This window comes from Saccopteryx leptura, chromosome 1 (assembly GCF_036850995.1).
Source record: "Saccopteryx leptura isolate mSacLep1 chromosome 1, mSacLep1_pri_phased_curated, whole genome shotgun sequence".
In the NCBI taxonomy this organism is placed as follows: domain Eukaryota; kingdom Metazoa; phylum Chordata; class Mammalia; order Chiroptera; family Emballonuridae; genus Saccopteryx; species Saccopteryx leptura.
In genome coordinates, this window is record NC_089503.1 from 118,433,511 (window position 1) to 118,721,868 (window position 288,358).

The window sequence follows — 288,358 nt, forward strand, 5'->3', positions numbered from 1 at the left end:
CATCTTTTATGCATTAGACAGCTGTACACTCACTTGTATACATTTGTAGAGTGAGACATCCTTAACAAAATTGCATTTCACACATCACACTAAATAGATGCACATTTATATTTGAAATATTCAATGTCTCATTCTGAGTAGCTAATATTACAAATAGACAGATAATGAGTAAGAATACACAAAATTTGATCTAACCTATCTACTAGGTTAACCTATTCAACATTGTGCCTAAGAACAGCAAAATACAAGTTTTTCTGTATAGGTATGCAAAACATTTAAGAAGTTAGACTATGTCATGAGCTATGAGATAAACCTCAATAAAATTTTAAATATGAAATTAGAAAAAAGTATATTCTTAGAAGAAGATAGATTATAAATTAGGGATTAATAAAAGAAATGTTACTGGGGAATCAATGAATATTATGAGATTAAACACTTCTAAGTAACATAGATTTCAAAGAATAAATTATAAGAGAAATTAAACATATTTTGAACTGAATTAAAAATAAAATATTTATAATTTTCTAAAATGCAGCTGGAGCAGTCTTTGGGGAAAATTTTAGCAGTAAATGTTTATATTAGAAAATATGTTACAGCCTGACCAGGTCATAGCACAGAGGATAAAGTGTCAAAATGGGACGCAGAAGACCCAGGTACGAAACCCCAAGGTTTCTGGCTTGAGTGAGGGTTCATCTGGCTTGAGCACAGGTTCTCAAGCTTGAGCATGGGGTAGCCAGCTTGAGCTTGAGATCCTAGACATGGCCCCATGCATGGTCTTTGGCTTGAGCCTGAAGTTCACTGGCTTAAAGCCCAAGGTCACTGGTTTGAGCAAGGGGTCTCTCACTCTGCTATAGTCCCCTGGTCAAAGCACGCATGAGAAAGCAATCAATAAATAACTAAGGTGCTGCCACAAAGAACTGATGCTTCTTATCTCTCTCCTTTCCTGTCTGTCTGTTCATATGTGTCCCTCTCCCTACTCCTCTGTCACACACAAACACACACACACACACATATACACAGTTATGTGTAAAATAAATGATTTGTTTTCTACCTTAAGAAACTAGAGAAAAAGAAGAGTATTTTAAAATAAAACAGAATAAAATAATAGAAGACATCAATAATTTAAACAAAACAGAGAAAAATAAAAGAGAAGAGGAACTAATATTTGAAAAGATCAATAAAATTGATAGACTTCTAGATGAACTGGTGAGGAAAATGAAAAAGGAAAAAGTTATCAGTATCCAGAATGATATAAGAAACATCACCTCATAAAAACTCATTTAAAATCTCAGCATGCTGAGTTAAAAGACTAGAGTAGCCAGATCAATTTTGAAAAAGAATAAATTTGTTCTTGTGCTTAGACCTTAGATTTAGTTTCCAGTGCTTAATTCACTCCATAAATTTATGTGCCTCTATACTTATAAAGGTTTTATGTCTTATAGTCTTTTTAAAAATTATTTTTATTCATTAAAATAATAGAAACAATTTGAAGAAAGCTTACATATACTATTGTGATCAAGGCTACCAGTTCATTTGTGTCTTTTCATTTATTCTGTCTTTTCTCCAGTATCAATGCCATACCATTTCTCAAGCCACCCCTTCCACTTGTCCACTTAAGCAGTAATAATTTCTCTGATGACCTTATATAAATTAGCACACTATTACTACTGAATCATCCTACTGGATTTACAGCACTTTAAATCAATACAATTTATATTTATTATGTTGAGGTTTTATTTTATTTTTTTAACTTTACCTCAAATTTACCACTTCATTATAATATGAGCTATAGGAAAGTGGAAACTTTGTCTTTTTACTGTTATGTCCTCAGAATAGTTCCCAGCATCTGGTAGAGTAGACTCTTAACATTATTTTCAAACCTATCACCCCAACAACTTTTCTACTTCTTGTTGCATCCACCGGGTACGAGAACAAACGTCGAAGACTTTCAGGAGTTTAGATGTTACTTTATTGGCCAGTTTAACCTGTGCAGGGGCGAACTCCCAAGATGTCCGGAGACACCATGCTCACGAGGAGCTGCAAATGGAAGCCGCGCCTGGCGCCTACAGTCAGGTCCTTATATATCCTAAGTGAGCAAGCATTATTCAGAAGCAGATGTGGCAGTTTAGCTATTGGCTAGGGAGGTTGCACGCAGCATAGCAACAGGGGCCGGCATAGCAACAAGGGCCGGTTTTAGCCTAGTGGCGAATTTCAAACATAAACTTCTGAAAAGGGTCTCTGACCTTCTTTGTTCTCAGCCTCACAGGGGCCATATCAGCACTCCCTGTTCCTTCAATAGTTACACTCTTGGCAGCCCCAGCATATCAGTACTCCCTGAATCTAACACTTCTTTACATCATGACAATAGTATTGCCCTCTTTACTCATTTGCATATATCCATGTTACACAGTAACTCTTTCAACCACAGAATACAGAACAAAATACAGCATTTATTCAATCTGATAGCTACCACCTCATTTCTCAGATCCTCATTTTTTTCTTAAACTACAGAAGTCTACAACTTCTGTCCTCTCAAATATTGAAAACTATCAACGGTGTATTTTTTCTACCACTTTAGTGCTAGTCCAATAAACAAAATTCTATCATATAGAATATTGTAATACAATTTTAACTCGTCTCTGGCTTCTACTCTGGACACACTTAAATGCCAGGTTGATCTTTTTAAAATAAAATAAGTTATTCACTCGCTTGAAGTCCTTTGATGGTTTTCCATTTACTTGTAGAAGAGGCCAAAATCTCCATCAAGGCCAAATAAGGTCATACACAATCTGTTTTCCTGAGAGTTTCAATTCTTTTCCAGCTTTACCTTGCTCTTGCCACATTGAACACACAGAAATCAATGCTGCTCTTCACACATGCCCTAACGACATGAGCAGCAGAGCCATTGGTTGTAAAGAAATCCTAAAGCTTTTAACTGTCAAAAAAAAATTGACATTATTTTCAATAGGTTTTATGTTAGACAAGCACCATACTTTATTTTTGGAAATTAACAAAAATTTGGGATACTGTTGACATTAAGAAATTATTACTGAACAAATATATATATATATATATATTATAATTACCCATGGTCAATGATCTATTTTAAAGGTCATAGGAGAAAAACTATAAAAGTTAAAAAGGGAATCAGTTTTGCATGTTTTTGAGGGAGGTGAGAGATAATTTGTATTGCTTTGGCATTGTTGAGTATAATGTGGTCAAATGAGTAAGGGGTCATTCATTTTAAAAAGTTTATTTAAAAAAAAATCCTGCAATTTTCAAAGGGAAATCCCTATACTATATGAGGAGCAGCTAGGAACTGCAAGTTAATAATAAACCAAGGTTAGAAAGTATATTAAAAATATATAATAAATATTTTATATTGCTAAACTCAGCAACAAATTAAAAAAATTTAGAAGACAAAGGCAGATCAAAATAAGAAAACTTTGTAATAAAGAGCTCTGTCTGAAGATTACACGATTTTAGAAAGAAATGGCTTGATTTGGCTCCTTTTATACTAACTAGTGTAGCCTGAAGGCTTATTTGGAAAACTATTTAAAAAGTGTTCACTAATCAATTGAGCTATTAAAATAGAGAACCTTTAAGACCAATTTAAAACTTAAACTTATTCTAGTTTGGCATTACCAGTATGTTCAGGCCTAAGGCACTCAGTGACCTGCCCTCCTCCTCACCTTAATGCACTTCTTGTAAATCATATTGTACAGGTTGCCCTTTCCAATATAATTACTGACTTCTTGAACTTTAATTAAGTTATATACAGTGCAATATTAAAATATATGTGCTAAATGAACATCATCAAATAATATTTAGTAAATATATTTTAGGTAGAAATAAAATGTAGATGTTAATTATGCTAGCCTAAAGCAAGGTAAGGAACAAAAGTTAATATTTTAAAAGTTTATGCATATTTAATGACATATTAGAACTGTAAGGGAATTCTAACTCAAGAGCAATCAACCTTGTTCCATGGGCATAGACTAAAATTCCATTATGGAACAAATAAAAAGATAGTATACATTTATTTATTTATTTTTTTCCTTTTAAAATAATTATTAGTAAATTAAATTATTTCATACATATTTATAAATATAGTTCTTCAGAGAGAAAGCTGTGTAAACTCCAAATTATGGCAATAGTTGTCTAATATTTGATCTTTCTTAAGTAATAAAATCGTGAAGGAGTTTATCAAACATAAAAAGATTATTGCTTTTTTTTATATCTTGGTTGCAAAACTGAACTTCTTCTTCTCAAATAATTTTGTAGAGTGAATATTTTAGAATAAATAGTTTTGTTTTATAAATATTTGAATTTAAATGATAATATATATATTTTTTTGAAATAATGGTTAGTATTTCTTTTTCACAATCGAAACTGTCCTGAACAGGTAAACTGAGACTATGAAGAATGGTTTTAATAATTTTGCATTCTTAATCCTTTATACTGGACTCAATCTGTTTTCATATATAGATCTATTTTTTACAGCTCTGTGACCCTGAGTAAATTTCTATATCCAATAAACTATTTGTAAAGTGGAAAGAAAAATGAAATAGAATGTCTGTCTTTTCATTCTATAATATAAATCTTGAAATGTTATTAGGAATTAAATATAATTATATTTAAAAAGAAAAAAATATCTGAAAAATTTGGGGATTTTTTTTTGTGTGTGGCAAAGATAAAGAGAGACAGAGAGAGGGAGAGATAGGGACAGACAGACAGAAAGGGAGAGAGGTGAGAAACATCAATTCTTCCTTGCGGCTTCTTAGTTGTTCATTGATTGATTTCTCATATGTGCCTTTATGGGTGAGGAGGGGCTACAGCAGACCGAGTGACCCCTTGCTGAAGCCAGCGACCTTGGGCTCATGCTGGTGAGCCTTGCTCAAACCAGATGAGCACACGCTCAAGCTGGGGACCTCGGGGTCTCGAATCTGGGTCCTCCGCATCCCAGTCTGATGCTCTATCCACTGCGCCACCGCCTGGCCAGGCAAATTTTGGGAATTCTAGGTCTATTTCTGTCAGCACCATTTTCTTTTATAGCCTCATGTAGATGATCTAAACCAGAGTTCAGAAAACCATGCATAGAACCTTTATCTAACTCACTGTTTGCATTTGTAAATAATATTGATGAGAGCATAGCCATGTTCATTTGTTTATCTGTTAATTTTCTGTGACAGTGATTTTCTATATTGCAAGTAGTCATAACAGACCATACAGCCCACAAAGAGACAAAACTATTTAATATCTAGCTCTTTAAAAAGTAAACAGTTTCTGATCCTTGATCTAGAGAACTACCAAAATCTATAAATACACTTTATTTTACTCAAATTTCTTATAAATTTTTGCATAGCTACTTCTATCATGGCTTTATTTACTCTGTTCTGAAATGGTTTTGAAAATTGGTGTATTTACACTTTCAATTTATTTTATTATTATTGTTAAAACTGATAGATTTCAACACATCAGTAGTCTAATAATGTTTGTAAACATATATCTATTAATATAATATAGATTTGTTATTTCTTTACGACTTTAATTGTGCAGATAGCATATAATTTTTACAGGTTTCTAAGTTTTAAACTCTCTTAGAGTATTGGCTATTTTCCATCAGCGAATGCCTTACTGGCTCATCCATCAATGTTATTTTGCATTTATTCTATGGCAGTTTTTGTAACAATTCTGTATCTCCTCTAGAGCTAAAATGGATGAAGCTAGATCCTGGACTTCTCTATTGCAAATGCAGAAAATAACCCTGATTTTATTGGAAGTGTGGGAGTTCTCCATGGCAGACATTAAGAAACTCAGAATACTTTTTTAAAGAATACTACTTGCCTATATTTATGTAATAATCTTGGATAACAGATTTTATTATTATTTTAATAACCCTTTTTTGTCTTCAAATTTTCAGCCAACTTGAAGTGGTGGTTGAGTTATTTTCCATATGGTAATATATTTTCTTAGCATTTTTTTCTTTCCTTTTGTACCTATTATTGCAGCTCCATTTATATTATTATTTTGTATAATTTAAAATTTATACAACAGAAGGATTTTTAATTTTGCTAATTTATATTTTATCTTTTTTTCAAAAATCAAGATCTTGTTTTGGTTAATTTTATATTTCAAATTAATTTAGATATCTTATTTTTAGTCTGATTTCCCAGTTTGATTTGTTTTGTGACTTTATTTCTAATTTTTTAATCTTAATACTAGTTTTTCTTTTTAAATATTAATATTTTTCTTATTTTTTAAATAATATTAGAATTGGATGCTATCAATTTTATTTTGAGAATCATTTAAATTAAGTCTTGAAGGTTTTAATGCATAACATATACATCAATGTTATATTCCTTAGAGTAACTGCTATGATAATTGATTTATTCAAGCATTAGTTATAACAGAGTTTAATTTATGTTTATTGATTTACAGTTGGGGAGATTTGCTTTTTGTTAATAATTTCAAGTTTAATTTATTTAACTTTTGCTCTATTGTATTTAAGTTCTTAAACCATATAAACTATGTGGCAATCATTTGATATTGGCAGGCACAACTGAATATAACCAGACCCACCAGTGTCATATAAAGCACTTTTTCAGGGCAGCTGTGTGAGCACAAAAGTTGAGTGTCCCAGATGATGATGGGTTGATCGGCCATTAGGGAGATCCGAGAGAGAAACACTGCTCTGGTCAGTAAATATCCTGATTTGCTTCCTTCTCCTTCCCCCAGAGAAGAGTATAGTGAATCTGCCTTCAAAGCAACTTCTCCCCTAAACCATCTCTATGAGAACTTTAAAGTGTAAGTACACGAATAGTGTGTGACTATAGAAGTATTGTGTTTATAACTTGATTTTTAGTGAAATACATGTATCACTCTAGCAGAAATAAAGAAATATAGAGTTCTATGGGTGAGCCTAAGCTAACATGCTTCAAAAATATGCTATTAGTGGCTTTTGATTAATTGATTTTCCACTAGAAGAATGTTAACATAGAAATATAACAGGAAAAAATATATTTTATTTTTAAATTAGGTGAAACGTATTGGCTAATGTTGATCTGTATATTTATCACTTTCTGGAATTCTCTTATTTAAATATTAAGTGTTTTTCTACAATTGAGCAATCTCAGTGCCTGTGGCTGAGGCCATGGAGCCATCCTTATCACCCAGGGCCAACTTTTTTTTTTTTTTCTGTATTTTTCTGAAGCTGGAAACGGGTAGGCAGTCAGACAGACTCCCGCATGCGCCCGACAGGGATCCACCCAGCATGCCTACCAGGGGGCGATGCTCTGCCCATCTGGGGCCTCCTTCTGTCATGACCAGAGCCACCCTAGCGCCTAAGGCAGAGGCCACAGAGCCATCCCCAGCACCTGGGCCATCTTTGCTCCAATGGAGCCTTGGCTGCGGGAGGGGAAAAGAGAGACAGAGAGGAAGGAGAGGGGGAGGGGTGGAGAAGCAGATGGGCGCCTCTCCTGTTTGCCTTGGCTGGGAATTGAACCCGGGACTTCTGCACGCCAGGCCAACGCTCTACCACTGAGCCAACCGACCAGGGCCAGGGCCAACTTTTGCTCTAACCACCAGAGCTGTGGCTGCAGGAGGGGAAGAGAGAGAGAGAGAGAGAGAGAAATGGTGGGGTGGGCTGAAAAGCAGATGGTAGCTTCTCCTGTGTGCCCAGACTGGAAATCAAACTTAAGACTTCCACATGAGAACCGATGATCTAACACTGAGCCAATGGGCCAGGGCAGATCATAATCTTATAAAATAATTTTTATGTTTTTTCTTTGTATTGTATTTTCTTTTTTTCCTAGTGTCTAGGAAAAAAGGAAATGATAAAATAGTCTTGCGAGCTTCAAGGGGAAGCTGTGTATTGGATTCAGCAGCACCACATCATCCACTCTGGACTTTATGCTCACCTCTTATATGAGAATAAAAACAACTCTACCTTAATTAAGCTCTGACATTTTGAAATCTCTTTATTAAATCATTTCACAGTGAACCCTAACAAATAAAAATAATGCAATGAGAACATACTTCTGAAATGATAAGAAAATCTTTAGCTTGTGGGAGCAAATTTGATAACATACATTAAAAAAATCCTCAAGTACCCTTATAAATAGGAAAATAAGAAAATAAAAAGTGTTCATCAATTGAGAACAGACTAAGTACATTTTCAGGCTTTAATTAAGGTGTGTAGGACAACTGCTATTTCTGCCTTAGTATCAGCACTCCCACTTCTGCTAGAAAGCCTTTCCTTTGGGATCCATCCTGCCCCCTTTTGAACTCTAAACCTCCTGTGTCTATAGTATTCTGAGAATGTAAACAACAAATTCCTCAGGAGCATAGCTGGAAAATTACTACTTATTAGACTATAAAACACAATACTCTATTTTAAATTTGAAAATGTTTTTATTGTCTTGCTAGGCTTTTAAAAAGACAACCATAAAAGCTAAAAATCTTGCTGAATTTCAGGATCATTGGTTCAGACTTTCTTAAGTAAATAAATCAGTACAAACTCTTGCACCTGGAGTTGCTGTTTTTACATTCAATCTTTTTTTAATTTAATTATTTTTATTTTTCAATTACTGTTTACATTCAATATTGTTTTGTATTAGTTTCAGATGCAAAACAAAGTGGTTAGAAATCAATGTACTTTACGGAGTAGTCCCCCTGCTGCTTCAAATACCCACCTGGCTATTACCTTTGCTGTAATCTACATCTCTGGGACAATTCTGTAACTAGCAATTTGTACTGCTTAGTCCTTTCACCGTTTTGCACAGCCCCCAACCTCCCTCCCTTTTAACAATTGTCAGTGTGTTCTCTGTATCTATCAGTCTGTTTTTATTCTGTTTGTTTATATGGTTCATTAAATATTACATATAAGTGAAATTGTATTTGTCTTTCTATCTGCCTCATTTCACTTAGTATAATAACCTCTAGGTCCATCCATGTTATCACAAAAGTTAAATTTTTTTTTTCTTTTACAACCAAGTAGTATTCCATTTTGTTTATATACCAGAGACCTTTTATCCAATTTATCTATTGATGAGCACTTGAGTTGCTTCCATATCTTGGGTATGGTAAATAATGCTGCAATGGCATGCAATCATTTTTTAAGTTTATTGATCCTTAAATGGCTCAAATTGCAAATAAACTGATTGGATAGTAGCATCAGACTGAAACATGTGATGTGTCTTTTGTCAGTTGGCTTCATAGCACCTCAGTATCCAGGGGAGGAAAGGTCTCAAAGCAAAGTCACAATGTTAGTGGTTAGGACCCCTGGTTAAGTATGACCACAATGAGTGCACATGGAACATGCTGGGCCCACAGGGTGAGTGGGTACTTTAATTCTGCAAAAACTATAACCTATGAACAAGACGAAACAAAAGGTGTCCATTCCAAACCCTTTAAGGACAAATATTTAACATGAAAAGCCAGAAGCAATATCTAAAGAGAAGAGTTTCTAAAATGTGTTTCTTTTGTTGTTGTTTACTTTACATATACATCTGTTACCTGCCTTTCCTGAACACATCTTGACTTATTAAAATCAGGACTGAACAAAAAAAAAAAAAAAAGAAAAACTCTGAATCCACTGTCTTAGCCCCATCCCAAAGAAGAAAAGAAAAATTTGACAGTGGTAAATTTCCGATTGAAATTGTGTTCCCAAATAATGTGCTTGAGTTCTTACAGGGCATACCACACAATAGTGACTCAGGTTTAACGTTTGGCCTCTTCATTATACTAAATACATTGTCTGCACTATACTCAAGTTGATTGCTTGATATTCACTTTAGGAAAATATAGCTATAGTGGATTTTTGTTTGTTTTTTTGACAGATAGAGACAGAGAGAGGGACAGATAGGTACAGACAGGAAGGGAGAGGATGAGAAGCATCAATACTTTGTTGTGGCTCATTAGTTGTTCATTGGTTGCTTTCTCATATGTGCCTTGAATGGGGAGCAGTAGTAGAGCAAGTGACCCCTTGCACGAGCCAGCAACCTTGGGCTCAAGCTGGTGAGCTTTGCTCAAACCAGATGAGCCTGCACTTAAGCTGCCAAACTCAGGGTTTACTCCGCATCTCAGTTTGACACTCTATCCACTGTGCCACCACCTGGTCAGGCAGCTATAGTGTTCTTTATCATGAACATAGACAGGCTACAAACAGTCCTAATAACTCCCATATAGCCAAACTGTTACCTCATGACTGCAAATTTAAAAAATAACAGGTGACAAGTATATATATTTCCCCAGAGTTTTGTAGTGCAAAATGCTTTAGCACTATTGATGTTTTTGCTGTGACTGCTCCAAAGAGATAAAAAACTAAACACATGCTTACAACTGCTAAAAGGGATTTCCAAGAACTAGCACCTTTAAAAAAGAGGGTTCACTAAAACATAACTGGAGCTGAATCTTCATAACCTAAAATTATTTTACAAGTATACACTGGCCTTTTATTTTAAACTGCCATGCAGTTAAGTAAAAGCAATCAGGAGCTCTGGAATCTTACTTTGAAGAACTAGAGTGTGGAACACGTTTAAGTTTGGACAGACTCCCAGCAGAAAGTTATTTCTCAAGTATCTTCTCTACAAAAGTTGTATTCATTACTAGGTATATATTATTTCACCAAGTGACATGGGACAATAGGCCCCTGGCACCACTGATGTCAAACACATAATGATGTAACTGAGTATATTTTAGTGTCTTAATTAAAGCATATTAAAAAATTTCTATATGCAAGATGATACCACTTTTCTAAGTTCATCACCAAGTAAGTAATGCAGGTTCACAGATAAATTACTCTCAGTTTAACTATATGCAACAGTCATACCAATAACTTCTTTTTTATATTTTGCATAATAATGGTTTAAAAAAGTGGTACAGTTTAACCGTCATGTTCACAATTGTCATTTTCAAGCATTTTTAAATTATATGAAATAGGCTTTTTTACCATTCCCCACCTACTTTAATAGTTTAAGAAAGGCTGCCCTCAGAACACAAGCTCATACATTACTTTCAGGACTGTGATAATGTAGGCAATTACGAAATAGGTTCAACTTTGCTTCTTGGTGAAGCCACGTTAATTTCTTTTTTAAGTGAATCTGACTTTCAATGCAGTTTGAATTCATGCTTTAGTGTTATATAACACTTTCCAAAATGTTAAAGTAATTTCAATCAATTCAGCCTTTAATGGCAACGCTTATAAATTACAAGTATCAGTACGGTCAAAAGAAGAAAGGAGTTGGGGCTTTAATTATAAAATGCAGCATCTTTCTATGATTTTCTTGGCTAAATGTTTCTTTCTTTTATTTTTCCATTCTCTTCTATCTTCCATCTTTCTGACTCAAATTCCCCTCATTAAAAAAATAAATAATAAATAAAAAATAAAAGCCTTTCAACAGTAGCGCATCTTTTTGCAGATGTTTCCACATTGTTAACATTCCACTGACTGGCTCTGGTTGTCACCTCTTCTCCACAAACCTGGCATTTATCTTCTAAACCTGATTTGTTACCATCCAATAGAAATGATACTTTCTCAGCTTCTTTCACTCTTAAAATCTGCTCGCTGAGGTCAGCTCTGGTTGCAAAGGATTCCGTTTCTGTAGCGACATCACGCAGAGGAAACCTTCCGCACTCCAGACTAGCTGTCTGTCATTGCAGGTAGTCCTCCTGCTTAGTTGGACCCAAATTATGAATCTGCACTTCCTCCCCATCCAGCACTCCCTTTTCTGACAGCTCTCTGCTTTGATAGGCTCGTAGCCCTCCATAGACTCATCTTACAGGAGCTGTAGAGTCAGAGAGGACTTGCTAACACCACCACTACCCATCATGATGACTTTGGGCAAGGCACAAGAATTCTAACCCTTGAACTCATTTGAAGCCATTTTGTATCATAGAGTTTTCACCAAAGGATAAAGAAGAATCCATACCACAAACCAGTTTGCTGCCTCGTGGGCACAGGCAGGAAGCCAGCCGAGGTGGCTTATGTTCTCCACCCTTGTCTGGCAGGCTCCAGGTCAGGAGCAGCAGAAGGCTGATTTTAATATTTTCCCCTCTGTATTGAATCTGTTGGAGTGACACTGGTTAACAAAAATATGTTTCAGGTGCACAGTTCTACAACACATCATTATTTTTTTCATTTTTGCTTAATCCCTTAAGCCACCTAACACCTCCTCCCAGCCGTCAGCCTGTTCTCTATCTATGAGAATATTTCTATTTGACTTATAAATTTATTTTGTTCATTAGATTCCACATATGAGTTAAGTCAGAGGGTATTTGCTTTTTCTGACTGACTAATGTCACTTAGCATAATGCTATCCAGGTCCATCCATGCTGTTACAAAGGATAAGATTTCTCAATTTTTTAAATGCTTTTTTGAATGACAAGAGGGATCATTGTAGCCTTTATCTATAGATTTTAAAAAGTTCTATTCCAAAATGTGATACTGTCAAAGGATAATAGGAACATATAGAAAGAAGATATACTATTTTTCCTTTTGGGTACTTTTGATTTAATTTGTCTTTTATTTAACTAAAGAAACATTAAAAATAGCTCAGTTTGTCATATTCTCAGATGGATGATTTGTTTTTATTAAAAAAGTAGTTTCTCAGATTTTCTGGGAACTGTAATTTTCACAAAATTTGAATTTTTAGTAAATACAGATTATGTTAACTTATAAACAATGGAGACAAATTAATTACAGGGCTAGATATATTTCTTCTACTAGATTAATTGGAAGTAATTTTCAAGAGAAGTACTAGAAAAAAATCTTGTAATCGTTTTCTTTCACTAAGGCACCTCACAATGAATCCATAAATATATTTTCCCCATTTGAACACTTTTAAACTGGAAAAATATTTTAGAATTTACTCTACGTTATCAGTGACGTTAGCCATGGTGCAAACTTGACAATGATGTAATTTCCTGAGTACATACAGAAGTGGTCATAGCCAGTTAAGTTGTTTTTACAGTTAAATTCTTCACATTATTGACATTACATGTGAAATTAATTATTCTAAATGTCACTATAAGTTAGAGAAAAAACTAAAAGTGATTTTTATATATTCTAGGCAAGAAAACTAGAGGAGAGGGCTAGTGCATTAAAAACAAAGATAGTGGTATAGTTTGACATTTTTGAAACAAATATTCATGGCAAAGAAAAGACCACAGTTCTTTATTTCCTTTCAAAAGCATAACATAGGTGTTTATGGAAGCTAAGAGAGAAAATACAAGCATGTAAATGATACTGGGTTACAAAAGATTGTTTGTCACATGATGTAAAATGCAACTGAGGACACAGGAAACTGCAAGATCCTTAATATAAATGCAGTTTTCACTCATAATGGGTGAGAAGATACTTGAGGAAAGACATTGAATTATAATTTAATTGTAAATGTGTTCTATATCAGAGGTAAAAGACTTGGTGCAATTTATAATGCTATCATGTTTTACAAAATATGACATTCAAATTATGAAATATAAATGATAAATATAAGAAGAAAAAGTTAAGAATAGCTTTGACATTCTTCGGAATGACTTTTCAACTTCAACTCTCGAAGAGCTTAGTTACCACATAAAATTCAACTTTTTTGATTCAGTATACATATATATATATATATATATGCACAATAACCATTTTATTTATATATGCAGTGTATATGTGTTTAACCTATACATATATACAATCTATGGGTATCTATTATACAGTATGTCCGTAAACTCATGGTGTACTTTTGACCAGTCCCAGGAAAGCAACAAAAGACTATAGAAATGTGAAATCTGCACCAAATAAAAGGAACTCTCCCAGTTTCATACCTATTCAGTGCAGTTTGATGTGGGCTCACGCACAGATTTTTTAGGGCTCTTTAGATAGCTATCCCGTATAGCCTCTACAGACACATCACTGACTGATGGCCTACCAGAACGGGGTTTCTCCACCAAACTGCCCGTTTCCTTCAACTGCTTATCCCATCGAGTAATGTTATTCTTATGTGGTGGCACTTCATTATAAACGTGCCGATATTCATGTTGCACTTTGGTACGGATTTGAATTTAGCGAGCCACAGAACACACTGAACTTCCCTCTGTACTTACTGTCCACATCTCTACTGGCATGGCTGTGGGATGCTCCGCTGTATACACGGTGTTATGTCATCATCTGTGCATGCTCACATGCTGCCACATCATCCTACAAAAACTGGGAGGGTTTTCCTTTTATTTGGTGCAGATTTCACATTTCTATCATCTTTTGTTACTTTCCTGTGACTAATCAAAAGTGCACCATGACTTTACAGACACACTGTATATTGCACATACATAAGAATATATAGGCATTGCACATATGTATATATATATTTATATGCATAAAATATACATACATACATAATATGCATACATACACATATATACATACATATATTCAATTTCTTTTTCCCAGATGACCATTAGCTTAATTTATTTAAGAATAAATTTCTTGGTCTTGATTAAGTAGTTCAGTTGGTTAGAGCATTATCCTAATATATGAAGGTTGTGAGTTCAATCCTCAGGCAGGGTACATACAAAAATTAATCAATGAATGCATAAGTTAGTGGAATAACAAATCAATGTTTTTCTCTCTCTTCTCTCTTTTATCTTTTTCTAAAATCAATAAATAAAAAATTTAATTTTTTAAAAAGAATAAATTTCTTATTACTCTTCTTATTTAAAAAGTTTTGAAGTATAAAATGAATATGCCCAATACTATTTCAAAGCAGAAGAATATGGGTATACCTTCTATTCAGTAGAGTCCATTAGAGGTTGAGTGGCTTCACTGTATATTGTAAACCTAAGCTTTCTATGTCCACATTTATGTGAAGGAAAAGGTGAGTTCAATTTAATAGTTGGCTCAGTACATACAGTAAAAGAGAGCGTTTATGAATTTATTTCTTGCATATCACTTACTGTGACACACGTGTATACCTGAATGCTCCCAAGCTGAATAGAGACTCAGTTCAATATGCTTAACATATTAGAATTGATGAGTCCATGTTCGGGCCAGTACTTTCATAAACTAATGATTAATATGTTGCTGGGAAACAGATGATAGTTCAGAGCTAAATCTAAGAAATATATACTCTTTTTTTAAACTGTTATTTTCTTTAATTTTTTTTATATTTTAAATATTAAGCTCATTTTATCATCTTAGTTTAGCAATGTTTCAAAAGCTCTGAAGACATTATTTCAATGACAGTTTTAAGACACTTTTTTAAAACAGTGTCCTTATTCTTTTCAGCATTATTTTAAGAATGATTTTAAATAATATACACTTTCTATTTTATACATAATTATAAAGAAACATAAGTCTAGTCCTATTGACTACTTCAGAGTTACGACTAGAGCCTCTACACTGTATTTTTCTTGCTAGTCTAATCTTCGTTGTCACACAAATTCTTTATTTGTAACACACAGGCCCACTTGGGTGTCTCTAGAAAGTACTAAAGGTTCCTTTAAATGTGGGTGCAAAAAATGCATTTCCTTGATTTTACTGACCTCTAACTGAGAAGTAGCATTTTTATTTCAAATAGAAACTAGAAAAAATGTTTAGTAGCGTTAACAGTACCTGTGACTCTGTTTTCAATGAAAACTGTAATTATTTTCCTTATATTGCAGATATAATTACATGTATATCATAGTAATTATTAGAACTGTCATTAAATTTTATTTCATGTTTTTATAAAGAACCAAAAATGTCTGTGGTTTTTGTGTGTATATATATGTATCTATCATAAACATGTTTACCTTTTAATCATTAGTTTTATTTTATCATATATTTGTTATTTTATTTTACTATAAAGTATTATTCCGATATGTTGTGTGTGTGGGTGTGTATGTCCCATATATGTCATATATGTATGTCATATATATGCTGTATATATATATATATACATATTTATATATGTAGAGAGAGAGAGAGATTAAATTAGAGTAAGAATAGAAAAAAATCAAAGTAAAAATAAATATTTAATATGTTAACCAGTGTCCCTTTTAGCATGACTAATAGACTAACCATGATCAGACTTTAGTGATCCCCTAAATTTCAGTGGCTTATAAAATTTATTTCTCGCATGGTAAATTTTCACCATGAATTAGTTTCATACTATTTCTCAGTTTCAAGATGATGAATTTCCTGTTCAGTTTCACTAACAAGAAAAGTGATCCACAATATTTCCCCAGGAATCTTTGTTTATACTTCTATGAAATATTATTATCAGTAAATAGTGTGTCAGATGATTGCAAGTATTGACTAAGAGGCAAAAAACTTAATCTTTGCTTAACAAATTATAAATCATTTTTGTAATATAGAAAAAAATTGTTCTCTCTGGAATTTAAATGGTACTATGTTTGGTCTATTTTTTAATTACTTACCACTTCTCTGTAAAATAGTTCATGTGATAACAATTTATAAGTCCTTAACATTCTCATATTTATTAATAAAATCTATAGGATAAAGTGTCAAACAATGATCAAGTTTTCTGTTTTGTTTTTCCAACAAACAAAATTATTACATATTTTTCTTAGGGAAAAATTATTTAGTTCTGTCTTAGGCAGTAGAGTAGAGTGGGGAAAAACCCCGAGGCAGGAGCCCTGAGTTCTGCTGTAAAGATGATCGTGGCAGTGTGGTCTTGAATAAATGTATCATTTAATCTCTTTGCTTCTTGGATTCCTTATCTGTAAAATAAGGTCTTGGACAGCTTTCTAAATATAATATTTTGAGAAGAATTATTGTGTTGATGTTTACTGTTAAATAGTGTGGGAATTTCCATGCATACCTTGACAGAAAGGTTGGAATGAAATCCATTAGGAAATAGAATATTAATATTGTGTATAACAGAGCAAGAGAACTAAACTAAGTAATGTACTCATAAATGTTTGTCTTATAAATTGTTCATGAGAATAAAGACTATTTATTCATCTTTAAGTACAAAGCAGGATGTGTAAAAAATGGGCAACAGCTCCCTAAGCTCATACAAAATTCATAACTCACTTTTCTCCTAAGAATATGTACCTACACAAAGTGAGAGAAACTTAGTCTTATTTATCTAATGTCAGTTGTACCTGCACTTTTCATATGAAATAATGTAAATGCATTTCAGTGAGATCAATTAAAAGAGTAGATACATAAAAATATATTAAATACAAATTACCTTACGTGATCCAGAAATTATTGAAAAATCAAGAAAATGACTCCAAATCTGGTTTAATACTTATGTATTTCAGTATTTGGTTATATTTATAAACCTAATTTATTCAATATAATTTACTTCTACATTATAAAATCAGCATTAGTTTGCTCTCTGAAAAAGACAGGGTTTTATTTTGCAAATGTCAGTATTACCTGATTTAGACTTTTAAAAAAGTATTGTGCTTTCTAGCTAAAAAAAAAAAAAATGTTTAAACATAAAATCAAGGGTGTTTTTGCCTGACCTGTGGTGGTGTAGTGGATAAAGCATTGACCTGGAAATGCTGAGGTTGCCGGTTCGAAACCCTGGGCTTGCCTGGTCAAGGCACATATGGAGTTGATGCTTCCTGCTCCTCCCCCCTTCACTCTCTCTGTCTCTCTCCTTTCTAAAATTAATAAATAAAATAAAATAAATTAAATTAAAAAATAAATATCGTGGTAAAATATATTTAAAAATAAATAAAAATAAAATCAAGGGTGTTTTGGTAAAATTACATCACAAAAACAATCACTATAAATAACTTAAATACCCTTTGCATTATCTTATATAATAAGGCAATATAAGTTAGAAATATTTACTAAAACTATTTGCCCTGACAGCCTCCTTTTGATGCATAGAGCACTTTGTAAAAGTGTTTAATCTTTCAAAAAGAGAGAATAGAAACACAGTAGGAATTCTCTGTTAAGCTAAGCTTTACCGAAAAAGAGCAAAGTTTTCATTTATGCAAGATGAACAAATCCTAGAGTTCTACTGTACAGTATAGTGCCTATACTTAAAATTTTATTATATTTTGTGTTTAAAATTTTGTTATGAGGGTAGCTCTTTTGGTAAGTCTTATAATAAAAATAATAATACTAATAATTAAATAATAGAAATAGGAGGAAGAAAAAGAAAGAAGAAAAAATAAAGAAGATGGGAGAAAACTTTTGGAGGTGGTGGTTTCATGGGTGTATAATTATCTCCAAGCTCATCAATATGTATGTTAAATATGTAGAGCTTTTTGTCAATCATACCTCAATAAAGTGGTTACAAAACAAAAAAGAGACTTCTAAAATTTATGTAGTTAGTTTTAACACTCTATTGCAGTAAAATCTGCTTGAGAGCAGTGATTCTAAGTGTGTTCCCTAGAATCTCAGCTTCACCTGGAAACTTGTTGTCCATGTAAATTCTCAGGCTCAGACCTAGAAATGTTGAATCAGAATCTCTGGGCATATCTAAGAAACCTTTCTGCTGACTTCAATGCATGCTGAAGTGTGAGCAGCATTTCAGAAACAGAGAAGTCCATTTCTATATATGAAGAGTATAATTAATGACTAAAGAGTCAAGGAATTTTCAATTAGTAAAAATAAAATAATAGATTCAATTTTCCTCACTCCATTTTTTTGATAAAGTTTGTGGTTGGCCTAACATGCAGTAAGGAAGGTGACAGGTTTCTGATATTACCTGAGGTTCACATGCATATTATGCCAGAAAAATTACAGCTGGATAATTAGAAGAATACTGTCCAGGGAAATTTGGCAGACTCATTAACATGTGTGGAAGCCATTAGTTCAAGACTTTATTAACAATATTGCATGATGAGTACAGCTCAAAATGACGGTTCTTCTGGGAACCAGAAAACCCAAAGCATTTATATATGATAGATTGCAGAAGCTCAGTTATAGCGGTTTTAACTGTTGGGATTTGACAAGAAATAAAGAACTTGGGTGTTCCTTTGGTACATGGTTTGCTAACCTAAGGCTGTGACTTTTACAACAGTTTGATGGGCAAATTGGATTTACCAAAAATGGTGAAGAAGAGCAGTTATGGGACAAGAATCATACTAGAATAGTGGAAACATTTCAGCCCTTCAACATCTTCAGTACTTGTATAAAACCTAATGTGAAAGAGTTGTAAGAATAAGCTCCCATGAACCTCAATCATATGAGTTATTATATTGGTATTTTATACAATAATTATTCATTAATTAAAATTTAAATATAAGCTGCATTACCATATCCTATATGTAGATCATTTGTTCTTATCTTCAAAATATTTGGGGTGTGGTTTCTTATTTCAAATTTTATAAATATGAAATGGTTAGCTCAGAGAGCAAATTTCAAACTAAGTCTTAGGCCAAAGCATTTTCTCTTAGCAGTTCTTTGAAACTGCTTCTAAATATATTGAAACAAAAAAGATAATATTTTACACACTTAGAAATGCTTTAGTATCAAAGGCAAAAATTAAAATTGTTTTATTTCATTAATTTAGTTATTTCATTTCTATTAGCAATTCACAATACTTTTATTAATTTATTTTTCTTTTTTAATTGCATCTATTTGGCAGTGACAAGAGTTGATAGGTTACTGTATTTACCCACGTATAAAAAGCACACTTTTTCCAAATATTTGGGGTCTAAAAACTGGGTGCATCTTACACAGCAGTTGTAGATTTTTTTACTGGTATTTCTCGCTTGTTCATGCTTATATTTGCACTCATTATTGAAGACAGTCATTTGTCATCAGACGCAGGTGAGGTCAAGCTAATGGATGAGAGTTCTGACAGTGATGAGGAGTTCTATTAGTTTTATGATGAATAAAACTTGAGTTCAATAACTGTATGTAATACATTTTATTTTTTTTTAATTTTGGGCCCCAAAATTAAGATGTGTCTTAAACATGGAAGAGTCTTATAATTGGGGAAATATAGTATATAGATTTCAGGTGCATTGTGTGCCTATCACCTGAAGTCAAATCTTCTTCTATGTCCATTATTTGACCTCTTTATCCTTTACTTCTCCTCCACCCTACTTCCCTCTGGTAACCACCAGACTCTAGTATGCACTTATGAGTTTTTGTTTTTCTTATTTGTTCAGTTGTTGCATTCAGTTTTATATCCCACATATGAGTGAAATCATATGGTTTTTAACTCTTCCTATCTGACTTGCTTAGCTTAACATGATATTCTCATCCATCTATGTTATCACAAATGGCAGTAGTTTAACTTGTGTTATGGCTGAGTAGTATGTGTAGTGGTTATTATATTTGCCTTACACTGTAATATTAAATAAATATTGGTAAAGCCAGGCTGACTACAGTTCATTAAAAATACCAATTTAATGGATTTTTCTTTCCAAACACACATACATACATATAGAAGTAATCAAAAAATTTTTTCAGGATATTCTTTTAATGTTATGTTAAATTGGATTACAAATGACCAGGAGCTAGAATACAGTGCTAGCTATATATTGCTACACTTAGTCAATCTAGAAAGAGCAAGTGTTTTACACACAATTAGTTAACTCAGAATGAGATTTGATATGTGTAGAGTAATGATGTTGACGATGATGATAATAGTACCACCTTAGAGAGGATATAACTAATACTCATTGCTTCTTTGCCAGGTCAGTATAAATTAATGTAATCTATAACCTGTTGTTAATTTGAGAAAAATCTATGGGTGGAGTGGCTTGAGTATTATTCTTTTCACCATATTCATTATAATATTTATTATGCATCTACCAGTGTGCTAGGGAACATTTTCAGGTGTCTTGACTATTTTAAGTCCTTCAGTGTTGCTTAGAAGCTTTCCTAAAAATTAAGAATACTATAGAATAGAGATTAAAACTGTGTTTTTTTACCATTATTTCCTTATTTTTTAATTTATTCACTTTATTATGTATATATTAGGAAATTCAATTGTTTCTTCCGTTCCTTCTTCCACTTCCCTCAAGGCCCTTCTCTCATGTCCATTTCTTCAAAGAATTTGCTCAGTGACATCATTTCCCAAAGTTTATTTTGTAATTACATCCAAACCTCTTATTGTAATCTTTAAAATACTTTGCATTTTGGCTCTGTCATACAATTGCAGGGATACTGTTTTTAAAAAACATCTCTTTTTCTGCTCTTTAACTTCCTCGCCTGTTCTTTATGCATACATGCTTAGGACATCGTTAACATAATAAGACTCTCTGCTTTCAGAGTTAAACAACCTAATGTGTGTGTGTGTAATGTACATATAATGTAGTATAATATACACACATAATATAAATATAATGTGAGTGTATATATATAATGTGTATGTATATTTCATCAAATCTTGCTTATTATCATTTCTTCTTTATCCAGATTAGTACTATAACAATCAGAAATGTCTACTGAGCAATTAAATTATTGGCAATAAGCTAACTAATATATATGTACAATACAACATAATGAAGGGTGCACAATTAATTTTCTTTCTTTATAGCTGTGAGATTTCTACTTGCTCTTTCTAGACCCAGTAGCTGAACCTCTTCAGATATTAAGAGGAAAAGTGGTCATTTCTCTAAACATTGGAAAGAGACTTTAGTTGTTATCATCTCAACATCCAATTAGACAAAACAAAGCTATGAAAAACAACAAGAAAAATAATTTTTAAACTCAATTACTATATAAAGTATAAGTAGGGAATTCAGCAATTTTAGTCACTTTCCAAGCAAAAGATTTGTGTTGATAATCAGAGCTACTTTGTTGTATAGGCATAACAGTTCCAAATTACAAAATTGATTTAGAGTTAAAATTGAATCTAAGTTATTCTCATTTTAGGACCATGATGCTCTGTTAAGCAACTTTCTGGGAAATAATGCTGTAATATATTTTTCTTAAAGTTCACGGTAAATTTAATTTCTGTACACAAACATAAATTCACAATAATAATTAGCTAAAGAGAATTCCTCTTCAAAGAACTTCAGAAAGTGTTAAATTTATGTTTCTAACAGCACCAGGATAATAATAGAAAAGAAATGTGTAGCTCCAGTCCATGTTTAAATACTGCAAACTGATATTTTTTATAACAGAGAAGAAGCAACTCAGTCCCCCTAATCTTTAGTTTTTCTATCTGTGTAATAGAACAGTTCATGGTTCTCAAGAAATAAAATGTTGAATATTCCATTTGGCTGAAGGGATAAGGTATTATGAGTTGGCAGATGTCAAAAGAATGTGGGAATCAGAAGATTCTGGCTTTACATGATGTGCTAAGGTCAGAGAGACATAGAAAAGTTGCTAAAAGTTAAGCTACTTTTCTTTACGTATTTGTTCAAAATATTAGAGCCATCCTGAGAGACTTAGAAGCTTATGTTTCTCCTTTATTAATTTGTTCTCAGTTTTTCCACTATGGGAGTTAAAATTCATACTGCTGTAAAATGATAATTAAAATTAGCATACAATTACATGGCACTTCAAAGCAATGTGAAAAATCAATTGAAAAATAAAAAAAAATAAGTTACTAAGAAGCATATTTTCTAACCATTGTATTTTATGCTTTCTTAAGTGACAGATTTTCTTTTTACAAAGACAGTATATTGTTTAAAAACACTAAATCTCTGTAGAGGCATATTGAAAATATAGAGAAAACTGATTTTAAATTACTCAATTTCTGCAAATATTTTTTTATTTCATCATAGATGGTAAAGAATCCTATTTTTCTTTAAAATTTCTATTTTAAAAGATACCATTTTCAATAAATAGAAAAGAATTTATTCATTATTTTTCTGTTCCTTGTCCTGAAACATAGTAAAAATATGCACTCAGTCATGTTTAAATTAATTATAAAATTTTTAAATAAAAATATTTTGAATATTTTAAAATATTTTACCTATAATTTGTTTACATATTTCTCTAATAAGCAAGTATATAACATAAGGTTCCCTTGATAATAATTTCATTGATACACATCAGGGGGAGAATTTGGCACTAAAGATTTAATCATTTTCTAAAATAATTATTAAGCTGAATGAATATATAATACTTATTGAAATTCCTGTAAGAATTTGTTAATGTAAGAGGCATATGATAATATATTTTCTTTGCTATCTTGTTATAAAAAATCATCATAAAAGCAAATGAGCAGAAAATAAAAGAAAATAAACTATTTTGAAATCCATGAGTGCAAATCAATATTAATAAGAATAAATATGTAATACTACAGAATCAGCTTCAAATAGAAGGCAGCAAAATATAATAATACAAAGTGTCAGTAAGTCTTATAATAATTAATAATTTTTTTCCACAAACTTATCCAAAACTGATGAATTTGAATAGTATAATCAATGCATATTATACACACACAGACACACACACACACACATACACACACACAAGCACATATAAGTTAAGGTTAATGCTTTTAAAAATGAAAAAATCACAGCAGGATTGAGAAACAATTTATAATAGAAAGTACAATCAAGGAGAGCTTTAACATGAAATAGCTTCAGAACACAAACTCCATTTTGAAAAGAAGATGATTATTATTTACATTCATTTTTCTTTCCCTTGAATCCAGCCAACTATGGTTATAATGCAAAAGAAGAGTGTTGAGAATAAGGACAGTTTAGCAAAACTAGTAATTTAGGTAAATTGTATTCCTTGGTATGCTAAAGATTTAAATATAAGAAATTGTAGCTCTAAAAAGTTTATACATTTATACAAGGTTGCACAGTAAATATCAGCTGTGTTCTGGAGACAAGTGTCTTCTACTCTATTATGTTGCTTTCTAGATAAGCTAATTAATAGAAATATAAACACAGACTCTTCCATCCTAATGACAACAGGTCATTATAGCAATGGCGTAGCTATAAATCTTGGTGCTGGGTTAACTATATTAGTGTTATTTAGGGATTGTATGTGTGTATGTGCTTCTTTATCCCACATGCACTGATTCTAATTGAGAAAATCTACCATGCAGCACAAGTATTTTAACCTTTAATAGATTTCCCAGGTACTAGCTCTTAGACATGATGAGAACCATTATTTTGGAACACGACTCTTCAGTAGAGAAGTTCAAAAATAACTACGATAAAGATTCTTTAAAATTATAAAATTTGATCTTGGTTTTCCAAGAAAAAAAAATCCTAAAATGAAGGTTTGACTGCATACCTTAGAATTAAGTTGTTTGTTCTTGAAATTTCAGAGATTGTCACTTGTTTTGGGAAAAAGAGTAAGACAGATTGTAGAGAATGGAATGAAAATCCAAAGTGCATACACCATCTCCTGTGGTCAACTGGAGCAACATGATGTGTTCTTGATCTACTGACTCTCTGTCACTGAAGAGCTCTCTCCAGGGCCATTACTTACATAAACTCTCTCTCTCTTTCTTTTTATTCATGCGCGCACACACAAACACTCAAATAAACACATATCTGGCTTATCCTGCACTAAGAGAGTACTAAGATCACATATGAAATCCCTTTGGCAGAAAATATTAAGTGTTTAAAGTAAAAAGCTTTTGTCATGAAAAAGAGTATGTTGAAAATATCTTGAGGGCATGAGGTATAACATTGATTTTCTGCATCATAGAACCCACAGTGAACAATTAATGATTCACCTTAAAAATTAATTGTGATTCAGGTGTGTTCGTAAGTAATATAGTAGGCAGTTAGACAGGCATGAGCAGAGTAAAAAAAAGATAGGTTAAAAAAGAAAAGTCACTAAGGCAGAAAGCTCCAGGTACTTAGCAACAGGCAAAACTGGAAAGACAAGGACCAGTTCCTTTCTTGCCATACAATATCACTGTTCAATTAATATATATATTAACAATTCTTGATCTGTTCCATCCTTTAAAATATTTCATTAACTGTAAAAGGACAGAATTTAGTTTAGTTTTGTTTGTTTGTTTGTTTGTTTGTTCATTGTCATATCCCCTATATGCTTAGTAGCCATTCAACTGCAGTAAGGTACCAAAAAGCTGCAAAATTAATATTGATATTCCGAGAGGAAAAGGTCAGGTTTTCCTGTCCCATCCTTCCTTTGGGGAGGAGAGGGAGAAGAATGTAGAAGTTTCTGGCTTGCAAGGACAATGGGTCATTTAGTTTTAAATCTGAAATAAAGGTTAACTGAGAAACTTCTTTCAATAAGAGAAAGAATTTACATACCGCCCTACATTAATTGTAGTTTCTCCACCCTTCCTGGAATCCCGAGAGTAACATACCTCTAGGGCTAGGCAAAGAAGGGCGATAGATACTTAAAGATTTGTAAATATATTTGATTATATTACCTTGAAAATCTTAATGTTTCTGTGTGCTGTGGATCCCCTAAACAAATGTTATAAGCTTGTGTCATTGTGTCATGCTTCCCCCAGCCTGTGTCATCAAGGGTATATAACCAGCACCTGAGAAGTATATACACACACAATTTGGGTCTGCAAATGCCCGGTGTCAGCCATATGTGGCCGGCATATTTAATAAATTTCCTTCTTTAATAAAACCCTTCAAAACTCATCTGGACTTGGTGTCTCTACATAAACCCGTGGAAGAGAGGTAGGGTATTTTTCAGTTTCTGAGGTATGGTATGTTACAACCCAACATATATTTATTTAATGAATGAATGGATAGATAGATAGAGCCCATGCAGGAGGAGAGCAGAGAAAGGCCACGTGGAGGAGAGAAGAAACAGCCAAGATGGTGGAGTGCTGAAGGAGAAGCCACTTTGTGCAGAGTTTGTGCAGAGAGAAGGAGATGGGGAACAGAGGTGAATAAGGCTACTAAAGTACAAACCTTTGATTCTAGGAAACTTGGGTAAGTCAGTGGCTTTGAGAGCCCTGAATGGAAAGGGAAGTGTTTTATCACTGTGTGTATTTCTAGCCCGCCTAGTGCAAGCTAGGATTAAAGCTAATGGCCCACCAGTTCTTGGCTCCATTGTTTCATTACCTTTTGTCTGAATTCAATGAGAATCTGCATGGGCCAGGCAGCTGTGATGGTGGCCAAGGCTACTGGCTTTACATTTGGCGTAGTGTATGGCAGGATTCGATACAGTTTGCTATGGAGCCACCACTACCTTTGAATGGTGGATTAGAGGACTGGCTGCTGTTATGGTTCCCCATGGCTGTCTTTTTGGGAGCCATAGGCTGGCTGACTTTTACAGCCATGCATGAGGAAACCAGGAGCTCTGTGGAAGAGGCTACCTGAAATCTGCAAACTGAAGTGAAAGGAGCTGGAGCAAACATGGGAAAAAGAGATGCTGACCCTGGAGCTGGAGCAAGCACTGGAGGAGGCCAACCAGATTCGCAAGATTTGCCTAGAAATGGAGTAGCTTCTGGAGAAGGAATCACAGATTCATGAGTTCAGATTGCCCTGGACCTTATGGAGATCCCAGCAGCAAGGGGTACCTGCTACACCCCTGGCAGGTCTGCGATTTGGGGACATAGGGGTGAATGCCATCATACTCTCCGGAGCAGAGATGGAAATGCTGACTGCCATTGCCACATGCTCCTCCTTGGGACAGTGTAAGACCTGCTAGGATGGCAGGGATGAGAGGAGTGGCTGAGGCCCCATGTGTGAGGACTGATTCCTGGACTATGACCAGAGTCAGCACTGGCTCCTTTGTTAGATGGATTTACGGATTTTGGACAATGTGAAATGTACCTTTGTAATTGTTGAAATTGTATGATTTGTCATGTTGTTGTAATTTGTGTAATGTGCCTAATATCCTTCTGTAGGAATATCTGTGCTTTAGATTGTGAAGTGAGCAAAAGGGGTATAATGTTTGTCAAATGAGTTTGTAAATATGATATATATGTTTGCTCACTTATAGTTTGCATTGGGTGTGGGGGAGAAGCTATAAGCAGGCAGGGTCGTTATAGCCTAAGGCTTAGTTTTAAGACTGAGTTTTTCCCCACAGCCTTGACTGTTGCATGATGGGGGAATGCACTTTTATGAGGAATCCCATTCATGCCTCAGATAAGTGACTTTGTATCAGAGACTTCCTTATTTGTATATTGGATTAAAGTTTTTGATTTCTACACTAAAAAATGGGGCAGAGGAGTCCTTGCAGGAGGAGAGTAGAGAAAGGCCACGTGGAGGAGAGGAGCAGCAGCCAAGATGGTGGAGTGCTGAAGGAGAAGCCAGTTTGTGCAGAGAGAATGAGATAGGAAACAGAGGTGAATAAGGCTGGTGAGGTACAAACCTTTGATTATAGGAAACTCGGATAAGTCAGTGGCTTTGGGAGCCTCAAATGGAAAGGAAAGTGTTTTCCCACTGTGTGTATTTCTTGCCCACTGGGTGCAAGCTAGGATTTAAGCTAATGGCCCACCAGTTCTTGGCTCCATTGTTTCATTATCATCTGTCCAAATGTATTGCAAACCTGCATGGGCCAGGCGGCTGTGATGGTGGCCGTGGCTACTAGCTTTACAATGGATGACTAGAAAGATAGATAAATATGTTGACATTAAACTGCCTGTAGGACATCAAAACAAATATGTAAAATGTGAACATAGATTTGAAAGTTTGGAGCCCATAAAACAGTATTTGCTGGAGGTATATTTTTGGCTACTCTCAATATATGAATATTGGTTATAAACATAGTAAAAACACATTTCCAATAAAAGTGTTTAGAATTAGTAGGAATATCAAAGGTATCTTCCTGTTTTAGTTGCAACATCTAGTGATGTGGAAACAGTAGCATATGGGGCTCAAAATAAGAGTTTAGGAAGTATAACAAAATTCAGGTTTTTATGATATTATGGAAATGAGGGATAAAAAATTTATGTTAACCAACCAACCAACCATCCAATTAACCAAACAAACAAACAAAACAGAGTGTCATCAGCAGTTCAATGACTGGTAAAAAAATTGTAATGTGGCAACATTTTTCAAGTTCTGTTTAAAAACGTTAGAGTCCAAAGTGTCATGGTCCAGCCACGACGAGTCTATTACAGGGTCTTTGAATGAGAAAAGGTATGGAATTGAAATAAATGATAGACAGGGACTTAAAGACATAGATATACACATGCACACACACACAAACACACACACACACACACACACAGATGGGTTCAGGAGGACGCCACGGCAAACAGTCTCTACTGTTCCTTAGCCAAAATGTGCCTGCGCCCAGAAACACATCCACTTTTATTTATAGAAATAATGTGGTCCATGAACAATTCAATTAAGTATCCAAGGCAACTCAAAGACAGCCCCCACCATACCATCCAAATCTACTTTACACTACTAAGAAACTAGCTCCCGCCCTCCTCCGGAAAACATGGGTGAGACAAATGAGAATCAGGTGTAGCTCTTTGTTAACTAGGCAAACGAGGTGAGGTTTGAGTTTAGCACTTCTGTCCAGATTGCAAAAATACCCTGTTTATTTATTCGGTCTCCAACACCAAAGTAATATGTTTCCCATTAGAGAAAACAAACAAACAAACAAACTACTGGATTTGCCTTGACCAGATAGTTCTGTTGGTTGGAGCATCAACCCTCTATGCAAAGGTTGCAAATTCAATCCCTGATCAGGGTGCATACAGAAATAAATTGATGTTTCTATATTATACTCTCTCCCTTCTTTTCTCTCTAAAATAAATAAAAATAAATCAAAAAAGAAAAAGGTAGGTTAAACAAGCTTAAAAAATATATATCTCTGGGGCAATGATTATGATTATCTAAATATAATAAAATGCATTATATATCTCTTAGAAAGTAAATAAATAAATAAAAATAATCTTTAATTCTAGGAAACTCGGATAGGTCAGTGGCTTTGGGAGCCCTGAAAGGGAAGTGTTTTTCCACTATGTGGATTTCTTGACTGCCGGGTATAAGCTAGGGTTAAAGCTAATGGCCCACCAGTTCTTGGCTCTCTTGTTTCATTATCATCTGTATGAATCAAATGGGAACCTGCACAGGCTAGGCGGCTGTGTTGGTGACCATGGCTTATAAGACAATGACCATGAAATTTCTAATAGTAAGATCTTGCTTGATTTTAATGTACAATAAAAAATAAACTGGTTAATATATAAACATAGAGTATCAAAATAACCTGTTTATTTACTCTAATTAATAAATCAAAATAAAGTAGAATACATTAAGTCACAAGTGTTCATTTAATGACATACAAACCCAAGTTGATATAGTCTGGAAAGAAAGAAATGGAGAATTATAATAAAGATAAGTAATAGTTAAGAGATAAGGGTTACTGTAATTATGTTATCTCATTTAAGTTATCAATAGCAACAGTTCAATATGAAATTTCTTAACAATTCATAAATTTGACCCATGATAATTTATCTGATTTTAATGTTATATTCTCTTATAGCAGTTCAAACCTGAAAGAATTGAAAGATCATTTCAGATCTTATGAATGCCATTAAAGAGATGACAATTTCAAAAGATATATATCCTTTGATTATAACTGAATTAAAAAATAAGAAAATGTCTGTCTAATCAAGCAGTGGTGCAGTGATTAGATGTCAGATTGAGACACAGATGACTCAGGTTTGAAACTCCAAGGTCACTGGTTTGATTGTGGGATCATAGACATGACCCCATGGTCACTGTCTTGATCCCAAGGTCACTGGCTTGAGCAAGGGGTCACTCGTTCTGCTGAGCTCCTCACCCCGGGGTCAAGGCACATATAACAAAGCAATCAATAAAGAGCTAAGAAGCCACAATGAAGAATTGATGCTTCTCATCTGTCTCCCTTCCTGCCTGTCTGTCCCTATCAGTCCTTCTTTCTGTCTCTGTTACTAAAAAAAGAAAAGTAAATGTCCTGTGACTATGGCTGCTGTTGGTCAACTAAGTTTGTAAATATGATATATATGTTTGCTCGCTTATAGTTTGCATTGGGTGTGGGAATAGGCCGTAAGCAGGCAGGGTCATCATAGCATAAAGCTTAGTTTTAAGACTAAGCTTTTCCACACACCCTTGACTGTTGCATGATAGGGGGTGGTGCACTCTCATGAGAAATCCCATTTATGCCTCAGACAAGTGACTTTGTATCAGAGACTTCCTTGTTTGTATATTGGATTAAAGGTTTTGATTTCTACACTATAAAATGGGGCAGAGGAACCCATGCTGGAAGAGCACAGAGAAAGGCCACGTGGAGGAAAGGAGCAGCAGCTAAGATGGAAGAGTGCTGAAGGAGAAGCCAGTTTGTGCAGAGTTTGTGCAGAGAGAAGGAGATGGGGAATAGAGGTGAATAAGGCTGGTGAGGTAGAAATCTTTAATTCTAGGAAACTCGGATAGGTCAGTGGCTTTGGGAGCCCTGAAAGGGAAGTGTTTCTCCACTATGTGGATTTCTTGACTGCCGGGTATAAGCTAGGGTTAAAGCTAATGGCCCACCAGTTCTTGGCTCTCTTGTTTCATTATCATCTGTATGAATCAAATGGGAACCTGCACAGGCTAGGCGGCTGTGTTGGTGACCATGGCTACTGGCTCTATAGATGCTTATTAAATTGTATATATGAGTTTATTTTTCCCAATGCACTTTAAAATATTAATACTTTTGCCATTCTACAGAGTATTTTATATTTGTTATTCCAGAGTAGGAGGTGAAAGAAACTTAAGTATTCATTTTATATAAATATGTGTAAATCAATAAAAAATAAGTAACACAAAGGGAAAAAAAAAACATTGTAAATTTACCATACCATATTCAGCATCATATGAGACAACCAAAAAAAGTCATATTATATTCTGATAAAAGTTTTAAAATGCTGTGCAAATCATATTTGAAATTTACTTTGAAGTGAATTGATCCCAGGGGAGCTAAGAACAGGATCTTGAATGAGAGCCAACAGACACTCTATAAATATCCACGGGCAAGGCTGAGTCTGAATATTAAATTTAAAAAAAAATCACAGGAATTTCTACCTTTAAAAATACTTTTCTTTTCGTCCATTCATTTTCACCCCATGTTATATTTTACTTTGTAAGGATGAAGAATTTTAAATGTGGAATTTAAAGATTTGAGAATATTTGTATGCTGAAAGAGATGGTTCAAAATTCAGAACCCTAAAGGGATAATAAAAGGAGCTAATGGTCTTTAAGAGATAAAAGTTGTTACAATCAAGGATACAAAGCTGGGGTTTTCTTTTGTGAGAGGAGGCACACAAATTTAGTTGTAAGATAAGATAAAGATTAAAACAAGTGCATTCACAGAGAGGTTGAGAAACAATGTGAAACAGGTTTAATGAATTTTTTCATTTTTTTCTTTATTTCATTATAACACATTTATTATATGTATGAATGGTAGATGTTAAAAGATAAAATAAGTTTGATGAAAAATAAGGACTTGTTGTCCAGAAGAATTTGTTGAGCTGCCTACTGAAAGTTAATAATAATTCCAGGCAATATAAAGATAATGTTTCAGATTTTAGATTATGACATTAAAATGAAATCAACATATTCCAGTCATTTTTCATTATTCATTCAACTGTTTGGTGTATGTATTTACAGAGATAGAAAATCAATGCAAGAAGAAAATATCTTAGAGCCTTGTGCAGCAGTCCATGTGAGGGACACATGCTGTAGTGGTTGAATAGATATAGTAGAAGTGAAAGACTTGAAAAGTAGAGGAAATTTTAACAAGACTGGATTGTTGATTTTGATAGCAGACTCCAAAAATGAAAAAAATTTGGCTTCGGTAATAGTAGCTTTCCACTTGTAATGAATAGGAGATATGTAGCAGTTAGAAAATAGTTCATCTTCTTGCTCTTCTCTTAATGGCTTCTTTGGCCTTTACTTTGAAATGCAGTTTTTTTACTTTGCTGTTTACTTTGCAGGAATGTCAAGAAAAGTTTATATTGGGGAGGGGCCTGACAATTAGGGGTTTTTAAATCACAGTAGTTGTTTGTAAAAGCCTAGCCACAGGATTTCTTGTAAAAAGTTAAGGCCTATAAAATAATTAGTAACTTAGTTCACTGATCTTAAATCTTTTTTATTTTAAGTGAGAAGAGGTGAGATAAAAAGACATACTTCTGCATGTACTCTGACAGACCAGGATCCACCCAGGAAGCCCCATCTGGGGCTGATGTTTGAATCAACTGAGCCATGGCTGCAGAAGGGGAAAAAGACAGAAGGGGGAGAGAAATGGGGACAGAACAGATAGATGGTCACTTCTCCTGTGTGTCCTGACTGGGGATCAAACCCAGGACGTATGCACACCAGGCCAATGCTCTATCCAAGAGCCAACTGGCCGGGGCCAAATCCTAAATCTTTACATTGTATCCAATGAAAACAAGGAGTCTTTTCAAAGACAATTCCCAGAGGCAGATGGTCCAGCGGCGCCAGTGCCCGGCTGTTACTGGGAGACACCTGATCCTGGCTGTCTTGAAGATTTACCAAAGTCACCAGATAGGACCATGCTAATTGGGCCTGTTACATCAGAAGAACTTGTAGAGAAGACATTTCTGCAACTGAACCCCCACTTCCTGCATATAAGTTACATGATGACTAACTGCATGTAATATTTTTTTGCCGCTTACACAGTTAATAACAGCTGCTAAACCCTATAAAAACTGCCAGCACCAGGAGAGAGTTAAGGCAGCTTCTCAGGCTGCCAGCTACTCTAATTAAAGATGCTGTTATACCTACTCAGTCACTGTCTCTCATGAAATTGGCAAAACAGGCAAAAAGAAACATGAATCCTGGCTTGTTTCTGTAAATAATTTGGTGCATGATAGAATAAGATGAACAGCACTCAGTTTTCAGATTTTCAGATGAAGCAGCTTGCTGGAATGATGGGCCATTTACATTGATAATGGACTGTGTAAAGGGAATGTCAATAACTGGTGAGTTTAGTTTCAGAAGTACTAACTTTGAATGAAATATGTTTAATATACACAGACATAAGTACTTAAATATTTCTTTATTCAGCAAATACTAAATTGTGTTATTTGCATTGAGAACCTAGTAGAGAATAAAACTGGTAAATGCTCTCCCATTATTTCACATATATTCTGGTGGATTAAAAATAAAAAATGTGAGTGATATCACAATACATCATGAAAAAAATTGCTTTGTAAAAGGATGTGATACCAGCTTGAGGCTATAGAATGAAAGAGAACTTGTAGAAAATTTAGATTTTAAGATTAATTGTTCAGAAAATGGGGTCACGCACAGATGAGATTATAATATTGGTCAGACAGAATTAGCCATGGTTATAAAAATCTGGAGGTGTGATTCCTTCTTTTCTAGGTATTTTTAAAATATTATCTGAAATGATTGACTATGATACTGATACAAATGAGAGTTAAATCTGAAGAAAGGAGATGGGGCACATAGGGCGTCAATTAAAATCCTCTTTTAAAATCCAAAAATTCTCATTAAAAAAAAATGAAAACCTGTATAAGACTGATATTATATCACGTATATCAGTACTAGTCAGGATTGGGTAGATTCTGCTTTAGTGATCAAGGCAAGCTAACAAAAACACCACCAAAATTTTATCATCTTAGGAAATGAAAGTTTAGTTCTTGCTCTTTCCATACATAACCGGATTAGTACTTGATGACTAGTCATCTATATGACAATTAAGAAAGCAAGTGCTTTTGCAAATGGTTGCTCTATTGCCCTGAAGGTTTACTCAAAATCCTATATTAGATCCTGCATTCAACTAACCACTTTAAAAACACAGACTGAACCAAATGTTTCACAGGAGAATCTAAGATGAAAATTAGTATATATCACTTATGATAGTATTTTATTAGTCAGAACAAGTCCAATATCATCAACAAAATTGTAATCCTCTGGCCAGTCCCCACTATGGTATATTTAAATCATATGTGTCTTATCATTATCTTTTATTAAAATTCATAAGGTCAGCAATGCTGTCTGCTTATCTTTAAGGTAAACATTATATCAGAAGTGATTAGGAGAAGTGACTTATTTTTTTAGGTGAGAGGAGGGAAGATAGTGAGGCAGACCTTCACATGTGCCCCAAGATCTACCCGGCAACGCCATCAGGGATCAATGCTCAAGTACTAAGTTATTTTTAACACTTAAGGTTATTCAGCTCCAAAATAGTTATTATCAGTGCCCAGGGCCACACTTGAGTCCATCAAGCTAATGGCTGGGGGAAGAAAAATGGAAGAGAAGGGATAGAGAGAGGTGGGAAGAAGCAAATGGTCACTTTTCCTGTTTTCCCTGACAAGAAATCAAACCCAGGATGTCCATATGCCAGGCCAAAGCTCTATCCACTAAGCCACCAGCCAGGGCTGAGAAGTGACTTTTCAAATGTAATAATTACATGTCATAGCAACAATATAAATGTTAAAGTACCTCAATGGAAAAACAAAGTCAAAGGTAAACCAACATTACAATGGCAGTACAGATTAAAGCAGGGGTCCCCAAACTACGGCCCCGAGGGCCACATGCGGCCCCCTGAGGCCATTTATCCGGCTCCTGCCGCACTTCCGGAAGGGGCACCTCTTTCATTGGTGGTCAGTGAGAGGAGCATAGTTCCCATTGAAATATTGGTCAGTTTGTTGATTGAAATTTACTTATTCTTTTATTTTTTTATTTCTTTTTTTTTGTTTTCTTTTTTTCTTTTCTCTACTTGTCCTTTTATTTTAAATATTGTATTTGTTCCCGTTTTGTTTTTTTTACTTTAAAATAAGATATGTGCAGTGTGCATAGGGATTTGTTCATAGTTTTTTTTTTATAATACGGCCCTCCAACAGTCTGAGGGACAGTGAACTGGCCTCCTGTGTAAAAAGTTTGGGGACCCCTGGTAAAGGCTAATTTTGGTGTAATGTGGCTGACAAAAGTAAATATTTTTAAGGAAAAACAGATTTTTAATAAAAAATGAAGGCTAATGTTTTTTTTTAATTATCTATTTTTTTCTTATTATTAAGTGAGAGACAAGGAGGCAGAGACAGACTGCAACATGTACCCTGACTATGTTCCACCTGGCAAGCCCCTACCAGGCAATGCTCTACCCAGCGCCATAGCTTAGTTGCTTGGCATTCAAGCTATTTTAGCACCTGAGGTGAAGGCTATGGAGCCATTCTCAGTGTCCAGAAAAAACTATGCTTAAGCCATTGGAGCCATGGCTGTGGTAGGTGAAAAGACAGAAATGGGAGGAAGGGGTGGAGAAGTAGATGGGTGCTTCTCCTGTGTGCCCTGACCAGGAAACAAACCCAGGACTTACACACACTGGGCTGATGCTCTACCACTGAACTGATTGACCAAGGCCTAAAAAATTATCTTAAATAATAATTTATTCATAATAATAAAAATCTCCCAACTCTCATTTCACTTAGAGGGTACAGGATTAGGTAAAGAAAATTTTATTTTTATGACATTTTTAAATCATAAGAACTGTTAAATTAAAATAACACATTTTTTTTCCCTGGCTGGTTGGCTCAATGGTAGAGTGTCAGCACAGTGTGTGAAAGTCCTGGGTTCAATTCCCAGCCAGAACACACTGGAGAAGTGCCCACCTGCTTCTCCACCCCTTCCCCTCTTTTTTTTCTGTCTCTCTATTCCTTTCCCTCAGCCAAGATGCCATTGGAGCAAAGTTGGCCCAGGCGCTGAGGATGGCTCCATGGCCTCCACCTCAGGTGCTAGAATGGCTCCGATTGCAGCAGAGCAATGCCCCCTGACGCACATGCCAGGTGTATCTTGGTTGGTCCAGTGCATGCGGGAGGCTGTCTGTCTGCCTCTCCCCCTCCCTGACCTTTCTCATTTCAGAGAAATACAAAAAACAAAACAAACAAAAAAAACAACACATTTTTTTTATAAAATTCACAAATGAAATTAACACTATACATGAAAACATAACAATGTAGAAAAAAAGTCAATGAGATCTTGCATTAGCCATTTATCTTGTACTAGACTACTAGATTCTTTTGGTATAAAATTTATGTTATCCTGACTTGAAGACTTGAATTTAAAATATATTACCACTGGTATTGATGAATTGTAATATATATGTGTACTAAAGAATAAAAACTTCACATATGTGTCTTTAGCTCTATGCCCCTGAAAGGACAGTTTTACATCCTGTTCATTTTCTTTCAGCACGCTGACTTTATGCACTGTGATAAATGCTAAATAATATACATGACAGATTCCACAGGAACCACTACATGCTCAGCCTTCAAAGTATTGCTCTGAGTTATGCTGCTTATTAGAGTATTCAAAGAGGCCTCTTTTCAAAAGTGGTCACATAAATGTGTGCACAAATCCTAAATTGGTGCTTTTAATGGGTCCTTAGGAGCACAAAACAGATAATGGCACCACATATTCCTGTATACATGTGTGAATATTTTATGTAAAAATCACTGTTGCCTACTATTTTAAAAATCTAGTACAGTGGTATTGACCAATCACACTTAGCCATGATTCAATGTATAAAATATTATAGACTAAATTAGTGATAAAATATCCATGCTTTTTGTAACTTATTAATATTATTATTAATAGTATATTAAATTTTATGTGGATTTTTATATAAAATAATATATTATTTCATTTCCTTATTTGCATATAGTTTATGAATTTTTTGACAGTGTTATATGGAGTAAAATTAGACATTAACTTTGATTATATAGGTTAAGTTGAAACTTTTATTTTGTGGAAGAGGAGAGTAAAAATATAACAAAATTTTTTATTTAAAATTTTTCTTTTATTTTGTTTTATTTTTAAAGCCTTTATCAAGTATAATGCTTTGAAAGCCATCAAACATCTTCAAAACTGACATGTTATTTCATGTATCATAAACTGTTATGATTTCAAGCAAATCTAAAAACAAAATGTATTTTATAATCTTTGAATAAAAGAAAACATTTAGTATTTCCATGAAAGCTATAGAATTGTAGCTACATAATCGTAATTTGAAGACATACAATTTTTCTTGCATGCTCAAGGGAGAAGAATTATCTTTGATGGAACTAAAAAGCATTTATTTTTATAAAACACTGACTTTACTATTTATATCTTGCCATGTTCTCTCATGTGGATAACAACGAAAGATATTCTATGAAGATAAGAAAAAAAACAGGACTGTGATGTGCTGTTCTTCTTTGTGGTTTTCTCAAAATACAAATTTGTATATAATTGCATTTATATCTGTATATTGAATATATATCTGTATCCCTCATAATTACATTTTAATCACAGCTGAAAGTTTACTAATTGACCATAAAACAATAATTGAAATATATTAGTGATATAAATAAATATATGGAGGTTCACATCATGAATCATTATGGATTGTTTTCAATTAAAAATGGGCTCTTTGATATTTGTAAAAGTATTTCCAGCTTACTTTCAGTGTTGCTCTTATGTTATTTTGATTCAATAGGCACAAATCATTTGGAGACCTCCAAAGGTCTTTAGATTATTTTAGCTATTTCACTGCCACTACTTCATACATACCTACAATGCGTGAGTCTATCTCAGTACTTGTCTATGCATTACTCCAAATTTTTAGTATCACTAGATATGCTTAACCCAAATTTAGAGGTGTAAGCCTGGAGCTAAGGCTCAGATATTTACACAATAGTAAATAGCACACTGTAGCATTCTGAAATTCTAATCAAAGCTCTATATTTAGAATCCAAGTACATCTTTTCTTAAACCATGGTCTTCATGGGTTCTGTCACCAGTTCTGCACACTGATATTGATACCTCAAGTTTGGAGTGCTTCATCCAGCATTCTCCTTCACTGGGCTGCTCCTGGACTACTGCAGCTGCTTCACCAAGTATCCAGAGAGCAGAGAGTGCTTGAGCAGGGGTGGAGAGTACACCTTATAAAACAACCTAGAGCAAGAAACAGTAAAGTGTAATTCTGATTTCGGGTCTTCCTAGGACCAGGCTAAGGCTGAGACTTCATCTGAAACTGTGTTCTTGCCCATGTCTTCCTCTTTCCCATTTTGTTTTTCTTGCTCACTTATCAATTTCTCCATGTGGAATTTCCTTAAAAAATTATTTGCACAAGGACACTTATCCTAAGGTATAGTTTTAGAATAAAAATTACCTAGAAATTGATAAACACAGGTTCCTGAGCCTCAGGCTCAGATTCAGTAGCTCTGAAAGCAGACCTGAGAATTTGCACTTCCAACAAACTCTGAGTTGATGTTGACCTCTATGGCCTATGGCCCAGACTATAATAGCTCCTTTGTGGACAGCCTAACCTAAGATAATCTCATAAGGAAGTGGTTTTCCACCCTTATTGTGAATCACAGTTCCCTGATTGGCTTGCTGAAACAGTTGTAGAGCTCCTGCTTCTCCATTTTATGTGTTATATTTTCAATTTCAAAGAAATTCAATTTCAAATATTGAGATGAAAAGAATTATCTTTTTATATATCCTGATAGTGGCAAAAAAATAATTTTATAAAATTTAAGATTTTTTTTTCATGTTTTTTTTTTTTTAATAAATTTTTATTGATGTTAATGGGATGACATCAGATCATTTACAGCAAAATGGTGGGATCTTGATAACATTATACGGAGTGAAATAACTAAATCAGAAAAAATTTAAGATTTTTTTTATTACATTTTGTTCAGGGCAATTCTTTTTCTCTTCTAAATTTTATTGATTGACAATTCAAGTATAGGAATCTTATTTCTTATTACAATTATCACTGTGTCATCCTAGGTTATCCACTGGTGTTGGCCTGACAGTGTGGATTGTGTGAAGAGTAAGGGAGAGGAGAACTTCTCAAATAGACCCAATTATGCCTCACATGGATGTCAGTATTAGACGATTATTATACAGCCGTTAACAGAATATCACTTTTGAGCATAATATATATATATATATATATATATATATATATAGTTCATTTTGATTCATAGCACTATGAATTTTTGATAATTCATACTTTTCTTGTGTTGCACATTATATCACATTACTTTATTTATTAGTAAAATAATAGACTTTTTTTTTGTATTTTTCTGAAGTTGGAAACGGGGAGGCAGTCAGACAGACTCCCGCATGCGCCCGACCGGGATCCACCTGGCACACCCATCAGGGGTGTGATGCTCTGCCCATCTGGGGCATTACTCTGTTGCAAGCAGAGCCATTCTAGTGCCTGAGGCAGAGGCCATAGAGCCATCCTCAGCACCCAGGCCAACTTTGCTCCAATGGAGCCTTGGCTGTGGGAGGGGAAGAGAGAGCCAGAGACGAAGGAGAGTGGGAGGGGTGGAGAAGCAGAGGGGTGCTTCTCCTGTGTGCCCTGGCTGGGAATCAAACCCGTGACTCCTACACTCCAGGCCGATGCTCTACCACTGAGCCAACCGGCCAGGGACAAAATAATACACTTTTGAAAGACGTAAGGAAAGATTTAGAACACACACACCACATACACGTATACCCACACTCACATACACACAAATCACATACACACACACCTCCATATATGAGTATACACACATTCAACATACACACATCTTTATATATAAGTACATACCCATTTACACATGCACACACTCACATAAACACAGAACAAATGAACACATTTACATAGACACACGTTCACATGCCCATGTACACTCATACCCACATTGACACACTCACATATACACACGGACACAACAATACTTATATACACATACATACACACACAAAACAAAACAAAAATCGGTGACTTTGCTATAAGAAAACAGAGTATACATTTTATGAAAATAAAAAATTGTATTCACTGAAGTGCTGAGATAATTTTTTATTATTTTAAAGAATTAACACCATAGTGTAAATGTATGTGCATTAAAATTGTCCAATTCCTATAGTATTTCTCCTAAGAGCCATTTTTAATATACAAAGAATTTCATTGTATTTTATTTTCAACCTGTTTGTACAAAAGCACTTCTATGAAAAATGTTATGACAGTATAATAATTTTTATTAAAAGAAATAATCAGTGAATATAAAACTTTAAATAAGAAACCAATTAGCTAAAAGATAATCCAATATATCCAATAATGTGGGATTTATTTGAATAAATACAGACATTTATGACTTAGAGATTATAACTTAAACATCAGAGAAAAACAGTTTAAACTTTCAATGTCAAGAATCATACAAATGTTATCATTTGTTTAAGATAAGTAGAGTCAGATAATTATCACTGTTTTATCGATTTGCTATATTCTCTATACATATGCCATATTGTTACAACTCATTGTAGATTTCCATATATGCAAATAGCATAAAAAAATAAAAGAGAGAAAACAAGAAAAAGAGTGAAATCTTTACCTTAGTATTTTAGTATGTGTAAAAGATGAGCTATATGACTTATTTTCTGCTTTATTTAGACATTTAAATGTGAAATTGATATTTTGTATCATAAAAAGTAATATTTTATTTTTATAACAGGTCAAGGAATAGTAATGATAGATTTATGGCTAGGCCAAGATTACTATATAGATAAAAATGCATCAGAATTTCAAAAAATACTTAGTCAGCTGTCCGCATAGCCTACACCTTCTTTGGAGGTGACTTTGATCTTAATTCCTGTCCAAAGCATCTCACATCACAGATATATTTGTCTTATATCTTATATAATATTACAGCACTGGGAGATTTTGCAAACCCATTTATGAAAAAAAATTACCTTGAACTGTTATCACACCAGGGACAGACAAATGCACCGTTTTCATGATCTATTTAAGAGCAAAAACCATACCGCGAACATCTGAGACATAAGCAGCCAGAATAGTCCAAGCTGGGAAGTATTATGCTATAAAGCAGTGGTTGAAACACATTTTCCCTTGGAACAATTTAGTATTAATTGACTCACCATTATAAACCACTTTTAATAAGTTGGTATATATTTAATTGCAATATGTACAATTTTAAGTGATTCATAAATATTTAATAACAAATTCATATTTTCTGAATGTGCACTGTAAAAATGGGCATATTTTCCAAATTATAATATATGCATATGTTTTTTATTTTGGCATGAAATACAATGAATGGTCAATGAATTATATTTTACAAAGGAATTATATTTTACAAAATTTAATTTACAAAGGAAATAATATAAGGGACTTGTTTTTTTTCTTGCATCACTATAAACAACTCATATTTATAGAAGGAATACATTGTTAGGAAAATATTTATTCATTACATATCTATACATATGTATATATGTTCACCATGCAACAAAATACTAATGGGCATATATGTCATATAACAGTAAAACAGGTTATTATGGATCTGGTAATTAAGGAACTTATTGGTTATCATATGTCATAAGGCATGCCGATAAAAAGATATTATTAACTAGAAGAGTGATAATGGTCCTAAGCCTTTCAAAAATAAAGAGCTGTAAATCTCCTTCTGTAATTATCTCAGATGTTGTGTTTCCTTATGTTCTTGCAATATCCTACATGTAATGAACATTTTATACTAGGGCAGTACCTTCATGGCTTTCTTTTTCTTTTACTTATTTTCCTTCTCTTTGTTATGTTTATTATTACTTTTCCTCATCAGTTTAGTTTGTGTTTCCAGAAGATCTTCAGAATCAGCCTGACATTTTCCCTTGCTCAGACATATCTATATTAGGAAAAATTAAATTCAATCACTTATATAGGATGTTTTATTGTGTAAAAATTTATTTCTTGCGCACAGCAATATTTTCTATTTTTTGTTTTATTGTTGCAAAATTATTGGTAAGTTTACCATTCAATATTTTAAAACTTATCTTCAGCCCTGGCCGGTTGGCTCAGTGGTAGAGCATCGGCCTGGCATGCAGGAGTCTTGGGTTCGATTCCCAGCCAGGACACACAGGAGAGGCGCCCATCTGCTTCTCCACCCCTCCCCCTCTCCTTCCTCTCTGTCTCTCTCTTCCCCTCCCGCAGCCAAGGTTCCATGGGAGCAAAGATGGCCTGGGTGCTGAGGATGGCTCTGTGGCCTCTGCCTCGGGAGCTACAATGGCTCTGATTGTGGCAGAGCGATGCCCCAGATGGGCATGCCCCCTGGTGGGCATGCCTGGTGGATCCCGGTCGGGCACATGAGGGAGTCTGTCTGACTGCTTCCCCGTTTCCAACTTCGGAAAAATACAAAAAAAAAATTATTTTCAATTATGAATTTTATGATTTATAGCTTTACTTACCTTTTATCTTTGTCTGTACATCTTTCTTGGATAATTAATTGAGAGTGGTTAATGCCAGTGGACTAATGCTTAGAATGATCTTAGGCCTTGGTCTTATGTCTTTGAAAAAGATTCTTAACCCTCCACTTCTGGAACTTTTCATTTTGACACCTACTTAAACTTAAACACTTTTGTAATTCCTTTAAAAAATCCATGGGCTCTACCTACCTCTACTCATTTTCATACCTGCCTCTTCCATCATTGTCTTTTATATAGAAAACCCCTAATACAAAAAAGGGATAAAAACAAAACATATTAACTTACTATTAAGTATCAGAATATTTTATACCTTTCCTGCATGGCTATGGCTATACTCAAATAGAAACATTACATACCAGAGATTATATTCTGTTCAAATGATAAAACTCTATGATGATTAATATATATACATATATATATATATATAATATATATATATGTATTCAGCAAAAAACATGTTTTGCTAATGAGTTTATACTGTTGAAATGGCTTTATATAGAGTACTTATTTTGTGTGTATAATATTTGAGCTTTTGAGTTAATTTTCCAATAAATAAATTATGTCAATATTCAAATAATATAGTTTATATTTATTTAATTTTTTGATTAAACAAGGCAACTATAGGATTAAAACAGTACATTTCCAAAATGACACTAATTATTACCCCTACCAGAGATAAAATGCTGAGAAAAATTTATGTATGGGCTAATATGAACGGAATGACTAGAAGAATTTTGAAAAAAAGAACACAAAACCTACCTTTACTTGAGAAGTGCCTGATTTATACTTATACGTTGACATAAAATGTTAATTTCTGGACACTGATAACTGAAAATAAACAAACATAAACATCTTACAATTTATTGATATCTATTATTAAGGCAAATTGTGGTAAAGTATGATGTTGGTAAAAATATAATGGCATGTTTTCATCTGGAGAATATTTTTATATATTCTACTTGGTAGATGAATATATATATATATTACATATTTAAATATATAAATAGAAACATCCATTTTATTCATATTTTATTCTAATAATAAAAAGGAAAACTAAAATTTATATTATATTTAATAAGAATAAAATGTGGAGACATATTGAAACGTAATTTTGTAATAAATTCATTTAAATTGAGCTTATAACCCTTCCTCTTAATATCAGTTTATTTCACAAAATAGAATTGACAAGTTGATGGCAGACAGAATAAGTTCCACATTGGATTTAACTTGGCCAAATATAACAGCAAGGGAAGGCCTAACAATTGCAGATAGAACATGTGAATAAATTACATTTCTGACAGGCTTTCCCAAGGATGAAAACACATGAAGCATGCTTGAGAGAATAATGCATATGTGAAATGATAGCTACATTAACAAAATGAGTGCAGGTTTTCGATTACAATCTAGTTTATCTATTTTTTATCAAAGTTGTCACTGATTCAAAGTTGTAAACTATTCTGTTGTGTTTAAAACCATTACAAGTCTTCAGAGACAATTTAGTCTTGTCATTGCCAAATTCGTTCTGAAAACTCATTTTAAAACAAGAGAACACTACATTCTGGGATCAAGTTGCACAGAATTTACCAACTCCTGATATTTAATAAACAGAACAGAAAAAAACAAAAATATATTAAACTTAATTTTAAAGAACAAAAAGAAATTGTGACAATCAAAACCAAACAAAATAAACAGAAGAAACTTGTTTCCAAAGTATGAAGAGAAAAATAAGATTTTATGGACCTGAGGGAATTAGCATAGGTTTCAAGACATCTCACTCCAATTGAAGATGAACTAGGACCATGAAGAAAAAGGCGCAATGGTGCACATACAATATTCTGTTGAAATCCACATATCTTTTAAAGACCTAGTGGTAAAATAAAATATAATATCAAAAAAATAATGCATTGAATCAGTTATGAAAACCATGTGTTATCCTCTATTAATTATAAAATTACACATAAAAATAACAATTTTTAGAACTTTGCTTTATTGTTGGAGATACTGATATCAGACTTTCAATTCAGAAAAGGAATTTACAACATTTGATGGATGCATGGGATAGGTACAGAGATAATATTTTACTGGTGAAGTCAAGAAAAAAGATGTGTTAAAAATGGCCAAGACCTCTATACTTGGCTGACACATCGGTATAAATTTTTTTAACGTTTCTGGAAGTTTTTCTTTCTTTTTTTCTTTTTCTTTAGAGCTGCTAAAACCACAGATTATTGGTAACATATTAGGTCTCTTTTTCTTCTGTTTCAGCTCTTTTGAGAAGAAAATAAATCCTAGGTGTGGTTCTTGATAATTTTTAAACTTTTCACATGAAGGCAGACAATTATATAGATGTGTTTGTATTCTTAACACCCCTGTTGATTATCTGAAAAAGTCAGAGAACGCTATGTAAGCAACGCTTCTAAAATTTTTCACAAGGACACCATATTGGTAATTGCTTTCAATTATTGTTGGTCATCAATATATGGCCCTTGAACTGCCTCTGCATCTATTATCAGTTGGTCTGCTTATTGGCCAATGTACTTATTTTGACATATTGGTCTGAATGGTGTTGAATTCATTTATTAGGTCTCATTGGGACGATTCTAAAATGCATGAATGTTCTCAGGTTCATCCTGATCCCACGTCTTCAAGCAGTGCCTCCCAGCATGAGAATATGAAATTGAATTTTAATGTCTACTTGCATTACAGACAACTGTTCTATGTTTGAAATACACAAGGCATGCTAACTTTCCCCAGGCATTTCTAATTTTTGTGTTTGTTTTCCAAATAGTAGATTATACATGAATGTGAGGTGCTATCTTCAGGAAGAAGAGTTAACCGTAAAGCAATGTCACAAGACATGATCTTGTATATATACAGAAATAAGTGAATTCAGTGGGTGACTTGATTTAGAGATGCAACTTAAACAAACAAAAATAGTATGTTTGGTCAAACCAGAAAGTAAAATAAAATAATAAATTCCAACATGACCTAATGTTTCCAAAGCTCATTCTCTTAGTCAATAAATAAAGATCCATTCAGATGTATTGACACAGGTAAGATTTACTATTAGTCTGATATCAAAGAATTAAAAACTGAGAAAAAATTACTGTTAAGTAACTCAGACAAGAGTGGCTCATACATGTTAAATTTGTAATGTTTAAGTTTGATTCATAACTTAAAATAATAATGTTTAAAAATATATAATGGTGGTGGTAAAACAGACCAAAAAGATGAATCTAAAGGTACATAATTGATTTCGATGAATGTATTTATATTTCATCATTGTCATGTTAATTTTAAAATATTTTACTATTTCAACTAGAAGCTTATGAAGCTGGTAATAATTGTATCAATACCTGTAGCTATAATTTTATTATCTATTTAAAACAATAAAATTAATGTCTCTATTTGATGGGAGCAGATGGGCTCTTAGATAAAATTACTGTCTACATGTCTTTGATTAATGTGAATTCTAGTTATTCTTCACTTTTGTTCTTCTGCAAACTCATATACTTGGAAGAGCCTCATCATTACGTGTTCCTGACAGTTGAGAGCGGGATATATGACAGCAGATTTTGAGCAACAGTAGAATATACTCTCCTTTAACATCCTAAGGTGGTAATTACATGTCATTAGAGCATTATTAACATTGACTTGAGTTTTCCTCCAAGAACCAGGAATGCCTTTCATCACTTGTCTTCTTTCATGTATTTCACTAAAATTTTATAGTTTTATGACATAAAAGACTGAACTTTTGTAAAACATATTCTTAGCTATTCTGTGTCTTCTGTCTGTTGGTGGAGTATAAAAATACAATGAAATTTTGTGTATTCATCTTATTTCTATTTGATAAGTGCAATTTTTGTTAATTTTTAAATATGTATTTGTTTACTCTCATATCTCTTATTAGGGTTGTCATGTAAACAATCATCAATCAAATCATTTCCAAATAATGAAAGATTTCTTTCTTTCTTTTCAGTAGTTACTCTTTTATGTATTTATTTTCTAATTATTACACTGTCATATATTTCCAGTGTGTAATTGTTTAGAAGTAATGATAGCAGCATTTCCTGACATGTTTTGCAATTTAAAGAACATACTTCTAACATTTTACCTTTACATTTTATTTTTAACATAGACTCTGGTAAATATAATATTTATATATAAGTTAATTATTTTAATCTTATTCCAAACTTACTAAGAGTTATTATCGTGTCTGGCCAGTTAGCTTAGTCAGTTAGAGCATCATCTTGTAAGACCCAGGTGGGTTCAATCCTCAGTCAGGGGACATGAGGGAAGTGACCAGAGAATTTACAGCTAGGTAAAACAACAAAAGAATGATTCTCTCTCTCTGTCTCTGTCTCTCAAATCAATCAATAAAAAAATTCTGAAAAAAAGATATTATCATAAATGCTTATTAAATTTTGCTGTTTTAGCCCTGGCCGGTTGGCTCAGTGGTAGAGCGTCGGCCTGGCTTGCAGAAGTCCCGGGTTCGATTCCCGGCCAGGGCACACAGGAGAAGCGCCCATCTGCTTCTCCACCCCTCCCACTCTCCTTCCTCTCTGTCTCTCTCTTCCTCTCCCGCAGCGAGGCTCCATTGGAGCAAAGATGGCCCGGGCGCTGGGGATGGATCCTTGGCCTCTGCCCCAGGAGCTGGAGTGGCTCTGGTTGCAACAGAGTGACGCCCCGGAGGGGCAGAGCATCGCCCCCTGGTGGCGTGCCGGGTAGATCCCGGTCAGGTGCCTGCGGGAGTCTGTCTGACTGTCTATCCCCGTTTCCAGCTTCAGAAAAAAAAATTGCTGTATTATTGTTGGAAAATATTTATTTCATATTAATATGCAATAAAGATTTCCTATTGATGTTGAAAAATTGCATTTCTTATATATCTAACAATTAAGATGTTTGTTAACTTTTTTATTTGTTCAAGATACTAGATTTATGTTTATGAGCCCCAATTTACATAACTTTCACTGGGATTAGAAGCTCGTATCTTTACTGCCATATGGTGACTTTTCATGACCCAAGGATTATATAAGGAGGTATACACCAGGAAATATTTATCTTATGTATAAACTACCAAAATTAATATAACTGTAAATCAAGAAGGTAATGACTAAATTTAATATTTATCATAAATACATGCCAATAATTTGAACACATTAAAGAAAGTATCTCTATACATCTACACCTATGTTTACATCTCTGTCATTTATTTATCTGTATATTAACATGGGTATAATTCAAGCACATAATGTTGAACACTGCAGAAAAAAATACCGTATGTGGGTAATAACACTTATTGTAATGTAAGCTCTCGGGTATAAATATTATATGTTGCTTTTATGTGTGTGTGTGTGTGTGTGTGTGTGTGTGTGTGTGTGTGGCAGAGACAGAGACAGAGAGAGGTTCAGACAGACAGGAAGGGAGAGAGATGAGAAGCATCAATTCTTTGTTGCAGCACCTTAGTTGTTCATTGATTGCTTTCTCATATGATCCTTGACCAGGGTCTACAGCAGATCGAGTGACCCTTGCTGAAGTCAGCAACTTTGGGCTCAAGCTGGTGAATGTTGCTCAAACCAGATGAGCGCACGCTCAAGCTAGCAATCTCAGGGTTTCCAATCTGGGTTCTCAGCATCCAGTTCAGTGCTCTATCCACTGCGCAACAACCTGGTCAGGCTATATGTTTCTTAAATATACATAAGTGAATGCATATTAAAAAAATAATTTTACTGTTTGCCCCTGGATAACATAGAAATAGAGTGAAGCAAGAAAAGCTGAAAAAGGGTTAGAACTATATGCATTTTATATTTTATATGCATTTATGTGAGTTAAAATATAAAATGAGAGGATGATTAATGTCAACAATGGGTAAATGATAGGTGTACAGGTATATTCATTTAGTGTTAAAATTTTATATTTTAAATACACATATAAAAATGAAGTAGAATATTATAAAAACTGAGCTTTGAGATAACTGATATAGCTTTATCTGTCTGCTCTTCTTTAATAATATCTTAATGGTGAATATCTCAATTATTAGTAAAAGAAAAGTAATAATTTAGATATCTTAAAAATTAGTGGCACTAATTATTTAATGGCCTCAATTAAACTTTATGTAAGATACCAAAATTGATCCATCTTTCAGTTTAAGACATTTTTACTTCCTGGCTTCTTTTTTTTATAAATAAATTTTTATTAATTTTAATGGGGTAATATCAATAAATCAGGGTACATATATTCAAATAAACATGTCTAGGTTATCTTGTCATTCAATTATATTGCATACCCATCACCCAAAGTCAGATTGTCTTCCATCACCTTCTATCTAGTTTTCTTTGTGCTCCTCCCCCTCCTCCTCATTCCCTCCCTCCACCCCCCGTAACCACCACATTCTTGTCCATGTCTCTTAGTCTCATTTTTATGTCCCACCAATGTATGGAATCTTGCAGTTCTTGTTTTTTTGTGTTTTTTTTTTTGATTTACTTATTTCACTCCATATAATGTTATGAAGATACCACCATTTTGTTGTAAATGATCTGATGTCATCATTTCTTATGGCTGAATAGTATACCATGGTGTATATGTGCCAAATCTTCTTTATCCAGTCTTCTATTTTTTTTACAGTGATTAAAGCCTTTAAGCAAACTCTTGGCCAATACAGCAAGAATCCATAAAAGAGTAGTGTCCTTAACATGTTCACCAAGTCCAAGTTGGCACCATCACCATTCCAAATTCCTGAAAATGCAACCCAACCCCAGTTCAGTCTGTTAGGAGCTGTCACAAGGAGCAGGAGTCCAGGAAAAGTCCACATCCAGGAAAAGTCCGCATGGCACTGGGATTGTTGTCACAATTCTATACTTTGTAGCTCACGTCCAAGTCCCAATGACCACTGATTTATCTGGTAATGATTCAGGTAGACTGGAAAAGCCATCTGCAGCATGTGTGGAGATGGAATTTCTGTTCTCCTCTGCCTGGAGAGATGAGAGCAGGTTGCTTTTCCCTGGAGCTCTGTGACTGCGATGTGGTAAAGAGAACCTTGGGATACACTAAGCTGGGTGGCAAAGGTAGATTCATAATAGAAGTTGGCAAAAGGGGGAAAGAGAGCTCTAAATTAGGAGTAGGTCCCAGCCTGAAATATGAGTGGGGCATTGAGGTAGGAGGAATAAAGGAAACACTATATGTTAAACAAAGCAGCAGAAAATAGGACTATCAACACCCACAACAGAGATCTTCGAGGGAAGAATAAAAAACGTGACTATTCAGGCAAGACATAGTTAAGTGGCCCTTGTGCAAATGAGATCAATTTACCTGCTTCTTGGAAGAAATACCCTACAGCTCATCCACAGAGTTGTAGATGGGGCCGATGGCCCTGGGCACCTTCAGCCTTCAGTGGCAAATCTCAGCATTCTGGGCAAGGTTAGGTCATAGGTGGCTGGAGCAGGGCTGGAAGAGACTGAACCCTCTCTTGGAGGAGCGAGGGGGAAGCCTACCGTCCAGTGTCCCTTTTTCCTCACAGCAAAGGCATATAAGTCTGGCAGGCTTTAGCTCAATGATCTTCCTTTCTACTATTGACCAGGACCCAGATGGCATCCTATGAGACCCCTTTGGGGTGTTGGAGCCTTTAAGGGCATATCCTAAAAGCTGGTAGTTCACCTGATCTCTAGTTGGCTTTTTCTGCCTCTTGGTATCTTAAAAGCCATGCTCAGAATATCTCGCTGAGGGGTTTGAGGATCTCCATCTGCCTATATAAACCTTTTCCATATATCTGGAGCTATTTGGAAAAGACAAAACAGTGTTATTAGCTGGATCAAAGAAATTTAATTTTTTTTTAAGTAAAAAGCATGATATGGTAGACCTGTTCAGGAGTTCAAGGATATGACTCCCCCCTTTTAAATTTTTTTAAATTGACCTTAAAATATTTGCTGGGTATACCTTAATAATACCTTGACTTTAAAGATTGTAGAAATACGCATAATTCGAAAGGTTTGGCAAAATACAGTAAATGCTTTTGCTCTATATGCAGAAGCATTGTCAGTTTAACTAGTTTAGGAAATCCAATAATAGAACAATGCATACAGACAATGAGCTATAACATGCTTAGCAACCTCTCCTGTACTAACAGAGGTTACTATAAATCCAGAATAGGTATCCACTATAATGTAGACATAGGATTGTTTGCCAAATGAAGGTATATGAGTAACATCCATTTTCCAAAGTTATCCTGGTAAGGGTCCATCCTGGTAAGGGTCCTTGAGGGTTAACTCCAAATGAAGGGCCAGATTGTAGTATAGGACCCCTTGAACAGGAATCCCAATCTGCAGTCATGTGGCTTCCTGAGAAAGTTGAAACTTTTTACACAGGGCTGCAGCATTCTGGTGATGAATAGTATGAGACTGAATTGCTTGATCTGTCATGGTTGCTCCAAATAATTTTTTGGGGGGTAGCTTGATCAACAAGGGCATTCCCTTGTGCTAAAGCTCCAGGGAGCATGGAGTGATTTCGAGTATATCATATAAAACATGGAGCTCTATGTTGACATACAAGTCTTTGTAGAAGGAGGAACTGCTGAAATAGTTCATCAGTATTTGTCCCTAAGACAGCAGTCTTTATAGTGAAAACACCATAAGTAAATATTTGCTGTCTGTATATAGATTAAAGGAGGAATATGGCAAATGCTGAAAAGCCATGATAATGGCATATAATTCTAGTATTTGAGCTGATTTTAAGTTGGTGGTTTCAGTATAAAGTTGTCCATTGATTTGCAAGAGCAATTTGCCATTTAGTGGAAGTTTCCCAGAGCCATTGTTGTTGATCCTTTGAAAAAAGGAATAACAATAATTTTGAGGCTCAAAACCTATAAGTTGTAAGGGTTGCCTATGCCCCTTGATAACCCAGAAGGCAACAAGATCAAAATATGGAAGTGTATTCCATGGGCTATTAGATGGTTCAATGTGCCCAAGCTGTAGCTGCTCTTGTACCAATTGAGCAGCTGCCCTAAGTTTCTCCTGAGAAAGGGGCCATTGGTCTACCCATACAGGATTATCTGATTTCCAAGTTATTGGGTCTGCACAATGCATTATTGAGGTAGCAGGAGCTACCAAGGACCCTATGCTAAATTTTGATATCCTAATCCACACTTTCTGGTATTGGGTGCCACTTCTATGGGGGTGAGAATTCCTCGCTGTTCTTTCCCTATTCCCTTAGTGGGCAAAAATCCCCAATCAAGCATCTGAGTACTGACTAAACCATTAGGACTGACAAGCAATGCTTCTATATTTTTCAAAACATCTCTACCTCACAAATTAACTGCCATCCAGGGAGCACATAAGGCTTAAAAAATCCAGAATAACCTTCTTAATCTTCCTAATGTAGAAAACTAGAACTTTGTTGAGGGGATTTACTCTGCCCTATACCTTGTAATTCTGTGGCTGGTGCATGAGTGGGCCAGGAAGGAGGCCAATGTAGCTTAGCAATAACAGATACATCAGCTCCAGTATCTAAAAGTCCTTTAAATTTATGCCCATGTATTGTTAGTTCCATTTCAGGGAGTTCCTGACATATTTTTTTAAATCCAATTGGCAAAATCAGAGGAGCCGAATCACCAATTTTCTTGGGGCCCCTTTTGCAGGATGTGGCCTGAGAAGCAGAATTAGCATCCTTATACTATTCTTCTAACTGCCAGAATTAGCCATGAGACAAATTCTTTTTTTTTTTTTTGATTAATTTTAATGGGGTGACATTGATAAAATTGTCTTCCGTCACCTTCTAACTGGTTTTCTTTGTGCCCCTCCCCTCCCTCTCCTCCCCCCCCACCCTGTAACCCCAACACTGTTGTCCATGTCTCTGAGTCTCATTTTTATGTCCCACCTATGTATGAAATCATATAGTTCTTAGTTTTTTTTTTTTCTGATTTACTTATTTCACTCAGTATAATGTTATCAAGGCCCATCCATGTTGTTGCAAAAGATCCAATGTCATAATTTCTTATGGCTGAGTAGTATTCCATAGTATATATATACCAAAGCTTTTTAATCCACTTGTCCTCTGATGGACACTTGGGCTGTTTCCAGATCTTTGCTATTGTGAACAATGCTGCCATAAACATGGGGGTGCATTTCTTCTTTTCAAACAGTGCTATGGTATTCTTGTGGTATATTCCTAACAGTGGTATAGCTGGGTCAAAAGGCAGTTCGATTTTTAATTTCTTGAGAAGTCTCCATACTGTTTTCCACAGTGGCTGCACCAGTCTGCGTTCCCACCAGCAGTGCAGGAGGGTTCCCTTTTCTCCACATCCTCGCCAGCACTTATTCTGTGTTGTTTTGTTGATAAGCGCCATTCTGACTGGTGTGAGGTGATATTTCATTGTGTTCCTGGCTTCTTTTACAACACTTTAAACACAGTAAAAAAATGTTTTGAAAATTAATTTAATCATAGCAACTTCCCTGACTCAACATACTCACCTTTCTCATGGATACAATACAGGTTTATCTTAGATTTAATTCAGACACTTTAATTTAAAGTGTTTGATTTTGTTTTGTTTTTAAAACCTATGAGAAGAAAAATGTAGAGGTGTTTTACTTTGCACTTGCAGCCATCCTTACTCTGTACAATAGTAACTGACTCCTTTGGCAAAAATAAAAGAGCTTCTTGGGAGCCAGCTGGATTGTCCCAGTCCATTTCTCTGTGTTACAAGAGAAAAAGAACTGTGAAGAATCCACAGGAAAAAGAAAATAAGGAAGTGGGTGCGGCAGGTGAGCTTCAGGATAAATGGCTGAGTTACTGAAGCTGAAATAAATGATAAATTCTTTGCTTCACATCATTTTCATTTTAATCTGCCTGAATATAAATAAAACAGTGAAATAGAATATGGTCTAGAAAAAGTACATTTGAAGATTTTACGGCTAGTCAGTTGAATTTAATTCTATTTATTGTTTAGAAATTCCAACTGAAATATGAAGAACAGTGATAATAGCAAAGTGGTTGCTCGCTCGTGTGCTGATGAGGTACATTCTCCCATTCTTCTGCTTCATTTGCAAACTCTAAAATGAAGTCTCTTCTCTGACAGGTCACTTGTCATTCTTTCCCATTTTATTAGAATGTGAAACACTTCAACTCAGCACTAAGAATAATGCAGCTATCCTATTTAATGTTGCTTCTTTGGATTTGGTATTTTATATGAAAAAGATCTGATGGACAATAAATTTTAATATGTTACCATTTTAATGTAAAAGGGCTACTTCAATAGCATTAATATAGTCGCAGCTAGAAGTAGTGGAGGACTGGACTTAAATGAGAGGCCAAGAGATGTGAAATGAAACTTATATTACTGTAGGTTAGTAATTGTATATGGTGTACACTACAAATTTTCAGATTTAATTTCAATGAGCAAGAGTGGTGTTTCATAAAATTACATTTTGGAGATAAGTGAACTTTTCTAATAACATAATATTATCCTTTCATTTCATAAATGAAAATATTAAGATTTCTGTAAAAGGTTATTAACCTTCTCAAGGTCATTGACATAACCATCCATGTTAATATATTGTGATGAGTAATATATTTTAATTTCATTATAACTTTATGTAGCAGTATACTCAACAACAAAGTAAATTTATTAATGCAATTTATCAATTTTCTTCAGCATGAGAAGAGACTTCCCTTTGGTGGTGGGCTGTCTATGTTATTCTAAATACAAATGTGAAAAGTAAAATTTCCAGTTAGAGCACAAGACACCCAATTAAATTCAAATTTCAGATAATCAATAATTTTCTAAAAGAGTAGGTATGTCCCATATAATATTTGTAAAATACCTATGCTGAAATGTATTAACCATGTATATAAAAATCAAATCTAATTAAATATTTCTGTTTTCAAAACCTGACACTCCTAATCTTACTCTCCAGCTTCCTTCACAGCCTTGGAACAACCAGGATCGAATATCTCCTAATTCACAGGACAGTTTTGCTTTGTTTATGTTATTGTTAATTTTTAGTTCTTTATGTACTATACATGCTTTCTTAGTTTTGGTATCATAAATATGTTCTCCTGCATTTTAACACTTCTTCCATTTAAGTATGATTTGTTAAACACCATTTCAAATTAAAATATAGCCAAATAGTATTAGTCATTTATTTTATACTCAATACTTGTTAGTGCCCTATCTTTCACTTCCTCAACCTCTTTTAAAAATATGTGTATATTTTCTATCAATAATATTTTTTTTACAGGGACAGAGAGAGTCAGAGAGAAGGATAGACAGACAGGAACGGAGAGACATGAGAAGCATCAATCATCATTTTTTTGTTGCGACACCTTAGTTGTTCATTGATTGCTTTCTCATATGTGCCTTGACCATGGTCCCCCAGGAGACCGAGTAACCCCTTGCTGGAGCCAATGACCTTGGGTCCAAGCTGGTGAGGGTTTTTTTGTTTGTTTGTTTTTTTCTTTCTCAAGCCAGATGAGCCCGCGCTCAAGCTGGCGACCTTGGCATCTCGAACCTGGGTTCTCCGCATCCCAGTCTGACGCTCTATCCACTGCACCACTGCCTGGTCAGGCTCTATCAATAATTTGAATTTTAAATTTTTAAAATCATTTTTAAATCATTTTTAATATAATTTTTAAATCATTCTCCAGATAGCACTGATTTCTGTGTAGGGTGTAAAACAGAAATCTGATTTCTTTTTTCATTTTTTAATTTGATTGAGAGGAGGGGAAATAGACTCCTGCCTGCACTGCAAGTGGAAACTACCCGGTGACCCCTGTTTGGGGCCCATGCTCTGTTCATCTGGGGCTATTCTTGGAACCAGTTATTTTTAGCACCTGAGGTGGTGACTCCACAGAACCACACTTAGCACCTGGGGCCAATGCAGTCAATCAATTGAGCCATGGCTGTGGGAGAAGAAGAGAGAGACAGAGAGAGAAGAGAGAGAGGGAGGGGTGGAGAAGCAGATGGTTACTACTCCTGTGTGCCCTGACCTGAAATTGAACCTGGGACTTCTTATGCCAAGTCAATGCTCTATCACAGAGCCAACTGGTCAGGGCTGAAAACTAATTTTTTTATTTTACTTAAAATAATAATTTATTTTAGCTCACTTTTCTACTGAAGTTACATGCCACTTCTCTCATAGGCTATGGATCCATATATGCACTAGTATGCTTCTAAACTCTATGTTTCATGCAAGTTTAGTTCTCACACACACACACGCACAAAAAAAAATTGTCATACTCTCAGATTACTTATGCACTATGGAAATAAATACTTTGATCATAAAATCCCATATAATCTAAAACATTTATCCAAGCCTCACATTGTATCAAGTAATAGAAAATGTTTCATTATACAAGGAATAAATTCAGTGGGACTTGAATAAAGACATAGAAAGAAGAGAAAATATATGATATAAAACTGCTTTGTTAAAATACAGTCCTTTGGTCATGTAATTATAAAAAGCAGAAAGTGCATGAAATTATACCATCTCTTTGTTCTTTATAACTGCTGAAATGTCCATTAGCTGTGCCCATTAGTACTATTACCATCTGATTTGGGGTGAGGAAAAGTCACTATAAATAAAATATTATAAAATGTATTATTGCTTCAACTTTGAAAGAGAAGCAGACCCCAGTAGGCCAAAAAATAATTATTCAAAAAGCCAGGTGTTAAGAGTTCAGCATGAAAGAAAGTGTTAGAAGGTCACACAATGAAATGTATAATATAAATGTGGAAAGCATAACCACTGAAAAAAGTGCAGAAAAGTTTAGCTTCCCATAATTTGGTGCCCATGCCCCAAATTTCTGTTGATGTTGGCTAGTTTCTGAAAACAATGGATTCTTAATTTTCTTATCTTGCAATAGCCCATATTTGATAATGCAGATTGAGCAACTCAGAAAAATCAGTAGAACTAGAAGAGAGGAGCTATTGTAGTAATCTTTCGTAGAAAGCAAGGTTTGAAATGCAGTGCTAACTGTGTCCCTTAAACAGCAGAAACTAGAATATATTAACAAGTAAAACCTATTGTGGAGAGAAATCAGAAATACCATCGAACTGGTCTGCTGTCATGGTGTGTATGATGCTTGAACGAGAATGTAATTGATTACTTCTGGTATAACAAACCCAGACATAATTCACAGATGTCATGTATATTAACCTTGTTTCCACTAATTTTACATTTCCATTATATTTTAAGTTGAATTACTGCTCTCAAAGAAAATGTGCTCATTGAGTGTGAACATTATAAAACCCAAATTAAATATAAGACAAAACAAACAAACAAAAACATGAACACTGAGTAACTGAGCACTGAACTTAGACTTTTATTATTTCAATTGCTTCAGGGTTGTTTTTTATTGGAGGTTAATATTGAGACCAAAATGGCAGAATGAATCTTCATCAAGAGTCACTATGAGCCTGACCAGGCAATGATGTAGTGGATAAAGCGTCAAACTGGATACAGAAGACCGAGGTTCGAAACCCTAAGGTCGCCTGCTTGAGTACAGGTTCATCTGATTTAAGCACAGTCTCACCAACTTGAGTGCGGGGTTACTGGCTTTAGTGTGGGATCATAGACATGACCTCATGGTCACTAACTTGAGCCCAAAGATCACTGATTTGAAGCTCAAGGTCACTGGCTTGAGCCCAAGCTCGCTGGCTTGAGCAAGGGGTCACTCACTGTGCTGTAAGCTCCCTGGTCGAGGCACATATGAAAAAGTGATCAATGAGCAACAAAAGTGCTACAATAAAGAACTGATGCTTCTCATTTCTCTCCTTTTCTGTCTTTCTGTCCCTATATGTCCCTCGCTCTGATTCTCTCTCTGATTCTGTAAAAAAAAAAAAAAAAAAGAATCGATATGAGCACCAACAGAAGAAAAAGAAATAATATTAGATAATTTTAGATAATTTGGTTTAACTAAAATTGAAAATTCTGTGACATAAAAAATACTATCAACAAAGTGAAGAGACAATGCAAATAATGAGTAAAAATATATATAATCATGTTGAGAAAGAAATATCTAAAATATCTGTCCCTCTCTCTGACTCTGCAAAAAAAAAAAAAAAAAAAAACCAACCAAAAAGAGCCTATATGAGCACCAACAGAACAATAAAAAGAAAAAAAATTAGATAATTTAATTTAAATAAAATTTAAAATTCTGTGCCTTAAAAAATACCATCAACAGAGTGAAGAGACAATGTAAAGAATGAGGAAAAATATATATAATCATATGTGTGAGAAGGAACATATCTAGAATATATGAAAAACAATTTAAAAATAAAAAATTCAATTTAAAAATAAACAAAAGATTTGAACAGCTATTTTTCCAAATAATGTATACAAATAGCCATTATTTATATAAAATAATTTTTATGTCATTAGTCATTACACAAACACAAATCAAAAGCACAATGAGTTATCACTTCACACTTATTAGACTAGTTATAATAAAAAAGTCAGGTAATTGTGAGTAAGAATGTGGAGAAATTGGCATCTTCATTCACTGATGATTGGAATGTAAAATGGTGGAGCCACTTTGGAACAATTTAGCAGTTTGTCAAAATTGAAACACAGGGTTACCATATGACTGAAGAGATATAAAAACATATATCCACACAAAAAGTTGTACACAAAGATTTATGGCAGCATTGTTCAAAATAGATAAAAATTAGAAACAACCTAAATGCCCATTAAATGATGAATGAATATACAAAATGCTGTATATCCATTTACTAGAATGTTATTCCACAATGAAAAGCAAGAAAATATGACACATGCTATAACTTAGATGAACCTAGAAGCTAGTCACAATACAACATGTAATATAAAATTCAATTTATATGAAGGATTCAAAATAAAAAAAATTTATAAAGACAAAGTAGATTAGTGGTCAACTAGGGGTAGGGTTGTGAAAAATGGGGAGTGACATATAATGAGAGAGAGTATTTTGGGCAGAGTGCTGATAGAAATGTTTCAAAATTGATCGTGATGATTATATAATTCTATATTATATGAAATATTACTGAATTTGCAATCTAAATGGGTGAATTTTATAGTATATTAATTCTATTTCAAGAAATGGATTATAAAATCCAAATAGCCTATCAACAGTGGCTGAGGTTTTGTGGAACCAGGATTCAGCATCTATCAGCTGGGACGTAAGCATTCTCAGAAGCCCCTTCTTCATTTGCGGTAGATAACTGTGGACTGGGATCCTGGTAAGAACTGGCCTGACTAGTTTAGGTTATGTCTTGTGACCCAGGGAAAACATTCACCTTTTCTTTCTTTTTTTATGTGTGTGTGTGTGTGTGTGTGTGTGTGTGTGTGTGTGTGTGACAGAGTCAGAGAGAAGGACAGATAAGGGCAGACAGACAGGAAGGTAGAGATGAGAAGCATCAATTCTTCGTAGTGGCACCTTAGTTGTTCATTGATTGCTTTCTCATCAGTGCCTTGACAGGCGTGGGGAGCATAGTAAAGTGAGTGACTTCTTGCTCAAGCCAGCGGCCTTAAGCTTTAAGCCAGTGACCTTTTGGGCTCAAGCCAGCAACCATGGGTCATGTCTATGATCCCATGCTCAAGCCAGCAACCACATACTCAAGTTGGTGAGCTGATGCTCGAGCTGGATGAGCCCATGCACAAGCTGGCGACCTCAGGGTTTTGAACTTGGATGTTGCACATCCCAGTCCAATGCTCTAACAACTGTGCTACAGCCTGATCAAGCACATTCACCTTCTCTTGAAGGTCAAGCTGGAGGAGTAAGATCCAGTCTTGACTGAGTGTGGAAAATGAGTCAAGATTGGTTTTTGGCTAGTATGAAAAGCAAAATCTGAGTCATCATTATCCAAAGTTAAAAATAAACAAAAAATGCAATTTAAACAATGCAAAAGAAAAAAGATTCTAAGTATGAAATCAATCAAGTCGCCAAATGTAAACACAGGAGAAGTTCAGTGAGAAGGAGAGGGCAAGGACAAAGCGCAACCTGAGATACGAGATTTTGGCAACATAATAATGCAAGATGGATGTTTTGGCTTTGGACTGAGAAAAACTGCTTAAATAAGGTATTAAAACACACAAAACACAACAAACATAGGAAGTGCAGAATTAGAACACTTGTTTTTGTTCAAGAGTAAGGAAAAGAGTTAACAAGATGTAAAGAGAAAGACAAAGCAAGGTCAAAGCCAGTCTGAAAATCAATGCACCTACAACAGCAAAGAAAACCCCCTGAAACTCTGGTGTCTGTTTCCCCAGAGCTGCATGCCCTAGAGGCAAGCCTGAGAAGCATGACCTCCTGATGCCAGCAGCTGTTGATAACGGAAAGAGTGGGCTGGGTTATTAGTCTGGGCAAGAAACAGCATACATTCTGTTATCAGTCTGAAGCATTTCCATGACCACAGTCAATACAAATTTCCATAGTTAACTCTGCTTTCAGACGTTGTTGTGTGTGGTTTTTTTTCGATATTGTGCTCTAACAAAAAATTCTTTACTGTAGCAAAACAAGCAGGCTGTTAGAATGCTAACTATGTTTCTCAAGTGAAAATATTTCACTTGCTAAAGGTTTATTACGTTAAATGGGTTTATCCAGCTAATGTAATAACAATTTTCACAACACCTGTAGGAGCTCAAAATGATTTTGTCTGAGTGTATTGATTAATTCATTTTTTTAAAAAATAAGAGTTAGAACAAAGTATTTTATTTCTGGTACATTTGACATAGTATAAGAAGTGCCTTCATGATTAAATGTCTTTGATTGATTAACTTACTCTTGAAATGGTTCTGTCTGTAAACTGAAATATATTGTTATTAACTATTTTTAAACGAACTACTTTTACACTATAAGCAACAAAAGAAACAAAATTAAAATGAAAATACGCATGTTTGCACCTCAGTTATCTCAAAGTATATGAATATTTGTGAATCAGAACTTGAGTAATAAACTGTCTGCCTCTCTTTTTCTTAAATAGCAATAATACAATTTTCCAGTGTTAGCGAAATGCCACTTTTGATATAAAGATAAGGGGTAAGGAAGGGAAGGGAGATAAAAGAAGAAAACAATAAGTAAAAACAACCTTTCATATAGTTTTAAAGACACACATAAAGAAACTTTAAGGTACATTTCTGCATTTCTTCCTCTCAGATCCTTGTACCTAATTTACCTTACACACAAGAAACCATATCGTAATGAAATTCAACTTAAACAGAAGCTTTCTCACTTATTATTACCATTCTAGGACTTACAAATGTAAATATGCAGAAAATGTTCTCCACCACACAAGAAAAAATCCTCATATTTTTAAAACATAATTGCAAGCATTTTAGAGCCTGACTAATCAGGTCACTGATGAATCAGGTCACTGTGAGTACAATGAATAAATTGTACTCACAGAATAGATAAGCGGCATATTCTTTTTTTTTAATAAATTTTTATTAATGTTAATGGGGTAACATTAATAAATCAGGGTACATATATTCAAAGAAAACATGTCCAGGTTATCTTGTCGTTCAATTATGTTGCATACCCATCGCCCAGAGTCAGATTGTCTTCCATCACCCTCTATCTAGTTTTCTTTTTGCCCCTTCCCCTCCCCCTTCCCCTCTCTCTCCTTCCCTCCCATGTCCTCCCTCCCCCCACCACCGGTAACCACCACACTCTTGTCCATGTCTCTTAGTCTCGTTTTTATGTCCCACCAATGTATGGAATCATGCAGTTCTTGGTTTTTTCTGATTTACTTATTTCACTCCGTATAATGTTATCAAGATCCCACCATTCTGTTGTAAATGATCCGATGTCATCATTTCTTATGGCTGAGTAGTATTCCATAGTGTATATGTGCCACATCTTCTTTATCCAGTCTTCTATTAAAGGGCTTTTTGGTTGTTTCCATGTCTTGGCCACTGTGAACAATGCTTAAGCAGCATATTCTAAAACCTACAAGTAACTCTGATATTTTAAGGAATCTGCCCAAATTAAGCAACTTCATAAAACAACATTTATTTACAAGAAATATGAGATATTTTAAGAGAGAGGAGGGAGATGGAGAGGCAGACTTTGCATGCACCCCAACTGGGATCCACCTAGCAACTAGCAACTTCTGCCTGGGGATGATGCTCAAATCAACTGAGCCATCCTCAGCTCCAGGGCTACACTGGAACCAATCGAGCCACTGGCTGTGAGAAGAGAAGAGAGAGAGAAGAGGGAGAGGGAGAGAGAGAGAAGCTGATGGTCGCTTCTCTTGTGTTCCCTGACTGGGGATCAAACCTGAGAAGTCTGCACACTGGCCCGACGCTCTGTCCACTGAACCAATTGGCAAAGACCTATTTTTATATGTTTAAAACAACCTGTCAATTTGTTTTAGTCAGAACTTGTAGTCAAGATCTTCAATATAGATTAAAAAGAGGGTTTATCAGCTTTCTTGTGAATCAAGAATTTATCATTATGAATCTCCATACTAGTAGTTTTTTATTTTCTTCAAGAGAAAAATATTATAAACATTTTGTAAATAGTTCTTCTAAAGAAAATAACTGCTTCTTTTTTCAGAAAAACAAGCAAACAAACAAACAAAACTCACAATACTTTAAGTAAAAATAAAATGATTAAAAATAGGTTTCCTACTCGATACCTCCTGTAAGAAGGTAGGAAGAAGCACCTAGAGAGAGGATGATAATGAAAAAACAACTAACCCCCCCCCCAAACCCACAAGATAGCAGTTTGGAACATTACAGTACTGTATAGGTAGGAAGCAGTAACTGGTAATAGAAAATGGCCAGTGATTTTCTAGAAGTGTATTATAAGCATACTCCTATAACTCAAAATTTTCAGCAAATGAGATTTATAAGTAAAAACTTGTGATGTAAGAGAGCTGTGGCAGAGGGCAGGATGGTAGTTCAATTCCCACAGCACCTGCACTTGGATATTTTTTTAAAATGCAGCCTTGAGCCTGACCAGGTAGTGACACAGTGGATAAAGGGTCAGACTGGGACACAGAGGATGCAGGTTCAAAACCCCGAGGTTGCATGTGGGCTCTTCTGGTTTGAGCATGGGCTCACTGGCTTGAGCCCAAGGTCACTGGCTTGAGCAAGAGGTCATTTGGTCTGCTGTAGCTCTCCCCACTCTGGTTAAGGCACATATGAGAAAGCAATCAATGAACAGCTAAGGTGCTGCAACAAAGAATTGATGCTTCTCATCTCTTTTTTTTGTACCTGTTTCTCTTGCTAAAAAAAAAATAAAAAAAAAAAAGAAATACATCCTTGAAGTTCCATTCTTTTCTGATGTTTTCATTTCAAAGGTGAGCTCAAGTATGTTCCCAGCAGGCTAGACAGAAAATGATGACAAAGCATGTTTTACTCCTGTTTAGTTTCAAAAACTTTCCTCCAAGTTGGCTCTTTTTTATTGAAGAATATATATAAAATATATATATCAAGGTTGAATGTGTGATAAAGTTATTGTACTTTTGTCATAAGAGATTATCCTATATTGCGTGTTTTTAATTTTCCAGTATTGTTGACACAGTAGATTTACTATAAAACTAGGCTCTTAGTAATAGTCCATAACCTATGTAAACATAAATTGTAGTCAACTTAAAACAAATTTGTATCTACAAACCCATATTCCTCAACCCCAGTAACATAAGCTACCTTATAATTTGTTGTCATAATGAAGTATGGCTATGTCATGAATGAACAATGGCTTCATTAGTAAATAATAAGTTATGTAAGTGAGATTAAAGATGAGCCACTGGTTTAGGTAAAAAGCAGGTGGAGCCAGAGTGTAGGTTGCCACAACTTTTTTTGAAGTTAATTAAGGTCTTAAGGGCAAAGCTTTCCTTGATTACAATACCTATTTCTATTTCACTGGAGTTTTCTGGGTCTTACCACAACTTAGAAAACATCGATTTCATTGCAGGATATACATTTCACATTATACATATCCTTTATTGAGATAGTCTGTCTACACCAGTGGTCAATAATGATCTGGAAATGGCTTCTCACTGTGTATGTTCTTCACTTAACACCTGCAGAAAGTCTTAGTCCAAAGCCCAGAAGCCAGAAATTACCAGAAGAATCATATTGCCAAAAATTTCACACTTGGTACTAAAACACCTGTTACTCCACAGCACCTGAAGGAGAAAGTATCCCAAATTTAAGAATTGTTCTCTGGTTGCTTAAACTATGTTTAAAACTTCTAATTACAAGAAACCTCATTTAAGTTTGTCAAGTGTTTATATAGGCACTATAAAAGATTTTCCTGATGGGGAATATACTTCCTCAAATTTCCAAAAAGTCCAATTGTCTATGGGGCTTACTTATGTGTCGTTTAATTGAGATAAAGCCAATTGTTTATCCCTTAAAACTGTTGAAGTCTTTGGGGATGCTAACATATAGTTCCCAAGAAAGTTACTAATATTCCAGAAACCTAAATTTTGTCTTCATGCAATGCCTTTTAACCTTTGATGAACTGAATGTGGCCAAGAAAAAAATCATTTCATATGAAAGACTTCCAAAGTCATCATGAGAGATACAATTTGCATGTATAGTTGCCCCTTCTTATTGTTCCCTTTCTATGAGGTTTATTCAATCAGTGGGACACTCCTAGACTTTATCTCCACTTTAACATTCTTTTCTCAGAGAATTGAGTGACTCATTTGATGAAAAAACCTTAGAAACATAAGCAATATTCTTGAATCAATAACTTCAATGAATTAGGAAGCTATTGGAACACCTAAGGAAAGAAATAATCTATTTTGTATTTTTATACTTTTAAAGTTGAATAATAATTATAATATTTATATTTTCTCTTTTTAATGCAGTTATAATCATGAAAATACAAAAAGGACATTTGAGGCCCTGGCCCGTTGTCTCAGCAATAGAGCATCAATCTGGCATATGGAAGTCCTAGGTTCGATTCCTGGTTAGGGCACACAGCAGGAGCAATCTTCCTGTCCCACAGCCATTTGGCCCCAGACATTGAGGATGGCTCCATGGCCTTGTCTCAGGCACTAAAATGACTAAAATGGGTGCAGTGGAGCAACATCCCCAGATAGACAAAACAACGCAAGGGAGTGGGCTCCCCGAGTGAATCCTGGTATGGGAACATGTGGGAGTCTGTCTCTGCCTCCCCGTCTCTCACTTAATTAAAATAAAAAAGCAAAAGGACATTTGAGGAGAATCAGACTGGCATACTCAACTGAAAAGATGTTCAGAATTATGACTACAGTAGGCGAAATAGTCAACCATTCATCCTTTCATGAAATATTATTGATGATGTATTGTCTGCTGCTATAATGTAGGTTAACTCCTATCAATAAAAAAAATAAAGGAAGGACATCTGCACACTATAAAATGCAAGGTAATAATAAGTACTACCTGTAAGTATGAAAAAGTAAGAAGGTACATCGAGGAGTTAAGATATTAGAGCAAAGTCTAAATGCATAGTGAAGATGCAGCTACATAGTGAGTATGTGGAGGGGGCAATCCACCTAGGGGAAATAAGAAAAAAGGTGTCTTTCTTGTGTAAAGAATAGCCTGACCAGGTGGTGGCATAGTGGATAGAGCACCAGACTGGGATGCAGAGGACCCAGATTCGAGACCCCGAGGTTACCAGCTTGAGTGTGGGCTCATCTGGTTTGTGCAAAGCTCACCAGCTTGGACCCAAGGTCACTGGCTCGAGCAAGGAGTCACTCAGTCTGCTGAAGGCCCACGGTCAAGGCACATATGAGAAAGCAATCAATGAACAACTAAGGTGTTGCAAAGAAAAACAGATGCTTGATGTTTCTCCTCTCTCTTCATTCCTGTCTGTCTGTCCCTATCTATCCCTCTCTCTGACTCTTTCTGTCTCTGTAAAAAAAAAAGAAAAGAAAAGAAAAAAAAATAGCCTGGAGACCTCGGTAGTCAGAGCACAGTGAGCAGAAGGAAGACATTAATCATGTACTTCAGCAAGTTAGCTGGGCAAGGCTAAAATAGAGTTATGTAGACACAAATTACTGTTTATTAACTCACTTAGATTTGTCATATTTTGCAATTGTTGTTGAGCATTGATTAAACCCAAATGACTCATTCTAAATTGTAGGCATTTTTTAGTATAGTTTCATCTGCAATATTCTTCTGGCTACTTGATTTCCTTCAAAGCCCTAGAAGTAACATGGGTAGAGATGCTGTGCAAGGCTGACTCTTAGAATAGCTAGCGATATGGTCATGGTGGCACTCCACACTGCATTTTAAAGAATTTGGTAAAACTTTTTATACTGTCTCTTAATTTACATATTTTATTCTTTCTTTGAAAAACACATATAGGAGCACAGGTATCAAGATTCTGATTTCCATTGCAGCATTATTCACCACAAACCAAGATATAGAAGCAACTTATGTGCTGGCTAGTGGATGAATGGGGGGGAAAATGTAATGTACACATATAATGCAACATTATTGATACTTAAAGAAAGAAAAAAAAAAGAAAATACCTCTTTATATGTGACAATGTGGATGAACCTTAAAACATTATGGTAAATGTAGTAAGCCAGTCAGAAGACAAATATTCATGATTCCACTTACAAAAAATTACTAAAATAGTAAAACTCATAAACACAGAGAATAGAATGATGTTAGCCAGGGGCTGGGAAAGGTTAGAAATAGTAATTGCTGTTCAATATCTATAAAGTCTCTGTTATGCAAGATGAATAATTCTAGAAATCTATTCTACAATATTGTGCCTGTACTTAGTAATATATAGTTTACTGTGCATTTAAAATTTTAAGAGAGTCAATCTCATGTTAAGTGTTCTTACTAAAATTAAAAAAAAAGTTAATTAAAAAAATATTCAAATGCCCATGACACAATGGACACAAAGCTGGTAGCCTACTTTCTGTGGCAATCTGCATACTTTTGCTCTCACTGATTCAGTTTTGTGCTAATTATTAATTGTGCAATTATTTAATTTAAATTTTACAATAGTTTCCAGAAAAAGGGCTTTGATTCTATCTCTAATCATTGTTGAATAAGTTTAAAGCTTAAATAAAATGTTTATAGTAACTATATATTATATTTATTTTTTAATTTACTTTAAAAACTTTTTAAATTAAATTACTGATTATTAGACCCAAATTAGAGGACTTCTGCTAAGTAGTGTCATTGCTTGTCATTTTCTCTGATAATTTAACATTAGAGATTCTTCATTTTGGGTCTTTAGAATGCTGTCGATCTCCAATGTCCCATTCAATCTGTATAATTATCTACAAGTATACAGACTTTAAGTCATATGCTAACATCTTAGGAGTGACGAGCCTTCTAAGACTGATTGCCAGCTAGATAAGTAGAATCTGCTAAAATGAACTAGGATACAGATACCATATTGGGAATAAAAAAGAAATATATTATAGCACTAGATTTTGCCTAAGGCCTGCTGTAAAGAGTAAAATATTTATATTTAAGAGAAATAAAAGCATCTGATTTGAAGTATTAATTCTGAGGTTGGTTAAATGTATGTCAGGTTTAATACAAAAATAAGGACAAAAAAAGCAATCTGGATGAGAAAGAAGCAAGTGGGCAAAGAATTTCAGCTTCAGTTAAATTATGTAATCTAACAGCTAACTTTGTGTGTCAGCTCATTGCTAAGGGATCAAGTTCACTCAGATGTTCCTCCCTGCCCAGGCAAAAGGCATTGGCAAAAAAGCAATTCCAGTGAATTTATAGTTTGAAAATGCTAGAATAGTGGAAGACAGTGTGTTGAACAAAAAAATGACATTGTTTTCCTCAAAAAATCATTTATTATTTTCTTTATTTTTAAATTTTTTTATTATTTGATTGATTGAGAGAGAGAGAGAAAGAAGGAAGGAAGGAAGGAGAGATGGAGAATTTCATTTAGTGGTGTATTCTGATTGCTTTTCATACTGCTCTAATTATGGATTGAACTTGCGATTTCTATAGGATGATGTTTTATCCACTGAGCCACCCAACCAGGGTAGAAAAAGAATTTCTAAATTAAAACTATGCATTTGAGGTTTATGCATTTTAATCTTTAAATTTTTTAAATAAAACTTTCCTGAACTCTAATTAAGATGTACAATTCATCTTATTCTCTGACATCACTCTCTTTTTTTAATTATTAATTTTAATGGAGGGACACTAATCAAACAGGGTACATAGTTTCAGAGAAAACATCTCCATGTTATTTTGACATTATATTATGTTGCATACCTATCACCCAAAGTCATATAGTCTTCTGTCACCTTCTATCTGGTTTTCTTGGTGCCCCTCCTCTTCCCCAACCTCTCCCTTCTCCTCCCCACTCCCAGTAACCACCACACTCTTGTCCATGTCCCTGAGTCTCATTTTTATGTCCCACCTATGTATGGAATCATATAGTTCTTAGTTTTTTCTGATTTATTTATTTCACTCAATATAATGTTATCATGGTCTATCTATGTTGTTGTAAGTGATCTGATGTCATCATTTCTTATGGATGAGTAGTATTCCATAGTGTATATGTGCCACGTCTTCTTTATCCAATCATCTATTGAAGGACTTTTTGGTTGTTTCCATGTCTTGGCCACTGTGAACAGTGCTGCAATGAACATGGGGCTGCATGTGTCTTTATGTACCAGTGTTTTTGAGTTATGGGGGTATATTCTCAGTAGAGGAATTGCTGTGTCATATGGTAGTTCTATTTTTAAGTTTTTGAGGAACCACCATACTTTCTTCCATAATAGTTGTACTACTTTCCATTCCCACCAACAGTGGATGAGGGTTCCTTTTTCTCCACAGCCTCTCCAACACTTGTTAATGAAATCGAAAAAGATATGATGAAATGGAAAAATATTTCTTGTTCTTGGATAAGAAGAATAAATATAGTCAAAATGACTATATTACCCAAAGCGATATACAAAAATAATGTAATTATCATCAATATTCCAATGTCATTTTTTAAAGAAATAGAACAAAAAATTATCAGGTTTATATGAAACTATAAAAAACCCTGAATAGCCAGAGCAATCCTAAGGAAAAAGAACAAAGCTGGGGGCATTACCATACCTGACTTCAAATTATATTATAGAGCCACGATAATTAAAACAGCATGGTATTGGCAGAGAAATAGACATTCAGATCAATGGAACAGAATAAAAATCCTGAAATAAAACCACATATATATGGTCAAATAATTTTTGACAAAGGGGCCAACAACTCACAATGGAGAAAAGAAAGCCTCTTCAACAAATAGTGTTGGGAAAACTGGAAAACCACATGCAAAAGAATGAAACTCAAATACAGTTTGTCCCCTTGTACTAAAATTAATTCAAAATGTATCAAAGACCTAAATATAAGACTTGATTCATCTTATTCAAGTACTGCCATTTAAGATACTAATTTTTAAAGTTCTTATTCTTGGTGATAAATCAAACATAAAATAAATGTGGGCTTTATTTTTTTGGAAATACAATTTTTGAAAAATATCACATAATTTCTGAAAGTAAATCAAATTATGCAAATATTAATATAATAGATCCTCAAGCACAGAGAAATAAGATTCAAACAAATTATAAATGTTATGAGTTTATATTATCAAAATAAAATTAATAATAATGCACTATTTAATGAGGAAAATGTTTTTACTTATAAATATAAATTTATTATGAATACAATTATAGTTACTATTGGTGGATACCTAATATAAAAAAGAATTTAAGGGAAAGAATATTGGTTTTAAATGTTTGCATGAGAAACCCCTATACTGTTTTTCTAATGAAGCTGCATCCATTTACATTCCATCAACAGTATACAAGTGTGCTCTTTGCTCCACATCCTTTTCAACACAATATGGTGGTGCCTCAATAAATTAAAAATAAATTTACAATATGACCCAACAATCCTTCCTCTGAGTAGGTACCCAAAAGTTTTTAAAACACTTATTTATAAAAATAGATGTACTTCTATATTTATTACAACATTATTCATGATGGCCAGGACATGGAAACAACCGAAGTGTCCTTCAACTGATAATTGGATAAAGACCCGTGGTATGTGTATATGATATAGTGCTACTCAGCCATAAAAAAATGCTAAAATATTACCATTTGGAACAATATGATTGGATCATCAGTGTACCATGCAAAGTAAATAAGTCAGTCAGAAAAGGACAAGAACCATATGACTTCATTTATATATGGGATATAAAAAATACAAACAAAATAAGCAAACTCATAGACACAGAAGAAAGTATGATGATTATCAGAGAAGAGGGTAAAAAGGGAATAAGGAGGGGAAAGGAGGTCAAATACATGATGACAGAAGGAGACTAGACTTGAGGTGGTGACTCACATACAGTGCATTATACAAATAATGTATTGTACACATCAAACATATTTTATTAACCAATATTACCCAAATACATTTAGTTTTAAAAATATATACATGAATTCTGATGTTGTATTAGAAAGTAAAAAAATGTTTAAATAAAACTGTATCACCTGAAATTATACAAAGTTCAGTATTTTGTAGCATTCATGATTTCTAGTACAGTAATTTTCAACCAATGTTCCCTGGAAAGCACACTGATGTGCCACAAGAATTTTTAAATATCTGACTATTTATTCAGGGGCATTGACCTCTTTCTCCTTAGGTTGTCAAAAAAAAAAAAGAAAGAAAGAAAGAAAGAAAATGACAACAATGAACAGAAATTAACCATCTGGTGCGAAGGAATCAAAATTTTACCCCCCCTTTTTTTATAAATAAATTTTTATTTTAATGGGGTGACATCAACAAATCAGGGTACACATATTCAAAGAAAACATCTCCAGGTTATCTTGTCATTTAGTTCTGTTGCATACCCATCCCCCAAAGAGAGATCGCCCTCCGTCACCCTCTATCCAGTTTTCTCTGTACCCCTCACCCTCCCCTTCCTCCTCTCCCTCCGTCCCTCCCCCCACCCCCCGTAACCACCACACTCCTGTCCATGTCCCTTAGTCTCGCTTCCATGTCTCACCAATGTATGGAACCTGCAGTTCTTGTCTTTTTCTGATTCGCCCATTTCACTCTGCACAATGCTATCAAGATTCCACCATTCTGCTGTAAGTGATCCGTTGTCATCATTTCTTCTAGCTGAATAGTATACCATGGTGTATATGTGCCCCATCTTCTTTATCCAGTCCCCTATTTTTTTTTACAGTGATTCAAAGCCTTTAAGCAAACTTTTGGCCAATACAGCAAGAATCCATAAAAGAGTAGTGTCCTTAACATGTTCACCAAGTCCAAATTGGCCCAATCACCATGACAAATCCCTGAAAAAATGCAATCACAGTTCAGTCTGTTAGGAGCTGTCACAGGGAGCAGGAGTCCAGGAGAAGTCCACACAGGAAAAGTCCGCATGGCACTGGAATTGTTGTCACCATTCTATACTTTGCAGCTCATGTCCAAGTCCCAATGACCGCTGCTTCTAGTTGGTAATAATTCAGGTAGACTGGAAAAGCCATTTGCAGCATGCGTGGATATGGAGCTTCTGTTCTCCTCTGCCTGGAGAGTTGAGACCAGGTTGCTTTTCCCTGGAGCTCTGCGACTGTGGCATGGTAAAGAGAACCTTGGGATACACTAAGCTGGGTGGCAAAGGTAAATTCATAATACAAGTTGGCAAAAGGGGGAAAGAGAGCTCTAAATTAGGAGTAGGTCCCAGCCTGAAATATGAGTGGGATGTTGAGGTAGGAGGGATAAAGGAAACACTATATATTAAGCAAAGCAGCAGAAAATAGGACTATCAACACCCACAACAGAGATCTTTGAGGGAAGAATAAAAAACCTGACTATTCAGGCAAAACATAGTTAAGTGGCCCTTGTGCAAATGAGATCAGTTTACCTGCTTCTTGGAAGAAATATCCTAGGCTCGTCCACAGTGTCATAGATGGGGCCGACGGCCCTGGGCACCTTCAGCCTTCAGTGGCAAACCCCAGCTTTCTGGGCAAGGTTAGGTCATAGGTGGCTGGAGCAGGGCTGGAAGAGACTGAACCCTCCCTTAGAGGAGCGAGGGGGAAGCCTACCTTCCAGTGTCCTTGTTTCCTCACAGCAGAGGCATGTAAGCCTGGCAGGCTTTATTTAGCTCAATGACCTTCCTTTCCACTATTGAAGTAGGACCCAGATAGCATCCTATGAGACCCCTTTGGGGCATTGGAGCCTTTAAGGGTGTATCCTAAAAGCTGGTAGTTCCCCTGATCTCTATTGGGCTTTTTCTGCCTCTAGGTATCTTAAAAGCCATGCTCAGAAGATCTCGCTGAGGGGTTTGAGGATCCCCATCCGCCTGTATAAATCTTTTCCATATATCTGGAGCTATTTGGAAAAAGACAAAACAGTGTTATTAGCTGGATCTAATAAAGAAGGTAGTAGTTTGCAGGCGAAAAAGATTTGGTGTCTCCTCTTCATCAGCCTTTAAAAGATATGTAATTTTTTTTTTTTTAAGTAAAAAGCATGATATGGTAAACCCGTAGGAGTCATTGGCCTGGTGTGCAGGATTCCCGGTTCGATTCCTGGCTAGAGCACACAGGAGAAGCGCCCATCTACCTCTCCACCCCTCCCACTCTCCCTCCTCTCCGCCTCTCACCTCCCCTCCCACAGCCAAGGCTCCACCGGAGCAAAGCCACCCCGGGCACTAAGGATGGCCCCCTGGCCTCTGCCCCAGTCGCCAGAATGGCTCTGGTTGTAACAGAGCAACACCCCAGATGGGCAGAGCATTCCCTCCTGGTAGGCATGCCAGGTGGATCCCGGTCAGGCGATGCAGGAGTCTGTCTGACTGCCTCCCCATTTCCATCCTCAGAAAAATACAAAAAATAAATAAATAAAAGAAAAAAAAAAAAAAAAGGCCATTCCCTTGTGCTAAAGCTCCAGGGAGAATGGAGTGAACTTGAGTATGTCCTATGAAACATGGAGCTCTATGTTGACATATAAGTCTTTGAAGAAGGAGGAACTGCTGAAATAGTTTATCAGCATTTGTCCCTAAGACAGCAGTCTTTATAGTGGGAACACCATACGTAAATATTTGCTGTCTGTCTATAGATTAAGGGGGGAATATGGCAAATGCTGAAAAGCCATGATCTTTGTGCCCCTCCCCTCCCCCAACCCCCCCTCACCTCCCCCTACCCTGTAACCCCAACACTGTTTTCATGTCTCTGAGTTTCATCTTTATGTCCCAGCTATGTATGGAATCATATAGTTCTTAGTTTTTTTCTGATTTACTTCTTTCACTCAGTATAATGTTATCAAGGCCCATCCATGTTGTTGTAAAAGATCCTATGTCATCATTTCTTATGGCTGAGTAGTATTCCATAGTATATATATACCAAAGCTTTTTAATCCACTTGTCCTCTGATGGACACTTGGGCTGTTTCCAGATCTTTGCTATTGTGAACAATGCTGCCATAAACATGGGGGTGCATTTCTTCTTTTCAAACAGTGCTATGGTGTTCTTGGGGTATATTCCTAATAGTGGTATAGCTGGGTCAAAAGGCAGTTCGATTTTTAATTTCTTGAGGAATCTCCATACTGTTTTCCACAGTGGCTGCACCAGTCTGCATTCCCACCAGCAGTGCAGGAGGGTTCCCTTTTCTCCACATCCTTGCCAGCACTTATTCTGTGTTGTTTTATTGATGAGCGCCATTCTGACTGATGTGAGGTGATATCTCATTGTGGTTTTAATATGCATTTCTCTAATCATTAGTGATGTTGAACATTTTTTCATATGCCTGTTGGCCATCTGTGTGTCCTCTTTGGAGAAGTGTCTATTCATTTCTTTTGCCCATTTTTGGATTGGATTGTTTGTCTTCCTGGTATTAAGTTTTACAAGTTCTTTATAAATTTTGGTTATTAACCCCTCTTCAGACGCTATGTCAAATATCTTCTCCCATTGTGTAGTTTGTCTTTTTATTCTGTTCTTATTGTCTTTAGCTGTGCAGAAGCTTTTTAGTTTGATAAAGTCCCATTTGTTTATCCTGTCTTTTATTTCACTTGCCTGTGGAGACAAATCAGCAAATATTTTGCTGTGAGAGATGTCAGAGAGCTTACTGCCTATGTTTTCTTCTAAGATGCTTATGGTTTCATGGCTTACATTCAAGTCTTTTATCCATTTTGAGTTTATTTTTGTGAGTGGTGTAAGTTGGTGGTCTAGTTTCATTTTTTTGCAGGTAGCTGTCCAGTTTTCCCAACACCATTTGTTGAAGAGGCTGTCTTTACTCCATTGTATTGTCTTACCTCCTTTGTCAAATATAAGTTGTCCATAGAGCTGTGGGTTTATTTCTGGGTCCTCTGTTCTGTTCCATTGATCTATGTGCCTGTTCTTATGCCAGTACCATGCTGTTTTGAGTACAATGGCCTTATAATATAACTTGATATCTGGAAGTGTGATACCTCCCGCTTTTTTCTTCCTTTTCAAGATTGCTGAGGCTATTTGTGTTCTTTTTTGGTTCCATATAAATTTTTGGAATATGTGTTCTATGTCTTTGAAGTAAGTCATTGGTATTTTAATCGGTATTGCATTGAATTTATAAATTGCTTTGGGTAATATAGACATTTTAATGATGTTTATTCTTCCTAACCATGAGCACGGTATATGCCTCCACTTATTTGTATCTTTCCTGATTTCTTTTATCAATGTTTTATAATTTTCTGAGTACAAGTCTTTAATCTCCTTGGTTAGATTTATTCCTAGGTACTTTATTTTTTTGGTTGCAATGGTAAAGGGGTTTGATTCCTTGATTTCACTTTCTGACAGTTCATTATTAGTGTATAAAAATGCCTCTGATTTCTGAGTATTGATTTTATATCCTGCCACCTTGCCAAATTCATTTATCAGGTCTAGTAGTTTTTTGACTGAGACTTTAGGGTTTTCTATATACAATATCATGTCATCTGCAAATAATGATAGTTTTACTTCTTCTTTTCCAATTTGGATGCCTTTTATTTCTTTTTCTTGTCTGATTGCTGTGGCTAGGACTTCCAGAACTATGTTGAATAAGAGTGGTGAAAGGGGGCACCCCTGCCTTGTTCCTGATCTTAAGGGGATTGCTGTTAATTTTTGCCCATTGAGTATGATGTTGGCTGTGGGTTTGTCATAGATGGCCTTTATCATGTTGAGGTATGTTCCCTGTATTCCCACTTTGCTGAGAGTTTTGATCATGATTGGGTGCTGGACTTTATCAAATCTTTTTCTGCATCTATTGAAATTATCATGTGGTTTTTTTCCTTCCTTTTGTTTATGTGATGAATCACATTGATTGATTTGCGAATATTGTACCAGCCTTGCCTCCCAAGAATAAATCCTACTTGATCATGGTGTATGATTTTTTCCATATATTGCTTGATCCGGTTTGCTAATATTTTGTTGAGGATTTTTGCATCTAAGTTCATCAGGGATATTGGCCTATAATTTTCTTTTTTTGTGTTGTCTTTGCCTGGTTTTGGAATCAGAATTATGCTCGCCTCATAAAAGGAGTTTGAAAGTCTTCCTTCCTCTTGAATTTTTTGAAATAGCTTGAGAAGGATAGGAGTTAGTTCTTCTTTGAATATTTGGTAGAATTCACTTGTGAAGCCATCAGGCCCAGGACTTTTCTTTTTTTGGGAGTTTTTTGATAGCTGTTTCAATCTCATTTGTTGTAATTGGTCTGTTTAGGTTTTCTGATTCTTCCAGATTGATTTTTGGAAGATTATATGATTCAAGGAATTTGTCCATTTCATCTAGGTTGTCTAGTTTTTCGGCATACAGTTCTTCATAGTATTTTCTTACAATATTTTGTATTTCTGTTGTGTCAGTTGTTATTTCTGCACTCTCATTTCTAATTTTATTTATTTGAGGCCTCTTTCTCCTTTTTTTTTTTTTTTGGTGATTCTGGTTAAAGGTTCACCAATCTTGTTTACCTTTTCAAAGAACCAGCTCCTGGTTTCATCAATCCTCTGTATTGTTTTCTTAGCCTCTATGTCATTTATTTCTGCTCTGATCTTTATTTTTCCTTCCTTCTACTAGCTCTGGGCTTTACTTGCTGTTCTTTTTCTAGTTCTTTTAGATGCAGGGTTAAGTTGTTTATTTGAGCTTTTTCTAGCTTCTTGAGATATGCCTGTAATGCTATAAACTTCCCTCTCAGGACTGCTTTTGCTGTGTCCCGTAAATTTTGAGTTGATGTATGCTCATTATCGTTTGTTTATAGGAATTTTTTAATTTCTTCTTTTATCTCAATGTTAACCCATTCATTGTTTAATAATGTGCTATTTAGTTTCCAAGTGTTTGAATGTTTTTTAATTTTTCTATTGTGGTTGATTTCTAGTTTAATGCCATTGTGATCAGAGAAAGTGCTCGATATGATTTCAATCTTCTTAAATTTGTTGAGCCTGCTTTTGTGCCCTAACATGTGGTCTATTCTAGAGAATGTACCATGAGCGCTTGAAAAGAATGTATATTCTGCTGTTTTAGGGTGAAAGGTTCTGAAGATATCTATTAAATCAAGTTGATCTAATATGTCCTTTAAGTCTGTTGTTTCTTTGTTAATTTTCTTTCTTGAGGATCTATCTAATGATGTTAATGGGGTATTGAAATCCCCTACTATTATAGTATTGCTGTTGATCTCGCCCTTTAAGTCCATCAAAGTCTGCTTTATATATGTAGGTGCTCCTATATTAGGTGCGAAGATATTTATAATGGTTATATCTTCCTTTTGGATTGCTCCCTTTATCATTATGTAGTGACCTTCTTTATCTCTAACTATGGTCTTTGTTTTAAAGTCCATTTTGTCTGATATAAGTATTGCTACCCCAGCTTTTTTTTCATTTCCATTTGCGTGAAATATTTTTTTCCATCCTTTTATCTTCAGTCTGTGTACATCTTTTGATCTAAGGTGTGTCTCTTATAGACAGCATATGTATGGGTCCTGTTTTCTTATCCACACAGCTACCCTATGTCTCTTGATCAGATCATTTAATCCATTAACATTTAAGGTTATTACTGATATGTAATTGTTTATTGCCATTTTTTTCTTTAAAACTGTATTCCTCTTTTGCTATATTCTTTTTTTCCTTTGATCTGTTTACAACAGGTTCCTTAGCATTTCTTGCAGCCTTGGTTTGCTTGCAGTGAATTCCTTGAGTTTTGTTTTTTTTTTTGTCTGTAATGCTTTTTATTTCTCCTTCAATTTTAAATGATAATCTTGCTGGATAAAGTAATCTTGGTTGTAGGTTCTTGTTCTGCATTACTTTGAATATTTCTTGCATTCCCTTCTGGCCTCAAGTGTTTCTGTTGAGAAGTCAGAAGTCATCCTTATGGGGGCTCCTTTGTAGGTGATAGTCTTTTTTTCTCTAGCAGCTTTTAATATTTTCTCTTTATCATTTAGCTTTGGTAATTTAATTATGATGTGTCTTGGTGTTGGTTTCTTTGGGTTTCTCCTTAATGGAGTTCTCTGTGCTTCCTGAACATGTGAAATGTTTTCCTGCCTTAATTGGGGGAAGTTTTCCACTATAATATGTTTGAACAATGTCTCTATCCCTTGTTCTTTCTCTTCTTCTTCAGGAACCCCTATGATGCGGATGTTATTTCTCTTCATGTTGTCACAGAGCTCTCTTAGAGTTTCCTCAGACTTTTTGAGTCTCTTTTCTTTTTTCTGCTCTGCTTCCGTGCCTTTATTTATTGTGTCCTCTAACTTGCTGATTCGATTCTCTGCTTCATCCATCCTGCTTTTAATTCCTTCCATTGTATTCTTTATTTCAGATATTGTATTTGTCATTTCTGACTGATTCTTTTTTATTATTTCAATGTCCTTTTTTATATTTGTTATCTCTTTATTTAGGTTTTCATAATGGCCATCTATGGTGGTTCTAATATCTTTAAGCATCCTAACCATTGTTATTTTAAACTCTGCATCTGGTAATTTGGTTATATCTGATTCACTTAGGTCCTTTTCTGGGGATTTCTCTTGGTTTCAGGACCTCAGCAAGATCATGGTGGACTTTCAGGGCCAGTGTGTTGAGCTGGTTCAGAAGAGCTGAGAGGTACTAGACAAGTACTGGTCCCAGCAGATTGAGGAGAGCACGCTGGAAATAGTTAATGATTCTTCCTGGATCTCTCACGTTTTTATGTCATCCAAATAGACACACTGACTGCCTTTTGCCTTGTACTCTCTTCAAAAATATATACATATTGCCCTGGCCAGTTGGCTCAGTGGTAGAGCGTCCGCCTGGCTTGCAGGAGTCCTGGGTTTGATTCCCAGCCAGGGCACACAGGAGAAGTGCCCATCTGCTTCTCCACCCCTCCCCCTCTCCTTCCTCTCTGTCTCTCTCTTCCCCTCTCACAGCCAAGGCTCCATTGGAGGAAAGTTGGCCCAGGCACTGAGGATGGCTCCATGGCCTCTGCCTCAGGCGCTAGAATGGCCCTGGTGGCAACAGAGCCATGCCCCAGATGGGCAGAACATCACCTCCTGGTGGGCATGCTGGGTGGATCCTGGTCGGGTGCATGCAGGAGTCTGTCTGCCTCCCTTTTCCAACTTCAGAAAAATACAAAAAACAAACAAACAATATAATATATATATATATATATATATATATATATATATATATGGACATATTATATAATCTTGGTAGGCAGAGATATTTCCCTTTGGAGCAATGGGCAGGCAGGGTCACTATCTAGTAAAATATAAGTAGCATCTACCTCCACAGCAAAAGCAGGCAAGCTTACCCCACAATATAAAACATTTGGCTCCCTAAACTCATCATTTTTTTCCCTGTAATTCTCTATATAGGGAGGTGTCATCGAAGCGTCTTCACATTGTCCAATGTGAAAGCAATCTTAGGAAACCAGAACTTAAGTCATCATAACTTGAACTATTGTCATTGCTGTGAATATTAAACGGTCCTTTATGCCTGTTCCAGAAATCCTGTTTTTCTATTAGCATCCATGAAACCAGCATCCCTGAAACTTGACAATTTGCAGGTAAAGTAGTCTTAGACATCTCATTGTTCCTGATAGTCGCCACTGCTTGGAATTCATTGCCTTGACAAGGCTCAAAAAGCCTTCCCTGAAGCAGTCACTGTGTGCTTATGCAGCCTGGCCCTTTGTTCTCAGCACACTCCTCCAAAGTGTCTCACCATAATTAAATGCTTATACTTCTATATCCTGCTATTCTGACCTACTTTCATTTTGTCTCTTTTTGTAAAATATTTATTTTTCCTGATGCACTCTGTCTTTTATTAAACTTATAAAAATTCCATTTGATAACTTCATCTTTCAAGTATTTCCAAATGCTGATTTTATATTTCAACATTTTCAGCATTTGGCATCCTATTTGATTAATGAACTTTTTGGAATGCCTTCCTCATATTTTGGAAAATTTAGAGTTATAAGCATGTAATTTGGCAAGACTGGGACCTATAATTCACTTTTCCAGTCTATTGTATAACTATGCTAATCAAATATACCTAATTCAGAAGTTAGTGAACCTGAAAAGTTATCCCACATGGAAAGCCTATCTTGTTGGAGTAGCAGCAGGGATGTTCAGCTTTCAGATTCAATGACAGCAATATTAGAGACAGGGTCCAGATTCCAACATGAGTAATGGAGTTGTAATGTTCATGCTCCCTGACAATAAAAGTATGTTACCAGCCAGCCATCCCATGGTGTAGTTTGGGATCTGTATTTTTGTAACTTTCAAGTGTCCAAAATTTTGATTTTTAAGACAACCTAGATATTTGCTAACTACAAATATTCTTAAATAAATAATTTCTGTTCCACTTTTATAAAGTAATTTCTGTTGTTTTCAGTTAAGAACAGCGACTGGTAAATTGATACCAAGAACGCTGCAGGTAAAAGACTTTTACAGAAAAAGGAATGCATAATTGTTTTTTAGTCCTGACCTTCTTGACTGTGATAGCAATAAAAATTGTGCCTTAGTCACAGAAGAGGACATTGTAGACCTATCTCATATAGAGTTAAGCAGTTAAATGATCACTTAGGTCATTTAGAAAGATGTGCAAAATGAAGACAAAGCTTTGGGAACTAGATATCAACTATTAAGGCATATTATCAAGGACATAAAAAATTCAGAAGAAATAAGCTGGTTGTTTCCAAATTTACAGAGAAGTTAAATAAAGAAAATTGAAAGTCCTGAATTCCCAGCTCAAAACAATGACAAAGAGATTCTCTTTTGAAAGAACCATCTCCCTTGGAAATAGTGTTTATATAGCCAAATTTTACACTAAGGTTTTGCTCCTTTGGGCTGCCATTAGGTTAGTTCACTTCCCAGCCTCATTGAATTTAGTTCATGAAATTTAAGTCATTTATCAGTAAAGATGAGACTTGACTGTTTATAGGGGTCATAAGAAGAGATTCATAGGACTGAAATCCAGGACTCCCACTGATCGTATTTTGCCAGCCAAAGCAGTTTTGTGCATTTATCCTTTTAACCATTTGATGCAGACATTTCTGCTTTGCTTTAGAATGTTGGACTTATAACACCTGAGGCAACTAACATGCAAGGAGAATCTGAATAACTTCATTTTACCTTCTCCTAATGTCTAATGTTCTGTAGACCTATAAGAAGAGTAAGATCAGGAATTACTCTGAGGAATCAATTGCAAAGTAAAATTCTGGAAAAGACAGTTTACACACAAAAATATTGAAAGATTTCCTTATCTGGTGTGTGTGTGTGTGTGTGTGTGTGCACTAAAAATATTATAAGAACTTTATATATATAATATATGAATTTCCTACAAGCTTAATCAAGAGGGAAAATAATTTTAGATTAAACTAAATATTGATTTTAATGCTGCAGCAAACAGCTCACTTTGATGGATAAAACCTAACATTTCTCTGAAGGTTGCCCTTGGACAATACACACCATGCTGTTCAAAGTCTTTTGGGAATTATAATCCTTCTTCTCTAAGGCCTTAGCCAATGACATACTATAAATTGGGCAGAAAGTTCTGGATCCTTGCCTCAAATTGGAACAAGTTCAAAGACTTGACATATTGGTGAACATTTTATCATTCCAATATTTTTGGGCACACTAGAACATCTCCTAGATAAAGTACCGGTTGTTAAACTCCTTAACACTAAAAAGCTAAGCACAGATTCTATAGTTCGGAAGCACTATATTCTATACTGGGTAATGCTCTCAGATCCATTCACCCAGTGACGTGAATATCTGTAGGTTTGAAGTAAGGTCTTGTCCAGGTGCAAGCAGAATGTAACTTTGGCCATATGATTCATCAGATACCATAGTAATAGGTATCCATGGTAGAAACACTTTTCATATAGTGTCACCAGCAAGCCAGAAGAAAGAGTTGTGTTCAAAGTTATAGAATTCTGTTGGTAGAGACTCAGTGAGTTGTGGGAGACCTTTCAACATGACCTTTTTATAATGACCTATTTACTTTTGATTCACTGCATCATTGAGTTGCTGAGTTGGCATGATAGCATCCATCGTAAGATAAAAGCCATAGATTTGGTACTAGACATGTGTAAGCTGTATAAGCAGGTAGTCCAAATATTTATGCTAATTATCACTATAACCATACCTATGGCCTCATGGGAAATTTCTTATTTGATTTGAGGGTAGAATAAAAATACTAGATTTGATTTATGAATGAATTAGCTTGGTATGTTGGTGTGTATTAAAAATGTCTCACTATTATGCTACAGACATACCTAGACATGGTCTTAAGAACCACTGGGAAGTAGGTTATTCTCTATGGAGGGAGATTTTGGCACCAAACCTTGTTATGCACATGATGTAGAGAAAGTGTCCTGAGTTAAGAATGCACAAGAATTCATGTAAATTTTCAAATAGCTTGGTTGGTGTGTCAAAGTTTGAAAGAAGTAGTATTTTAATCTGTGCATCAGATGTTTGGATAAAAAGCATATAGACTGACCCTTGAAACAATACACAAATTGTAGATGTTTTTGTGTTACACATTAACATGTTCCACAAAGCATGTACTACAGAAAAGGCATTGATAGATAAGGACAGCCACAATATCTATAGGAATCCTGTAGTCCTGCTGCAAGCTAGAACTATTAAAACACCCTAAGCCTGGAATGTAATGTGCATCATTGAAAAAGAGGAGCAGGTGGGGGTCCTAGTCTGGCATATCTGGTCCATCTCACATCTGATAGTACTGACTCCCCTGGCCAACATGCATAGTATGCACAACCAGGTCAGGTCTGAAGGCTGCCTAACCCCTCTCCTCAAGATCAAGTGGGCATGTTCTGTTTTACACAGGTATGATCATCTGGTTGCTGTCTTTGTTCCCTCCATTGCTACTAAATATACCCAGCAAGATTTAAATAATATCTGGCAAAGCCTGTCCTTACTGAACACTGAAACATCTCAAATGAGAAAAAGCTGGCTTCCAAAATAAGGTAGCCTTGCACATTATTATTGCCTCAAGAGTAGGCAACTGTACCATTATCTAAATAAAATGTTGCATGTTCATATATAATGAGTCTGCTAATGTGTTACATGAGGACACAGTAAATGCCCTGAGTGACCCAACCCCAAGCCTGGAGGACTTAATTAATTAATAGTTTAGATTATTAAATTCTTTTTTTTTTTTTTTATTTTTTTTTTTTTTTTATTTTGCTGATGTTGCTTTTTAATGTGATGGTAAAATTGGGGGAGAGTCACACAGTAGTTTTTAAACCTAAAAGTATTAAATTGACCATTTTTCCAAAGAATCACTTTGATAAGAATATTACATAAAATTTTTAAAAATACGTTTATAAATGTGTGTATTTATAAGCCAAAATTTTAAATACTATAAATCATGTTTAAAAACTCCTGTCATTTTGCTTTTCTTTTTTTTTTTTTTTTTTTTTTTTTTTTTTTTTTATTATATTTTTTATTTTATTTATTTTTAATGGGGTGACATCAGTAAATCAAGAAACATATATTCAAAGACAACATGTCCAGGTTATCTTAAAGTTCAATTATGTTGCATACCCATCACCCAAAGTCAGATTGAACTGTCACCCTCTATCTAGTTCTCTCTGTGCCCCTCCCCCTCCCCCTTCCCTCTCCCTCTCCTCCCTCCCCCCCGTAACCACCACACTCTTATCAATGTCTCTTGGTTTCACTTTTATGTCCCATCTATGTATGGAAAAATGCAGTTCCTGGTTTTTTCTGATTTACTTATTTCACTCCGTATAATGTTGTCAAGGTCCCACCATTTTGCTATAAATGATCCGATGTCATCATTTCTTATGGCTGAGTAGTATTCCATGGTGTATATGTGCCACATCTTCTTTATCCAGTCATCTATTGATGGGCTTTTTGGTTGTTTCCATGTCCTGGCCACTGTGAACAATGCTGCAATGAACATGGGGCTGCATGTGTCTTTACAAGTCAATGTTTCTGAGTTTTTGGGGTATATACCCAGTAGAGGGATTGCTGGGTCATAAGGTAGTTCTATTTTCAGTTTTTTGAGGAACCACCATACTTTCTTCCATAATGGTTGTACTACTTTACATTCCCACCAACAGTGGATGAGGGTTCCTTTTTCTCCACAGCCTCTCCAACATTTGCTATTACCTGTCTTGTTAATAATAGCTAATCTAACAGGTGTGAGGTGGTATCTCATTGCAGTTTTGATTTGCATTTCTCTAATAACTAAAGAAGATGAGCATCTTTTCATATATCTGTTGGCCATCTGTATTTCTTCCTGGGAGAAGTGTCTGTTCATATCCTCTTCCCATTTTTTTATTGGATTATTTGTTTGTTTGTCGTTGAGTTTTATGAGTTCTTTGTATATTTTGGATATTAGGCCCTTATCTGAGCAGGTGTTTAAAAATATCATTTCCCAATTAGTTGGCTGTCTGTTTATCTTGTTATCAATTTCTCTTGCTGAACAAAAACTTCTTAGTCTGATGTAGTCCCATTCATTAATTTTTGCTTTCACTTCTCTTGCCTGTGGAGTCAAATTCATAAAATGCTCTTTAAAGCCCAGGTCCATGAGTTTGGTACCTATGTCTTCTTCTATGTACTTTATTGTTTCAGGTCTTATGTTTAGATCTTTGATCCATTTTGAGTTAATTTTAGTACAGGGGGACAAACTGTAGTCCAGCTTCATTCTTTTGCATGTGGCTTTCCAGTTTTCCCAGCACCATTTGTTGAAGAGGCTTTCTTTTCTCCATTGTGTGTTGTTGGCCCCTTTGTCAAAAATTATTTGACTATATATATGTGATTTTATTTCTGGGCTTTCTATTCTGTTCCATTGGTCCGAGTGTCTATTTTTATGCCAATACCATGCTGTTTTGATTGTCGTGGCCCTATAATAGAGTTTGAAGTCAGGTATTGTAATGCCCCCAGCTTCGTTCTTTTTCTTTAGGATTGCTTTGGCTATTCGGGGCTTTTTATAGTTCCATATAAATCTGATGATTTTTTGCTCCATTTCTTTAAAAAATGTCATTGGAATTTTGATGGGAATTGCATTAAATTTGTATATCGCTTTGGGTAATATGGCCATCTTAATTATATTTATTCTACCTAACCAAGAACAAGGAATATTCTTCCATCTCATAATGTCTTTTTCGATTTCCCTTAACAATGGTTTATAGTTTTCATTGTATAAGTCTTTTACATTCTTTGTTATGTTTATTCCTAGGTATTTTATTTTTTTTGTTGCAAACGTGAAGGGGATTATTCTTTTGAGTTCATTCTCAAATGTTTCATTGTTGGCATATAGAAAGGCTGTTGACTTCTGTATGTTGATTTTGTATCCTGCGACCTTACTGTATTGGCTTATTTTTTCTAGAAGTATTTTTGTGGATTCTTTGGGGTTTTCGATGTATAGGATCATATCATCTGCAAAAAGTGATAACTTTACTTCTTCTTTTCTGATATGGATGCCTTTTATTTCTTTGTCTTGTCTGATTGCTGTGGCAAGAACCTCTAGTACCACATTAAATAAGAGTGGAGAGAGTGGACAACCCTGTCTTGTTCCTGATTTAAGGGGGAAAGCCTTCAGTTTTGTGCCATTTAGTATGATGTTAGCTGATGGTTTATCATATATGGCCTTTATCATGTTGAGATATTTTCCTTCTATACCCATTTTGTTGAGAGTCTTAAACATAAAATTGTGTTGTATTTTATCAAAAGCCTTTTCTGCATCTATTGATAATATCATGTGATTCTTGTTCTTTGTTTTGTTGATATGGTGTATTATGTTGACCGTTTTACGTATGTTGAACCATCCTTGAGATTCTGGGATGAATCCCACTTGATCATGATGTATTATTTTTTTAATATGTTGTTGTATTCGATTTGCTAGTATTTTGTTTAGTATTTTAGCATCTGTATTCATTAGAGATATTGGTCTGTAGTTTTCTTTTTTTGTGCCATCCTTGCCTGGTTTTGGTATAAGGGTTATGTTTGCCTCATAAAATGTGTTTGGAAGTATTGCTTCTTCTTCAATTTTTTGGAAGACTTTCTGTAGAATAGGAACCAAGTCTTCTTTGAAGGTTTGATAAAATTCGCTGGTATAGCCGTCTGGGCCTGGACTTTTATTTTTGGGGAGGTTTTTAATGGTTTTTTCTATTTCTTCTCTACTAATAGGTCTGTTTAGGCTTTCTGTTTCTTCATGACTCAGTCTAGGAAGGTTGTATTGTTCTAGGAATTTATCCATTTCTTCTAGGTTGTTGAATTTAGTGGCATAAAGTTTTTCATAGTATTCTACAATAATTCTTTGTATATCTACGATGTCTGTGGTGATTTCTCCTCTTTCATTTTGGATTTTGTTTATATGAGTTCTTTCTCTTTTTTCCTTGGTAAGTCTTGCCAAGGGTTTGTCAATTTTGTTGATTTTTTCAAAGAACCAGCTCCTTGTTCTATTAATTTTTTCAATAGTTTTCCTGTTCTCTATTTCATTTATTTCTGCTCTGATTTTTATTATCTCTTTTCTTCGGCTGGTTTTGGGTTGTCTTTGTTCTTCATTTTCTAGTTCCTTAAGGTGTGAAGTTAAGTGGTTTACTTCGGCTCTCTCTTGTTTGTTCATGTATGCCTGAAGTGATATGAACTTCCCTCTTATCACAGCTTTTGCTGCGTCCCATAGATTCTGATATGTCGTATTATCATTTTCATTTGTCTGTATATATCTTTTGATCTCTGCACTTATTTCTTCTTTGACCCATTCATTCTTTAAAAGTATGTTGTTTAGTTTCCACATTTTTGTGGGATTTTTTCCCTCTTTTTTGCTGTTGAATTCTAGTTTCAAGGCTTTATGATCAGAAAATATGCTTGGTACAACTTCAATTTTTCTGAATTTTCTGATGTTGTTTTTGTGGCCCAACATATGGTCAATTCTTGAGAATGATCCATGTACACTGGAGAAAAATGTATACTCAGTCACTTTGGGATGAAATGTCCTGTAGATGTCTATCATATCCAGGTGCTCTAGTGTTTTGTTTAAGGCCACTATGTCTTTGTTGATTCTCTGTTTGGATGACCGATCTAGAGCCGTCAGCGGTGTATTGAGGTCTCCAAGTATGATTGTATTTTTGTCAGTTTTTGTTTTAAGGTCAATAAGTAGCTGTCTTATATATTTTGGTGCTCCTTGGTTTGGTGCATATATATTAAGAATTGTTATGTCTTCTTGATTCAGTGTCCCCTTAGCCATTATGAAATGGCCATTTTTGTCTCTGAGTACTTTTGCTGTCTTGTAGTCAGCTTTATCAGATATGAGTATTGCTACGCCTGCTTTTTTGTGGATGTTATTTGCTTGGAGTATTGTTTTCCAGCCTTTCACTTTGAATTTGTTTTTATCCTTGTTACTTAGATGTGTTTCTTGTAGGCAGCATACAGTTGGATTTTCTTTTTTGATCCATTCGGCTACTCTGTGCCTTTATTGGTGAGTTTAATCCGTTTACATTTAGTGTAATTATTGACACTTGTGAGTTCCTCATTGCCATTTTATAGATTGCTTTCTGTTAGTTTTGTGCCTTGTTTGATTCTTCTCTTTCATTTTTTTATCTTTTGTTTTTATTTGGTTGTGTTCCATACATCTTTCCTCTGTTGCTATCTTTTTTAAATCATGTGCTTCTGTGGTGGTTTTTTCAATGATGGTTACCCTTAAGTACTGAAAAGGGTTCCTACCCTGTTCATTGTAGTGCACTATTTTGTGAGTACTTTTGCGCTCCATCGCCCTTTGCTACTGTTAATCTTCATCCTCTCCCCCCTTTCTTATTGTTGTCACAGTTTAAAGTTGGTTTTGTTATGTTCTTCTTGGAGCTTTTACTTGTGGCTTTGTTGTTGTTGTTTTTTTATTCTTTGTATCTGATTGGAGAACCCCCTTTAGTATTTCCTGGAGTGGGGGTTTTCTGGTGATAAATTCTCTCATCTTTTCTATATCTGTGAATGTTTTTATTTCTCCTTCATATTTGAAGGATAACTTTGATGGGTATAGTATTCGTGGCTGAAAGTTCGTCTCTTTCAAGACTTTAAATATTGGGGTCCACTCTCTTCTAGCTTGTAGAGTTTCTGTTGAGAAATCTGATGATAATCTAATGGGCCTTCCTTTATATGTTGTATTCTTCTTTTCCCTGGCTGCCTTGAGAATTTTTTCTTTGCAGTTGGTTTGTGCCAATTTTATTATGATGTGCCTTGAAGTAGGTTTGTTGGGGTTAAGAAAACTTGGAGTTCTGTTTGCTTCTAGAATTTGAGGTTTTAGTTCTTTCCACAGGCTTGGGAAGTTCTCATCTATTATTTGTTTGAGTATGTTCTCCATTCCATTTTCTCTCTCTTCTCCCTCTGATATACCTATTATTCTTATGTTATTCTTTTTGATGGAGTCAGATAATTCCTGTAGGGCTATCTCATTTTTTTTAATTTTTAAATCTCTTTCTTCTTCTCTTTGTTGAGCCTCAAGTTGCTTGTCTTCTATTTCGCTAATCCTCTCTTCTATCTGGCCTGTTCTATTAGCTAAGCTTGTTACCTCATTTTTCAGCTCATGAATTGAGTTTTTCATCTCTGATTGATTTGTTTTTATAGTTTCAATTTCCTTGGATATATACTCTTTGTGTTCATCGAGTTGTTTTCTGAGCTCCCTAAATTGCCTTTCTGTGTTTTCTTGTATATCTCTGAGTATTTTTAGGATTTCTATTTTAAATTCTCTGTCGTTTAACTCCAAGGTTTCCAATATCTTAAATTTTTTCTCCATAGATTTTTCTTCATCTCTCTGTGTTACCTCTCTTTCTTTTGTATCCATGATAATCGATTTTCTCTTCTTTAATGGCATCTGAGGGTGGTTTTCTTGATAGTATTAATGAGATTTTAAAAGGAATAAAAGGATAAAAAAATAAAAATAAAAATAAAAATAAAAAATTGCGTGTTTTTTTTTTTTTTAAATTAATCTTTAAATAAAGAAAAATAAAATAAGATAAAAATTTGAGGAAAAAAGAAAAAAAAAAAAGGAATAATTCCTTCCCCTCCTTTTTTTCCTCTCCTCTCCTCTCCCCTCTTTTTTGAGAAAATCTTGTGATGAACTGTGAATTATATTGTACTAGATAGAACAAACAATACCTGTGGCGGAGGGCCTGAATTGGGGAGAAGTAATATAGGGGTAAAGGAAAAAGACAAAAAAGAAAAAAAAATAAAATAAAAGAAAAAAATATTTATATATAAAAAAGGGGGGGAGCAGTATAGACCCACAAAAAGCAAATTGGGAAAAAATTTGGGTCAAGAATAAAATGCTTTGCTTTTAGGTGTTGGCTGACTCAGAGTTATGATGAGAGGAATAAGAGTGAAACAGGAAAAAGGGGTGGAAAATTAAAAAATTACTATTGTATTTAGTGGAACAAGAACTAGATAAAATGGAGAGCCAGGGATGGTAGCACTTCTAATGTGTTAAAAAGGTGAAGTAAAAACCATCCAAAATGTCACAAACTTAAGTTTGAGTCCCAGATAAGATAATTTGTTCGTTATTGAGGTTTGAATGAGAGAAGATGTAAAGGAGAGAGGAAGAGGCTAATATAGAGGGAGAAAAGAGAGAGAGAGAGAGAGAGAGAGAAAAGATGGAACCACTTAAAGAAGAAAAAAGGAAAAGGAGGAGAGAGAAAGAGAGAGAGTTAGGGGTTTTGGATTGCAACCCTCATAGAGAGGAAGGAGAAGGAAAGAAAAGATAATGGGAGATGTAACACTTATGGGTAGTGTAGTTCAAAGAGAGGCGAGAGTAAGACTGAAAGAGAATTAAATGACCAAATTGGAATAAAAAAAAAAGAAATCAAGTATAAAGAAAAGAGACACAGACGAACAAATATAATAAACTGGGATAGGTTATAAAGTCTGCAGATTATTCTTGATTTTGAGAGGTTGTCGTCTTGCTTTTTCTTTTCTGTCTTTCTGGTCGGTGACTTTGTACCCCGGGTTCTGCCCCTGTGGCACGCTCTGGAAGAGGTTTGCAGTTGGTAATTCTCTATGGTGATGTCATGTATTGGGCTTCAGTCTCGTTGGCAGTCGAGGCTTATTAGTGTTTATAGGCTCCAACAGTGAGAGGATCTCTCACTGTGAGAGTGTTCCTGGAGCCTCTCTTCTAGACTTTTCCTTCCACAATTAGAAGCCTGGTACTCCAGCTATGGGGTTGCTGCTGCCTCTGCCTGGATAGTAAGAGTCTCAAAGAGCGGGCAACTCCCCACTCTATTCCCACTCAGCACAGGGCTCTGAGTAAGGCTCAGTCAGTCAGAGCTGCTAGCATAATCAGGCGTGGCTTCCTCCCACTCAAAGACCTCTGGTTCTGCCCCTCTGTGGGATAACTTGAGTGCCCACTCCTGAGGCGTTCGGTGGAATCTCTTGCCCACTCTCCGTGCGCACCCACCAGGATGTCAGACCAGACAGGTCATACTTCGAGTGAAATCCCTACCCACAGGGAGAAGATCGAGCTTTGGAATTGGCTTTCGCTCTATCCCCGTGCGGCTTTCCCAGGGGGCTAGGGCTGCCTGAGATTCCGTTCCTGGCCCGCTCACAGACCTCTGACTCTGCTCCTCTGAGGGAAAACACGGGCGCCCACCCCTGAGGAGTTCGGAGGAATCTCCTGCACACTCTCCGTGCGTGGGCACTGACCCTGATTCTGAGTCTCAGACGGGACGTCTTTCACTCTGAGAAAGCCCTCCTCCCACACAGAAAAGTTACTGGTTTGGAATTGGCTTTCGCTCTGTCCCCGTGCGGCTTTCCCAAGGCGCTGGGGCTTCCGCTCCTGGCCCGCTCGCAGACCTCTGATTCTGCTCCTCCGAGGGAAAACACGGGCGCCCACCCTTGAGGAGTTTGGAGGAATCTCCTGCACACTCTCCGTGCGTGGGCACTGACCTGATTCTGAGTCTCAGACGGGACGTCTTTCACTCCGAGAAAGCCCTCCTCCCACACAGAAAAGTTACTGGGTTGGAATTGGTTTTCGCTCTGTCCCCGTGCGGCTTTCCCAAGGCGCTGGGGCTTCCGCTCCTGGCCCGCTTACTGGCCTCTGACTGCTCCTCTGAGGGAAATCACGGGCGCCCACCCCTGAGGAGTTTGGAGGAATCTCCTGCACACTCTCCGTGCGTGGGCGCTGACCCGATTCTGAGTCTCAGGCGGGACGGAGAAATCCCTCCTCCCACACAGAAAAGTTTCGCCTTTGGAGTTGGCTCCAGCTCCCTCCCCGTGCCCGGTCCCCTCAGGGCGCTGGGGCTCCTAGGAGATGCTGCTTTTTTTTCTCACAGAGGTCTCTGACTCTGCTTCTCTGTGGGTTAGCACGGGCTGCGCCCACCCCCGAAGTGTTCGCGGGAATCTCTTGCCCACCAACCCCGCGCGCGCCAGCCAGGAGATGTGGAAAATGGCTGTCCCACTTGTCTTTCTTTGTCTGGGTTTGGCGCGCGTGTTAGCTTGAATTGCCCAGGTTTTTCCACGGCTTGGATCTCCGTGCCACAGCCTGGTTTGGCTGTCTGTACTGCAGTCTGGACCTATTTACTCCCTATGCCCGCCTCAGCTTCTATATTCTCAGTTCTCAGTGAAAGCCATCCTGTTTGGATTAGAGAGGAAGGCGGAGCATTTCTTACTCCTTATTTCCCCCGGGGTTTGACCATATATTTAGCCAATCCTTCGCTCGATCCTACCTTCGGGTGTGTTGCGAAGCATCTGAAGACTCCAAGGATAGGTTTTTCTGTTTCTGGTTGAAGAACTTGTTGAGTTTCTGGGGAGATTTTCGGTATCGCTTCCTACCGCGCCATCACTCGATTATTAAATTCTTGATGAATAAAAAGTATGACTTATTTTGGGAATCCATCTTCTGTATTATAAATTTTTATTAATTTTAATGGAGTGACATCAATAAATCAGGGTACATATGTTCAAAGAAAACATGTCCAGGTTATCTTGTCATTCAATTATGTTGCATACCCATCACCCAAAGTCAGATTGTCCTCCATCACCTTCTATCTGGGGGTCCATCTTAATCTGTGTTTTCTCTTGCAAGTGTCTAGATTGTTGCTGCTACACTGTTGCCACAGATTCTCCAAACTGGCCACCTCCATGTTTAGGAAATTCCTTGCTTTCCACTCAGGGCACATTGTGGAAAAGCAGGAGCATGTGAGATTGCAAGAGCTAGTCATCAGGAGTGGCATGTTGGGAGGAGATGATCAAGAGAACATGACTGATGGTTGATCTGCAAGCTGAACCCAGGCCATTGGAGGTTCCTCAGCCCCCTCCCAGTCTTTGTAGTATATATTTTGTTCACTATTTTCAGCATTAATAGTTTTTTTAAGACCCAGCTTTGAGAGAGTATTTGTTATTGAGTCCACCTGGCCAGTATAGTCCTCAATATAAACTTTTAATTTTCTGGCAGGTGGTGGATGTGGACATCTACTGGTCTTGTGGTGCCCAAGACAAGACTCATATGTAAGTTCCCTTGCTTATTCATTGGGCCACTAAAAATCTGAAGTGGTCTCCCTCATTATTTGGAATCTCCTTACTTTCTTGTTAAGGGGGCATATTTCACCAGGGAAGCTCCCAGAGTTGCAAACCAACAATAATGCACAGCTAGAATTTTCAAAAACAGTTTGTGTGCACTCTCTTAAAATCTTTATACTGTTTTGGTATCTTTGACATATAGGCATTTGTTAATAAATGTTCCCATTACCTTTTCAGTATTAAAAGATTTCATTTAAAAAGTTAGAAAGTCACAAAGAAGGAACTTATTTTTTTAAAGCAAGACCATATCATCTACTGAAAGTAGCTATTTTATTTATGAATTTATGAGATACTGTTCTTGGCTTAATTCTGATTCACAGAAAGGACTGAATGATTAACTGAAGACACTAGGTAACTATTTAAACTGAATTATCCATCATGAACCAAGTGTTATCTTACCCATCAGAGTATAAAATGTGCATTATTATCAGCATTTCATTATCAAGTTGACATAATATATGTGGGGCAAAGCCAGTGTTCTAAAATCAAAATTTAGTTACACAAAATGTAGCTCACATTTCTGCGAGGGTGTTCCCACCAAATCTCACACCTGAGGCTTCTTAAGCATCTATTTGTAATAATTTCACTGAGAGGAAACTTTTCTTTGCATATGGTAACAAATACAAGATGTTTCTGCAGTACCTGGTGACAGAGTTGAAAGCGAATTTTTGGACGTAATAATTATCCTGGAGCTTATTATACTTGGCGAAGTGAAGATGGCAAGAAAAGACAATTTCATTTCTTATAGCGTAAACCTTATTTGTCTTTTTGTCTGGAAAAAAGATAATCTGAGGTAAAGATTTATAGAAGTTTATAGAGAAAGACTAATGGTTTTGTCAATACTTAGGAATTTTTTAACAAAAGCTATTAAGGGTTAAAGGACATTTTTAGAAAAACTGACATCTTAAGTCAAATAAGAAAATAGGTGCAAATGAATGCAATTTTCTGTCCAAAGCTTTTTATTACACACCAGGCTTTCAAAGATCAGATCAATGAGATAACTCACCCTATGAAAGTCAGCCATTTTCCCCTCTCTTACTGTTTCTGTAGTGTATATGCAAACAGATTGACCTTGCTGTCATGTGCTCATCAATAACTTTTTCTTTCAGCAGTAATGATCTGGCTACCAGTCTCGTTGAGTGCTCAATACTGCCAACAGCCAAAGAAAAACTAGTCATTATCATAGTTTCCATAACTAGTGAAGGTCAATAGATCCATGGAAGTACCAATAGCTAGTGAAGGCCAACTGAGTCCAGGGAAGTTTAAAGAGACACCATTGTATTGTATTGTAATTTTGTCTTCCCTGCTCACTATACATTTGTTGATATTATCACTTGCTTATCTATCAGATTCACCACACATTTTATGTGTAACTTTTATTATTTCTAAAATATTAATTTTATTGTAGAGAATTATGGAAATGGGTAATTTCCTTGGGATTCTTCTCATCCTTGCATATACTATATCAGCTACAAAAACATGTGTTTATAAATAGGAATAAACTTTTAAAAATCTTTGTAACTGTGAGGTCATATTCTACATGATATGGTACATGTTTTGAACCAGGAATTAGTATCTATGTGTTGGTGTTTCTCTAATAGCCAAAATATGCAGATACGTCCTCAAATATTTTATCTAATGAAAGACAATTATTTTTCATTTCACAGTTGTTCCATTTTAGTCTCTATTGATTAACTAACTATATATGTTTATGTGTTTAAACTGATTTACCCTTTTTCCTAAAACTCTTTTAGGCACATATAAATATGCTTTTATATTTTCATTATCAGTAAACTCTTAGTTAATTAAGAGCCCACTATCTTTTCTTTTCTTATGACTTTGATGGCATTGCTGCTTTCTTGTGCCAGTTTATGTTCATTTATGTTGACAAGCTAAGGGGAGGAACCATATTGAATAACTGTTACTATAAGTGATTGACCGAAAATTATATATATATATATAAAAGTTTCCTCTGTCTGGGAAAAGCTTAACTGATGAGATCCCATACCTCTCAAATATAGAAACCAGAATCTTTTTAAATGTTTAGCTGAGGCTGTTAGATAGTTCTTCATAGAACTCCTATTCAGAAACTATTGTAATGTAGAAAAAAGTCTCTCACTAATTTTATTCTGATGATTATAGCAACAATGGTATCATATAAGGTCTACCGGAAAGTTCTGTCCGTTTCTCTCACAAGTTTCGACACGTAAGCACGTTTATTTGGCGCATGTTTGCCTCTCTATTTTTATCACTTAATGTATACATACTGACGTAGCAAATTAACTAAAACAAAATTGATTCACGTTAGTCTTATGTGTGAAGCGATAGTGTACCCATGGCTACTGATAAAGTTCATTTACGCCACTGTATTGTATACGAATTTCAACAAGGAAGAAATACTACAGAAGCATGTAGAAACTTATTGAAAGTGTTTGGTGAAGGTACAGTTTCTGATGGGACATGCAGAAGATGGTTCGAAAAATTTGAAACAGGTGATTTCGACCTTTTTGATAAGCCACATTCTAGGTGACCATCTTTGATCAATGATGATGTTGTTAAGACCATGTTGGAGCAAGATCCTTTCCTGACAACATCAGAGATCACAGAAAGGCTTAATTCAGCTCAGCAAACCATTTTGGACCATATTCGAAAGATAGGATTGGTGTGGAAATATATTATTTAATAAAGTTTATTGATGGTAAGAAAAATTTGTATTTTGTTTTATTCCAAAAACGAACAGAACTTTCCAGTAAACCTTATATTTAGTGCCCTCTCTGAATGAAGCACATTGCTATCAGTGCTCAGAAGAAACAGTGAAGGGGCTTTACTGTAATGGTCCCATGATACAATTTAGACAACATTCCTGGCTTTGAAATCACCAAACTTCATTCTTTTGGCTTTCCTTAAAAATTTGCAATTGACTTAATACCACTTAAAAAATCTCTTTTTTAATAAAACTAGCTACAGTGGGTTATTATTTTCAATTCAGAAATCATAACAACACTCTCTTATTCCCTATCAAATACATCGCACCATTTCTAGGATCTCCTTATTGTATTTTATTATAATTTTCTATCTTTATCTCTATTTTATAAGCTAGAATATAAATTTCACAAAGCAGGGACTAAATGTAATTTGGGGGGGGGATTTTTTAATCTTATCACTTAATACTAAAACTGACACAAACTGAGCTCTGAAAAATATTAAGTGAATTAGAGTAATTGCAACATTGCAAACTTACATATAAATATTAAATGTTTATATGTTTTCAATTTGCTTCATTATAAAGTCATAGTGTTTTCTAAATGGTAATTATTATCCAATATACAATATGAAATTAAATAAAAGCATTTCTAGTTATATATGGTATGTGTTTCTGTAAATGTTAATTCAGCACTGTTTTCTCTAACATGAAGGGGATTGAAGGGGGAAATTGGTTTGGGGGAAGTCTAAAGAATAAATGCCAGTTTGTAACCAGAGCACTAAGGAAAACTAAATAACTCTAATAAAATACATTTTTAAAAAAACTTAAGTGTACAATATGTTTATTAATCAATGTCACCCCAATACATTTAATAAAATATTTTCCTTTAAAAAATTTAAAACAAGCCTTGGCCGATTGGCTCAGTTGGCCCTATAATGTGAAAGTCCCGGATTTGATTCCTGGTCAGAGCATACAGGAGAAGCAACCATTATCTTTTCCATACTTCTCTCTTCTTTTTCTCTTTATTTCTTCTCTCTCTCTGTCTTTCCCTCCCATAGCCATGGTTCAAAAGGTTTGAGCAAGTTGACCCCGGGTGCTGAGGATGGCTCCATGGCCTCGTCACAGGTGCTAAATGGTTTGGTTGTCGAGCAATAAAGCAGGGGCCTCAGATGGACAGAGCATCATCAGGTAGGAGGTTTGCCAGGTGGATCCCCATCTGGGTGCATGTGGGAGTATGTCTCTGCCTCCCTGACATTCACTTAATGAAAAAAAATTAAAACATTAATAGTCTAAGAAATAAATAAACACCATAATATCTAAAGGATTATCCCTTTAAAGAATAAATGTAACTACTTGGGATTTCTGAGTTATGAGGACAGAAGCACAAAACTCACAAAGATTATATAGATTCATAAACTTCTAAGACAAAGGTCAAGGCCAATGTGGGCATAGTAGAAGAAATACAAGGTGCACGGATATATAATGACTGTATTCCACTGCTTCTTATTGCACTTTTTGTTTAATGAACTCTGCATTCATTTGGTGTTATTTAATGGTGCAAACATTAGTGAATTAACAAAAACTACATATAAATCCATGCAAATTTTGCATTATACTGATGTCCTCTTGATATTGACCAGTCACATTCAGGTGTCTCAGTACAATTTTCTACTATCCCTCAACACTATAATATAATGTGCAAATTATATGAGAAAATTAGTATCTTAAAAGTGTTTAAGTATCTTATAATGTACACATGTTTAAATTATTCAAATGAATTTCACTTATGGAGTGCATACGGTTATTCCAGTTATTTTGCTAGACACTTTTAGTATATAACTAATCTCTAAAACAAGCATGTATATTCACTGCTGTCAACAGAAGCTATTTTCAGACTTGAGGCTATCTCTCATTTGTGCAAATTACTTAACATCCTATTCTCACATCTCAGACACTGAACAGTAGAACATAGTAGGCAAATCACTTCCTAATTTTTTTTCCAGACTCTGGTAACACCAAGTAAAAATATTCTTATCCTGTTTATTCTGAAGCAAGGATATTTAAGCATCTGGTTATTTAAAGACAATATATAGATACATCTAAATCTAAGTATTCATCAGGTAGATTAAAAGCAGACAGGGTACTGTTACAAGCAAAATAAATACCACCTCAAATTATACTCCTACTGAGATCCCATTTTGTCCAGGTTGAGTATAATTTGAATTTATACATTCTGCAGTCATAGCTCCTTGAAACTAAATATCAACCGTCGACAAATTTACAGATACTTTTATTTCCATTACATGTTCTGAAATATAAAACATTATAGTTTCTGAAGTATAAAATGTAATATTTACTGAAAGTATAAAATGTTATATTTTCTAAAAATATAAAATGTAGTATTTTCTGAAATATTAAAAATGCATGCCTTCCTCTTTCATGAGCTCAGACTTTTGAATCCACACTCCAAACATCATTTCATTAACACTATAAAGTCTACTGCAGAAGAGTAAAATTAGTTTTACTCTATAAAATGGCACCTACTGATAGAAACAGGGTAGTAAAGAACAAACTGTACCTACACGTCATGGAAAACCAGGAAATGATTTCCAATACGAGGTAAGATTAATGAACAGCTTGTTTGAGCACCATGACCCACATACTTTGCAATAGGAAGTACTTTAGACTAACTACTCCTCTAGCCTTTATTGTAAGATCTAAGAAATCTATAGTCACTGATGGGATGCCTTGGAATGTCCAGGGGCAGAGGGACAAGCAGAATTTACAGCAGAAATGTTATTTTATACAGTTTGTATAAGGACCACTTTGGAAACCAGTGTATTTCTTCTAGTGGGTTTCAATGAGTGGCAATACTGCATCACGGGTACATCAATTCAGGGTGAGAATTATCTAATAAATTTTTCTGACACACAATGATGTGTTTAACATCTCAAAACATCATTGTCCTCATCTGTTAAAGCCAGTAATTAATAATTTAATAATTTTGATTTTATTAAAACAGACATTTAAATAATTTCTTTCTTCTTTCTCTTATTTATTTTCTTATTATTTATTTAATTGTCTGGCATTACATGCCAATACATTTCTTATAAATTAAATAATATAAAATTTATTCTTAAAATATACCAGGCTTTATGCTATTTTTCTATCAAAATTGTTACTTTGCTTCAGATAAAGTCACTTTTAAATTTCAGATGAGCAAAAAATCAGTAAAAGCAAACCTAAGACTAATGGAAACAGATAAATTATGTTGACACAGATCTTTGTGTGCTTTTTCTATTGAAGGGTGTGGCTTCTGACCCTGGGTACATGTTAGAATCTCCAGATAAATATTAAACATGTCAATGCCTGGTCATATTATCAGATTTAATTGACTCTAATGGAGCCTAGTGATTTCTATAATTCAATATTAACTTTTGATTCAAACAGATCTCAGGTTTGAGAATTATAAGGCCATTAACAGGGTATTAATACAGTTATTAATTACTAAAATATTACTGACATTCAAGTATGTTTGTTGAATTTTTTTAGGCAGATTTCTAAAGTGTTTCCTGACTTTTGCACCTCAGTATACACATTCAGTATATTCCTTCCCTTTGAGTGTGGGAAGAACTTGTGAATATTATGGGATTTTCACTCTCTTGAATAGGTTACATTAAATGAGACTCCAATTTAGAAAATTAGTTGGAGAGATTTTAAGAAATGAGATTTTCCTTCTAGCTTAAATGTATCAAAAACAAAAATAAGGCCCTGGCCGGTTTGCTCAGTGGTAGAGCATCGGCCTGGCATGCAAGGGGTCCCGGGTTCGATTCCGGCCAAGCACACAGGAGAAGCGCCCATCTGCCTCTCCACCCCTCCCCCTCTCCTTCCTCTCTGTCTCTCTCTTCCCCTCCCACATCCAAGGCTCCATTGGAGCAAAGATGGCCCCGGTGCTGGGGATGGCTCCTTGGCCTCTGCCCCAGGCGCTAGAGTGGCTCTGGTCGCGGCAGAGCAACGCCCTGGAGGGGCAGAGCATCGCCCACTGGTGGGCAGAGCGTAGCCCCCTGGTGGACGTGCCGGGTGGATCCCAGTCGGGCGCATGCGGGAGTCTGTCTGACTGTCTCTCCCCGTTTCCAGCTTCGGAAAAATACAGAAAAAAAATTAATAAATAAAATGCCATGTTTTAAGAGGGGCTTGTGACTGTACCTGAAGATAATTTCTAGAAGCTGAGAGCGAACCCTGAACACTAGTACCACCCTCCCAAAAACGACAAGACAAGAAACTTAATTCAGCCAACAACTTGAATCAGGTTGAAAGAAGGGCCGAGGTTTAAGTGAGACTGCAGAAAAGACCAACAACTTCACTTCTGCCTGAACTGGAGACTCAGTCAATGCCTGCCTGGACCCTGACTCAAATCAACTCTGAGATAACACATGCATGCTGTTTGAGATGCTAAGTGTGCAATTATTTGTTAACCTAATGAAAGTAAGGTGAAGTAAAATGTGTCAGTATTTTATTGTGCATTGTTTTAGATTGATGTCTTCTTGGTCTTTAATAGACTAATCAAGTCAAAGCACTAATAACTGCTGCAAAATTCTGCATGTATATACATACATATGCTTCTATACACACACATGGGTATGTACCACTATATATAAAAGTGATAAAATAAAACTTTTATTTTCTTTAGTTTATGTCCTTTAGTTTCAGAATAATATATAGACTTTAGACTTCATACAATTTAACAACTATGAAATTAATTATATGATATATGTTATTATTTTAGGATTTTTTTTATTTTAGGAAGTGTGGTTTTGGGACTTAGCACAATATTTTGAGTGCATTCTTCATTACAGAAATCCACAGTGCATACATGAATGAGCTTAAATATTTTTACTTATCCTTTAACACCATCTGCAAAGTTTTTATGTATGTGTGTTTTGAATATACAATAATATGTATGAAGGAGAAAAAAATAAAGGTTCATTAGATTTCATCTTTTAAAAATCACCATGGTAGAGAAATTTTTGGTAATAGAATCTGTAACAGTCTAGCTTTATCTAGATTTTAAAATTTAGACTTCAATCATTAATTATTAAAAAAATTATTTCATGAGTTACTCAATTTTTAATCTCTTAAAATTTTAAAATATTTAAAAAACATTTTAAAGCATTCATGGTCACAGAAAACTCTTACACAGTTCACTGTTTTAATGATTGTTACTTACATTCAATCCATTAAAATACTGGCATTTAGAATATTATAATAAATGTTACATTATTCATTGTACATAATCACTTTCATACTAAATATTTAAAAATAAGTTTATTCTGACTTAAAAGGTTATAATAACTAAATAAAGATGACAATAATATAGTTATTTACTTATTTCTTAATTCTAAAGCATCTTAAAATTGTAAATTTGATAATGTTTAGTCTCCTTTTGGTTAGTTGAAGCGAACTAATGTTTACTTTGCACTACAGGTCTGCCAGGACCTTCCATGTGAGACTGGTTAGTCTGGGCCTATTCCAAAAATAGCACAACATATAATATAATGGTATAAGGGTATTTAGGGATGTACTGGCAAGATAATACAAAGAACGTTTTTTGGAACCATCTTACAGATGATTTTAAGCAGCAGGATAAGAAATCTGGGTTTAGTTAGGTCATTGGTAAGAGGTCATCAAGAAAAACTGAACAGAGCAATAATAGGATTAGAACTGTGTTTTAAAAAGATAAAACTAAGAGCTAGGCAAGGGATGAATTTGGAGCAGGGGAAGATTAGAAGAATTAACCAGTCAAGAAACTTTCAGTAGAACAGGGAGAGTTACAATAATAGCAGAGAAAATGACACTTTGTAATTGCACAATGATTTATAATTTGATTTCTTTCCCATTGTAGCATTTAATTTGCAAAGCAAACTCATTAAGCAAGAAAAGGAAGGTTCCAAAAAAATACAATTTTATTACATGCCCATCTCTGAAAGAGTAAGTGAATTACTTGTCTGTAAAGAATTCATGAATGCCTTTCTTTTGAAGTCTAGATGTATTTTTTTCTCAAAAGAAATAATGTGCAAGAAAATACTTAATAAATGGCAAATTTTGTTCGTGAGATAGACAAGTGTCAATGTTGACTTAAGGGAGGGGAAAAAGCAAACTTCTGTGGACTGATAGGATGTTTATACTTTACTGAATTAGAAAATCACTGTGAAGAGTTTATCAATGGAGAGTAGAGATAATTTAATTTTCTTTTGCCTTTTTTTATAATGAGTAAGAACAATATAAATATATTTGTTGCACTTAGGTCTCCACCTCAAATATTTTATTCATGGAGTTCTAAATCCCACATGACCCTATTCAAGGGAATCTTGTGCAAAATGATCAATTACCCATCCCAAACGGCAAACATCTGCAGCAATATAAAGCCACTTGGAATACAGTCAGGATTTTCATCACCTAACATGTGTTCTCTCTAGCTATATAAAAACATAAATGGATAAACTGCTCATGACAAAAAGCAAATATCACCACAACATTAAAAAAGAACACTTGTAATATGTCAGAATATTCAATGAATATTATATATATGTAGATATACATATATACACATGTATATATATATATATGTACAAATCATATCTATTTTCTCAATGAAATTGAATCAGAGAATTTAAATCTACTCACAATGCAAAAGTCCAAAAGAGAATTGAAATGCAAATATAATTTAGAAAGCAATGCATTCTAAATGAATTAAATGAATGGATGAATCAATCCATTCTAAATGAATGAAGTGCAAATCCACTTAGAATGGAAATGCAAATATAATTTACATACTGTCTGATTCCATTTATATGATATACTGAAAGGCAATACTATAAGAAAAGTTACCGGGTTAGTGTTTTCAAGGTAGGTATAGAAGAAGAAAATAACCAAAAGAAACACAAGAAACCTTGCAACAAATGAAATAGTCTTTATCTTGACTATGGTGGTATCCACACAACTTTATACATTTGTCAAAACTGTACATTTAAAAAATACAAATTTCACTGCATGTGAATTATACCCTCTCTGACCTTAATTTTAAATAAAAACTTATAATTTGTTATATGAACCCATCTTGAGAGAAACAAAATTAAAGTCCAGTGAAAACATATTTTAGAAATTCAGTGAATGTAAAGTCTCTGTACATCCAGCCTTCTGTCTTCATAAAAATGTAACTGGTATTGGTTGTCACCCAGGGAATCAATTCAACTACTGCTGCTAAACTATGACCTAACATTTGTCCTTCATACAGTCAGGATTTTTATCACTTAACATGCGTTCTTTCTAGGTATAAATACACCAACAAAAATAAAATGTTTTCAACTTCTACTGGTAATTAACAACAAACTATTACCAGTCTATTATTGCAAAGTGCAATAGAAATCTTTCTTTATGGTAATGTTGAAGAATGAGTGATAGACATCTGTTTAATTTATTTTTGGATCAGAAGCATCTTGTTGTTCATATTCATTTGTCATGGTCAAATGCCCAAGCAGTAGATTTACTAATACTATATGCCAGGCACTGTTCTCAGTGTTTCCACAGGTGTTAGACCATTTTATTAACAAGAAGTTCTGAAGGAGAAATCACTCTCATCATCAGCTGCAGTTTCCAGTTGGGAACCGAAGCAGAGATCAGCAAGATCAGTAAAATGACTTGCCTAAATTGTCCTGTCTTGTAGTAGTTCTTTCTGCACCTGATCTCAGGAGCCTGGTCCCAGAGTCCATGTAATGCTATTCTGTATCTTCTACCTATACCATTAACAGGGAGTATATTCAGGGCACAGCTCACAGTGAGCCAGTCTGGAATACGGTTGTAGAAAAATTAGAGAACACTAAGTTTTGGACATACTTCTAATTCTTCTCTTCTCATGAACAGGTTTGGGATGCCTGGTCTGTACTACAAAAGGCAGACTCTTTGTTTCTTTTGATATTAAATAACCAACATTAACAAATGTATGTGGAACCTGAGAAGCACCAGGGCTGTGTCTCCATACCACCCTAAGACAATGTCTGGTACAGGGATTTGTTCCATAAATAGTTCATAATTGTTCTCTTTGAGTTTCCCCGTCAAGTATTAGTGTCTCAGATTATTACTTGCGCATCTCTTCTGTTAAAGTAACCCAGTATGCCCAAGATAAAGTGGCTCATGCTAAGCCTATGTCAGCAAACCAAAACTTAAAGTTGCTATGCTTGGTCACCCAGAAAAGGAAAGCCTAGGTCAATCATTCGGCACTTGCCTGCTCAGCAAAAGTTAGTTACCTGACCTGGTTCCAAAACTTCCCATTGCTCCACAGAAGAAAAGTACCCTGCTTTAAACCAATCAGCAAGTGCCCACTATAATTTCCTTGTCTCTGCTCACTTTTGTCTATAGAAATCATGTGCCTTATATGCTCATCAGATCCCATTCTTTCTGATAGATTGAATGCTGCCCAATTCATGAGCCTTGAATAAATGCCTACTAGATCGATACATTCTCTGTGAAAAGAAATGTATTTTAACACTTATAACACATGCTCACAGTGACTGGTGTATTTCAATACATGGAGATGGAGTAATATATGTATTTTTAAGGTGAAGACTTTAAGACAGAGAACAAATCATCATATTCTCATATCCTGTTTCAAATGTCCTGTGAGTGGTGTTGAGTCAAAAGTTCTAACTATCTGGATTTTTGGGTCTATCACCTCTATGAAGAGGCTACCCTGAAACTCCACACTGGACATTTAACATGAAAAGGAGATTACCTTTTTTTGTTATATTCCTGAGATTTTGGAGTTTTTACTGCAGCCTGTCATAACACAATTAAAAAATATTCTATCCTGTATTAAGTAAAATAATAGCAACTATATTTTAAAAATCTTCTTCATCCAATTCTCCACCCTCTACCCCAGAGGAAGATGGTCAAAGGTAACAACTTCTGGTTATAAGATACATAAGTATCGGAAGTGTAATGTACAACGTGATGAGTATAGTTAACATTGGCATATGGCATATTTGAAAGTTAAAAGAATAGATAGTAAGAGTTTGCATCACAAGAAAAATTTTTTTTCTTTTCTTTTTCCTATCTATATGAGATGATGGATGTTAAGAAACTTATTGGAGGAATCATTTCACAATATATAAGGTCTACTGGAAAGTTCTGTCCGTTTTTTAAACAAAACAAAATACAATTTTTTCTTACCTTCAATAAACTTTATTAAATAATATAATTGCCATTATTATTAATGATTTCTTGCCAGTGTAAGGGCAATTTGTATATCCCATTTTTGAAAAATGTTTTATCTTTTGATGCGAAAAATTGAACCAGTGCTTGTTTGATATCTTCTTCATTTTTTAACTTTTGCCCTTTAAAAATTTTTGTAAGGACAAAAACAATTGATAATCAGAGGGTGCTAAGTCCGGGAAATATGGTGGATATGAAATACATGCTTCTGTAGCATTTCTTCCTTGTTGAAATTCGTAAAAATTATTGGCATAAATGAACTTTTTCAGTAGCCATGGGTACACTATCGCTTCACACATAAGACTAACGTGAATCAACTTTGTTTTAGCTAATTTGCTACGTCAGTATGTATACATTAAGTGATAAAAATAGAGAGGCACACATGCGCCAAATAAACATGTGTTTACGTGTCAAAACTTGTTTTGATAGAAACGGGCAGAACTTTCCGGTAGACCTTATATGTAAGTCAATTCATCATCCTCTACACTTTAAACCTACACAATACAGTATGTCAACTATATCTTAATATTAACTTAAAATGGATAAAATAAAAAAATATCCTATACTAGGCCTTGTGGTAGACTATTTATATACCTTAGCACAATATTAAATACCCAACATAACACATGTATGGCATGTGAATACCCTTATAGCAAGCATGTGCTTTGCCTGGATAATTACCCTGCTTTTCAGTTGTGGAAACTGAAGCTTACAAGCGTTCTGGATATGCCTAAGGGAGGACAGCTAACGGCTGGTCTGACTTCAAAGCCCGAGCTCTCACGCTCCGCCATACTGTCCCCCAGCTCACCTCACACTCTTAGACCATTTTCTGCTTTTTTGCTATCAACTTGTGACAAGTTTTTGGCTGCTTTTAGAGTGAACTTTGAAAGAAAAATAAATTGCTTACACTGTGCCTCTGGGAAGTGACAAACTGTTCCATTGAGGAGAGTATCAGATATGGAGAAAATGCAAGCAGTTCGTTAAGCAGCAACCGGTAGCTCTGTAATCAGCGGGGAATTACTGCTGGAGGTGACAAAAAAGATGACAATGAATATTTTCAGCTTCTAAAGAAGCACAGAGGAAAATTATTGGATTTTATAATAAAGTCAAAAATCAAATATTTGTTCCCCAGTGATAATAAAACATTAATGTTGACATACTTCAGTTAATCAAATTCTGACAAAATAGTATACCTCATGACAATAAATTCATTTTTAGAATTAATTTATAATAAAGCAAATGTATGAAAGAAAAAAAAGATATGTATGGTTATAGATGTGTTGCAAAAAGCAAATTTTATTTATTAATAAAATGATGTAGATAACATTATCTTCATTTTACAAACAAGGAACTTGAAAATAATACAACCAGTATTTGAATTTAGTCAGTCTGGTTTCACAGTCTATGTTCTTAGCCATTGTACTTTGCCTTGTTGTATTTAAAAAACCCTCTTATTTATGTTTAACATAATCAATAACAGTTATTTAGAGTGTCCACTTACTCATGATAATCTACAAGCAAGACCGTGAACATTTTAGAGGATTTTGTTTAAAAAAAATTTCCCCCATTCCACTGCATATGAATTTACTTTGGAAATAGCTATCTATCCTGCAACAGACTATACTTCTTACCCCTATTTAAATATAGATGAGCCATATGACCAGTTCTTGCCAATAGAATGTGGGTAAAAAGAATGGTTTTCATTTCAAGACTGAAGAGGTTAAAAATAACAATGTCTTTTCTGTTTTGTTTTGTCTCTGAAAGCTGAATATTGATGCCAGGTTGACTTTGAAAGTCATGCCTAAAGACAACACAGCATCCTTCAAATGGACCCCTGCATGAATTTGTAAAAGCAGAAATTATTCACTTTTAAATTGGCCCAAAACTTATATTTTAAACTTTCAAGAGCTTAAGAAATAAACTTCCACATATTAATCAATTGAAAGTTAGGCGTGTGCTGGAATTGCCTGGGTTGTCCAATACAGGAATTGTTACTAGAAATGCTTACTGACTTCTCACAGCAAGTGGCAAAAGAATATTGATCAAAGGCTTGGAGATGGATACTCCTCTACATTTGCTAAAACTATTTCTTGCACTAATGCAAAAGACAGATCTAGCTTTCACTGTGCCTTTAGCTAAGGGAAACATTGGAATCACAAAGTTAATAGAGTGCTGATAGCTAGTTACTGGATCCTGAAAGCTTTTGCATTCTGATCTGTTGAAAACATGTGTCTCTCCTTGGCAAATCCCTACATAAATGATGACTAGGGGAATGATATCAATGTAATGCAGAAGACATATTGGGTAATAATTTTTATTTTCTAGCATGTTAGGTTTTTGAACATATGGGTAATAATATTTATTTTCCAGCATGTGAATGTTTTGAACCACCTAGTGATAGCCACTGACTGTGCAGTACATTAACAATCCTGAACAGCAGAAATGCAACATCCTTCACCACGCATGCCCCTGTAGCCACTCTCTCCCTCCTCACTCACTTTGAGCACGTGATCTGTATGGAAAGTGCTTGTCACATGGAATGAGAGATCTTTGTGTATGTGTCCCATTCAGCTTACTCAATTCTTATTTTCACTCATTTTCATCAAGCTACATTTACCAATAATGAAAAAAAAAATCTGTATTTATCATGAATAACTATGTCTCCATTTGTACTTTATGTTTTTTAATCGTTATTATTTTCTAAGGAATTTCAAAGTTACCATTATAACTGCTTTGATTACAAAACCATTTAGAATTTGATTGACCTGTATTTTCTGTCAAAGTTCATTAATCCTTTTCTTAAATTTGGAAAAAAAATTTTCAGAACTATATTATGCTGCATTACAGCAAAAATACCTATCCAAGACTAGAAAACTAAAAAAATAATTGACCTGCTCATGAGCATTAAAATGAAGGAGAAAGAACCTCAAAGCTTGAAAACTCAAAAGTTTGAAAACGCAAAAGTGTTGCAGATTCTAACAGTCCGTGAAAAGATTCTAAAAAATCCTCTGAACAGTAAAAGTCTGTTCAGAATTTTCAACTATAAACCGCCCACATTTCAGACTGTGGCTGCTACCTTTCTATCTTATATTGTTTTTCTCAGGCCTCAAGTTAAGTCTCATTAATATAAGCATGTGAGAATTTGGGAAACCAAGATGGCAAAGAAATCAGTTTCAGTAGTTGAACGGTGGAAACCATGGGGCAAACTGAAAACATGAGGTTGATGTGTTCCAAAAGGATTATTTATTTAAAATGCCTGGTTGCAAGCTTACAGAGACTGATCCAAAAACCATGTTGGCCCAGGAAGGGTTGGAGTAGGGTATTTATAGGTTAGTCAGGGGTCTTGGAAAAAGCAGCTGACTTCACTGCCTTTATAGGTACAAAGTAATATTTATTCGGATGTGCATTGAAGAAGCGCCACAGTTTCTCAATATTGTTTATCTCCGGGCTCAACTGTTTAAAGGAGTCCTGGGCTGGTTCAAAACATCCCAGGCCATGCCGGAGGAGGCTTACCCCTCCTTCTGCTGGTTTGCACTGCCCTTGGAATGGGGGTGAGATGATCTAAGACAGCTATCAGAAGACAGCACGTCTGGGTCTGTGGCTAGGCTTTTACAAACAACTTTTGTAACTTAAACTTTCCTAATTGTCAGGTCCCTTCTCAGTGCAAGCTTTCCCTGACATTCCTGCAAAAACAAACTTTTTCCTATATTTCAAAGTGAAGGGAGGAGGCCATTAAGCAAGAGAATAGCAAGCCAATTAACTATAACCTTACAGTACTTTCCCAAGGTGGGGGGAGTTTGAGTTTTCAGGGGCTAATTTAATGGTAGTTATACATATATGTAAAAATGGGAGAATTGGATGGTTTTCCAAAAACAAAGCCTAATCAAAGACACTTCAAAATATTCTTCTTCAAAATGCATTAGAAAAAAAAAATAATAAGTGGGTAAGATGGTAAACATGCAGCTGATTCTAACAAAACATTGGCTATATTAACTATCAACAATATATAAAAAAATACAATAAAATGTATCACAACAATAGTATACATATGGGGGAACTAAGTATTCTAATTTGGCTGATGTAATCTAATGCTAGATATTATGATTCCTTTTTTTTTTTGGTATGTTAAGTATAACAATTAAAATTTATAAGCTATATAAAATATTAATAGCAGAATGCATAACTTCTTAACAAATAGAGCTAAAATTTTAATGTAAATAATAATCCAAATAAATGGAATAAAACAAAAAGGAAGTCAAAAATATTAAATACTATAAAAATAATATGAATAACCTAAATTCATGGGTGAATGACACCTAGTGAGCATTGATTTTGGCTCCACTAGTTAAATTTTTGTTTAATCCTAACATATTTCCAAATAATGTGGTTCCTCCACAGCATACTGCATTCTCCAAACCTCACAGTCAAGCTCCTAAAGTGGGAAATATCTTTATTATTCTGATATAACATTTTGGCTAACAGTTTAATTTTTCCTAATAGTCCAATATTTACAATATTATTATTATTTATTTTTGTATTTTTCTGAAGTGAGAAGCAGGGATGTGGAGAGACAAACTGCCGCATGCGCCCGACCAGGATCCACCCGGCATGCCCACTAGGGGGCGATGCTCAGTCAATCTGGGACGTTGCTCTGTTACAACCGAAGCCATTCTATCACCTGAGACAGAGACCATGGAGCCATTCTCAGCACCTGGGCCAACTTTGCTCCAATGGAGCCTTGGCTGCGGGAGGGGGAGAGAGAGAGAGAGAGAAACGAGAGAAGAAAAGGTGGAGAAGCAGATGGGCGCTTCTCCTGTGTGCTCTAGCCAGGAATTGAACCCAGGACTTCCACAGGCTGGGCCTATGCTCTACTGCTGAGCCAACCAGCCAGGGCTTAATATTTACAATATTTTTGTTTGCTTCATATTTGGTGATTTATATCACTTTTTCTAAAAGTTTTTGTTTCTTTTAATGTTTTACTGAATTTACTGGGGTGACATTGGTTATTAAAATTATCTATGTTTCAGGTGTATAATTCTGTAATACATCATCTGTATATTATATTTTGTGTTCAGCACCCCAAGTCAAGTCTCCTTCAATCACTATTTACCCCACCATACCTTCTATTTCTCCCTACTCCTTTTTTTTTCTATGATCACATGTTGTTGTCACTTGTGTGTATTTGAGGTTTTTTTGTGCTTAATCAGCAGAGTTTCTGTTTGTCAAGGATAGACATGAGTCTACTAGAGTCACAGGCACCCTCTTAAAGAGAAAACATGCAAAGTTTTGTTCACAGTTTCTCACCCTGGTCTTCTGTTGAGAGAGTCACGTGAGGAGAGTCTGAGGTTTGTGGCTTTGAGAAGGGACAGCCACAGAATCCCTAAGCTGGGTCATTGTCCCATACCACAGATGCCATATTTTTGGAGTAGAGCACTCTCCTTCACAGGCATTAGCTTGGAGGAAAGTAATAGCTCCCTCCTCTGGATTCAGTCTTGCCCCACTATGCAGAGTTTATGTCCTGCTGAGGAGTCAGTTGCTTTGGCCTGGATAAAAGGTCTAGGCAGATTCGGGCAGTTCACTGACTGAGTTGTGTGGCTTTGGGGTGGAATCAGTCACAGCCATTCCCACTCCCATGAATGTCACTGGTACTTTTCCCTCATGAGAGATCCACTAGTCCTACCCTCAGTCTCTCAGCAGACCTTTATTCTGGGGTACCAGTGCCTCCACCTACCTAACTCTTGGCACTTGCTTTGCCAAGGGCTGAACAAAATCATGGACAGACTGAGTTGTGTGGTTCTAAGATTACAGCCACACCCACAACCTTCCCTGGAGCTTGACAGGCACCTCTCTATCATGGGAGATACACTATCATTATTCTCCCAACTCCCAGACCCACCTCACTGAGCTGAGCTTGGAATCCTTCCAACAGAGTCTGGGACAGACTAAGTTGTGTGGCTCTACAATGTGAAAAATGAAAAGCAAATATGTATAACTTAGCCAATGTTTCCTGAAGCTAAATAAATTGTTGAGCAATATCAAAATGTGTCCATTTTGTCCAAAAATAACTGTTATTAGTTTAACCAATTTGTTTTATTAGAGAAAAAACTATTTCTCACTAATTTTGTGAAAATAATGAAAACAAAGCTCATGTAAAACTCGATTGTAAGGAACTGTGAATTTCAATTCATGTCCTTCTTGATATCCACGTTTTGTTTCACCATCAAGGGAAATGTTCTGCTGTACTTGCATGTGTGAAACATCCACGGTTGTTAATATGTATAAAATTAATTTCAGTTTCAGTCATCAGAGTGTCCCATTTGGATTTTTCTACAGAGAAAACAACATATGCTATGTTTTCCTGATTAGTCTGGGTAAAGCCATGCATTAGGTTTATTTCTTAACACATTTGTGGCTTCTAAAATATTCAGCTGAGTTATCCAAAGCCCAGGAAAGCAAAGTGTATATATTTTCAATTTGTTTCCATAGAACTGCTTACAATAGAGACAGTCTAGTTTCCCCTAAGGTTCGATCATCAACTTTTTTTTAATGAAATTAAGAAAGATGTTCTGCCTGACCAGGTGGTGGCGCAGTGGAAAGAGCATCAGACTGGGATGCAGAGGACCCAGGTTCGAGACCCCGAGGTCGCCAGCTTTAGCACTGGCTTATCTGGTTTAACCAACTTGAACCCAAGGTCGCTGGCTACAACAAGGGGCTACTCGGTCTGCTCAAAGCCCGCGATTTCAAGGCACATATGAGAAAGCGATCAATGAACAACTAAGGTGTTGCAACGCACAATGAAAAACTAATGATTGATGCTTCTCATCTCTCTCCATTCCTATCTGTCTGTCCCTGTCTATCCCTCTCTCTGACTCACTCTCTGTCTGAAAAAAAAAAAAAAGAAAGATGTTCTTTAGCCATGACAATAATATTTTTTATATTACTCTGAAAATAAATTATATTTCATTATATTCCTCACTGCAATTAATCCTTATCTTTCATTATCCAAATGTAATATAAAATTAATAGTATTTATATTTAAAATATGATATAGAACCAGGCTAATGTTGTGATAACTTAAAATACTTTACTATATGTAATTTTTCATAGGCAAACAGTGAAAAACAACATAAAACCAAAGTACACATTACTTTTCATTACCAAATAGACTAAAGGAACCATAATTAACTATCTGGAATAAGCTAGACTTACTTTCCTGCCTGACCTGTGGTTGCGCAGTGGATAAAACATCAACCTGAAATGCTGAGGTCACTGATTCCAAACCCTGGGCTTGCCCAGTTAAGACACATACAGAAAACAACTACTGTGAGTAGGTGCTTCTTGATCCTCCCCACCTTCTCTCTCTCTAAAGTCAATAAATAAAATCTTACAGGAGATTATCTAACATCAGACAGTCCAATCCATGAAATAGCACTGCTTGCTAGAGACAATGATTCTTAAGCATAGCCTTCCTAAAGAAGTCTAGTACCTACATGACAACAAGTGAGCAAAGGACTCTTCACCCACATGGTTCACTGGCAAATGTAGATTCTGCATTAATAATTATAAATTTAAAGTACAAAACAATAAAGCTTTTAGAAATCAATTATGGATGTGAAAATAATCAATGTAAACTAACAAGTGAAGAGGTATACTTTCAAAATTTGTTATCCTCTAAAAAGAAAACTAGGGAATTTTTTTCTTGTTGTTTTCCTAACAATAAAGAAGAAAATACCTAAACAAAACAAGTGCATTTTATACACTAGCTCTACAACATCACAGGTTATTTAGAGACAAAATGTGTCACAAACATCTTTTTACACATACAAAACACCATTCATATTAAAAAAAAAAAAAAAAACCCAGAAAATTACTTGGGCACATTGCTAATTAACACAACCATGTGACTTAATGGTGACAGAATCAAACTCTGAAACCCAGTGGCCTAAATTCAATTCTTGATTCTGTCATTTGTGAGCCTCTTTACTATGAATTATTGAACAGGTGAGTAAAATACATACGTGTGTGTGTGTGTGTGTGTGTGTGTGTGTATTATTCCAATTGACTATATATCAGAAAATTAACTTAAAATAGGAAACTTTGGAATAAATAGAAACTGGTGTGGATTTGAATTAATAAAAATGGTATAGTATACAAAATGATGTAAATATGAGAAAAATGTGGTTACTATCACTAAGAACTGACTTATTCTTAAAAAAAAAATGTAACATATATAGAATCGTTCATTTCACCCAAGTAAATTAGTAAAGACTAGAAAATGAGTTGGAGAATAAAGAGAATTAGCAAAAAGTACACCAAATTCCACATTGCATAGGGAGGCATACTACTTTGCTTTCTTACTTGACACTGAGAGTACATAAAAGTGAAGAAAACTGTTGGCATTTTAAAAACAGAAGTAAAGCAGACAAAAACAAGCTTTTTGTTAAAAATATGTGACTGATATATGAAAATAGCTAGTAAACCATAACATAAATAATCCAAATAAATAAAAACATGGTAAATAAAACAGAAAAAAATAACATATAGTAACAAATTACATGGTTTTGCCAAAGGGAAAGATAAAAAACAAAGGTTAATTTAATCCTTACAGTGCGTTGTTAGGTATGCAAAAATACATTGCCAAAAAGAGTTCAAAATAAACACATAAAAATTAATAAATTGAAATATATTGAACAGCCTGACCAGGCAGTGGTGCAGTGGATAGAGCATCCCGCTGGGATGTAGATGACCCAGGTCCAAAACCACAAAGTCACTAGCTTGAGCGTAGGTTCATCGGGCTTGAGCACAGGCTTACCAGCTTGAGCGAGGGGTCACTGGCTGAAGCGTGGGATCATAGACATGACTTAATGGTTGCTGACTTGAGCCCAGAGGTCACTGGCTTGAGCCCAAGGTAGCTGGCTTGAGCAAGGGGTTGCTTACTCTGCTGTAGCCCCTGCCTCCTGTCAAGGAACATATGAGAAAGCAATCAATGAACAACTAAGGAGATGCAAAGAAGAATTAAAACTTCTCATCTTTCTCCCTTCTTGTCTATCTGTCCCTCTCTCTGATACTCTCTCTGTCTCTGTCAAAAAAATAAATAAAAAAAGAGAGATATCGAACACATAAAGCAAAACTAATGGAAAAATCATATCCAATTAAATGTGAAACTAACTAAATAATTTATATTGTTAGATGAACTATACTTGAATAATCCACAATAAATTTAATAAGTTTTATATGTCCAGTAGCCTAGTACTACAATATATGCTATAATTTCTGCTTTTATAAATAATTAGATAAGTTTATAGCATTTTTATATAAAAGACTGTACTACTTGAGAGATAAAATTAAAAAAAATCAAATAACATATAGTATCAATGATAAACCAACATATCTGTTATATTAAAATTTAAATTGTAAAAATGATACTATTTTTTTCATATTTTATGGTAACGTTTACCAGATTTAATCAATACCATATCTTAACAAAAACTTCAGTGGGTTCCTCAACTTATAAATGTTGATAAGAAACTATTATAATTATGGCTTATGAAGACCAACTATGGAGTAGTAATGAATGTTGAAACAAAACGAAATAAAACTGGTCATTAGGACTTTGTCATAAACATCTTTATTGTCAAATATAAATTTAAAAATACAATTAGGCCCTGGCTGGTTGGCTCAGTGGTAGAGCGTCACCCTGGTGTGCAGGAGTCCCAGGTTAGATTCCCGGCCAGGGCACACAGGAGAAGCGTCCATCTGCTTCTCTACCCCTCCCCCTCTCCTTCCTCTCTGTCTCTCTCTTCCCCTCCTGCAGCCAAGGCTTCATTGGAGCAAAGTTAGCCCAGGCACTGAGGATGGCTCTGTGGCCTCTGCCTCAGGTGCTAGAGTGGCTCTGGTCGCAACAGAGCGACGCCCTGGATGGGCAGAGCATCGACACCTGGTGGGCGTGCCGGGTGGATCCCGGTCGGGTGCATGCGGGAGTCTGTCTGACTGCCTCCCCATTTCTGGCTTCGGAAAAAAAAAGAATTAAAATTTATTTAGAAGATATTAGCATGTTTTTTTAAAACCTGATTTTCTTTATTTTGGGGTGCTCATGTAGACTCCATCACCCTACAACCCTGACAGTGGAATGTGGCCTTGTAACCAAGTTCCAGCCATTGAAATATGTATCCAAATGTTTGGCTACTTGTAGGTTTGGCCCACCAAAGCCTCCGAAGTGTTACCTTTATTCCTCAACCATCAGCTGAGATATACTTGGAAGTAGAACCACAGAAGGAAAAAGCAAGAGTCTCCAAAAATAAGCTTTTCAAATATTTTCAATAATAATACCTGTGATATTCATCAATTTACTTGTCTTTCTTCAAAATAAATCAATTTAATTTTTATAAAATATTTTTTAAACTAAATTATGCATCCCTTCTCAAAATAACCTCTTTGATAGTCTGTAATGCTGAGAGCAATTTCATGGTCATGGTTATTTGTCTTTACCACCGAGACAAAGAAAAAGCATACAAGTTACAGTGCATTTTATATCTACAGAAGAACCTGAAGCAAATTTGCAATGTTATGCTTCTTTTTGTTTATTTTAATGGGTAACCAAAGATTTCGTTGTTTTGCTTTGCTTAGTATAAGTCTAGGACTCATGTCTAGCCATAGAGCATTCTTTTCTTATTGAGTATGTCTTCATTTTTGTCATGTATTTTTCTTAATGATCGTTGTCAATGACATACTCATAGCACTGTTTACATTCTGTATTATTTATTCCTTGTCCTTGAGAATCCTTTCTACTGAGGAATTTGCTTCATTTAATCATTTTCCATCAGTAATTTATTTTACTTTCAATACGATCATAGTCGTAGGCTTCTTCATGGTGTTTTCATCTCTGTCACAGCATCTGCACTTTTAAAAATGATGGAATAAATAATTTCTGCCAACTCTCTCAAATCTAAGCAAAACATAACAAATACCCTAAGTAATAACAAACAACTAGATGGCTGAGACAGAAATGACAATGAAACATTACTAATATTTATCAGTAGTGCATAGAAAACAATATATTTTTTTCTGAAATTTAACTCGGTTTCAATAGAGAAGAGTCAGTGACGTATGTGTTTAGAAATTGTGGGGTATGGCTGTCCTGTTAGTTATGTATTTTCTACATTCCATGATCTTCTTCCCTACCCTTCTTTCCACTCCTCCATCTACCTGCCAATCTAACTGAAATGCTTTCTTTAATCATATTTAGATGTAAAATTGTGTTGTATTTTTGCTAATTGTCAAACTTTACTAGCTCTGACTTTGCATCAATATAACCTTGGTAACAGCATGAAGTTTATATTTTCATCTGTGTCCAAACAGGCATTATTATACAGCAGTGTTAACTACAGTGATCATGTTGCATATTAACATCCCTAGTGCTTATTTTTCATCTTTTTTGTGCAATATATCCCCATGCTTTATTTATTTTATAACTAGAAGTTAGTACCTTGTAAATATTTTCATATCAGATAATGTATAGACTGCAATATACTACATACATATAATATATGTTCATTCCTCCTTTGAAATTATTTTACCACTAGTTCTTGTTTCTAACTCATTTATAAGGAAGCACTCATATTATCACATCATATTGAAATATTTTGACTTCTGTATTTCATTATAATTATCTGTATTCAATGTACTATAATTCAATTAATTACTTTTCTTTGTAATTCTCTGTATTTTATTTTATAGATTTAAAATAAATATATGAGATAAATATGAGAAGTAGTCCATTATGCTTCAGCAAACTGCCAAAGGGATCCATCCATATCACACACAATGATGGACTCCTAATTTAAATAAATCAACTAAAAAGATCTTAATGAGCCAAAAATAAAGCACATTTTTATATCTTCAAAAATAAATGTTTTTTTAAATAAAATTTTCAGACAGCATATACCTATGTGTTTTTCTTTTTGATAAAAGATATGACAGAATTTATGGTGGATATTTCATGAAAAACATCACTTGCAAATGTCATTATATCTACTCACTCTGAGTTCCTTATGTATTCCAAATTACCATTTTCAGAGTCATAGTTGCTTTTTCTCCCAATTACACTGGATATTCTTATTTCCTTAGGTAATATCAGAACATATGCCCCATTTCTCACTTCACTTTTTCCTAAGGCTGTATACATAACTTAAACACTAACCTCCAAATTAGGTTTCTCAGAGGATAACTGTACTTTCCATAATGTAAAATGTTACAAAGTGAGGTACAAGTTATAACAAGTATGAAGTATTATGCTAACTCTCAAAACTATTTTATTTTATTAGGCTCTGGCAGGTTGGCTCAGTGGTAGAGTTGGCTCAGCCTGGTATATAGATGTCCCAGGTTTGATTCTTAGGGCAAACAGGAGAAGTGACCATCTGCTTCTCCACCCCTCCACCCCTCCTCTTCTCTCTCTTCTCTCTCTCTCTCTCTCTCTCTCACTCTCTCTCTCTCTTTCTCTCTGTCTTCCCCTCCCACAGCCATGGTTGGATTGATTCAGCAAGTTGGCCCAAACAGTTCAGTTGCCAAACAATGGAGTAACCCATCTCCTCCTACGGGGCTTGCTGGGTGGATTCCGGTTGGGATGCATGTGGGAGTCTGTCTCTTTGCCTCCCTTTCTTGCACTTAATTACATATATATTTCACTTTAATAGAATGCTATTATAACATTCCCCAATAAAATAGGTATTAAAATTTCCATTTAGAAATATTAAAATAAAAATAGTACATATTACATTCTAAACATAGAAAACAATGCATATCAAATTTTGTTTTTGAATATATAAGTTACATTTGTGGTTTCCAAATGAAGAGACTTTGCCGTCATTTAGTGTATATTTACAATGTCTGGTAATATTTTTGATTTTCATGACTGGGAGTGTGTAACCTCTTTGTGTGAAGAGGTCAGAAAGTTTGCTAAATGTTCAACGATGCATAGAAACAGCATCCTACAACAAAGAATTATCCAGCTACCAAAGCCAAGAATATGAAGATTAAGAAACTCTGACTTGTATGTTTGAATCAATATGATGAGAAAAGTTTTCTTTCTCTGTTAGAGCAAAGTCCAAAAAAACTAGAACACATTTCCTTATAAGAAATTTTTATGACTTCTGTTAATATAGTCTAACTATTTCTTTTACTGATGTAAAATCAGCATTTAAATACTGGAATGTACTTATGTGTCTCAAAAAGAATGCTTTTCATCCTTTATGTCATTTCCCCAAATCACTGCATTGTATTAGACCCATTAAAGCCTTTTAAAAAAGCCATATATCTCCTTGTTTCTACTCCTGTAAACCCCTTCTATTCACTTTTAAATTGTCTGCAATTCTAGATTAACCCTCAATTATTCAATAAAATTTTTCTTGCTAATATTGTTGAGCTTCTTTTACTAAACCTAAGGGAAATTCTGTAATTTTTCTTTACATAACCACCAAGCACATTGAATTGTATTTCTTTATTTTTATCATGACAACACTGCTTACTTTGTATTTATCTGCCTTTCATGGGATTGCACCTTCCTACATATTTTTCCATTCACATACATGCTTCTCTAACTCCTCATCCATGTCCATTTTTTTAGTGGGAAAATTAAATTTCAACTTTTACAAAAACTACATGCATGCCTCTACCTTTTTAATTCTGCCTATAGCCATTAGAATGTAAAGGAATGTTGGGTGACTTTGCATACAATCACCATGAAGATGATTCCAAATCCTATCTTTTATTTATTTATATTTTTATTGTGTGTTCACTTCCCTATGTCTCTTTCTATTACCATTAATTCCATTATCTTAAAACATTCTTTTCCTCCACTGCCTGCTAATTCCAACTCATTACTTAAGTCTTGTTATAACTTAAATTGTCTCAGAAAAGACATTCTATTTTTACCTTATCTAATCTGACTTAAGTGCTCACCTTTTTAATCTTCCATAACTCTTCCTGTATTTCCCATCACAATTTTTATCACATTGTAGTATAAGTACCTATTTATGTATTTGTTTATATCAAACACTAGCTTATAGTAGTTGAGAACTGTTGGGCAAATAAGTTTGTAAAATTTATGTTATTTGATTTTGCTCACTTTTATTGTTAAAAATGGCCACTGCCAGGTGATACTGCTAATTACCTTCCTACTTGGGAAGGGGCTTTGTTATGCTAATATGTGCTAGAGGAGGGGTTGTCATGCCAAAAAATTTTAAGAAGAACAAGGAAGAAGAGGAGGCTAAGTAGTTGCAGAGAAGCAGCCAAGATGGTGGAGTGCTGAAGGAGAAGACAGTTTGTGCAGAGTTTGTGCAAAGAGAAGGAGATGGGGAATCAGAGGGGACTGAGCTGGTGGGGGCCTTTGATTCTTGGAAAATCCGGATGTGTCAGTAGCTTTGTGAGCACTGAGACAGTGGGTTCTGGCGCCCTGTGTGTTTGTATTTACTTGCCTGCTGGGTGTGAGGCTAGAATAAAGAAATGGCCCATCAGTTTTCAGCTCTGCAGTTTCATTACCTTCTGTCCAAATCTAATGGGAACCTGCACATACCTGGTGGCCGTGATGGTTTCGGCTACTGGCCTTACAAGATCATATATCTATTGTTTACTATTTTTGTCCTCAGCATCTAACACAGTCTGTCTTCCCCAATAAAACCTCAAAATCAATTGTAATTTCATTCTTATTTATGAAACTTTTATCAAATTATTTCAACCCAAACTGATATTACTTTCCTCTGGATTTATAATACTAGTGGTTTTTTTTCCACATTTGCTCAAACAAATATGTGATGTTGTCTTAGGATTTATGGAAAAGAAAACACATAAGAAAAAATCCACACTGTATTTGTTTATAAAAATTATATTGTCTTTTTTAAGTAAATCATAAAAAATATTATTTTTGATAAAATTATAGAAATGAAATAAGTTCTGGCTTTTTAAGCCAGATGTGAAAAAGGAGAAAACTGAGAGACTGCTGTCCATAATAAGGAATTATTTCTTTATTCTTCATAAGATTTATAAAACATTAACTTTATTATAAGTATAAGATTTCATTTATATGAATAATATAACTTATCTATGATAAATTACATATAAAAAGGTGAAGAAAATGTGGAAAATTTAGAAGGAGGAGGATAAAATAGTTTACATACTAGTTTATATAGATCATTAGAAATTAGAATATCACAGTGCCTACAAATACAGAAATATATTAGACTTAAAATATTCTTTTCCAGACTAGAAAAATTTAAATGCATAATACAAAATTTAAATTAATTTGACTAGTACAATGACATAATTTCTGAATTAAATAAAAATAAGAAGTCAGTTGAATTCCATGCACAAAAATAGCAGTTATTTTCATGACATATGTTTAAAATATTTGTATATTTGTATATTATATATACTACTTAAGTTTGTCTTAGATCACTTTAAGATTTTCCAAAAAAATTAGCAAAGTAATACAGCTTCTATATATCACACACACAGCTTCTTTAATTGTTAACTGACATTTTTAATGTGATATATTTGTTATAATTAATGAATCAATATAAATAAATTATTATTTATTAAAACCAACACATTACTTAGATTTTCTTAGTTCTTTTGCAGAATTCCATCCTGGATTCTGCATTATATTTAACAGCAGGCTTTGTCAATTTCTCAGACTTCCCTTGTTTTTGATGACCTTGACAATTTTGAGTAGTGCTCATGAGGTATTTTATAGAATATTACAATAGGGATTTTTTAGATAATTACATTGGGAATATGAAATCTGCAAGCACTAAAACCACCACGGTCAACTGTCATTTTTATCATATTATAATATCCACATGACTTATATGGTTGATGGATGTAGCTGTGTTCAGTAGACTAAGGCAGTGCTTACTCTGGTTTTCAGTTATAAATATATAATATTTGAAAACACTGGATCTTCTAAATGAAAGAATGGAATGTTGAAGATGAATGCAAAAATCTCTATTTTTAAACCTTACTATGTCTAGAAAATTTCCATTCATTTAGCAAATTTATAAGAACTCCATATCTAATTTTGTGTATGTTACATATTTCAAGTTGTTTCAAGCATTACACTTTTAAATTAGTGGTAGGAAGTTCAAAGTTTAGAAAGTTATATTACTTTAGAGCACTTCAATTTACTCAATATGATTTTTTAAATATTATTTTTAAGAGCATTTTTAAGTTCACAGAAAAATAAATAGCATTTTTAAGTTCACAGAACAATAAAGAGCATAAAGGTAAAGAGATTTCCAATATATCTTATAGCTCTACACTTTTATGGCTTCTTTTATTTTCAACATCTCCCAGCAGAGTGTTATATTTGTTATAACCAAGGAACTTATATTGACACATCATGATCACCCAAAGTTAGTAGTTTACATTAGGGTTTACTCCAGGTATTATATATTCTATGGGTTTAGATAAACAAATAATGGCATCCATCCATCATTGTATTATCATACAAAGTTTTAAATAGCTTCTGCACCCTACCTATTCATCTCCCCATCCCAACTGTTATGTTCTAAATGTCTGTGTTCCTACAAAAGTTATATGTTGAAAGTGCAGGGAAGCAATCTGAATAGACAAAGATGTCAACCCTCAGTGACCAGTGATCTTTTAACTATCTCTATTGTTTTGCCTTTACCAGAAGGTCACATATCTGGACTTATCAAATATACAACACTTCAGATTGGCTTTTTTCACTTAGTAATATGCATTTAAGTTTCTCCCATGTCTTTTTATAGTAATTTGACCTCTAAGAAACTCAGTTTAAGTATCATACTTTATAATATGCATGTTACAGTGTGAAAGAAACTACTTCCACCTTAAGGTTCCTACTGAGGCAACTATAGTGCCAGCTATTATATTATTTGGCTGTTTTTGCTATCTAAGAAAGTTATGCCATCTGGAATGCTCTGCCATATGTTTTCTATACTGAATTGTGTAACAAAACTCAAAACCACCAACAGTGCAGGAAAAAGGATTTTGCAGATAAAATTATAATTATGAACTTAAAGAAAAAAATATTTTACTAGATTATCTGTAGAGATCCAATATAATCATAAAAGCCCTTAACAGAGAACTTTCTCCAGCTGGTGATAAAAAAAATAGTTTAAAATTTCAGATATATTCTAAACATCCTTAAACTCATGTTTCTAAAGTTGTTACAACTCTGGTATGAGGTATATAATAGGAATGTTAACAGTATATATGGAATTATGTAACTTCCTATAAGGTTATTTAAGCCTCATTTATTCAAAAATTAGTGGATATATGAAGGCTCAGCTCTAAGAATTGAATGATCATTATCTGGCTAAGGATCATTGGAATTCTCATAGTAATAATACACATTATCACCATATATTTTGTTATTAGAGGCACAGTAATATATTAGTTAACAATCAAAAATCGTACTGTCAATTAATTCTAAATTTATAACATGGTAAATATATTCAGCTTTTTACTTACAACTTTTGGTCTCTATCATTCCAACAAAGAGCCCTGAAGTTATGCAGATATGTGACCTTGTTTGTTTCTTGAGAGAGACTATAGATTGTGGTACAATGCAAAAAAAAAATAGTTCCCCTTTTCAATTTAAATTGTGGTATTTTATTCAAAGACAATGTAGATACAGTTCCTACGTGAGGCAAGAGTAGCTTGAGCTTTGAAGAAGAGTTCAGTAGAGCACCAACAAAACCAAAAGGTAACCAAATTATGGGAGAAGATATTTACAAACAGCTCTGATGAGGACTTGGGATTTAAAATATATAAAGAAATCATACAATTCAACACCAAACATCTAATTTAAAAATTGGGCAAAGGACTTGTACACACACTTATCTTAAGACATACAAATGGTCCCTAGCTGGTTGGCTCAGCAGTAGAGCGTAGGCTTGGCGTGTGGAAGTCCCAGGTTTGACACTTGGCCAGAGCACACAGGAGAAGTGCCCATCTGCTTCTCCACCCCTCTCCCTCTCCTTTCTCTCTGTCTCTCTCTTCCCCACCCGCAGCCAAGGCTTCATTGGAACAAAGTTGGTCTAGAGGCTGGCTCCATGGCCTCCACCTCAGGTGCTAAAATGGCTGCAGTTACAAAGGAGCAATGGCACCGATAGGCAGAGCATTGCCTCCTGGTGGGCATGCCAGGTAGATCTCAGTCAGGTGCATGCAAGAGTCTGTCTCTCTGACTCCCCACTTCTCACTTCAAAAAAATACAAAAAAAAAGAAGAAAAAGATGACATACAAATGGCCACCAGATATATGAACAGATACTCAACTTCATTAGCTGTTAAGGAAATGCAAATCAAAACTACATTGAGGCCCTGGCCGGTTGGCTCAGTGGTGGAGCGTGGGCCTGGCATGCAGGAGTCCCGGGTTCGATTCCTGGCCAGGGCACACAGGAGAAGAACCCATCTGCTTCTCCACCCCTCCCCTCTCCTTCCTCTCTGTCTCTCTCTTCCCCTCCCGCAGCCGAGGCTCCATTGGAGCAAAGATGGCCTGGGCGCTGGGGATGGCTCCTTGGCCTCTGCCCCAGGCGCTAGAGTGGCTCTGGTCTCAATAGAGTGATGCCCCGGAGGGGCAGAGTATCGCCCCCTGGTGGGCAGAGTGTCGCCCCCTGGTGGGCGTGCCGGATGGATCCCGGTCGGGCGCTTGCGGGAGTCTGTCTGACTGTCTCTCCCAGTTTCCAGCTTCAGAAAAATACAAAAACAAAACAAAACAAAACAAAACAAAAAACTACAATGAGATGCAACCTCACACCTCTTAGAATGGCTATTATTAACAAGACAGGTAATGATAAGCGTTAGAGAGGTAGTAGAGAAAAAGTAACCTTCATTCGCTGTTGGTGAAATGTCAATTGATATAGCTATTATGGGAAACAATGTGGAGGATCTTCAAAGAATTAAGAATTGAGTTACTATGTAAACCAGCAACTCCCCTTCATGATATCTACCCCCAAAATTTGAACATTTATTTGCAAAGATATATGCACCCTTATGCTGACTGTGCCTTCACAGTCTGCAGAGCTGTTGGAGTGACATCTTCCAGGTGCAGAGATAGTCTTCCAGAGGAGAATGAGACCAAGGGAGCTAGAAGGTAGGGTTCAGTTCTTCTAGATGCAAAATGAAGAAAGCTAGGCTGGGCATTCCCTCATTCTCCCTCACTCAGAAATGGTAATCAACCTCCACAAGATGTTCAGTTTGACTGACAGGGTTTACCATTTCCCTCAGCCTGCCTAACCTGAGACAGGCTTCTTCCTGTCACATGGTGCTTGACTTCCCTCTCATCTGGCTTTCATAGAATCCACATGGTCTTTTCCTTCTATGTTTTTAGAGAATTCATTTTAGAAAACTTGAATTTGCAGCCTACTTGAAATTTAAGTCCTGTGCATTTTTGGCATTGACAGGTTGCACTTCTGTTTTGTGGGCATATTTTTGTCATCAGCTCTCACTGTTTGTCGGGATCTTTTCTGCACTTCGTCCCTTTTTCTTACAATAACTTTATATAGGACACAATTGCAATTCTTTTCTGTTTCTTATGTTTAGGTGTTATGAATTGTTTTGCACTTTCAGCAGAGATTGGAGAACAGAATTGCTTTCCTAGCTTCAGGGACTCAGACTTGCCTTTTCAATTGTTTTTAAGAAGTGATAAAAAATATATGTTAGCACTTTCTTCTGTTTGCCTCCTCTGATTTACTTGCACACTTTCTATCTGCTCTATCTCTCTGCTTTCCCCATTGTCTCTGTCCTGTCTAATTTAGATTATACTCCTAACAATATTTCTTCAAGGCAGGAGTTTGGCCTCAAAGGAAGCTTCTGTTTGCAAGTTTCAAGAATTCATATTCCCTAGTCAGTGTCTTCTCTTTCCAAACCTCTGGGTCTACTTTACAACAACTGTAAATTGGAACTTACAAAATTTAGTCAATTGTTATTGTTATGCTTAGATTATGCCACATGTTTTTCAGTGACAACCTGTTGGATACGTTTATGTTTTACAATTTTTAACACCATCAGTGTCCTGCTGCTGTCTTTCTGATTCTTCTAGCGAAGGGTATAATACCATTCATGTCTTTAACTGAAGGAGATTTGTCCATGCCACACATATTATGTGATTCCTGAGTATTGTAAATGAAGTTGTGTTCTCAAGACCTGTGAATGTGATCTTATTTGGCAAAAAGATAAGATCATTAGAGTGGGCTTTAATCCAATATGAAAGGGGTTCTTATAAAAATGGGAAATTGTGTACACGCACACACACACATGCACGCACACACGCACAGAGAAGATGGCCATCTATAATCAAGGAATAACTCCCACTACCAGAAGTTAGGAGAGGGGCCTAGGTCATATCCTTGAACACAGGTTAAAGAGTCTTCCTACAAATCTTAATACTATCTCAAATGTCACTAATTTTATTTATTAACTGTTACATCTGATAAGTGGCATTATCAGATATGTTGTAATGAAGAAATTTTCTAATGCTATAGTATACACAATCCACCAAGTACTGTAATTTTATAAAGACAACATCTTTATAAAATATTTTCTTTTTACTTATTTATTAATACTTACAAGAGCATTAGAAGATATTATCAAAGATAGACAGACTCATTGTTGAGATAGACTAGAAAACACAAATCTAACAACAATAAATGTAATGTGTGTGGTGCTGCTTCAAACATATGAGGTAGCACAGTGAAAATGAAAAATAATTTTATGTTCACAACCTATATAACTGACTAGAATCTTTATTAGATAGCATCAAGAATATTTAATAACTCAACATATACTCTTTTGCTTTAAAATTATTAAAAAACAACAGCTATATGGAAAATCTATAATTAAAAGAATAAATGATTCAAACTTTAGAACAATATTAGAGACTATTGCCAATTTTCATTCTCCAAACACCATAAAACACTGTCACTAGAAGGATAAAAATATATATTTGAATGTCAATGGTTAAACTAAGCTCTCTGTCTCTAATTATATACTACTTTTTATTTAGTCAATTAAGGTAGAAATACAATAATTTAAAAAGTGGTTTTTCTGTGTGAGTAATAATATTGTCTATGAAGGTGAATAGATTCTAAGCCATCACAAAAGACCATTAAAAACACGCAATTTCAGCCCTGGCAGTTGGTTCAATGGTTGAGCTTCAGATAGGCCTGTGGAAGTCCTGGGTTCAATTCCTACTCAGGACAATCAGAAGTGTCCATCTGCTTCTCTACCCCTCTGCTTTACTTTTTCTCTCTACCCCTCCCATGATCCTGGGCATTGAGAATGGCACCATGGTCTAGCACCAGATGCTAAAATAGCTCAGTTGCAGAGCAATGGTGGATCCTGGTTAAATGCAGAGAAGAGACCATAAATAAATATGGAGGCATAATGGAAAGTTGCATCCTTAGTTGAACAATAAATTATATTACACTTGCTCTAAAGCTTATAAAAAATAGTGGAAAATGTTATGACAAATCTTAGGCACTGAGAAAAAGCAGTATGAGCTGTTGGCAAAACTCTTTTATCAGACAACATGTTGGGCATCAACCCAACTACTATCACATTTGTCTGGCTGTAGATTTGCTTTACACTTGGATGAAACCAATTATGTACAGGTTATGAATCAGCTCTTGGCACTTTGGTAATGCATATACAAAAGACGTGGTCACCAGATTTTGATCTATTTATCACTGCAGTGTCATGTTACAGGACAGAGGTTTATTTAGATCATTATATTTTGAACTGTAATGTGAGGCTGAAAAAAACTCTTATTAAGATGACTATCAGTGAAATTATAGTTTATGTAGTGTGAATAGAAAAATTATACATATAATATTACACACTATTCTAGTCACAGACTGATGATGTTCATTAACAACAGATTGACTTTGTCTCTTGTTATCTTTTCATGAATTAAGCATTTCATAAGTCTATGCTTTCAAAATTGACTTAGAATCAGTTGTCTGATTGTGTGGTAAACTTTAATTAAATAGATAATGGGCACAGGAAACATGTAGAGTCGCTATTCTACTGTCACTTGGTATGGTAGAAGCTTCAATTACTATACTCTCTGAATCAGATTGCTCTGAGGAATGAAGTGTGGGCTGCATAATGACTAGAATATTACATTATGGAATTTCCTGAAAATAAAAATTCACACATATATTTTTATCTCCATATATATGTATACACATATATATGTAAATGTATATATATATGGATACATATTCACACATATATTTTTATTTATTTATGCATTTTTTAGAGAAAGTGTGAGCAGGTAAATGTTGGGGGGTGGCCATACCTTCAAAAGATAAACAAAACCATATACTCTACTCCCTTCACAAGAAAGGCATTTCCCTTATGTCTCCTCGTTTTACCTTTAAAACTTTTTTTGTATAGTTCTGGAGACCACAATTTGAAAGGTACTTCTGTAGGTATAAAAAGAATAGAAAAATAGTATTAAAAAAATTGAAAACTTAAAACATAATCTAGATGGGATACAGGAACTCACATAATGGAATCTTTGAATCCAGAAATGTTTAAATCAAGTATGAATCACACATTTTAAAATTAAGTTTACCATTAATATATAGTAATATAGCCACCAAAATAAATATGGGTTCATGTGTTATATAAAAAATTGTTGCAAAATATTTAATGATCTTGGGTTTTATTTCACTATGCATTAATAATATAAAATAAAACTATTGGTTATAAATTAAACATAATATTAGGTTAAACTAGTTATATATTTCACTAAATGAATTATTTTAAATTATATCTAGTACTTTAACTTTCATCTTAACATACTTGCTACATATTCTAGTACATTAATTAATCTTAACATAATTATTCAATATGAATATTTCATAACAAGTTTAATATGACTTTATTTATAATTCTTTCTGTTGTGGAAAGTCAAAATTTAGTAGAAAAAATACAGGGGGTCCGTAAAGTCATGGTACAATTTTGACCAGTCACAGGAAAGCAACAAAAGACGAAAGAAATGTGAAATCTCACCAAATAAAAGGGCAACTCTCCCAGTTTCATACCTATTCAGTGCAGTTCGATGTGGGCTCACGCACAGATTTTTTAGGGCTCCTTAGGTAGCTATCCAGTACAGCCTCCACAGACTCATCACTGACTGATGGCCTACCAGAACTGGGTTTCTCCACCAAACTGCCGGTTTCCTTCAAGGCTTATCCCACCGAGTAATGTTATTCCTATGTGGTGGCGCCTCGTTATAAACGCGCCGATATTCACATTGCACTTTGGTCACAGATTTGAATTTAGCAAGCCACAGAACACACTGAACTTTCCTCAGTACCGTCCACATCTCGACTGGCATGGCCGAGGGTTGCTCCGCTGTATACATGGTGTTACGTCATCATCTGCGCATGTGCCCATGCTGCCACATCATCCTAGAAAAACTGGGAGGGTTTTCCTTTTATTTGGTGCAGATTTCACATTTCTATCATCTTTTCTTGCTTTCCTGTGACCGGTCAAAAGTGCACCATGACTTTACAGATACACTGTACAATTTCTGTCTCTAATGTGTAGAGATCTATTTTAAAAATATTATTAGTACTCTGAAATAATTAAATCTTCAAAATATAAAATATATACCTTACACTATGATAAAACCAAAATTAGTATCAAATATCTAATTAGACCCTGGTCAAGTGGTCAGTGGATGAAGTGTTGACCTTGCACACCAGAGGTCATGAGTTTGAGCCCTGGTCAGGACATGTAGAAGAAGCAATCAATGAGTACACAAATAAATGGAACAAGTAAGCTTTTCTCTCTCACTCCCTCACTCTCTCTTTCTTCCTCTCTCTCTTTCAAATCAATGGGAAAAAAATTTATGCTACTTAATTGAGACAAAAATATTATTTACTTTTAAATATTTTGTAAATAACACTAAGAGGAATAAATAACCTCAGGATGCTTTTCCATGTATTGAAACTTTAGTTAGCATTTTGTTAATTATTGCCAAAATGAGTGAACTTCCTAGTTTAAATTAAAGAATGTCATGCACTTAGACAATACCCTTTGGAATATTTATAAGATATATAAAATTTTTTAGTGAACCATAAAAATAACTTGTGGACCACAAAAATTGTTATGAAACTATTCATTAATATACTCATTCAGCAATAAAATATTAAGAAATATCATTATTAAAGAGATCCTCATAGTCACAAAATGACAATAGATCAAACAAATTCAAGTACTTGTGTTCGTAATATTCCTGGGAAATCTCAGTTTTGATGATCTGAGCCGCCACTTATCTGTCTTTTCGTAATGAAACTGACAAAATAATTTACTAAAATAATTGAAGCTAGTAGGGCTTTAATGATAAGCAGACTAATTTGATTATAATGATGCAGTTTAAATGAAAGCATACATGTTTGGAACGTTAAATTTATAACATGATTTTAACAATAAAATTATAGTGGATAGGTGGGTTTTGTGAATAACTAGTTGAATATTTAAGTCCTAGGCTACCCTTGTTCAGTCCATGAAAACACCAAGTTAATCTCACCAAATGCTACTGAAAAACTCTTTCAATTAAAAAATGGGCAGAGGAACTAAATAAATATTTTTTTTAAATAAGACATGCAAATGACCAACAAGTATGTGAAAAGGTGCTCAGCATTACTAATCAGCAGGGAAATGTAAATCAAAAACACAATGAAATGTCACCTCATACCTGTTAAAATGGCTATTATGCAAAACAAAACAAGAAAAACCAACCAATATATAATAAGTGTTGGTGAGCATGTGGAGAAAAGAAAACCCATATACATTATTGGTGGAAATGTAAATTGGTCCTGCCTCTATAGACAACAGTATGGAGCTCCTCAAAAAGTTAAAAATTAAAACTATCACATGATCCAGCAATACCACATTGACATTGGGTATTTGTATGAAGACAATAAAATCAGTATCTTAAAAAAAGTACCTACACCCCTATGTTCATTGTGAAAGGGGTTAAATTACAATAATTTTTTGTAAGGGTTGAGTGACAGAATCTTCCATGAAGAGTTAAGGTACTGTAGATAAGTAGGAGCTAGTTCACACATCTTAATCTTTACTTTGTGCTTAAGAAATACAGGGAGTGCCCTTGCAAGAAGTTCCCAAAGGCACAGATGGCTCCCAGAGGTGCTAGATGTTGTCTGTTCCAGAGTAATGTCAAGATTGCCAGAAAAGCCTGTGCCAGTGTCAAAAGGACATTTCAAGGAGTCATTCTTGCAAACCAGACTCCTACCTCCAACACACTGTTAAGTGACTAATGCATGCTCTATAATGAATCACTAACCTCCCCAAGATATATAAACTGGCCAGTCAGCTGAAACTGTTAAGACAGCTTTTTAAACCTGAGTCCCCTGCTTTCTCAGATTTCTGCATGGTAATCTGAATAAAAGACACTCTTATACTACTTAGATCTATCTCTGTGATTAATGGGCAGCAATGGACAACTTGAAATTCAGCTTGTTCCACTAACAACTGCAGTGACACGATGAAAGAGACTGAAGTTCATTGATGAATGGATGAATAAAGAAGTTGTGGCATTAAATTCCAATTGTTTACTGGCAGGAAATTATTGCCTAAGTACTGGGTATGCTAGGTCTAAGTATGACAAATTTGCTAACATATTTTTTCTTTATTTTACAACTTTCTATAATGGAAAATTATAGAAAGGATACATACAGATAGTGAGAATAAGAATATAATAAAACCCATATATGATCTTTATCTATTATGCTCTCATAACCAATCTTATTTCAACTATTCTCCGTACACTATCTCCAACCCTCCAACATCACCACTTAATTTTTTTTTTTTTGTATTTTCTGAAGCTGGAAATGGGGAGAGACAGTCAGACAGACTCCCGCATGCGCCCGACCGGGATCCACCCGGCAAGCCCACCAGGGGCGATGCTCTGCCCACCAGGGGGCGATGCTCTGCCCCTCCGGGGCATCGCTCTGCAGCGACCAGAGCCACTCTAGCACCTGGGGCAGAGGCCAAGGAGCCATCCCCAGCACCCTGGCCATCTTTGCTCCAATGGAGCCTCACTGCGGGAGGGGAAGAGAGAGACAGAGAGGAAGGAGGGGGGGTGGAGAAGCAAATGGGCGCTTCTCCTATGTGCCCTGGCCGGGAATCGAACCCGGGTCCCCTGCACGCCAGGCTGACGCTCTACCGCTGAGCCAAAGAGCCAGGGCCACCACTTAATATTTTGAAGAATTTAAAATCCAGGCAAAATATTGCATTTGTCATTATCTGTATGCGATACTTCTTTATAAGAGTCACAGCCATAAAACTATTCTCGAAACTTTATAAAATTTACATCATTCATTTAATGTCAGCAGATACCTAGTCAAGATATCTCTATTTCTTCATACCTAATCTATATGCTATTTATTTATTTACACTTTATAGTGCTTGCTAGAAATTCCAGTACAATTCTGAGAAGTAGTGAATGCAAACTTCTTTCTTTGTTCCCAGTTTAAAGATCATGTTTGGTCTGTGTCTAAGTATAATGTTAGTTAGTGTAGGTGGGTTTTTAGTAGGTGTTCATTATTGGTAGAAGAAGTGTCCTTGTTTGCTTATTTATTTACTTATTTATTTATTAATTTTTACCACTCAGACTGCGTTCTCTCCCACTTACTCTCCCAAAGGAAAAGAAGAACGATTATCAATGGCAAAAGGCAGTTGCACAAGCAACACCTCTCTGGCTTCACGCTCAGGAGAGAACACTGCAACTCCTCCTCGTAGTTTCGGGTACTCTACATGATCAGAGAAACTTCTCTAGTAACAAACTATAGAAATGATCCCTGAAAGTATAGTCTTCACATAAACGTTTTTTTCCAAATGGTTTAGCAGACATTTGTAATAATTTTTTAGATCTTATATTTTTGTGAAAATATTAAACTGTGAGAATATCATTCCATAATAATTTAGAATATTGTCACTTATTAGGTAGAATATTAACATAAGTCAAATATAAGCTTTCATCTAGTATTTGGTTTGAGAATCACCACTAATTTATTTATATCTCCCTTGCTTTCTAGTACTATAATATTAATGGTTCATCTTGATATATTATGGAACTAGAACACTCCAGTTGTACAATGAACAAATTGTTTTATTAGGTAAGATACTGAGCTAAAAAACCTCAATAATAATTTTATGTTTATGCACACACATCCCACATACAGAAACACAAATATATATACAAACACAAACATGCATATTTATGTTTGTGTATATATACATAGTCACAAATATATGTTTAAATATAAATATATATTTATTCATATATGATTTCTGTTACTGTATTAATAAAAGGAATGAAATATACCTACTTTTCGCATCTTGCAAATATTACTCAATCTTTAAAAATACTTCTACAGCATCAATTTTAAACTTCTCTATATCCTGTTTGCAAAGAGTTTTCTTTTTTTTTTTTTTGTATTTTTCTGAAACTGGAAACGGGGAGGCAGTCAGACAGACTCCAGCATGCACCCGACCAGGATCCACCCGGCACGCCCACCAGGGGGCGATGCTCTGCCCATCTGGGGCGTTGCTCTGTTGCGACCAGAGCCACTCTAGCGCCTGAGACAAAGGCCATAGAGCCAACCCCAGCGCCTGGGCCATCTTTGCTCCAATGGAGCCTCAGGTGCGGGAGGGGAAGAGAGAGAGACAGAGAGGAAGGAGAGGAGGAGGGGTGGAGAAGCAGATAGGTGCCTCTCCTGTGTGCCCTGGCCAGGAATCGAACCCGGGACTTCTGCACGCCAGGCCAATGCTCTACCACTGAGCCAACCAGCCAGGGCGCAAAGAGTTTTCAATGGAAATGAATGTAAGTAATGTATTATAAATCATCAGAAAACTTAGTGAAGTTATACAGGAGTGTGCAAAAGAAGGTTTATTTTGTGAGCACACAAGACACAGTTTATTCTTGTAGTATTATTTATCAACTATTGTATTATTTTTCATATGAACAACTGTAAACTTACTTTGCCCAACCCTGTATAATTTTTCTGTAGAAACTTTAAAAAATGTTTCCTTTATGTTAGAGAAGAGTATGCTTGTGACTCTTTTGTTTAATTATTCCATGTACCATTTTAAGAAGTTTTTGTTTTCATTCTAACGAATCATTTCTTCAGCTCAGAAAAATTATTTTGTATAATGCACTCAATAAACACTTTTTTAAATCCAAGTCTCATCATTTAATTTTAATGTTTAAATTATCACTTATCTATCTATTCTCCTTTTATTATCTAGAAAAAGTATTTTGTCTTTAACAGCAGTTGATGTGTTTTCTCCAATTTATCCAAATATGTAGTAATGAAACATGATTTGACTTTGAGTGGTGGGCACAAAATTCAATATATAGATCATTTTTTAGAGAAATGTACAGTTGAAACCTTTATAATCCTATTAACCAATGTTTCCCCCATAAATTTAATTTTAAAATAATTGTTTTAGTTTTTAGTATATTATCTGTTTTGAGCTCTGTTTATCTCCTTATGAATTATTGTTTGCTGTTTTCAAAAGAGCATCAATCCATTTATTGGTCTATGATGATGTGGTCCGCTAACTTTTCCTGCCTAAACTCATAAAAATTTGAGGTGTTCATCCCTGGCTCCATTCTCTGAGCAAACATAGCCTTCTTGTTTTGTGATGAATTCTCTGCTTTGCTTAGTTCATTCAGTGAGTCTAAAAGCCATTATTTTGCTCTAATCATCAGTGATTCATAGGAGCCTTGAGATACATACAAACATTGCATGTTGTACTAGATAAGTCTTCTCATTAGGTTATTATTCTAGAAATGCACATTAATTTAAAAGTTATTCTAATATTATTGTTTAACTGTAGAGTGACATACTGAGATATATGAAAAATATGTGGAAAATATCCATATTATCAGGAAATGATAGTGCAAGATTCAGCTAGAAATCACTCAAGGCTTCCATATTAGTTTCTAAGAAATAATAAAATGTACTCCCTTATAACTTTTAGTTTATTAAACTAATATGATATCTAGATGTTTTCTCTCTATAATTTCTATGAGATGTTCTTGTCATCACTCACCATAAAGGTTGGTTTCTTATTTCATCACTTATTCAACCCTGTTATCCTGGTTCACTTCTTAGTCTTGCACTCTTATGCATTCAGATGTTTTAATAAATTATTATAAAACCTCATATCTTCAATAATAATAAACTTGTTGACATTTATGTGGTTATTTTTTTCATTTAAATATTAATTTCATTTAAATATTAAAATAGATTATTATTTTTCTTAGTGTGTTTATTAAGTTTTTATGTTAGCTATTAAAATAGATTGTATATTTCAGGTGCTCATATATAGGCTTTTAAATTTATTTTATATATAGGCTTTGAAATTAATTTATTTATCTTTATTTTTATTAAATTTATTGGGGTGACATTAGTTAATAAGATTGTATAGGTTTCAAGTGTAGATTTCTATGATACATGACTATATTGCATTGTGTACCTACCACCCAAAGTCAAATGATCTTCCATCACCATATATTTGACACCATTTACCTTTCAGTAACTCCCCACTCTTCTTCCCTCTAATAACCACCATACTATTGTCTATGTCTTTGAGTTAGTTTTATATCTCACATATGAGTGAAATCGTATGGTTATTAGCTTTATCTGAATGGTTTATTTCACTTAGCTGATATTCCCAAGGTCCATTCATGTTATCACCAATATAATTTTTATTTGTCAAGTATATCTCAATAAAGCTGAGGGGAAAATAAGAGGTCTATATGACCAGGTATCTATGACATATGAACAATACTATATGTTGTGAGACCTCGTTTAAAAATACATATGCGAAAGTATACATGTATCTGAATACAGGTACACACATGTGGTATTCAAAAGGAAAGAGTTTTAGGAATCACACAACATTAACAGTGGGGAGTCTAAGGAGTGATGTAAGGAAGGAGCAGATTAAAGAGGAAACTTTATTTTCTAATTCCACATTCTCTATTATTTTAACAATACGTAAATGTACTTTTGTATACATAAAACAAGAAATAAAACACTTGAATCGATGTAAACACAATAAATTAAAATTAATAAAAATTTAAAAAACACAAGAAATATAATACTTTCCAAGACATTTCAAAACTAAACATTCTTCTAGAAAAAAAGACAATAAATAAATAATAAAATCAGCTCTTATAATTAAATAAGTGTATATTCTACTACATGCTATTAGTGCCCTGCCTCTGTTGCCTGGGTTTGCCTTGCTGTTATGTTTTTTTTTTTAATGCAAACATCTGGGCCTCTACCTGCTGCTTTTCTCTGGGCTGTTTGAAAATGAGGCTAAAAATACTGGGAAGTTAATGACCCTGGAAGCATTCCTTAACCTGTGATAGAATTGAATTGTTAGATAAACATCCCAGGGGTGACTGTGAAGTGTGTTCTGAACCATCGTTAGAATTCTCCAGCACTATAGAGCCCAAGATGACCCTGGAAGCATTAACCCATCAAAATCCCTCCCATTGACTATTTTCCTCATCTTCCTCACTACCATTCTAACAATGCTTTCTGGGGTGCCCTCCCAAATAACTTACTTGCCTTCAAATTCTTGTCCTAGAGCCAACTTTAAGGAAGCCTACCTTAGGTATATATACATATAATTCAAGTGTGTGTATATATATATAATTATGCAAGTATATTTTTTATATCTATATTTGTGGGAGCACATACCACACACACATACACATTCACAAACAAAGATACAAAAGTCACACTTGCATAATAGTTTAAAGTCTACAGTGTAATTGACATGGAGAATTGATAGAAATATAGATTCTCCTAATATATTAATTCTAAACATTAAATATTCTATTTAAATAATTGAATATTTTAATAATTTCTGAGATTTTAAAAAGTGTCAATTAGTTTTAATTTAGGTGTTCTACTGAAAATAAAATGCTTAAGCTAAGTATTTATTTCTGTTGTGTATTTTTAAACAGAAAATGTCTTTTAGAGCCTAATGAGGTTGAATACTCCAAGATCATACAAAAGAATTTTTATTCTGTAGAAGTCCTCTGATGCTACCATCATTGTGCAATGAAGAAGGCATTTCAGAAACAAATGCTTTCTCAAAAAATGTGGACAGTCCTTGATTATTTTCTAAGCCTTCCATTTGAAAAGTTATATTTCACTTTGATCTGATAACAATAAATCACTGGAGACAGTTCAAAGTATTATAACACTTAAAAAGTAAAAGTGCTATGGATAGCATGCAAAGTCAAATACCATGCCTTGTGAATATATAATATATAAAAATATGCCTATAAAAATCTCTTAGGGGGTGTGTGATTCAGTAATTTCTATAAATTTATTAGTTAGTAATTATTTAAACTTAAATTTTATATTCATAGCCCTTACTGCCCCCACCATGCTATGATATGAGTGAGACTTAAACCAGGGAAAGAACTGTACCTAATCAGACATCTAACACTATGCAAATACTTTTTTATCCTTTTTGTACATTTTTCACTGAGCCAGTAATCTTTTGATAGAGAAAACCATTTGTCACATCTCTAACATCCTTGCATTGATATTATCTTTAATTTCCTGGTATTGAACACAAACAAATTGCCAACATAAAATACTTGTTATCATCTTGCTCTAATTATATGTCAAATACTACCTAAAGCATACTGTGGAACACCTACCTGATCTAATTGTATATTACTTGTTAAAATCTGTGGCCTTTATATTTTTCTGACCGTATTTTCTAAATTATTTTTCTTTTTATGGTTAAAGTACTTTTTAATTTGTACATATTTTTAAAAATTACCTAGTATTTTTAGTCACAATATTTTAAACCATGGTGAAGCATATTTAGCCAGGTTTTGACAGCATTTGAATTTATTTTCAAAGTATACTCAGTTTTTTAATCATAAGTCTCTAGTTTGCAATAGCAACTGTGTAAAAATATGCTCTGATGAGGACTTGTCTACATTTTCACTGAACATCTAGAACACTGAAATGCAAAACTATTTGTCTTAAAACTGACATACGAGAAAGGCAATTTATTATTCAACCTTTAGAAAAATATACACTAAATAAAAAAGTGAATGGAGATACAGTGAGTGAAAAGAACGATGATGTGCTGGGGTTTGAACTCATGAAAAAGTACATTTTTGTTCCTGAGAAAGAACAGAAGAGAATTTTTTTCTTTCCCACTACCTTCTTTTCTTTAACTAACAAGAACACTGGATAATTTCCCTTCAATGTCAGAAGAGTTTCACTTAAGGCTGGGAGTGAACTATTCTGAAATGATCCCTATATTATAGATAGTCATAAAACAAAAGGTCAGAAAGCATTAATGGTAGTAAATACTTATGGCATGCTGAATTATAGAAGTTAAAATCTCTACAAGAACATGGTAGGGATTAAGAGGAGTGTGGTGGTTGTTTTAAAACAGAACCAGAAAGAAAAAATAGTTCTTCAACTGGTGCACATAATTTTTTATCTGATCCACCAATTCACAGTGGCTAAGAACTAATCAGTGTTGGGAAAGATAAAGAAATTATATGGTAGAAAATAAAAAAAAAGATGCTCATAAATCACTAAAATCTAACCAAAATAAATTAATTCAAACATTTTTTTATAGCATCTCAAGGCTAGGACTAATTTTGGTTCATTTAAAATAAAGGCTAAGTTAAAAATTCCAATAGACACTGAGAATATTTACTACTATTCTACTAATTATTTCTAGGTAAAATACCCATTCATGAAATTAGAGTACTGCCTCAGTGGTTTCAGGCCTTTGTTCATAATTCACATCTTCTTCTGTGGCTTAGTTATTTTTCTGTGTCTAACCAGAAATATACCTCACTCACAACAGTTATGGGGTAAACACAAAGCATTTGCCTGTAACCACCCATTAACTACCATATTTGTGTAGATTCAAACTTTCTTACAGTCTCTCAAAAGGAAAAAGATTGGCAGTGATCAGAAAAATTAAAAATTCCATTACCCATTTGTAGAAGATTAAAAGTCAGGGTCTTCTGTGTTACTTAAAATCAACATTCAACAGCAAGTTGGCACAATTTTTATATAATAATGTCTCAAAGAATAAGGAAAGCATTTTATGTTCAGTTTATTGCAATAATTACACATACATACATTAGAGACAGTTACACATAGATATTACTAAGATACAAAAAATAATGAGATAATGAGTAGCTTTCATGATATCTTAGTTCCATCATTTTCAAAAATACTGGAAAAATATTATTAAATGTGTTGTAAATGAAAGATTCTTAGCCTATGAAAAAGAATTTATTTAGCAAGGAGTTTTTTGAAACAACGTTCACTATTTTTTTCTTTACATGAATATCCACATTTATTACTATTTAACTAGGATTTAAAGCTACATATAACTGTAAATTATTTTTCTTTATAGCTGAAACATCATAATATCAAAATTTTTTTATTAAATGATATTTAACATATAATTTGTAAATTTGACCTGATATTCCAGTTTATGGATATGCAATAATTGGTTTAGCTATTTCTTTATTGTTGAAAAGGTTTTATTTTATAATTACTGTTGTGAATATTTCTAGATAAAATAAGTTCTTAGCATAATAAAATAGAAGTAGAATTATTGAGGCATATTAATACTATATCAGCATATTTGTTCATAAAACTGAGCAAATGGTAGATTTTTAATTTTATCTAATTTTCCTATAAAAGGTAATTTTCTATGTTTATCTCCCAGTCTGTACTTTCTTTCTTTAGTCAACTCTGAGTTAACACAACCGGTTTGACACAACCAGTAAGATGATACTAATAAGCCCTGGCCAGATAGCTCTGTTGGTTAAAGCATCATCTGGAAGCACAGAGGTTGCCAGTTCAATACCCAGTCAGGGCAGACACAGGGACAGCTTGATGTGCCTGTCACTCTCTTTCTCACTGAAATCAATAAATAATAATAATGAATAAGAATAATAAATACTTAAGCTGTTAGTTATCAGATACTGTATTAAGTGGTCTTTATTTATTTATTTATCTATTTATTTTTTAAGTAAGAGACAGAGAAGCAGAGATAGACTCCCACATGGTCCCCAATGGGGATCCACCCAGCAAGCCCCTACTAGGTGATGTTCTGACCATTTGGGCCACAGCTCCATTGCTCAGCAACCAAGGTATATATTTTAGCACCTGAGGCTGAGGCCATGAAGCGATCCTCAGCACCTGGGGTCAACTTTGCTTGAACCATTTCAGCCATGCTACGAGAGGAAAAGAGAGTGAGGAAAGGGGAGAGAAGCAGATTGTCGCTTCTCCTGTGTGCCTTGACTGGAAATCAAACCTAGGACTTCCACATGGTGGGACAATGCTCTACCACTGAGCCAACTGACAAGAGCCTATATTTATTAACACATTTAAATTTTATTTTAGAGGTGGAGAAACTGAGGCACAAAGATATATAGTAAGCTTTTCAAGGTCCTCTAATAAATAAATAAATAATTTGAATGTAAAAGCAAAGTAATTGGCTTTAGACATGGTGTTTGATGACAGCACTGCATGGTCTCTTATTAAAGCCCCAATATATGAATAGATTTATGTTCTGTGGGAAGCAGAAAGCACTGCTGCAATGTGTAGGAGATCACATACAAATAAGGTTTTATGGCTCTGAAAACGGCTTGTTGATGTGAGTCCCTGAAGGCTTCTAGACAGCACTCTGTATAGTGAGCAGAGGAGCAGAGTCTCCTCAGTTACCTGGAGGAGACGTAGCTATATCTGTGCACAGTCAAATTCATCTGTTTACTTTGTGTTTATTGGTTGTGCCTGTGAACTGGACAATAAGCTAATTTCTTACTACAAGCTACTTAATTCATCTAAATAAGTCTGAGACTCAAAATAGAGCATGCAGGTATATAACACAAAGAACTATTAAAGAAAAATCTCTAAAGGCTCAAGACACAGAATAGTTAACATGTGGTTTTTTAAAAACATTTTCAGAAATAAATGCTTCTGCATTCTATATACCATTTATAATGCAGAAAATGCTGAAAGATGTATAAAGTACTTGTTAAACTCATAATATCATAGAAAAGTAACATGAATTTAATAAATTGTATGTTAATAAAATGAAAAAGTTTATTTTAGATACAAGAGAGTTTGGGGGTAGATTAAGGGGAAGTCAAGAATTTGAATATTTTAACTAAAAGAGGTAAACCCTTTTCAAAATACCACATAGGTGAGTATGGCTATGTTTTAGGTCACAATACGAAGCAGGAAAAGTTGCAGTTATTCTAAATTTCATCTATGAAAATAAATTTGTAGAGATATTAGTTCTTTTCAATTTGATCTATAGAACCAATTCAATTCCAATCAAAATCCTAGTGAGATATTTTAAAGATATTGATAAACTGATTATAACATTTTCACAAGCAAACATCCAGAGTAGCCAACACAATACTGATGGAGAAAATCAGTCAGAGAGCTAAGAGCTAACACTACTCAACTTCAATATTTACTATATTTACAAATAGGTCAGTGGAACAGGACAGAGAGCCCAGAAATAGACCTTTGATAAAGGAGCAAAGGCTTTACAATGAAGAAGAAATAGTCTTTTCAAAAAACACTTTTGGGCCCTGGCCGGTTGGCTCAGCGGTAGAGCGTCGGCCTAGCGTGCAGAGGACCCGGGTTCGATTCCCGGCCAGGGCACACAGGAGAAGCGCCCATTTGCTTCTCCACCCCTCCGCCGCGCCTTCCTCTCTGTCTTTCTCTTCCCCTCCCGCAGCCAAGGCTCCATTGGAGCAAAGATGGCCCGGGCGCTGGGGATGGCTCTGTGGCCTCTGCCTCAGGCGCTAGAGTGGCTCTGGTCGCAACATGGCAATGCCCAGGATGGGCAGAGCATCGCCCCCTGGTGGGCAGAGCGTCGCCCCTGGTGGGAGTGCAGGGTGGATCCCGGTCGGACGCATGCGGGAGTCTGTCTGACTGTCTCTCCCTGTTTCCAGCTTCAGAAAAATGAAAAAAAAAGAAAAAGAAATAAAACACTTTTGGAACAACTGAACACCCATATGCAAGTGAAAACAAATCTAGATACAAATTTCACACATTTCAAGAAATCAACCCAAAATTATCATAGACAAAACTCCTAGAAGATAACATGACAGAAAATCTTAATGACATTGAATTTAGTAATGTCTTTTTAGAAACAACACCAAAGCATGATTTATAAAAGAAGCAACTGATAAGATACACTTAATAAAAATTTACTCTAAAAATATACTGTCAAAAGAATGAGAAAACAAATCACAGAATGAGAGAAAATATTTTAAATAGATGTATGTAATAAAGCACTCTTATCCAAAATATACAAAGAACTCAACACTCAACAATAAGAAAATAGATAATCTAATTAAAAATGGGCTAAAAACTTTTACAACTCATCACGAAGAAACACAGATAACAAACAAGCATGTGACTATGTCCATTTAAGTTGCCACAAAGGGTAATATTCCATTGTGCAAATATACCACAGCTTTTCTTTTCTTCTTTCTTTCTTTTTCTTTTTCTTTTAAGTTTTCTTTTTTCTTTCTTTTTCTTTTTCTTTTTTTTTTAAGTAAGAGGAAGGGAGATAGAGAAACAAACTTTCATATGTTTCCACAACTGGGATCCACTGAGCAAACCCCGTCTGAAGCCAATGCTTGAAACAACTGAGCCACTGACTGTGAGAGAGGAAGAGAGAGAAAAGGAGGAGAGAGTAGGGAAGAGAAGAAGATATTTGCTTCTCATGTGTGCCCTGACTGGGGAACAAACTTGGGACATCCACACACCAGCTAACCATGTGCAACCACAACTTTTCTATCCATGCATCTACTGATGGGCACTTGGTCTGCTTCTAAATCTTGACTTGTGTAAATAACATAGAAATGAACATAGGAGTGCATATATTTTTTTCAAATTAGTATTTTGAGTTTATTTGAATAAATTTCCAGAAGTGGATTTACTGGGTTATAAGGCAGATCCATTTTTAATCCATTTAATTAATTCTATATTGCTTTCCACAGTGGCTGCACATTCTGCATTTCCATCAACAGTACACAAAGGTTCCCTTTTCTCCACATCCTCTCCACATTTCTCTGATTATTAGTGATGTTAAATAACTCTGTTGGTTAGCACCATCCCAATATACCAATGTTGTGGGTTCAATTCCTGGTCACAGAGGAATCAACCAATGAAAGCATAAAAATAAGAGTAATGATAAATTGACAACTCTTTATCTCCCTCCCTTCTGCTCTCTCTAATATCAATAAATAATATTTTTAAGAAAACAATTGGGATTTTGATAGGGATTGCATTTAATCTGCAAATTCTTATTTTTTAAATATTTAAATGAGTTTGTCATAATTTGACATTCTTTTCTGGAATAAGTATATTCGATTGTTTTTTATTCTAACAAGAATTAGAAAATAAAACAACTGTGCCTATTATAAAAGAAGTAAAAAATAAAAAAAATATGTAATAAAATATACTTTCCTTCATCATGACTCCTGTTAATAGACCTAACAATGAATGTATACCAAAAAGAATATTTGGCCTATTAAGACTCTTTGAATTACTAACATCATAAAAATAAGTTGAATATTAAAAAAAATAGAACAGGTAATGTGAATGTTTTTAAATTTTGTACCAAAATTTTTATAATTTAAAAAAACTTTTTAGTTTATTTTTCTCCAAAGTTTATGAGTAAAAGTTGGCTATATACCTTAGAATAATTTCTTGATAATAAAACTTAGTGTGTTCAGTGAATCACTGTTTCTGATATCTTTCCTTTTATTATGAGCATGCCCTAGTTATTTGAAACACTGAAGCAAAATATATGTTCTAGATGGAATTCAGATGCCTGAGAATTTTTCCTTTGGTAAAGAATTTACAATGAGATACCATCTCACACCTGTTAGATTGGCTATTATTAACAAGACAGGTAATAAGTATTGGAGAGGTTGTGAAGAAAAAGGAACCCTTATTCCCTGTTGTTTGGAATGTAAATTAGTACAACCATTATGGAAGAAAGTATAGTGGTTCTTTAAAAAATTAAGATTAGAACAACCATATGACCCAGCAATCCCTCTACTGGGTATCTACCCCAAAAATTCAAAATTATTACTGTGTAAAGACACATGCACCTCCATGTTCATTGCAGCATTGTTCATGGTGGCCAAGACATGGAAACAACCAAAGTGCCCCCCAATAAAGAATTGGATAAAAGTGAGAGACAAGATGGCAATGGAGTAGGAGGAAGTACCAACTTCCACCTCCCAGAACCAAAGTGGATTACAAATTAATTTTAAGAACCATCATCTGGAAAAACCAACTTTGGACAAAACTAAGAGGACTCTTCAACCAAGAAACACTGAAGAAGCCACACTGAGACTGGTAGGAAAAGCAGAAATGCAGAGAGGGCTGCCCAGCACCCCGGAGTGAATGGCAGCCAGGAGAGACTCGCATGGCAGAAAGTGAGTTTAGCAGAGAGGGGAGGGTCCTGAGTCTCAGGAACAAGTCCCCAACCTGCAGCCCCAGAGACTGGAAGAGGCGTATGGACAGTATTTAGCTGAAAACAAGACAGGATACTGTTTGTGAGAAAGAGATTGATTTCTCAGACCCCAAATTCTTCTTAAAGGGACCTCACAGAAAACCTCTCTCACAACCAGTCACCCAGGGCTCCCAGGGACAGGGAGAGAGGAGAGGACCAGAGTAGCAGGAAAAGAGTGTAATCTAGGAGGCACAGGGAGAAACATTTTGAGAAGCAGCCACCCTAACCTCTGGAACAAGTCACTCCCCAAATCTGAAGTAAATATTTCCCCTGGAAACAGCAATACCAGCAAAGGGAAGCAGAACACCAGCCAAACAAGCTCTCCCATGGCACTCAGAGCAGAGTCACTTAGAAGGAGGGAGCTTTCGGTGCTACAGTAGTGAGTATTAGAGTCTGAGCTGCAGCACCCCCACTCACAAAGCTGATGGCTTGCCCGATGGCGGGCAGTGGCAGGACTCAGAAGTGTGGTTCTGTTGGCAAGGGCAGAAGCCGGCTGGCTACCACGGAGGCCCAGGTGTGAACTCAGTCTTGCCCTGCTGGGGAGGAGGGAACATGCAAAAGTGGTCAAGCGCAGCTGTGGGTCGCCTGCAATCCAGCCTGCAGGGGAAGGTCAGGGGCCCCGGAAGGGGTGGAGACCTGCCCTTGAGCAAGGGTGCAGGAGCACAACCTTGCCCACCAGCAGAACTGAGGCTTGTGGCCTGACTTGAGAGCTGGCTCCTCCCACAGGGGTGGAGCCAAAAGCCCAGAACAGCCGGAGTTCCGCTACTGAGCATGGGCACACAGTCCCACCCGGCCTGTGGAGCCAAGGCTTACAGCCGTCCCTAGAGGACTCCTACTGCAAGGGTGAGGTGAAAGCCTGGAATCAGGCTGAGACCCACAACTGAGCAAAGGTGCTCAACCCTGCCCTCAGCACCTAGCATAAAGCCACCCGTGGGGGTGGGGCAAAGGCAAAGGCTACCAAAGCTTGTACAACTGAGCACTGTGATCACAGCCACTCCTGTGAAAGAGAGGCACAAACCAAAGCAACAGCCCCAGTGGGCAGGCACTGGCAACACCCATACTTGAATGCACGAGGCAGCAACAACAGATGGGTGGTGGGCCTGCAGAAAAACCACACCTAGGGAACACAGAGGCCACACCCATGGACTCTAGTGGACAAAACCTTCTTTTACACAGAAAAAATGAGAAGGCAGAGAAATGCAACACAAATGAATCAAGAGAAATCCCCAGAAAAGGACCTGAGTGAGTCAGATATAACCAAATTACCAGATACAGAGTTTAAAATAACGATTGTTAGGATGCTCAAAGATATTAGAACAGCGGTTCTCAACCTGTGGGTCACAACCCTGGCAGGGGTTGAATGACCAAAACATAGGGGTCACCTAAATCCATCAGAAATATATATTTTATTTAAAAATGTATTGTATAATAAATATGTATTTTCCGATGGCTTTAGGCAACCCCTGTGTTTTGGTCGTTCAACCCCCGCCGGGGTTGCGACCCACACGTTGAGAACCGCTATATTAGAACAACAATAGATGGTCATTACGAACACCTAAATAAAGAGATAGCGAATATAAAAAAGGACATTCAAATAATAAAAAAGAATCAGTCAGAAATGACAAATACAATATCCGAAATGAAGAACACAATGGAAGGAATTAAAAGCAGGGTGGATGAAGCTGAGAATCAAATCAGTGAGTAAGAGGACAAGATAAATAAAGGCACAGAAGCAGAGAAGAAAAAAGAAAAGAGACTCAAAAAGTCTGAGGAAAGTCTCAGAGAGCTCTGTGAAAACATAAAGAGAAATAACATCTGCATCATAGGGGTTCCTGAAGAAGAAGAGAAAGAACAAGGGATAGAGGCTTTGTTCAAACATAGCATAGGTGAAAACTTCCCTCAATTAAGGCAGGAAAATATTTCACAAGTTCAAGAAGCACAGAGAACTCCATCAAAGAGAAACCCACAGAAATCTACACCAATACACATCATAATTAAAATACCAAAGCTAAGTGATAAAGAGAAAATATTAAAAGCTGCTAGAGAAAAAAAGACTATCACCTACAAAGGAGCCCCTAAAGGATGACTTCTGACTTCTCAACAGAAACACTTGAGGCCAGAAGGGAATGTCAAGAAATAGTCAAAGTAATGTAGAACAAGAGCCTACAACCAAGACTACTTTATCCAGCAAGGCTATTATTTAAAATTGAAGGAGAAATAAAAAGCTTTCCATAAAAAAAAAAAACAAAAAAAAAAAACTTAAGGAATTCACTACAACCAAACCAAGGCTGCAAGAAATACTAAGGGGCCTGTTGTAAACAGATCAAAGGAGAAAAAGAATATAGCAAAAGAGGAATACAATTTTAAAGAATAAAATGGCAATAAACAATTACATATCAATAATAACCTTAAATGTAAATGGATTAAATGATCCAATCAAAAGACATAGGGTAGCTGCATGGATAAGAAAACAGGACCCATACATATGCTGTCTACAAGAGACACACCATAAAACAAAAAATACACATAGACTGAAGATAAAGGATGGAAAAATATATTTCACGCAAATGGAAATGACAAGAAAGTTTGGGTGGCAATACTTATATCAGACAAAGTGGACTTTAAAACAAAAACTATAGTGAGAGATAAAGAAGGTCACTACATAATGATAAAGGGAGTAATCCAACAGTAAGATATAACCATTATAAATATTTACGCACCTAATATAGCAGCACATAAATATATAAAGCAGACTTTGATGGATTTAAAGGGCGAGATCAACAGCAACACTATAATAGTAGGGGATTTCAATACCCCGGTAACATCACTAGATAGATCCTCAAGAAAGAAAATTAACAAAGAAACAGCAGAGTTAAAGGACACACTAGATCAACTGGATTTAATAGATATCTTCAGAACCTTTCACCCTAAAGCAGCAGAGTATACATTCTTTTCAAGTGCTCATGGTACATTCTCTAGGATACACCACATATTAGGTCACAAAAGTGGTCTCAACAAATTTAACAAGATTGAAATCATATCGAGCACTTTCTCTGATCACAATGTCATAAAACTAGAAATCAACCACAACAGAAAAACTGAAAAATACTCAAATACTTGGAAACTAAATAGCATGTTATTAAATAACGAATGGGTTAACAATGAGAACAAAGAACAAATTAAAAAATTTCTAGAAACAAATGATAACGAGAATACATCAACTCAAAATTTACAGGACACAACAAAAGCAGTCCTGAGAAGGAAGTTCATAGCATTACAGGTATACCTCAAGAAGCTAGAAAAAGCTCAAATAAACAACTTGACCCTGCATCTAAAAGAACTCGAAAAAAAACAGCAAGTAAAGGCCAGAGGTAGTAGAAGGAAGAAAATAATAAAGATCAGAGCAGAAATAAATGACATAGAGGCTAAGAAAACAATACAGAGGATTGATGAAACCAGGAGCTGGTTCTTTGAAAAGGTAAACAAAATCAGTGAACCTTTAACCAGAATCATCAAAAAAAAAAAAAAAAAAGATAGAGAAAGAGGCCTCAAATAAATAAAATTAGAAATGAGAGTGGAGAAATAACAACTGACACAACAGAAATACAAAATATTGTAAGAAAATACTATGAAGAACTGTACGCCAAAAAATAAGACAATCTAGATAAAATGGACAAATTCCTTGAAACATATAATCTTCCAAAAACTAATCTGGAAGAATCAGAAAACCTAAACAGACCAATTACAACAAATAAGATTAAAACAGTTATCAAAAAACTCCCAAAAAAGAAAAGTCCTGGGCCTGATGGCTTCACAAGTGAATTCTACGAAATATTCAAAAAGAACTAACTGCTATTTTTCTCAAGCTATTTCAAAAAATTCAAGAAGAAGAAGACTTCCAAGCTCCTTTTATGAGGTGAGTATAATTCTGATTCCAAAAGAAGGCAAACACAAAGAAAGAAAATCATAGGCCAATATCCCTGATGAATTTAGATGCTAAAATCCTCAACAAAATATTAGCAAACTGGATCCAGCAATATATGAAAAAAAAATCATACACCATGATCAAGTGGGATTTATTCTTGGGAGGCAAGGCTGGTACAATATTCACAAATCAATCAATGTGATTCATCACATAAACAAAAGTAAGGAGAAAAACCACATGATAATTTCAATAGATGCCAAAAAAGCATTTGATAAAATCCAGCAAACATTCATGATTAGCTCTCAGTAAAGTGGGAATACAGGGAACATACCTCTACATGATAAAGACCATCTATGACTAACCCAGAGCCAACATCATACTCAATGGGCAAAAATTAAAAGCTATCCCCTTAAATCAGGAACAATTCAGGGGTGCCCCCTTTCACCACTCTTATTCAAAATAGTTCTGGAAGTCCTAGCCACAGCAATCAGAAAAGAAAAAGAAATAAAATGCATCCAAATTGGAAAAAAAAAAAGTAAAACTACCATTATTTTCAGATGATATGATATTGTATATAGAAAACCCTAAAGTCTCAGTCAAAAAAATACTAGACCTAATAAATGAATTCAGCAAGGTGGCAGGATATAAAATTAATACTCAGAAATCAGAGGCATTTTTATACACTAAGAATGAACTGTCAGAAAAAGAAATTAAGCAATCTCCTTGACCATTGCAACCAAAAAAATAAAGTACCTAGGAATAAATTTAACCAGGGATATTAAAGATTTGTACTCAGAAAAATAAAAAGCATTCATAAAAGAAATCAGGGAAGATACAAACAAGTGGAAGCATATACTGTGCTCATGGTTAGGAAGAATAAACATCATTAAAATGTCTATATTACCCAAAGCAATTTATAAATTCAATGCTATACTGATTAAAATACCGATGATTTATTTCAAAGATATAGAACACCCATTCTAAAACTTTATATGGAACGAAAAGAGAACACAAATAGCCTCAGCAGTCTTGAAAAGGAAGAATAAAGTGGGAGGTATCACACTTCTGGATATCAAGTTATACTACAAGGCCATTGTATGCAAAACAGCCTGGTACTGGCATAAGAACGGGCATATAGATCAATGGAACAGAACAGAGAGCCCAGAAATAAACCCACAGCTCTATGGACAATTGATATTTAACAAAGGAGGTAAGAGCATACAATGGAGTAAAGACAGCCTCTTTAATAATTGGTGTTGGGAAAATTGAAAAGCTACCTGCAAAAAAATGAAACTAGACCACCAACCTACAACATTCACAAAAATAAAACCAAAATGGATAAAAGACTTAAATGTAAGTCGTGAAACCATAAGCATCTTAGAAGAAAACATAGGCAGTAAGCTCTCTGACATCTCTTGCAGCAATATATTTGCTGATTTATCTCCACGGGGAAGTGAAATAAATGACAGGATAAACAAATGGGACTATATCAAACTAAAAATCTTCTGCACAGCTAAAGACAATAAGAACAGAATAAAAAGACAAACTACACAATGGAAGAATATATTTGACAATACGTCTGATAAGGGGTTAATAACCAAAATTTATAAATAATTTCTAAAACTCAATACCAGGAAGTCAAACAATTCAATAAAAAAATGGGCAAGGCCCTGGCTGGTGGCTCAGTGGTAGAGTGTCCGCCTGGCATGTGGGAGTTGCGGGTTCGATTCCCAGCCACGGCACACAGGAGAGGCGCCCATCTGCTTCTCCACCCCTCCCCCTCTCCTTCCTCTCTGTCTCTCTCTTCCCCTCCCACAGCCAAAGCTCCATTGGAGCAAAGTTGGCCCAGGCACTGAGGATGGCTCCATAGCCTCTGCCTCAGGCACTAGAATGGCTCTCGTTGCAACAGGGCAATGCCCCAGATGGGCAGAGCATCGCCCATGGTGGGCATGCCGGGTGGATCCCGGTAGGGTGCATGCGGGAATCTGTCTGACTGCCTCCCCGTTTCCAAATTCAGAAAAAATACAAAAAAAAAAAAAAGGATGAAAGAATTGAATAGATACTTCATCAAAGAGGACATACAGATGGCCAATAGGCATATGAAAAAATTCTCAACATCACTAATCATTAGAGAAATGCAAATTAAAACCACAATTAGATATCACCTCATACCAGTCAGAATGATGCTCATCAACAAAACAACACAGAATAAGTTCTGAAGAGGATGTGGAAAAAGGGTACCTTCCTGCACTGCTGGTGGAATGCAGACTGGTGCAGCCACTGTGGAAAACAGTATGGAGATTCTTCAAGAAATTAAAAATTGAACTGCCTTTTGACCCAGCTATGCCACTTTTAGGAATATACCCCAAGAACACCATAACACTGTTTGAAAAGAAGAAATACATCCCCATGTTTATGGCAGCATTGTTCACAATAGTGAAGATCGGGATACATCCCAAGTGTCCGTCATTGGACGAGTGGATTAAAAAGCTTTGGTACATATATACTATGGAATACTACTCAGCCATAAGAAATGATGACATAGCATCATTTACAACAACATGGATGGACCTTGATAACATTATACTGAGAGAAATAAGTAAATCAGAAAAAACTAAGAACTATATGATTCCATACATAGGTAGGACATAAAAATGAGATTCAGAGACATGGACAAGAATGTGGGCTTTACGGGGTTTGAGGGGAGGAGATAGTGGGGTTGGGGGAGGTGAGGAGCACAAAGAAAACTAGTTAGAAGGTGATGGAAGACAATTTGACTTTGCATGATGGAAATGCAGCATAATCAAATGTCAAAATAACCTAGAGATGTTTTCTCTGAACATATGTACCCTGATTTATCAATGTCACCCCATTAAAATCAATTAAAAAAAAGAATTGGATAAAGAAGATATGTAACATATATACAATGGAATACTACTCACCCATAAGAAATGATGACATAGTATCATTTACGACAGCAAGAATTGACCTTGAGAACACTGTAATGAGTGAAATAAGTAAATAAAAAAAAAAGAAAACTAAAAACTGTATGATTTTGCATGTAGGTGGAATACAAAACTGAGACTCATGAACATAGATAAGAGTGTAGTGTTCACCTATGGGTGAGGTATGAGGGGGCGAGGTTGGGGGTAGAGTATAAAGAGGGACAAATATAAGGTGATAGAATCTGATTTGACTTTGGGTGCTAAGTATACAACATAATCGAATGTTCAAATGATGTGGAGATGTTTTCCTGAAATCTATGTAGTCTTGTTAATCAGCATCACCCTGTTAAACTTAATTTTCTAAAATAAAAGAAAAAAAAGAATAGATTAACCATCAATTTAGGGGAGGGAAAATTTAACAATAAGTAATGAATGATAAGATAAACAAAACATTTTTTTTTCATAGGTGAGTGTACCATATAAACTCTTTATAATGATGAAATCTTTTATTTAGTTAAAAAGACAATTAACAGTATATCTCTGCACATATAGTAAAAATAGTAATATTAGTCTTCTGAGAAAATATGCCAAGCAAAACTGTCATTTATTATTTTTTCCTGGCTTATACTTTATATGTAGAATGGGAGTAAGTATGAAAATGGTATGAGTATGTTGTTTTCTTCTATTCTTTATTTATTTATTTTTTCTGTATTTTTCTGAAGCCGGAAACGGGGAGAGACAGTCAGACAGACTCCCACATGCGCCGGACCGGGATCCACCCGGCGCGCCCACCAGGGGGCGATGCTCTGCCCACCAGTGGGCGATGCTCTGCCCCTCCGGGGTGTCGCTCTGTTGCGACCAGAGCCACTCTAGCGCCTGGGGCGGAGGCCGAGGAACCATCCCCAGCGCCCGGGGCCATCTTTGCTCCAATGGAGCCTCGCTGCGGGAGGGGAAGAGAGAGACAGAGAGGAAGGAGAGGGGGAGGGGTGGAGAAGCAGATGGGCGCTTCTCCTGTGTGCTCTGGCCGGGAATCAACCCCGGGACCCCTGCATGCCAGGCCGACGCTCTACCACTGAGCCAATCTTCTATTCTTTAAACTCCAAAAAGCAAGAGAATTTCAAATACACTGGTTATTTAGCTTTGCACTTGATTGTGAAAATAAACAAAGTTAAACTCATTCTCCTTCTATTAATAATCTCTTTTTTTTGTATCACTGCAATTTCCCAAATAATAGAAGCCTGTGATATAGCCATGCAAAGAGCACATATTCAGAAAGGTTCTATTGTACTTGCTTTTACCATTAATTTCTATTTTCTATTGCATTTTATGAATGATCCATGATATTTTGTGTTTGTATAACTAAACGAGAAAGTAGCTTATTGTCATAATTTGTCAGAACACATTTTCTTTTCAAAAGTATTTAAAGGAAAAAAATGGTTTCCTTATTATTTTAACAATATTCTGATATTGAAAATAAAAATAAAATGAAGAAGAAACTCTTTACTTTAAGGAATTGTTTAAGAATTTGACCCACATATTGAGTATCGCATCATCCAAACACTGATCTACAACTATAACTCCAGTCCCTCATTTATGACTTTCAATAGGACATTATACTTCATATGTGTACTTTGTCCCTAAATTAAGGAGTTCTGAAAATGGGTGTAATATCAGCATTTTAAATTTTATTTCTCTTCTAAATCCCTTATGTCACTGGTTTTCCAATCTTACAGAAACAGTTTCCCTGGCTGGTTAGCTTAATTTGTTAGAATGTTTTCCTGAAACAAAAAAGTTTCAAGTCAGGGCACACAAGGGAGGCAACCAATGAATGCACAACTAAGTAGAACAACAAATGAATGCTTCCCTTCCCCTTCCCCTTCCCCTCTCTCTCCCTTCCTCTCTCTGTCTCTCTAAAAGAGATAAATCACAGAAGTTGCTGGTTCATTCCCCAGTTAGGGCATATAAAAGAACAGCTTAATCATCCTGTCTTTCTGTCTCTCTCTCTCTAAAAGTGAAAATAATAAAAAAATAAAAAACTATCCAGCAATCACTCAATATGCATTGTTGCAGTGAGACTTAGAAAACCACATTTTTAACAGGCATCTCAAGGGAATATTGATCCAATGATTCTCGTTCTAAATCTCAGACAGATTGTCCTTACTGAGATTATTATACTCAGTGACACTAATAATAGAAACCATTTTTAGATTCCAGTCTCACTTTTTCTCCCAACAGCTGGCCCTTTAACTTCATACAGTCATTATCAATTTCTTGTTCAAAGTTAGACAGTCTTCATTAAATATAACACTTATGGTGTTGTTTTCTATAAATGCTGTTTTCTTAATGCTATTTTCTTAATAAAAATCTTCCATTTTATTTAAGGAAATATAATAAGTAAAAAATTATTATCAGAATTATTAGATTTTCTCTGGTTTTTACTTTATTTCTCATTGTTTTATATCATGAAAATATAGATCCACCTCCCTAAATATTTTATTCAGGGTTCAATTATGCTACGAAATCCAAATTGTTTCATTGACTTGGCTCTTAGTTGATGCTGGCTGATATTGGTGAAGAATAAAGAGACTGTCAACCTGAATGTTTACATGGGGTCTCTGTCTTTCCATGTGGCTAGGGCTCCTCATAGTACGACTGAAGAAAATGGAAGCTGCCATTAAAGTTTATGTCCAGTCTTGGAAAAGCAGTGGTTGATACAAACAATTACAGGCCCCAGACAGATTCAAAGGGCTAGAGACAGAGAATCCATCTCTTGACAGAAGGTGGCAAAGTCACTTTGAAGGAATGTCTGTGATATAGACATCTTTGGAAAATACAATATTTCACAGCCTACTATCTGGCTATAACAATTCTCATCATTACCATGTACCAAGTATTCTCATTCTATCTCCCTTGACTCCTAAACTGTCAGCATATTTGCAGTGGTTTAAATGTTTGTATCCTCCTCTCTCAAATTCATAAGTTAAATCTTAATATTCAGTGCAATGCTGTTAGAAGTTAGGACCATTGGGAGGTAAGTAGGTCATAAAAGTAGAGCCTTCATGAATGGAATTAGTGGTCTTATTAAAAAGAAGCCACAGGGTTCCTATCCCTTTCTGCCACTTAAGGACATAGCAAATAGATGGTCATCAATGAACCAAGAAGTGGGTCCTTGCCAGACATCAAATTTGCTGGTGCCTTGATCTTGACCTTCCCAACCTTCAGAACTCAGACAGACATAAGTAGTTGTTGTTTATAAGCCTTCCAGTCTATCATTCCAGTCTATCATCTGTATTAAAGACCTCTCACAGATCAAGGTATTTGTTAATGGCATCAAATCAAAGTCAGAATGTCTTGAAATTTAAATCAGATCTTGTTATGAGTAAAGCTTCACTCAGATGTGGTTTCTTTCAATCTAAAGATATGTGAACAAAAGGAATAAGTAATAAAGCTGTCTCCCGCACCTGAAACATTACAGTAGCACAGGGAAAGGTTAACTTTAAGGAACAGTCCCTCCCTTTTTTTAAATGTATTGTGTTAACATGGATTCAAGTGTCTCACTCAATATAACTCTCTCACCCCATCCGCTTGTCTCCCATTACATCCCTTTTGCCCTTTTCCCCCTCACTTCCTCCCCCCTTCCCTCTGGTATTTGCTGTCCTGTTATCTGTATCTATGTGTTATGTATATATAATTTCACTAATCCCTTCACCTCAAATCCCATCACGTACTCCACTTTCCCTCTGACAGCTGTCCCCCTGCTCCCTGTGACACCGCCTCTGTCTCTATTCCATTCTTCAGTTCAAAGGAGGAATAGAAGTCACTTTTTCATAGAAATCTTGAAATCTAGCTCAGCATATATAGCTAGATTCTTGATAAGGACCTAGTCCTGTTTTGCATGAGTTTGTTCAGGGTTCTATATTTTGTGAGGGGTTTTTTTTGAGTTCTTATTTCACACTTTCCATTCTGAATCATTCTTTCTTTCATTAAGAAATGCCTTATATTTGTAGCTGAGTTGCTTTTTTAACCCCTTTCTTACTTGCAGAAGGTTGTGTATACTAAGTTTGCTTTTGATTATGACTACCCTTTGTATTTTCCATTCCATACTGTGGTGCTTCTGTTAGCACAACTCCCTTAAAAACCAGGGGTTTCCTGCCTGACCCAGCAGTGGTGTAGTGGACAGAGCTTCAGCCTAAGATGCACTGGTTTCTAAAAATCTTAAGAAGGCTGCACCACCTTGGAAATTCTGATGAGTATATTAGGCATGCCCTTGAAAATGATGTAGAAGTCTTTATCTATAAGAGAGTGCTTGGGAAGCATGCATTAACTTACTATTCTTAAGTGAAAATTTGCTTGGGAAAGGTTTACATGGAACTACCTTATATCCTTAACTAAAGGTCTCACAGCTAGACACTTGATCTTAAAATTACTCTGAGGCTGTTTTGACCCTGGATTTGAGTTTTTACCTTTTGTTTTACCTTCGAAACATTTAGGTGGGTGAAAAGACTCTCCTAGTCCCTCTATATGTCCTCTAAAACATACTAACCTTTTGAAAGGTTCTATATTTAGTTGATCTCTATCTGCATTATTTCAGATACTGCTACAACAAACCAACTAGCCTAAACAATCTCTTCAGATTAATTCACGTTCTCATAAAGTTTATTTTTTTCTTTTTTATTGTATCAAAGGCAATAGCTTCGCTAAAATTTCTGCCACCAGCAAACATTATCATCTCTCCAGGTTCTTTTCTCAGTGTCCTGTTAGCTTTTATGAGTCTCCCTGGGGTCATTCCTGCTTTTGCTAATAGTCTGGTGCTGAAGTCATTGTCAATTTTTTTATTGTCTTTTTTATAGCAACACCACAGCCACTTAAAAGGTGACTCATTCACATGGCTGATTCTTTCAGAGACCTGAGTAGAGACTGTTGACTGGAAAATCATATATAAGCTTTCTAGTGGAATGGGCTTGTACTAAATGCTCCTGGTTTCTTAGTAGTAGGATGCAGAAACTTTGGGTTAGTTAACGGCTCTCCCTGGTCCTGACATTTCTACCATATAACATTGGTCAAAGCAATGCACAGTTGTTCTCAGAGCCTGCAGTTTCAAGAGAGGGAAAGATAAACTCCAAAACTTAGTGAAGTAATAGTCATATTACAACATGAGGATGCATGAAGTATAACACTTAGAGATGTTATCATATTTAGAAAGCATAATCTTTAATACATTGTTTAAAGCAATTCTTATAAATAGACTGCATGCCTATTTTCAAAAGCCATTCCAACCATTAAGTATTTTTGATGAAATATTTACTAATGGTACATATTGTTTAAGAAACAGTGTGAAACATTTTGAATATAATGTTCAAACAATTAAGAACTACCAACCTTAAATACCTAACAATAAAGTGGCACAAATACTTATTAATTGTGATGCGTGTTACCAAGTCTAACACGGTCAAAATCTCATTGTATTCAAGGTGTCGTTTTATTTGTTTGTTGGTCCTTGTTGTGGGTTATGACTGAACATTTCTAGACTCTATTATTTATCATTGTATTTACAGAATTTTTGCAATGTATTTTGGGAAAAAGACCTTTATAACTCACTCTTCTAAGCAATAACAACCTTTTTCATATGAAGACTTTGTAATTCTGGAAAATACAGTAGAATTTCTGTGGTGAGCGTCTTCTCTTCAATTTTTGTTTTTTTTTTTTCTTTTTTCATGATATATGCTATGTAGTTCATGAAATGCCAACATTGATTGGTTATCTATGGTTTTTATATTTTCCAGCACTTTTAATCTTTGTCATTTTAGTCTATGTTCTGAGAAATTTATCCACTATAGCTGCAAAACTTCTATGTTTTCATTTTGTTCTGTCTTTGACAGTTGTATTTTTAATATGAGATTTTCCTTTTGCTTGTAATTTAATTACTTCTTTAAAAATTACATTTATTTCTAATGATATTAATTCTTTCTTTTTTCCTGTTTTTTTTAACTTAGTATTTTTTCTTTCATATTTTAGGTTTTTCTCAGTTATCTGTTCATTCCTGATAATCTGTTCATTGTTAAGGTTGAGAAAATCTTAATTCACTGTCCTTACATTTATGGCCATACACTTTGGGATATCCTCTTGACAAGGGCAACTTCCAAAAGTGTCGTTGTGATGATAACTTTTCTAAATGCTTTGTGCTAAATGAATTGAAGTGACACTGGCCCAATTCTGAGTTTAGTTCCAAAAAGACCTTAACATTTTTGCTGTCTGCCTTGTAGCCTTAACTGCCATGGAACACACTTACGGGTCACCTACTAGTGAATGAGAGAACACCTGGAGCAGAGTGAAGCTCTATAGAGGCATCCTGTACTGGTTGGCCAAGTCCTTTAAGGTAAGCACAGAAGAGTGATTGAGACTAGGTAAAGACAGAACAACCCAACTGAGTCCACTTTAAATTGTCAAACTACAGAAATCTGAACCATATAATGACATTGGTTTAAGCCACTAAGTTGAGTACTTATTTTTTGCAGTAAAATTTAACTGAAACAATCTCCTGTACACTATTTATACCTTTGTAAATAGATTTTGTTAATTAGTTCCATATCAGATGATGTGTTAGTGTGACATCAATTTCTTCCTGTTTCCTGACTGATATATCAGTGATATCCCACTAAATGCAAAGAGAACACTGAATTTCTCAATACTATTTATTAATTTACCAAAATTAACTACTTCTTATAAAAGTTTCACATTGCTAGTATGATTTTTCAAGATAAAATTCATCTTCATTTACATTCCTGCCTAGTAAGTAGGAATATTTTTATGTTTATGGTTCACTACTTAAAATTCTTACTTTGAATATCAGATGATTTTGAGTAAATTCTCTGAGTCTAATAAAATTTGAATATATTGACAGCACTGAACTTCTAGATATAACTTAGTCTTGCTTTCACAAAGAATAATAGAAAAGACTCCGATTATCTTCATTAGAACACACCACGTCTTATCTTTCGCATTTTTTATATATGTAAAGAAATAAATACCTAGCACAAATTTTATAATACATCATAAGTCAAAAATATTTTATCTTTGAAATGACAAGTAAATTAATCAATTTACCACTATTTATTCAACACAGATATCATTAGTAATAACTTATTACATTATATAATTAAGACTTTTAAAATATTAATATTGGTGGTGACAGCATGCACATATCATGTATTTTTACTTCAATTAACTTATTTTTATAAGTTAGTAATTGAAAAAAGTGTTTTTAAAGGATTTATGCGTATAAACAATATTTTATTTAATTTCAAGAGTTATGCTCAATGGATGATTTCTATTTTAAAAAAGTCAATTGAAATCTTTCACAAAATACCATTTGGCTATTTATTCAACAAAGAATCACAGTGAGAGAAATTGCAAGATAGTTATTCAAGACCTGACTCATCAGAATTTATATATGCAAAGATTTTATTGACCTCCGAGTCAATGGAACTTCAGGCAGAAATTTTGCCTGAGCAAACACAACTGAATCAGGACCAAAATGAATTAATTTAGTGCCTATCTGCAGTATAGATTGGCAATCTTCCAAAACGATTATGTAAGTTGAAAGGAGTCTGGTTTTTAAATGTAAAACTGAATTGCTTGTTATTTCTCCTTAACAATGTAAGAAGAAATATAAATCTACTGTTAAGAAATGCAGAAAATTCTAGCATAGAATAACTGTACCTAATGATTAAATTAAATCCAGTGCTTCAATTTTAGCTTAAGTCTTTATTTGGTGAAGTTATTAAAGGATTTGGTTGGTTTTAAAAGGATATTAATTTAAGGATATACCTATGGTTTTAAAAAATAGAAATGGAAAGGAAGAATATATTATAATAGTTATCAAGATAAAAGATGAGAACAAATAGGGTACAAGAAATGTGTACAATTATTTAAACTAAAACACAAGGTGGCTTTGGTCACTGGGGTATAACAGATAATGATAGCTAACATTTATTAGGCTGTTAAAATGAGTCATACATTTTCTAAAGACTTTCCTTGCATTGACTCAGTTAATATTCAAACTGACCTTATGAATTACATAGGGTTAATATCCCCAACTGACAAATGAGGGAACTAAAGTCTAAGATATTTAAAAAATTGTCCAAAATTGTATAAGAAGTCAGTTTCAAATCAGAGTTCAAATCTAGAGCATATGATTACTGAGTTCATAATATCTCCTCTCTCAAACAGGAGTCCCTATATGGTAAATGATGAATGAGAGATAGAACAAAAACTAAGTAATAATTTCCTCCCTCCTAGGAAGAATAGAAGGAAAGAATAACTTAGAAAAGTCTCCAAGTAAACATTTTAATGATTTGGACCAGTTCTGCTAGCAAATATGCTAATGGTACTTAATAACAGAAAAAGGATTCTCTAAATACAAAATTACTTTATCAGAATTATTTTATATGTTTAATTTATATGTAAATATAACATTTATGAGATTGTGGGATATAACTGGTTAGAGAATAAAAAGTAATCACATAACCTATGTTATTTAAGAAGTATAAATACTAAATATCCCCAAATTGAGAAGTTTCCCTTTGTGATCATCATTCCACATACATGACTATTATTCTAAAACTAAGATGTATCCTGATACAGAAGGAAAAGGATGATTTAGAAGCCTTCAAAGTTTTGTTGTTTGTTTGTTTTTTGGGTTTTGTTTGTTTTGTTTTGTTTTTTACAGAGACAGAGAGAGAGTCAGAGAGGGGGTAAATAGGGACAGACAGGAACAGAGAGAGATGAGAAGCATCAATCATCAGTATTTTGTTGCAACACCTTAGTTGTTCATTGATTGTTTTCTCATATGTGCCTTGACCGCAGACCTTCACCCCTTGCTTGAGCCAGTAACCTTGGGTCCAAGCTGGTGAGCTTTGCTCAAGCCAGATGAGCCCGCATTCAAGCTGGCAACCTCGGGGTCTCTAACCTGGGTCTTTTGCATCCCCGTCCGATGCTCTATCCACTGCGCCACCACTTGGTCAGGCGCCTTCAAAGTTTTTACCATGCTCAAAGAAAACAATATTTTGCCTGTGTTTTGTATTTTTGCACTATCTTTTATACCATTAGAAAATTTGGGGTATGGGTAACAACTGTGATTCAAGTATTTTATCTTATCAATTCAGCCTATTGTACTGACATTTGTTACCAACAGCATTGTAATTTAGAACTATAAATCATAATGCTTATGGAAGTTTTTAGTTAAAAAATAAGGAGGTAATAAATGGAAAACTGGCAAGAATGTTTATGTATCTTTTGAATGATGATGAAAACCTTTAAGAAAATTAAAAGACAACATATTACCAATCTCAGTGGAGGTAGAAGACATATCTTGGAAAATTTGCTAAGTCAATAGACTAGCATATATCAAGTGAAAGGAAAGTAACAATTATATTTTGATTGGTTCTGTAAGAAGCTCTGTTGAAATTTAGAAAAGAGAAGGAAAATAAAACTGATTTCTCCTACTCCAAAAATCCTTCTAATGTCATCACTACATAGTATAAAAAGTATCTATAGGTTATAATAACTAAATAAAAACCAGATCAAAAACTATTTAATAAGGTTGATTTGAAACTCCTTGTATAGTATACTGACAGACACTAAATTGTCCAGAAAGGGATGTGAACTTAGCCTTAAAATATTTGCTAGTTAAAATATTTGAAGGTCAATTTAAAAAAGTTTAAAAGGGGGTAGTCATATCCTGGAACTCCTATGGGTCTACCATATCATGCTTTTTACTTAAAAAAAAATTAAATTTCTTTTGAATGCTGATGAACAGGAGACGCCAAATCTTTTCGCCTGCAAACTACTACCTTCTTTATTTGATCCAGCTAATAACACTGTTTTGTCTTTTTCCAAATAGCTCCAGATATATAGAAAAGAGTTATATAGGTGGATGGGGATCCTCAAACCCCTCAGTGAGATCTTCTGAGCATGGCTTTTAAGATACATGGAGGCAGAAAAAGCCCAATAGAGATCAGGGGAACTACCAGCTTTTAGGATACTCCCTTAAAGGCTTCAACACCCCAAAGGGGTCTCATAGTATGCTATCTGGGTCCTGCTTCAATAGTGGAAAGGAAGGTCATTGAGCTAAAGCCTGCCAGACTTACATGCCTCTGCTGTGAGGAAATGGAAACACTGGAATGTAGGCTTCTCCCTCGCTCCTCTAAGGAAGGGTTCAATCTCTTCCAGCCCTGTTCCAGCCACCTATGACCTAACCTTGCCCAGAATGCTGGGGTTTGCCACTGAAGGCTGAAGGTGCCCAGGGCTGTCAGCCCCATCTACGACACTGTGGACGAGCCTAGGGTATTTCTTCCAAGGAGCAGGTAAACTGATCTCATTTGCACAAGGGCCACTTAACTATGTCTTGCCTGAATAGTCAGGTTTTTTATTCTTCCCTCGAAGATCTCTGTTGTGGGTGTTGATAGTCCTATTTTCTGCTGCTTTGTTTAATATGTAGTGTTTCCTTTATTCCTCTTACCTCAATGCCCCACTCATTTTCAGGCTGGGACCTACTTTTAATTTAGAGCTCTCTTTCCCCCTTTTGCCAACTTCTATTATGAATCTACCTTTGCCACCCAGCTTAGTGTATCCCAAGGTTCTCTTTCTCAAGCCACAGTCGCAGAGCTCCAGGGAAAAGCAACCTGGTCTCATCTCTCCAGGCAGAGGAGAACAAAAGCTCCATATCCACACATGCTGCAGATGGCTTTTCCAGTCTACCTGAATCATTACCAGCTAGAAGCAGCAGTCATTGGGACTTGGATGTGAGCTGCAAAGTATAGAATTATAACAACAATTCCAGTGCCACGCGGACTTTTCCTGGATGTGGACTTTTCCTGGACTCCTGCTCCTTGTGACAGCTCCTAACAGACTGAACTGGGGTAGGGTTGCATTTTTCAGGGATTTGGCATGGTGTTGGGGCCAACTTGGACTTGGTGAACATGTTAAGGACACTACTCTTTTATGGATTCTTGCTGTATTGGCCAAGAGTTTGCTTAAAGGCTTTAAGCACTGTAAAAAAAACAATATAGAAGACTAGATAAAGAAGATGTGGTACATATACACCATGGTATACTATTCAGCCATAAGAAATGATGACATTGGATCACTTACAACAAAATGGTGGGATCTTGATAACATTACACGGAGTGAAATAAGTAAATCAGAAAAAAACAATAATTGCAGGATTCCATACATGGGTGGGACATAAAAATGAGACTAAGAGACATGGACAAGGGTGTGGTGGTTATGGGGGGGCAGGGGAAGGGAAGGAAGGAGAGGGGGAGGGGGAGGGGTACAAAGAAAACTAGATAGAAGGTGACAGAGGACAATCTCTCTTTGGGTGATGGGTATGCAACAGAATTGAATGACAAGATAACCTGGACGTGTTTTCTTTGAATATATGTACCCTGATTTATTAATGTCACCCCATTAAAATAAAAATTTATTTATAAAAAAAACATTTGCTAGTTAAGTTTCTCCATTAATACATATGAGATGTGTCAAATAAATACTGATGTGATAAAAAGAAAAAATGAGCTAGTCGAAGGATACATACATGAATGGTTGTTATAAACATTTTATATCAGATTAAATCTGGTCGTTGTTTAGGTGTCAATGAATTATTTCTTTTTGCAGAAAATGTTAAAAGACAATTTGTAAGTCAATATAAATAAATATGAGTCATGGAAATATTCACCATGGTTAGAGATTGGGTTGGAAAGAAAAAGAACAGTCCTGAATTGACCCTCTCATTGCTGGAAACACACAGACACATGAAGGACCATTTGTTCTCCTCATAAGCATGTTAATGACTAACATCAAAGTTATCCAAAACCTTGTAAACTTGATAAAGGTATTTTACAGAGGAAAGAAGAAGACCTATCTACAAAATATTTTGGCAGGGTATATTAGTTCTTCCTAGGTTATGTTTTATAAATTTAGAACACGTGGATTTAAGAGGTATAACTGCCTGGAGATAGGAACAGTCAAGTAAGGAGATTACACAATCAGAAAATTTAAAATGAAAGCGGCTCCCGTAGTGAACCATGGTGCTTATATGGCTCAAAAATCTAGCCTGTCTTTAAAAATTAAAACATATCCTAATTTATAAGAAAACTTAAACTGTTTTGGCAGGGTGATTCAGTGGAAAGCATCTTCTTGGTGTGTGGAGTTTGTGGGTTCAATCCCCAGTAAGGGCATATAGGAGAAGCAATCAATGTGTACACAGCTAAACAGAACAACTAAGTGGAACGAGTTGATGCTTCTCTTCCTCTCCATTCCTCTCTCTTTCTCAAATCTGGCAAGATTTTTTTTAAAAAGAAAGAAAGCTGAAACTTTGCTAGACATTTCTAATTGTTTGATTCTCTCTTTAAAAACATACTTCGTTCATGTTTAACATTCACTTTCATATTTTACAAATTTATACCACTTTTTAAATTGCTATATCCACCTAAATACAAAATTACACCATGTACAATGGTAATCAGTCCCATCAATAAACTCCTCTCATTCCCTGACAGTCTTGATATCCTGGGAAAAACAAAATTTACTCCTTTTAAAACTCAGTCTTATGATTTTACTTCCATATTCTGAGCAATATAGTTCTGTATTTATTTTTTACTTCTTATTTTTATGTATTGTCTTTTGACTTATCACTATGGATAAAAATAATTTTGTTTCTTCTGGTCCTCCATTTCATAACACACATCATATAAATTTCATTTTAAGTGATATATTCAGAGGGACACTTGAATCTATGTAAACACAAATTAAAATCATTAAAAAAAATTGAGATCAATCATAATTACTGACTAATTCAATTTGTTTATTTTAAGATTTAATTACTAATAGATGAACCATGAAGTATGCTATAGCACCCAGAGCCATGCTCAAACCAATGAGCCACTGGCTGCAGGAGGGGAAGAGAAGAAGAAGGGGGAAAAAAAGAGGGAGAAGCAAATGGTTGTTTCTCATGTGTGCCCTGACCAGGAATCAAACCTGGAACATCTGTATACTGAACCACTACTCTATCCACTGAGCCACCAACCAAGGCTGTACTTTAACATTTTAAAAACATTTCTGAGCTACTTGACACTTGTCCCAACCATAAAATTATATTTTTGGATGTTTACTATTACATATATTTTACTGCTGAAGAAAAATTTTCCACGCGTATTTTTATAGCATAATTTATTTTTGGTTAATAACTAGCACTCATTTCTCTGAAGATATTTATAAAGTAATCCATTAAAAATAATGTTTTCACAAACTTATACCTAGATTTTGATTAACTTCCTGACATCTAGTTGTTCTCCAATTGATTTATTAAACTAAATTCTCAAAACTCATCTTACTTAAACAATATATTTTAATCATAATATTTTCGATAGAACTCAAAACATCCTGTACTTTAAAAGGTTTACGTTTCTGTTCCTTGAAATTGAATAGACACAGATTTTCTTTGTGAACTTATTTCTCTTTTCCTAGTGTAAAATATTCTGATGGATAAAAATTATGAATGTAATGTAGGTCTATGTGTTTACTTGTGTGTTTGCATGGGTTGTTTGTCCATTGTCATTGCAACATTATTTTTTAGTTATTTAAAATATCACATACTGGGATGTATCTGAGAAAAAATAAGCAATGAATATTAAGTTGTAGTTTCATTTAGACATAGACAAAATATCACCAAGAAATAAAAAGTTAATTTCTTTAGTAATATGAAACAAATAAATACTCTATTGCAGAGATAATTCAGAATACTACATGTGAGGAGTGTAGAAAAGGGGAGAGATTCTCCTTAATTGTCTATATACATTCACGTGTTTAGTTTTATTTCATATTTTAACAATATAAGGAGAAGAAAGAATGTAAAATAAAAAACAAAGGGCTGAAAATTTTACTGACCCTGGTAACTGCTAAGTTGTCCTGGCCTGGGAAAAATGGATGCTCATCAGGTAGAAAAAGCAGTTGCTATAAATCAAATCCTGTCAGGATTAAGTCCTAGATGTCAGATTGTGTTTATCAGACATGGTTACAGACCAAAGTTCATGTTGTAGGTTAATGCAACAATTTTGAGAAATACCTTACACACAGCAGGAACTTAAAACTGAACACTAGCTACATCTAAGAACCCATGGAAACTGTTTGACATAGATATGTAAGCATGTAGTCTACTCTCAGGGTCTCTCTTTGTTTGATCTATTTTCTTATTTTCTGTAGGTAACACTTTTGTTATTGTTTTCCATTCATTTATCCTTTTTTTCAATAAAAATAAATTTATTATTAATTTTAATGGGGTGACATTGATAAATCATGGTACATATGTTCAGAGAAAACATCTCCAGGTTATTTTTTCATTTGATTATGTTGTATACCCCTCACCCAAAGTCAAATTGTCTTCCATCACCTTCTATCTGGTTTTTTTTGTGCCCCACCCCTTCCCCCTTCTCTCCCTCCCCCCTGTAACAACCACCCTCTTATCCATGTCTCTGAGTCTCATTTTTATGTCCCACATATGTATGGAATCATATAGTTCTTAGTTTTTTTTCTGATTTACTTATTTCACTCAGTATAATGTTATCAAGGTCCATCCATGTTGTTGTAAATGACCCAATGTTATCATTTCTTATGGCTGAGTAGTATTCCACAGTATATATGTACCAAAGCTTTTTAATCCACTCGTCCCCTGACAGACACTTGGGTTGTTTCTAGAACTTTGCTATTGTGAACAATGCTGCCATAAACATGGGGGTGCATTTTTCCTTTTCAAATAGTGCTGTGGTGTTCTTAGGGTATATTCCTAAAAGTTGGATAGCTGGGTCAAAAGGCGGTTCAATTTTTACTTTTTTGAGTCTGCTTTCCCACCAGCAGTGCAGGAGGGTTCTCTTTTTTCCACATCCTTGCCAGCACTTATTCTGAATTGTTTTGTTGATGAGCGCCATTCTGACTGGTGTGAGGTGATATCTCATTGTGGTTTTAATTTGCATTTCTCTAATACTTAATGATGTTGAGCATTTTTTCATATGCATATTGGCCATCTGTATGCCCTCTTTGGAGAAATGTCTATTCATTTATTTTGCCTATTTTTTGATTGGGTTATTTGTCTTCCTGTTTTTTAGATTTAAAGTTCTTTATAAATTTTGGTTATTAACCCCTTATCAGACATATTGTCGACTATGTTCTCCCATTGTGTAGTTTGTCTTTTTATTCTGTTCCTATTGTCTTTAGCTGTGCAAATCTTATTAGTCTGATATAGTCCCACTTGTTTATCCTGCCTTTTATTTCACTTGCCCTTGGAGGTAAATCGGCATATATATTGCTGAGATAGATGTCGTAGAGCTTACTGCCTATGTTTTCCTCTAAAATGCTTATGGTTTCATGGCTTATATTGAAGACTTTCATCCACTTTTAGTTTATTTTTGTGAATGGTGTAAGTTGGTGGTCTAGTTTCATTTTTTGCCAATTTTCCCAACACCATTTGTTAAAGAGACTGTCTTTACTCCATTGTATGTTCATAACTTCTTTATCAAATATCAGTTGTCCATACAGGTGTGGGTTTATTTCTGGGTCCTCTGTTCTGTTCCAATGATCTATGCTTGTTCTTATGCAAGTACCAGCCTGTTTTGAGTACAATGGTCTTGTAGTATAACCTGATATCAGGAAGTGTGATACCTCACACTCTACTCTTCCTTTCCAAGATTGCTAAGGCTATTCGTGTTCTTTATTGGTTCCATATAAATTTTTGGAATATTTATTCTATATCTCTGAAGTATGTCATTGGTATTTTAATTGGTATTGCATTGAATTTATAAATTGCTTTGGGTAATATAAACATTTTAGTTATGTTTATTCTTTTAACCATGAGCACAGTATATGCTTCCACTTGTTTGTCTCTTCCTTGATTTATTTTATTAATGTTTTATAATTTTCTGAGTACAAGTCTCTAATATCCTTGGTTAAATTTACTCCTAGGTACTTTATTTTTTGGTTGCAATAGTGAAGGGGATTATTTCCTTAATTTCTATTTCTGATACTTCATTGTTGGTATATAAGAATGACTCTGATGTCTGAGTATTGATTTTATATCCTGCCACTTTGCTGAATCTATATATCAGGTACAGTAGTTTATTGACTGAGACTTTAAGATGTTTTATATACAATATCATATCATCTTAAAATAATGATAGTTTTACTTCTTCTTTTCCACTTTGGATGCCTTTTATTTCTTCTTCTTGTCTGATTGCAGTGGCTAGGACTTCCAGAACTATGTTGAATAAGAGTCGTGAAAGGGGGCACCCCTGCCTTGTTCCTGATCTTAAGGGGATTGCTTTTAAATTTTTCCCATTGAGTATGATGTTGGCTGTGAGTTTGTCATAGATGGGCTTTATCATATTGAGGTATGGTCCCTGTATTCCCACTTTGTTGAGAGTTTTGATCATGAATGGGTGCTGGATTTTATTAAATGTTTTTTCTGCATCAATTGAAATTATCATGTGGTTTTTCTCCTTCCTTTTGTTTATGTGATGAATCACATTGATTTATTTGTGAATATTGTATCAGCCTTACCTCCCCAGAATAAATCACTCTTGATCATGAATTATGATTGTTTTCATATATTGCTGGATCCGGTTTGCTAATACTTTGTTGAGGATTTTAGCATCTAAATTCATTAGGGATATTGGCCTATAATTTTCTTTCTTTGTGTTGTCTTTGCCTGGCTTTGGAATCAGAATTATGCTCACTTCATAAAAGGAGCCTGGAAGTCTTCTTTCCTCCTGAATTTTTTGAAATAGCTTGAGAAGAATAGGAGTTAGTGCGTCTTTAAATATTTGGTAGATTTCACTTGTGAAGCCATTAGGTCCAGGACTTTTCTTTGTTGAAAGTTTTTTGATAATTGTTTTGATTTCATTTGTTGTAATCGGTCTCTTTAGGTTTTCTGATTCTTTTAGATTATGTTTGGAAGATTATATGTTTCAAGGAACTTGTCCATTTCATCTAGGTTGTCTAATTTTTCACATAGAGTTCTTTATAGTATTTTCTTACAATATTGTGTATTTCTGTTCTGTCAGTTGTTATTTCTTTACTCTTATTTCTAATTTTATTTATTTGAGTCCTTTTTTTTTTATGAGTCTGGTTAGAGGTTCACTGATCTTGTTAACCTTTACAAAGAACCAGCTCCTGGTTTCATTGATCCTCTGTATTGTTTCTTTAGCCTCTATGTCATTTATTTCTGCTCTGATCTTTATTATTTTCTTCCTTCTACTACCTCTGACATTTACTTGTTATTCTTTTTTTAGTTCTTTTAGATGCAGTATCAAGTTGTTTATTTGAGCTTTTTCTATCTTCTTAAGGCATCCCTTTAATGCTATGAACTTCTCTCTCAGGACTGCTTTTGCTGTGTCCCATAAATTTTGAGTTGCTGTATGCTCATTATCATTTGTTTCTAGGAATTGTTTTATTTCTTCTTTGATCTCATTTTTAACCCATTCATTATTTAGTAACATGCTATTTAGTTTCCAAGTGTTTGACAATCTTTCAGTTTTTTTTTTTTTTTTTTTTGTGGTTGATTTCTAGTTTCATGCCATTGTGATCAGAGAAAATGCTTGATATGATTTCAATCTTCTTAAATTTGTTGAGACCACTTTTGTGCCCTAAAATTTGACCTATCCTAGAGAATATACTGTCAGCACTTGAAAAGAATGTATATTTTGCTTCCTTAGAGTGAAATGTTCTAAAGATATTTATTAAATCCAGTTGATTTAGTGTGTTCTTTAAGTCTGCTGTTTCTTTGTTAATTTTCTTTCTTGAGGATCTATCTAGTGATAGTAATGGAGTATTAAAATCCCCTACTATTATAGTATTGCTGTTGATCTCGCCCTTTATATCCATCAAAGTCTGCTTTATATGTTTAGGTGTTCCTATATTAGGTATGTAGATATTTATAATGGTTATATCTTCCTGTTGAATTGCTCCCTTTATCATTGTGTAGTGGCCTTCTTTATCTCTTACTATCTCCTTTGTTTTAAAGTCCATTTTGTCTGATATAAGTATTGCTACCCCAGCTTTTTTTTTTTTTTTTTTTTCATTTGCATGAAATGTTTTTTTTTCCATCCTTTTACCTTCAGTCTATGTGCATCTTCTGTTTTATGGTGTGTCTCTTGTAGAAATATGTACGGGTCCTGTTTTCTTATCCATGCAGTTACCCTATGTCTTTTGATTGGATCATTTAATCCATTTACATTTAAAGTTATTATTGATATGTAGTTGTTTACTGCCATTTTATTCTTTAAAGCTGTATTCTTTTTTTGCTATATTATTTTTCCCCTTTGATCTGTTTACAGCAGGCCTCTTAGCATTTCTTACAGTATTGGTTTGTTTGTATTAAATTCCTTGAGTTTTGTTTTTGTTTTTTGTCTGGGAAGCTTTTTATTTCTTCTTAATTTTAAATGATAGCCTTGCTGGATAAAGTAATCTTGGTTGTAGGCTCTTGTTCTACATTACTTTGACTATTTCTTGACATTCCCTTCTGGCCTCAAGTGTTTCTGTTGAGAAGTTGGATATCATCATTATGGGGGCTCCTTTGTAGGTGATAGTCTTTTTTTCTCTAGCAGCTTTTAATATTTTCTCTTTATCACTTAGCTTTGGTATTTTAATTATGATGTGTCTTGCTGTAGATTTCTTTGGGTTTCTCTTTAATGGAGTTCTCTGTGCTTGAACTTGTGAGACATTTTCCTGCATTAATTTAGGAAAGTTTTCGGCTATGATATGGTTGAACAAAGTCTCTATCCCTTGTTCTTTCTCTTTTTCCTCAGAAACCCCTATATGCGGATGTTATTTCTCTTCATGTTGTCACAAAGCTCTCTGAGAGTTTCCTCAGACTTTTTGAGTCTATATTCTTTTTTCTGCTCTGCTTTCACGCCTTCATTTATCTTGTCCTCTAACCCACTGATTCAATCCTCAGCTTCATCCACCCTGCTTTTAATCCCTTCCATTGTGGTCTTCATTTCAGATATAGTATTTGTCATTTCAGAGTGATTCTTTTTTATTATTTCAATGTTCTTTTTTATATTTGCTATGTCTTTATTTAGGTGTTCATAATTACCATCTATTGTTGTTCTAAGATCTGTGAGCATCCTAACAATCATTATTTTAAACTATACATCTGGTAATTTGGTTATATCTGACTCATTCAGGTCCTTTTCTGGTGATTTCTTTTGATTCATTTGTGTTGTATTTCTCTGCCTTCCCATTTTGTCTGTGTATAAGAAGGGTGTGGCCACTGGAGTCCAAAGGCTGTGGCTTCTGTGGTTCCTACCTGTCGTCTGTCTATAGGCCCACCACACCCTCTGCTGCTGCTGCCTAGGGTATTCAGATATGGGCATTGTCAATGCCAGCCCACTGGGGCTGTAGCTCCAGATTTCACCTCTCATCCACAGGAGGAACTGTGATCAAGTACCCGGGTGCACAAGCCTCCGCAACCTCAGCCTTTGCCCCACCTCGTGGGTTGGTTTTGCACCATGCAGGAGCCACAGCCTCTGCTCCACAGGCAGGGGTGAGCACATTTGCTCAGTTGCAGGTCTTCACCTGTTTCTGAGTTATTGCCCGACCCCCACCATGCATGCCCATGTTCAGTCTGGGTACTGCGCCTGTTCTGGACTTTCTTTCCAACACTGCAGGAGGAGATGGCTCATGCATCAGGCCACAAGCCTTGGTTCCACAGGCTGGGTGAGGCTGTGCGCCTGTGGGCCTTTGCCCAGGGGCAGATCTCCACCCGTTCCAGGGCCCCCACCCTTCCCCTCAGGCAGGGTCACCTGCAGGCCCACAGCTGGGCCAGATCACTTTTGTGCTTCTCCTCTTCCCCCCCACTCAGCAAGACTGAGCTCATACCTGGGCCTCAGTCCTGGCCGGCCATTTTCTGCCCTTGCCAACAGAACCACACTTCCACCTCCAGCTGCCACCCACCCTTGGGCAAGCCCTTAGCAGTATAGGTAGGGGGGCTGCAGCTCAGATCTTAACACTCAATACTGTAGTCCCAAAAACTCCCTCCTTCTAAGCAGCTCTGCTCTGATTGCTGTGGGAGAGCTGATTTGACTGGTGTTCTGCTTCCCTTTGCCTGTATTGCTGTTTCCAGGGGAAATATTCACTTCAGATTTGAGGAGTGACTCAGCCCAGGGTGTAGGGTGGCTGCTCCTCAATGTGTTTCTCCCTTTACCTCTTAGATTACACTTTCTTCCCACTGCTCTGGTCCTCTCCTCTCTTCCCATCCCCCATAGTCCCAGGTGAGTGGTTGTGAAAGAGGTTTCCTGTGTGGTCCCTTTAAGAAGAATCCTGGGTCTGAGAAATCTGACTCTTTCTCACAAACTGTATCCTGACTTGTTTTGCAGCTAAATACTATCTGTACTCCTCTTCTAGGCTCTGGGGCTGTAGGCTGGGGCTTTGTTTCTGGGGCTCAGGACCCTCTCCTCTCCATTAAACTCACTTCCCACCACACAAGTCTCTCTGGGCTGTCATTCGCTCTGGGGAACTAGGCAGCCCTCTCCGCGTTTCCGCTTTTCCTACCAGTGTCAGTGTGGCTTCTTCAGTGTTCCTCGGTTAAAGAATCCTCTTAATTTAGTCAAAAGTTGTTTTTTCCAGATGATGGTTCTTAAAATTAAGTTGTAGTCCACTTTGGTTCTGGGAGGTGGAAGTTGGTATGTCCACCTACTCCATAGCCATCTTGCCATCCCATTCATTTACTCTTATCCAGAGATGTTATGTTTTATGTTGCTCATTTTAAGTATAGGAATAACTTTTAGCAAACCCTGTGTAATACATAAAATAATGTATGTGTACATTTCATATATTTTATACTATATATAATGTGCAGATATAAAGATTATATGATTGTAACATGACATTATAGCTATTTATGTAGTTAATGCATGAACATAATATCTTTTTGAAATATCATAAAAAAAACAACCAAAACATAGGGAAAAATCCGCTGTAAAGTGAGTAAATCCCCACATGGAAAACTACCAAAACAACCAAAAACTACAAAACAATATTTAGGTACAACTTAAAGAGGACCCAAACTAGTGGGGAAATCAGTGTTGTATAAAAACAAGGTTTACCAAGGCATTGCTGCTTGGATTGTAAAATTGTATAGCAACTTCAAAAATGTTTCATCTAAAATAATTGTATAAGAATATTCATAGCTGCCTTAATTAATAGGCAAAAATTGAAAACCAGCCCAATGTCCATCAATATAAGAATGGATTTCATACATTAAAATATTGCTCACCAATAAAAAGAAATGATCTATATTTATATATAACAACATAGGTGAAACTCAAAGACATCTTAAATTAAAGAAGATAAATACAAAAAATACATAAACTAGTATTTCATTTATATGAAGTAAAAACCAGATAAAATTAATCTATGATGTTAAGAATAAGAGAGTGGTTATCTCTGGCTGGAGTGGGGATTGCACTAGACATCAGGAGAAGGAAATTTCTTGAGTAGTACAAATATTCTGTATTCTGCTTTATTGGTTGCACAGCTGTCATAACATATAAAAATAAAGAAAGTACATTTTACTTTAATAGCACTATATTTTCTATTAAAAATAACACAATATTAATATTATCTCCTTTACTAAATGTTCCATGGTGTTTTTTTACTTTTAAAAAAATTAGTGGGCCCTGGCCGGTTGGCTCAGCGGTAGAGTGTCGGCCTAGCGTGCGGAGGACCCGGGTTCGATTCCCGGCCAGGGCACACAGGAGAAGCGCCCATTTGCTTCTCCACCCCTCCGCTGCGCCTTCCTCTCTGTCTCTCTCTTCCCCTCCTGCAGCCAAGGCTCCATTGGAGCAAAGATGGCCTGGGCGCTGGGGATGGCTCTGTGGCCTCTGCCTCAGGCGCTAGAGTGGCTCTGGTCGCAACATGGCGACGCCCAGGATGGGCAGAGCATCGCCCCCTGGTGGGCAGAGCTTCACCCCATGGTGGGCGTGCCGGGTGGATCCCGGTCAGGCGCATGCGGGAGTCTGTTTGACTGTCTCTCCCCGTTTCCAGCTTCAGAAAAATGCAAAAAAAAAAAAAAATTAGTGTATGTTCATAATACATAGTTTTGAAAATGAACCAAACCCTTTACATTAAACATAATAAGCATTTCTCATCATAAAGAGAATATTGGGCCCTGGAAGGTTGGCTCAGTAGTAGAGTGTTGGCCTGGCATGTGGATATTCCAGGTTTGATTCCCAGTCAAGACACACAAGAGAAATGCCCATCTGCTTCTCCACCCAAACCCCTCTCACCTCTCTCTCTCTTCTCTCTCTCTCTCTCTTTCTCCCCCTCCTGCAGCCATGGCTTGATTGGAACAAGTTGTCCCCAGGTGCTAAGGATGGTTTCATTGCCTCTGCCTGAGGTGCTAAGAAGAGCTTGGTTGCTGAGCAACAGAGCAACACCCCCAGATGGGCAGAGCTTCACCCCCTAGTGGGCTTGCATGGATCCCAGTTGGGCACATGTGGCAATCTGTCTTCCTGCCTCTGTGAGTAAAAATACTGCTTAATAACATATTTGGTAAAAACAATTACCAACAGAGCTACTTTTGTCTTTAAGTTGGAGATAGTATATATGTAACTATTCGTTTTCTCCTTATTAATATATTTTAATATAACCCACATTGGTAAATATTCTAGTAAAGCATGAGTTTCTGAAACTGTATAATATATATACTATTTTACTAGTATGTCGTAAGTTAATTATTAAAAACTATCTTTTCATGCTGTGTAGTCTGTTTAAAGTTTTGTCCTACCTCTACGTTCCAATTTTTGCCTTTGCTTACCTGTGGTATTGGCAGTCTTCTATTAATTTTATATAGCATTCACTCCCATAACTCGAATGAATATGATCTCACTAATATCATTGTGATTTCCTCTTCTAAATTCTCATCTTACTTATTCTTTCTGTGACATTAGACAGTTCAACTTTTCTTCTCATAGTTGTCTAATCCATTGACGTTGGTGACATCTTTCTCACTCAGCTTTTTCTGTGGATGTTCTTTCTTCATTTATTTCATGAAATCTTTTTATACAATCTGTGTTTTAAAGATTGACATTCCAGGTATCTCTCAGACCCTTGTTGTTTTTATTTCTACACCTTTTCTGTGTGATAGAGTTTTAAAAGCATTACCCACTTCCATGTCTTCAATTGCAAACTATTACAGTGTTGACTCTCAAAACTCTTTTCAGATTTTTTATACCTCTTATTTAAGCCCTCATCCATTGAACAACCTTGATAAACCCTTAACATTAAACTTTTCTCATAATTTGTTTTTATTCTTATATTCCCTACATGATAAAGATCTGTTGATACAAACCCTTATTGATGTCTTTAAGTCATTCCCATTAAGTGATATCTCATTAGTATGTCTTTAGCATGTCCCTTACTCTCCACTTTTGTTATCAACTTATTTTTTTCAAATTCTGACAACAAATAAGTACAAACACTATACCCTATCATCCTTCTTTTACAGAAAAATTTAACAGCCAGACACACTCCTCAAAGTTCTGTTTATTGAAAGATTTAATTTTATCACTTTCCATCAGAGACACCTTTGAATGGGGTTGTATTGTCACCAGTTGTACAGGTGGTATCAGATTTTATGACAAATCATTTACAAATCAGTCATGCTGTTTTTTTTTCTTCAGGTTTGAGAATTCTAATGATGTCAAAGGTATATGGTAAGGAAGAGAATACAAAAAGCCATCGTAAGTGCTTCCTGCTCATGTAACTTACTTGTGCCTAAAGACATGATTCTGAATATTCGGAAGATCAAGCTCATAAATCATTTCTACTGAGAACAAGTACTGGTGCACAGACCTTACTGTATAACTAAGTGAGCTAGATGACCTCTAGTTTATAATGGAAAGTCTGAGCTTGTCGTCATTTGTAACTCTATTGCTATGTATTCTGTTTCTATTAGAAAACAGTAGGAAGCAAAGAACTGTTTTTGTTTTGTTTTGTGTTCCTATAAATCAAAAGAATCATCCCTGTTAAAATGAAAAAAAAGGGAGACATTCACCAGAGTATCCACAGCAAATTGTTTATTTACCTTCAAAACATCAGTGTTTATGCTCTTAGTTTAGTAAATTATGCACTTAAAAGACAGGATTGAAATTCAAAATTTATATGTATTCAAAATTATTTTTTACAAAAATAAAATATTTTATTAAATTAAATGAACAAGAAGAAAGACTCTTCTTTCATATCCTAATAGAGACTTCTTTTCTCAATTACATAAGCATGACAAAAATCCATCAAAAAATTAACACAAATTTGTCCATCTTCCTTATTCTTATTTTGGAATATGGACATTTATGGATATTGTAACTTGTCTGAAAATTTGGTATGAATTTGTGCATTCATTGCCTTACTTTCTGATCTGATGTTTACTTTCTAACCATAGAAATCTGGCTCTTACACCTCAATAAAAACAATGCCTCTGAGATCACAATTAACCAAATTGTTTCTAAAGACAGTCAACAAGCCAGGGCCCTCCTTTTAAATTGGTGTATACCAGGGGTAGTCAACTTTTTTATGCCTACCACCCACTTTTGTATCTCTGTTAGTAGTAAAATTTTCTAACCACCCACTTGTTCCATAGTAATGGTGATTTATAAAGTAGGGAAGTAACTTTACTTTATAAAATTTATAAAGCAGAGTTACAGCAAGTTAAATCATATAATAATAATTACTTACCAAGTACTTTATGTCGAATTTTCACTAAGTTTGGCAGAATAAATCTTTATATAACAACTTACTATAGTTAAATCTATCTTTTTATTTATACTTTGGTTGCTCCGCTACCTCTCACCATGAAAGCTGGAACGCCCACTAGTGGGCGATAGGGACCAGGTTGACTATCACTGGTGTATACAATCAATCATCCCTCAGCTTACCTTATGAAGTCTTTCACCTTATAAATTCTCCTCTGTCTTTTTTACACTTTCTCTTAAATTCTTCTTAATTTATATCAACCCTTTAAATCCTTTTTCTGTTGTTGTTGTTCCAGAATCTGTCTTCTGTTTTTTCTACTGTCACATTTCTAAGACCTTTAAATATGCTTGTACACAATTTATTAGTGTCACCATAACTGGTGTCCTTGTTTTGGCCTGTATTTCACTGAGTCATCCTAGAGACTGGTAGTGATTTTTGACTATTTTCTTTCACTTACCCCAAGGACAAAAAAAATTTTGAAGTTCATTTTCTATTCTTTAATGATATTTCAACCTGTTTCTCTTTCTCCACTGTTGGTACTTTGCTTAATTCACCAGATTTTTTTGTTAGAGATTATTTTAATACCTTTTTAAGGTTTGTGTTTGGTCCTTGGGCAAACTATGTCTAATTCATTATTCACTATATAATCACAGAAATCTTTCTAAAAAATAAATCTGATGAAATTATTCTGTGCACTATAAGTTTACTATAGTTTCCTGTTAAATTCATTCTAATGTCATAACATGTTAGCATACATTAGAATAATGTTAAAGTTATTATCCTAACAAAAACACTTTTGTGAGTAACAGAGAGTATAAAAACTATTCACAAGATTAATTAACTTACAACAGATAGAAACCACAGCTCTTCAAAACTATCCAAAAAAATTGATCATATAAATAATTATATAATTTTTATGAATAGTACTTAATATGTAAGAGTAGAGCAGAGAGAAATTAAGGCTTTAGGCTGATAGTAAATCTCTTTTACTAGTCTTTTCATGATTCCTCTTAAACATGCTTACTTCTCTACAGATAAAAATGACATTTTATTCCCTAAATTTTATTCAATAAATCTGGATGTTGACTAAAGCTTGGAAAAACAGAGTATACAGATTCAGTAAAAAAGATATAATTAATTAAATGAATGTATGTATATATTGTCACAATTAATAGTTATATTTCTTTTTTTATGTTTTTTTATATTTTTTATTTATTGATTTTTTAGAGAGAGAGGAGTGAGAGAGAGAGACAGAGAGAGAGAGAGAAGGGGGAGGAGCAGGAAGCATCAACTCCCATATGTGCCTTGACCAGGCAAGCCCAAGGTTTCGAACCGGCGACCTCAGTGTTCCAGGTCGACGCTTTATCCCGCTGCGCCACCACAGGTCAGGCAATAGTTATATTTCTTACAATACTCTCTAATATTCTAAAATCATATATTAAACAACAGCTATATTTCAGTAATTTACCAAAATACTATTTGCCACTCAAATAAAAAAAAAAGACTTTATTTGAAGTTATGGTTTTGAAATAACCACACTGGAGTTATGAAAACAAATATAATTCTTTAAATTGTACCCAGGAGGTGAATAAAACCATATGCCAGTGTAAGATTTTAAAAAAAGATAACACATCAACCCTCAATGAAAAATGTTTCACTTCCGATTTTGGCATGATTTAGGACTGCTAATAAATGTCTCATACATTATTGGACTAGAAATTAAAAAAAGCTTTTCAAGAAATTGGTCAAATGATTCAAAAGTCATAAAAATGAGGTTCCTGAAGTAAGGTAACATATTTTCTCTCTTTTAAAAAGCAGTAATTATAGTAGTTTTAACACAGACTCTTTTTGTTAGGTATTTTATTTACTTAGGACTAACTATACTATATGTTAATGAAGTGTACATTTTCAAAGAAGATGGTAAAAAACCAAATAGTGTCTCTAACCTTAGAAATGCAATGAATTATTTAGCATTTAGAGTGAAAATTTAGTGTTTTCTTGAAAAAGGCTGAGTTGTGTAGCATTATCTATAAACTATAAGAACAAGATGAATAAATACATAAATAAAACTAAAAGATTTTACACAATTCAGATTAGAAGGTCTCAATATTAATAGTTTCATCTGTGAACTTTTAAATAGCTTACAAAAACATTTAAAAAGTACATTTAAGAACCTCTTCTCTTAAGGGAACCAAAATATAACAGTCTACATTATCAAATTATTTTGGAACATAGCACATGCAAATCCATTTAAGAAATTTTTAATAAACAGTAGGAAAATTAAGTATCTAAGAAATCTTGGATAATTATGGACATCTTAGGTTTACTTAACTCTGCATTTCCACAACATAATTTATTTTTTTACTTGTTGATTTATGAAATATAAGATACCTTGTTCTGAGCTATCTATCCATAGATTTCTTCTCTAGACTTTGAAAATCTAGAGATTATCTGACATAACAACTATTTAAAATGAATTCTTTATAATTAAATATTTAAAGTCATGAATAACAAGGACCTACAAGCAAGATTACTCTACCCAGCAAAGTGATCATTGAGAATCAAAGGCTATATAGAGAGCTTCTTAGACTAGAAAAAGTAAAAGGAGGTTATCACCCCCAAATCAGTATTATATGAAATGTTAAAAGATATTCTTTAAGATGAAGAAGAGGAAGAAATAAAGATGAAAAATATGAACAATAAAATGGTAATAAATACATATCTATAAACAATTAAATCTAAATAGCAAAATAAACAAACAAGCAAAATAGAACCAGACTCAGATTACAGAGAACATTCTGTCAGTTGCCAGATGGGAGTGGTGTTGGGGGGGAGTGTGTAAAAGGTGAAGGCATTAAGGACTATAAATTAGCTGTTACAAAAGAGTCGTGGGGATGGATGAAAAGTACAGCATAGGAAAAATAGTCCATTTTATTCTAATAACTGTATGGTGTCTGATGGGTATGAGATTTATCAGGATAATCTTTAAATTATTTAATGTCTAAGCACTGGTGTGTACAGATGAAACTAATATCATACCGTATGTTAACTCTAATTTAAAAATGATTAAAAATGAAAAAATGTGAATAAAATAAAATTATTACAGTTTTTTTTTGGTCAAAGATTAAACAACTCTTGATTAAAATTACTCATTTACAGTAATCTGAATGGATTTGAGATGCTGTTAGGAAGTGTAAAGTGTCCCATTATATGTACTGAACTTTCTCACTGAATCAAGTTTTATTTAATTGAAGCAATCACAATTTAAATTATATTATAAAAATTCTCAATGTGCAAAAATACAACTCTTAAATTACATTTTTTCTCCACTGTGTTAAAAAGAAGTGTTAGCATTTCATATTACTAATTGTACCATATAATGTTTTTACTCAAAGTCATCATTTTTGTAACTCAAATTTTTTATTTATTTTATTTATCTTTTTTAAATGAAAGGTGGTAAGACAGAGTCCCACATGTGCCCCTACCAGGATCCACCTATCAACCCTTGTCTGGGGCCAATGCTTGAATCAACTGGAACCATCCTCAACGCTCAGGACCAGTGCTCAAACCAGTTGAGCCACTGACTGCAAGAGGGGGAGAGAGAAAGAAGCGGGAGAGTAAAGGGAAGAGAAGGAGAAGAGGGGAGAGAAAAAGGAAAAGAAGCAGATGGTCACTTTTCATATCTTGATTGGGGATAGGACCTAGGATGTCCGCATACCTGGCTGACACTTTATTCACTGAGCCATCCTGTCAGGGCCGATCAATGGATTTTTTTAAACTGGGGAGATAAAAATCATGTTGCTTTATATGTTATGTCCTCTTCCTTTCTGTTTTCTAAAACCAAAAATTAGTAGGTCTCAGCTTTCCATATAGTTTAGATGTTAAACCAGTTTATAATTATATGTACTTCAAGTTTGTTATATCACTGACTTCTTGACTTTCATTATAATAGTAGTTTATGACAAGTAATGATGAACAGAATAACAATATTATATAGTTATCATATGGTAATAATTACAACTATACCAAAACTAGGGCGGTTAAACTCTTACCTATCCAAAATTTTTAATGAATTTTTTTATTGACTGATTGATCTTTAGAGGAACAGAGGAAGACAGGGAAATGAAGAGAGAGGGAGAGAAGTATTCATTTGTTGTTCTACTTAGCTATGTTTTCATAGGTCGCTTCTGATATTTGCCCTGACCAGGAATCAAATCTGCAACTTTGGTGTCTCAGGATGATGTTCTAAGAAACTGAGTTAAGAAGCCAGGGCTTACATGTCTAAATTTAAATAAATAACTATACAAGTAATCAGTTAACAGTTAGCATGGTAATATATAAACATGTGAACATACTGCTATCCTTTGCATTTGAAATGATATAAAATATGAAGCTGATGTGTTCAGGAAAAATAAATTTTAAGGAAAATTTTAGTTATTGTCTCAAATTTAATTAATGGCAATTATCACAAAAAAGAGTGAAAGGAAAGCAGTGACTGGCTAGTAGTTACTCAATGCCATGTGTATTTAAATAGAAAACTGCATGAAAAAACCCAAATGTTTCTTATTTCTTTACTTTTTGTAGCCTAGGAAATATTGGGCATATACAGTATAAAATATTTAAACTGTGTTTAAATTTATTGTTATCATTTTAAAGTTAATTAGCCATATGAATTAATTTATAATATATATAAACATTAAGCATGCATTAACACATACACAAAACAAACCCATAACTTGTCTTAAAAGTTCTATTTGCCTAAAGAAAAATTTAGGGTGAAATCAAGTTTTGTTTGTAATACTAAATCAACCTTAACAAAAATTAAATAATAAAATAATTTCATGAAACTTGTTTTTTTGTTTTGTTTTTTTCACAGGGACAGAGAGAGAATCAGAGAGAGGGACAAATAGGGACAGACAGATAGGAACAAAGAGAGATGAGAAGCATCAATCATCAGTTTTTCATTGTGACACCTTAGTTGTTCATTGATTGCTTTCTCATATGTGCCCTAACCATGGGCCTTCAGCAGACTGAGCAACCCTCTGCTCAAACCAGCAACCTTGGGTCCAAGCTGGTGAGCTTTTCTTAAACCAGATGAGCCTGTGCTCAAGCTGGCGACTTCGGGGTCTCAAACCTGGGTCCTCCGCATCCCAGTCCTATGCTCTATCCTCTGTGCCACCTCCTGGTCGGGTGAAAAATTGTTATTAATAAACTACCAAAAGATATAAGAATACAAATTAATTTTTACATAATACCTGTTATTAATTTTCAAAGACTAGATGATATAATAATGGATAACATTTATCATCTGTTTACTATTTATGTAAAGAAATTATTTTAAGAGTTTCACACACATTAATTTATTAAATTACAATAAAAATTAACTTCACTTTATGGAAAAATTACTAATCTAGAGGTAAACTAATTCACCCAAGATCTTGCAACTGAGAAATTGTTGATGAAGAAAATAAGTGGAGGTATACCCATAATGGAGCCTGAGCTCTTTAAACACTTTTCTATCCTGCTTTCCTTTAACACAAAGATTTTTCCTACTAAAAACCCAATTATTTAAATATTACTTTTTCAGCAAATAGATGGATCGTTTCTAACATGAATTACTTTTAAAAATAAATAAATTTATAAAATATAGTTTTAAAGTATTACATATATAATAAATATAATTAAGAATTAAATTTCTTTAAAATTAGACTAGTAAAAAGACAATATTTTTCGAACTTCCAGTTACCAGTTCCACATGTAATGAGTTTGGAAGTAGCCACTCTATCCTAACAAGTAAAAATCTGAACAGAATGAAAATCAATAGCTTTTCTTGGATCCAAGATAGGTGATGACACAGAGCAAACTGAAACTGCTGCAGCAAAGGTGAAGGTGACGTACGTGTGAATACAGTGTCCTTACTTACTGAGCAGAGATTCACGACTAGCAGAAGCCTATGCTAGAAAACCAGAAGTGTAATTGATGAATCGCTATAGCCAACTCCGAGGAATGGAATATCCAGGGAAAACCAGTCTTATGGGGGCCCCATAATATTGTGAGATGCATTTCTAGGGTCTCTATCAGGTTCACATACTAAATAGCAAGGAAAAATCCCCTCTGGCTTTTGGAAGAAAGAGGGGAAAAGGAAACATTTTGAACTACACAAAAGCACTCTTCTACACCAGGCTGGCCCTCTGTGGAAATTTGTTAACCGGAGGCAAACCTGTCTGGATCGTATCAGAGCCCTAGTGAGGCAGTAGAAATGCCAAGTTTTAGCCCCTCTAACCATCTCCCTCCCCTCATCCTACCTAAAGAGGTGGGTGGGGAGTACTGAGAAAGCCTTGTAAAGTTCACAGTCCAGAGACATAGACTCATGGGAAATCTGAGACCTAGTGATGGAATGAGTCTCCTTCCCCCACCCTTCACCACCACATATATCATATAAAGGCATATTTTGAGAAAATTTCTTTTACCCAAGACATCATACCTGTCTATCAAGAAAATATTACAAGGTATAGGCAGAAAACACAACTTGAAGAGACAGAGCAAGCATGAGAACCAGGCATGGCAAAATGTTGGGTAAATAGACAAAAACAGATAAGCAATGTCAGCAGAGAGATGAAAAACTAACAAAACCAAAAAAAAAAAAAAAAATAGAGACGGTCCTTAATTCATGATGGTTCAAACAAGGATTTTTTTTAACCTTAAGATGATGCATTCAGTAGAAACTCTAGCTTGAAAGTTAACTTTGGTCTCTTCCCAGGCTAGCAATGTACAGTACAATACTCTGTCATGAAGCTGGACAAAGGCAGAGAGCCCTTGCTCCCAGTCAGGTCACATGTTCAAACATGAAGAACTAATACTCAGTGTACTATGTTGCTAGTGTTCTGTTTTGTTTTTTATATTGAATTTCCGTATCCCATCATAGGTACAAAATGCCCATTTGTCTCTCCTACTCTGATGAGAAGAGGTGAAAGGTCATTAGTCTTGAGATAAGACTTAAAATAACTGCCCACTGTAGTCTAAAGTAAGTGTTCTGAGCACATTTAAGGTAAACTAGGCTATGTTATAATGCAGGAGTTCCCAAACTACGGCCTGGCCCGAGGGTTGCATGCGGTCCCCTGAGGCCATTTATCTGGCCCCTGCTGCACTTCCAGAAGGGGCACCTCTTTCATTGGTGGTCAGTGAGAGGAGCATAGTTACCATTGAAAAACAGGTCAGTTTGTTGATTTAAATTTACTTGTTCTTTATTTTAAATATTGTATTTGTTCCCGTTTTTGTTTTTGTTTTTTTGGTTTTTTGTTTGTTTGTTTGTTTGTTTGTTTACTTTAAAATAAGATATGTGCAGTGTGCATAGGGATTTGTTCATAGTTTTTTTTATAGTCCAGCCTTCCAACAGTCTGAGGGACAGTGAACTGGCCCCCTGTGTAAAAAGTTTGGGGACCCTTGTTACAATGTTTGGTTGGTTAGATATTAAATGTAGATTCAACTTACAATATTTTCAATTTATGATGAGTTTATCAGAACATAACACTATTTTAAACCAAGGAGCATCTACATGGGGAATCAAAAAGACTATAACAGAAATAAAGAATGACTTCTTTGATGGGATTATTAGTATACGAGACAGAACTAAGGACAGAAGTTCTGAACTAGAAGACATATCAATAGAGTCCCTGAAAACCAAAAATAAAAAGAACAGGCTGAGAAAAGCATAACAGACTACCCAAAGACCATGAGACAATTATAAATAGCATAATATACTTATAAGGAGCAGAGAGAATATACCAAAAGGAGGGGAGAGAAAGGAACACAGGAGTGAAGGTATTCTGATACCAATTTCCAATGTGGGGGGTGGGTTTTCCCATAATATTAGGTAATTCTTGGATACCAGTCAGGTGTCCTGCCAGTCAATTCAGTTCTGACACCATCTACCCAGAGATAACACCAGGTTCCACAAGTTAAGGGCTCAGTTCCACAACACTGCCGTTCACTTCAGATGCCAATCACAAGTCCAGGTTGTCACCTGTCCTTCTGACCAACTGGCTGTAACAGAGGTGTTCCCACAACCCTCTTATTAGGCTTGATTAAATTTATGGAGAGCTCATAGACCTCAGGGGAATATTTTATTTTACAAGGTTATCCATTTATTATAATAGGTTATAACTCAGGAACAGCCAAATGAAAGAGATGCAACGGTGTCCAATCATAGCATCAATTCTAAGTCTAAAATTATACCTAAGTATTATCAGTTCAGTGTTCTTAATTTAAGTAAATCTAAATCATTTACAACACATATGTTTGACACTCTGGGTATGATACTTTCTGGGGCAAATGACCTCTTAAGCTGTGGATCCAAGAAACTACAAAATAATTTTTTTTTACCTAAAATGCAAGGATAGGAAAAAATAGGATAGCATTCTATAAACAATATCACTTCAAAAGGGGCAAAATTTAAGGAAGTTAAGGGTCAGTAGTCCCAAACAATTTCAAATCCAGTAGGTTAAATATTATTAGTTTTATTCTTTTAATTAAATTTATCGGGGTGACATTGGACAACAGAATTATATAGGTTTCAAGTGTTCAATTCTATGATACATGATCTGTATATTACATTGTGTGCCCATCACCCACAGTCAAGTAATCTTCAGTTACCATGTATTTGACCCCATTACCCTTTATTTTCCCACCCTCCTCTCCCTGGTAACCACCATATTGTTGTCTGTGTCTATGAGGTTCAGTTTTATATCCTGTACATGAGTGAAATCATATAGTTCTTAGCTTTTTCTGACTGACTTATTTTGCTTAGCATAATGTTCTCAAGGTTCATCTGTGTTGTTGCAAATGATTATTAGTTTTAAAGGCCTGAAGATAATCTTTAGTGGTCAGAGTCTTTCCCCACCAGGCTTGACATTTTTCCATTTAAGGCATTCCTCTTTTTTCTTAAGGAGAGTGCATGCTTGTAGATGAATAATTCTCTCAGCCCATTTTCTGCCTATAGGATTTTAAAAGTCTGACATGCTTCTACCTATTTTCTGAATTCTGTCCCTTTCAGTCCAAGCTGCCTGTTTTTCTCTCAGTATAACATTTCCAAACACTGCATAGTCTCCTGTGTATGTCATAGGGATTCATGTCATTAGACAAAGAAGTCATCCACAGATCTCCCCGTATAATCTGATCTCTGTTTCCTCATTTCTGCTGAGATGGTTGAATGAATCCATTAACCATATGCCTAATCTCTTCAGTTGTCAGCTAAAGTTTGTACCACCATTCCTTGATTTCTCTATATAGTATGTTTTGCTAAAGGTTGATCTCGTTATTTTTGCATCTTCTGTAATCTGGATAGGTTGTAAATTTACAAAATTGTCAAGTCCTGATTGCTTTTTGCTAAAGAGCTCTTTATCTCTTTTCTCATATTTTAACATAACCAATAAGAGAAAAAACAAGTCACTATTTCAACACCTTGCTTAAAAATCCAATCATTTGTCCCTGGCTGGTTGGCTCAGCAGTAGGGCTTTGAACAGGCATGCAGAATCCTAGATTCAGTTCTTGGTCAGGAAGCACAGGAGAGGCAACCATCTGCTTCCCCTCCACCTTCTCTTCCCCTCCCACAGCCATGGCTTGATTGATTTGAGCCCATCAGTCCTGGGCACTAACCTCAGCCACTAAAAATAGCTCAGTTGCCAGCATGGCCCAAGATGGGCAGAGCATTGACAGAAGTTGCCGGGTAGATCCCAGTCATGGTACATGTGGGAGTCTCTCTCCTTATCTCTCCTATTCGTACTTTAAAAAAAAGAGAAAGAAAGAAAGAAAAAAAGGAAATCCACTCATTTAAAATCCAGGTTCATCACTTTCAAGTTCAGCAGTGCAAACCAATGTAGAACACAATTTAGCTAAAGTTTCTGCTACTGTGTGTGTGTGTGTGTGTGTGTGTAATGTATTCCTCCAGTTTCTAAAAATTATAGTCCACATTTTCTTCTGAGCTCTCACAGTCAATGATTTTAACTTTCATATTTTACCAGTGTTTCATTTATGCATATATATATACTCCAAATTAATATAAACTATCTAGACTGTAATGCTCATTGTTTTATGATCCTTTAAGAGAAGTGCATTTAATATTCTTATATCTAACAGTGTGTTAGGTTTAGAATAATCTTGGCATTTTCTACATGTGCCTTAAAATTCCTTCAGCTTTTATAATTCAAACTCAAAGTTACTTCCACATTTTTGGTGATTTTTTTTCTAGAAGTATCCCACATTTTGGTAACAAAATATTCATTTATTTCCAATGTGCTGCACAAATTACCATAAACTTGGTGGCTTGAAACAATGGAAATTATCTTAGAGTAGTGGATTTCCAATGTCCCAGGTCAGCTTCATTTGAGTGTCAGCAAGGCCATGCTTCCTCTGGAGGCTGCACAGGAGAATCTGTTTCCTGAGTCTTCAAGCTTTTGGTAGTTGCTGGCATTATATGGTTTGCACTTACATCATTATAAGCACCTAACCCATGGAATTATGAGTTAAGTAAAATAGTCGTTTTTTTAATTGACTAAGATTGTTATTGTTATAAAAAAATTAACCCATTTTTTACATATTACTAATTTTTCAAGTAATGGAGCTTTTATAGGGTTTTTAATTCCATTAAGGCTTTGGATAGCAGACTTTACTCTTCCTGTGCAAATGTCAGTGTATTCCCTGGGACCATTTTTGTTTGGCATGTACAGAGCTAGTGCATGTGAAATGCTGTCTGATTTCAATTTTCTACACCATTTTTCTCAAAGAGGCACTCTATCAGGTCCCTTGGTTGAAATGCTACAGAATTATTTAGATCTCAGAGAGAAAAAGCTAACTTACTAGGCTCAGACGGTTTGCTTTACATAAAAAATTAACTGACAAAGTTTTTAAATGGTAGAAATAAATTCAAATTAGACCAGTCTAGCCTCAACAGTCACCTATTTGAGGAAAAAAAATAAACCCAAAACTCAACATCATCCTCCAATGGTGAAAGATCAACATCAGAAAAAATATGGAAATTTTTATGTATCTATGTTTTTTTCCAGTAGGTAGAAGTAATAACTTTTTTCTAATCTTCTATAAATGAATATAGAGTAAACTCAATTTACTCTTGTGGAAACAAGAAGGTTTAATTATCAGCTCTCTTTACTATAGACTCATTAAATATATAACATATATTTATTATTTTATTATAATTCCAAGGGTTTTTAGACTGATTGAGATCTAATGTTAAAATCTAGAGTCTCAGTCTTCAACTTTTAGTATGTTATTGCAGACTCCATATGTAGTATTTTGTTGTTCATAATAAAACATTGAACAAAAGACTTTATATTTTTCATAGAAATGAACTTGTCCTTAAAAAAAAAGATTTAAGGTACAGTTTTCATTCTGAATGTCCATTGAATTGTCAGAGATGACTTAAGAATTGGTTATTTATTCAATCTGTAGAGTAGTCTCTCATTTTTGTGCCTCAAGGCTACTAGAATATATAGTTGTAAAAGGAAATTTTCTCAAAGTAAGATGTGGTAGCTTCTAAATGCAGTATGTCTTTAAAGACAGATGTGTTTTGGTTCCATTTGGAAGCCAGCAACTATTTTCTAAATATTATGTTTAATCTCCATTTCCATGTTGAAAAGCTCCCAGGTACTTTTGAAAGAGTTTTCCTTGCTGTTTATGATATTAAAGCTTATTTCAAGCCCTTTTACTAGAAAAATAGTATACTGTAAGGTGATAGGAAAAATCCTTGAATCTCAATGCATTATTCTATTTTTAGTCCAAGAGAACACTTCTGAAAGAAATACATGTTCTTTCCATATATTTCTAAACATGTTAGTTACTTACTTTTTATTTATTTTGTTTTCTCTGGGTAGTCTTCAATTAGCATGTCAAAGTATCTTAGTTAAGTAAAATGTCACTCAAAAAGAAATGAGTAAATATCTTCATATAGTAAAGTGAGGTAAGTTTAGAATTACTGATTTTAAATTGAATTGTTAGTGTTTTGATCCTTCTTAATTGATCTACCCATAGAAAGTAACATTCTGACTTATTAAAAATGTCATTTATGCTTATATCTTATAGTAATTCTCTTTTTTGACATTTTGTATTGTTATGCTTTCCTACAATTCATTCTTATTTTAATAACATATTCATTAAGATAAAGTCCATATACCATAAAGTAATTTTTGTCTTTCAATTTTTGCTTTGAAAATTCTCTATGTTTTGTGACAGCTTGCCCATGATCAGTACACCTTACTAAAAGAATTACAGAGATATGACTGAAATGTGAAAAAGTGTACATATTTAATATATATTTGTATAACTTGATAAGTTTGGGAATAAGTATACATCTGGGAAAACATTACAAGTTTTTTTTTGCCATAAACATCTCTACCACCTCCAACATATCCTCTGTTATTACTTTGTAGTTCCTTTGTGCCTTAAGGCTTCTCTTGCTTTCTTCTTTTGTGATTTTATGATTTTCTATAGTGATATGCTTTTACTTTTTTAATTTTATTTTTGTGTATGTGCTAGATGTTGCTTCTTAGTGGTTACCATGAAGTTTACATAAAACAAATTGTGGTTAAAACATTCTATTGTAATCTTACAGAAACTCAAATCCAATCACATATAAAAATTCTACATTTTTATGTCTCTCAGTCCAAAATTTTATGCTATTGATCTTCTAATTTACGTAGTTATAGTTATACATTAACTAATTATTGTAGCTATAGCAAACTTTAATACTTTTGTGTTTTATCTTTTATACTAGGTTTAAAAGTGATTTATTACTGTATTAAATTATTCTAAATTTGACTGTATATTTACTTTTAACAACTGGTTTTATATTTCCATATGTTTTCACATTTTTGTTTAGCATCCTTTTATTTGAACATAGAAAACTCTTTTCAACATTTCTTGTAAATCTTATCCTTGTGGTGACAAACTCCCTCAGCTTTTGTTTGTCTGAGAATGTTTTTTCTTTCATTTATGAAGAATGGATTTGATGGGTATAGTATTCTTGGTTGTCAGGTTGTTTTTTTTTAACACTTTGACTGACTATATCATCTCACTTTCTGGCATTAGAGTGTATGCAGATAAACCCATTAATCACCTAATAGAATCCCTTATATTTGTGAAGACTCTTTTTTCTTTGCTGTTTTAAAAATTCTGTCTTTGACTTTTGACAACTTGATTATAATGTGTTTTATGGTAATCTTCTCTATGGTGATATTGCTTTTCATCCTTTATGCTTCATATATTTGAATGAGTCAGGTCATATAAAAGTTATTTCTGAAAACAAAACCTTTCAGAAAGCTTCCATGCCAAATAATGACAGTTCTTTGTAGATAAGGTGTCTGGGTGGTTAAAATTCAAACTGCCCTTTCAGGTGCCTGTTACACTACTTGTTTTGACAGCTATTATGACTGTGAAGCAGTTATACATTTTATGCTTTGCTAGGGGAAAGGCATGTTAGAATAACACAAGATTCACCATTCTCTCCAAGAGACTCGGCCACTTTTTTTTCTTGAATACTCTTCCAAGTTTTGTTAATCTTCCCTTAATTTTTATATTCTGAAAATTTGACTTGATAACATTTTTTAGATTTATTTTTCTTTTAAGGAAAGAGAATATTTTTGCAATTTCTTTCTCTGTTATTTCTGAAATCTTTCTCTACCATTTATTCTTCTTTCTGTATATACCTATAACGTCATTAATATATTTTGTTTGTGTAAAAATATTATAATGTACTAGTTAGCATCTCCTTGGCCCTCATGGTAATTAAAATTTACAAATACAAGAATGTCTAATAAAAAATTCACTTTCTATTTGTTTTGTCATGTCATAGTTCTCACTAAATCACTCTTGATTTTCCTAAAATTAAACATCATAAATTTATTTAATTTAACAAATATTTGAAAGGAAAATTTACAAATCAGTCACCAAAATTATTATAGTAGCATGAAAAGAAATTTTTGGAGAATTTAGATGGGAACATTTTTAAAAAATTAAGAGGACCTACCTCAAAAAGTCTATTTTCAATAAAATGAGAAGAAGGGAGATAAACTCAAGTCAAGGTATCAGGTGACTGAGAACTTACTGGGCTCAAGATCAAGCATGAAACCTTTTTCCAAAACCAAATAAAAGAAAAAAATCTATAGTTTGATGAATCTCTACTGATAAAATGAAAGCACAAGATATCCTTATTTCTTACTTTCTTAGACTTTTATAAGGGCCATGTGAATAAGACATAAGAGGTAATAGGGCAAATATGTGACAATTTTAGTTCAAACATTATTGTAATAAATCTGCATGGTTTTCAAAAGTCTTCTCTTTGTTTGAAATATACAAATAATCATGTAAAATAAATTTTAGCTAACTGCTTTAACTTAACATGTGAACAAATGTCTACACAAAAATATTATTGATGTGTCATACTATTGTGTTTCAAGTTTATAGGTTTATGTCATCTGAACTTTTAAAATATAGGAATTGGGCCTTGAGCACTGGAAAATTAGCTAAATATCTGTTTTGCAATAGTTTTTTTAATACACAATTTTAAATTAATCTTTTAAAACCCCTTGTTATTTGTTATGGCTTCACTGACAATGAGACTTTCTCATGCTGATTTACTAGCAAAATGAGATTACATACTATTTTAATTGAAACTTATTTTAAAGTAATACAATATTGTCTCATGACTACTTAATTAGTATATTTGCTTTATTATGCATACATTTGAAAAATTTTTTATAAAGTGAAACATATTGAATATATATTAACTTTCTAAAGTTCATATTTCAGGTCTGTCTAATTTGGTATAGGAAATACATTAACAACAGATTTGATTTTAAAATATTTGATGCTTATGAGGCCATGATGAGGTAATAGAAAATGATTCTTTCAAACATAATTTGCTGGCATTTCAGGTATAGTAGTCATTTTGGATGCAGAAATGAACATGTCATATAAGGTAGTTTCACAAAAAAACTAACATTCTAGGTGAGGGCAAAACCCTACATATACAATTTCTACAGAGTGAGAAAATTATTGCTTAAGTTTACTGAGAATTTTCAGAGAGCTGAGTTAAAAAAGTCTGAGTCTGTTATAGAAACTTTTTTCAAATAGCAGCCTCAGATATCCTAATTTCCCAGGAGGTATATTCAAATATCATAGAAATAACTGTCTCATCTGTGTTCAGAGTGTGCGTTGTGAGAATTAAAGAATCACACATGCAAAAATGTGAGGACAGATGATATCAGTTGGAATAAAAAAGTGAGTTCTCAGCTTCATGTGATTCAAATAAACCATCTTATTGCTTTGTATCTAATAAAAATATGATTTTATTGCTATTTCAATGATAATTAAATTCATATGTGTTATGTAATAAGAGACACACAGATAAAGAAAAATAAAAGGAGAAAAAAAGACAAGACAAGAAATGTCAAGAAGTATAAGAAAATGGAGAAATAAATATGGATGGTAGGTAGTGAGATTATAAAGTTAGTATCTTCATCATGTAAACTATTTATTATGAAAACACTTTGGTGATTTGAACAAAATATAGATAGAAGCTAGCCATGGCTACATCTCAAGTGTTACAGAGTAGCATCCATTCTGTGCAATGCTTAACATTACTTCCAAATTGTCTTTACCGAAAACTACACAAAAGGACCCATTTTTGCATAGGAATATTTTGTTGGTAGCAAGAAGGCTATGCAACTGATGTATAAATTAAAATAAGTAGTTTCACATTTGAATAAAAATGTATTTATTTATTAAACTAGAGATTATTGTTACAAGAGCTCAAATAAATGAGTAAAGACAACTTATTCTACAGAATATGATGTTTTATCTAATTTTATAAAGACGGGTATTTTTCTTTTAAAAGAATGAAATACATTACCAAAATCAGTAGTTGCACTTATTTAGTTCCATAAAATTAAAAAGAATCTGTCTCTAATAATTACAAATAGTCCCTTAAAATAACTAAACTGACATCTGTGTAAATGTGCATAACAAAATTTTATTTTTAAACAAAAATAAAATAATTCCAAAATTTTTTAGAATGCTTTGTTCTTATTTAAATGATATATGCATATCCAACTTGTAATTTCTTATAATGTCAAACGTGTCTCGGTACAGCTGAAGCCCCTAATTTGGCTGCCTTACTTTAACATTGGGTTGAAACTCTAGGTTAATACAAATATAATCTGAATATATACTTCTCTTGAAGTAACTATTTATTTTAGTGAAAGAGAAAAGGAGAGAGAGAGAATGAGAGAGAGAGAGAGACAGGAACATTGATCTGTTCCCGTATGTGCCTTGACCAGTGATTGAACCACTAACCTCTGCACTTTGGGACAACACTCTAATCAAGTGAGACATCTGGCCAGAGCAGTATTTTAAATGTGCCAAAAAAGGGATGAGAGTTACTTGAATTTTCTTGGACAAGTAAGATATTCTAGTGTCTGAGATAAAAAAAATTAAATATAGGCCAGACTGGGAAATGAACAAAACTATAATTTGTAAAACAAACCATTATGACTCTAAAGAAGTCAACTTTGCCCAACAATGACACATGATGCAAATTGTGTCAGTGCAAACTGTTTTACAGAAGCATCTTGTTCGAACCCAAGGAGGGTCACGCACAGAAACCTAGACTTAACATAAATTAAGAAAGAGTCTGTATGAAGTAAAACATTTCAAAGACTTCTGACAATTACATCAAATAGCCTGGTTTGCAAATCTATGAAGTATGACTAAGCTCTTTCTAACCAAAACTATGCCTACTCTTCTGTAACTTTCTCCAACTGAGACATATGACATTTGGATAACTACATCAGTGTCCTCTTTGATTAATATTAAAAACAAAAAAAACCCAGATTTTTATATAATTAATGGGTTATACTGATGGTCTCTATACAGGATATGACAAGACAATTTAATGAATATATAGAATATATTAAGTGAAAAATACTTTTTATATTATTAATTATTATTTATATTTTATTAGTAATAAATATGATAGGCTTTGTTAACATAGTATAAATATTATAAAATATTAATTTTAAAATGTCTTATCATGCTTTTTGCCTACATTCAATCCAATCTCAAGCACAAAAATGGTATTTTAAGATTTTGATATGTATCCTTGTAAACCTTTTTGCCTTTTTGTCTTAGTAATAACTGTTTTGTTCAAAAAAATAAGCAATATAAAAAATACTAAGAATAAGTTTAAATATACAAAATAAAGCCTGAAATTATATTTTCACCAGTTCAGTAGAGAATGTTTCTGATGATGTGCTATGCTTTTAGAAAATAGAAAAACAAATAGAAGGAGGAAAGAAAAAAAAAAGAATAAAAGGAAGGTATTTTACCTAACACTGGGGTCATACTATAAATAATATTTTAATATAAACTGATTGCATTTTAGTTAAACTTAAAAGAAAAAAATGAGAGCAATTACCTATTTAAAAATGTTGTATAAATATTTGTTCTTCTATGGCTTATTCTTTAAGATATCTAAAAATTTAAGAAGAAAATGTTAACAATATTGAGAGGCTAGAGGATTTAATTATTTCAGTTTGAGCCAGCATACCCTGAAAAATCTCAAGCTTTTTCCATACTTATAGCTTACATTACTGGTGTACAAAATATATACATTTTTATTAAAGTTTCATTACCATAGAAGTTAAGTCTATATATATATATTTGGTTTGGATTATCACAATTCCTTTCTTCATTTGTTACATGACTGGTTTAATTAGGTGTGTTTGTTGGTTTATCTCTGTTTCTTTTCTTTCTCCAGAAGGTCCTACTGTGGTTTATTTCCTCTTATTTTTTATTTTGATACAGAAAGTGACAATCAAAAAAAAAGCGACAATCATAGTTTCATGTTTGAATGACAACATACCTAATCTATAGGTCTTGGGTAACACTTTACCTTTTATTTCCTTCAGAACTCCGTAACTACTGTGTTATTATCTTGTCATTGAACCCTTATAGGATGCTACTCTGAATTTTCTCCTCATATCTAACTTTCTTTTTACCCCTGCATGCCAGACAATACTCAGTTCTTCCATTTCAATGTCATCACTAGGCTATTTCTTGGGACAAATTGTTCTGCAACTTTTGTTTCCAGAATATTGTGTATTGTATTGTTCTGCAGATATATTTAAAACTTTATTTCTGAGAAAATTTTATCTATTTAAAATGTATGATTTTTATTCATTCTGTTGGGTTTTCTACATCACAGATGACAGTAATTCTCATGTTGGAACATCCTTGTTCTCGTCATCTAGTGTGATTCATCTAATTGCTTTGATCTTGGTCTTTTTCTTCCATATTCATGTACTTTTAATAGTTTTTTTCTCCACTGTATCAGTGATTTCATTTTCAACTACACCTGCTCTGTGTTTGTGCTACTTGAGATACATTTATTGTTTATGCTTTATAACTTTGTTTCTTAATTTGTTTCCACAGTTATCCAGTCTCTACTTTCATCTTACTGGGTTATGGAATCATCTGGTATTTACACTTTTGTTTTACAAATTAATTCTTTTATTAAATACCTGTAAGTCACTTATAGAACATATTCTTTTACCCATTTGAAGATTTAATCTTAGCTAAAACAGTCACTTGCAGTTTGTAAATTATGTTCTATAATTTGCTTATTTTAATGTTTACATTCTTGTCAAACCTCTTCTTTTAATTTTGCTAACATGATAATTTTCCTAGAATTGGGAAAAATTCTTATATTTTTTTCTACTCTTTTACCATAATCTGCTTTCTGCTTTTCCTGAAAAAATTGCTTGTTGATTTTTATAGCATAGACTGAGTGTGTGAGTGAAAGGGTGTCGCTCAGCTTTGTGTAATCACTCTTAACAGGACTGGTTCTTCATGTATCATATAACAGTTAATGTTCTTTAAAATAGTGTTTCAGACGTTAATGTCATAGAAATTACATGAAGGTATTGCTAAAATGTAGAATGGTACCCATGATTTGACATCTGTTACAAGCTCCCAGATGATGCTCATGTCCCTGATCTGATAATCATACTTTGAGTAGCAAGGATCTAAAAGATTCACCACATTCAACAGAAAAACAATCCAATTCCATTAGTGATATATCCTATTAATTCAATGTACTGTCACAATTTATTTAAGATTCTTGGAGTTTATGGTTTTATCAGAAAATTTTAGCCTCAGGGTACCGTCTCAGTCAGTACATATGTCATCCATAGCATTTGCATTCTCTGCTAGCCAGACATGAAGAAGTTGACAATATTCTTTGAGGTATTCTAAACAACTTGGTGTCATTTCTGAGAATTTTTGCAGTTAAGACATCCCTCCAATATCTCATTTTGCATAAAAACTTGGAGAAGAACAATATTAAGATTCATTTAATTTGGTTTCTGACCTTGATCTCCATCTTGGAAAGTTTAAAATATCAGATTGTGATACTTTCCTTATTTGCTCTTTTTAAATACTAAATTCTACTTTATTTATTTAGTCAGATAGTTAATCTTATCAAGGACTAAGAAACCAAATTTCAGTTAGTAAACTATATTTTAAATCTCCTCTTGGGTCTTGGGCAGAGGCTCAGTGAATAGAGTATGGGCCCAGAATATAGACAGCTCGAGTTTGATTCCTAGTCAGGGTACTCAGGAGAAGCGGCCATCTGATGCTTTCCCCATCCCTCCCATTTTTCTCCCTATTTCCCTCCTGCGGCCAGTGGCTCAACTGGTTCAAGTGTGGTCCCAGGTGCTGAGAATAGCTCCATTATAGTGCATCAGCCTCAGGTGCTAAAAAATAGCTCGGTACTCAAGCATCAGGCCCTGATGGTTGCTGGGTTGATTCTGGTAAGGCGGGCATGTATAAGTCCATCTCACTATCTCCCCTTCTCTCACCTAAAAATTAATAAATATAAATAATTTATTCAAAACCAAAATTATTTTTTCTTGTTTTGTGAATGCATTCATTTCCTCATACACACACATGTGATTGAAGAGTTAAATGTCATCATATAATGTATAGAATTTTGTATTTCTATTTAAAATTGTATAAATGATTTTTCTAAAATGGTATATACATATTGATTTTAGAGAGAGAAAAAAAAGAACACCAATTTGTTGTTGTACTTATCTATGCACTCATGGTTTTATTCCTGTATGTGTCCTGACCGAGAATCAAACCTGCAACCTTAATGTATTAGAGAGAAGCTCTAAACAACTGAACTACCTGGTTAGGATTATACTCTATATTTTTTAATGGCTAAGTATTTTCTCATTTAATGAGGTTACTACTATCTATTTAATAGTCATTTAAGATATTTCAATTTTCAATCGATACTAAATTAATAATTTTATATATTAAAATTTTTTGTAAACATTCAATTATGTTTATAGAATATATTTCTAAAAATAAAAATCTTGGTCAATTCTGACCTGTGATGATACAGTGGATAATGCATCAACCTGGAATGCTGAGGTCACTGGATTGAAACCCTGAACTTGCCTGGTTAAGGCCCATATGAGAAACAACTATAAGAGTTGATGCTTCCCTCTCCTCTCCCCTTTCTCTTTCTCTCTCTCTCTCTCTCCTCTAAAAATATCAGTAAATAAAATTATTTTTAAAATCTTGGATAGCCTGACCTGTGGTGGCGCAGTGGATAAAGCGTCAACCTGGAACGCTGAGGTTGCCGGTTCAGAACCCTGCACTAGTCTGGTCAAGGCACATAAGGGGGTTGATGCTTCCTGCTCCTCCTCCCTTTCTCTCTCTCTCTCTTTCTCTCTCTCATACTCTCTACTCTCTCTCCTCTCTAAAATGAATAAATAAAATCTTGGATAAATATAACACATTGTAAGAAAGCATAACCATTACTCAATTACCTTATAAAAATGTTCTTCTAATATATATATATATTTACTATAAATAAGTGAACATATGTTTATCATAACTTTGACAAAATTATATATTTTTCATCTTAAACTTTTGATGATACAATAAGTAAAAAGTGACATATTTTGTTTTAGTTTACTTTTTATCAATTTATAATAAGATTTAAATAACTACATATGACCAATGGCTATGTGTATTATTATATAACCTATCTATTCATAATATTTACTAGTATTGGTTGTTTTTATTGTACCTATTGTTTTAAGAGATAATTTAAATTTTAAAATAAACATTTGCCTATTCATATACATTGAAAATATCTTATCAAATACATTTAATGATATATCAAAATTCAGTATAACCAAATCAGACATTTAATATTAATAATCAATTATATATATAATTCTGGCCCTTGGCAGGTTGGCTCAGTGGTAGAGCATCAGCCCAGCATGTGAATGTCCAGGGTTTGATTCCCTGCAACGGCACACAGAAGCAGTTACCATCTGTTTCTCCACTCCTTCCCTTCCCCCTTCTCTCTCTCTTTGTCTCTCTTCCTCTCCTGTAGCCATGGTTCAATTGGTTTGAGTATATTGGCCCCAAGCACTGAGGATGGCTTCTCGGAGCCTCCACTTCATATGCTAAAATAGGTCTGTTGCGAACATAACACAAGATGGGCAGAGCATTGGCCTTAGATGGGGCTGCCAGGTGGATATCAGTCAGGGCACATGCAGGAGTTTGTCTATTTCCCCTCCTCTCAATTGGAAAAGAAAAAAAATGTCACTTTTTTTAATCAACATGTTCTCTACCATAATATCTCACAATGGGCATTTTACTTGATTTTATCCCTCAACGTAGGCTACTATGAAGTGAGCATCATAAACTGCTACAGCAATATATGCTGTCATTGATATTCTTTCATAGAATTCACACAGATGGGCCTACAATTCTAGCTCTTCCTTTTATAAAGTATACAGATCTAGCCACATTACTTAAGCGTTTTCAGGGCAATATAGCCTTGTGTTTTATGAAATATCCAAGTTTTGTGTTCCACAGGGTACTAGCTGCTTAGTCTGCAATTACAAAATACTACAAACTGAGTAGCTTAAACAACAGACATTTATTTTCTCACAGTCTGGAGGTTAGAAGTACCCAATCAAGGTGCTATCAAATTCTGTTTCTGATGAGAGCTTACTTTCTGATTTGTAGATGGATATCTTGTTCCTATATCTCCCTATGGCCTTTCCTCTTTATTCATAGAGAGATAGAAAGATAAAGAGAAAAAAAAGAGAGAAAGAAACAGAGAGACTGTACTTGTTGATATTTCTTTATATTAGAACACTAATCCTATTGGATCAAGATCATATCCTTATGTTTTCATCTTAATTATTTCTGTATATGTTTCATCCTCAACTATAGCTAAACAGGGGGTTAGGGTGTCAACATATAAAATTGAAGAAACACTAACATTTTGGTCATAACATGGAGTCCAAGAAAATGTTCAAATGCATTTATAACCTTTTTGAATATAAATTAGCCTTAGGTGATACATACAAGCAATTTTCTCTGTTGCATTATTCAAGAAACATCAATGAAAATGATAGAAACAAATATAGAATTGCATATAGAATATTGTTAGCATATTTTTTCTCAGAAAACTTTTACACTGCGTGGAGTGTTATCTGAGTCTTCAGTAAACTTTGTAACAAAAGCTATGAAGAAAAATTAGTTTAATTTTTACATGTGTATGTTCATTTTGCATGTTGATTTTTGCCAGTGAATTAGGTACACTTCATCCAAAATTGAAAACATTCCTTTAATTATTTGTTAAAAATACTTTTAAGCTGATGTGTTGAGAATGTCCAAGTGTTCCTGAATGTTAAACATGCCTTGTTTTCTATAAGTGAACACTGAACAATGGCAATGGATTTGGAATCAGAGAAAACAGGAGGTTCCATTTACTTTTTTTTTTCTTTTCATGAGGAAAAGGGATTCATAAGACTATTCCTCATGCTAGATGTTAAAATATCAGCAACATCAATCACACATACACTGAAACAAAATGTTAAGCTCAGACTACACAAGAAGAAATTTTTCATTTCAGACTACCTTATTTATTCATTCTACAGTTTGTGCTCCTTGTAAAGTGTAAGGTAAAAATGAGAAAAGCTATGAGTTTTACTGAGGATATAGGGAAAATAAATACAGAAATGTCAAAGGACATATTTCAAAGCAGGTTGTAACACTGACATTAGATGTTGTTTCCAATTTAAAGAAATGAAATGAAATCATTGCTCCCTGCAAAAATATGCATTCTACACTAATAATAAATTCTGAAAAAAAAATTCTGAGAAAACATCAATTTAGATTACTATCTAGTTGGATTTCCCAATAGAAAAAAAAAATTTAGTAACATGACCTTGAAGTTAATTAGTTTTCACAAAGAAACCTATAAGCCTCACTAGATATTCTACATAAAATAATAGATTAAAAAAACTCCTGAAAATTACTTTGTAGTTAGTAATTTTGCTAGTCAGTTACCCATTGTCTTTCAGCTTCAAATTTATCCTTTATACTATGCTCTATGACACTGGTGCTCTAGCTTTGTAAACTGTATTCCTCATTTCATGCATCCATGCCAATGGTAACAGGGGACACTGAAGAGAAAGATGAAGCAGGGGAGAAAAAACTGCCTCTTGTTTATTTTTTCTTTTTTTTTTTCCTTTTTATTTTCTTCTTTCAAGTCAGCATTGTTTCAAACTTAGTTGGCTTCATCTACAGCTTCTTTCTCTAGTCTCATTACTAGCCTCATTGCTTTTCCCTGCTGGCTCCAACAACAACTAAGAGGTAACTATCCTCTCTTCAGAGGTCCAAGTGCCAACGCCCCACACGGGGCCTTAAGTGATATTCTTGGCTTCTGCTGTTACCACTTCTTCTCCCATGGGAGTTTTCATCAGTTATTGTCTCTGGTGAAGCTCAGTTCCCATTTTCTCTTTTGGTTCTCCAGTTCCTGGAAAAGCCTTTTGCTCCATGAAATACCCTCTATAAAATTCCCAGTGTGATCTCTCCAGGACATTCCCTGGCTGCTACAGTACCTTAAACTCAAACTTGAACTGATTCAGTATCATATTTTCAGGAAATAGACCACGTTAAAGCTCATAATACCTGTTTATCTAGATTTCTTCAATAATCCCGAGTCTTGGTTTATCTCAAGTAGTTAACCCTCAGCTATCAGCCTGAGTTAAAGGCAAGGTTAAGTACTATGTTACACATGGAAATCAAGACAAACAAACCTCTTGCTCTAAAATCGACAATCAATGATTTGTTAAGCTCACAATCATATTATGAACTGAATATATGACTTCATTTTTTACTATAAAATAATACAAAATGCTGCAGAATAAAACCTTTATCTAATAAGTCTCCATCCTCTCCCCAAAGGACACTTGCTTACTATCCCGAGTAATGCCTCTCGGGATTGTTCATTCTCGATAAGAGAATGAACAATCTTGTGGGCAACCCTTCTATAAAACTGGGATTTCCTAATATCAGCGTTCCTCAACTGTAATGCAAACCTCGGTGTATACATCATCATCTGGATCAATGGAAGGTGGAGTTCAGGGAGAATTAATATCAATGTGACACTTGTGTGGTCTGCAATGTACTAAGTTGTAAGCTAAGTCAATTTGGGCTTATTGTCTTCTTATTGAATTTATAAGAGTCTGGCTGACCAGCCTCACAATTCCAGTTGTCAATAGGTCAATAGTGTATATATGTGCAGTATATATAAATGTGTCATTTATTTTATTTTTGGGTTTCACTTTTATCATCTAAAAAATTTTAAGGCCCAGTTGGTTAGAGCATCACTCCAAAACACCAAGGTTGGAGGCTCAATTTCCAGTGGGGCACATACAGGAAGTGACCAATGAATGCATAACTAAGTAGTAGAACAACAAATTAATGCTTCTCTCTCTCTCTCTCTCTCTCTCTCTCTCTCTGTTTCTCTTCTTCCCTCTATCTCTATAAAATTAATTAAAAAAAGAAATATTAACATTGGCTGACTTGATATATAATGATTCTGCATACTGCTATTTTAATTTTATTTTACCTTCTTTTTAAACTTTTTTTCACCTCACTTATTTGCTCTAAAAATATTACTTTAATTTTATGCAGTTTTCAACCTTTCCTGGCTCAGGTTCTAGATTTTCATACCATAGCAAAGCTATATGGTGTATGCTTACACACAGAAGCAGTTGTAGTGAGTGTTCATCTACATAAAATTGACATTTCTTCTTAAGAAAAAACAGAAGTCAATTTTTTGATGAAAAATTGAGAAGTCTAAACCAAACCTCAGCCATTTGAGTCAAGAACTAACTGCATTCCTGGCCCAGGCAGTTTGCTCAGTGGTAGAGGATTGGCCCAGAATGTGGAAGTCCAGAGTTCAATTCCTGGCCGGGGCACACAGAAGAAGCACCCATTTGCTTTTACACCTCTCCCCCTCTCCTTCCTCTCTATCTCTCTCTTCTACTCCCACACCCAAGGCTCCATTGGAGCAAAGTTGGCTCCAGTGCTGAGGACGGGTCCATGGTCTCCACCTCAGGCACTAGAATGGCTTAGGCCACAATGGAGCAATGCCCCAGATGCGCAGAGCATCCTCCCCTGGTGGGCATGCCGAGTGGATACTGGTCAGGTGCATGCGGAAGTCTGACTGCCTCCCTGCTTCTAACTTCAGAAAAAATTTTAAAAATAAATAAAATAAAAAGAACTAAGTGCATTGCTAACATAAAAATACCAAAACTAGAGAAATAAACTATGAATAGAAAAAAAATTGTAAATTCTATTGATTAAAAAGTAAGAAATTAAAACTTGATTTAAATACTGAAAAATGGTTAGTTATGTAGAAATTAAGCAGTAAATGTATGTTTCATAGATTAAATAAAAACCTGAATACAATAAACAACCTGAAACTATAAAAATATATTTAAAGACATACATGCAAAAAGCACCGTGTTTAAAGGGTTGTGAGAACTGGCAAAGATTTTCATCAAAGGATAAATAACTTTGTTACCTTTTCTTCATATAGCCATAAAATAAAATATAATCTAAATTTTAAAATAGTGTATAAAATAGAAAAACACGTTACATTACAATAATGTCTTTTAGAATATTTAAACACCATGAAATTTAAAGTATAAGTAAAATCTTTGGAAGTACCAGTAAAATGTTTTGATAGCAAAATCTTAAAACCCATTTGTGTTGACTTTCCATCATGCCAAGAAATTTTCCAAAACCTTTTTAAATATCATAATGTCTGTAATGACATGTGTCATTCCAAACCATTACAGGAGAATTTTAGATTGCTTTATGATCGGTTAGGTAGAAACAAATTATATTTAAAAAATTGCTTCTTTGACCTTCTAGTTCAAATTTTCTTAAGTAATGTGTTGTGCTGTGGCAATTCTTGTTCATTTGTGGATGCTGGTTGCACTCCTAATATTGACCTTTCAAAATTATTGATACAATAAAGCAAAATAAATCTTCCTAAAAATTCTAAACATTTTCCTATTTTCAAATAACCTGATTTGATGCCTGATTTTCTCACCTCACCTGTGACCAAAGTTGGGCTTCCCACTCAGCAGAAAGCAGATCATTTCCTTTCTGAGCAGGAGATCTCCCCCATGTCGTTAACAATTCATATAGGTCATGTTTACAAGGGGCAAACGTTTCCAAGTTTGCTGTATCATAAAGAAACAACCTCCAGTTTATATAAATATAATGATAGAGTTTCTTGTTAAAGACAATCAAAAGTGATGATTTAAGTTCCATGCCTTCCAGAATGACTAGAAGACAAAGGAGTAAGAAGAAGAAACATAAATTAAAGAAGAAATAAAATCCTGGAAACAAGGACTGAAGTCAAACACCAATAAAGCTGATACAGAAAATCAGGAAAGTTTCTTTTCTGTTTTACTGATTTATAATTGACATATAAAGTTGAAATATATTTAAAGATTGTAGAAGTATAACAGGAATCCTCGCACTGAATTAACACATCAGTCACTTCACATATTTACCGTACAAAATGCAGTATTATCAATAATAGTCACCATATTATATCAGATCCACAAACCATATTCATCTACTAACTGAAAGTTTTACCAACCTCTCCGTATTCCCATTCTTTCCTACCAAACCCCTGACAACCAGTTTACTAACCTGTTTCTAAGAGTTTTTATATATTTAAACTCCACATATAAGTGATAGCATTTGGTATCTGTCTTTGTCTAGTTTATTTCACTTGGTATAATGATCCCCAAGTTTGTTCAGATTGTCACAAATGACAGATTTTTTTTTTTAATTTTCTGAGGCTGGGAATAATCTTATAGTAGATATATACCACATATTCACAATTCATTAATCCACCAACAGAAACCTAGGTTGTTTTCATACCCTGGCTATTGTAAATTAATGCTACAATGAACATGTACAGATATCTCTTTAAAATAACAATTTTATTTCTTTTGCATAAACCCAGAAGTTGAATTGTGGAGCATATAGTAGCACTAATTTAATTTTTTGAGGATCCTGCAGCTGTTCTCCATAGTGGCTGTACCAGTTTTCCATTCTCACCAGCATTGTACAAGGTTCCCTTTTCCACATTCTCCACAGCATTTGTTCCCTCCTCCGTTTTTGATTGTAGACATTCTAACATGTGAGATGATAGCTCATTGTGGTTATTGTTTGCATTTCCTTGATGAGTAATGATGTTCAGCATCTTTTCATCTATCTGTTAGTTATTTGAAAGTCTACTTTGGAAAAATGTATATTCAGTTCCTTTTCCCAATTTATAATCAGGTTATTTGTCCATTGTTTTTGTGTTTTGTTTGGTTGCTGCTATTGAACTGTATGAGCTACTTATTTATATATTGTCGATATTAACCCTTATTGTATATATGGGTTTGTAAATATCTTCTTCCATTAATAGGTGGGATTTTCATTTTGCTGATGCTTCCTTTGCTGAATAAAAGCTTTTTATTTGATGAACCCCCATTTGTTTATTTTAGTGTTTGTTGCATTTACTTTTGTTGCCAAATCCAAAAAATAAATGCCCAAACCAATGTAAGGAAACATTTGTCTATGTTTTTACATTTTAAGATCTTACATTCAAGTCTTTAATTGATTTTGAGTTAATTTTTATATATGGTATAAAATAGAAACCAAGCTTCATTTTTTTTTTCATCTGGATATTCAGTTTTGTGAGTACCGTTTATTTAAGAGACTATATCCTTTCCTTTTCTTTTTTGTAAATTAATTGACACATAAGCATGGTTATTTTTGAAATCTCTATTTTTTCATTCATGTATGTCTATTTTTATGCAAAAACCATACTGTTTTATTCCTATAGCTTTTTATCATAATTTAAAGTCAGTAATTGTTATGCCTCCAGTTTTGTTCTTTCTCAAGATTGCTTTGGCTATTCAGGGTCATTTGTAATTTGATTATTAATATCTTTCTACTTATTTGTGCTTTCTTCAATTTCTTCCATCATTGTCTTTCAGTTTTCAGTGTAATGATATTTCACATCCATGTACAAATTTATTGATAAACATTTTATTCTATTATTTATTTATTTATTTATTTATTTATTTATTTATTTATTTATTTTTATAGAGACAGAGAGAGGGATAGATAGGGACAGACAGACAGACAGGAACGAAGAGAGATGAGAAGCATCAATCATCAGTTTTTCGTTGCGACACCTTAGTTGTTCACTGACTGCTTTCTCATATGTGCCTTGACCTTAGGCCTTCAGCAGACCATGTAACCTCTTACTCAAGCCAGCGACCTTGGGTCTAAACTGGTGAGCTTGGCTCAAAACAGATAAGCCCACGCTCAAGCTGGCGACCTCGGGGTCTCGAACCTGGGTCCTTTGCATCCCAATCCAATGTTCTATACACTGTGCCACCACCTGGACAAGCTACTTAATTATTTTAAACACCACTGTAAAAAAGACTGTTTTCTTACTTTCTCTTTCTGTTACTACATTCTCAGATAGAAATGCTACTAAATTTTAAATATTGGTTTTATATCCTGCAATAATTTTTGGTGAAGTTTTTAGTGTTTTCTGTATATATCATTGTAATCTTCAAGTAGAGTTTTACCTTTATACACTTTAAAATTTTTTTATCTTCTTTTTATTAATCTTAATGCAGTGACATTGATAAATCAGGGTACATAACTTCAGAGAAAACATCTCCAGATTATTTTGACATTTGATTATGTTGCATACCCCTCACCCAAAGTGAAACTGTCTTCTGTCACCTTCTATCTGCTTTTCTTTGTGCCCCTCCACTGCACCCACTCCCTCTCTCTCCTTCCTCACCCCCCACCCCTCCCCAACCCACCCACCGTTACCCTCACATTCTTGTCCATGTCTCTGAGTCTCATTTTTATGGCCCATCTATGTATGCATTTATATAGTTCTTAGTTTTTTTCTGATTTACTTATTTCACTCCATATAATGTTATCAATGCCCATCCATGTTATTGTAAATAATCCAATGTCATAATTTCTTATGGCTGAGTAGTATTCCATAGTATAATATATATTTACCAAAGCTTTTTAATCCACTCGTCCAATGACGGACACTTGGGCTGTTTACAGAGATTCACTATTGTGACTAATGCTGCCATAAACATGGAGGTGCATTTCTCCTTTTGAAACAGTTCTATGGTGTTCTAAGGATATATTCCTAAAAATGGGATAGCTGGGTCAAATTTTTTTGAAGAATCTCCATAATGTTTTCCACAGAGGCTGCACCAGTCTGCATTCCCACCAGCAGTGAAGGAGGGTTCCCTTTTCTCCACATCCTCACCAGCACTTATTCTGTGTTGTTTTGTTGATGAGTGCCATTCTGACCAGTGTGAGGTGATATCTCATTGTGGTTTTAATTTGCATTTCTCTAATGATTAGTGATATTGAGCATTTTTTCATATGCCTATTGGCTATCTGTATGTCCTCTTTAGAGAAGTGTCTATTCATTTTTTTTGCCCATTTTTTGATTGGATTGTTTGTCTTCCTGGTGTTGAGATTTACAAGTTCTTTATAAATTTTGGTTATTAACCTCTTATCAGACATATGGTCAAATATGTTCTCTCATTGTGTAGCTTGTCTTTTTATTCGGTTCTTATTGTCTTTGGCTGTGCAAAAGCTTTTTAGTTTGATATAGTCCCATTTGTTTATCCTATCTTTTATTTCACTTGCCCGTGGAGATAAATCAGCAAATATGTTGCTGCGATAGATGTCGGAGTGCTTACTGCCTATGTTTCTTCTAAGATGCTTATGGTTTCATGGCTTACATTTAAGTCTTTTATCCATTTTGAGTTTATTTTTGTGAATGGTATAAGTTGGTGGTCTAGTTTCATTTTTTTTTGCAGGTAGAAGTCCAATTTTCCCAACACCATTTATTAAAGAGGCTGTCATTATTCCATTGTATGCCCTTACCTCCTCTGTCAAATACCAGTTGTCCATAGTGCTGTGGGTTTATTATGGTTCTCTGTTCTGTTCCATTGATCTATATGCCTGTTCCTATGTCAGTATGAGGCTGTTTTGAGTACAATGGCCTTGTAGTATAACTTGATATCAGGAAGTGTGATACCTCCCACATTATTCTTCTTTTTCAAGATTGCTGAGGTTATTCGTATATTTTTGCTTCCATATATATTTTGGAACATGTGATATCTATCTTTAAAGTATGTCATTGGTATTTTATTGGTATTGCATTAAATTTAGAAATTGCTTTGGGTAATATACACATTTTAATGATGTTTGTTCTTCCTAACCATGAGCATGGTATATGCTTCCACTTGTTTATATCTTCCTTGATTTCTTTTATCAATGTTTTATAATTTTTCAAGTACAAGTCTTTAATCTCCTTGGTTAAATTTACCTCTAGGTACATTATTTTTTTGGTTGTAATAGTTAAGGGGATTGTTTCTTTAATTTCTCTTTCTGACTGTTCATTGTTGGTGTATAAAAATGCCTCTGATTTCTGAGTATTAATTTTATTTCCTGTCACTCTGCTGAATTCATTTACCAGGTCCAGTAGTTTTTTGACTGAGACTTTAGGGTTATAATATCATATCATCTGCAAATAATGATAGTTTTACTTCTTCTTTTCCTACTTGAATGCCTTTTATTTCTTCTTCTTGTCTGATTGCTGTGCCTTGGACTTCCAGGACTATGTTGAATTGCTGAATAAGATGGTGAAAGGGGGCACCCCTGCCTTATTTCTGATCTTAAGGGGACTGCTTTTAATTTTTGCCCATTGAGTATGATGTTGGCTGTGTGTTTGTCATAGAGGGCTTTTATTATGTTGAGGTATGTTCCCTGTTTCCCACTTAGTTGAGAATTTTTTTTTTTTAATTTTTTTAATTTTATTTATTTATTTATTCATTTTTAGAGAGGAGAGACAGAGAGGTAGCGAGAGGAGGGAGAGACAGAGAGAAGGGGGGAGGAGCTGGAAGCATCAACTCCCATATGTGCTTTGACCAGGCAAGCCCAGGGTTTCGAACCGGCGACCTCAGCATTTCCAGGTCGACGCTTTATCCACTGCGCCACCACAGGTCAGGCCAATTAGTTGAGAATTTTGATCATGAATGGGTGCTGGATTTTATCAAATGCTTTTTCAGGATCTATTGAAGATATCATGTGCTTTTTCTCCTTCATTTTGTTTATGTGCTGAATCACAATGATTGATTTCAGGATATTGTACCAGCCTTGTCTCCCCAGAATAAATCCCACTTGATCATGGTAAGTGATTTTTTTCCATATATTGTTGAATCCAGTTTGCTAATATTTTGTTGAGGATTTTAGCATCTATATTCATCAGAGATATTGGCCTATAATTTTCTTTCTTTGTGTTGTCTTTGCCTGATTTTGGAATCAGAATTATGCTCACCTCATAAAAGGAGCTTAGAAGTCTTCCCTCCTCTTGAATTTTTTGAAATAATTTGAGAAGAAAAGGAATTAGTTCTTCTTTGAATATTTGATAGAATTCACTTGTTAAGCCATCTGGCCCAGGACTTTTCTCTGTTGGGAGTTTTTTGATAACTGTTTCGATCTCATTGGTGTAATCAATCTGTTTAGGTTTTTTTATTCTTCCAGATTAATATTTGGAAGATTGTATGTTTCAAGGAATTTGTCCATTACATCTAGGTTGTATAGTTTTTTGGCATACAGTTCTTCATAGTATTTTCTTACAATATTTTGTATTTCTGTTGTGTCAGTTGTTATTTCTCCACTCTCATTTCTAATTTTATTTATTTGAGTCCTCTCTCTTTTTTTCTTGGTGAGTCTAGTTAAATGTTCATCAATCTTGTTATCTTTTCAAAGAACCAGCTCCTGATTTTATTGGTTCTCGGTATTGTTTCTTTAGCCTCTATGTCATTTATTTCTGATCTGATCTTTATTATTTCCTTTATTCTACTACATTTGGGATTTACTTGCTGTTCTTTTTCTAGTTCTTTAGATGCAGGGTTCAGTTGTTGTTTGACCTTTTCCTAGCTTCTTAAGGTGTGCCTGTAGTGCTATTAACTTTCCTCTCAAGACTCCTTTTGCTTTGTCCCATAAATTTTGAGTTGTTGTATGCTCATTATCATTCATTTCTTGGAAATTTTATTTCTTCTTTGATCTCATTCTTCATCCATTTATTATTTAACAACCTGCTATTTAGTTTCCATGTGTTTGAGAATTTTTGAGTTTTTCTGTTGTGGTTGATTTCCAGTTTCATGCCATTGTGATCAGAGAAAGTGCTCGATATGATTTCAATCTTCTTAAATTTGTTGAGACCGCTTTTGTGCCCTAACATGTAGTCTATCCTAGAGAATGTATCATGAGCACTTGAAAAAAATGTATATTCTGCTACTTTAGGGTGAAAGGTTATGAAGATATCTATTAAATCAAGTTGATCTACTGTGTACTTTAAGTCTGCTGTTTCTTTGTTAATTTTCTTTCTTGAGGATCTACCTAATGATGGTAGTGGGCTATTGAAATCCTCTAATATAATAGTATTGCTGTTGATCTCGCCCTTTATATCCACCAAACACTGCTTTATATATTTAGGTGCTCCTATATTAGGTGTGTAGATATTATAATAGTTGTATCTTCCTGTTGGATTGCTCCCTTTATCATTATGTAGTGGCCTTCTTTATCTCTTACTATATCCTTTGTTTTAAAGTCTATTTTGTCTGATATAAGTATTGCTACCCCAGCTTATTTTTATTTCCATTTGCATGAAATGTTTTTTTCCATCTTTTACCTTCAGTCTATGTACATCTTGTGTTTTAAGGTGTGTCTCTTGTAGACAGCATATGTACGGGTCCTGTTTTCTTATCCATGCAGCTATCCTATGTCTTTTGATTGGATCCTTTAATCCATTTACATTTAAGGTTATTATTGATATATAGTTGTTTATTACCATTTTATTCTTTAAAGGTGTATTTCACTTTTGCTATATTCTTTTCCCACTTTGATCTGTTTACAACAGGCCCCTTAACATTTCCTTCAACATTGGTTTGTTGTAATGAATTCCTTGAGGTTTTTTTTGTTTTGTTTTGTTTTGTCTGGGAAGCTTTTTATTTCTCCTTCAATTTTAAATGATAGCCTTGCTGGATAAATTAGTCTTGGTTGTAGGTTCTTGTTCTGCATTACTTTGAATATTTTTTGCCATTGCCTTCTGGCCTCAAGTGTTTCTGTTGAGAAGTCAGATGTCATCCTTATGGAGGCTCCTTCATAGTTGATAGCCTTTTTTTCTCTAGCAGTTTTAATATTTTCTCTTTATCACTTAGCTTTGGTATTTTATTTTATTTTATTTATTTATTTATTTATTTATTTATTTATTTTTTGTATTTTTCTGAAGCTGGAAACGGGGAGAGACAGTCAGACAGACTCCCGCATGCACCAGACCGGGATCCACCCGGCACGCCCACCACGGAGCAATGCTCTGCCCACCAGGGGGCGATGCTCTGCCCCTCTGGGGTTTCGCTCTTTTGTGACCAGAGCCACTCCAGTGCCTGGGGCAGAGGCCAAGGAGCCATCCCCAGCGCCCAGGCCATCTTTGCTCCAATAGAGCCTCGGCTGTGGGAGGGGAAGAGAGAGACAGAGAGGAAGGAGAAGGGGAAGGGTGGAGAAGCAGATGGGCACTTCTGTGTGCCCTGGCCGGGAATTGAACCCAGGACTTATGCACACCAGGCCGATGCTCTACCACTAAGCCATCGGCCAGGGTGGTATTTTAATTATGATGTGTCTTGGTGTAGGTTTCTTTGGGTTTCTCTTTAATGGAGTTCTCTGTGCTTCTTGAACTTGTGAGAATTTCTCCTGCATTAATTTAGGGAAGTTTTCAGCTATGATATGATTGAACAATGTTTCTATCCCTTGTTCTTTCTCTTCTTCTTCAGGAACCCCTATGATGTGGATGTTATTTCTCTTCATGTTGTCACAGAGCTCTCTAAGAGTTTCCTCAGACTTTTTGAGTCTCTTTTCTTTTTTATTCTCTGCTTGCATGCCTTCATTCAACTTGTCCTCCAACTCGCTGATTCGATCCTCAGCTCCATCCATTCTACTTTTAAGTCCTTCCATTGTGGTCTTCATTTCTGATATTGTATTTGTCATCTCCGACTGATTCTTTTTTAATATTTCAATATCCTTTTTTATACTTGCTATTTCTTTATTTAGGTGTTCGTAATGGCCATTCAGTGTTGTTTTAAGATCCCTAATCATCCTTACAATCATTATTTTGAACTCCACATCCAGAAGTTTGGTTATTTCCATATCACTCAGTTCATTTCTGGAGGTTTCCCTTGTGGTTTCATTGGATTGCACTTCTTTGTCTTCTCATTATGTCTGTGTTTGGGTGTTTGTAGAGTTGGTTGAGTCTAGGCTTGGTGTTGTCTGCCTCAAGTTTTCAACTGTATTATTTCTAGGTATTCTTGGGTTGGCATTGGTTATTATTTGTAATCCACTTTTGAATTTGGGCCACCTTGAAGTCTTGATTTGTTTTTTTTTCTTAACAGGTGATAATCTTGTTTACTTATCTCAGGAGGAGGCTTATTTGAAACTGTATCCAAGAATGTGGTGGCTCTAACCTGAGACTCTGAACGCCTTTCTGCTAGTTACTCTTTCTGTGGCCAGGGTGTTTTCTCAGCTTCAGTAGGGGGAAGTGTATCTCAGATCCCCATGGAGACCTGAGTTACTGCCCTCCTCCCCACTTCTTGTTTTCAGCTGTGTCTTGTTGCACTGATTGGAGCTGGAGAGATATCTGGAGATCTGTTACCCAGAAACACTTTAGTCTTTTGTTTTGCATAAGGATTAGTCCCTTCCCCAGCTATGGCTGCCTCCAGCACTGGATGAGTCAGCTTCTCAGTTTGTCCCTTGCATTCCTCTTCCCGTCACCATCTGTCTCTCTCTCTCCCCCCTTTTTTTTTTGGAAGGCAAGCTGGCCCTTTCAACACACCTCATTCCCTGGTCACCAGGCAAGTGGCTGTGAGCAGTATTTTCTGCTCTTTTCCTTGGAGTGGGAGCCTTTTTGGTCTCTTAGCCTCACCCCCTTCCATTCCTGTAAGCAGGGGAGATTCAGGCACTCTCTACCAGGTTTGTTGTGGCTTCTTCTTTGCTCCTTAGTTTTTGAGAGCTGTTCTTGTAGTTCAGAGTTGGTTTTTCACACTGATTGTTCATAAATTAGTTTGTAATCCAGTTCAGTGGTGTGACCTGGGAGTCTGTGCATCTGCCTCCTCCACTGCCATTTTCAGGTCTCCTACCTTTATGCATTTTAAATACTTTTAATTCAAACATGTAATCCAAACACTTTTCACTATCAGCCTTTATTATTAATTCTTATATTCCACAGCAAAATGTACATTATAAAAAAAATCTCAAATTTTGCAATTAAATTTTATTAATGCTTATAATTATTCTTTTTTTTCACTCTTTATCCATGTGCATATTATTTACAATAAATAATTGTTCTCTTTCATACATTTTCTTTTTCAAAGCTCTCCTTTTTAAAACATTATACAAAATGAATTAATTTCTCTCACTCTTGTAACTTCTTTTACCCAGTTAATCAAAGTCCAAGGATAAGTATCAATGTGTCAACAGCTACTGTAAAGCTCATAGATTTCTTCAAAAATAAACATAAATGTAAATTTCAATTTATTCTGTTTGTTCTAAATTCCTCATAATTATAAGCAATGTTATAGGATCCATTTTTGAATTTATAGATTTTATATTGTAGCATGTATTTTAAGGTTCTTGATCCTCAAAACCTTGTTAAATAAATTATATGTTCATCTATAATTTTAACATTTAGTGCTAAATTACTTTAGTAAAGCTTACAGTAATTATACCTGCCAAATTTTTCACTGACCAGCCTAAGTTAGACCATTACTTCTATTTTTTTGGGGGGAGGTAGCTTTATTGGAGCTTACATAGATACTCTGATCTTCATTGTTCAGCTCATATTTGGCCTAACTGTCATTGTGGTACTCTTGAAATGATGTTTCACTACTACCATAGATCTTTTTGTTTTTCTGACTTTGGAGTTGCTGTTTCTATGTCTCATGTCTCTATTACAAACTATATATGAGTGTCTTAAACCAATCATTTTATCATGATCAATGATAGTATTATACACAGTTTTCTGTTCACAGAATATGCTTTAGAGAGAAGTGGTAATTCTATGGGATAAATATTTGTGGAATCCATTGAACTTGTTGTGTACTACATCATATAGAAGCAGTGGCTTTTAAGGTATGTATAAAATGACTTCTAGAAAATTAGAGATAATAATTTGTAAGTTTGGTTGCTGGCCAAAGAGATACAATGCATGCTCCCAAACAATAACAAATATCATGCATCTTCTCCAACAGCCATAATATGTACATCTGGAAGCTAGTATGGAAGAAGTCGATGTTGAAAAAATTTTTTAAATTTATGAATGAAGGGCAGTATCAAATTATACTTTAAGAAAATATCTAAAATAGATGACATCAGTTAGCATATCTTTAGTGGTTTGAAATGTGTAAAGAAACTTCTTGACTGCTTATACATATTAAATTTTGAAAAATATGTATTTTAATGTAGCATTTTCTATCTTTAATTTTAAAAGTAACATGCTGATTGATAAAGCCGAGACAAAAAGGAATTATAGAGAAGAATATAAAATAAACATTCAATACAAAGATAACTACTGCTATTTTTATTTTTCTGGCAATCTCACACTAAATGTGCTTTATCTGAGAGTCCTTTTATAAATTAATAATACATTGTTAATATATTCTTTTCATAAGAATTTTGAAACTGTTTTATGATCTTATATCTCAACAAATAAATTTGGCCATTTTATCATTTTTGACATTTAGATTAGTTATGCTTTTACACTACTGTAAATAACATTTTTTGTTTGTTTATAACTGAGTAATTGACAATTTATAAATTGTTTTCTTGAAACAATTTAGTTAATTAAAACAATAGAGATATCCCATGTGTCAGTACCAGATATGATTTCAGCTGTTGAGCTAATTTTGTGCTATTATTGTTGTCATAAAAAAATTTAAACATTTTATCTGGAAGGTATAATTTATGTATTTCAAATAAGAAGACAATAAGCTGAAATATTTCATACCACAAGAACAATCAGTTTATAGCATGACTGCCTAAGAATTAATCTATTTTATTACCTAATTATTTTGTAAACAATATTGCTTCTGTCATAACCCATTAATTCAAATTGTCCCTTGTAAGAAGGTGGTAGATATTATTATGTTATTAATGACCAGATTGTCACAGCAACAGACCTTTTATCTAGGACTATTAATTAAGGAGCCAATTTTTACTTTGTTAGAAATATTTTTATAGACATGAAAATCAAAAGGCTCAATATAATATCCTCAAAATAGCATTGTAATGTTTTCCAAGTACATATATTCTAACCAGTAAACATGCGTGAAGTACAATCTGACACATTAACCGTTGCTGCCAGCAGATCATTAGGGAATTTAATCACGGAGGCAGCACTTGCAAAGATGTATGGTGATGTTCAAGTGCTAGATAAGCCCAATTATTGGCTGTAATTGAACAGCTGCCAAAGGCTCGATAGTTCTAATATTTGAGAATGACTACATAAAGGACAGATCAGATCGCCATTCTCTTAGCATCCCCAGGTATTAAATCTCTGCTTTAGATCATCTGAAGGAAAAGCACTTGCACAAATAATCTCATTCTCCTAAAGAAATATCTTCACAGGACTTCAATTTAACTTTGTTTCTTAAGCCATTATTGAGTCCAAACAAGAGTCATTCATTTTTAACAGTATATTTGTGTCAATTTAAGAACGAAATTTGAGGATAAGATTAAAAATGTTATCCAAGGTCATTACATGAAACTCATAATCTCATTAATGTTGTTTTGAGTTAAGATTCAGGGCAAAATTTGTGTTTTCAGACTCATTGCCTGCTTTATTTTGTCATAAAAACTGTTTATAGCTATATGATGGTCCATGGTTTACAAAATGTATTCAAAACATATTCTCATTTACCTTCACTAAAACATAATGAGGTAGAAAGGTCAGACGTGACTGTTCCAATTTATATAAAGACAAAAGAGAAAAAATTTTGGAACTGTGACACAATGAGTTCATGTGACTTCCTCAGTCATGTCTATAGATTTTAAACATTTTTTATGTTATATTTATACTTTCAGTAAAATTTTATATCTCTTTTAACTATGACAAAAACTTAAAAAATTACTATTGAAAATTAAAGTTGGCCCTGGCCAGTTGGCTCAGTGGTAGAGCGTCAACCTGGCATGCAGGAGTCCCAGGTTTGATTCCTGGCCAGGGCACACAGGAGAGGTGCCCATCTGCTTCTCCACCCCTCCTCCTCTCCTTCCTCTCTCTCTCTTCCCCTCCCGCAGCTAAGGCTCCATTGGAGCAAAGATGGCCTGGGCACTGAGGATGGCTCTGTGGCCTCTGCCTCAGGTGCTAGGATGGCTCTGGATGCAACAGAGTGACTCCCCAGAGGGGCAGAGCATCGCCCCCTGGTGGGCATGCTGGGTGGATCCCAGTCGGGCGCATGCAGGAGTCTGTCTGACTGCCTCCCAGTTTCCAGCTTCGGAAAAATGCAAAAAAAACAATAACAACAACAACAACAAAAGAAAATTAAAGTTAACTAATTTCAAATAGCTATGTTTCTTCTATATATTACTTATATGTTTCATTTCAAAATCTTTGATTAAATTTTCAATTACTTTATATTACTAGTTATTCAATAAGTTTATAAACATATTGAATCAATATTTGTTTTTCTGATGAGAGTATATAAATATGGTATCAAATTAATTTTCCTCCAAAGTTTTTTAAATACACACTTATGATCATCACTTCTTATTAAAATTCCATGTTTTCTTCCTAATTATATAGAATATAGATGAAATATATAAAATTATATAGAATATAGACTATAGATAAAATGTACCTGTGCCAAAAATTTTTTTTATAACTGAGGTAGTTAAGACAGACAAAAACATGTTTGTTTGTTTTTTTTGTTTGTGACACATAGCAAGATTTTTCACACTTTCTCAAAGAATAATATCATCTTGAATCTTTGTGGTATATATATATGATATGTGGTATGATATATATGATATATATCACTTTTGAGAGCCCACCTGGAGAATCCATCTTAGGGTATATGGAAGGTCCTAATTAACAAGGTCAGTGACTGAAAGGTCTTAGTTAAGTTTCTCAAAGATTCTTATCATTTTTTTTTTTCCTGAAGCTGGAAATGGGGAGAGACAGTCAGACAGACTCCTGCATGCGCCCAATCGGGATCCACCCAGCACGCCCACCAGGGGGCGACGCTCTGCCCACCACAGGGCGATGCTCTGACTCTCCGGGGCGTGCTCTGTTGCGACCAGAGCCACTCTAGCACCTGGGGCAGGGCCAAGGAGCCATCCCCAGTGCCCGGGCCATCTTTGCTCTAATGGAGCCTCGCTGGGGGAGGGGAAGAGAGAGACAGAGAGGAAGGAAAGAGGAAGGGGTGGAGAAGCAGATGGGTGCCTCTCCTGTGTGCCCTGGCCGGGAATCGAACCCAGGACTTCTGCATGCCAGGCTGACACTCTACCACTGAGCCAACCGGCCAGGGCCCTTATCATTTTCAAAGTCTGTAAACAATACTCCTGAGTGGTGATATCACAGGGAAGTCCAGTCACATATCACAAGTATGAACAGCCACATTTTGCTTTCCTCATTTTCAGGGTTTCTTTCCAAGCACAAGACAAATGAGTGGACAAAGCAAGAAGAAACATATGACACCCCGCATTTGAATTATAGACCCACATGAAGTATAATGAATAGTGAAGCACACTGGAACCAGCAAGAGATGCAAAAACACATTAGTTGCAAAATCTCTCATTTTTCTTTCAAGAATATAGGTTGAATTTAACAGTGAGATTTGATAGCATGATAAATAGTTAGATGCATGTATGAAATTTTTTTTCTCTATACTTTTTCAGTGAAAAAATTTCTTCTAAATGTATATCTACATATTATTTCTCTTATAGAGCTAAAAACACCACTTTGGATCCTTCCACCTCCCACCCAGCCCTGTGAACATTTCTTCTTTGGCATATGGTTTTCTTTAAAATGTCTTTACGGTAAGGATGATATCCCATTGCCATAGCAACAAGAAGTAGCATATTTACAGTACAATTTTGACCTGATATTTAGTTCTACTTGATCTGATTCCCACCATCATTTTGATAACATTAAAGGTTGTTATTATTTTTGGAGGAAGGATGAGTGAAAAAAGAATATTCTCTTCTTTTCCAAATACTTTCTTCTCCCCTTTCCTCATTATTTTTTTTTTCCTTTTATAGAGTTTCACTTGAATTTACAGATTTAATTTTATTTTTAATTCTCAAACGTTGTTTATTCCCCTTACTGTACTACAGATTTACCATCTAACTAATATTTTGCACTCCATAGAAACCGAAGGCATGAGCTGTGAAACACGGCAGGAAATAAGTAGAGGACATTGAATGAGCCAAAAAAAGGAAAAACCGAGTGTACCTAAGCCTTCCTCATACAGCCTCTGTTTTGAGATACTAGCCCGGTAAAATGTTTAAATCCCCTTAAAGTAAGGCCAAAACCTGGCATAGATTAGCTCTGTTCATTAGCACTGCGTAGTATTTCTTGCTGCTCTTAGTCAAAAAGGGAAACTGAAATTAAGGCTTTCACTAATGGCAGCATAAAAACTCACTTGCTAAATTACTAAAAATAAGAAAAAAAAAGATGGATATACTTCTTATTCAACAAGGTATCTAGTATTAAGTGAAAAGAGATAGAATGCTAGAAGTTTTCAGAAACAAACGTGAATTGATTTGGTGCTTGGTAAAAGAGAACCAGGTTACTCAGAAGTGAGTTCAGCAAATCTCCATCACAGAATATGAAGAGCCCTCTATGTAGATATGTATATTGGAGGTTACAGCCTCTTTTTGATGAATAATTAATCACAGGTTTTATATTACTTCAAAAATGCCTGTGATGAGTTATGTAAAATTCTCGCGGGCCTGGAGTCATTCACCATGCATACCTTTACACGATAAATTGAGAAAGATTTTTCTCTAACAGTGATGTGATACAACTTGATGGAATTCATGGAAATCAAATCAACCACTAACTATCCAGGGCTTTAAAGCAGTTCCAGAGCCAGAGAAACATAAAGGAGGGCAAAAAACAGCCTGTACTTGGTCAACCCCTAACATGATGTTCTGGTCACAGGTCTGCAACAATAAAAAAGTGTTTAAGTAAAAATACATGCTATCAAATATGAATCACTTAGAAGATCTCTATAAAATGCTTCTACAAGAGAGAATAAAAGATCAAATTTCCAACTCAAATCATTGTTTGAATTCTAAACCCAGAACTAAGCTAATCACATTTCCATTCTAAGAAAATACACACAGTATTTTATCTTCCATATTTGTGTTAGTTTATGTTGTTAATTCATTTTCCCTTTCTACATGTGAAATTTTAAAAATTTATTATCCACTTTTTTTCTTCGTTACATATTGCATATACTTTGGGGAGGTTTGGTTTTCATGTAATGCTCTAAGGCAGGGGTCCCCAAACTACGGCCTGCGGGCCACATGTGGCCCCCTGAGGCCATTTATCCGGCCCCCACCGCACTTCCGGAAGGGGCACCTCTTTCATTGGTGGTCAGTGAGAGGAGCATAGTTCCCATTGAAATACTAGTCAGTTTGTTGATTTAAATTTACTTGTTCTTTATTTTAAATGTTATATTTGTTCCCGTTTTGTTTTGTTTTTTACTTTAAAATAAGATATGTGCAGTGTGCATAGGGATTTTTCATAGTTTTTTTTATAGTCCGGCCCTCCAATGGTCTGAGGGACAGTGAACTGGCCCCCTGTGTAAAAAGTTTGGGGACCCCTGCTCTAAGGCAATGGAGGAAAGATGCCAGCCAATCATCACCTAAAGCTGATGTCATCAAAGCGTGTGTTTGTTCTTTTCTTCCTTTGGGAAGTTTATTAGACAGAGACTCTTTCCATGCTAAGGTTACGGATTTTGTATTAGTTTTATGACCCCAGATGAGCAAAGCATGGGTGGGGGTTGCTGGTGGATCTCAGTCAGGGCACATGCAGAGTCTGACTTGTTATCTCCCCTACTCTCACATGGAAAAGAAGAGAAAAAAAGAAAGAAATATATTATCTCATAATACTAGAGGTTAGTTATATAAAATCAAGATGTTAGCATAAAGGTATTTTTTTCTTCAAAGTTTCTGGGAAACAATCCTTCCTTGCACTCTGTTAGCTTCTCATCTTTGCTAGAAATTCTGGGTGTTCTTTGGCTTATAGATGCATCACTTCAGTCTTTATTACATTCTTGACATGCTTTCTCTCTGTCTTTGTGACCCTGCATCTCTAGGTGTAAATTTTCCTCTTTATATAAAGATACCAACATTGGATTAAGGCCTACATTAAATTAATCTTTTTAACATGATTACTTCTGCAAAGATAGTATTTCCAGATAGGGTCACAGTAATAGTGACATGGTGCAAAGGGATTAAAAGGTACAATTTGGCAGTTCCGAAATAGTCACAAGGATGTAAAGTACAGCATAGAGAGCACAGTCAATAATGTTGTAATAACTACAAATGATGACAAGTGGGTACTAGACTTATCAGAGGGATCACAGTGAAAATTATATACATGTCTGACCACTCTGCTGTGTACCTGAACCTTATATAAAATTGTATTGACTGTCAACTGTAATTAAAAGTTAAAAATAATAAAAAATTAAAGGAACATTTTTTTACGGGTACATTTCAACTCACCACAGTTTTTTTGTATCTTGAAATCCTACATATGTGAGCTGGCAAGAAATACAATATAGCCTGACCTGTGGTGGCGCAGTGGATAAAGCGTCGACCTGGAAATGCTGAGGTCGCCGGTTCAAAACCCTGGGCTTGCCTGGTCAAGGCACATATGGGAGTTGATGCTTCCAGCTCCTCCCCCCTGTCTCTCTCTCTCTGTCTCTCTCTCTCCCTCTCTCTCTCTTCTCTAAAATGAATAAATAAAAAAAAATTTAAAAAAAATTTGCCTAAAAAAAAAAAAAAAGAAATACAATATAATGGAAATCTCTTTTTTTTAGTCTATTTCATTCTCCATTTCCTAATCAATGCAGCCTTACAATATCTAGTCACTAGAATCTGGTATGGCTGCCCACCTCTGAACTACCTGATGCAGAGCTAGTCATAAAATTTTATTCACATCTGTCAAACTTTTGTAGTTTTCCAGTAATAGCTTTGGTTCAATGGTAAAAAACAGTAAACATATAAACCAATTTAAAGTAATATCTTTCTCAATTTTCAGACAAAATAAAAGAGAGAGAGAGAGAGAAAGAGAGAGAGAGAAAAAAATTTAACTCATTTTTGAAAGAAAAGGAACATACAAGTTGGAATGCTTGAGGTCATGTCCCTCAAACAAGCAAAATCTCTTCTCAATACTAAAGAAAAACGAGACAAGAAGGGATTCTGTAATGGTAGGTAAGGATCTCTGAAAATCCATCCATACATAAAAACAACAAGATCACTGACAACAATTGTCAAAATCAACTTTTCCAGGATTCTAAAAATTAACCAAAAGGTTGCAACATTCAATAACATGTATTCAAAAAAAATAAGTGAGAGTTGTAGTGTTTTCACTTATCCTATTCCATACCTCTCTCCGCAGCTCCACAGTGCCTTTGAAAACAGCAAACTCAAAACAGAGTAGACAAACCAATAAGATAGCAACCACTGAAGGAAGTAGAGCAGAAGTTAAAGACTCCAAAATTCTCATACCCAAGGATTATTAATATTTGACCCATGACAGTTCCCTGGAAAAGTACCTTTCACAGGACTGTCTTCATTTCATTAAATTTAGATCTTGTTCAGTGGGAGAAGTCCTATTTCCAAGGCAGAAGTTGAAAACAATGGCAGACAATTCTATAATATCAAGACATTAAAGATGGTGATACCAAAAAGAAAGTAGATATAAAATTTAAAAAGATAATGTAAGGAAGAAGTTATCTATGGGTAGGCATGGAAAGTTCTGACACATTAATGGATATTAGGAAGGTCAAGTTCATGCATGAGTGTACTCAATTGGTCAGGGTAGACTTTAAAAATATTCTACCTGGCTTTGAGGCTTTTTATAAACAGGAAAAAAAAGAGAGAATTATAGACCTCAAAGCATTAAAACATGATCCAATGAATACATAGAATTCCTCTAGGAAAACTGGGTTCAAGGCATTTAAGGAAATCTGTGTTCAATCTGCTATGGAACTCTAAGCTCAAATTAGATCGTGTTAACAAATGTCAAAAAATACAGAATTTAGAGAATTAATCTAGTAAAATCACTAAACAAAAAATAGAACAACTAATATTAAGGAGAAAATTTTTTCTCTAGTTCCACTAGTATATTATTTATAAAACTCGGTTTTTAATTTTTTTACAAATGAGACACATGAAGAAACAAAAAAGTATGTCTCATACTCAGGGGAAAAAATACCCCTCAGTAGACAATGTCTCTGAAAAAGTCCAAGTTACGAACTAAATCTACAAGGACATTAAAACAGGAATTATAAATATGATAAAATAAATTCATGTCCAAAAGACTAAACAAAAGCATAAGAAAAATGTTACACCAAATTCAAAATATCAGTAAAGATGTAAAAATATAAAAACTGTAAAAACCATATTGATATTCAGGAATCAAAAAAATACAATAACAAATGAAAAATTCACTATATGGTCTCAACCACTGATCTGAACTAACAGAAGAAATATTTTATAATCTTGAAGATGTTTCAATTGAAATTATCTAATCTGAGGTACTCTTTCCTCCCCCAAAAAAGAGAATAAGAAAAAGTAAAATAAGCCTTTGTTATCCATGAAACACTACCAGGTAGACCAGCTAACACATAATAGGAATCACTAAAGTAAAAGAAATAAAAAGGCATTAAGAATATTTTTTATTTATTTTTAAAATATTTATTAATTTTAATTTATTGTATTAACATGGATTCAAGTGTTCCAGTCAATAAAACACCCTCACCTCCCACCCCCCATATCCCCCAAAACATCTTCTTTGACCCTTTGCTCCTTTTCCTTTCCTAACTCTCTCATCCGCTTTGTTCTGGGATTTCTAACTTCAAAATAAATCTGGTTGATGAACTGGTTATCTATAGAAATGTAATTTGAATCAAGTTTTAATATAATGGGGGGAAGAAGGAAAGGATTTCTATAAAAGTACATTTTTTTTGTATAGTGTTGAAATTAAGTTATTATAAATTCAAACTAAATTGCTTTATGTTAAAGTGTTAACTGAAACCACAAGGGCAATAAATATGAAAATTTTGAAAAATATATTACAAGAGACAATAAATTACTTTTTTATAAATGTGATTTATTTAGCATAGACAAAAGTACTAATAGATGAACAGATGAACACAATCATCTCCCTTTCTCACAGACTTTCTTCCCCAAGACACTGTAGCACAAGTTCCAAGAATATTTCAACCACCTGACTCAGATCCTTCCCACACCACTGAGAGTAGAAGATAGCAGAGGTTTCTGGGTAGCTAAAGCGTCAAGGAGTGGGAGGAGAAACAAGGCCAGTTCACCAAGGAGAGAGGAACAGATTCACCAACTATCCAGAGAGATGCAGAGCTAACAAGGAAGTGAGACAACGATTCCCTTGAAGTTCTGAAGCTCTGGAACATGCTTGATTGTCTCAGGTAACATCATTTAGAAAGTACAAATTCCATTCAAAAGAAAAAGAAATGTACCAAGTCAGAGATAAAACTAATGAGAATTTAATGAAAATAACTGCAGAGACTAAACTCCCCATCACACAGCCCTTCTGAGCCTCGTGTGACTATAGTATTCACATATCTAAGAAAGCAGACTTGACGTTGACATTGTGAAATTAAGAGAATGTTAAAAGAAACCAACCATCCACTGCAGTTTGTTAAGGAGACAGATATTGATTGAAATAAACAATATACGTGAACAGAAATAGATTCTGAGACTGCTGCAATCTACAAATTTTTAGAATTGTACCGTTTGACATTACATTGGTGCTAATGCAAAATTCAGTGACTGTATTTAGTATGTGGTACATAAGTGCTTGGCTGTTGGATCATATAAAAGCTAGAACAAATAAAAGAGGGTCCACAATACCCTACACAAAATTATCCAACAGAAAACATTAAAAGTAATATAATATTGAATAGAATTCCAGACAACAACAAAAAGATGCCAGACACCTAAAAACCCAAATTGTTTGCATTTAAAAAGTGGAAAATAAACATCTTAATTGAGTGTTGACTACAAGTTTGCTATCATTATTAGTCCAAATAATATGTTTTCATTGTTTTAAAATATCAAATAATTCATATTTAGAATAATATATGTGCATAAACACATCTTTTTTCATAATTGATACTATGTAATATCAATTACACCAAAGTCGGATGTGCCATGTAAAACCTAGAAAAAGGACAGGTAAAATAAGTGTATAAACCTTAGAATAGATGCACACACATGCACACACAGATGCAGGTGCTCCAAGAGTCTTAAACATGTCTCATACCTTCCTGCAAATAAAATATGAATAAGAAAGCTATTCCCTATTATATTTCTTTTAATATATTATTTGATCCATTTATTGGAGAAAGTTTACTTTCATAGCTCAGTATGTCTTAAGATAAGAGAGACTCAATTCTAAAAGCTTAAATTGAAGAGCCAGAAATGAATCTAGAAAATCTGAATTTAAATCCAAGAATATATATTATATGCCAACAACAATTTATTTTTAAAAATAAAGTACAAACACTGAAAATACTGGTGTTTTCATAAGAACTATGATATAGAAAAAAATATCTTCAGGAGAGAGTAGAAAGTATACAACATTTAACTACCTTAAAACTGAGTCCTACTTGGTGACATGTAATGATCTTGAGGTTCTAAAATTATTTTCTAAAGATATTTTCATTCTGTGAATATTTGAGCTTCCTCATAACATAGACATTTTTGAAGTGAAACAAAAAAAAATCGTGGACTAAAGCATTTGGATATTATGTGATATTTTCAAGTATCAAAGAAAGCAGAAGATAAAGGGACTTCCACTAGAGGATATCTCTGGCTGAGTTGTTCTGTTGGTTAGAGTGTTGTTCTCATGCACAAAGGTTGCAGGTTCAACTCCAGATCACGGCACATATAAGAAATAGATTGAAGTTTCTGTCTTTCGCTCTTTTATTTTCTTCCTTTCTCTCTAAAATCAATAAACTTTTAAAAATAAAACTAAAAGATAAGTTTTTATATGTGTAAATTATAGAGTAATGCCTACTTTTTTGGAAGATATCAAATATATACAGTATGGTATTACCATCTGTCCCAAATGAACTCCATCTGCCTGGTTGAATTGTTAAAATGTTCTATAACTGCTGAGTGTTAGTATTTCCTAATACATGGCTGACAAATATAAAGGAATTCTATCCTCAGAGAATTCTGTATTATAATTTGAGTTTTTGAGAAACCAAAACTAAAAAAAAAGGTACTTTCATTTATTATCAAAATCACTTCTATTTAGCTACGTGGCAAGTTCATACCTAGAAGTAGCTTTATAAATTAACAATATATATAAATGGCTAAAGTGTAAATTTTGTCCTACATTATTTAGAAAATATTGGAAATGTTATAATCCTTTCTTTTTTCCAGCTTTAAAAGTAATACAATTCTAATGCAGATGAGTTTGAAGCAATAAAAATATAACAAAGAAAAATTAAGGCCCATATATAATATATTGTGACAAATATAACTATTGTAAATAAGATGGTTTATTACCATATTGACTGTTTTTCTACACAAATTTAGAAATATTTTCACAATATTAAAATTATATTAAATTACATTCAAGAACTTTGTTAAAACATCATCACAATGGCTATCAACATGTTTAAAAAAACTACAGAAAATAAAATGTACCTGTATAATTAATTTTATTTTTCAGAGACAGAGAAAGTCAGAGAGAGGGACAGAGAGGCAGGAACAGAGAGATGAAAAGCATCAATCATCAGTTTTTCATTGTGATGCCTTAGTTCATTGATTGCTTTCTCATATGTGCCTTGACCAGGGGACTTCAGCAGACCGAGTAACTCCTTGCTCAAGACAGCGACCTGGAGTCCAAGCTGGTGAGCTTTGCTCAAACCAGATGAGACCACACTCAACTGGCGACCTTGTGGTCTCAAACCTGGGTCCTCCGCATCACAGTTTGACACTCTATTCACTGTTCCATCGCCCGGTCAGGCTGTACCTGTATAATTAAATGTGCCATTATCTGGGATAAGTTTAAGGATTATTCTATTACTGATGATGTGTTATTCTAAATCAGCAGTTTGCAGCTGTTGCTCCTTAAGAATTTTTAAAACATGCGATACTGGTCTATTTGGTCAGGGTCACTGACCTCAAAAATGACAACAGTCAAAAACAGTAGCCATCCAGTGTGAATGCTCTGTCTTGAACCATAAATATATAGGTGATATAATAAAGTTACATCTTATTGGTTATGTGACATAATAAGGTGGCATTTGATGGTTAATTCTTGGTACCAGAAATTCTTATATAGAAGTAAGGCAACTGAATTTTTTAAAGTCACTTAGGTGAAAAAAGGGTAGGTAATCATTATTATCAAATTTTTTGTAAATTAATCAAAATCATGCCATTTTTCTTTTTTGCCAAATCAGCAAAAAACGTTTTTGGTGTACTAGAGTATTTTAATAATTAGTTTATGTATGCCATGAGATGAAAAAGGGTGAAAATCTCAGTTCTAACTTGTACAGAGAAAATACAATAAGGAGAATATTTATGAGTATTATTCAGAACTCTTTATGAATAACCAGGTATATAATTCTATTTTATGATAAAGTTTATATCTTATTTTCTGATTTTGTTGGAAAATTGTATAATTGACATGCTGTGCAACTATAGTTATATATCTGAATGTTCCTGGTATCCAAGGAACATGCTAGCTAGATCATCACACACATTTATTAATCATAATTCAGAGATATTGTGACTCACACTTGGTTTTGTTTATATATAAATTTATACACTCAAGCTCAAGATTGAACTCCCAATGGTCTCAGGTGCTTCTTCTTGTACTGTTTTCCACATAATATGATTTTGGCCCACAGTTGGGTTGAAATACTTTTAATCTCATTCCTAAAACCTTTTTGAGCTTAGTCGATTGTAGCCAGAACTGCATTTTTATTTTTATAAATGATCCAGTCAAATGAGAATTTAAATGAAATTATGCAACAATGTGACTTAGGTAAAAATATGCATTTGCTTCAGATCATCAAAGACAAACCATAAAAAAAGAAAGTACTGTGTGACTGCTTATGAACTTTGGTGTTAAGGAACAGATAAATGGAAATAACACCTATTCATATGTATAGCAGGCAGTAACTGCATATTGCTGAACATAACTCAGGTAGACAAACTATTATATTTTGACATTCAATGATAACAATAGCTGAGCTATACTTTCTAATGTAAAGCCACTTTTAGGTGAGAACAAAGGTACCATTACAAAAATCACATCTGCAAGTGTTGCATATGCAACAAGGAATTCACCTATAACCAGCCAGATATGAATAATAGTAGCAATGTGTAGAAATTAGCAATGAACTTATGAACTTTAGTATCAACAGATATGCCGTATTTTCCCATGTATAAGGCACTCCCATGTATAAGACATACCTTACCTTGGGAGCATGAAATTTGAAAAAATAACATATTATATAAAGTAATTGAACTCAAGTTTTATTCATCATAAAATTCATACAACTCCTCATCACTGTCAAAACTCCCATTCATTAGCTTGTCCTCATCTGTGTCAGATGATGAATCACTGTCTTCATATATTTTCTCATCCTCAGTTCCATCTATGGCATTTGAAATGCCACACTTCTACAAGCAATGTATAAGATGCACTCAGGTTTTTAGAGCCCAAATTTGTCAAAAAAAGGTGTGTCTTATACGTGAGGTAGTTCATTGAACCTCTGTCCCATGTCAGTTTGATGTTTAGAGATATTCTCTATTATGTAATAAATATCATGACTCCCTTTGTGAAAAGTGCTGTCGTTTTGGATCTTTTTTAAAAAAGTAATGAGCCTGACCTGTGGTGGCACAGTGGATCAAGTGTCAGCCTGGAACGCTGAGGTTGCCAGTTCAAAAACCTGGGCTTGCCCCGTCAAGGCACATATGGAAGTTAACGCTTCCAGCTCCTCCCCCTTCTCTCTCTCTCTCTCTCTCTCTCTCTCTCTCTCTTCTAAAATGAATAAATAAATAAAAATAATTTTAAAAAAAGTAATGATCTGGACCCAAGTTATTTCAGAGTGTCAGTTATTTATGTTAGGTTAAATAGATTACATAAATACCATCAATGAATAAAGTGAACTGTTAGGGCTTTGAGGCACACAGGAACTTGCCCATGCTGAAGGAAGCAGGTGAATCTTAAAATATAGAGTCTTAATTGGAATCTCCTAAAGTTTCAATGTTAATAACTTACTAAAATTCTTAAAACATTGCATATATCTAATAGCAGGTGCCTGTTAACTACAGATTGACGATTTCCATTAAAATCATACTTAAGTAATTTATTTATGCAACTACCACAGACACAGTTGCAACTAATTTTAGATATAGAAATGCCTATTACTTTTTCATAATTTAAGACCTTGCTACTTTTTGCTTTACCACTTAAGAGACTTCCCACATTGTTATGACTTCTGTCTCATCTTCAGCATTATACCTAATGTACTTCTGTCATTTCCCAGGAACAGAAAGAAGAGGTCTTCACTGAGCCACCCTGGGATAAAGATGTTTTGATTTCCGGTTGTGTTGATCCCCATCCCACTCCAACACTGGGCTATTCTCCTACTCTCTTGGAGATCCTGTAATCTACCCCATTACATCTTAACACTTTTTATTTTATTTTGCTTAAAATATGTGTCTCATGGTTTATGCATTCTTGAGCAGAAACAAATTCATAGTTTTCAGTCATTTGTGATAATGATTAAAAAGCTATAAACATAAATACTATTTTGTGTGAACGTGTTTTCCATTGACTCTAATAAATACTTAGAAGTAGAGTCAAAGACAAGCATGTATATATTTGCTTAGTCAAAGACAATCATGTATATATTTAACATCAAAATATTCTATCAAGATATTTTACAAAGTATCCACATCCTTTTGTATTCCACAAGCAATGAATGAGGATTTCTGTTGCTATGTTCCTTGTCATTTGTTATAGTCAGTCTTTTCTTCATTTATTTCAGGTACTTTAATAAAAGTGAAGTAATAGCACATTGTGGTTTTAATCTGCATTTTCCTGACAAGTAATGTTTTTGAAAAAAATTTATATGCTTAATTGATAACTGCTATCTTATTTGCTCCTGTGTTTGATCATTTTTGCCATTTTTAAAATTGTTAAGTTATAAAGTCTGAAATTATTATAATTAAATATTTAGTTTTTTAATTTGTAAAATAAGAATATAAACAGAGTGTACACATATCCAGAGATAATTTTCTACATTTAAAGTGCTTTATATGTAATATATGCTCATTGAATCTTATCTAGTGCTATTGATGTTCCATCCAGAATAAATGTGCCTCTTTATTTATTCAGTTATTTATGACAAAAAAACATATATTACTAGACTTATGATAAGAATATCTATGAAATCTAAATTTTAAAGATTTAATCATAAATCACAAACTTGTTCTTAAAGAATACAAACTTAATATAGTATATGTACATATAGTCCAGTAACTATTCTTCATCAGAAGCCAAAAAATGTTAAAAACATATTAATGAAGATTAAGTTATCTAAAATATGATGTTGATTTTAGAGGACAAGGACTATAATTTTTTATTTAAGCATCAGAAAAGGCATTATTGAAAAATAATCACATTTTGTAATCAAATGATTATTTTGCTCTTTCATGATCCATCTGGATAAAAGAAATATAAAATTATGGTATAGTTTGAATTAAAAAGAAAAATATATTTTTACCTTTGAAGAGCTATTCTTTTAATATATTGTTCCCTTTATTTAGCTAAAAACCAGATCATATTTTATAATAAGAGACTCTCATTTGTCCATTTGGCTTGTTCTATCAATGGAAAAATAGGCAATTTGTTTCTCATGTGCGTATGATGATGTATGTTTTCAGCCTGTGAAGATGAACACATTTTGTGACCAAAGTATGATAAAAACTCTTCAAGCAGTAACTAATGTTAACACTTGTTTCTCCTGCCTCCACAATAATGCAAGAATAATAAAATGAAATTGAATTGTCATGCTTACCTCCAGGATATAATCTGTCTATGGGAATACTATGTTTAGATTGTGGTATCTATCAATCTGTAGTGTATTAACTTTTATTGTATGATGAGACTTTATTCCATTTTTCAAAAAATGCATTAGAAATAAAGTTACTTAAAAATGTTTGAGCATTTACATACAGATAGAGAATATAAAACTTTATTTCTAACTACTTCTAAGACACAAAAATTCCCAATAAGAAAACAATGTTCTACAAACTCTACAAAATGAGTTGAAATTCTAAGACTTCACTTAAATTGAAGAAATTATGTAATGAAAAATGTATTCTGAGAATGCACAGAAGGTATTTTTAACACTTTACCTCAGTTGTGCTTTTATTTTTTTCCTCATTCATTCACAAATCCACATATTCATTCTAAAATATTTTCATTCATTCATTTTCAAATACCTACAATAGATCTATTAAGAGTTAGACATTTTGTAAAAAAGTATATGTAGTAGATGAAATGATCATATAAATGAATTACTGAGTTCAATTTAAAAGAAGAGCCCCACAGTGAGAATAGTTGATCTGCAGTTTACTTAACCTAAAGCAGTTTGGAAATATAAAAATCCCAAATTGATTTTAAGTATACATAAATTTGATGCATTTATCTACCCAATCTCTTTCTCTGCATAAAATTAAGTTTCAAATAAAATGTTGTTTTTCAAAGAAAATGTTATCAGAAAGTTTTAAAATATCAATCCTCACATTCAAGAAAGGAGAACTAAGAAAGATTCAATTGTGTCTTGTAAATAATTCAATTAATGTATGAAAATCAATGTTTGAATCTGGGCTTCTAATTGCCATGTATGTTACATTATAAATACTCATAATTATTAACATGCTAATTTTTTTCTTATAAACTTTAATCACTTTCTCATTATTTTAGATCTTGAATATTCAAATTTTTGTTCATTTAATAACAATATTCATATGTGTTTAAGGTGAAGGTGAGTTTACATAAACTCAATTCACCCAGATATTAAAAGTCAATTACCAAATTATTTTCTTATTTCAATTCACATAACCAAAAATTTAAATATGTATAAAAGCACCTAAATGTTTGAATATACATGAACAACTTATAGTGAATTTAAACTCTAGATTACTCTGATTACTCATTTATCACTCCACTCAAATAATTTTGCAAGCTTGAACAATTTGGGGCAGTTCATTTAATAAAGATTAATATTAATGATTAGTATGTATTTCCTCTAAAAATTACACCTAATTTATAAATAATTCTCTGGCTTACTAATGACATGTTAAATGATTTACTTGATCTACATTATTAGATCTTTGAGACTGCACAATAATATAAAATTATTCTAACCTATTTTATAATGAATATTGCTTTACAAGTTTATTTTTGCTCTACTTTTTCATTATTCATAGTTTTAAATTGAAGTATAATGCACATATAACATTAATTTCAGGTGATCAACATAATGTTCTAATATTTGTATGTATTGTGAAATGATCATCACAATAAGTCTAATTAGTATCTATCACCATATATAGTTATAATTTTTTTCTTCTAATGAGAACTTTTAAGATCTACTCTCTCAGCCATTTTCAAATATGCAACACAGTATTATTAATGATTTTTACTATGCTCTACATTATATCCCATGGCATTTAGTTTATAAATAGAAGTTTTAACCTTTTGACCACGTTCACCCATATCTCTCACTCCCCACCTCTGCCTCTGGCAACCACCAACATGTTCAATGCATCTATAAGGATGTTATTCAATTTTGATATATTTTTTTAATTTTAAATTACAATTTATATTCAATATCATATGAGTTTCAGGTTTACAGTGTACTGGTTAGACATTTATATAACTTATGAGGCTATTTTCTTCATAGGTTTAGTACCCACCTGCACCGTACATAGTTATTACAATCTTATGGACTCTATTCCCTATGCTGTACTTTATATTCCCATGACTATTCTGTAACTGACAATTTCCAAAGTTAGTAGTATATAACTAACTTTGAGTGTTGACTAAAATATTTCAACATAGGCAATAATATAAATTTAAAATAGAAACTAAGAGTTATATTAAAATTTATGTCCTTACACCTTCAAAAATTAACATTCTAAATATTCTTTTTAAATTTGATTGTATTGTATACAATCTCCAACTACCTATTTTCTTCAAGTTTTCAGAATACATTAAAATTAGTCACATGAAATGAAAGCAAAAAAGATTAGTTAATAAAATTGAAACTATAATTTGTTGAGCTAATAAGGTTTTGTTGAATAATTTTTAATAATTGAATTTACCTTTTTAGATAAAAATGTTTTTGCATAATTTCTTCTGAGAGAGATTAATTAGAAGATGGTGGAATGTTTGAGGATAAAGGTTCCAAGATTCCTAATTATAAAAAAAAGCAAAAAAAAAAAAACAAAACCCACAAATTTGAGATGATTTTGGTGTGTCAAATATACTTTGAGATTTATTTTAGGTGGCTGTAAAAAGTTGGGTTTCAGAATGGAAGGCATTTTGACTGCTAAGGAAGCTTGAAAAGCATTAAAGTACATTTCTCACCATCAAAGACTTGGGTTTAAGAGATTTGTAGGCATTTTGTTTTAATTAGAGCAAACATCTTGCCTGTGGGTATCTAAACTTAAAATGAGTTTCACATCACAACACAGTTTATATCTCTACAAATGTGGTAAAGGATTTTCTTTTGGGGACTTCAAATCACAGAAGAGTCAAATTCACTTTGGGTTCTCAGCGGTATTTTTCTATCTTCAGGATCTATCATGTCATATTGTTTTTGCATTGTAAGAAAAAAAAATATGGTTCAAAAGTTCACATTTGTACCATTTTTGCATTTTTAATTTTAGTTATGTAGGCCTAAAAGTCTTGTAGAATAAAGTTTACTAAGGGATACACTAATACGAGGAACATAAATGTACAAAACAAATACTCATCAAGTACATCCGATTTTAACAAAATTTCCTTGCTAAAAGACTGTATGGAAGAATCATTTTTATTTTAAATTAGAGAATTTAAAAGAAGAATAATTTTTGGATATTGAAACATTTGCCCTTTCTTATATCTACAAGATCAAATATTATGTATGATATATTTTGTCCAAGCGCATTTTAAATGAACCAGTCAACATTCATTTAATCTAATTAAATTGTTTTAGAATAAATAAATCTTTTGATTTTTAATCTTAATCAATATGCATAAGAGATGATAAAATTGGGTGACAGTAACTCTAAACTAAAAGAATTACAGAACACTTTGAACTGTAATGCTTTTAGTCAAAAGTTATTATTGATAATCAAACTTGTTTCTTCTGCATATTCTTTACTGGGTAAAACATTTAAACAAAAGAATCTGAATTTATCCTCTGAAGTGCTATCAACATGATCTCCAATTTCACTTACATCTTTTTTACTGTGAATTTATATAGTTTCACTAGAAATATATAGAATTTCCACTTACACAGGTTCTCATTCTTTATTTTTAACATTCTTAAACCAACCTAGTCTCAACCAACTTTATTCTAGAGGCTATTAATATTAGAGTACTTGGCTTGTAGTAATACTCTCCAAAAGTAATTCCAAAATTTTATCAGAAAGTATAGATAATTTTGACTATAATAATGTTCTTTATATTTTCTATCATGTATTTATCTATATTTAAGAGAGAATAAAAATTAGACTTGAAAAAAAGTAGTTGTTACCTATGAGCATGATAAGTCTAGAACTTTGACTTTTTTTTTTTTTTTTTTTTTTTTTTTAGTGACAGAGACAGAGAGAAAGACAGAGAGAGGAACAGATAGGGACAGACAGACAGGAAAGTAGAGACATGAGAACCATCAATTATTCATTGCAGTTCCTTAGTTGTTCATTCATTAATAGATTTCTTATATGTGCCTTGATGGGGGAGAGGAGGGCTACAGCAGAGCTAGTGACCCCTTGCTCAAGCCAGTGTCCTTGGGCTTCAAGTCAGCGACGTTTGGGCTCAAGCCAGCGACCATGGCGTCATGTCTGTGACATTATGCTAAAGCCAGCGACCTCACACTCAAGCTGGTGAGTCCACATTCAAGTAGGCAACTTCTGGGTTTAAAACCTGGGTCCTCTGAGTCCCAGTTTGATGCTCTATCCACTGAACAACCATCTGGTCAGGCTACAAACTGAACATTTCTAACTGTATAACCTGGAGGAGGCCAGTTATGGAGACTCAGTTTCTCATTTTTTTTATCTTTAAAATAAATATAACAGAAACTACCTCATACATGTTTTACTAAAGATGTCAAATATTTTTTCTCTAAAATCTTAGTTTTACATTGAAATACTGATAACTATGTTTTCATTTATTCAGATGTCCAAAATACAGGAGGAGGAAACGTAGCTTTGAGTAATATCATACAAATAAGAAAAATTAAAATAAAAAATTTTTGATAAAATTCTATTTTTACTACCCTATTGACATTTTATTTTCTTATAAAAGACATTGAGCAACTGTGATAATTTCTGGTCATGATTCTCATAGTACAATAAAATTTTAATATTTTTCAGAATGGCATAATTCATTAAATAGAGACTAAAATGTAACTTTGTTTTGATTTTCCACTCAAGATATTTGAATAAACTATTATATTCTGTGTTGTGACTTTTAAATAGGAACATTATCATGTGTTAGATTTCTCCATTTCTTCATAATTTTTTATCATACTACCAAAATACTCTTATTATTAGGGTAAAAATATAACACAAAATTTATCATCTAAACCATTTTTAAGTGTACATCTTCAAACTTTTATTTTTGAAACAACTTTCAAGTAATTCTGAAATAAAATGAGTGTTATTATATATATTCAACAATATATTTTGGATAATATTTAGGCCCATTTGCATTACTGACTAATGCATTATAAATAAGACCAAAATAATTTTATAAACAAGTTCACGGAATAAATATTTTCTCTGAACCAAGTTTAGAAAAGTATATATAAGCAAGGCATTATATTTTTAAAACATAAAGAACTGACTGAATGTGAATATAGATGGTTTTATTTTTCTCCAAAAAGCACATGTAATAGGTAAAGTACTTAAATTAGAGAGTGTAGCATTTGTATTTTCATTTTGAAATTGTGACTTTCATTAGATAGGTGGCATGGCATTAAGTAAATTTATGACATCAGTATTTTATATATACTATTCAGTTTTTATCACTTTACTTTCTACCCACAGCTCTCAGAATTGTATAACATTTTTGAAGACACTAAGTTCTTTTTTTATTTAATTACTTGTGTTTACATAGATTCTAAGGTCACCCCAAATGCATCCCCCATCCCCCCTATTCCCCTCAACATCTCCCTTGCCCCCCTCCCTACAACATCCTCCCCCCTTCCCTTCAGGTTTATCCTATCCTATCATCCCCTTTCCCTTGGTCTTCTTTTCCTCTGGTCCCTTTGATCCCTCCTCTGTCTCAATTCAGATCCTCAATTCTCATTATTCCTTGGATTCCTCAAATGAGTGAGGTCATATGATATTTTTCTTTCCCTGCCTGGCTTATTTCACTCAACATAATAGTTTTCAGGTCCCTCCATATTGTTGCAAAAGGTAATATTTCCTTCTTTTTCATAACCCCATAGTGCTCCATTGTATATATGTACCACAGCTTTTTAATCCACTTGTCCACTGACGGACACTTGGGTTGTTTCCAGATCTTCGCTATTGTAAACAATGCTGCCATAAACACGAGGGTGCATTTCTTTTTTTCAGTCGGTGATATGGTATTCTTTGGATATATTCCTATAAGTGGGATGGCTGGGTCAAAGGGCAGTTCCATTTCTAATTTTTTGAGGAATCTCCATACTGTTTTCCACAGTGGCTGCACCAGTCCGCATTCCCACCTTTCTCCACATCCTCTCCAGCACTTATTTTGTGTGGTTTTGTTGATGAGTGCCATTCTAACTGGTGTGAGGTGGTATTTCATTATGGTTTTAATTTGCATTTCTCTAATGATTGGTGATGTTGAAAATTTTGTCATCTGTCTATTGGCCATCTGTATATCCTCTTTGGAGAAGTGTCTATTCATTTCTTTTGTCCATTTTTTTATTGGATTGTCGTTCTGGTGTTGAGTTTTACAAGTTCTTTATAAATTTTGGATATTAACCCCTTATCAGATGTATTGTTGAATATGTTCTCCCATTGTGTGGTTTGTCTTTTTATTCTGTTCATATTGTCTTTAGCTGTGCAGAAGCTTTTTAGTTTGATATAGTCCCATTTGTTTATCCTGTCTTTTATTTCATTTGCCTCTGGAGATAATTCAGCAAAGATATTGCCGCAATAGATGTCAGTGAGCTTACTGCCTATGTTTTCTTCTAGGATACTTATGGTTTCATAATTTACATTTAAGTCCTTTATCCATTTTGAGTTTACTTTTGTGAATGTTGTAAGTTGGTGGTATAGTTTCATTTTTTTGCAGGTAGCTGTCCAGTTTTCCCAACACCACTTGTTAAAGAGACTGTCTTTACTCCACTGTGTGTTCTTGCTTCCTTTGTCAAATATCAGTTGTCCATAAAGATGTGAGTTTATTTCTGGGTTCTCTGTTCTGTTTCATTGATCTATGTGCCTGTTCTTATGCCAGTACCAAGTTGTTTTGAGTACAATGGACTTGTAGTATAACTTGATATCAGGAAGTATGATACCTCCCACTTTATTCTTCCATTTTAAGATTGCTGAGGCTATTTGTGTTCTCTTTTGGTTCCATATAAATTTTTGGAATATGTGTTCTATACCTTTGCGGTATGTCATTGGTATCTTAATTGGTATTGCATTGAATTTATAAATTGCTTTGGGTAATATAGACATTTTAATGATAATTATTCTACCTATCCATGAGCACAGTTTATGCTTCCACTTTTTTTTGTCTTTCTTGATTTCTTTTATCAATGTTTTATAATTTTCTGAGTACAAGTCTTTAACATCTTTGGTAAAATTTACTCCTAGGTACTTTATTATTTTGTTGTTGTTGTTGCAATAGTGAAGGGGATCATTTTCTTAATTTCTCTTTCAGACAGTTCATTGTTCATGTATAAAAATGCCTCTGGGCCTGACCTGTGGTGGCGCAGTGGATAAAGCATTGACCTGGAAATGCTGAGGTCGCTGGTTTGAAACCCTGGGCTTGCCTGGTCAAGGCACATATGGGAGTTAATGCTTCCAGCTCCTCCCCCCTGCCTCTCTCTCGTCTCTCTCTGTCTCTCTCTCTCCCCCCTCTCTCTCCTCTCTAAAATGAATAAATAAAATAAAATAAAATAAAAATTCAAAATAAATGCCTCTGATTTCTGTGTATTAATTTTATATCCTGCCACCTTGCTGAATTTGTTTATTAGGTCCAGTGATTTTTTGACTGAGACTTTAGGGTTTTCTATATACAGTATCATATCATCTGAAAATAATGATAGTTTTACTTCTTCTTTTCCAATTTGGATCCCTTTTATTTCTTCTTCTTGTCTGATTGCTGTAGCTATGACTTCCAGTACTATGTTTAATAAGAGTAGTGAAGGAGGCACTCCTGTCTTGTTCCTGATTTGAAGGGAATTGCTTTTAATTTTTGTCCATTAATTATGATGTTAGCTGTGGGTTTGTCATAGATGGCATTTATCATTTTGAGGTATGTTCTCTGTATTCCCACTTTGCTAAGAATTTTGATTATAAATGGTTGCTGGATTTTATCAAATGCTTTTTCTGCATCTATTGAAATTATCATGTGGTTTTTCTCCTTCATTTATGTGGTGAATCACATTAACTGATTTACGAATGTTGTACCATGCTTGCCTCTCCAGAATAAATCCCACTTGATCATGATGTATGATTTTTTTCATGTATTACTGTATCCGGTTTGCTAATATTTTGTTGAGGATTTTAGCATTTAATTTCATCAAGGATTTTGGCCTACAATTTTCTTTTTTGTGTTGTCTTTGCCTGGTATTGGAATCAGAATTATGTTCACCTCATAAACGGAACTTGGAAGTGTTCTTTCCTCTTGAATTTTTTGAAATAGCTTGAGAAGGATAGGAGTTAGTTCTTCTTTGAATATATCGTAGAATTCACCAGTGAAACCACTGGGCCCAGGGGTTTTGTTTTTGGGGAGCTTTTTGATAATTGTTTCTATTTCTTTTGTTGTAATCAGTCCATTTAGGTTTTCTGATTATTCCAGACAGATTTTTCGAAGATTATATGTTTCAAGAAATTTGTCCATTACACCTAGGTTGTTGAAATTTTTGGCATATAGTTCTTTATAGTATTTTCTTACAATATTTTGTATTTCTGTTGTGTTGGTTGTTATTTCTCCACTCTCAATTGTAATTTCATTTATCTGAGTCCTCTTTCTTCCTTTCTTGGTGAGTCTAGTTAAAGGTTCATTGATCTTTTTACCCTTTCAAAGAACCAGCTCTTGGTTTTATTGATTCTCTGTATTGTTTCTTTAGCTTCTATGTCATTTACTTCTGCTCTGATCTTTATTATTTTCTTCCTTCTACTACCTCTGGCATTTACTTGCTATGCTTTTTTTAGTTCCTTTAGATGCATCATCAAGTTGTTTATTTGAGCTTTTTCTATCTTCTTAAGGTATGCCTTTAATGCTATGAATTTCTCTCTCAGGACTGCTTTTGCTGTGTCCCATAAATTTTGAGTTTATGTATGCTCATTATCATTCGTTTCTAGAAATTCTTTTTTTATTCTTTGATCTCATTGTTAACCCATTTGTTATTTAGTAACATCCTATTTAGTTTCCAAGTGTTTGAGTATTTTTCAGTTTTTGGTTGTGGTTGCTTTCTAGTTTCATGCCACTGTGATCAGAGAAAATGCTTGATATGATTTCAATCTTCTTAAATTTGTTGAGACTGCTTTTTTGTCCTAACATGTGGTCTATCCTAGAGAATGTACCATGAGCACTTGAAAAGAATATATATTCTGCTGCCTTAGGGTGAAAGGTTCTAAAGATATATATTAAATCGAGGTGATCTAGTGTGTCCTTTAAGTCTGCTGTTACTTTGTTAATTTTCTTTCTTGAGTGATGTTAGTGGGGTATTGAGAGCTCGTATTATTATAGTACTGCTGTTGATCTCACCCTTTATATTCATTAAAGTCTGCTTTATTTATTTAGGTGCTGCCATATTAGGTGTATAAATATTTATGATGGTTATATCTTCCTGTTGGATTGCTCCCTTTATCATTATGTAGTGACCTTCTTTATCTCTTACTATAGCCTTGGTTTTAAAGTCCATTTTGTCTGATATAAATATTGCTACCCCAGCATTTATTTCATTTCCATTTGCAAGAAATATTTTTTCCATCCTTTTACCTCCAGTCTATGTTCATTTTTTGTTTTAAGGTGTGTCTCTTGTAAACAGAATATGTATGGGTCCTGTTTTCTTATCCATGCAGCTACCCTATGTCTTTTGATTGGATCACTTCTTTTATTTCTTATTTTTTATTGATTTAAATTTATTGTGTTTACATAGATTCAAGTGTCCCATCAAATACATCCTCCTGAACCCCAGAATTCCCCTCAATATCCTTCTTGCCCCCTCCCCCTAACACTCTCTCCACTTTCCTCCAGGATTTGCTCTTCTGCTCTCTATAACGCTGTTATGTATATATAATTTCACCAAGCTCTTTCCCTTCTCTGATCTCATCCTCTCATCCCCTTTCCCTCTGTCTGCTTTCCCACTGGTCCCTTTGATCCCTCCTCTGCCTCTTTTCTGTTCCTCAGTTCACATTGTTCATTGGATTCCTCATATGAGTGAAGTCATATGATATTTTTATTTCTTTCCTGGCTTATGTCACTTAACATAATAGTTTCCAGGTCCATCCACGTTGTTGCAAAAGGTAGTATTTCCTTCTTTTTCATGGCCCCATAGTATTCCATGTGTATATGTAGTACAGCTTTTTAATCCTCTCGTCCACTGAAGGACACTTGGGCTGTATCCAGATTTTCATTATTGTAAACAATGCTGCCATAAACATGGATCATTTAATCCATTTACATTTAAGGTCATTATTGATATGTAGTTGTTTATTGCCATTTTATTCTTTAAAGTTCTATACCTCTTTTGCTATATTCTTTTCCCACTTTGATCTGTTTACCACAGGTCCCTTACCATTTCCTGCAGCATTGGTTTGGTTGTAATGAATTCCTTGAGGTTTTGTTTTGTTTTTTGTTGTTTTTTTGTTGTTGTTGTTGTTTGCCTGGGAAGCTTTTTATTTCTCCTTCAATTTTAAATGATAGCCTTTCTGGATAAAGTAGACTTGGTTGTAGGCTCTTGTTCTGCATTACTTTAAATATTTCTTGCCATTCCCTTCTGGCCTCAAGTGTTTCTCTTGAGAAGTCAGATGTCATCCTTATGGGGGCTCCTTTGTAGGTGATAACCTTTTTTTCTCTAGCAGCTTTTAATATTTTCTCTTTATCGCTTAGCTTTGGTATTATAATTATGATGTGTCTTGGTGTAGGTTTCTCTTTAATGGAGTTCTCTGTGCTTCTTGAACTGTGAGACCCTTCTTTGCATCAATTTAGGGAAGTTTTCAGCTATGATTTGATTGAATAAAGTTTTTATCTCTTGTTCTTTCTCTTCTTCTTCAGGAACCCCTATGATATGGGTGTTATTTCTCTTCATGTTGCACAGAGCTGTATTAGAGTTTCCTCAGACTTTTTGAGTCTCTTTTCTTTTTTCTGCTGTGCTTCTATGCTTTCATTCGTCTTGTCCTCCAACTTGCTGATTTGATCTTCAGCTTCATCCATCCTACTTTATTTCCTTCCATTGTGGTCTTCATTTCTAATATTGTATTTGTCATCTCCGACTAATTCTTTTTTAATATTTCAATGTCCTCTTTTATATTTGCTATCTCTTTATTTAGGTGTTTGTAATGACCATCCATTGTTGTTCTAAGATCCCTAAGCATCCTGACAATCATTATTTTAAACTTTGCATCTGGTAGTTTGGTTCTTTCCATATCACTCAGTTTCTTTTCTGGAGGTTTTTCTTGTGGTTTCATTTGGATTGCACTTCCTGTCTTCTCATTATGCCTGTATGTTTGGGTGTGTTGTTTGTAGAGCTAGTTGAGTCTAGGCTTGATGTTGTCTGCCTCCAATTTCCAGTTGTGTATTTCTAGGTCTTCTTGGGTTGGCATCAGCTTTTTTTTTTTTTTTTTTTTTTTTTTTTTGTAATCCTCTGTCAGGTTTAGCTTTTCTAGTAGAGCTGCTTTGAAGTCTTGATTTGTTTGTTTTCTTCTCAGTTATCTTATCTCAGTGGTAGTCTTGTTTACTGATCTCAGCAGGGGGCTTATTTAAAAATGTATCCAGGAATGTGCTGGGTGTAATCTGAGACTCTGAAGGCCTGATCTGCCAGTTACTCTCTCTGGGGGTGGGTTGCTTTCTCCACTTCAGTAGGGGGGGTGTATCTCAGATCTCCATGGAGACCTGAGTTACTGCCCCTCTTTCCCACTTTTTGTTTTCAACTGTGTCTTGTTGCACTGATTGGAGCTGAAGAGATATCTTGAGATGGGTGACCTGTAACCACTTTAGTCTTGTGTTATGTGAAAGGATCAACCTTTCCCCCAGCTATGGCCACCTCCAACACTGGATGAGTCAGCTTCTCAGGTCCTCCCATGCGTTCCTCTTCCATCACATCTGTCTCTCTCTCCCCCCTTTCCTTTTGGAAGATAAACCAGCCCTTTCAACACACCTCATTTCCAGGTCCCCAGGCAAGTGGCTGTAAGTGATATTTTCTACTGCTTTCCTTGGAATAATAGACCTTCTGGGCTCTCAGCCTCACCTCCACCCCTTCGTTCCTGTAAGCAGGGGAGACTCACCACTCTTTGGCACTCCCTACCAGGCTTGTTGTGGCTTCTTCTTTGCTCTTTGGTTTTTGAGAGCTGTTCTTGTAGTCCAGAGTTTGGTTTTTCACTCTGATTGTTTCTAAATTAATTTGTAATTCAGTTTCGTGGTGTGAGCTGGGAGTCTGTGCATCTGCCTACTCTGCTGCCATCTTCAGGTCTCTTGACACTATGTTGTTTATTAAATTTTAAGAAAAATAAATTTTTTAAAAATTCTGTTTTCAACAATGTTTAGCAGAATTGGAATTATCATTGACAAATTAAATGACTTTTAGTTCATTAGATGTACTAGAAATCACATTTGGAAATCAAAACATGTCTTTAAAAAATGTCAGAATAGTCTACATTAGCAGCAATTTACTGAAATATTGGTATGAATCTCAAGGCAGACAGTGATTATGTGGTACACAGGATAATGTTTCTTCAGAGGTGTGTATAAGCTAATATCTGAACACTAAATATTTTACAAGACAAAAGGGATTTGCTGATGTTTTTACACTTTCAAATTTAAAATAAGATTATCCTGGATTATATTCATGTATCCAAGTTAGTCATAGGATACTTTCTCAGAGAAATTTATCCCCTTAAGTCAGAGAATGCATCACAGGTGTAGTAAGAGACATCTGAATCTGAAGAGGGACTCAACATGCCACGATGCTGAAGCATGAGAAAGATCTAATGTGCTCGGTCTAATGTGGTGTCTTTCAGGCAAAGACCTTGGAGAGGCTTCTGGAAACGAAGGGAAGATCACTACTGACAACCAGCTAGGAAACCAAAACCTATTTCTACAACTGCAAAGAATTAGAGTAGAACAACAACTTGAGCATGGAATCAGATTCTTTCAAACTTCTTGATGAGAGCCTTTGTGGGAGACAGGCTGTAAACTGACAAAGTCCTGTAGGCCTTAGTTTAAGACTAAGCTCTTCCCTCCCTTTTAATACTAAGATCTCAAACATCCTACTAATACTAAGATCTTCTCAATGCCTTTTTGAAAACTAAGCTTTTCCCCACACCCTTGACTGTTGCATGGTGGGCTGTGGTGCACTCTTTTTTATTCTTTTTGTAGCATACTTCTTTTTATTTTTTAATTTATTATGTTGACAGGGTTTCAAGTGTCACACTCAATATAACATCATCTACACCCCCTCATTGTGACCCCAGCCCCATTCAAAGTTTCTTTCCATGCCCATTACTCCTCCTTTACCTTTTCTCTTTACCTTCATTCCCACTTTACCTCTGGCTATAGCTACCCTGTTGTCTATATATGTGTGTGTGTGTGTGTGTGTGTGTGTGTGTGTGTGTGTTATGTACATATGTTTTTTGGCTAATCTCTTTGGTTTATCCAGACCCCTCTTCTCCCTTCCTTCTGACAGCTGCCAAGAAGTTCCTTGTAACCATTCTCTGTTTCTATTTTGTTTCTCAGTTTATTGTGTTCATTGCTTCCAAATATAAATGAGATTACATTTGGTATTTGTCTTTCTATGTCTGCCTTATTTCACATACCATGATAATTTCCAGGTCCATCCATGCTGTTGCAAAAACGTAAGATTTCATTCTTTTTTTATGGGCACATATACTGCATATAGTATCCATTGTGTAAATGTACTACAGCCTTTTTATCGACTCATCCACTGATGGATATTTTGGCTGTTACCAGATCTGCTATTCTAAATAATACTGTAATAAACATGAGGTATATATCTTCTTTTGAATTAATGCTTTGGAATTCTTAGAAAATATTCCTAGAAGTGGGATAGCTGGGTCAAGAGGTAAATCTATTTTAAATTTTTTTAGAAAACTTTATACTGTTTTTGACTGTGACTGCACAAGTCTACTTTCCCACCAGCAGTGCACAAGTGTTCACCTTTTCTCCACATCCTCGTCATTTTAATGAAGTTTATTCTTCCTACCTATAAATACCGTATATGCTTTCACTTGTTTGTATCTGCCTTGATCTCTTTTTTTTATTGTCTTATAATTTTCTAAGTACAACTCTTTCACCTCCTTGGTTAAATTAATTCTTAGGTATTTTTTTTTTGTGGTTGTTGTAGTAGTAAATGGGAGTATTTTCTTATTTTTTTCTTTCTGAGAGTTGATTATTGGTATATAAAAATACCACTGATTTCTGAATATTAATATTATATCCTGCTGATTTGCTGAATTTATTTATTAGGTCTAGTAGTTTTTTGCAGAGACTTTAGGGTTTTCTCTTTTTTGCATTTTTTATTAATTTTAATAGAATGACATTAGTCAATCAGGGTACATAGGTTTAGAGAAAACATCTCCAGGTTATTTTGACATTTGATTATGATGTGTACCCATCATACAAAGTCATATAGTCTTCCGTCACCTTCTATCTAGTTTTCATTGTGCCCCTTTTATCCCTCCACTTTTTCCTTCCCCTGCCCACTCCCAGTAACCACCACACTATTGTCCATGTCTCTGAGTCTCATTTTTATGTCTCACCTATGTATGGAATTATATAGTTCTTAGTTTTTTTTTATTTACTTATTTCACTCAGTATAATGTTATCAAGGTCCACCCATGTAGTTGTAAATGATCCGATGTCATCACTTCTTACGGCTGAGTAGTATTCTGTAGTATATATGTACCACAACTTCTTTATCCAATCATTTATTGAAGGGCTTTCTGGTTGTTTCCATGTCTTGGCCATTGTAAACAATGCTGCAATGAACATGGGGCTGCATGTGTCTTTATGTATCAATGTTTTGTTTTGTTTTTGTTTTTTGCATTTTTCTGAAGCTGGAAACAGGGAGAGACAGTCAGACAGACTCCCGCATGCGCCCGACCGGGATCCACCCGGCACGCCCACCAGGGGCGATGCTCTGCCCACCAGGGGGCGATGCTCTGCCCATCCTGGGCGTCGCCATGTTGCTACCAGAGTCACTCTAGCGCCTGAGGCAGAGGCCACAGAGCCATCCCCAGCGCCCGGGCCATCTTTGCTCCAATGGAGCCTTGGCTGCGGGAGGGGAAGAGAGAGACAGAGAGGAAGGAGGGGAGCAGGGTGGAGAAGCAAATGGGCGCTTCTCCTGTGTGCCCTGGCTGGGAATCGAACCCGGGTCCTCCGCACGCTAGGCCGATGCTCTACCGCTGAGCCAACCGGCCAGGGCCTGTATCAATGTTTTTGAGTTATGAGGGTATATTCCCAGTAGAGGGATTGCTGGGTCATATGGTAGTTCTATTTTTAATTTTTTGAGTAACCACCATACTTTCTTTCATGTTAGTTGTACTACTTTCCATTCCTACCAACAGTGGATGAGGGTTCCTTTTTTCTCCACACCCTCTCCAACATTTGTTATTACCTGTCTTGTTGATAATAGATCATCTAACAGGTGTGAGGTGCTATCTCATGGTAGTTTTGATTTGCATATCTCTAATAGCTAATAAAGATGAGCATCTTTTCATATATCTGTTGGCCATTTGTATTTCTTCCTGGGAGAAGTGTGTGTTCATGTCCACTTCTTTTTTTTTATTGAATTTTTTGCTTGTTTGTTGCTTAGTTTTATGAGTTCTTTGTATATTTTGGATATTAGGCCCTTATCTGTGCTGTTGTTTGAAAATATCATCTCCCATTTAGTTGGCTGTCTGTTTGTTTTGTTGTCAGTTTCTTTTGCTGTGCAAAGGCTTCTTAGTCTGATGTAGTCCCATTCATTTATCTTTGCCTTCACTTCCCTTGCCTTTGGAGTCAAATTCATAAAGTCTCTTTGTAACCAAGGTCCATGAGTTTAGTACCTATGTTTTCTTCTATGTAATTTATTGTTTCAGGTCTTATATTTAGGTCTTTGATTAATTTTGAATTAATTTTAGTATAAGGTGACAAACTGTAGTCATTTCATTCTTTTGCATGTGGTTTTTCAGTTTTCCCAGGACCATTTGTTGAAGAGGCTTTCTTTCCTCCATTGTGTGTTGTTGGCCCCTTTATGAAAAATTATTTGACCATATATATGTGGTTTTATTTCTGGGCTTTCTTTTCTGTTCCATTTGTCTGAGTGTCTATTTCTCTGCCAATACCATGCTGTTTTAATTATCGTGGCTCTATAATATAATTTGAAGTCAGGAATTGTAATGCCCCCAGCTTCGTTCTTTTTCCTTAGGATTGCTCTGGCTATTAAGAGTTTCTTATAGTTCCATATAAACTTGATGATTTTTTGTTTCATTTCTTTAAAAAATGACATTGGAATTTTGATGGGAATTGCATTAAATCTGTATATCGCTTTGAATAATATAGTCATTTATTTTGACTATATTCATTCTTACTATTCAAGAACAAGAAATATTTTTTTCATTTCACTATATCTTTTTTGATTTCCCTTAACAATGCTTTGTAGTTTTCATTATATAGGTCCTTTACATTCTTTGTTATGTTTATTCCTAGGTATTTTATTTTTTGTTGTTGTTGCAACCATGAAGAGGATTGTTTTTTTGAGCTCGTTTTCTGATGTTTCATTGTTGGCATGTAGGAAGGCAATGGACTTTTGTATATTGATTTTGTATCCTGTGACCTCACTGTATTGGTTTATTTTTTCTAGTAGTCTTTTGTGGAGTCTTTGGGGTTTTCGATTATACAGGAACATATCATCTGCAAAAAGTGAAACCTTTACTCCTTTCCCAATATGAATGTCTTGTATTTCTTTCTCTTGTCTGATTGCTCTGGCTAGAACTTCCAGCACTACATTGAATAAGAGTGGAGAGAGTGGACAACGTTGTCTTGTTCCTGATTTAAGGGGAAAAGTCCTCAGTTTTATGCCATTTAATATGATGTTAGCTCATGGTTTATCATAGATGGCCTTTATTTTGTTGAGATATTTTTCTTCTATACCTATTTTTTTAAGTGTTATATACATAAAATGATGTTGTATTTTATCTAATATTTTTTCTGCATCTATTTATAAGATCATATGGTTTTTGTTTTTTGTTTTGTTGATATGGTGTATTACGTTAACCATTTTACGTATGTTTAACCATCCTTGTGATTCTGGGATGAATCCCACTTGATCATGTTGTTATATTCAATTTACAAGTACTTTGTTTAGTATTTTCGCATCTGTATTCATTAGACATATTGAATAGCTTTCTTTTTTTGTCTTGTTTTTGCCAGGTTTTGGTATGAGGGTTATGTTGGCCTCATAAAATCTGTTTGGTAGTATTGCTTCTTCTTCAATTTTTTGGAAGACTTTGAGTAGAATAAAAACCAAGTCTTTTTTGAATGTTTGATAGAATTCACTAGTATAGCCATCTGATCCTGGACTTAATTTTGGGGGAGGTTTTTAATAAGTTTTTCTATTTCCTCCCAGCTTATGGGTCTATTTAGGCTTTCTGCTTCTTCATGACTCAGTCTAGGAAGATGGTATTGTTCAAGACTTTATTCATTTCTTCTATATTGTTAAATTTGGTGGCATATAGTTTTTCATAGTATTCTACAATAATTTGTGTATCTATAATATCTGTGGTGATTTCTCCTCTTTCATTTTGGATTATGTTTATATGAGTTCTTTCTCTTTTTTCCTTGGTGAGTCTTGACAAGGGTTTGTCAACTTTGTTGATATTTTCAAAGAAGCAGCTCTTTCTTTTATTAATTTTTTTCTATAGTTTTTTTGTTCTCTATTTTGTTTATTTCTGCTCTGATTTTTATTATTTCCTTTCTTCTGCTGGTTTTGGGTTGTCTTTGTTCTTCTTTTTCTAGTTCCTTAAGATGTGAAGTTAAGTGGTTTATTTGGGTTCTCTCTTGTTTGTTCATATAGTCCTGTAGTGATATGAACTTTCCTCTTATTACTCCTTTTGCTGCATCCCAGAGATTCTGAGATGTTGTATTGTTATTTTCATTTGCCTGTATGTATATTTTAATCTCTGTACTCATTTCTTCTTTAAAAAGTATGTTGTTTAGTTTCCACATTTTTGTGGGTTTGTTTACTTTTATTGCAGGTGAATTCTAGTTTTAAGGCTTTATAATCAGAAAATATGCTTGGTGTAATTTCAATCTTTCTGAATTTGTTGATGTTATTTTTGTGGCCTAACCTATGGTCAATTCTTGAGAATGTTCCATGTACACTAGAGAAAAATGTATACTCTGGCACTTTGGGATGCAATGTCCTGTAGATGTCTATCATATCCAATTTTTCTAGTGTTTCATTTAAGGCCAATATTTCTTTATTGATTTTCTGTCTGGATGAACGATATAGAGCCGTCAACAGTGTATTGAGGTCTCCAAATATGATTGTATTTTTGTCAGTTTTTGTTTTTAGGTCAATCGTAGCTGTCTCTTATATTTTGGTGCTCCTTGGTTTGGTGCATATATATTAAGAAGTATTATGTCTTCTTGATTCAATGTCCCCTTTATCATTATGAAATGACCATTTTGTCTCTGACTGCCTTTTCTGTCTTGTAGTCAGCATTTTTAGATATGAATATTGCTACCCCTGCTTTTTTTGGGATGATATTTGCTTCAAGAATTTTTTTCCAACATTTCACTTTTAATTTGTTTTTATCCTTGTAGCTTAGATGTGTTTCTTATAGGCAGCATACAGTTGGATTTTCTTTTTTAATCCATTCTGCTACACTGTGTCTTTTTATTGGTGAGTTCAATCTGTTTGTGTTTAGTGTAATTATTAACATTTGAGGGTTTCCTATTGCCATTTTATATATTGCTTTCTGCTAGTTTTGTATCTTGTTTGGTTCTTCTCTTTTATTTTTGTATCATTTGTTTTTGTTTGGTTGTAATTCATACTTCTTTCCTCTGTTGCTTCTTTTTTCAAGCCATGTACTTCTCTGTTGGTTTTTTCAGGGATGGTTACCATTACATATTGGAGAGCATACATATCATGTTCATTTTAGTATATTATCTCATGAGTACTTCTGCACTCCATCCTCCTTTGCTACTATTAATCTATTAATCTATGTCCTCTCCTATTTTTTGTTTCTTTATCACAGATTAATCTTTTTTATTGCAACCTTGATGGAGCTTTTACTTGTAGTTCTGTTTTGTTTTGTTCTTTGTGTCTGATAGGAAAACCCCCTTTAGTATTTCCTGAAGTGAGGTTTTCTGGTGATAAATTTCCTCATTTTTTCTATATCTGTGAATGTTTATATTTCTTCTTCGTATTTGAAGGATAGCTTTGATGGGTATAGTATTCTTGGCTGGAAGTTCCTCTCTTTCAGTACTTTAAATATTGAGGTCCACTCTCTTCTAGCTTATAGACTTTCTTCTGAGAAATCTGTTGATAATCTAATGGATCTTCCTTTAAAGGTTGTATTCTTATTTTCCCTGGCTGCCTTGAGAATTTTTTCTATGTCATTGGTTTGTGTCAATTTTATTATGATGTGCCTTGGAGTAGGTTTTTTAGGGTTAAGGTAACTTGTTGTTCTGTTTGCTTCTTGAATTCGAGGCTTTAGTTCTTTCCAGAGGCTTGGGAAGTACTCGTCTATTATTTGTTTGAATATGTTCTCCATTCCATTTTATCTCTCTTCTCCTTCTGATATACCCATTATTCTTATGTTGTTCTTTCTGATGGTGTCAGACAATTTCCGTAGGGCTATCTCATTCTTTTTTAATTTGTGAATCTCTCTCCTCTTCTCTCTGTAGTACCTCTAGTTGCCTATCTTTTATGTCACTCATTCTCTCTATCTGGCCTTTTCTATTGGCAAAGCTTGTTACCTCATTTTTCAGTTCATGAATTGAGTTTTTCATATCTGTTTGATTCGTTTTCATAGTTTCAATTTCCTTGGTGAAGTACTCTTTCTGTTCATTGAATTGCTTTTTGAGCTTCCTAAATTGTCTTTCTGTGCTTTCTTGTATACTCCTAAGTATTTTTAGGACTTCAATTTTTAATTCTCTGTCATTTAACTCCAAGGTTTCTAAGCTATTGAAATATTTTCTATATATTATATTTTTCCTCATCTATCTGAGCTACATCACTGTCCTTTGTATCTATGATATTTGATTTATTTCATTTTAATGGCATTTGAGAGTGGTATTGTTAATAACACTAATAAGAATTGATAAAAAAATTTTTGAGAAAATGCAGTGAAAAACTGAAAATTCTATTGTGCTAAGTGGAACAAAAATATGTAGAATGGAGATCCTTGGTTGGGGGAGGTGATAGACAAAAAACAAGGCAAAACTCCACAAAATGCCACAAGAAAAAAATTTGGATCAAGAATAAAATAATTTGTTTGTAAATGATGGTCAAATGAGACAAATAGTGTAAAAGAAAAGAAAAAAATATATATACAGTAAAAAATAAAAATTCTATTGTATTAAGTAGCACAAAAAGTATAGAATGGAAAGCCAGTGTAGGGGGAAATGCTAAAGAGATAAAAAGTGAAGTAAAAAGCACACAAAATGTCATAAAGAAAAAATTTGAATCCAGAATATAATAATTTGTTTGTGGGTGAGATTTGAATGAGAGAAAATGTGAAAGAGAAAAGAAGAAACAAAAAGAGAGAGAAAAGGCCCTGGCCGGTTGGCTTAGCGGTAGAGCGTCGGCCTGGCGTGTGGGAGACCCGGGTTCGATTCCCGGCCAGGGCACATAGGAGAAGCACCCATTTGCTTCTCCACCCCCCCTCCTTCCTCTCTGTCTCTCTCTTCCTCTCCCGCAGCCAAGGCTCCATTGGAGCAAAGATGGCCTGGGCGCTGGGGATGGCTCCTAGGCCTCTGCCCCAGGTGCTAGAGTGGCTCTGGTTGTGGCAGAGCGATGCCTCGGAGGGGCAGAGCATCACCCCCTGGTGGGCAGAGAGTCGCCCCTGGTGGGCGTGCTGGGTGGATCCCAGTCGGGCGCATGCGGGAGTCTGTCTGACTGTCTCTCCCCGTTTCCAGCTTCAGAAAAATTAAAAAAAATTAAAAAAATAAAAAAAAAGAGAGAAAAAAAATTGTGTTAAGATTTTTGAATGTAACACTCATAGGAAAAAAGAATGGAAAATGTAACACCTATGTGTAATAATATTTAAAATGAAAAGAAAGGAATAAAATGGAAAGAAGATAAAATGACCAAGGTGGAAGGAAAAAAAAGATAAAAAATACAAGAAAAAAAAGGAAAAATTATAAAGACTGGATTTTTCCTGGTTTTGAGAAGTTATCTTCTTCCTTTTTCTTTCTTCTCTCTCTTTTTGGCCGATAGCGCTATACCCCAGGTCTGCCCCTGTGACACTCTTAGGCAGAGATTTGCTGTTATGTCACTATGTTGATGACATAAACTAGGTCTTAGTCCCATTGGTAGTCAGGGCTTATTAGCATTTGCAGGCTCCAACAATGGGAGAGTTCGTTTTCCCGGAGCCTGTTCCCAAATCTCTCCTTCCTGAACCAGATACCTGGGACCCAGCTGCGAAGTTGCTCCAGCCACTGCCTGGAGAACAAGAGGCTCTAAAAGCTGCCAAATCCCTCTTCTGTCCCCACTCAATGCAGGGTTCTGGTTAAGGCTTTGCCAACCAGAGCTGCCAGTATAATCAGGCAGAGCTAGGAGCCGATTGCCTTTCAGGTGTCTTTCTATGAGCCTCTGGGCATGTATAGTATGCCTCAGTGCTCCGCAGGTCTGCTCTACAGGTGCTGTCTGCAAGCTGCCTGGATGCCCTTCCCCTCACCACTTTCGCAGTTCTCTTCCCCAGGAGTGTGTTTTGTTAGCCTGTATGGCTGGCAGAGTTGCCACACCCAGACAGGTCTGGGTGCAGGAAAGTCGGCTTTTGTGTAGTTTCTGTGCACTGTTGTTTGGGAAGCTAGGATTATTCAGAAACTCTGGTCATAGCCCACACAGAGGGTCACTACTGAGAGTCTCCGACCCAGCCCTTCTATCCAAGAATGCGGGCACCCACGCCCAAAGCACCAGGTAGATCTACTCGCACACAGCCCGGCTCGCCAACCAGGATACCAGGAGTAAACAAGGCAACTGCTCACCCACCTCTGCAGGGGTCTGCCACTGTATTAGTTCCATATGGGCTGAGCCGTGGGCACACTCTCTCTTCGGCTTGAATGTCTCTGCCCTAACCCAGGTTTTTCCACTCCTTCCAGCCCTTGCTTTCTATTAGTTCCAAGTGAAAGCAGCCCTTGCTCAGGTCAATGAGGAAGGTGGAGTACTCCGTTCTCTGACTTATTTCCTTCAGAGTGGGTTATATATTCAGCCACTTTTTCATACAATTGCACCTTTGTTTGATGTATGCTCCTGTGATTGTTTTTCTGTCTCTAGTTGTTGAATTTGTTGAAGTTTCAGGGAGAGGTATTAGGAGCACTCCTCACAGTGCCATTCTACGACATCACTCTATGGTGCACTCTTATGAGGATTCTGGTTTATGCCTCAGATAGTGGCTTTGTATCAGACACTTCCTTATTTGCGTATGGCTTAAAGGTTTTAATTCTAGTCTATACTATATAATAAAGCAGACCAGGGGCTTTCTCTCTCTGGCAAGCAAAAGGCATTGCAGAGGCCTCCCAAGCCCATTCTATTTCTCTTTAAACTTATTTTCTTAATTGCACACCATTCGCACTCAAGACCCGGAATTACTAGCCATGCTGGTTCATGGCAAGCCTTAATAGCTAACACTATAACGTTATCATTTCAGTCTGTGTAACCTGGATGAGAGAAACTGACCAAGGCTACCAGAACGTCTTGCCTACAAAAAAATATGGGTGAATAAATGGATGTCATTTTAAACTGCTAAAATTGTGGAAATATTTTAGGGCAGCAAAAGTAAAAACTAATACAGAAAATTGCCATGAGATTGAACAATTTACTTACCTTCTACTTGCTTCATTTCTCTCTACACTGTGATGAAGACAATATGAATATTTAAAAGATACTTTTATCTGAGTAAAAAAAAAATACAGGTTATGGCAAAAGTAGGTTTACAGTTATGAGTACACAAGACACAGATTTTATTCTTGTGTTATTGCTTATTAATTATTATATTATTTTTCATATAAACAACTGTAAAATTATTTTTACCCTACCTTATATATGAAGTTTGCAGTAGGTTCCTGGCATTCTTGGCAGTGTTTAATACATATAATAAAAACATGATTTATTATAGGTATTAAAATATGATGTCCCTTTTTATTTGTAGAATAAAAGCAAACCAAAAACTCAAGTGTATTTGTGCAATTTTCAGCCGAATAGCTCATTCTTTTTCTAGGAGGTAAGTGTGAACATTAAAAAGTTATTGAGCAAGTTATTAAGAAGGGAGAGGATTTTCTGCAGCAGTAATTACAAATTGAAAAATTGATATCTCATGAGTTGAAGTGTGGCTGATTGATGTGTTTATGTGTGTTAGTTTACTCAATTAAAAAAATAAAATAATATTTTGCATGACTGCTTTTGACTAATAATAAAGATTGACTTCACTTTTACTATGACTCTGGTACTTTTACTTGCCCTCTACTATACTTACAAATAAGCATCTAAGTGGTATAAAATTATTTGAAGTAGGTTGTACTAAGTTAAAGATGCATACTATGAAATATAAAACTACCACTAAAACAACAAAACAAAGTGTCATGCCTAATATACAACAGAGTAAAATATGGAATCATAAAAGTTAACACAACAAAGCAGAATAAATGAAAATATGCATCCCAAAACTCATATGATAAAATAGAAAATAAATATGTATTGGCCTTAAATACAATCAAATAAATAACCCAATTCAGTAGAAATGATACAAGTCTGCACTTAAATGTCAGAGATGATTATATTGAATGAAAGAGCAAGACCCAAATATATGCTACCCAGAAGAAATACATATTAAATATAAATACATAGCTATGATAAAAATATAAAATATTCTGCTAACATTTATCAAAAAAAATAAGCTGGAGTGCTGTAATAGTATCAGGCGATGTAGGTTTCAAAGCAAAGTCTATAACCAGGTTTAAAATAATTCATTTCTTAATTACCAAAGGGTCGATTAATTAAGAGGTAATAACAATTTTAAATGTTAATCCACCTAATAACAAACTTTGAAATGTGTGGAGAAATCTGCAATAACTGCAAAGAAAATAGACCTTCAACAGAGATTGTAATGCCCTTATCAAAAAAGCAGATACAAAGTGCAGAGATAAATTCAGTAAGATTAGTGAAGTCTTAAACAATACTATTAACTAACTTGACATACTTGATATTTATAGAACACTCCACCAGCAACAGTAAAATACACATTATATCTTAAATGCAAAATAATACTATATTTTGGACCATAAAATCAATTTCAATATACTTATAAGAACATAATTCATTTTAAAAATTGTATCTAATAAAATTAAAGTAGAATATGTAAGAAAAATCTCTTACCAATCTTCAAATTACCAGAAACAAAATAAGACACTTCTAAATAACCAAATGTCCAAAGAAAAAGTCAAAAGAGATATTAGAAAGAATTGAGACCAAGTAAATTAAAAAGCTATAAAAAATTGTAATATGCTTCTAAAACAGTATTCACTGTGAAATTTATAACATTAAATGCCTATATTAGAAAAGAATAAAGATACTAAAAACAATGTCAGCTTTCACCTCAAGAAATTATGTTTTAAAAAGAACAAATCAGGCTTAAAATAAGCAGACAAAAGAAAATAATAAAGATGAGAGGAGTAATCAGTGAAGCAGAGAACAGACTTTAAAGATAGTCAATGAAACAAAAAGCTAGTTATTTAAGAAGATAAAGAAAATAAACTTCTAGCCAGACTGTTCAGAAAAATAAAATAAAGACATGACCTCAATATCAGGAATTAGAGAGATGGTTTTACCACAAATAATTCTGGAAGTCAAATGATAATAACCAAGCATTAACAGTTTTATGCCAATAAATTGTACAACTTAAACAAAATAGATAAATTTTTCAAAATAAATAACTTACCAAATCTCAGAATAAAAGTATAATCTGAAAAGTCCTATAATTATTAAATAAGTTGAATTTGTAATTTAAAACTTTCCCACAATAAATTACAGGCCCATGTGATTAAGTATATTAAGCATTTAAAGAAGAAATACTACTAATCTAATATAAAATCTCAAAAATTTGAGTGGTGGGATTTTTCTCTAACTCATTTTATGAGCTTAGAATTTAATTAATACCAAAAATAAAGAAAGATGCTCCACGGGGAAAAAAAAGAAAATATACTCTTTATAAACATACATGCACAAATTTTAAACAATCCTTTAGCATACAGAATTTAAGAACACTAAAAGAATACTAAACAATGGTCAAATAGGTTTTATACCAGGAACATAAGTCTATAGTAATTCTTGAAAATCAGTGTAAATCACCATATTACAATACTACAAGAAAAATCACCTGATCATCTCTGCAGATAAAGAAATATATATTTGACAAAATCTATCATTATTCCTTATTTTTTTAAAAATTGAGCAAACAAGAAATAGAAGGTATGTCCCAAACATACTAAAGGTATCTTAGAAAAATCTGTAGTCAACATTATACTTAATGAGGCAAAAATGAACAATTTTCACCTAGGATCAGGGACAAGGTAAGGAAATCACTGCTTACATCACCTCTATTCAACATTGTATTGAAGTTTTTGGCCAATGTAATCAGTCAAGTAACTCTTTTGCCTTGCTCACCTCACCTACCCTTCTATCTGAATGCTGGGTTTGACCTTTCATTTAGTCTTCATCCATATGAGCATGTTTTTGAGCATGACTTGAATCCACTTTTATTTCCAGAGAAAGACTGTTGATCAAAGGTAATCCTATGACTCTTGTCATTTGTTTGTTCAGAAACTGATGTACAACACAATCTAGCAAGTAGGACACCAAAGGATACCTGCCTAGAAGTTTCTAGAAGAAAACATAATTTATTTATTTTTTTAGAGGATTCACAATAAGAGAAACTGTTTTCTTGTTCTTGTGATGACTGTCGTTGTAGTGCCTGGACCAACCACAGTCATTCTATCTTATCTCAGGCTGAGGGCAAAGCCAACACTGACACGGATAGAGATAGAAAAGATTAACAATGCAATTTTGTTTTAGTAAATCAGCCAGGTTTGAAGGTATTTCTTTATAGTTTACCAATTATACCTGATAATATATATCTTTATATTTTAAAGCCTAGTTGAGTGACGTTATGCTTCTTGCTACCTGAAAGGATTCTTATAGAGATTTTGGCACCAGGAAATGAAAAGTAGTAGGTAACAGATACTGAAATATGGAATTCAGAGAATGGAGGATGGGGCCAGAAGAAGTTAAGGTGCTACATTTTCTGACTAAAAACTAGGTGACATTGTTTTGCAACTACTAGAGCTTGTTTCTAGACAGAGAGGATCACTAAATTGTATTTAGTGAGTCACTAAAGTTGTGAAGCTCATCTTGGGTGTGAACACAGAGTAAACTGAACAGTGAAGAAAGACTTTTCCAAGAAGGGAGAAACAATGTCCATGCTGAACAATTTGACCTCCAGAATGTTTGATTCAATTTACACAAAAATTTGGATTTTTGTTGTAATTAGTTTTTCTTCATAACTAATATATTATGGGTAGATGAATGTTTTTTAACTATGATTCTGTATGAGTTAGAATTTAACCAAATTTTAAGCCATGAGTCATAAAGAAATGTTTTCTGTGAATTTTTGTAGAAAGTATGCTGTCTCCATGGGAAGAGACATAAAAAAATTTTATCATATTTTTTACAGCTAGATGTCATCATATTTAGATGGTGCATGGACTTTTAAGGTGTCTATCAATCCTCAGAATTCTAGCAACATATGGATGAATTCAATGCTGAAAATAATAGAATTGTTAAAAAAAATAATCTGAATCTAAAGACATTGTTACACCACAGAATCAACTACTTATGATTGCGGCCAACTATTCAATTACATATGAGAATATTCACCTAATCATAATGATAATAGATATAGTTTCAAAACAAATATATCTTAGCAGAGTTTGATAAAGATACACATTAACACTGAAGGAATAAATCACTCTAAACTTTCTGAAGGCAATTTGGTAATACGCAATAAAAGTCTAAAAATCTAACTCTTTAGTGAAATTTAATTTAGAAATCTTTCATAAAGAAATGATTTAAATGAAAAACAAATATGTATGCTAAAATATTCACAACAGAATTATTTATAATAGTATAAACTTATAAAACATGATAATTATCTACATTAAGCTGTTGCTGAAGAGACACATTTAAAAAATTAATTTAACAAATTAAAAATGCATGTTTTGAAGTTAATTGAATTAGCTTGGGGACATACTCTTAGGGTATAGAGTTTAGAAATATGACAATAATTTGGTTATACAGATTTCTTTCCGTTATGTTTACTATATAGAAGAAATGTATATAATGCTGATAATTGTTTTTAGGTAATGGAATTACATATTTTTCCAAGTCTTTTCAAACTTATATATTCTCAATATTTATAATAAGAATATATTTTTATAATAGAACTAAAATACATATAGTATTCTTATAATGACCTTGACTATGAGCTATAGTAAGACAACAAAATCATGCGAAGTAGATAACTCACCATCATATGTTGAAATACAGTTAATCACACTGTAATAATTTAAGATTCATAAGATAAAAAAAATGAATGATTATAAAGTTTTCTTTGGCTATGGCCAGTTGGCTCAGTGGTAGAACACCATCCCTGTGTGTGGGTGTCTCCGGTTCAATTCCTGGTCAGGGCACCCCCCTCTTCTTCCTTCTCCCTCTCCCTCTCTCTCCTTCTCTCTCTCTTTCTCACTCCCCCTCCTGCAACTATGGCTTGATTGAAACAGTTGGCCCCAAGGGTGCTGAGAATGGCTCCATGGACTCTGCCTCAGGCATTAAGAAGAACTTGGTTGCTAAGCATTGAAGCAACACCCCAGATGGGCAGATCACTGCCCCCAAGTGGGCTTGCCAGGTGGATCCTGGGCTGGGTGCATGGGGAAGTCTGTCTCTCTGCCTCCTCTCCTCTCACTGAATTAAAAAAAAATGTTTTTCTTCTATTCATCCTCACCCTAATAATTAAATTTTGTTTTAAATGAAATATAATTTATATTTATTGCATGATCTTATTCTCATGAATCACAAATAAATTTCTAGTTACTAAAACCTAAAACCCTGACAAAATTTTATTTGTTATGTGTTTGGTATATTAGTGAAGGCATATGTAAAGTTAAAAGCAAGAGTTAGAATGTTTGCATATTTGTCAATAGTTCTTATTTTTAGATCATCAAATAATAGAAAGTACATAATTTGGTAAAGTGAATGTGTGTTGAAATAACATCGACAGACACTTTTATAGACCATTGTTAAGTTTATGCAACTCGAAATACCAAGTAGATTTGTTTGTTTATATATATTTCTGTTGTATTAACATTTTTAAATTTTATGTTAGTCTTCATCTTCTATATAAGTCTCTTAGGCACTCTCCTCACTAACCATGTTTAGTATCAATTTTTATACTCAGGCAAGATTTTAATTTCAAAAGTCTTTTTGATAAGCATTTTGCATACTTTTATTGAGTTAAACCACATTAGGAAAAGCTGGACCAGTTAGATTTTACTTCTCTGTCACACACTTAAAACCAATCCAATATGAATGCAAAACCCCTGCATATGGCTCAAGTATAGTTAGGAACCAAGGTTGCATGTAAATGAGAATGCATAGGCAGCTTCACCATCTGTCTGCAAAGTCCTTCCTGATTTGCTTCTTAAAAATGTTACAGGCTTAGTTAAAGCAGGCAGCACCAGGGTGAAACTGAAGAAGACAGCTGCCTCTTCTCTGTATCAGAACAAGGCAGTGTTCACTAATAGGAGTTGGGACCTGTCTAACCTAATCACAGAAATCTCAAATGGTTTCTCAGCAGTCTATCCATCTGTCACTGACACAGTTGAATCCTTAAAAATTTTTCTATGCATGAGTAATAACTAATGCTTTTACTCTATTCAAATGAGATTTCTTGGCTTTTATAGATCACAGGCAACTTCAATAAGAAAAAGAAGAAAGAAAAGTTGTTTCAGGTACATTTTGCTTTAGATTACAGCTGTAAAATATTACACAGCACAGTGATATAACTTTTATATGAAGATATGTAAGACATGCCTTGTCTCTATTAAAGAGATTGACATCCTTCCAAATATAGTGTAAATAACTTTGACAATGTATCATGATAATTTAAACTGTTTTAAGTTCTGTGATGGTTGAAAAAATGAAGATGTTGCTTTAGCTATAGTTACAAGTTTCATATATTAGTAGTCATATTAATATAAAAAGTTATGGTGACATTTTTTCTAGTATTATCAAACAATTGGTTTGCTGAACAAAAGACCATAATGTACTAAATTAGAATAAAACACAAATTTTCAAAAGAAAAAGTCTAGCATATAGAATGTAGTTGATGCATATAATCTTACTTAGTGTAGACATTTTCTACTTTTAAGCATCATAATTTTTTTAATTATTAAAAATGAAAATTTTATTTATTTAAATATAATTGTCTACTGCATTTGTGTTTAATTAAGTAGCAAATCATATTTAACACAAAAAAGAATTATTTTACCTAAAGATATAATACAGAATTTCCTCCATAGTGTAATGTGAACAATTATATAAAATCTATCTCTAATTAATAACAAAACTCAGACCTTTATTATTAGTTCATATAACTATTTTACTGTCCTCTTTAAAAATAAACAAGACTTTTGTGCAAAGTTATAGAACTATCCCACTGGCTGCCAACCTAATGTCAACTTCCTGCCTGATTTCTTTTCAATATGATGTTGATTTTGTTCTGTTGTCCACAATTCCACCATGAAGGTTGTAGGGACTTATACTGACTAGTTTAAGACCATCATGAAACTTTTATTTTTTATTGTCATTTGTTAAATTTGAAAGCTTGTGTGAATGATTATGACTAATGGAATAGAGGAAAAGGCTTCTGTGTTTTGGGTTTTTTTTTTTTTCCCCTGGGAAATGTATCCTTGATTCTGTCCAGCAAAACAAATCCAAGAATAAGAAATATTTCTTCATTCTTTGGCTATTAATTGGTTTGCATGTAAAACCTGGAACTCTTGAAAAAAAAATACTATTTGTTCCAGGTTAAAGCTACTATATGGAAGACAGGAGGAAGAAACAATAAACAAGAGTTTGAATGTAAGGGTGTTTGGAACCTGCCTATTATCTGGCATCCTAATGCACTACACAGTATACATCCTCATATTATAAGCAAGCTTGAGTCTAGTTTTCTTTTAGTTGCTGTCAAGATCAGCCCAACTGCTAATTGTTACCCTAGTGCAAGTTAGTTCTATCATTTATTTTCAAGAATAGGACAGCATTGGCATTGAAGATACTGGGAAAGGAGTAGATAAAAAGTAATATATGGTAATGGCAAAGAAACATCAAACTACCTCCTTTACAATTTCACATAATATGTGGCTATAAGTCAGCTTTGTTTTTTTAAACAGGTTGTCCTCGGAGCTAATATCAAAGTGCAAGTCTTCTGCTAAACCTTAATCTTAATAGGATTTATAGTTAAATAAAAATTTATAATTTTAACACTAACCTAATAATCTCATTTGCAAAGGTCTAAATTTGCTTGTGTTACAATTTAAATCTAGATTTTAAAATTTTACACCTTCTCAGATTTTCACAATGTCTTACTTATTGCAGAACAAAATTTGTTGTACAAATTTCTTAAAATCAAGTTCTTTTCCTGTTAATGACCAGATCTCTATCCTATATGTTGGAAACATTCAGCCTGTTTTTATATTTACAAGGGTTTTTTTTTTCATTCTCACAATATCAGGTTTCATATCTAAAATTTTCAGAAAAATGAAAACACTAATAAACCAATTGAGAAAACAAAAGGAGTCTGAATGCACTCCTCTAAAATTTCAAAAGGACCACATTAATATAGCTTTTCTATTAAATTTTCCTAAAAACTTTGTGATAGGCACTATAGGCTACTACTCCCAAATTCACTCATAACCCATTTCTCTAATGCAAAATGGGAAACTTAAAGCTCACCTTCCTATATACCAGAAAGTCTCTTGTGCAATAGCATTCATGTCTAAAAATGAGGTGTATAGGCCCTGGCCTGTTGGCTCAGTGGTAGAGCATTGGCTTGGCATGTGAATGTCCTGAGTTCGATTCCCAGTCAGGGCACACAAGAGAAGTGCCCATCTGATTCTCCACCCCTCCCCTTCCCATGATTCATTATCTCTTTCTCTCTCTCTCTCTCTCTCTCTCTCTCTCTCTCTCTCTCTCTCTCTCTTTCCCCCCATCCCTCTCTCTCCTCCTGCTCCTTCTGCAGCCATGGCTTGGTTAGAGCATGTTGGTCCCAGGTGATGAGAAAGGCTACATTGTCTCCACCTCAGATGCTAAAAAATGACTCCAATTGCAACAGAGCAAGGACCCCAGATGGGCAGAACACCACTTCCTAGTGAGCCTGCCAGGTGGATCCCAGTTGGAGAGCATGCAGGAGTCTGTCTCTGCCTCCTCTCCTCTCACTAAATTAAAAAAAAAATTGAGGTGTATGAAGATTATGTTTGAGTGTTAGAGTATTAAAACCTAGGATTTAAACCATTTGCCCTTTTCCTTTTCTTAACCCTTTTTCCTGCTTTGGACAGAGACTGAAAGCCTTCCCTAAGAGCAACAGATTTTGAGATGGATTTTGTTCCCCAGTCACTATGATGTGTACTTTATATTTCATATTTAATTATTGTGCAGAATGTTCCTTATCTAATTGTTTCCACCCCATCTCAAGTACACATAACAACAGAAGTCAAAATATCAGTATTATGAGAGAGTAGAGGTTGGAGGACATCACTTATATGATGTGCAAATGGAATTTTTGTCTAAATCACAATTAAAATTTATCAGTTCTGTCAAATATTTTGTTACAATTCTGCTAGTCACAGATGAGCTTCCCCATATGGAAGAAAGATCTAATCTGATGAGACAGCAGCCATGATGGAGACAATAAAAAAACAAAACAAAACATTCTCACTGTGAATGGATTTGTTCCCAAAAGGAAGCAGGCAGAGGTAGGCCACACATGTCTAGTTAGTCTTTGTAAATATTGTACTGAGGAAACTAATCTTCACCCTTATGCCGGCAGATCATATAGTGGGCAGTTGGAAATCAGAGGGTTCTTAGAGAAAATCTTTCATTTTAGAAACCAAGAAGGTGTTTTATCTTAACCTATAAAAATGTTATTGATGTTGTATATTTATCTGAAATTTACTTTATCACTTTCAAAAATAATTTAAACATTTATTCAATTATCTTTCTTCAAACAACATTGAAATATGTAAGAAAAAATTGCTTTATTTACTGTATTCACAAAATTCTATTTTTTCCGTTATTATAAAATTTATTCTGGTGAATAGCAGCTATAATTATTAACATCCATTAACTAATACTCAAATTTCTAGATTACTTAAAATGTATGACTGCAAGCAAAAAGAAATGTATAAGACCAATATTGAAATAAATGTGCCACTGGACTGTAGAACATAACTAAAGATAAGTATAATATATTGATATTTTTGGAGAAAAGGAATCTCTAAATTCAACATAATTACAACTGAAACCATAGTAAACTTTTTATGAAACTTGAAAAATACTTTATGAATAGCTTATGTAAAGGACATATAAAAAATAATTAAGGTGGGCCCTGGCTGGTTGGCTTAGTGATAAAGTGTTGCCCCAGCATATGGACATCCTGGTTCAACTTTGTCATCCTGTTCTCTGACACAGGAGAAGCAACCATCCATTTCTCTACTCCTCCCCTTCCCCTTTTCTTTCTCTTGCCCTCCCAAAGCTATTACTAATTTGATTTAAGCACATCGGCCTGGATGCTGAGGATGGTTCCATGGAGCCTGAGCCTCAGGCACTAAATATAGCTCAATTACAAGCATTGGCCCCAGATGGGGTTGCAGTGAAGAAATGTCTATCTCCCCTTCTTTCACTTAAAAATAAATAAACAAACAAATAAATAAATAAGGTAATATTTATAATAATAACCAAAAGGGATTTGCTTTCCAACTATCTTAATATTTCACAACAAAAGCCCTTACAGGTCTTAAAGTTTTACTAAATTGGGGTTTTATCCAAACTCCTTAGACAAACTCTTATACATTTCATCATTAGCTAAAAACAGCCAGTAGAGCCCCTGGCCAGGTGCTTTAGTGGATAAAGCATCCACTCAGTGCACCAGAGGTCATGCTTTGACCCTTTAAGAACATGTAGAAGAAGCAATCAGTGAGAATACAACTAAATGGGACAACTAAGTGAAACAACAGATTGATGCCTCTCTCTCTTTCTCTGCCTTCCTCTCTCACCCAATTGATGGAAATATTTCTTTAAAATAATAATAATAACATAGCCTTCTCTCCATGAACACATGATAATGGAATTCAGAGCACATGTTATTAGGCACATCCTCTTGTTTCCCACATGCATTAATTAATAAAAAAAATATACACAATATATTAATGAAAAGGTAATAAAAGAGAATTTAATAAATATGTTTTTAAAAGAAATGAGAAGTATATTTTTAAATTAGACATTAAAAACAAAGATAAAAAGAAAATTCATAGTTGGTCTAGGTTAAAATGTAAACTTTTATAAGTGAAAAGAAAAATTAGCAAAGTTTAAGAAAAAGTGGCATATGAGGATAAAATAGATACAATGTATATAATGTGAAAGAATTAATATTTACATTCGTACAGAATTTGTCATCACAAGAAAACACATCAGTTCATTAAAATGGGCAAAGTATTTGAATGTATAATTTTAAAAAGACATATTTCAAATACCAAATAGTATTTTGTAGCATTTCACAGCTTGCCCTTATAACATCTAGAAAAGACAAAAATAATTTATTAATAGACACCAAAGGCCCTGGCCGGTTGGCTCAGCGGTAGAGCGTCGGCCTGGCGTGCGGGGGACCAGGGTTCGATTCCCAGCCAGGGCACACAGGAGAAGCGCCCATTTGCTTCTCCACCCTGCTCCCCTCCTTCCTCTCTGTCTCTCTCTTCCCCTCTCGCAGCCAAGGCTCCATTGGAGCAAAGATGGCCCGGGCGCTGGGAATGGCTCCTTGGCCTCTGCCCCAGGCGCTAGAGTGGCTCTGGTCGCAGCAGAGCAACGCCCCGGAGGGGCAGAGCATCACCCCCTGGTAGGCAGAGCATCGCCCCTGGTGGGCGTGCCGGGTGGATCCCGGTCGGGCACATGCGAGAGTCTGTCTGACTGTCACTCTCCGTTTCCAGCTTCAGAAAAATACAAAAAAAAAAAAAAAATAGTCACCAAAAAGGTCTGAGTGTCGCTCAAATATACAGGAAGTGACATCTTCCCCTTCAAGATATATATATGGAATTCTGAAATGTGCAGAATGTTTAGTTACAGTTAAGTGAAAACAGATTTACTATGCCAACAATTACCCCACTAGGAGATTAAAAACTAGCCAGACTCACCAGCAAGGTCAAAGCTGGTTTACTGCCACACTGGGATGTAGTCCCTCTCTGTTCAAGAGGAAGAGAAACTGGGGAAGAATAACTTTCATTGTTATTCTCATACTCAGAAGAGGCACATTTCTGTTCATAGTCTTTTGCTCACATGATTTTATCTAAGGATTCAAATTCTGTGGTAGAAGGGAATAGGAGTTAATCTGGAAAAATAAGTTTCTTTCCTTATTTTTATTTATCATGAAAGAATCTTTATTCTTTCTCAGGCAGATAAGATATGTAAAACATATTTCTGTTCGAAAAATGGCTTGCCAATTTTTCTCAAATGGAAATGATAAACCAAATATATTTGAATTCTAGTGCATTCTATTGCCTAAGGGAAACAATTTATAATGTTGTTGTTTTTTTGTAGCACTAATGAAAGTAAATTTTTAAAAAGTGTTGAAGAAATAATAAACTAAAAGGAGAACAACTAACCCTGTATAGATTTTACTACTTTTGTCATATTTGCATCTTTGTTTCTGAGGTGCTTTTAGCAATTTTGCAGCTTCCTCACCTTCTCCTGTAAGGACTGAGTAAACTATTTTGAGAACTTGATTTTTATTGCTATTAAGTCATGGAAGAAATATATTTTTTTCTTTTTCTTTCGGCATGTCTGCTCCAGGAATACATAAAAGTAGGCAACTTAAAGTCAGAGACGAAAATTAAATAAAATAAGTGCAAGTGTAAGGCACACATGCACACATACAAACACACAAAATTACAAAAGTGTTTGTTTTACCGGGAGACATAAAAGTTCAAAGCCAAGAATATAGAATATAATATAAGTCAGTAACTTGAATATCCAGCTTACTGACAAATCTGCCAACTCCCAAGAAAGCTGTCAATCTATGATTAATGATGAGTGATATTTTGGATTCACTAACTCGTATCTGAAAACTGTCCTTAAGGCATTCTAGTTGAAAGATTTTGTGATGTAAAATTCCCACTAAGAAGTGACTACTTTATTTGAATAAATTTGTACCAAACTTCAATATCAAATTCACTCAAGTAATATAAAGAACTTGAAAAAAAGTCTTGATTTTTAAGAAAATTAAAAATTTCACATATAGTTTTTAAATTCATTATATCAATATTAACAAGAACAAATGACAGTTTTATCTTCATTTTTACAGTGTTATTATGAAATGTTATTTCCAACCAATGGTGGGATTCAAATAATTTAACACCTGGTTCTCTGCCCTAATACACATGTTAAGTATAAAAAAGATATACCGAAAGGTAGTTTATTATTTCAGGTATTTAATACTTAAATAAGAACAATAAAAGAGGTACACAAAACTAGATTATGTTATAAGACAGAGTTTTGAAATATTAATGAAAAAATATTGACTAATACCTGACAAAAACAATAAAACTGTTAAGATATTTCCATATTGTTTCTGGATTGATGTCCTTACATGCAATTTTTTTCACCTATGATGTAATGAACATTACTATGGGCGCTTAGAATCCACTGTTGCACAGATGAACATTAAAAAGAAGTAAGGAATGTAAATTTGTGATTTCCACATTGGTCTGCTGCCCAGGCTCCCACCTTAAAGAGAACCCCTATTACAATTGCCATTTTAACAACTGGTTTGCTGAACTTAACAAAATATTAGGTATTGGTTCTGCCAAACTGGTGCAAACTGACTGAATTCCACCACTGTTTCCAACCCGCACACAAACCTATCTAAAAACCAGAGTGTTATTTTTAATAGAATAATATTAATTAATACTTTCTCATTTAAAGAATTGTTAACATAGAAAATAGTTCAGTTTGATTTACTGAATAAAATGTGATGATAATAAAAGCAAGTAAACACATTAAAACATGCTCTTTTACTTACATCTTTTATGTGATTTCCCTATGTATTAATTACAAAAAGAACCTTATAACTTTTTTTTAATTAAGTGAAAGTAGTGGAGGCATAGAAACAGACTTCTGGATGCACCCAGACTCAGAGTCACAGGGTAAACCACCTATGGGGTGATGCTCTGCCTATTTGGGGTGTTGCTTTTTTGCTAAGCAATCAAGCTATTTTCAGCACCTGAGTACACAAGCAACCTCAGTACTTGGGACCAACTTGCTCAAATCAATTGAACCATGGCTGCAGAAAGGGGAGAGAGAGACAGAGAGAAGGGGAAAGGGAGGAATGGAGAACAGATGGTCACCTCTCCTGTGTGCCCTGATCCAAAATTTGAATCAGGACATCCACACAATGGACTCTACCACTGAGCCAAAGAGACAGGGTTCATAACTTTTGTTTTACTAATTAAGTAATTGAAACAGGTAAAATAATTGGCATAACATAATCAAGGTTATATACAATGACATTTGAATCCAAGCAGTCTTGCTTAAAAGTCTATGCTTTTTGTTGATCTAGTACTGCTTCCTCAATTTAAATAAGTCAACTTAAAAAAAATAATAATAATAAAAATAAATAAATAAATATGTCAACTTATTAAAACAACAAATATGATAGAAGTATGTTAATATATATGAATGTTATTATTAAACATTATAATAAAATACTCAATTAGATAAGTGAATCCTTAACCCATGGTTTGAATGTATTAGTTTGTAATATTTTAACTGATTCTTGTAATTGGATTAAATTTGACAAAATTTTGGAAGAAAACAAACAACTATTTTGGCAAACATTCAATTTATATAAGGAGTTCATTTAATATTGTTGTTTAATTAAATTCTAGTTCCTTATTATCTATTCTCATTTGTTTCCAAGTCTATAAGAAAATTAATAGCTTGAATGCCCATTTGATTACCTGCTTACTGACCTTGTGTCATTATCTCTACTTGGCTTTATTATTTTCCATGTGAGACCCAAATCCTGGTAGACTAGTTTAGAAAAATGCATACACAGTATCAATTAGATGTAGTAGTGAATGCAAAAGCCAATGTTTCTAAAGTTTGCTAGTTTCTCTGCAGTAAAAGATCAATTTTTCTGCTTTAAACAAGTCTATGTTTTCTTCTAATGGGTTCTCTTTGTACTTAGTTTTCTTAATTCTCGCAGATAAGTCAATCATTCTTAGGTTACCATGCATATTTCCTCTTTGTCTGATTAATACTAATTATTGCCTAGACAATGATGTGCTCATAAAAAACTATTCTTTAGAGAACTGGAAATTGAAGGCTAAATGCTTTATGAAGAGTAATGTCATAAAATATTACATTTGAATAAATATGAAATGCTAAAGAGGTTATTAACACATAGAACAAGCACACAAAATATATGATGTTTTTGTTTGTAGTAATCTTTGTCTTAGTCAATTAATAATATGAAAGCAACCACTACTTACTTGAATTTTAATATAATAAAGAATCGTAGCATTCACATTGAGAGAAAAGTGTGAAAATGTGTACATATTTTAAACTTAAAGTGTCCTATGTATTTTTTATATATGATGATTAGAATATTGACTTGCTATAATAATTTACATAACAATATTTGTTTTTAACTGTAGTTTTAAAATATATAATTTATGATATATGAATTACATATGATTCTCATTCTGAGGGGAATAGTGCTTCCTTCTTTCTTCTTGTCCAGATGTCTTAGTTACTTCCAACCATTATTTCTTGCTGTCTCTCTTCTTTCCTCTCTTTCTTCACTCCACCCTTCCTTCCATTTTTCTCTGTTCTCTTTTGTTTTACTTTCTCTTTCTTTTTTTATTTAATTAAAAAAATTAAGAAATCTTAAAATTTTATATTAAATAATTTAATAAAACAAACCATAAAACTATAGTTATATCTTGTTTCTTATATTTTAAGGCATATTACTCTGTCTAGATAAGAAAAGAAAGTCACAATATAAAATTATTCTATTGTTGAAAATGCTCATATATGTATTACATTGTTAAAATACCCTCAGAATGCCATCAACCTTTTGCAATTATAATAAAAGTAATCATATGACTTCTCCTTCTAATAGAGAAATTTAATTGGATTCAGGTCTTTCTAAGTTTTATTTTCCTTGGAAAAAAACAACAGTATTTTGCCTTAGTATAATTCTGAATTTAGGGACATTTATTAATATTAGTATTAAAAGCTTAGTATTGCTTCACTTAAGAAAATCCCTCATTATTATGATTGACTGATTTTATAGCACTTTCCGCGAAGAGTTTGGATATGCTAGCTGAAATTAGAACTACAATGGTTTACTTTTAATGAGAAAAATCTCATTAACTATTCAAAAATAAATGGCATGAGAAAAAAATGAGTCAGAAATGAGTCTATAAGAATACAAAACAAAAACATTAATTTATAAAAATATTTGATTTAACCATTGTCTATAAAAATGCTATATTATTGCCCTGGCTGGTTGGCTCAGCAGTAGAGCATTGGCCTGGCGTGCGGGGGACCCGGGTTCGATTCCTGGCCAGGGCACATAGGAGAAGCGCCCATTTGCTTCTCCACCCCCACCCCCCTCCTTCCTCTCTGTCTCTCTCTTCCCCTCCCGCAGCAAAGGCTCCATTGGAGCAAAGATGGCCCGGGTGCTGGGGATGGCTCCTTGGCCTCTGCCCCAGGCGCTAGAGTGGCTCGGGTCATGGCAGAGCGATGCCCCAGAGGGGCAGAGCATCGCCCCCTGGTGGGCAGAGCGTCGCCCCTGGTGGGCGTGCCGGGTGGATCCCGGTCGGGCGCATGTGGGAGTCTGTCTGGCTGTCTCTCCCCGTTTCCAGCTTCAGAAAAATACAAAAAAGAAAAAAAAAAAAAGAATAATGCTATATTATTATATATCTGAGAGGCCAAAATTTTTTCTTTTTAATTTATATTTTCTTATGTGCGAGAATCAACATGTGCTATGTTCTGAATGTTTATGTCACCTATAATTCATATGTTGAAATCCTAACACCCATTATGATGGTGTTGATGGGTGTAGCCTTTGGATAATAACATCATGATGGCAGAGCCCCCATGAAAGAGATTAATGTCATAATAAAAGAGATTTCACAGTTTCCTAACCTCTTCCATCATGTAATATACAGGAAGGAGGTGCTGGCTCTGGACCAGAAACAAGGTCTTCACTGGAACAAGACTCTGCAGGCATCTTGATCTTAGACTTCCCAGTCTCCAGAACTGTGAGCAGTAACTTTCTGTTCTTTAAAAGGTACCTGTATGTGGTATTTTGTTCTAGTCATAAAAATGAACTAAGACAGCATGAAGAACAGTGAAAATCTTCACCATTCATGAAACATGGGGTAGAAGTCAAAGAAGAGTGGTGCTTCATTTAGTGAGGAAAAGTAACACTAAACCAAATGTGACCTGAGCCTTGTCCAAAATAGCTTAAAAGCATGAGTTTAAAAAGATTAGTTTATAAGTAGCTGAATGTGTCCCAGAATTAAGCTCAAAACTATTTGCTTAAAATAATCACCAAAATAATAATAATAATAATAATCACCCATATTAAACACAAAGGAATTAAAATATTTGGTATCTAATAAAAAACTATCAGGCATTGAAAAAAGAGAAAAATACAACCTACAGTGAAGAGAACATAAGTCAATCAAAATGGATGCAGAAATAGTAAAAATGATCAAAATAGCAGTTATTACAATAGCAGTTATATGTTCAAGAAGCTAAAAGGAAATAATAAAATGCTAAGAAGAGATACAGAATTTATTTTATAAATGCAAACATTTCTAGAAATAAAAATTTTCAATGTCTGAGATAAAACATAAATTGGACAGAGTTAATGTCCTCGTAGACAAGATAGAAGAAAAAATGTGTGAACCTTTTCAGGTAGTAGTAAAAATGATCCAAAATGAAACTCATAATGCAAAAAAAGGACAAAAAGTTTAACAGTTACATGTTATTATGAAAACTACAAATGAAAAATATACATGCAATTTACAGCCCCATAAGAGAAGACATAGAGGAATACAAAATAATATTATTTGAAGATATAATGGTGAGCCTGACCTGTGATGGCGCAGTGGATAAAATGTCGACCTGGAAATGCTGTGGTTGCCGGTTCAAAACCCTGGGCTTGCCTGGTCAATGCACATATGGGAGTTGATGCTTCCTGCTCCTCCCCCCCTTCTCTCTCTCTCTCTCCTCTCTCTCTCTCTATCTCTCTCTCTCCTTTCTAAAAATGAATAAATAAAATTAAAAAAGAGAAAAAAAAAGAAGATATAATGGTGAATATTCTTTTCATATTAAATAATAAATACAAGTGTATGTAATATAACATTTCATTCAACAACAAACCATTTATACAACAGTGGTCCCATAAAATTATAGTGGATCTAAAATATTCCTACCTCCTAGTAGCAACATAGCTGGCCTTCATGGTAAAGCAAAGCACTATATATGTTTATGGTGATGCTGTTGTAAACAAATCTATCGTGCAGCCTGTTTTATAAAAGTACTGTGTACTGTATTTTTACTGTTTTTTTTCTGTGTTTAGATACACAAATAATTACCATGGTGTTACAATTTGCTGACCGTATTCAGAACAAAGCATGATATAGTTTGTAACTAGGAGCAATTGGCTATACCATATTGCCTAGGTGTTTAGAAAGCTATACCATTTAGACTTGTATAAGTGTACTCTATAATGCTTACACAATGATTAAATCACCTAAAACTATAATTCTTCGAGTATATCTCTATCATTAAGAGATGAATGAGCCCTGGCCGGTTGGCTCAGTGATAGAGCATCGCCCTGGCATGCGGGTTCGATTCCCGGCCAGGGCACACAGGAGAAGCGCCCATCTGCTTCTCCACCCCTCCCCCTCTCTTTCCTCTCTGTCTCTCTTTTCCCCTGCCACAGCCAAGGCTCCATTGGAGCAAAGATGGCCCGGGCGCTGAGGATGGCTCTGTGGCCTCTGCCTCATGCGCTAGACTGGCTCTGGTTGCAACAGAGTGACCCCCCCCTATGGGCAGAGCATCACCCCCTGGTGGGTGTGCCGGGTGGATCCCGGTCGGGCACATGCGGGAGTCTGTCTGACTGCCTCCCCGTTTCCAGCTTCAGAAAAATGCAAAAAAAAAAAAAAGAGAGATGAATGACTAAATAGATACATTTATGTAAGAATCTCATCAAACCCTATGCATAAAAATCACGAAGAAAACTATATTAAGAAGAATCATAAAGAAATCTATACTAAGAAACATATTAATCAAATTTCTTAAGAACAGTGATAAAGAGAAATTATAAAATCAGGCAGAGAAAAAGACACATGATGTGCCCAGATAAAGACAAAAATATGGACAGATCAGGAAAAAATGCAAACTAAAAGACAATGGAGCCATTGCTTTATCTATTGAACAAACACAACACTATCAACTTAGAATACATTACCCAGAAAAAATTGTTTTTCTATGTCAAAATAAAATACTTTATGTATGCCTTCTAAAAACTAAAAGAATATATCAATAGCAGGCTTTGCACTACAAGAAATGTGAAAGAAAATCCTTCAATCAGAAAAAAAATCATTACCAGTTATAATTCTGAATATTTCTAAATTTATGAAAAAGATTATGAATGGTAAAAGAAGGACTTTTTATTATTATTAAAATATCTTTAAGAAACCATCAGCTATTATTTAAGCAAAAGTAATAATGCATTTGGGGGTTCATAATCAATAACAAAGTGAAATTTATAGCAAAAAAAGCACAGTGTTCTAGAAGAAAACAATTTTATATTACTATAAGGTTCTTTAATATATTTAAAGTGTGTGAAAACTAATATAACAGTACTTGAGTTAAAGAACTTAATTACAAATCTAACACAATGAATAAAATAACAATAATTATATCTAACAGCCAGCAAGGCAAATATATGTAATAAAAAATACACTATCCCAAATGAAACAGAATAAAAAGTAAATAAAAACATATGGAAAAAATAGAAAATAAATGGGAAAATCCTACACTAAATTATAACCCTTTTGACCATCAAATTACTTAAACTGATGTAAACAACAAAATTAAAACACCAAAATGGCCAGTTTGGATAAAAATTCAAGACCCAATCTGTGTTGCTTTTGAGAGAAAGTCAATAGTCTCAGCCTTCTGACTGATTATTGTCAAATTGTAAGGCTTTGACTATTCTCTCACCTGGAACACTTCTCAAGATGGCTTTTCCACTGGCCATCCGGAAAAGTGAGACTATGCAGTTTGTCCTTCACTGTACCTGAACTTTCTCCAGTAAAGAACAGGTTTGTTTGCTTACTACGTGCTGCAAAATTGGCAGATTTCCTATGCCCAGGGTTCTCCTTATCTAGTGCACCACTGACTTACAAGGTCTTCCTGTCACTTTCCATCACCATGTGACTTTTAGTACCCTGGGAACCAGTAAAACAATGCTGATGCTCCTGCTACTGCTTTTACTGTGAATTATCACATCATTTCCTCTGACCCAGGAGTCATTTGTCTTCTATTAGAATCTATGAACAGTGGCAGGCTTACATGTTCACTTTTGGACTTGTTTCTAGCTCCTACTTTTGCTCTGATTGGTTAAACTTAAGTAAGGTAAAACCACAACAATGCTCAGAAGAAATCCACTTCAAAAACAATACACAAGTAAGTTAAAATAAAATCAACTTTAAAATATATACCATTATGAAATGACATGAAGATTTTAAGAATCCATACAATTAATATTAGACCTTCTAAATGCATAAAACAACTACTGATAAAACTGCAAGAAGAAACAGATATATAGACAACTATGGTCAGAGATTCTACTAATACTTACTTAGTATTAAAAGAGATAAAAAGAAATAAAATTAGTAAGGATATAAAAAAAACTTGAACATTGTCCAAGAAATTGACCTAATTGATGCATATAGAATATGGCATGCAAGAAGAGCAGTATACAAGCCCTGGCCAGTTGGCTCAGTGGTAGAACATCGGCCTGGAGTTCAGAAGTCTCGGGTTCGATTCCCAGCCAGGGCACACAGGAGAAGTGTCCATCTGCTTCTCCACCCCTCCCCCTCTTTCCTCTATGTCTCTCTCTTCCCCTCCTGCAACCAAGGCTCCATTGGAGCAAAGTTGTCCCAGGCGCTGAGGATGGTTCCATGGCCTCTGCCTCAGGCACTAGAGTGGCTCTGGTTGCAGCGGAGCAATGCCCCAGATGGGCATTGCATCGCCCCTTGGTGAACATGCCAGGTGGATCCTGGTCGGGCGCATGCAAGAGTCTTTCTGACTGCCTTCCCGTTTCCAACTTCAGAAAAAATACAAAAAAAAAAAAAAAGCAGTATATATATTTTCTTTAAATATACAAAGTATATTTACTGAGATAGACCTTACTACAATGAATAATACAAATATTAGTAAATTTAAAAGAATTTAGCTTTTTCAAATAATTTTTATAACACATTGAAATTAAACCAGAAATCATTAACACAAGATTTGAAAAATAACAATATATTTTTAAACAATGTATAAGTCAAAGGAAAAATCAAGATGAAACTTTTAAAGACTATTTTCTGTGAAAAAATAAAAACACACCATTTCAACTTTAATAGAAGGCAACTATAAATACTAGACATTTCTACTGTTAATTACATAAATTAAGTAAGAAGAAATGCTTCTAGTCATTAATCTCAGATTCTATTATAATAAAGGAGAAAAAGAACAATTTATACTAAAAACAAGCAAATGAAAGCAGAATATAGAGCAATGCAACAGAAAATGTAAAACAAAAATTAATGAAATCTAGAATGAGTTTTTAATCAGGAAAAAAAAAGAAATAGAGCAGATATTTCAGTATCAAGAATAGCAGAGGTGTTATCATTGCTCATTCTGAAGATTAAACACATAATAAGAGGTTATTATGAACAAATGTAAGACAGTAAATTTGAAAGTTTAGATAAAATGGACAAATTTCCTAAAGGATACAAGGCATGAAAGCTCACTGAAGAATCATTGAATAGGAGATGACGTCAGCGTAATGGTGCATTAGGAAGCGATATCAATAAATCTCCCCCAAAACTCAACAAGATCTTCGACTAGAAACAGAAAAACCTATCCTTGGAACCTCCAGATGTTTCGCAATGCACCCAAAGGTATGGTCCAGCGAAAAATTGGCTAAATATATAATCAAACCCCAAAGGAAATAGGGAGTAAGAAATGCTCCGCTTTCCTCACTAACCTAAACAGGGCAACTTTCACTGGGAACTGAGAATATAGAAACTGAGGCGGGCAAAGGGGGTGAATAGATCCAGGCCGCGGCACAAATGGCCGAACCAGGCTGTGGGACGGAGATCCAAGCTGAGGTAAAGCTCTGCCTGTGGCAACCTGGTCAATACAAGCTAAGACTCGCGCCAAACCCAGACAAAGAAAGACAAGTGGGGTAGCCATTTTCCCCGATCTCTGGGTCGGCGCACACAAATAGTGGGCGAGAGATTCCTCCGACTGCCTCAGCAGTGGGTTCTCGTGTTACCCCACAGAGGGGCAGAGTCAGGGGCCTCTGTGTGGGCCAAAAGCGGAATCTCCAGGCCTCCCCAGCACCCTAAAAAAGCCGCACACAGGGAGGGAGTGAGAGCCAATTCCAACGCTGGAACTTTTCCGTGCGGGCGGGGCTTTCACTCAGAGTGTGAGACTTTCGGCCTTATATCCTGGTCTGTGCACAGATAGTGAGCGAGAATTTCCTCCAAGCACACCGGGAGTGGGCACCCGCCCATGTTACCGGACAGAGTGGCAAAGCCAGAGGTCTTTGAGTGGGAGGAAGCCCCGCCTGATTATGCAAGCAGCTCTGACTGACTGAGCCTTACCCAGAGCCCTGTGCTGAGTGGGAATAGAGTGGGGAGTGGCCAGCTCTTTGAGCTTCAAACTATCCAGGCAGAAGCAGCAGCAACCCCATAGCTGAATTATAAGGCTACTAATTGAGGAAGGAAAGAGTAGGAGAGATGCTCCAGGAACACAGACTCTCTCACTGTAAGAGCCTATAAATGCTAATGAGCCTCGACTGCCAACGAGACTGAAGCACAATTCATGACATCGCCATAGAGACTTATGAACTGCAAACCTCTACTTGAGCATGCCAAAGGGGCAGAACCCGGGGTACAGAGTCACCAACCAGGAAGAGGGAGAGAAAAGAAAAAGCAAGAAGATAACCTCTCAAAATCAAGAATAATCCACAGACTTTATAACCTATCCCATTTTATTATATTTGTTCTTTTCTTTCTCTTATCTTCATTCTTGATTTTTTTCTTTTCCTCCTCCAATTTGGTCGTTTAACTCTCTGCCAGTCTTACTCTCTCCTCTCCTTGAACTACACTACCCATAAGTGTTACATCTCCCATTATCTTTTCTTTCCTCTTACTTTCTCTCTATGAGGGTTGCACTCCAAAACCCTTAAATCTCTCTATATCTCTCTCCTCTTTTTTCTTTTTTCTTCTTTTAGTGGTTCTCTCTTTTTCTCTCTCTCTCTCTCTTTATTTTCTCCCTCTACATTAGAGTCTTCCTTTCTCCTTTACATCTCATCTCATTCAAACATCAATAACAAACAAATTATCTTATCTGGGACTCAAACTTATGTTTGTGGCATTTTGGGGTTTTTTTACTTCACCTTTTTAACTCACTAGCAGTGCTCCCATCCATGGCTCTTCATTTTATCTAGTTCTTTTTCCACTAAATACAATAGTAATTTTTTAATTTGTCCCCCCATTTTCCTGTTTCCCTCTTATTCCTATCATCATAACTCTTAGTCAACCAACACTTAAAAGCAAATCATTTTATTCTTGACCCAAATTTTTTCCTTATTTGCTTTTTGTGGGTCCATACCCCCTTTTTTCTGGGTTTTTTCCCCTTTATTACTTCTCCCCAATTCAGGCCCTCCAGTACAGGCATTGTTTGTTTTATTTAGTACAATAATATTCACAGTTCACCACAAAATTTTCTCAAGAAAGAGGGGAGAGGAGAGAAGAGGAAAAAAGGAAGGGGGGAATAATTTCCTTTTTTTTTCTTTATTTAATTATTATTTTTTAAACCTGTTTTCAAGTTTTTATTTTTATTTTTTTAACTTTTTATTCTTTATTAAATCTCATAAACACTATCAACAAAAGCACCCTCAGATGCCATTAAGGAAGAGAAAATCGAATATCATGGATACAAAAGAAAGAGGTAACACAGATAGATGAGGAAAAATCTATGGAGAAAAAATTTAATATATTGGAAACCTTGGAGTTAAACGACAGAGAATTTAAAATAGAAATCCTAAAAATACTCAGAGATATACAAGAAAACACAGAAAGGCAATTTAGGGAGCTCAGAAAACAACTCAATGAACACAAAGAATATATTTCCAAGGAAATTGAAACTATAAAAACAAATCAAACAGAGATGAAAAACTCAATACACGAGCTGAAAAACGAGATAACAAGCTTAGATAATAGAACAGGCCAGATAGAAGGTAGGATTAGTAAAATAGAAGACAAGCAAGTTGAGGCACAACAGAGAGAAGAAGAAAGAGACTCAAAAATTTAAAAAAATGAGATAGCCCTACAGGAAATATCTGACTCCATCAAAAAGAATAACATAAGAATAATAGGTATATCAGAGGGAGAAGAGAGAGAAAATGGAATGGAGAACATACTCAAACAAATAATAGATGAGAACTTCCCAGGCCTGTGGAAAGAACTAAAGCCTCAAGTTCAAGAAGCAAACAGAACTCCTAGTTTTATTAACCCCAACAAACCTACCCCAAGGCACATCATAATGAAATTGGCACAAACCAACTGCAAAGAAAAAATTCTCAAGGCAGCCAGGGAAAAGAAGACTACAACATATAAAGGAAGGCCTATTAGATTATCATCTGATTTCTCAACAGAAACTCTACAAGCTAGAAGAGAGTGGACCCCAATATTTAAAGTCCTGAAAGAGAGGAACTTTCAGCCACGAATACTATACCCATCAAAGCTATCCCTCAAATATGAAGGAGAATTAAAAATATTCACAGATACAGAAAAGATGAGGGAATTTATCATCAGAAAACCCCCACTCCAGGAATTACTAAAGGGGGTTCTCCAATCAGATACAAAGAACAAAAAAAAAAAAAAACAAAGCCAAAAGTAAAAGCTCCAAGAAGAACATAATAAAACCAAATATAAACTGTGACAACAACAAAAAAAAAGGGGGAGGAGCGGATGGAGATTAACAGTAGCAAAGGACAATGAAGTGCAAAAGTACTCACAAAACAGTACACTACAATGAACAGGGTAGGAACCCTTTTCATTACTTAAAGGTAACCACCATTGAAAAAACACCACAGAAGCACATGATTTTAAAAAGATAGCAACAGAGGAAAGATGTATGGAATACAAAAAAATAAAAACAAAAGATAGAAAAGCGAAAGAGAAGGATCAAACAAGACACAAAACTAACAGGAAGCAATCTATAAAATGGCAATAGGGAACTCACAAGTGTCAATAATTACACTAAATGTAAACAGATTAAACTCACCAAAAAAAGGCACAGAGTAGCAGAATGGATTAAAAAAGAAAATCCAGGCCCTGGCCAGTTGGCTCAGCTGTAGAGCATCGGCCTGGCATGCGGGGGACCCGGGTTCAATTCCCAGCCAGGACACATAGGAGAAGGGCCATTTGCTTCTCTACCCCCCTCCTTCCTCTCTGTCTCTTTCTTCCCCTCCCGCAGCCAAGGCTCAATTGGAGCAAAGATGGCCCGGGCGCTGGGGATGGCTCCTTGGCCTCTGCCCCAGGTGCTAAAGTGGCTCGGGTCATGGCAGAGCGACACCCCGGAGGGGCAGAGCATCGCCCCCTGGTGGGCAAAGCGTCGCCCCTGGTGGGCGTGCTGGGTGGATCCCGGTCGAGCACATGCGGGAGTCTGTCTGACTGTCTCTCCCCATTTCCAGCTTCAGAAATATACAATAAAAAAGAAAAAAAAGAAAATCCAACTGTATGCTGCCTACAAGAAACTCATCTAAGTAACAAGAATAAAAACAAATTCAAAGTGAAAGACTGGAAAACAATACTCCAAGCAAATAACATCGAAAAAAAACAGGAATAACAGTATTCATATCTGATAATGCTGACTACAAGACAGCAAAAGTACTCAGAGGCAAAAAGTACCATTTCATAATGGCTAAGGGGACACTGAATCAAGAAGACATAACAATTCTTAATATATATGCACCAAACCAAGGAGCACCAAAATATATAATACAGCTACTTATTGACCTTAAAACAAAAACTGGCAAAAATACAATCATACTTGGAGACCTCAGTACACCGTTGATGGCTCTAGATCAGTCATCCAAACAGAGAATCAACAAAGATATAGTGGCCTTAAACAAAACACTAGAGCACCTGGGTATGATAGATATTTACAGTACATTTCATCCCAAAGTGTCTGAGTATAGATTTTTCTACAGTGTACATGGATCATTCTCAAGAATTGACCATATCTTGGGCCACAAAAACAACATCAGCAAATTCAGAAAAATCAAAGTTATACCAAGCATATTTTCTGATCATAAAGCCTTCAAACTAGAATTCAACTGCAAAAAAGAGGAAAAAAATCCCACAAAAATGTGGAAACTAAACAACATACTTTTAAAAAATGAATGGGTCAAAGTAGAAATAAGTGCAGAGATCAAAAGATATATACAGACTAATGAAAATGACAATACGACATATCAGAATCTATGGGATGCAGCAAAAGCAGTGATAAGAGGGAAGTTCATATCACTTCAGGCATATATGAACAAACAAGAGAGAGCCCAAGTGAACCACTTAACTTCACACCTTAAGGAACTAGAAAAAGAAGAACAAAGACAACTCAAAACCAGCTGAAGAAAGGAGATAATAAAAATCAGAGCAGAAATAAATGAAATAGAGAACAGAAAAACTATAGAAAAAATTAATAGAACAAGGAGCTGGTTCTTTGAAAAGATCAACAAAATTGACAAACCCTTGACAAGACTTACAAAGGAAAAAACAGAAAGAACTCATATAAACAAAATCCAAAATGAAAGAGAAGAAATCACCATGGACACCGTAGATATTCAAAGAATTATTGTAGAATACTATGAAAAACTTTATGCCGCTAAATTCAACAACCTAGAAGAAATGGATAAATTCTTAGAACAATGCGACCTTCCTAGACTGAGTCAAGAAGAAGCAGAAAGCCTAAACAAACCTATTAGTAAAGAAGAAATAGAAAACACCATTAAAAACCTCCCCAAAAATAAAAGTCCAGGCCCAGATGGCTATACCAGCAAATTTTATCAAATATTCAAAGAAGACTTGGTTCCTACTCTACTCAAAGTCTTCCAAAAAATTGAAGAAGAAGCAATACTTCCAAACACATTTTATGAGGCCAACATAAGCCTCATACCAAAACCAGGCAAGGATGGCACAAAAAAAGAAAACTACAGACCAATATCTCTAATGAATACAGATGCTAAAATACTAAACAAAATACTAGCAAATCGAATACAACAACATATTAAAAAAATAATACATCATGATCAAGTGGGATTCATCCCAGAATCTCAAGGATGGTTCAACATACGTAAAACGGTTAACGTAATACACCATATCAACAAAACAAAGAACAAAAACCACATGATCTTATCAATAGATGCAGAAAAGGCTTTCGATAAAATACAACACAATTTTATGTTTAAGACTCTCAACAAAATGGGTATAGAAGGAAAATATCTCAACATGGTAAAGGCCATCTATGATAAACCATCAGCTAACATCATATTAAATGGCACTAAACTGAAGGCTTTCCCCCTTAAATCAGGAACAAGACAGGGTTGTCCACTCTCTCCACTCTTATTTAATGTGGTACTAGAGGTTCTAGCCAGAGCAATCAGACAAGACAAAGAAATAAAAGGCATCCATATTGGAAAAGAAGAAGTAAAGGTATCACTTTTTGCAGATGATATGATCCTATACATCGAAAACCCCAAAGAATCCACAAAAAGACTACTAGAAACAATTAGCCAATACAGTAAGTTCGCAGGATACAAAACTAACATACAGAAGTCAATAGCCTTTCTATATGCCAACAATGAAACATTTGAGAATGAACTCAAAAGAATAATCCCCTTCACAATTGCAACAAGAAAATTAAAATACCTAGGAATAAACATAACAAAGAATGTAAAGGACTTATATAATGAAAACTATAAACCATTGTTAAGGGAAATCGAAAAAGATATAATGAGATGGAAGAATATTCCTTGTTATTGGTTAGGAAGAATAAATATAATCAAGATGGCTATATTACTCAAAGCAATATAGAAATTTAATAAAATTCCCAGCAAAATTCCAATGACATTTTTTAAAGAAATGGAGCAAAAAATCATCAGATTTATATGGAACTATAAAAAACCCCAAATAGCCAAAGCAAACCTATAGAAAAAGAATGAAGCTGGGGGCATTACAATACCTGACTTCTAACTATATTATAGGGCCACGACAATCAAAACAGCATGGTATTGGCAGAAAAATAGACACTCAGACCAATGGAACAGAATAGAAAGTCCAGAAATAAAACCACATATATATAGTCAAATAATTTTTGATAAAGGGGCCAACAACACACATGGAGAAAAGAAAGCCTCTTCAATAAATGGTGCTGGGAAAACTGGAAAGACACATGCAAAAGAATGAAACTGGACTATAGTTTGTCCCCTTGTACTAAAATTAACTCAAAATGGATCAAAGATCTAAACATAAGACCTGAAACAAGTACATAGAAGAAGACATAGGTTACTAAACTCATAGACCTGGGTTTTAAAGAGCATTTTATGAATTTGACTCCAAAGGCAAGAGAAGTGAAGGCAAAAATTAATGAATGGGACTACATCAGACTAAGAAGTTTTTGCTCAGCAAGAGAAACTAATAACAAAATAAACAGACAGCCAACTAAATGGGAAATGATATTTTCAAACAACAGCTCAGATAAAGGCCTAATATCCAAAATATACAAAGAACTCATAAAACTCAACAACAAACAAACAATGCAATAAAAAAATGGAAAGAGGACATGAACAGACACTTCTCCCAGGAAGAAATACAAATGGCCAACAGATATATGAAAAGATGCTCATCTTCTTTAGTTATTAGAGAAATGCAAATCAAAACGGCAATGAGATACCACCTCACACCTGTTAGATTAGCTATTATTAACAAGACAGGTAATAGCAAATTTTGGAGAGGCTGTGGAGAAAAAGGAACCCTCATATACTGTTGGTGGGAATGTAAAGTAGTACAACCATTATGGAAGAAAGTATGGTGGTTCCTCAAAAAACTGAAAATAGAACTACCTTATGACCCAGCAATCCCTCTACTGGGTATATACCCCAAAAACTCAGAAAGATTGATACGTAAAGACACATGCAGCCCCATGTTCATTGCAGCATTGTTCACAGTGGCCAGGACATGGAAACAACCAAAAAGCCCATCAATAGATGACTGGATAAAGAAGATGTGGCACATATACACTATGGAATACTACTCAGCCATAAGAAATGATGACATCGGATCATTTACAGCAAAATGGTGGGATCTTGATAACATTATACAAAGTGAAATAAGTAAATCAGAAAAAACCAGGAACTGCATTATTCCATATGTAGGTGGGACATAAAAGTGAGACTAAGAGACATTGATAAGAGTGTGGTGGTTACGGGGGGAGGGGGGAGAGGGAAAGGGGGAGGGGGAGGGGCACAAAGAAAACTAGATAGAAGGTGACAGAGGACAATCTGACTTTGGGTGATGGGTATGCAACATAATTGAATGACAAGATAACCTGGACATGTTATCTTTGAATATATGTATCCTGATTTATTGATGTCACCCCATTAAAAAAATAAAATAATTAAAAAAAAAGAATCATTGAATAACTTTATATCTAAGAGAGAGATGTAGAAATTTGGAAACAGTGTCATTTTTACACTTGCCAGCAGAAAATGCTGAACAAGCAGCAAGTAATAACGTTTTATGAATGAGGGGTTATTTTTCTGCACAACCTCTTCAATACTTATTATTACTTGTCCTGTTAATAATAGCCCTTATAACAGGTGTGATATGGCCTTCCTTCACTCTGGTGAGAATGTAAACTGATACAGCTACAATAAAAACTTATAGAGAGGTTCTTCAAATTAACAACAGAGTCACCACATGACCTAACAACCCCTCATCTGGTTATCTACCCAATAAATTTAAATAAATTTATCTGTAACTATACATGCATCCTTATGTTCATTGCAGCATTACTCACAATGGCCAAGATATGGAAACAACCAAAGTATCCTTTGATAAATGATTGGAAAAAGAAGATTTGGTGCACATACACAATGAAATACTCCTCAGCCATAAGAAAAGAGGAAATACTGCCATTTACAACATGGATGGCTCTTGAGAATATCATGCTGAGTAAACTAAATCAGACAGAAAAGGTGAAGAGCCTACGATTTCACTCTAAGTGTGATATAAAACTAAAAGCAAGAAATCAACAAACAAGAAAAACAAAAAATTACATACACCTACAATAGTATGGTAGTTAGCAGAGGTAAGGAGGAGGGAGAGTAGTAAAAGGTAAAGAGGGTAAAATATATAGTGATCCATGATGATGTAACTTTGTGTGTTGGGCACATACTGCAACATATAAATAACATATCATAGAATCCGATATTTAAAACCTATATAATTTTATTAACCAATGTCACTGCAATAAACTTAATTTAAAAATACATTGTGTGACCCCATCAGAGATCCAAGGTCCCAGTACAAATTATTCAGAAATATTGAGAGGACGGAAAAAAACGGTTGCGAGAAACAGAGGGTCAGTATTTGCTTAGTTGAGACAGATGTTACAAATAATATAGAGTTGGCCCTTAAACAACACCCAGGGTCAGGCATACCCCTCCCACACTGCATAGTCAAAATGCTGTATGACCTTTGCCTCTACAGACTCTTGCATCTGCAAACTCAACAAACAGGAGATCCAAACACAGTATTTCCATCTGTGGTTGGGAACCTGCAGCTGGGGAAACAAAGATACTGTTTTCCATCTAGGGTGGTCGAATTCATGAATGGGAAATGCAGAATATGAAGGGCTAATGGTATTTATAGGGAAAAAAAATTGGCCTGTTGGTGGTCTCAGCAGTTTAATCCTCTGTTGTTCAAGGGTCAAGTGTATGGGTAAGTAAGACTAAACTATAAAATTTTAACAATTTCTTAAAGCTAAGTATAAGCTAGCATGAGAATAAAATCATAAAGGGCTGGTATCAGACATAATAGAAGTTGTTTCCTGGCTATACTCATAGGGAAGATCAGAATGAGTCCTGAGAACACCTTCCCCAAGGTGATGGACTCAGTACAGAACCAGTAACCTCAGCCCAAAATCTACTCAGACCTCCCTGAAGTCCGCTAATAAAATAAGGTTAAATCTAGGAGGGAAAGTCATCAACACCGATTGCCCAAGATCACGCCTAGAAACCTATGGCAACTAGTGGCAGGGAACAACTAGTTGCTTCCAGCAAAAATCTACCCAGACTTTTCTTCCATAATATGTGGGAGTTAAGTTTTCCAGACCCCAGTCCAGGGCACTGGAGGCTCTTGATCAGCGGTTCTCAACCTGTGGGTCGTGACCCTGGCGGGGGTCGAACGACCAAAACACAGGGGTCGCAACCCACAGGTTGAGAACCGCTGATCTAGATGAAAGCTTGGCAGTCACCTTGATTTTAGCCAATGAAATGCATGCTGGCCTTCTGACCTTTAGAATGGTGAGTTAATGATTTTTGTTCTATACCCCTGGATTTGTGGTGCTGGTAATTGGGTATAGCAGCAATAAGAAACTAACACAGAGATCATTCTAATATTTTACCCAAACCTTCTTGAAACTTGCATGCATTTTCAACCCTTGGCTGAAAATTTGATCACGTCTTGACTTTTTCAGTTCTAACCTGAAGATTTACCACTATTCAGGATACTGATTTCTTCAAATCTTTGCCTCTGTCTCTCTTGATAACTTTATTCCTTAGCCCTTCTATTTTCTTTCTCATACACAATAACACATTACTTCTTTGACCCCAAATTAAGCTCACCTTTCTTTTTTTTCCCCTTCTTTTCCAAGTGAGAGGAAGAGAGATAGAGACAGACTCACACATGAGCCCTGACCAGAATCCACCCAGGAACCTCTGTCTGGGGCTGATGTTTTCTGCCCATCTAGGGCCATGCCTGCAACCAAGCTATCTTTAGCACCTGAGGCGGAAGCTCCATAGAGCCATCCTCAATGCCAGTGCTGATTGCTCAAACCAACTGAGCCATGGCTGTTGGAGGAGAAGAAAGAGAGATGGGAGGGAAAAGGGAAGAGTAGAGAAGCAGATGGTCGTTTCTCCTGTGTGCCATGACTGGGAAACAAACCCAGGACATCCTTAAACAGGGCTGACATTCTAACACTGAGGAGCCAACCAGCCAGGACTAAGCTTGCTTTTTAACTTTTACTCTTTGTTAATCGAAGACTACATCAAGTTTCTCTAAAATCCTATTACTTATATTATTTGCACTATTTAATTCACTATATCACATGTTAATGAATTTGCCATTTTTCCTTTATTTCTGCTTGTTTTTGTGTATGTGTGTCATACATATCTAGGAATGTTAGAATATTGTCTATGATATAAGTGCAATTCTCAGTCTGTTTTTTGTCTTTTGAATTTATTTTTCTTAGATAAATCTTGCTTCTGAAGTTCTATTTTGACCTGAGCTAGTCCTGCTTATTCTAAAATATCTTACAGATTTTATTTATTCATTTTAGAGAGGAGAGAGAGAGACATGGGGGTGGGGGAGGGGAGCAGGAAGCATCAACTCCCATATGTGCCTTGACCAGGCAAGCCCAGGGTTTTGAACTGGCAACCTCAGCATTTCCAGGTTGACACTTTATCCACTGCGCCACCACAGGTCAGTCTAAAATATTTTAAAATCAGCTTTAAAACAATACTGAGCTGCATCTTTAATTATAATATAGTTGTCATAGGAAAATTTCATAAAGAGACACTCCCTCTAAATTCAGGTATAAAATAAAATAATTTTCTTTTGCATTGTTGGTTAATTTTTTACCTAACTGACATGATTAAGGAATAGTGATGAATTCTTGATAAAGTATAGAAAGAAAAGGACTCTACTCAGAGGCAGGGTTGGTGAAACAACGCATGGCAATAATAACAATAAAATCAACATCCAGAGAAAAGATTGCTTCAGGGAGTTGGGTCCAGGTTTCAAAGAACAGGTCTGAAAGTTAATATAATCAACCCCTTCTACAAAATCAGAGGCAGGAGAATAAAGAGTTTTTTGTTGGTGAAAATGTTTTATGCCTACGGACAGGAAGGGTGAAAAAGGGTGACAATGAAAAACTGTAAATGCAATTTAAGGCACCTAGTTGTAGTCAAGTCTCATAACTGCAAACTAGTATAACCTAAACTTGTGAAAGGCACAAATTAAAGGGTACTTTTTTTTCAGGGACCTAGCATCCCAAGAGAGTTCATTTTAGGCCTTGTTGGTCATAGAAAGAAAAATGAAAATGTTAAAGCTCAATTTTATAGCTACAACTTAAAAGCCTAAAGGGTGGACCTTTGATACCTTTGCAATAAGTTCAAAATTGGCAATTTCGTATGAAAAAATTAAGAACACTCATATACAGTAAATATTTCTTTATGGTTTATCTACCTATAATCTATTATCTATCTATCTGTCTAAATAAAATGGAGTTTACCTTAAGATAGTTTATCACTGTGGATTAGCATCAACCACATTCATGAGAAGGTTAGTATTAAGATAGGAATGGAGCTGCAAGATTATGAGAAAGGGACTCCTGGTAACAGGGAAACCAGTATGCCAGAAGAGACAGCAATTAAGTCAAGTCCCCATCAGGTTAAATACCCATTTCAGTGCAGGAGAGCCTTTGAGTTTTTGGTAGTTTGTAATAATTAAATAGGTATTGTTTGAGAATCCAGTTTCTTGGTTCATTTATCATCATCATCTGAAGTAGATTATGGCTAATGATGGGTAAATATACAGCGGTGATTTGATTTTTGAGGATGTTTATTTGTCTGTTCAACATGAAATTTTGTTAATGCAGTCATTTTTCAACCTCCCCCAAGTTGCAGTGATTTATATCCACGTAGATTTTTTTAAAGGTGGTAATTAATTTCATGTCATCAATTTACTTATCCACTGAGTAATTTAGGATACAAGATGTTACCTTAAAATGTAAGAGGAAGAAAATTAACTCCCAGCAAAGTAATTTAGCTATTAATTTTGACTTTAGTTTTCCATTAAAGAGAGAATTTTAAGTGCACATAAATTTTTAAGTTCCCTTTAAAATAATATAAACACAAAATTATTACATTTATTTTTCACTATATAAATCTATAATAATGAAATTTGTATCATTTTCTCTATTTTATTATTTATATCAGTTTATATATTTTTAAAGATGACTCTGTCACCAAATACATGTATAGCCCCCTATTATATATCTTGGTAGATATTTTTTAAGTTTTTAAAAATTATTGATTTAAAATAACAGAATTCTGTTTTTAGTATGATATTAATTTTTCACTATACAAAGATATGCAAATGAGTTTGGAGATCCATTCTACTCTTCAAATTAACAACTTCAGTTTTTCAGAAAACAGAATATTGATCTGATGTTTTGCTTTGCTTCATTCATATTACACTAAGTTTCTCTAAAAAGAGTTGTTATTTATATTTTATTTAGTTTCCCATTTCTTCATTCACTGTCTTATCTGATGTATCCAACAATAGAAGAAAATTAACAACATATAACTATGAAACTAAAAGTATATACATCATACCTATAAATATGATTGGGCAGATACATAATTATATATACTCTTCATTACAGATATTGTGTATTGTTAATTCTACTTTAGCTATGAAGTGTTTGATGTCCATGGAAAATGAGAAAATTATTAATCATTAATTATACAGATGTTAAAAAAAATGGTGCTTTTCAGATTATGCCTAGATTTTTATGTGTGTTAATTGCTGTTGTTTTTTATTGCAAACATACATAAAATATATCAGTCCTTAATGTCTTCGTTGATATAATAGAGGCTCACAATGTATCTATCTTAGGTAAACGATGTATACCTTCCTCACAAAAAAATGGATGCTTTAGAACAGTGGTCCCCAACCTTATTTGGGCCACAGACCAGTTTAATGTCAGAAAATATTTTCACGGACCGGCCTTTAGGGTGGGACAGATAAATGTATCACGTGACTGAGACAAGTGTCAAGAGTGAGTCTTAGAGGGATGTAACAGGGAATCTGGTCATTTTTTTTAAAGTAAAACATCGTTCAGACTTAAGTATAAATAAAACAGAAATAATGTAAGTTATTTATTCTTTCTCTAAGGACCAGTACCAAATGGCCCACAGACCAGTACCAGTCCACAGCACGGGGTTTGGGGACCACAGCTTTAGAAAATGAAAATGGTTACATTACAAATTGGTTTTCTATTAGATATCACAAAATCTAGACTACAAAGAAGCTGAGGTAATATTACATAATTTAACATTCAGTAGAAAAAGTCATATCTTCTATCTCCTTTCAGCCACTTGATAAGGATTTTCAGTGATAAAAAAATCTTTTTTTTTTTTTAATTCGAGAAGGGGGGGAGAGATATGAGAAGCATCAACTGGTAGTTGCACCACTTAAGTTGTTCACTGACTGCTTCTCATAAAGGAAATCCATTTTCATAGGAAGAACTCTCAGTATCATTAGGCTGTGCATTGCATCTTGTTTCCAATAACTATGTCCATTGCCATTCTGGTAAGCTTTCTCAGGTGTTCTGAAGAGTTCCAAGGTACTGTTTAGCACACAGATATGTGGAATATACACTTTTATTACCTTTCTTAGTTCTGGACACTAAGCTTTTATTTTTTTTTAATTGAATTTATTAGAGTGACACTGGTTAACATAATTCTACAGAATTCAGGTGCCCAATTCTACAATACATTATCTATACATTCTATTGTATATTCATACTACCAAGTCAAATTTTTCTCCATCACAAGTGTCTTTCTGGTAGACGAAACCTCACTGCTTTTCACAGTAAATGTTATGTGGATACCCCTTCCAGCTGTGGGGTTCTGGGCTGGGAAGCCCGGCTTGGGGTTTAGGCTTCACATTCTCAGGGGGAATCCCTCCATAGTTGAACTATCCCTCTGGAACTTCAACCACCACTCTTGGGAGTGGGATCAGCCCTTCGTGTGTCTCTGCACTCCCTACGAGTCCCAATGAGGCTTTTTCTGTGAATCCTTTGTTATGAGGCCTTTATTAATATAACCAGAAAGCTCATTACCTTTTAAAATATATATATTAGGTCATAATGCTGCCAATAATTGTATATATCTTTTTGAACCATAAATATTTTGTCAATTATATTCACTACTCCTATCATATATTTTCACAGTGCATTTCCCTAAGTATAGTATGTATAGAACATCCCCCTTTACTGCAAATCCACAAAGTCTATAAAAAAGTAAAAATCATGCTATGTTCTTATCATCCCCAGATAGAAAGTCCTATACCCTAAATATGAAACTTCTGAGATTAATTCTGAGATGAAATGAATTAAAGAACTGACTGTTGCTTTATTGAAAGGTAGAAACTTGGGAAAGCATAGGATAAAAGGTGAGTCTTGGGAAGTGTCTTTCTGAAATTGTGCAAATAAATTTGGGAAGAAGTGCTTTCCTCTGGAAATTTAGTGAAGACAGAGAAAAAAAGAAAGTGTCTCAAGATAGAACCTATCAAAAATCAAGTTAATATGAATAAAGCAGAAGGATGACTCTTTCTATGCACAGGTATGTATTATTATGAGAACTGCGCTTTGATGTGGGAACCAATGAAAGCAATCTTGTACTAAGAAATTAAATAAGCCTGTCTTCCTCTTTCCCCTGAATAACTGCCTTATATTTCAAGTCTGTAAGAATAAAATAATTATGAATACAAAAATAAGAGAAATAAAAAACATAAAACAACCTCATATTCATTCAAAGTTACTGCAAAACATAAAATATGAGAATTAAAAACTTTCAGCCCATAAAAATACTTTAATGTAGTCTTAATCTAATGCGACATTGCAATATGAATTAAGTATAACTGAAGGAGTTACTGTAGATCTAGGGAAAGAAGACCAGAAATTCAAAAACTAATAATAAAATACAAACTGAAGGAAAAGTATAAAGGAAAAATAGACAATTATATTATACTGGGAACAATTTTTTTCCTTCTCTGTTGCATAAGGTTTTAGAATTTTTTCTATATATTTCTGCATCACTGATTCCAAATCTGGAATCCGTTTTTTGATGCATGCTCCAGTTTTTATGCAATTTTTATTTCTTTTTGTTACAGATAATGGCATGCATTGGTTTTTAAATTGGAGTTAAAGGGCAACGACTCTTGGATTGAACATAACCACAAGGTAATTAATGTTTTACAAAAATCACTTTTACATAATTATTTTAAAATGTAAAAAATTATTATCTGATAAAAACACCCTCTTATTTTGTTTTAAGATTGAACCATGGCTTTTTCGAGTAGGCGTAAATGTAAGAATAGTCCTGACACCTTCTGTTATATATGTGGCAGTTACACACTTCAGTGTCAAAGGCACAATATTTCATCATTTGTGATACGTGCATATATTGCCTATTTTCAAGTTCCCCTTGGCAATCAAGACAAGAATTGGGCTCCTCATATTGTGTGTCATAATTGTGAGGAAATGCTTCATGACTGGACAAAAAGAAAATGCAAAGGAATGCCTTTTGGTATTCCCATGGTTTGGTGTGAACCTAAGGACCACAGCAGTGGCAGTTATTTCTGTCTGATCCATACAAAGGGCATCGACAAGAAAAAATGGCATATGATCACATATCCTAATATTCCTTCAGCAATACGACTTATCCCATGCTCTGAGACACTCCCGGTTCCAGGTTTCAATGGTTTTATTTCTTTTAAGGTCGAAGAAAGTGAACAGGGTGCTCAAGTGTATTTTGATAAGATGCATGAGGAAATGGTTGTAGAATCTGAAAGCTCTTCTTCTGATGCTAAGCAGTCATTAACCCCTCAGCAGTTTAGCCAACCCAAATTGAATGACTTAGTAAGAGATTTGGACCTATCAAAGAAAGCAGCTGAGTTATTAGCCTCCAGGCTTTAAGAAAAGAATGTACTTCACTGGTCAGCTAACGTATCCCTTTTCAGGAAGTGTGAAGAAATTTTTGTGGACTTTTTTTCCCGAAGACAAACACTTTGTTTACTGTCATGATATCAGTAGTCTTCTCAGCCAGCTAGGTGTTACCACTTACAGTCCAACAGAATGGTGGCTATTTCCTGACAACTCTAAACAGAGTCTGAAATATGTTCTCCTACACAGCGATAATGTTTATGCAGCGGTTCCAATTGATTATTCAACTCATCTGTGAGAAGATTATAATGACATAAAAACTGTCCTTGATTTTCTGAAGTACAAAAAGCATAACTGGATAATTTGTGTATCTTAAAATGATAAATTTCCTGCTAGAACAACAGAGAAGTTTCATGAAATATCCTTGCTTTCTGTATTCGTGGGACAGCTGAACTTGGGAGAAACACTGGACACAGAAGGAGTGGCCGAAACGTGAAACTCTGGAAGTAAAGATATAAAATATTGTTGAATGAAACTGTAGTTAATTTAGACAGGATCATTTTTCCCCCACTTCATATCAAACTTGGCTTAATAAAGCAGTTTGTTCAGGCTTTGAATAGAGAAAGTGAATGCTTTCAACATATTATTTTTGCTTTTCCTGCCTTGTCTTTCAAGAAGATAGAAGCAGGTGTATTCAATGGACCTCAGATTCAAACCCTCATACATGATGAAGAATTTGCCAGGAAGATGAATAAGGAGAAGAAAGCAGCATAGTAGTCTTTTGTGGCAGTTACAGAGAACTTCCTTGGCAACAAAAAAGCAGGAAACTATGAATTTCTGGTTCAAAGGATGATATTGGCTTTCTGCGACATTAGATGTAACATGAGCATTAAGATTCACTTCCTGAACAGTCACCTTGATAAGTTTCCCAAATATCTTGAAGCTGTTTGTGATGAGCAGGTAGAATGCTTTCATCAAGATCTGAAGACAATGGAAGAGCGTTATCAGGGGGAGATGGGACAGAAATATAATGGTAGACTACTGCTGGAGCTTTATGATTAAAATATTGAATAAGTGTTTTAATAGGTTCTATTTCAAAATTGTAGACAAATTCTGATGCAATCATATCTTTTAGTGTATTAGTGCATTTACTGCATTATATAAATTATTATATTTTCACAAAGATGATGCCCAAGAAGACATTCTACTTTTTTTTTTTAAATAAATTTTTATTAATGGTAATGGGATGACATTAATAAATCAGGGTACATATATTCAAAGAAAACATGTCTAGGTTATTTTGTCATTAAATTATGTTGCATACCCCTCACCCAAAGTCAGATTGTCCTCCGCCACTCTCTATCTAGTTCTCTGTGCCCCTCCCCCTCCCCCTAACTCTCTCCTTCCCTCCCTCCCATGTCCTCCCTCCCCCCACCCCTGGTAACCACCACACTCTTGTCCATGTCTCTTAGTCTCGTTTTTATGTTCCACCAATGTATGGAATCATATAGTTCTTGTTTTTTTCTGATTTACTTATTTCACTCCGTATAATGTTATCAAGTTCCCACCATTTTGCTGTAAATGATCTGATGTCATCATTTCTTATGGCTGAGTAGTATTCCTTAGTGTATATGTGCCACATCTTCTTTATCCAGTCTTCTATTGAAGGGCTTTTTGGTTGTTTCCATGGAAGACATTCTAC

At 34.7% G+C, this 288,358-nt stretch overlaps 1 non-coding gene and 1 pseudogene across 1 annotated transcript; both read right to left on the reverse strand.

The window, feature by feature from the left end:
• Window positions 1–11,254: 11,254 nt before the first annotated feature.
• On the reverse strand, window positions 11,255–11,885 carry LOC136389003 (ras-related protein Ral-A pseudogene; annotated as a pseudogene).
• Window positions 11,886–129,587: 117,702 nt separating this feature from the next.
• Window positions 129,588–129,799, reverse strand: LOC136390109 (small nucleolar RNA U3). The gene has a single exon (XR_010748594.1). It is a non-coding gene; the product is annotated as a small nucleolar RNA U3 (small nucleolar RNA).
• Between the last annotated feature and the right edge of the window lie 158,559 nt (window positions 129,800–288,358).